At 42.9% G+C, this 254,515-nt stretch overlaps 3 protein-coding genes and 2 pseudogenes across 5 annotated transcripts; all 5 read right to left on the bottom strand.

The window, feature by feature from the left end:
• Window positions 1-8,732: 8,732 nt before the first annotated feature.
• Window positions 8,733-20,532, bottom strand: ELP6 (elongator acetyltransferase complex subunit 6). Its single transcript, XM_028095901.2, has 7 exons — window positions 20,379-20,532; window positions 18,708-18,786; window positions 17,092-17,162; window positions 14,243-14,361; window positions 12,604-12,805; window positions 10,290-10,436; window positions 8,733-9,160 (listed from the first exon to the last, which is right to left on the bottom strand). The coding sequence occupies exons 1-7, from the start codon at window positions 20,430-20,432 to the stop codon at window positions 9,032-9,034; spliced, it is 801 nt and encodes a 266-aa protein (XP_027951702.1). The 5' UTR covers window positions 20,433-20,532; the 3' UTR covers window positions 8,733-9,031.
• Window positions 20,533-21,962: 1,430 nt separating this feature from the next.
• On the bottom strand, window positions 21,963-22,152 carry LOC148165127 (small ribosomal subunit protein uS14 pseudogene; annotated as a pseudogene).
• A 38,019-nt stretch (window positions 22,153-60,171) lies between these two features.
• On the bottom strand, window positions 60,172-73,013 carry CSPG5 (chondroitin sulfate proteoglycan 5). Its single transcript, XM_088022204.1, has 5 exons — window positions 72,917-73,013; window positions 71,147-72,260; window positions 67,945-68,133; window positions 66,007-66,082; window positions 60,172-60,335 (listed from the first exon to the last, which is right to left on the bottom strand). The coding sequence occupies exons 1-5, from the start codon at window positions 73,011-73,013 to the stop codon at window positions 60,174-60,176; spliced, it is 1,638 nt and encodes a 545-aa protein (XP_087878330.1). The 3' UTR covers window positions 60,172-60,173.
• Window positions 73,014-79,589: 6,576 nt separating this feature from the next.
• SMARCC1 (SWI/SNF related BAF chromatin remodeling complex subunit C1) lies at window positions 79,590-254,304 on the bottom strand. Of its 3 annotated transcripts, none has more exons than XM_028095898.2 (28): window positions 254,071-254,304; window positions 243,921-244,040; window positions 221,361-221,446; window positions 212,048-212,129; window positions 210,696-210,788; window positions 207,600-207,669; window positions 196,517-196,586; window positions 191,260-191,335; window positions 187,878-188,003; window positions 185,324-185,445; window positions 181,620-181,744; window positions 177,932-177,991; window positions 173,824-173,861; window positions 170,695-170,816; window positions 166,601-166,672; window positions 164,113-164,226; window positions 163,347-163,500; window positions 162,774-162,887; window positions 156,797-156,856; window positions 148,961-149,219; window positions 147,704-147,865; window positions 127,691-127,746; window positions 125,267-125,381; window positions 124,273-124,427; window positions 107,991-108,125; window positions 96,817-97,078; window positions 84,216-84,392; window positions 79,590-81,948 (listed from the first exon to the last, which is right to left on the bottom strand). In XM_028095898.2, exons 1-28 carry the CDS (start codon window positions 254,263-254,265, stop codon window positions 81,854-81,856), a joined length of 3,315 nt encoding a protein of 1,104 aa, XP_027951699.1. In that variant the 5' UTR covers window positions 254,266-254,304; the 3' UTR covers window positions 79,590-81,853. The 3 variants fall into 3 exon arrangements, with proteins under 3 accessions (XP_027951699.1, XP_027951700.1, XP_027951701.1); XM_028095899.2 differs by having other exon boundaries at window positions 124,273-124,424; XM_028095900.2 differs by lacking the exon at window positions 79,590-81,948 and adding an exon at window positions 82,215-82,507 and having other exon boundaries at window positions 254,071-254,303.
• LOC114202609 (elongation factor 1-alpha 1-like) lies at window positions 203,160-204,879 on the bottom strand (annotated as a pseudogene).
• Window positions 254,305-254,515: the final 211 nt, after the last annotated feature.

Below are 254,515 nucleotides of genomic sequence, written 5' to 3'. Positions count from 1 at the left end.
CCCTCTCCTTCACACCCATCCATTTCCACTGCACTCAGGACCATCTCTCCAAGGCCGACGGTGTCTTGACTCCCTCCCTGCCCACCACACTATTGTCAGAAGGAAATTAAATAGTGGGGACAGCTAGCCTTGGTCTAAAGTGGCCTTTAAGATTTTGCCCTGTATTCAGGATTGGCTTCTGGTTTCAGATGGGACTTTGTAGAGGGCACCTGGGGAGAGTACTCGAGTAAAGTCATTACGGTTGATTATTTCCTTGTTCCCTTCTCCGTGAGTGGTCAGATCATACACACAGCCAGGCCCTCTGTCAAGGGACTGTGGTGTCTCCCTGGAGGGTGAGTGCACTGCCCTCTCCATTGGTAGCTTTGGCCACGTGTCTGGCTTTGGCCAACAGAGTGTGAGTGAACATGACCTGCACAGGCCTGGCAGAAGCTCTGAGAGCCATTGGCTGGGAGAATGAGCCTCTCATTCTCTCCCTTAGCCAGGGGGACAGCAGTGCCACCTTGGGACTGCTCCTTCCAGCTGGATCCCAAATTGAGAGGTCATGGAGCAGAACAAGCAATGACCCATAGTTTCAAACATGTAACTTAAATGAAGAATATGTCTGTACATTTAAGTCACTGGGATTTGGAGGCTGCTTGTTACTACAGAAGAGTTCTAAGTGGTGGAGTCAGGGTCTTAGTCTTGTTTTTTTTAAAATAAATCTTACCTGTTTTAAGCGTTCGATGATTTCCAGTATATGCAAAGTGCAACCATCACCACATTCTAACCTTAGAACATTTTCATCCGGCCAAAAAGAAACCTACTGGAGTCATTTCCCATTCTCACACCCAGTCCCATGGAATAGTGTGCTATCAGATCTTTTGTGTCTGGCATGGTGTTTTTGAGGTTTATCCATGTTGTAGCATGTTGCAGCACTGCATTCCTTTTAATTGCCAAATAGCATTCCACTGTAGGGCTGTACTGCATATTGTCTGTCTATCCATTCATCAGTTGATGGATACTTTGTTTCCACTTTTGGGCCATTGTGAATAACACTGCTGTGAACATCCACATACAAGTGTTTATGCTTTCATTTCTCTTGGGTATATACATGGGAACTGAATGGCTGAGTCATATGGTAAATCTATGTTAAGAAACTTCCAAACAGGAGCGCCTGGGTGGCTCAGTCATTAAGCGTCTGCCTTCGGCTCAGGTCATGATCCTGGGGTCCTGGTGTCGGGCTCCCTGCTCAGCAGGGAGCCTGCTTCTTCCTTTCCTCCCTGCTCATGCTCTCTCTTGTTATCTTTCTTTCTCTCAAATAAAGTCTTAAAAACAAACAACTGCCAAACTGTTTTCCAAGGTGGCTGCACCATTTTATATTCCCACCAGCAATACCTGAGGGCCCCAATTTCTCCATCTCCTTGTTAACCCTTGAAATTGTCAGTCTTTTCACTACAGCCATGTTAGTGATTACACAGTGGCAACTCATGGTGGTTTTTATTTGTATTTCGCTAGTGCGTAATGGTATTGAACATATTTTTATGTGCCTGTTGGTCATCCCCATGTCTGCTTGGGTGAGATGTTTATTCAACTCTTTTGCCTATTATTTTTTTTAAAGATTTTATTTATTTATTTGACAGAGAGAGAGAGACACAGTGAGAGAGGGAACACAAGCAGGGGGAGTGGGAGAGGAAGCAGGCCTCTCGCGGAGCAGGGCGTCCGATGCGGGGCTCGATCCCAGGACCCTGGGACCATGACCTGAGCCAAAGGCAGACGCTTAATGACTGAGCCACCCAGGTGCCCCTCTTTTGCCTATTATTTAACTGGGTTGTCTTCTTAATGAGGTGTAAGTTTTTTATATATTCTGGACACAAGTCTCTTATGGTATATATGATTTACAAATAATTTTGTAAAAAAATAGAATGATAACTATTTCAGAAATAAAGTACTAAAACTGGCACAACAAAGAAAAGTTATCATATATAAAGACCAATAACAAAGAAATATTTTTAAACTATCTCCAAAAAAATTGCTTGACCTTGACCAACGCAAGTCCTAATTTGGGAAAAAATACACTAAGAATTTCAGGGCATACAAAAGGTAGCGAATTCCTCAACATGGTTTATGAAGCATATATTGCTCTTTTTTAAAAAAAAAAGATTTATTTATTTATTTAAGAGAGAGAGTATGGAAGGTGAAGAGAGAGAATCCTCAAGCAGACTGCCCGCCAAGTGCAGAGCCTAACATGGCTGGAGATCATGACCTGAGTCAAAACCAAGAGTCAGATGCTCAACCGACTGAGCCACCTAGGTACCCTGAAGCATATATTGTTCTAATGCTCAAACACAGCCAAGCTAACAGGTAAGCAAAAAATTATAGTTCGTGTTTGCTTACAAATACAGATTGCATATCTCAATAATATTAATTTAAAAATCTTAGCAAGGGGCGCCTGGGTGGATCAGTCAAATAAATAAATAAAATAAAAAACAAAATAAAAATAAAAAAATAAAAATCTTAGCAAGCCTAACATAAACAGCAGGTTATAGACACTACAACACATACCAGCAAGAAAAAGCTATAAAAGGAACTTAGGGCTCACACAACAGAGAGATGCTCAACACAGCCACAGGAAAAAGAGTGCCGATACCTCAGTGAGGCTGAGAAAGTACAGAGTTCACTAATGATTACTGGTTAAACTCTAAAGGGGGGGGCAGGAGATTGAGGAGGAGCATTTCTTTTTCCTTTCCCTTTCCAAGGTTATTTCACTGACTTGATAATTTATGTATTTTAAAAATTAAAAATTACTATAAAAATGCTTCCTATTCTCTTAAAAACAGAAATTAAGACAACAAATACCTTCACATCACTCTTAACAAATTTCAAAATGCTGACTGAAGTTATTCAGGGGAAATAAACTACTGGAGCTATGTCAAACTAAAAAAACTTTTGCATAGCAAAGAAAACCATTAACAAAATGGAAAAGCAACTGACTGAATAGAAGAAATTTTTGCAAATAATATATGTGATTAGGAGTTAATATCTAAAATACATAAAAAAACTCCTACAACTCAACACAACAAAAAAAGTCCAATTAAAAAATGGGCAGAGGACCTTGAATAGACATTTTTCAAAGACACCCAGACAGCCAACGGACTCATGAAAAGATGCTCAACATCACTCATCATCAAGGAAATGCAAATCAAAACCACAATGAGGTATCACTTCACACCTGTCAGAATGGCTACAATCAAAAACACAAGAAATAACAAGTATTGGGGAGGATATGGAGAAAAAAGGAATTCTCAGGCACTCTATTTTTTTTAAGATTTTATTTATTTGAGAGAGAGAGAGAGAGAGAGAGCCCAAGAGGGGGTAGAGTCAGAGGGAGAAGCAGACTCCCTGCTGAGCAGGGCGCCCAATGTGGGACTCGATCCCGGGACTCCAGGATCATGACCTGAGCCAAAGGCAGTCACTTAACCAACTGAGCCACCCAGGCACCCTCTCAGGCACTCTTGATGAGAAGGTAAATTGGTGCAGCCACCACGGAAAACAATAGGGAGGTTCCGCAAAAAATTAAAAATAGAAACACTATAACACCATATGACCCAGTAATTCTACTTGTGGGTATTTACCCAAAGAAACCAAAGACACTAATTTAAAAAGATAATGCACCCCTATGTTTATTGCCAAGATATGGAAGCAATTCAAGTGTCCATCGATAGATGAATGGATAAAGATGTTACACACACACACACACACACACACACACACACACACACACACACACACACGCTGGAATATTACTCAGCTATAAAAAAGAATAAACTGGGGCGCCTGGGTGGCTCAGATGGTTAAGCATCTGCCTTCGGCTCAGGTCATGATCTCAGAGTCCTGGGATCGAGCCCCGCATCAGGCTCCCTGCTCAGTGGGAAGCCTGCTTCTCCCTCTTCTCCTGCTCCCCCTGCTTGTACTCTCTCGCTCTGTCGAATAAATAAAAAAAATCTTAAAAAAAAAAAATGAAGTACTGCCATTGGTGAAAACACGGATGGACCTAGAGGGTACTATGCTAAGTGAAATAAGTCAGAGAAAGACAAATACCGTATGATTTCACTTATATGTGGAAACTAAAAACAAATAAAAAACAGAAACAGATTCATAAATCCAGAGAACTGGTGGTTGCCAGAGGGGGGGTGGGGAGGGGGACGGGCAAAACAGGTGAAGGGGATCAGGAGGTACAACTTCCAGTTATAAAATAAGTAAGTCACAGGGTGCAAAATACAGCGTGAGAAATTTAGTCAATAATAGTGTAATAACTTTGTTGGTGACAGATGACAATTACCATTACTTGTATGGTGGTATTTCATAATGTATGTAACTGTCGAATCACTATGTTGTACACCTGAAACTAATGATGTAAGTTAACTATACTTCTATAAAAAAATTTTCCCCATTTAAAGGAAAATAAGCAAGGTTGGCATTATTTGTAGGTGTTAATATCTGAAAAAAGGAAAACAAGAAAAAATATCTAAAAATTCAGGAACCTCAATTAGAAAATTATTAGAATAGTTTAGAAAAACTGTAGAATAACTTATATTTTAAAAAGTCAACTACATCCCTATGTCAAAGACACCATAGAAAAATCCACAAAATCGGGGGCACTTGGGTGGCTCAGTTAGTTGGTAGGCGTCCAGCTCTTAATCTCAGCTCAGGTCCTGATCTCAGGGTCACGGGTTCAAGCCCTGTGTTGGGCTCCACGCTGGGTGTGGAACCTACTTAAAAAAAAAAACAAAAAACTAAAAACTAAAAAATTCCACAAAACCAGATCATTTGTTTTCCAATAAAATAAAAAAAATTTAATAAGAGGGTATTAATTTCTTCACTAGTTTTTTAAATAAAATTACACAACTACAATTTTAAAAACAAGAGCAAAAAATCCTTGAAGGATACTTTACAGAGCTTGATAACGTGCTGGTGAAATTCATCTGGATAAATAAGCAGGCAGATATCCTTTTAATAAAAGCTCTTGAGAGCACACATATACTAACCTTTCAATACCTACTAAGAACAAATTTCAGAAAAGCTCAATTTTAAGAACTTTACATATAAATAAACCCAAACTACATAACAAGAAAGGATCACTACTTTTCAGTAAATACTGTTGGGCTATTTAGTTACCAGCACGAAGACAAATTACAATACTGTAGCAAATTCTAAATAAGTTAATTTGAGGGGTGCCTGGGTGGCTCAGTCGGTTGAGCATCATGCCTTCGGCTCAGGTCATGATCCCAGGGTCCTGGGATGGAGGCCTGCATTGGGCTCCTTGCTCAGCAGGGAGCCTGCTTCTCCCTCTGCCTGCCACTCCCCCTGCTTGTGTGCTCTCTCTCTCTGACAAATAAATAAAATCTTTTTAAAAAATAAGTTAATTTGAAGCATATTTTAAAAATTATTTTAAACTAGAAACAACAACAAAGACCAGCACCTTCATTCCATTCAGGAAGGAAAATACCTCTCCTGAATCCTGAAGAACTAAGGTACCATCAGAGACAAAATAGGAACAATTCCAAGGTCTTGTTCAAATAGTATTGCCTCGGGGCACCTGGGTGGCTCAGTCTGTTAAGCAGCTGCCTTTGGCTCAGGTTATGATCCCAGGGTCCTGCGCTCAGGCCCCACATTGGGCTCTTGCTCAGTGGGGAGCCTGCTTCTCCCTCTGGCTGCCCTTACCCCTGCTTGTGTACTCTCTCTCTCAAACAAATAAATAAAATCTTTAAAAAAAAACAAAAACAAATAGTATTGCCTCCATAATCTCTTCCCCAATTCTCTGCTCCCTCAACAAAAGCAAAAAAGTGATGGGGAAATAATCACTTTCCTGTGACCATCAGCCGGTCACCGTCCATTACTTGCATTGTTTTATGGCCCTCATCTTCTCCACTGTGTCACATCACTTAAGTGATTGTTGCTTAGCCCCCATCAGAGCACAGCAGGTGCCTTTAAGACTGTCTCTATCTTAATGGCCCCTTATATAAAACAGGCGGTCCACAAATATTTCTTGAACTAATGCATATCGGAATAGAAAACAAATCTTTCTGAAGATAAAATGTTTTTTAAAGTAGAAAAATATATACATGAACAAATGATAAAATCCTTTCCAAACTACTACAAGGAATGAATAAAACAAGGTTGACCCCAGGTTCTAATTGTAAGTGATTAAGGATGAGGAATACATTCTCCACACATGGGAAAATACAGAGAGAAAATCATATCCTAGCCATTAATGTCCATTTTCTCACAGCTCTGCACAACTATTAAATTAGTTAATAAGTTATAAAATAAGTTAAATCCAATGTTGGTGGAGGAAAACTTATAAATCACTGTTAACTGGCTCCATCATTCTGAAGAACAATCTGTACCACGTGAGGGCCAGTCCATGTTTTGTTTTTTTTTAAATATTTTTTTTAAGATTTTATTTTTTTAATTAAGTAGGCTCCACACGCAGCATGAGGCTTGAACTCAAGACCCGAAGCCAAGAGTCACATGCTCTACCAACTGAGGCAGCCAGGTGCCCCAATCCATGCTTTAATTCAGAAATTCCACTTCAGGGAGAAGACTAAAATTTCATCATCCCTCACTTTCATAGGCCCCTTCCCCTGCTTATTTTTTTTTAAGATTTTTTTTTTTTATTCATTTGACAGAGAGAGACACAGCGAGAGAGGGAACACAAGCAGGGGGAGGGGGAGAGGGAGAAGCAGGCCTCCTGCCGAGCAGGGAGCCCAATGCGGGGCTTAAATCCCAGGACCCGGGGATCATGACCTGAGCCGAAGGCAGACGCGTAATGACTGAGCCACCCGGGCGCCCCTTATTTTTACTTTTTAAAGTTTATTTTTTTTAGTAATCTCTACACCCAAGGTGGGGCTCGAAATCACAACCCTCAGATCAAGTCACATGCTCTACAGATTGAGCCAGCCAGGTGCCCCTTCCCTGCTTTATTTACAGCACTTAACACAGTCTAACTCTACATAAATTACTTCTCAATTTGTTGCAGGCAGGGACCTGCTTTGTCATGGTCATACCCTCAGTGCCTAACAGCAGCCTGCCATATATAAAGTATTCAATATTTGCTGAGTGACTGAATGAACGTTCTAAAGAAACAAGTATTTGCCCCCACCTCCAAATAAGTATAGTATATAAAATTCGCAGGGCACCTGGCTGGTTCAGTCAGTGGAGCATGCAACTCTTGATCTCAGGGTTTTGAGTTCAAGCCCCATGTTGAGCGTAGAGATTGCTTAAAAATAAAATCTTCGTAATTTTTTTTAAGATTTTTATTTATTTGAGAGAGAGAGATAAAGCACCCGACTGTGCACTCAGATGTCCCCCAAATAAAATTTAATGACATTAAAAATAATAAAATAATATTCATAACGTAATTTATAATTACAAATCCCAGAACCTACATGCTCAGAGAAAAGCTGAGCAAATTAGAATAATGACACCATAAAATGCTCAGTAACCATTAAACGTTAAAATGTAGTGAACTCAGGGATGCCTGGGTGGCTCTGTTGGTTAAGCATCTGCCCTTAACTCAGGTCATGATCCCAAGGTCCTGGGATCGAGTCCCGCATCGGGCTCCCTGCTCAGAGGGGAGTCTGCTTCTCCCTCTCCCTCTGCCCCTCCCCTCTGCTTGTGTTCTCTCTCTCTCTCTCTCTCTCTCACTCAAATAAATAAAATCTTATTAAAAAAATTTAGTAAATTCACTTATAAATTAAGTGAAGAAACAGAATAGCACCATTCGTATCATGTAAAAAATGTTCTGGGGTGCCAAGCCCATTCAGAATTGTAGCTCAGATGAAGCTGGTATAAATACTGAAGAGTATTCATAAAAGAATCATTAGATTCTTCAATAACCACTTTCTCAAGTTACTTGTACACATAATTTTCAAATATTCTATCAGGTCTGCGATATTTTGGGAAGAAAAGCAGCTACTATTACTGGTTATCGGTGGGATAACCAACATAATAGTATGACTTGAGGAGAGGAGTGATGAATTGTTCCCTTTTACAAAAACTAAAAAATGTGAAAAGTTAAAATTAAACAACAGATATGAAATTTCCGTAGTCCCTGCTGAGCAGTGTTATTGTTTCATTTCAAATTCACTGCAGTATAATTTGCATATAGCAAAAATGTACCCAGTTTAAGGGAATGCCCCTGGTGTCTACTCTGAAGCGATCTTGACTGACGGGCTGAGTGTGGCATCTACAGGATGTTGGGGCAAAAGCTCACCTCTTCGGTCTTCACAGGTAAGGGAGCAACTTGCCAAGGCCCCATCCCACCTGGCAGCAAGAACACTCCTTACCCCTCTCACCAAACCAGGAAGCCTCATGTGCCAGGGACCCCAGAACCAGGAGGAAGTGAAGCGGTGAACCAAGTGGGGAGCCTGCCCCTGGGTTCTGGGAGGCTCGGTCAGCAAGTGTGGACTTCAGAGTCAGGCTCCACTATCTACGGCCGGCTCTCCAGCCTTGACCACGCTTGCCAAACCTCTTTAAGCCAGTTTTCTTACCGGACTGAAGGGCAAATACTTCTGCAGGACGCAGGTGAAAATTAAATGAGACAGTCCATCCCTAGGAAGCCACGATATGGGGACCCTCCTCATACCAGCCATGATTATCCACTGTGTCCCTCTGGTGCCTGCCACCCAGGGCTGTCTCCTAGCTGGCACATTCATACCCACTCTGGCTCTGAAAGGCACAACAGCCAAATGGGCAGTTGAGGCTAAAGCGTATTTAATGAAAGGCTCCTGGCACCACTTTCACCCGGTTTCAACATGTGGCGTCTCTCTCCGCAAAGGCCAGGTTGCTATTCCCTCTTGTTTTCTGAACAGCCCAGGGAACTAGGCCGTGCTGTCACAGCCCCCTTCCATGGCCCCGCCCCGCCCTGCAGTGGGGCCGTCGGTCCAGGCTGCAATGCCACTTCAAAGGTGCACAGATCCATTCCGACCCGTCGCTTTATCTTTCACATCTGAAAACGGTCCAAGGTCGCTCTGTGTGCTCCTCAATCAGGTCACAGAACAGCAGGAGACATTCCTTTGGCAAAAAAGGACACACTTTTGTCCTGTATCTTGTACTGGTAAGTGAGGCTCCCATCCCGCTGGGCTGTGGGCTGTGATGGTGTCCGCCAGAGGATCCTCAGCTACAGGGACAAGGAGAAGAATGAAAGAGAAGCAGCCCCCAAGTACCCGCCTGCTCCACCACATGCGACCGAGGCCTCTAGGAGGTCCCAGTCATGTGCCATGCAGCATGCGACCCACTTCGAAAACAAAGATTACCAGCTAACTAAAACTAAAGGTTTCCCCCCTCCGTTACAGGAGTGATACCTGCCCGTTACAGAAAATGTGTAAGAGAAAGAAAAAGAAAAACAGTCATCCAGGGAAAAACCACTGAAGTAATTTGGTCTTTTTTCTATGCGTGGTTTTGTGAGCTACACGGATTTTGAGAATCAACTCATGAGAGTCAGTACATTCCAACTAGTACAGGCTCAGGAAGGCTAGAGGTTTATTCTGATGATGTCTCAGTGCTAGGCATGCTAGCATGCTCCAGGGGACTGGCCTCAGAGAACCCTCTCTGAACCCTCTCCTCCCGCTGTGCACACAGGCACTACCAACACAGCAACTTGGGGCTTGCCCGTTTGTTTTCTTTTCTGACTCTGGGCCAAAACTCCCAGCCATGCCTAATGGGTCAAGAGTGGTCAATGTCAAGTTAACCTGGAAGCTGTGGTAGGGGTGTGGGAGGAGATTCCAAAAGAAAAGTTCCAGAAGGCAGAGAACCATGGCAGCCCCTTGGGAGGAGGTAGAACCTGACCTCCCTCACAAGGCAGGACTCTCAGCTTCTGCCTGAGTTCTCCAACATTCTGGTCAGAGGCAGCAGCAGGAGCGGCAGCAACCCTAGCCAAGGGTATGGTCCCCCCAGGTTTGTATTTTAAAAGAAGCAGCATTGACCTGAGTAAACAAAGCCTGCTGTGGTCCTGCAGAGGCATTCTGCTGTTGGACAGCAGGGCCCCTGCATTCTGCTCCAGACAGCAGTCTCCTTTTTAGGAAGTTCTGCTTCGGTCACAAATGGAACCACCATGGAAAACGTGCACTGGTGTGTGAGGCTAGCCCCATCTGGAACAGACTCTGTCTTGCATTCACACAACTCCTGAGGTTTCCCTTGCATCTGAAGGAACACCCCAACCAGACAACCCCTAGGGCCTGACACTAGCCCACGTATGGACTCGGCTCAGGTGCAGAGCAGCAGCTGGTGCCCCATGAGCCCCTGAGCACCTGTCCGTGCACGTCCCTGCAGAAGCCCGTAGCCAGGCCCTCGGCCCGCAGGATCAGGTGGCTCTGGTGACTAAGGCCATTCAAGAGGATGTCATTCTCCTTGTCCTCGCCGTCTCCACTGTCGTGTGCCAGGGCCACAATGTTTCCCTGCAACAGAGAGTCAAGGTGAGAACCTGCTCCTCCAGGCAGGGCCAGGAGGGAGCACCGGGCTCTTGGTGCCTCCAATCCCCTGCACGTCTTCGCCTTGATCAGCCGCCACGCTGCTACTACTGGGAAGGACCCTTGCCTGTGCTCCAGGACCCTGATTCCAGCCTCGCCAGCACACCCAGTCTATCCTGCCAGCTCAGTCCCTCTTAAACCCAGCTCAGCCCAGCCTGTGGTCCTCCATGTTAGCAAAAAGTGCCACCTTTCTGCCAGGCTCCTGAATGCTCAGCAAGCGCCGGGCTGCAGCGGGACCAGAGGGGAGCAGTGTGGGCCCTGGAGACAACACAGGACACAGGCCAGGAGAAAGGGGAGCATGGGGGGCTGAGGGAGCACAGGGAAGAGGCATCATGTCTGGCACAGCGGAGAGGGTCAGGAGGTGGACACACATGAGCAGAGTTAGAATGGCAAGCAGGAGTCAGCCAACCAGAACCCGAGGGGGAGGCCGACCCATAGAAGGGGATACCCCGAACAGTAAGTCCCTTCAGAGGTATACTGTCCAGTTGTTAGAAAGAATGAAGCAGGGGTGCCTGGGTGGCTCAGTTGTTAGGCGTCTGCTTTCGGCTCAGGTCGTGATCCCAGGGTCCTGGGATCGAGCCCCGCGTCGGGCTCCCTGCTCCACGGGGAAGCCTGCTTCTCCCTCTCCCACTCCCCCTGCTTGTGTTCCCTCTCTCGCTGTGTGTCTCTCTCTCAAATAAATAAATATTTTAAAAAAAAACAATCTTGGGGCGCCTGGGTGGCTCAGTCGGTTAAGCGTCTGCCTTCGGCTCAGGTCATGATCCCAGGGTCCTGGGATCGAGTTCTGCATCAGGCTCCCTGCTCTGCGGGGAAGCCTGCTTCTCCCTCTCCCACTCCCCCTGCTTGTGTTCCCTCTTTCGCTGTGTCTTTCTCTGTCAAATAAATAAAATCTTTAAAAAAAAAAAGAAGGAAAGAAAGAATGAAACAAACCCAGGTGTTCTGTTCTTGGGCAATGGACACCAAGATATAGGTGTGCTGTGAAATGGCATGGCAGGTGACCAGCGACGTGAAGAAAAATGCAGAGACACACACACATAAAACACGTTCACAATTGCACAGACTCTCTGGAACAATATCCACATCGGGAAAGAGACTGTTACTTTTTACTAAAGTACTCTTTGTGCTATTTATTTTTGCTTTCTTAAACTATTCCCAAGTTTTACTTTTTCAACTAAAAGAGGTGTTTTTACAAGACGAGGGTGGCAGCGGGCCACAGAGCAAGCTAAGCTGCAGGCAGTGAGCCCACTTCGGTGTTGCTGATCGCGCCCTCCGCGCCCCTTCCATTCCCTCTTCCTCCCATTCTCTCCACGTCGTCTGGCTCCCGGCCCTGTGACCGCGGCCCCCGGAGTTCCCCCGAACCCAGCTGCCAGGCAGGCCCTTGCACACAGGAGGTGCTCAACATGCCCTGCTGGGGACATGCAGCCCCGGCTGACTCCACTAGCTCACGCCAACCGCTGCCCAGCAATGCAGCCTGACCACACAGTGGGCCGCAGGCTCCTACCAGGGGCGCCATCACAGGCTGAAGAGCGGCCGCCGTGGGCCAGATGTTGTGTGGGCGTGCTGCAAGCTTCGTGTCACTAAACTCCTGCTGTTGGGTTCCCGCGAGGTAGGCACCAGAGCCATTCCTATTGTATAGGTGGGTTTACTCCCATTGTTTAACTCTCTGTTTTGGCAAAATCCCCATTTTTGCCTCATCATTTGACCATAAAGATCAGGTCCTATACTTGCGTCGCATCACACAATTTTTTACAGCCGTTTATATCTCAACTGATCTTCAAAGCCCACACAGAGAGACAATGACTTGCCCTAAGACACGAGGCAATGTGTGCCAGAGCTAGGACTTCTGCAGAACCACACACGACTGGCCACAGTCAAGACAGTACCGATCAACCTTTTCATTTCGAGGCCTTTATTTTTTAGCAGCAGCAAGTAGGGGAGTGGAGAATGGTAGATCAAAAGATTTCTGGGGCTACCAGAGTAAAGCCAAACCTCCAGGCAAATACACAAGAAAGATCACCGCAAGCAAGGGAGGTGTGGACCCATCTGGGCCCATGGAGGTCACAGGCGGGAGCACGGACAGCAGGCCGATCAGTACCTTTCGTTCCCAGCACACGGCAACTCTGCAGTAGTGGATGAAGTCCAACACAGCCACTGCCCCCAGGCCCAGGCTCAGCAGCACACTGAGGTCATCCACTAGCAGCACTGGGCACCTCCATGCGGCCTGTCCATCATCCATGGGCTTCAGAGTCTCTCGGACAAACTCATACAGGGGCTGCAGGTTCCCAGCATCGGCCTCCCTGGAACATCAAGCAAGGGTCACTGGAGAGTTCATTCTCTCTACAAATGTTCATCCGGGACTGAGCAGCACCACAGGAAAGGGCTGGGGTGGATGGGGCAAAGAACTGGATCACAGGCCTTGGCCTAAGAGGTTCCTGATCTGGTTGGAAAGAAAAGGCATGCGTTCATACATGAGCAAGTTGTACTTCAAACACTCCTTGAGGCCTAGGAGATACAAAGCACTGTGCTAGATACTGGGGGACACAAAAATAAACAGCCTCTCGGATCCTCAAGAGACACCATGCAGCCCCTCCTCCTAAGAGCTTAAGGCATCAGAAGATTAATCTGGATTGCGCAGGCAGGAGAGGCCTTCCCGGGAGGTCATCCTGGGGACAAAAAGCTAAACAGCAATTCAGGTAAACTAGCAGTGAGGGACCAAGGTCTAAGGGCTGTTTGTGTACCTAACAGATTCCACCTGTTTCTGAACAAGTTGGCCCAGCTACCTCCACCTCCCCTATGACTACCCTTGGCGGTCACTTCCCAGCAAAAGAGGCTCAAAAAGCACCAGAGCAAAGGGCCTAGGCATGTGCCCATGCTCCAGGTCCAAGCCCCGCTAACAGCAAGGACAACTTCCCCCAACCCAGGGGTGAGGTGTAACCAGGCCCATCATTCAGACGAAGACAGCCAGGTTCGGAGATGGTAAAGGTTGTGTGCGAGATCACACGCATAGGGTCAGGGCACGGGGCCTTCTGACCGTACTGCTTTCCATACACTGCATCAGGCTGAGTCTGAGAGAGGGGGCGGTGGGGAGAGCTCCCGTATGGACTCCTTTGTGGTAGAGGAAGAAGAGCAACCAGGTGGGGAGTCTGTACAGAGTTGTTTGTGGCTGACACCCATAAAGGACAGAAAAAAAACAGAAAAACCAATCTCAGAATAGCAAATCCAGGAGTCAACAGACTTTTTCTTAAAAAGCAACAGTAATATTTTAGGCTTGTGAGTTCTATGGTCTCTGTCTCAACTACTCAACTCTGCCGTTGGAGTGCAAAACAGCCGGGAACAATATGCGAAGAAATGAATGCAGCTATTCTAATAAAACTTTATTTACAAAAACAGGTAGCTGTCCCATGGGCCATACTTTGCTGAGCCCTGTATTGAGCCAAAAACAGAACAAAGGTGTGTGCACGGGCTCTGAACCAGGGTTGGAAAAAACACTGTTCTGCCATACTCCCAGCAAATAATGCTTTCTGTAAGCTTTTGGGTCAGCCATACACCCTCTGGCCCATGATAAGAGCCAAGGGCTTTTTGATGAAGCCGCAACACCAGGGAAGTGTCTGCCTCCTGAAGCCAGCTCTGTCCCCCCACACGCCACATGCCAGGGAGAAGGAATCACAGGGCAAGCCTGGTCTGGGCCTCCCCACCAGGTGGGTACTTCTGGGCGGGGCTGCGGGCTGACTGACCTGAGGAACTGCAGGGGGTGTGGCTCCGCCTGAGCCCGGAAGAAGACATCCACCGAAGACTTAAGACCCTCGAGGAACACAAGTTGCCCGCGTTCCCGGGCTGCAGTCAGGCTGACACCCTAAACAACACAAGGGAGAGTGAATCACAGTGCCTTGCAGGGGAACCCACCCCATAGGCCAGACTCCAGCTCACAAAAGGGCACAGGACACATTTTAAGCCCTGCAAATGTACACCTGTCCACCTTCGGATGGGGCCCATGCCTTCTTTCCACTGTGCGTTCCTAACCCACAATCCCCACTGTGCTCAGGTGTGCCTTTATATTTGTCACTTGGTAAAAAACTGATGTTTTGCTCACATATTCATTTTCATGACGCTCAATTCGGCTCAATGGTTTTAATTTGCAATAGTATCAGGACGTGTATCATCAACTTTTCTAAATGTATGTATTTACAAAGTTAAGCACATTTAGAAATGGTAATAATGACAATAAAATGGCGGGAGAATGACCAAAGTCTGAAAAATGCTGGCTGCAGAAGAAAGGGCCAGATGTTGGCTTCGAGTTTCACAAACCCTTTCGGGTGCACCTCAGTGGTACAGGACCTCAGAGCTGCTCTGAGGCTTTCAGGAACATAGCTTCGAGATCGTTAACAGCCAGGCTGCCGGCCACACAGGAAGATCTAGGTTCTCCTTCTCTGCCCTCTTCCTCAGAGGCGGCACTCCCATGAGAGCTGGGGTAACACGAATTCTTGACACACTAGTTCGGGGGTGGGCTAAGTTTCTCTGCGTAGGGCAAGACAGGCTTTGCAGGCCATAGTCTGTGCTGTCACTACTCAGCTCTGTAGAATGACAGCAATCACCCACGACTCATAAACAAATGGGCCAACCCCTGCTCTAGACCAGACTTTTTTTTTTTTAAAGATTTTATTTATTTATTTGACAGAGAGAGAGAGAGACAGTGAGAAAGGGAACACAAGCAGGCGGAGTGGAAGAGGGAGAAGCAGGCTTCCCGCCGAGCAGGGAGCCCGATGCGGGGCTTGATCCCAGGAAGCTGGGATCATGACCTGAGCCGAAGGCAGACGCTTAACGACTGAGCCACCCAGGCGCCCCAGAGACTTTTTTTTTTTAATTAATTCACTTATTTTTAAAAATAATCTCTACACCCAACGTGGGACTCAAACTCACAACCCTGACATCAAGAGTCGCATGCTTTTTGGATTGAGCCAGCCAGGTGCCTCTAGACCAGAACTTCTTAACATGGCTCTTCATGACCTACCCGATTAAGAAGCTCTAGAGTCACCTGATTAAAAGGCAGATCCTTGAGCGCCACTCCAGACCTCCAGAACCAGAAGCTTTGCGGGCAGGGCCCAAGAATCTGCATTTCGACAAACATCCAAAGATGGATACAATCTAAATATGCAACCCACTGCTCTGTTTGTGCAGACACAGGTCACATGGAGCTCTTTAGACCCCTCATGCCCCTTGACCAAGTCTTAATTGTTCATTCACACCCCAGTGTCCTCCACTGTGCAGCACCATTAGCTCCACAGTCACCCCGGCAGACAGAAAGACTCCTGTTCATCCCCTTTGCCCTTGCTCATTACCATTCTACTAATGGCAGTTCAGTAATACACCAAGAGTATGGAGGCTCACACTCTAGTCCTTCACGTGCCCAGTACTGTGCAGGCCATTCCTGCTGTGTCAATGACGATTCAAAGGTAACAGAAAAAGTAGCCAATCTGGACATGAGTGTACACCAGTTTCTCATCCAGAAACACAGATGCTTAGGGTCAAAGAGACATGCTTCACCGCCCTGGCATGTAATGTGTTCTTAACATGCCTGCTCTCCCTGAGCTCATGCTCTGACCTCTAACACAGGAAATTCTTGCTTCTCAGCAGAGGATGGGAAAGAGTCTACCCTCCTCTCATCCTCTCATTTGTCTCTCCCCATCAGAGTGACATCGCGCAGTGATGTGGCCCAGTAGGAAGACTGGCATTTCAAAGATCACTGCTAATGGGAAGCCTGCTTCTTTCCCTCTGTGAGGCTGGCCTATTAAAAACAAAACAAAATAGGGCGCCTGGGTGGCTCAGTTGGTTAAGCGATTGCCTTCGGCTCAGGTCATGATCCTGGAGTCCCGGGATCAAGTCCCACATTGGGCTCCCTGCTCAGTGGGGGGTCTGCTTCTCCCTCTGACCCTCTTCCCTCTCGTGCTGTCTCTCGTTCGCGCTCTCTCAAATAATAAATAAATAAAATCTTAAAAAAATAATAAAAAATAAAAATAAAACAAGACCCAAAAAACAAAAACAAAAAAACAAAACAGTAAGCCCCTCTGGTCACAGGTCGTGGGCAATGGCCTAGGCTAGGCCAGAAGGTTCACCAGCTTCTTGGCCATCTTATTCTTTCCTGCCCACATCTGATAAGATGAAGGGCAGGCCAAGATCAGATAAGGAGCAGGTGACAAAAGCACCTCTCCCCACATATGGGTTCTAAGCTCTAAACTTAGGGAGACAGTAGGAGGCACTCAATTTGGTGGTAGACCAAGCTGTGATCAGCTGAGCAGGACTGATTAAAGCCCACACTGAGAAGGAGACAATCTTAACTGGTCCAGAGTCAGTAGAGCTGCATTTGATTAATTAACAACAGATGTGGTTCTATAAACTCTAAATTAATAAAACAGGTAGAGATGCTACCTTAGCCCTTCAGATAAGGGGTTCAGCACCCTGTGATTTCCCCAGTCACTCCCTTGCTAAGTTCTCTACAACCCACACAGGGGAGACCAGCCTCGGCCCCACTCACACCTGCATGACCCACATACTTAGGGACTGCACCTCGGACGTCTATGATATTTACCAACTTCTGTCCCACGATATTGTAGTGACTGAAGGACTGGATAAGTGCCACAAAGCAGACTTTACAATTAGCTAGAAAATAAAACAAACAGATTTTTAGTGACATCTTTACTTACAATCAGTCTCATATAGTTCATACTTCTGGAAACAAAAGCACTGGGCCAGGTCTAGACAGACTCAAGGGGCCCTGCAACCTGACATACCCAATTTCATTCTAAGATACACATTTTCTCATATATAATAATTATATCTTATTTCATTGAACCTGAGATGTACTTCTGTTATGTGTATTACTAGGTACCTTATTTTGTTCGATTGTCAACGAATTGTGGTTTTTAGAAAATAGTATTTTGGAACGCCTGGGTGGCTTAGTCGGTTAGGCGTCTGCCTTCGGCTTGTGCATGATCCCGGGGTCCTGGGACTGAGTCCTGCATCGGGCTCCTTGCTCAGCAGGAAGCCTGCTTCTCCCTCTCCCTGCTACTCCCCCTGCTTGTGCTCTTCTCTCTCTCTCCCTAACAAATAAATAAATAAAATTTTTTTAAAAAATTAAATAAATGAAAAATACTATTTTTCTGCTCATCATTGGTGTACACAGAAATATAATTGATTTCTTTTCAACTATTCTTATATCCAAGAAGTTAGAAGGGGAACACAAAGAAGCTCTAGCTACCTTACTAAACATAATTAGTTTCTAATAACTTATCTGTAGATTCTGTTGCTCTTTCAGTGCTGACAATAACATCATCTGGAAAAGAAAACAACTTTCAAAGCTGTGAACTATTATGACTAAGAGTGCCAAAAGTCCACCCTCTATCCTGGCCTGGCTCAGCAGGAGCTCAAGGAGAATCAGTTGATAAATGAGTCTTTTTTGGGGGGCGCCTGGGGGCTCAGTCGTTAAGCGTCTGCCTTCGGCTCAGGTCATGATCCCAGGATCCTGGGATCGAGCCCCACATCGGGCTCCCCACTCCGCGGGAAGCCTGCTTCTCCCTCTCCCACTCCCCCTGCTTGTGTTCCTGCTCTTGCTGTGTCTCTCTCTGTCAAATAAATAAATAAAAATCTTTAAAAAAATAGTCTTTTTTTTTTCATTTGGCTGTTTTCTTCTTCTAATCTACTTCCGCCTATAAATTGCAGTGGCCCTGCAGTTTTCCTCCCAATGTTCTTTAGGAAGCATCTACTGGCTGGGCAACGTGTCAATGGGTCCAGGGCCCAAAGACCTCAAGATATACAAGGACCGAGGAGCAATGAAATCAGGAGGCCACATAAGAGCCGGATGCAGGACTCAATCCCAGGACCCTGGAATCATGACCTGAGCTGAAGGCAGATGCCTAACCAACTAAGCCACCCAGGCGTTCCAAAATATTATTTTTTTAAAAACCACAGTTGGTTTACTCGTGAGACTGTGTGCACACTTGGTGGAGAAGGGAAGACAGGACATGAATATATAGAGAGCACATAACACCCTTTGGGATGGATGGGCAGCGAACAAGATGGTCAGTAACCTGTTACCCAATAAACAGCCATCTGGCTACCCAAACACCAAAGCCCTGGTTGGTTAATACTATTCCCATTGAGTTCTCCCTTAGGTTTCTTTTTCTACAGCATCAATGAGTCCTGTACCTTTGAGGTAGAAGGAGAGAAAGTGGTGCACAAGGAAGCTGCCGTCTGTCTTGGCGTCACAGAGTAGAGTCAGTTTCCCCTACAAGTTAAGAGGAACACAAAAAGGTGAATTAGACTCTCTGGAAGGAGGTCGGTATCTACACACACACACACACAGATTACCAAAAAGAAGAAAATAAGTCAAAATTATGGGAAAAAACAACACTTAAAGCGATTGCTATTAAGTCACTCATTATGGGCAAGCATATCTCAGCTTCCACTTTCCCAAGGCAAACAGAGAATAAAGTGCCTCCTCTTCCTCATTCACCTTGGTACCTCAGGGACCAGTCCTGGGAAGAACGAGATCCTGAACGAAAGAAGCTTCTACCGTCAGAACCCAACAAAAATCACAGCCTGCCAAGACTGGAATGCACCTTCAAAAAACTAATCTGATCCAACTTCCTTCCTATTTCTGATACCAATTCTGTCCAATAGGGTGGGGGAGAGGGGAGTAGTAGTAGTTGACAGAGGCCTCCAGTAACAAAGTTCTCATCCCAATGGCCCTGGACACTGCTTCAGGCAGAGCTCTGATCATGGAAAGTCCTGGAAAGACCTCTAAAGATGGTCTCCACAGGGGCTGGCTGTCCTGCTCCAGCCACCTCTAGTTCCTGGTCATTGAAAGGGAAGGTCGGGATCAAATGGCATCAGATATGGCACTTCCATGTTGTGACTTTTTTTCACTTATAAAATATGAAAGATCACACTATCAGACCTTGAGAGTTACCTCCAGTGCTGTCATTTCCCGGTGCCCACTTTGATCCTCCAGTCCTCCACTCTGGCCCTGGCCTGAGCGCTCTGCAGGTGCCCAGATAACTAGCAAGGTTGCCAGTGCCACCTGCAGGCTTGGGCAACTGACACCCACAGGGTCTACTGAAAACTGTAATTTGCCTGACACCGTGGGTTCATAAAAAGGCCTGATATATTTGGTGTCTTGGCTGCTTGGAGGAGCTTACCATTTCCTTAGGAAGACAAAGATTATAAAATAAACCAGGTTAAGCTCCTGGGAGAAGTAACGCCGGGCTAAAATGTGAAAAATTTCGGGATGCCTCGCAGTGCGGGAAGGAGGGTGGAGAAAACAAAGTGTCGGAGCTGCTGTGCCCAAGGCCGACTTCATACAAGCCAACTCTGGCTGAGAGCAACTTGGAAGAGCACCATTCAAGACCATGAGGAGGAAGACGGGGAGCAGTGTTCATTGTGACCTGACAATGCCGCAGGGCCAGAGAGACTCGGGGCGGTCAAGAAGCTGGTCTCCTGGGAAAGGTGGAGAATCGAACTCCCGACTCTCAGGCAACCTCCTCTGGGCGCCGAGACCCAGTGAGCACGTACAGGGGCCCCCCAGTACACGTCTGTGAACGTTTAAGCCAATGCACAGTTGGTCAAGCTTCCCGGGCGCTTTCGAGGGTACACACCGCCTTTGAGAAGACGGCCCCCTTTCGTAAGCGCCCGAGCCGAGCCCACTTTCCCGGTCGGCCCTCCCCGGACTACAACTCCCAGGCGCCCTTGTGCCCGCGGACGTCGCGTCTTGCCCGCGGACGTCGCGTCTTTCCCACGGCTCCGCGTGAGCTTCATCCGGGGATACGGTCTTCCGCCACGCTCCGGGGCCCGCCCCCTTCCCACCGCGGGGCGTCTTACCTGCTCCGCCCTGTCAGGGGTGATGTTGAGAAGGTTATTGAGTTCCGGGAACATTCCGAGCTCCGGGCACGAGCGTCCCGCACCGGGAATTGGGGCTGCAGCGCGGACGACGAAGACCGAAGAGCCACACACCACTCGGGCCCGCGCGGGGGAAGCGCGCACGCGCAACGCCGCTTCCAGGCGCCGCGCAGCCAATCAGGCGGGCGCCTGGACCTGGGCCGCTGCCGGCGCACGCGCGAGGGCGCGCATCCGGCCGGGGTGGTGGGGGTGCTGGCCCTGCGGCGCGTTCTTGAGGGTCGCCGCGCCCCACAGTGGCCCCCGATGCCCTGCGCGATGGCGATGGGTGTCTTCCGCCTTCCCTTGGCCTTGCTTTCTCCCCAGCCCCGGGCCCCAGGGCAGTACAGTCCGCCCTTCTACACGAGCCTGTCGAGCTCCTGCTCTGTGTCCCCCAGGTCTCCAAGCTCAGGCTACATAGCGAGATAGGTGAGGATGCCCGCCCTTTCTCGCAAAGCAGAAAACAAACGTAATAAACGGGGAATTGTATATGGAAAAGTTATTGGGGGGAAAAAAGGCAAAAGCTGGATAAGGGAGTAGTGGTGGGGTAAAGGTAGGTTCAGAATTAAAGAGGTTGTCAAGGTCAGCGCACTATGAAAATGTGGTTGGAACACACCTTGCATGCTCCTACTCCGGACTTTTGCACCAACCGTTCCTCCCTCCTGGAATGCTGTTTTCCCAGATACTCAGAAGATTTAAAAAAAAAAAACCCACTTTTTCCGGTCTTTGCTCAGCTATCACTAATCTTCGAGGCCTTCCCTGACCATCTTGTTTAAATTGTTTTTGTGTTTGTTTTTAAGATTTTATTTATTTGACAGAGAGAGCACAAGCAGGGGGAGTGGCGGGCGGAGGGAAAAGCAAGCTCCCTGCTGAAGCAGAGGAGCCCGATGTGGGACTCGATCCCAGGACCCCAGGCTCATGATTTGAGCCGAAGGCAGTTGCCCAACCAATCAAGCCACCCAGGCGCCCTGACCATCCTGTTTAAGTTGCAAACTCTTCTTTCCCCAATACTTACCCTTTTCCCCTGCTTTCTTTTTTCCATAGCATTTATATCTAACTTACTATATATAGTTCTCTTGTAGCCCGATGAGCCTCAGAGCACCAGGGACAATCCTATAATTCAACAAAATCACCTTTATTGACTCATTGCAAGCATAGAGGTAGCATACCAATAGAGTCCTGAGACCTGTTACTAAGAAAAGGAAAGGGAGTTGTTTTAGGATTTGGGAAAGGATGGAGTTCAGGTAAAATTTAAACGAAGTGGTGTTTTGTTGATAGGCTGGAAGCAGAGCATAGCTGTGTGTGAGGGATCAATATCTGGCCTGGACTGTAAAGAGGACCAAGGTTTCCAGTGCATACCACCAGGTTAAGATAGATGTGGAATGCGGAGGTGGGGCCGGGGGGCGGGGGTGGTGGGTAAAATAAAGGGGATTAAGAATACACTTATCCTTTTTTTTTCCACATTAAAACACCAATAATTGAAATATCTTTATCTTATGTACAATGAGTTGGCATTAAGGTAGGTATCTTGGATGACCCATTCAAGGAAGTTCACTTAATCCAACTTAATGAAGCCTATATCCTTCGCATATTGACGGAAACACTGGCAGCAAATATTGAAGCCTTATTTCTAGATCAGACCTTGCTTGTTTGAGCAGATGTGGCAAGAACCCTGGCCATCTTTCCTCAGATGGCTCCAGTAGAACTGCTGGTGACCCATCTTGCTCTCTTGGATGCAAAGAGGCAGAAGGGAGAGTACACTTACCTTGATGAGCACTGAGAAATGTATAGCATGGTGAATCATTATATTGTACACCTGAAACTATTATAACGTATGTTTATACTTCAATAAAAAAAGTTTTTGGGGATGCCTAGGTGGCTCAGTTGGTTAAGCGTCTGCCTTCGGCTCAGGTCATGATCCCAGGGTCCTGGGATTGAGCCCCACATCTTCTCCCTGCTCAGCAGGGAGCCTGCTTCTCTGCTCCGCTCATCCCCCACCCCATGCTCATGCTCTCGCGCACACTGTCTCTCAGATAAATAAAATCTTTAAAAAAAAAGGTTTATTTATTTTTTTTAGATTTTATTTATTTGACAGAGAGAGACACAGCGAGAGAGGGAACACAAGCAGGGGGAGTGGGAGAGGGAGAAGCAGGCTTCCCTCCGAGCAGGGAGCCCGATGCGGGGCTCGATCCCAGGACCCTAGGATCATGACCTGAGCTGAAAGCAGATGCCACCCAGGCGCCCCTGTTCTAACACTCTTAATGATACACCCCATGATTTCCCATGGTGTGCATTCTCTTTCACAGCAATGAATAATAAACAGAACTTTTCAACAATAGACGAATTCCTGGTGGTTGTTGCCTGGAAGGAAATGACAGGATTTCAGTTTCAACTTCAGAAACTTTAGCAAATAGTTTCTCAGTAAGAAAGCAGGAGTCCTCAAAGAAATGGGTTGTTATCAGACTGCAGCTGCAACATGTCCTTGAGGGAAATACTGTTTCTGGTCACAGTGTTGATGATAAACAGCCAGGGTTAGAGTCTGAGCTAATTGTTCCTTTCTTAATGTCCTTTTTGAATCCTCACACTAGAAGACAGAAGAGGGGGTTTTTGTCTGGCTTACTCACTCTCATTCCTCAGCCCCTGCTACATGCTCATTTTGAAGGAATGAATGTTTGTATTTTTCTGTAACTATGGGCTGTCTTTTCACTTTCTTAATGGTGTCTTTTGAAGCAAAAAAGTTTTTAGCTTCAGTGAAATCCAATCTAGCTTCTTTCCTTGTTTGCTTGGGCTTTTGGTGTCATCTAAGAATCCATGGCAAAATCCCAGGTCATGGACATTTACCCTTGTGTTGTCTTCTAAGAATTTTATAGGTTTAGCTCTTATAGTTAGGTCATTGATCTGTTTTGAGTTCATTTTTGTACATGGTGTGAGGTAAGGATCACTTCAGCTGGGATTCTGATAGGGACTGTGTTGAATGTATAGATCAATTTGAAGAGTATTGCCATCTTAACAATGTTAGGTTTTCCAGTTCATGAACATTGGATATTTTTACATCTATTGGATCTTTAATTTCCTTCAATATTTTGTAGCTTTTGGAATGTAAGTTTTGCACTTTGGTTAAATTTACTCCCTTGTCTTTTTTTTTTTTGTGCTATCATGAATGGAATTTTTTTTCATCATTTTTCACGTCGTTCATTGCAAATGGGTAAAAATACAATGGATTGTATATATTCAGTTGGTATCCTGCAACCTTGCTGAACGTGTTTATTCTACGGGTTTTTTTTGTTTTTTTTTTAGTGGGTTCTTTAGGATTTTCTATATATAAGATCTTGTCATGTACAAACAGAGATAGTTTTACTTCTTCCTTTCCGATCTGGATGCCTCTTATTTCATTTTCTTGCCTAAATGCCCTAGCTAGAACCTCCATTATGATGTGGAATGGGAGAGGTGAGGGCAGACATCTTTGTTTTGTTCCTGCTCTTAGTGGGAAAGCATCCGATCTTTCAGCTCTGAGTATGATGTTAACCTGGGTTTTTCATGGATGCCTTGTATCAGGTTGAGGAAGTTCCCTTCTATTCCCAGCATGTTTAATCCTTTTCTTCTTTGTGATGCTTCTTTCCCCATCCTGGGCAGGTCCTCACACACTGAATACTTGAGGGTGATCCCCTGCAGGTCTTGGGGATCTCTCTCTGTGAAATTCTCTCTCTTTGCTAGTACTCTGTCCTGTCTATGAACTCAGGCAGCCTCAGTCTCCCCAGGCTCTTTGTTCCATCTTTTCAACTCAGGGAGTATTTCACCATAGTTCCTCCTCTCTATCTGGAAACAAGGCAGTCAGCTTGGACAATCACAGGAGTCACCTTGTTCTTTGCCCATTTCTCAAGGATCACTACCCTTTGTTGCCTGATGTCCAATGTCTTTCAAGTTGCTGTTGCCTATATTTATATACATCATCTTTTCCTTTTGTTTTTAAGCAAGAAAGTTAATCTAGACCTTTCTACTCCACTTTGGATGGAAGTAGAAGTCTGTGGATTATCTAAATGAACCAGAATTTAGCAAACTTTTCCTTTTTCTTTGCTTTGTTTGAGCATGTTGAGTCTTCTTTAAGAAAGTCTTCCTTACCCCAAAGTTCATAAAGATATTTTAGATTTTCTCCAAAAGTTGTAAAGTTTTTCTTTTCATGTTTAAGTCTTTAATCCATCTGTAACTGATTTTTGTGTTTGGTGTGAAGGGATACACATCAATTTTGGAAGTAGTATGTTCTATTTAACCTCACTGAAATTTGATTGGTATCGTATTGAATTGTTAGATACAGTTCAAGGAGAATAGGTATCTTTTTTTTAAAAAAAGATTTTATTTATTTTTCGACAGTGAGAGAGGGAACACAAGCAGGGGGAGTGGGAGAGGGAGAAGCAGGCTCCCGGCCGAGCGGGAAGCCTGATGCAGGGCTCCATCCCAGGACCCTGGGATCATGACCTGAGCCGAAGGCAGACGCTTAACGACTGAGCCACCCAGGCGCCCTGAGAATAGGTATCTTTTTAATATAAAATGTTGACTCTTCTTGTATTTGTCCATTTTCCTATCAATAGTGATGGGTTAGTTCCAGCTTTTTCCTTTGACAAAGAATACCTCTGTGAACATACTCAAATCATGTCTTTTGGTTCCTCATACACATGTGCAAGACTTTGTCCAGGGAAGTATCTGGAGTGAAATCGTCAGGTCATAGGAAAGGTGAATTTACATGAAGCTTATAAAGCTCATTTTTTAAAAAAAGATTTTATTCATTTGAGAGAGAGAGAGAGAGGACAAGCAGGGGGAGAGGCAGAGGGAGAGGGAGAAGCAGGCAAGCAGGGAGCCCAATGTGGGGCTTGATCCCAGGACTTGAAGATCATGACTGGAGCTGAAGGCAGATGCTCAACCATCTGAGCCACCCAGGCGCCCCTAAAGCTCATTTTTTATGCATAATGTTGTTTTCCTTCCTCTTTCTTTCTTTCTTTTTCCTTTCCTTTCCTCTCCTCTCCTTTCCTTTCCTTCTTTCTTCTTTCCAGGAGGCTCCACACCCAGCATGGAGCCCAACACAGGACTTGAACTCAGGACCCTGAGATCAAGACCTGAGCTGAGATCAAGAGTTGGACGCCTAACCAACTGAGCAACCCAGGTGCCCCTCTATTCCTTTTCTTAATGAGAATGCCTCTCTCCTATCGTATAAGCCTCAGGTCCCCAGATAGCTGCATTTGCTCCCAGTCATAGTTTATGCACATATTGAACAAACCAACACAAATCTGGAAAATTCAAAAAGAAGGATTTGATGCAGAAAATTGGGTCAAAGGGTGTGGGAAGGACTGGAGCAACAAAAGGGAGAAGGGGATCTTACATAACAATTAGGAAATTGTGGGGCACCTGGGTGGCTCAGTCATTAAGCGTCTGCCTTAGGCTCAGGTCATGATCCCAGGGTCCTGGGATCGAGCCCCACATCCGGCTCCCTGCTCAGCAGGAAGCCTGCTTCTCCCTCTCCCACTCCCACTCCCCCTGCTTGTGTTCCCTCTCTGGCTGTGTCTCTCTCTGTCAAATAAATAAATAAATCTTTAAACATACACACACACACACACACACACACACACACAATTAGGAAATTGGTACTGCCCGGGCTGAAGGGCCCTCCTCTATAAGAAGGGGTCAAGAAGCCTGCAAACTACCCCTTCCAGACTCCTTTGCCAGCTGGCCTCTTGTTAGTTCTGTCAGGGAGACACTGGAAGGAGACTGGAAGGCAGAAGAAGGAAGAAGCCATTTTTTCTGTTTCTGGTGACTCTGCTGGGCCTTCAAATGTCCATTTTCTTTCCATGAGTTGAGACTTTGCGAGCCGGGTTCCCTTCCCTTCCCAGCACGATCTCATGTCTGCCCTGGAGTTCAGAGCTCTCTGGCAAGCACGGCTCGTGTTTTCACCTTGTTCTCCTCCTGGGAACAGTGACTGCTCTACAGCTTCCAGCCCTAGAAGCATCCTTCAGCCCCACTTCTCTGTCTCTGACCACCCTTGGTAGAAAACATCACACAGCCCTGCCCCAGTTCCACTCCAAATACTGTTGCAACCACACCGTAGTTTCCCTTGCCTTCCTGTGTCTACGTTGATGAGTTGTTTCTGCCAAGTGCTGCCTGACGCTTCCACGATCCCGTGCCGAGAGTTTTTATAGCCCCGAGTTGAAGGTGAACCCACAGGACCCATAGACTGCCGGCAAAAACGAAGCTGCAAGTGGGCTTGGGCAATCTCCTGCAAGTCCACCAGAGGGCAGCAGACACTGCTTAAAGATGCAGGGCGCGCCAGCCCGGCGCGATCCCGAAACCGTCGCATTCCGGAGCATTTCCAGGGTGCCCGCGGGATGACAGTCCTCCTCCCTGGGAGCTTGGCGGTGGACTCGTCATGGGCTCTCCTGTCCCGGAATCGCCCTCCCTCAGTAAAGTCCTCGCTGCCTTAGCCGCCCCCCCACACCCCGCCATTGCGCCCCTCGTTCTCACATGACCTCAGAGCGGCCCCACCACTCCCCTGACCTCCTCTCACGCTGCTCACTCACTCCAGCCCCACCGTGCTTCTGGAGGCCTCAGAGGCAAGCTTACCCAGGGCCTGGGCTGTCCCCAGTCTGTAGGGCTCATTCTCTACGTGTCTCAGCTACGCGTCCCTAACTCCTTCAAGTCTCTGCTCCACCCGGCCTTCCCTGAGCGCAGCCCGTGTGCCAGACCCCCTTTCCAGAAAGATCTGCAGGAAGAGCCATCACCAGACAGCCTCCAGCGCTCACATCCGCGGGGGTCCGCGGGGGCTGCCCAGAGCCTCCCCCAAGTCACACTCTTGCTGGGGGAACAACGGCTGCAGCGGCCTGTCCTCCCCCCCACCCGTGGGACACCCCGACAGACCATACTTGCCATACTTGCTCCAGAACTCCCACCGTGGCTTTGTTGCGCTTGTCCGTGTCCACCTGCCTCTGCCCAATCCTGCTCCCTCCGCTTGCCTTTCACTGCCTTACCCAGGGCCCCTCCTCACTGGAACGTAGGCTGGGGGGCGGGGGGGGGGGCGGGGACAGGGATTTTGTCTCTTTGTTAATGAAGGACCTAGAAGAGGGCTGGTGATACAGTAGGTGCTAAATAAATGGGATGAATGAATGAATGAATGAATGAGGAAGAGAGGGAGAAGCAGGCTCCCCGCTGAGCAGAGAGCCTGATGTGGGGGCTGGATCCCAGGACCCTGGCGCCTGTCCCCTCGTGTCACTCCTCCAGCATGGCGTTTTAGGGTTTCTCCTCTCCTGGTCCTCACTGCCAGGCCTGGTTCAGCCCCTGCTGCCCTCCTGCCCCACCCCCTCTAATGCGGCTGTATCCCTGGCTTCCATGCCCTCTGAAGCCACACTCAGGGCATCACTCCCATCTCCTGGCCAGCATGGCCCCCGAGGCCTCCACCTTCATCTCGGTGGCCACAGGACCTCCCTCTGTGTGCTTAGCCTCTCACCCAAAACAGAGTCTCATGTGCCCTGAGTCTCCTCCGATTTCAAGAAGGGCAGGCTCAGCAGAGGGCTCAGGGGTGCAGACAATGTGCACTCCCTGGCTGATCTTCAACCAGTGGGGATGGAAACCAATAGAAAAAGGTTCTAGTCCCCTGTCCTGCAGGTGCGCACTTCTGGGGATGGGGCACTCTGCATGCTTTTCCCAGCAGACTCCTGCCCCTTGACCACACAGCCCTGCCCAGGCTCCCCCACTTCTGTCTCTCCCTGCTCCGGGGGGCCCCTCCCAGTAAGTGACCTCATCTCAGCTCAGCTTTTAGGGAAGCCAGGTAAGAACGCTCCTCCTGCAACTTCTGCAGCCTTCTAGAAAGCACATCTTCCAGCTATATAAACCAAATACAGGTCCTCTTCCCCGCTTGTGCTCTCTCTCTCTCTCTCAAATAGATAAAATCTTAAAAAAAAAAAAAAAAAGACACACGTGTACACACAAAGGTTTAGAAATAAGAGTTGGCTGGTAAACCTGAGCATGCTCCTGACAAAGGATCATTGGGATTATTTTCTGGTGGGACCAGCATGTCACTAAAGCAGTGATATATTAATTAAAAAAAAAAAAAAACCAACAACAACAACAACAACAAAAAACCCAAGTCAGACCATAGCACCCCTCTGCTACAAATCCCTCTATGGGTCCCCTCACATTCTGAGAAGAGCTGGGGCCCCTGCAGTGACCTAAAGGCCCAGGTTACATTTCTGACCTCGCCTCTCCGACCATCCTCCTCATCACTCACTGCCCTCCACCCCACTGGCCTTCTTGCTGGTTCTTGAACATGCCACATAGTTACCTCCAACTCTTGCTGGTTCCCTTGGCCTGGAATGCCCTTCCCTCAGGAGTATGATCTGCATTTGGTTGCCCCTCACCTCCTTCAGGCCTCATACACCTGCTCACTTCTGGGGCAGACGGGAGCTCTCACACACCAGTATGGATCCCATTTCACGTGATCTTACGTGATGCTGACACTCCATGGGGGGGCGGGGGTGATGTCTGTGTTTCCGTCCCTTGAACCCAGATAGAGTTCTGTAATGGCCTTGACCAAGGTGATGGCAGGAGTGACCCTGATTTCTAAACCTGGCTCCAATAAGGCAATTCTGTTTCCTCCTGGCTCTCTCCCACTCACATGCTTCCAGAGCCCTGACTGCTGGAGGGAGCAAGAGGAGAGCCCACAGAGAGACCGAGATGCCCAAAGAGCCCCCGTCTGGGCCAGCCTGCAACTGCCCGGCTCTCACCCAGGCCAGGCACCAGATGTGTGAGTGAAGGAGCTCTCAAGGTGATGGTCCCAGCCCACCCACCCTCTGACTGCAACCTCATAAGACACCCCAAGTCAGAGCCACCCAGCTGAGATGCTCCCAAATTCCTGACCCACAGAAGCCCGGAGAGGTGGTATAGGATTCCTGGGCATAAGCCACTTGTCTGGGGTTTGGGGTTCTTACACAGCCATAGAAACTGGTGAAGTCTGCTCTAAGGACCCGATTTAAAATTTCAAGACACTCCCCCACCTCCTCACTCTGTCTCCCTTCTCTTGATTTTTCTCCCCAGCACTTACCGCTACCTGATAGGGAAGTCTAATTTATTTTAATTAGTAAATGTTTCTAATTTACTAATTTACTTTAATTAGTAAATGTCTCCCAAAGGCAGGGGTTTTTGCCTGTCAGGTTCATGACTGCACCACCAGGGGCTAGTAGGTGCTCAATATCTGTTGAACAGAATGAATGACTGTACCTAGTAAAACTGCCAACCATGTACGCAGGAATGAAAGCTAAAATCTGGATGGTGGTTGTGTCTGGGGAAGGAGCAAGAGGAGGCAAATATCAGGGGCCTTCACTATATGTGTATTTTCTTCTTAAAAGAAAAAAGGGAAGCAAATGTAATGAGATGTGTACGCTTGATTAAAAAATGTGTTTGCCACATTATTCTCTATCTTTTCCATGACAAAATTTTTTTATAAAAATAAGACTTGTACATAAATGTTCATAACAGCTTCCTTTGTGAGAGCCAGAGGCTGGAAACAAACCAAATGCCCATCAGTTGGTGAATAGATAAACTGTGGAATATACTCAGCAATAAGAAGAACAAAATACTGGTACCGTCAACACCCGAAGCCATTATGCTGAGAGAAAGAAGTCTCATCCAAAAGAGCACGTACTATCGGATTCCATTTGTAAGCAATTCTACAGCAGGCAAAACTAACCAGTGGTGGGAAGACATCAGCCTTGGTGCCTTTCTGGAGGGCAAGGCCTTCTAGTCCCAGCTCGCGCCTTCCCTCACCGAGTGACCCTGGGCAAGTCACGGTCTCTCTCTCTGGGCCTCGGTTTCTGCCCCTGTAAATTTCAGTGGAGGCTGGGGTTAGGTGTCCGCTGCTTCCTCCCATGCTGACATTCTGGGATTCTGGGATTCCCCTGCAAGACAGGCCGCCTCAGGGATCCCCTGGACCAGCCTGCAGGTGGCTCAGGAACTCGGGGCAGGGGAAGGAGCTGTCCCTGGGGCTCTGGAGCTCCGGCCTCAGGCAGACCTGGATGGAGCCGGATACCAGGCACCCACCACAAGCGGGGCTGGGGCCCCCTGCGCTCACGCAGGGCACACAGGGCTTGGAGGGTAAGAGATCTGGCAGGGCCCCCTTGGCTTTTGTTCCTGTCTCCAGGGCTTTGCAAGCCAATGACAACATAGCCCTGAGAATAAAAGCCCCTTGTCCAGAGTTTTGAGCCCTGATACTTTTCCATGTCACCAGTGGCAAACCGGAGCCAGGGGCCGGAGGGCTGCTCTGATTTCCCTGTCAGCCGCCCCTTGAGTCCCACACTCTGGTGCCAGGCGGTCCCCATCACAGAGCGCTGCCACCCTGGCCAGCAACTGCGCAGCTGAAAGTAATCATCACTCTGGTCTCTAATGAGGGAGCCGTCAGATTGGCCAGCCCCAGAGAGGCTGAGCACCCACGGACCCCGAGATCTACACACCCCCAACTCCGCCCAGGGTGGCCTCCCTCCCCTGGGGGCCCAGACGGTTCCTCGAGCAATAAGGGGGGCCTTGACTGGGTAATCCCAGGGTCTCTCTGGGCTCACCCGTCCCTTCAGGAAGGCCTGGGCACATATACCTCAGGGAGACAGGACTTCAGGAGGCCAGGGGACAACATGAGCATCGGTTTTACTTGAATATTTAATTGGAGGAGAAGTTAAGAATTTAACGTGTAAGCACTGTGAAAATCAATCCTTTAAAATTGACATAAACAGAGCCATATAATAAATGAAGTCAAATGCAAATTGGATGTGAATTTTAAAGATGAAGAGACCTTAAAAAAAAATGTGTTTGTGGAGACACTCTGTCCTTTGTCCCCTCTAATCACGCTCCCATCTGCACCACTCCCTGGGACCTGCTTGAGTCAAGGTCATCCAGGACGCCCAGGTGGCTCACCCGCGACCGGTCTCAACGCTCCCTATCTTACGGAGCATCAGCAGCCCTTCACACAGCCCGTCACTCCCTGACTCAGGTTCTTGGGCTCCTTTGCCTGGTTGTCTTGCTATTTCCCCCCCTGCTGCTCCTTCTCAGTGTCCTTTGCAGCATGCTCCTCTTTGCCTCCAGGTCTCCTCACCACGGTGAACCCCAGGGCTCTGAGCCTACAGTGGCTTGGATTTCTGGTTTTGCAATAATTCCTGCCAGTGTTGAGGGCTCTCTGCCGGGTGTGGGCGAAAGAACAGCCCCTTCCTTGCTCCTACACCTCACAGCCCTGACCCCCCCACTGGGAACCCTGCCCCACTCGACCCTCATCGTGTACAGGATTTTTTTTTTATTTTTTAATTTAAATTCAATTTGGTAACATATACTGTATTACTAGTTTCAGGGGTAGAATTTAGTGATTCATCAGTTGCATATAACCCCCAGCGCTCATTCCATCACGTGCCCTCCTTCATGACCATCACCCACTTACTCCATCCCCCCACCCCCTCCCCTCCAGCAACTCTGTTTTTTCCCTAGAGTTAAGACTCTCTTGTGGTTTGCCTCCCTCTCTACTTTTTTTTTTAAAGATTTTATTTCTCTATTTGACAGAGAGAGACATAGCGAGAGAGGGAACATAAGCAAGGGGAGTGGGAGAGGGAGAAGCAGGCTCCCCATGGAGCAGGGAACCTAATGCGGGGCTCGATCCCAGGACCCCGTGATCACGACTTGAGCTGAAGGCAGACGCTTAACAACTGTGCCACCCAGGCACCCCTCCCTCTCTGTTCTTATTTTATTTTTCCTTCCCTTCCCCTGTGTTCATCTGTTTTGTTTCTTAAATTCTACATATGAGGGCACCTGGGTGGCTCAGTTGGTTAAGCAACTGCCTTCGGCTCAGGTCATGATCCTGGAGTCCCGGGATCGGGTCCCGCATCGGGCTCCCTGCTCAGCGGAGAGTCTGCTTCTCCCTCTGACCCTCCCCCATCTTGTGCTGTCTGTTTCTCTCTTTCATTCTCTCCCTCTCTCTCAAAAAAAAAAAACAAAAAAAAAAACACTTAAATTCTACATATGAGTGAAATCATATGATATTTGTCTTTCTCTGACTTATTTTGCTTAGCATAATACCCTCTAGTTCTAGCCACGTCGGTGCAAATGGCAAGATCTCATTCTTTTCGACGACCGAGTCATATTCCATTGTATATATATATACCACATCTTCTTTATCCACTCATGTGTCAGTGGACATCTGGGCTCTTTCCACAGTTTGGCTATTGTGGACATTGCTGTTACAAACATGGGGGTGCATGCACCCCTTCGAATCACTGTTTGTATCCTTCGGATAAATACCCCGTAGTGCAATTGCTGGGTTGTAGGGTAGTTCTCTATTTAACTGTTTGAGGAACCTCCATACTGTTTTCCAGAGGGGTTGCACCAGCTTGCATTCCCACCAACAGTGTAGGAGGGTTCCCCTTTCTCCACATCCTCGCCAACATCTGTTGTTTCCTGACTTGTTAATTTTAGCCATTCTGACTGGTGTGAGGTGGTGGTATCTCATTGTGGTTTTCATTTGTATTTCCCTGATGCCGAGTGATGTTGAGAACTTTTTCTTGTCTGTTGGCCATTTGTATGTCTTCTTTGGAGAAATGTCTGTTCATGTCTTCTGCCCATTTCTTGACTGGACTTTCTTGTTTTTTGGGTGTTGAGTTCAATAAGTTCTTTATACATTTTGGATACTAGTCCTTTATCTGCTAAGTCATTTGTAAATATCTTCTCCCATTCTATTGGTTCTCTTATAGTTTTGTTGACTGTTTCCTTTGCTGTGCAAAAGCTTTTTATGTGCCAATAGTTCATCTTTGTTTTTTTTTCCCTTGCCTTTGGAGACATGTCTAGCAAGAAGTAGCTGCAGTCAAGGTCAAAGAGGTTGCTGCTGTGTTCTCCTCTACGATTTTGATGGATTCCTGTCTCATATTTAGGTCTTTCATCCATTTTGAGTCTATTTTTGTGTATGGTGTAAGAATGGTCCAGTTTCATTCTTCTGCATGTGGCTGTCCAATTTTCCCAACACCATTTGTTGAAGAGATTGTCTTTTTTCCATTGGCTATTCTTTCCTGCTTTGTCGAAGATTAGTTGACCATAGAGATGAGGGTCCATTGCTGTGTTCTCAGTTCTGTTCCATTGATCTATGTGTCTGTTTTTGTGCCGGTACCATACTGTCTTGATGATGACAGCTTTGTTAATAGAGCTTGAAGTCCGGGATTGTGAAAACACCAGCTTTGCTTTTCTTTTTCTACACTCCTCTGGCTGTTTGGGGTCTTTTCTGGTTCCATACACATTTTAGGATCGTTTGTTCCAGCTCTGTGAAAGATGCTGGAGATAGTTTGATAGGGATTGCACTGAATATGTAGATAGTTCTGGGTAGCATAAACATTTTAACAATATTTGTTCTTCCCATCCATGAGCGTAGAATGTTTTTCCATTTCTTTGTGTCTTCCTGAATTTCTTTCATGAGTGTTCTATAGTTTTCAGAGTACAGATCCTTTACCTCTTTGGTTAGGTTTATTCCTTGGTATCTTATGGTTTTGGGTGCAATTATAAATGGGATTGATTCCTTGATTTCTCTTTCTTCTGCTTCATTATTAGTGTATGGACATTCATCTGACTTCTGTGCACTGATTTTATATACTATGACTTTGCTGAGTTCCTGTATCGGTTCTAGCAATTTTTTGGTGGATCTTAATGTAGTCCCCAAACCTGGGGATTAGAGCCGAAAGGTTCAGATAGGTCTCCGAAGATTTCTCACTGTACTTGACACTTGTCATACACCTAACACCCCTGCTGGTCCGTTCAGTAAATCCTCCATTATTCCTTCAACACCCAAGGACTCACTTCTCCTGGGCCCCTCGGGAAACATGGAAAACATGATGAGGAAGACAACTGTTTCACCGAGAAACCAGAAAATAAGCACTGTGCCCATAGATTTTTTTTTAAATGGAAATTTCAAAATAGCTTTCCCTAAAGGACTAATAAGAACATAAAGATATTTGAATGAATATATAAGAAGGTTAAGAGATTAAAAAAAATACTGGTCTGAAAAAAACCTTGCAAAAATATACTATTGAACATTGTATGTCCCTCTGTCCATATACTTGGTAAAAAAAAGTAAAATACATTAAAAAATCATATTGAGATGAGGGGCATTATCGTAATTGTGTGCTTGAGAATAATGTGTCTTAGTTAAGGTTTTTTCTTTTTCTTTTTCTTTCCTTTTAAAGTAGGCTCTGGGGGCGCCTGGGTGGCTCAGTCATTGAGCGGCTGCCTTCGGCTCAGGTCATGATCCCAGAGTCCTGGGATCGAGTCTCACATCAGGCTCCCTGCTCGGCGGGAAGCTTGCTTCTCCCTCTCCCACTCCCCATGCTTGTGTTCCCTCTCTTGCTGTCTCTCTCTGTCAGATAAATAAATAAAATCTTTAAAAAAAAAATCTTAAAAAAAAATAAAGTAGGCTCTGGGCCCACTGTGGGGCTCAAATTCATGATCCTGATTTCAAAAGTCACATGCTTTTCCAATTGGGCCAGCCAGGCATCCCAGTTAAGGTTTTTTCTTAAGAAAAAATGCAAAGTTAAAAAAAAAAAAGCAGTTTTGGCAAACTAATAAACATCAAAAGAAGTGGGGGTATAAAAAGAAAAATCAGTCTGGCTCCAAATTTCCCATCCTTGATGACTAACTTTGCTGAGCTTCAGGTAGCTCCTTTTGAAAAACAGAAGTAATGCCTACGTGTATCTGAGGGTTGTTGTAAGAATTAAATCAAGTAATGCTCTTGAGCACCTTGCCTGGTACCTGGCTTGAGGGCAGCTATTATTAAGTTTACTAATCACAATTCAATAAAGCTTAAGGAATCGAGGGTTACGGCGAAGGAATATCATGGCCATCCAAGGGGTAAGCAGCAACCTTCCGAATTTCCCCATCAAGCCTGCTGTCACCTACACGCTCCTGTCTGCAACGTGCCCGAGAAGTCAAGACATGATGCAGGCCCAATGGCAGCCTTCGCTGACCCCACAGGGAGGCGTGCGGCTCAAATGGGTCATCGGGATTGTCTGGCATTGGGCTGAGGTGGCCAGGGTTTTTACCCCTGGTTGGATCAGTTGCTGGATGTGGGCCACTAGAGGAAGCAGGCGACTTTGAGCGGGGTGACTCTGCACAGCTGACCGCACTCCTTCCTTGCGGGGAGTGTCTCTGGACAGTGCCGCTCAGACACAGGACAGGGGTGGGCACAGGGCTGGAGGCACTGGAAGGACCATCAGGATGGGGTTATGTGGAGGGAGGACTGAGATGACAGGCACGGGGTAGAGGACATGGCAGTTTGGCCTGCGGTTGGACCCGGAGCCAGCTGGAACTCCTGGGTGGGGGTGGCTGTGAGCCCTGCCACATCCTGAAGCTCTGCCCTGGGCATCCTGCTGCCTACAGCCCTAGTGATGGGCTGGGCAAGGCGGCCAGCACCCAGGAAGCAGAGCTTTTGTGCGGGAGCTTCAGTTCACGGAGTGCTGTTAACGCTCTCCGTTCGCCACCACCCCACTCAGCTGGCTTTCAGTGCCACTAACCCTACACTGTGGGACCCACATAGCCAGAGAGGAACCGACACTAGGGGAGAAAGCCAGGCTCCGGGCTGAGCGATGACTTACGAAGCGCTTGCCTGGGGGTGCTGGCCACACATTCAGCCAACATGGTGCCACACGCGCGGCAGAGACACGGGCAGTTAGCGCGTCTGTATTTCTGGAGGACAGGACTGTGAGGCTCAAAACAAGCTGAACAGGTTAGAAACATGAAACTCGGTTTTGGCAATGGACAAGTCCAGCACCCAAGTCCCTCAAACCAACTGAACAGATAGAGCCGTTACATCCCTCAGGACAGGAAAATGACATAAGGGAATGCATGGGGATCACTTCAGGATGACTCGATGGAGCGATGCACAATGCTGGTCATGGGGACAAGGCAAGTCATTGAGGCCCTCAGACCCAGGCAAGAAGGGTCCTCAGGGCCAAGGGCATGCCTGCTCAGAATCCTCCATACTCTCCCCTTCCAGGCCACTCTCTGTACCTGGAGCCCCAGAATCTCTTGCCCAAATGGCCCCCAAGTCTGCTTCCCCAGCCCTCTCCCTGAAGGATGGGGTTGCAGAAGTCAATGGCTGTGGGCAAAGCTGGACCACGTGGACTCAGGTGTCCTCATGTGTGTTCCTGGCGTATCTTGCATTGAAGGTGGAGGCAGGCCTAAGAGAGAAGGGGACCAGGCTGCAGGACCAGGCAGCCAGGCTGCTCCCCTAGCCCCGCCACATTCTGGGGCAGAACTCCAAGTTTAGGAATCCTAAATGCAAGCTTAGCCTTCCAAGGCATTAGGAAGGTATGAAGATCAAAGTAGAGCTTATGGTTAGCCTGAATGATAACTTGTAAACTTCCAGACATGGGTCTGCATTGGTTCTCCAGCCCTGGCCCTGTGAGTGCTGGGGTGGGCCTGAGGCAAGCGTCCCCTCAGGGTTCACACCTGGAGTACACAGGCCCCTTCTGGACCCACCCAGGATGTCCTGAGAAGAGCACCTAGAAAACCAGGGACCAGGAGAGCTGTCACACGAGGGATGACTGAAGGGATGAAGACACTCAGCCAGGAGAAGAGAAGGTTCAGGAACAGCATTCTGGTTGTCCTTGGGTCCTGAAAAGACCATCAAAGCAAAAAAGAGTCTTCCTGATTCATTCTAAGTACTCAGAGAGTAGAACGAGGCCCAGGGGGTGACTCAGGGAGGTCAGAGACTCAATAGAAAATGACCCATTTAGCCAGAAGGTGGGGAAGGTGGCAGAAGAAGAAAAATGGACTGGGGTAGGAGGTCATGAGAGCCTTCTTGCTGATCCTGGAGGATTTTCTAGAGGTGATTTAAACCACAGATAGGTGACCAGGACTTGCCGATAATTAAGCTCTTCCCTGACCTGAGGCTGACTGATGAAAGGCACCCTGCAAGTCTCTCACAGACAAGGCCTCCCCTGGCCCTGCCGTCAAGCATCTGAAAACTCTCTCCATTTTCCAGGCAGGGCAAATTTTGAGGTAGAGCAGGGAAGTCACAGCAGTACCTGGCAACCCAGCTTTGCCCCACTATGCGTCAGAGGGGACCGGCCATCTACTTCTGTTGGTCAGGCTCTCATGTTTCTTGCGGGTTTGGCAGAGTCTCCGGGGTGGGGGGTGTCCAACAATTCTCACATGGACACATCTTCATGGATGTTGCTTGGCAGGGCCTGGGTGGCCATAGGAGCCGAAGGGAGGTCTTTTTTTTTCCTGTGGGAACTCATTCCAGTTGCCAGCGGAGTGAGGAACAGAGCTGTGTCACTTGGCTCTCTGGTGGTTACTCCTGGCAACCTTGCTTGGCCTTGCCTTGGCCTTGGGCAGGGACCCAGTCTACCCCAGGGCTTCTCCTTCTCCATTCGTAGAACAAGGGTGAACTTCGGCCCTGGCTGGCGGAGGAGCAGGCCGGACCAGGAAGCGTGCTGTCCTCCGTGAGAGGGTGAAGCCACAGCCAGGGCAGGGACAAGGGAGAAGCAGGATCTGCCGCCTCCCAAGAGAGGCCCAATTAGGACAGTGAGCAGTTCCCACCAGAGTTTCTGGCCAACCCTCAAAGCCGGCCGCGTGGGCAGGCAGCCGCGGGCTGTGTGATTAACAATGGCCGCTCGGGCTGCCCCCTGGGCCTGGCCTCAGGAACTTCAGATGAGTGCATGTAGTGCCAAGGGGGAAGCCGGCCAGCTCCCTTCCCTCTGCAGGGAAGGGATGGGAAGGGGCCGGCGTGAGAGCACCCAGCAACAACAAAGCAATGCCAAACATTGAGGCCTATTAGGACTTCTGCACAGGCCTCCCCTGGGGCCCCTGAAGATGGGGCATCATCAGGGATCCAGAGATGGGTTCACTCCACAGGCCCCAGTTAATACACACTGACGAAGGCTCAGCCCTATTCCAGGGCTGGGGCTGCAGGTGTAAACAAAGAACCAGAGTCTACAGTTCGTTCATTCATTCATGCATTCAGGAAAGTCTGCCGCCTGCCTGCAGTGCCCTAGAATCACTGTTGTGAACAAGACAGGATCTCTGCTCTCAAGAGATGATTATTCCTTGTAAGTCAGACAGAAAACAAGTCCCCGGTAATGAAAAACCAGAGAGGTGACAGTGGTGATGAGCACTGACTCTGGAGTCAGAGGGCTGAGGTTCAAGGCTCAGTTCTAGGTCCACCTTCGGACCAGGAGGAAGCTATTTAACCTCTGTGCCTCGGCCTTCCCCTCTGGAAAGTGGGGATAATAAAAGCATCTATTGTGTGGCGTAGTTACAAGAACTAAAAGAGATAATAAAAGAGTTAATATTTGTAATGTACTTCAAATTGTGTATGGCGAACAGTAAATACCCTATAAATATTGTTAAATAAAAAATAAGAATAGTGTCCAATAGTGATAAATATATATTATGAGGATCCTAAAGAGGTCCTCAGGCTAGTGCCCCTCATGGTCTCAAGGTGGTTGCTGCAGGGCCAGGCATCACATTCAGGCATGACATATTTACTAAAGAAATCATCATTTCCTGGCATAGGAAATTTTCCCCAGAATTCCTCCAGCAAGCTTCCCTCATTTACCAGAGCAGCATCATAGGCTCAAGCTTAAGACCAATCAATGGCAGGGTGACAGGGATCACCTTGATTGGCTTGCCAATCAGGACCCACCCCAAAACACGGGGTCTCTCAGCGGATGCATAACAATGAAGGTTCTTAGGAATTGAACAATGAAGGTTCTTAGGGATCCCATACGGTAGTGGGATAGGCAATCAACAAATTATGCAATAGAATGTAAGGAAGGCCTCAAGAATATCCACCTGAGCGGGAACCTGAATATGAGGAGGAGCCAACCTTACAACCATGTAAGGGAAGACAGTCTAGGGTAAGTGCCCTAGCACAGTAGCAGATGCAAAGACTCTGGGGTGAAAATGAGCTTGCAATTCAAGGAAATTCAAGGAAAGAAAGGCCAGAGTGGCTAAGAAATGGATTGAACAAAGGGACACGGTGTAAAATGATAATAATAATGTCTTTAGAAATCGCGAGTATTTGGAGATAATGTTAAAATATTGACTGGTGTATATATATCAGGAGAGGAACAGGTGAGTTAGCCTTCTAAGGTTTTGGTGTTGTCTGCAAGAAGGGTAATAACAATACCAGTATCAGACTTTGAAAAGAAAGTAATGCGTGTTGCAATTTTGAGAGCTGTGCTATCCAACGTGGTAGCCACCAGCCACATATGCATGTTTAAATTAGGTAAAACTAAAATACAATTTGAAATTCAGTTCCTCGGGTTTATTTTTTTTTTAAGATTTTTTTTTTTTATTTCTACATAATCTCCATACCCAATGTGGGGCTCGAACTCACAACCCTGAGATCAAGAGTCAGGTGCTCTACCAACTGAGCCAGCCAGGTGCCTCCAGCTCCTCAGTTTTATTAACCACATTTCAAATGTTCAATAGCTACTTGTAGCCAGTGGCTACTACACTGGGCAGCATAAATGGAGAACACTTCTAGTGATCACAGGATGGAAAATTAGTCAGGACTGTTCTAGAGTTGGGGAGCTTGGGTAGCTCAGTTGGCTAAGTGGCTGCCTTCAGCTCAGGTCATGATCTCATTAAACATGTTATCTGAGAGAGAGAGAGAGCAAGCACAAGCAGGGGGAATGGCAGGCAGGGGAGAAGCAGGCTCCCTGCTGAGCAGGGAGCCCGATGTGGGACTCAATCCCAGGACCCTGGGATCATGACCTGCCAAAGGCAGATGCTTAACCGACTGAGCCACCCAGCTGCCCCAAGAAATCTACATTAAATATTAAGGCACATATAGATTAAAAGTAAATGGATGGAGAAAAATATACCATGCTAACAATAACCAAAATATAGCAAGTGTAGCTATATTAATTTCAGAATAAGCAGATTTCAAAGGAAACTTTTTATGCACAAAGTGGGTTATTACATAATGACAAAGAGATCAATTCTAAGAAGACATAAAAATTATTTTTTTAAAAAGGGATTTTATTTATTTGAGAGAGGGAGAGAGCCAGCATGAGCAGGGGGGCAGGGGCAGAGGGAGAGGGAGAAGCAGGCTCCCCGCTGAGCAGGGAGCCTGACACGGGGTTTGATCCCAGGACCCTGGGATCAGGACCTGAATTGAAGACAGATGCTTAACCAATCAAGCCACCCAGGCACCCTAACATAAAAATTCTTATTATGTATGCACCTAACAACACAGCATCAAACTATATAAGGCAAAAACTAAGAACAGCAGAATACATATTTTTCTCAAGTTCACATTAAACATTCACCAAGATAGACCGCATTCTGGGCCAGAAAACATACCTTAACAAGTTTAAAAGAATAGAAAGTACACAATGTCTGTTCTCATACTATAAAGAAATTAAATTAGAAATGAATAATGGAAAGATAAATGGAAAATCCCAAAATACATGGAGATTAAACAATAAACTTCTAAATAACACATGAGTGAAAGAAGAAATCTCAACAGAAATTTAAAAAATATTTTAAACTAAATGAAAATTAAAGCATAACTTACTAAAATTTAGGGGATGCAGTGAAAGTAGTGCTTAGAGGGAAATTTATACCATTGAATGCATTTATTAGAAGAGAAGAATCACCTAAAATCAATCTTCTAAATTTCCACCTTAAGAAATAAAAAAAGAAGAGCAAATTAAATTCTAAGTAAGCAGAAGAAAAGAAGAATTAGAGCAGAAATCAATGAAATGAAAACAGGAAAACAACAGAAAAAAAATCAGGTAAACCAAAAGTTGGATTTTTTAGAATATCAATAAAATCAATAAGCCTCTAGTGAGGCTAACTAAGAAAAAAAGGACAGAAATTATTGATATCAGAAGTGAAAGAGAGGACATCACTGCAGATCCCACTGGAAGTTAAAAGGATAATAAAGGAATACTATGAACAACTCTATGCTCAAAAATCTGATAATAGTTGAAATGGACCAATTCCTTGAAAGACACAATCTGCCAAAACTCACACAAGAAGAAACAGATGACCTGAATCTGCCAGTATCTATTAAAGAAGTGGAGTCAATAATTAATAACCTTCCAAAACGGAAAACACCAGGCCCACATGCGGTCACTGGTGAATACCACCAAACATTTAAGGAAGAAATGATAAGAATTCTTTACAATTTCTTTCAGAGGATAGAAACAGAGAGAATACTTCCAAGCTCATTCTATGAGGCCAGTATTGTCCTGATACCAAACCCAGACACAGATATTACAAGGAAAGAAAACTACAGACTAAGATCTCTCATGAACATAGATGCAAAAGTCCTCAACAAAAATTAGTAAATTAAATCCAACAGTGTATGAAGAGAATTATATACACTACGACCAAGTGGGATTCATCCCAGGTATGCAAGGCTGATTCGACATTTGAAAATCAATTAATGTAATCCATCACATCAACAGACTAAAAAAGAAAAATCATATGATGATATATATAGTTACAGAAAAAGCATTTGACAAAACCAATAACTATTCTTTTTTTCAACAATTTTTTTTAAAGATTTTATTTGTTTATTTTACAGGGAGAGACACAGCGAGAGAGGGAACACAAGCAAGGGAGTGGGAGAGGGAGAAGCAGGCTTCCCGCTGAGCAGGGAGCCCGACGTGGGGCTCGATCCCAGGACCCTGGGATCATGACCTGAGCCGAAGGCAGACGCTTAACAACTGAGCCACCCAGGCGCCCATCAACAATTTTTATTTTATTAAAGTTTTAGAATATAGTTGAACATTTTATAACTTAATAAAAGGTAACTAAAATTCTCTGTACCAATGTTTGTAATACCTAGTTTGCCTCTTGGTATTAACTTTTTTCAAATTTGTTTTGGGTTTTTATTTAAATTCCAGTAAGTTAACATACAGTGTAATATTAGTTTCAGTAGTAGAATTTAGTGATTCATCACTTACATACAATACGCAGTGCTCATCACAAGCATTCTCCTTAATACCCATCGCACGTTTAACCCATCTCCCAGCCCACCTCCCCTCTAGCAATCCTCAGTTTGTTCTCTATGGTTGAAAGTCTGTTTTATGGTTTGCCTCTCTCTCTTTTTAATTTTTGCCCTATGTTCATTAGTTTCATTTCTTAAATTCCACATATGAGTGAAATCATATGGTATTTGTCTTTCTCTGCCTGACTTATTTTCCAAATCTCTTCTTGTTAAAAACTCTCAGTAAACTACAGAGGAGAACTTTCTGGACTTGATAACGATTATCAACACAAACCCTACAGCTAAGATCTTACTTAATGCTGAGACACTTGAAGCTTTGCCACTAGGATCAGAAACAAGGAAAGGTTGACCCCTCTCACCACTCCTTGTCAACATAATACTGGAAGTCCTTGCTAATGCAATAAGGCAAGAAAAGGAAATAAAAGGTATACTGAATCGGGCACCTGGGTGGCTCAGTTAAGCAGCTGACTCTTGGTTTTGGCTCAGGTCGTGATCTCAGGGTCCTGGGATTGAGCTCCATGTAGGGCTCTGTGCTCAGAGGGGAATCTGCTTGAGGATTCTCTCTCTCTGCCCCTCCCCCTACTCTCTCTCTCTCTTTTTCAAATAAATAAATAAAATATATTTTTTAAAAGATATACTGAGGGGCGCCTGAGTGGCTCAGTCATTGAGCATCTGCCTTCGGCTTGGGTCGTGATCCTGGGGTCCTGGGATCGGGCCTGCATCAGGCTCCCTGCTCGGCAGGAAGCCTGCTTCTCCCTCTCTCACTCCCCCTGCTTGCATTCCCTCTCTCCCTCTCTCTGTCAAAAAATGGATAAAATCTTAAAAAAAAAAGATATACTGATTGGGAAGGAAGATATACAACTGTTTTTGTTTGCAGATGATGTAATCATCTATGTAGAAAATTTGAAAGAATCAATAAAAAAACTTTTGAGACCAATAAACTATATAGCAAGGTTGCAGGACAAAAGGTTAATGTACAAAGGTCAACTGCTTTCCTATATACTAACAATGAACAAGTGGAATTTGAAATTAAAAACATAATACTATTTATATTAGCACCCCCCAAAATGAAATACTTAGGCATAAATCTAACAAAATACATATGGTACCTATACGAGAAAAACTTTAAAACTTTGATGAATAAAATTAAAAAAAAAACTGAATAAATGCAGAGATAGTTCATGCTCACGATAGGAAGGCTCAATACTGTCAAGATGTCAGCTTTTCCCGACTTGATTTATAGATTCCATGTAATCCCACCAGGTTATTTTATGGATGTTAATAAACTGATTCCAAAGTTCATATGGAGAGACAAAAGTCCCAGAATAATCAACACTGTATTGCTAGAGAAGTACAAAGTTAAAGAACAGATGCTATTCAACTTCAAGAATTACTATAAAGCGACAGTAATCAAGACAGTAAGATATTGGCAAAATAACAGATCAATGGAACAGAATAGAGAACCCAGAAATAGACCCACATAAATACAGTATTTCTGACAAAGGAGCAAAGCAATACAAGAGAGCAAAGTTAATCTCTTTAACAAATGGTACTGAACAACTGGACATCTACATGCAGCAAAAAAGAAGAACCTAGACACAGAGCTTATATGATTCATAAAAATTAATCAACTGAAATGTAAAACGAAACTATAAAACTTCTAGAAGATGGGGTGCCTGGCTGGCTCAGTTGGAAGAGTGTGTGACTCTTGATCTTGGGGTCATGAGTTTGAGCCCCATGTTGGGCATAGAGATTACTTAAAAATAAAATCTTTAAAAAAAATAATCTCCTAGAAGATAAAGTAAGTTATCTTATGATTAACTTATGGTAACATAAGTTATCATAAACCTAGATGACTTTGGGTATGGTGAAGCCTTTTTAGATACAATACTGAAGTTCTCTGAAAGAAATAACTGATAAGCTGGGTTTCATTAAAATGAAAAACTTCTGCTCTGCAACAGACAATCTCAGGATAATCAGAAGACCAGCCACAGACTGGGAGAAATTATTTGCAAAAGACACAAATGATAAAGGACTGTTACCCAAAATATAAGAACTCTTAAAACTCAACAATAATTGGGGTTGGAGGCTAGGGGGAATTAAAAAAAAAATCTCAACAATAATTTTTAAAAGTTTGATTTAAAAAATGGGCCAAGGTGCGCCTGGATGGCTCAGTCGTTAAGCGTCTGCCTTTGGCTCAGGTCATGATCCCAGGGTCCTGGGATGGAGCCCTGCATCGGGCTCCTTGCTCGGCGGGAGGCCTGCTTCTCCTTCTCTCACTGCCCCCCTGCTTGTGTTCCCTCTCTCGCTGAGTCTCTCTCTGTCAAATAAATAAATAAAATCTTCTTTAAAAATAAGTAAGTAAGTAAGTAAGTAAGTAAGTAAATAAATAAATAAATAAATAATGGGCGAAAAGCCTTAACAGACACCTCACCAAAGTTGTACAGATGGCAAATAAACATACGAAAAGATGGTCCATATCATGTACCATCAGGGAGATGTGAATTAAAACAACAAGATACCAGTACACATCTATTAGAATGGCCAAAATCCAAAGCACTGACAATGCCAAGTATTGACAAGGACATGGAGCAACCAGAACTTTCATACTTTGCTGGTGGGAATGCAAAATGGTATAGCGACTTTGAAGACTGCTTGGCAGTTTCTTACAAAACTAAACATTCTCTTACATACAATCTAGCAATAACACTCCTGGAGACTTACTCAAAGGAGTTGAAAACTTATGTCCACACAAAACCCTACACAAGGTTGTTTACAGCAACAGGAGGGTAGAGGAGCTGGAGATTGAATCAGCTAATGGTCAATGACTTAGTCCATCAGGACTATGTAATAAAGTCTCCATAAAAAAGAGAACAGCTTTTTGGTACTTTTTTGGAGAGCTTCCATGTTTGGGGAAGAAGAACACTTCCACATGCCACCAAGCTGGGGCCCAAGCTCCAGTGAGGACAGAAGCTCCTTTGTGTGGGACTTTGCTCAATGTATCTCTTCATCTGGCTAGTGATTCATATTCTTCATCATATCCTTTAATGAACTGGTAAACTTAAGTGTTTGCCTGAGTTCTGTGAGCACCTCTAGCAAACCAGCCAAACCTAAGGAGAAGGTCATTGGAACCTCCAATCTGTAGCCAGTCATCCAAAGCACAGGTGACAGCCTGAGGTTTGTGACTGGCACCTGAAATGGAGGGTGGGGGGCAGCCTCGTAGGACTGAAACCTAACCCTGTGGGATCTGATGCTATCTCCGGTAGATGCTGTCAGAATTGAGCTGAATTCTGGGACACCCCACTGGTGTTTGAGAATGCTTGGTATCATGTGGGAGCCGCCCACCCCTGCATTAGAATTGGGTCTGGGAACCCTGAAAGACTACCCAATACATTTTATGAGGCTGAAATAACCCTGATACCGAACACCTAACAAATATAGTACAGGAAGGGAAAGTTACAAGCCAATCTAACTCAGGAATCTATATGTGAAATTTCTAAAAATATATGTTAGAAAATACAGCCTAGCAACAAATCGAAAGGTTAATGCAGCCAACCGAGTTACAGTTACTCCAAAATTGCAAAATTGGTTTGACCTTTGAAAAGTCAAAAATTTTATGTATTAAGAGGATAAAAGACAAAAATTACATGATTATTTCAATAGATGCCAAAAAGCTTTTGATAAAATTTAACATCCGCTCAAAGTAAAAACTCCTAGCAAAATATGAATAGAAGGAGACTTCTTTCATTTGATAAATGATGTCTGCAAAAAGTCTAGGGAAAATATTATCTTTTTAAAGATTTTATTTATTTACTTGAGAGAAAGAGAGACAAAGACAAGGAGAGCATGAGCAGGGAGAGGGGCAGAGGGAGAAGAACAGGCAGATTCCTCGCTGAGTGGGAAGCCTGACTCAGGGCTTGATCCCAAGAGCCTGAGATCATGACCTGAGCTGAAATCAGATGCTTAACCAACTGAGCCATCCAGGTGCCCCCAGAAAACATTATTTTTAATGATGAAAGGTTGAAGACTTTCTCTGAGACTGGCAATGACAAAAGGATGTCTACTTCCACCATATCTATTCACAATATACTGAAAGGTCCTGGATAATGCAATAAACCAAGAAAGAGAATTAAAATGTGTAAGGATTATAAAAGAAGGAACAAATCTATCATTATTTGTGGATTATATAATTGTATACATAGAAAATCCGAAAGAGTCTATATGTAAATTATTATAAGCATGCTTATCAATGTTGCTGAATATCAAATCAATGTTAAAAATAATTATTTCTGTACAAAACACAATAGAAAATAGAAAATTAAAAACTCTGAAGATCTCTTTTTTAAATTTTTTGAAGCTATCACTTATAATACTGTAAAAAAATTAAGTACCTGTTAAGAAATCTAACAAATATATATATATTTTTTAAGATTTTATTTATTTGAGAGAAAGAGTGAGTGAGTGAGAGAGAGAGAGAGAACACACGAGCAGGGGGAAAGGGAGAAGCAGACTCCCTGCTGAGCAGGGAGCCCAGTGCAGGGCTCGATCCCAGGACCCCGGGATCATGACCTGGGCTGAAGGCAGCCGCTTAACCGACTGAGCCACCCAGGCGCCCCTAAAAGTACATTTCATGCAGAAAACCACAGAATAATATTTAGAGAAATTCTAGAAGATGCAAGTAAATGGAGAGATAGACCATGTTCATTGATTGGACAACTCAATATTGTAAAGATCAATTCTCTCCAGATTGACCTACAGATTCTACCCAGTTCCAATCAAAATCTCAAGGATTTTTGTTTATGTTTTTGTTTTGGTGGAACCGGACAAGCTGGTACTAAAGTATATTTAGAAATGGAAAGAACTCAAAACTACTGAGACACTTTTGAGAAACAAAGTGAGAGGGCTTGGTATACTGGATATCACAGTTTGCTGTGGAGCTAGGAAAGCAGTGTGATAGTGGCACAGAGGTAGACAAACAGACAAAGGAACAGCAAAGATCTCAGAGACAGACCCCTTCATATACACATGTTAGAATAATGCAAACACGATAGAGCAATAGGAAAATGAGAAATGGTAGCCTTTTCAGTAAATGATGCTGGCCGACTGGATATCCACTTGAGAAAAAAAAATGAAATTGGACCCCAACCTAATGTCATTTACAAAAAATCAGTCCCAGGTGGATTACAGACAGCAATGTGCTGATGAATATTTAACAACTAGCTGCTCCCCAAGGGGAATGATCCCTGATTTTCAATGTTTAGTGAGTTCCATGGTGTAAATACTCCTACCCTGGCTGACTCTAAGGAACCAAAGTAAGGTCACTGAATGCAGAGAAGGAGAAAAAAAAAATGTGCAGTAGCAGTACATAGATGGTATTTCCAACATACAGATTCAACTGACATAAATAACCTCAAGAGCAAATAGTAAAATGAGTAGGAAGTGATGAATTTTGAGTATTACCTTTGGGGTTTTTTCTATTACTTTTGTTTTTAACATAATCTATCTAACTGTAAGTTTACACAGGTTAATTTTTAATAATCACTGTATTTAACAATTGGCTCACAAAATACATGAAAATTGAACCACTTTCTCCTGAGCCAGTATAGGTCAGCTCTAGCACACCACTGATTACAGACCTGGATGTGAAAAGCAAAACAGAGTTTTTATTTGAAAATATGGAATTATTCTATAATTTTAAAAAGCTTTTTTAAGATTTATTTTTAAGTAATCTCTACACTCAACAGGGGGTTCGAACTCACCACCCCCGAGATCAAGAGTTGCACGCTCCACCTACTGAGCCAGCCTGGCGCCCCAGGAAAGTGCTTTCATCATCTCAAGTTAGAGAACAATTGTTTTTTCTTTTTTTCTTTCTTTTTTGGGTTAGGTTTGTTGAGATATGTGTAGCAAAGAGTTAATATAGCCGACCCGAGAAAGGACTGCTTACAAGGTTGGTCCATGGCTGGCGTCTGGGAACTCCGGATTTCAGAAGGGTTCTTACCACTCCCTCTGGTGAGTGGCTCACTGTGCCTACAGGGTTTCTGCAAACAATGTGGTTTATGCTGAACACCTGCTTGCCTTCTGGGAGACTGGAATCGGTATGCGCTAAGCAGCGGGTGCCTACATAACCAGCTCTCAGTAACAACTCTGGGCACTGAGTCTCTTTGAGCATCCCTGATAGATGACATTTCAAATCTGTTGTCACAATTCATTGCTAGAGCAATTAAGTATGTCCTGTGTTGACTCCACTGGGAAAGGATTCTTGGAAGCTTGCTCCTTGTTCTCTCTGAACTTCCCTCCCTATGGCTTTCCTCTTTGCTGATTTTGCTTTATGTGATTTCACTGTAATGAATCTTAGTTGTGAGTAGCGACTACATGCTGAGTCTTTCAAATCCTGCTAGTGAATCCTTATACCTAGGTATGATCTTGGGGACTCCCAACACACGGTATATAATTCACCTTTTTAAAATATACAGTTAGATGGGCTTTGATGCATGTGCAAGTTGTCACCACCAGCACAAGCAAGTTATAGAACATTTCCATTGGTGTGAGTTTCCTTATCCCTGTGCACTCAATTCTCTCCCTCTAACCTCAGGCCTTAGCAGCCACTGATCTATTTTCTGTCCCTATAATGTTGCCTTTTCCAGAATGTAAAATAAACAGATCAAATAGTATGTAGCCCTTTTCTTTTTAAGTGAATTCTACCCCCAATGTAGGCTCGAACTCACAATCCCAAGTTCAAGAGTCACATGCTCTACTGATTGAGCCAGCCAGGTGCCCCAGGATGTAGCCTTTTGATTCTGGCTTCTTTAACTCAGCCTATTGTTTCTGAGATTCATCCCTGCTGATGTATGAGTAGTTCATTCCTTTCTGTTGCTAAAGAGTATCCCATTGTATGACAGTTTATCTGTTCACTGTTGATGTACATTTGGGTTGTTTTCTGGTTTTGGTGATTATGAATAAAGCTGCTATGTACATACATATACAGGTCTCTGTATGACATAGATTTTATTTCTGTTGAGTATCTAGGAAAGCAATTCATGGGTTGTATGTATGTTTACCTTTATAAGAAACCGCCAACTTGTTTTCCAGAGTGGTTTTGCAGAAGCAATGTTTGAGAGTTCCAGTGGCTCCACATCCTCACCAGCACTTGGTATTGTCAGTCTTTTTAATTTAATTTAATTTTATATTTTTAAAAGATTTTATTGATTTATTTGAGAGAAAGAGTGTGCACGAAAGAGCACAAGTAGGTAGGGGGAGCGGCAGAGGGAGAGGAAGAAGCAGGCTCCCTGATAAGCAGAGAGTTGGACACAGGGGCTCGAACCAGGACCCTGGGATTTTGACCTGAGCTGAAGGCAGACGCTTAACAGACTGAGCCACCCAGGCGCCCAAGCCTTCTCATTTCAGCAATTCTACAGCTATCCAATGGCATCTTACTGTAGTTCTAATTTGCATTTCCCTAAAGACTAATGATGTTGAATATCTTCTTGTGTGCTTACTTGCTACCAAAGTATCTTTTTTTTTTTTTAAGTAATTTCTAGGGACACCTGGGTGGCTTAGTTGGTTAAGCATCTGCCTTCCGCTCAGGTCCCGGATCCCAGGGTCCTGGGATCGAGTCCCCCATCGGGCTCCTTGCTGAGCAGGGGGCCTGCTGCTCCTTCTGCCTACCACTCCCCCTACTTGAGCTCTCTCTCTCTGACAAAATAATAATAATAATAATAATTTCTACACCCAATGTGGGGCTTGAACTCATGACCCCAAGATCAAGAGTTGCATGCTCTTTGCCTTGAGCCAGCCAGGCACCCCCAAAATATCTTTTATATTGATATGTCTGTTCAGATATTTTGCTCATTTAAAATATTGGTTTGTTGGGGCAACTGGGTGACTCAGTCGATGAAGCGTCTGCCTTCAGCTCCGGTCATGATCCCACCGTCCTGGGATGGAGTCTTGCATTGTCAGGCTCCCAGCTCAGTGGGGAGTCTGCTTCTCCCTCTCCCTTTGCCCCTCCTCCTACTTGTGCTCTCTCTAAGTCTCTCTCCCTCTCTCAAATAAATAAGTAAATAAAATATTTTAAAAATATATAGGGTTGTCTTCTTTTATTGAATTGTAAGAGTTCTTTATTTATTCTGAATACAAGTCCTTTATCAATGTGTGTTTTGCAAATATTTTTCTCTTTTCTCTGGCTTACCTTTTCCTTTTCCTAGCAGTGTTGTTCAAAGAGCAGAAATTCTCAATTTTTATCAAAATAAAAAATTTTGTCAATACACTTTAACTACAAATTCTACTACTTTAATAAGTATAGGGCTCTTACAGTCATCTATTTTTTCCTGATTGAACTTTAGTACTCGTTGTCTTTGAAGGAATTTGTCCCTTTCATTGAGATTAACAAAATTATTGGCATAAAATGTTTCAGAAAATTCTTCATTATTGTTTCAATGTCTATAGGATTTGTACTGCGGTGAGACCCATTTTCTCATTCTTGATCATTATGTAATTTGTGTCCTCTTTTTTTTGTTTGTTTGTTTTTCTGGATCAGTCTGGCTAGAAGTTGAAATTTTATTAATCTTTTCAAAGAATCAGTTTTGGTTCATTTATGTTCTCTATTGTTTTTTTGGTTTTCTATATCATTGATCTCAGTACTGATCTTTATTATTTTCTTCATTCTGCTTGCTTTGGGTTCTTTTTTTTTTCTAGTTTATTAATATGGAAGCTTAAATCATTGATTTCAAATATTTTTTTAAGATTTATTTTTAAGTAATCTCTACACCCAACATGGAGCTTGAACTCACAACCCCCAGATCAAGAGTCATCTTCACCAAATGAGCCAGCTGGTGCCCCTGAAATCATTTTTAATAAGAGCATTTAATGTTACAAATCTCCCTCTAAGTACTGCTTTAGCTGTGTTCCCCAGATTTTGATCTGCTCTGTTTTCATTTTCATTCAGTTATTTTATTTCTCTTATGATTTAGTTTTTGAACAGTGGGTCAAAATGTGTGGTTTAATTTTCAAATGCTTGGAGGTGGGGGTGAGATTTATTTTATGGTCTGGAATACCATCTTAAAAGCTTTTTTTTTAAAGATTTTTTTTAATTTTTATTTATTTGACAGAGAGAGACACAGCGAGACAGGGAACACAAGCAGGGGGACTGGAAGAGGGAGAAGCAGGCTTCCCGCCGAGCAGGGAGCCTGATGCGGGGCTCGATCCCAGTACCCTGGGATCATGACCTGAGCCAAAGGCAGACGCTTAACGACTGAGCCCCCCCAAAGTTTTTTTTTCTTTAAGTAATCTCTACACCCAACATGAGTCTTGAACTTACAACCCAGAGATCAAGAGTTGTATGCTCTACCAACTGAGCCAGCCAGTCACCCCTATAGCCCAGAATATCATCTATCTCGACTAAGGTTCTATGCACACTTGAAAATATTGTATATTCTGCTGTTGTAGGGAGGAGTATTATAGACAGGTCAAGTAGATCAAGTTGGTAGAGAGCGTTATTCAAATCTTTCGTATCTTCAATGATTTTAGTTTCCATATACTGAGGGAGGAGTGCTGAAAACTCCAACTATAAGTGGAGTTTAGCTATTTCTTCTTTGATTTCAATCAGGTTTTGTTTTATACATTTTGAAGTCGTTATTAGGTTTATACAATTAGAATTGTCATGTATTCTTTTTTTTTAAGATTTTTTTTATTTATTCATGAGAGACAGACAGAGAGAGAGAAGCAGAGGGAGAAGCAGGCTCCCCGCTGAGCAGGGAGCCCAATGCGGGACTCGATCCCAGGACCCTGGGATCATGACCTGAGCCGAAGGCAGACGCTTAACCATCTGAGCCACCCAGGCGCCCTGTCATGTATTCTTGATAAAGTATCGTTGTCATTATGTAAGGCTCCTCTTTATCCCTGTAAAATTCCTTGTTCTGAAGTTTATTTTCTATGTTATTAATATACTTGAAGGGACTCTTCATTTCTGGCTTTGTGGTGATCTTTTTGCTGTTTATTTCTAGCATTTTCATGACTCCTTTTTTTGTAGTATTCATGTTTCTGCTCAAATTCTCCATCTGTTTATACATATTGTTCATCTTTTCCACCAGATCCTTTAACAGATTAGTCTCCCGTAGTTCCATTAACTGGGTCATCTCTGGGTCTGGTTGTTTTGAACCCTTTATCATTTGATAGTGGTTTGTTTTTCTTTTCTTTTCTTTTTGTTTCTGGGTGTGAAATAAATGCCAGATATTGTGTGTAAAAGAATGGTAGAGATTTGGGCGCCTGGGTGGCTCAGATGGTTAAGCCTCTGCCTTCGGCTCTGGTCATGATCCCAGGGTCCTGGGATTGAGTCCCACATCAGGATCCCTGCTCAGCAGAGAACCTGCTTCTCTCCCTCCCTCTGCACCTCCCCCTGCTCATGCTCTCTCTCTTTCTGTATCTCTCTGTTTCAAATGCATAAATTAAAAAATCTTAAAAAAAAAAAAAAAAGAATGGTAGAGATTTAGCTAAATAGTACTGATGCCCAAAGATGGGCATGTCTCTTTTTCTGTTGGGTTCTCAGTAGAGGGATTGAGGCAGTCAAGTTAGTAGTAGAGCTGAGTTTGAGTTTTGCTGTTGCTATAACTTCCCCAATGGCAAGCTGCTGCTACCTTTTGATTCATGGGAGGCCTGGGATGCTAGAATGTTTTGCTCAGTGTTTCTGCATTCCACTTTCAGCAGGCCCTGTGTGCCTGAACCTCAGAGAAGGAGGGTCTCTTCATGCTTTCCCATTTCACCAGCAGCAAATTGCTGTTGCTTGTTAATCAGAGCGAGACCTGTGATGGGGGCAGTTTTTCTCATTTTTCCCAGTTCAGCTTCACTCTTAGATAAGCCCTTGCACTCCTGAGTCCCTTCCCTTTCTTGCCCTTCCCTTCCTTGCACACCAAACTCTGATTTGTATCTGAGGGTAGGCTGGGGTGGGAGCAAGTTTTTAGATCCCACGCCCCACGGTGGCAGCAGAGCGCAGGGTCTGCCCACCCCCCAGGGACATTGTGTTTGCTGTTACCCTTCCCTCATACATTTGCAGAAGGATTCCTGTTCTTCCCTGGACAGGTATTGGAAATGAGGCTTATGGTGGGGAGAAGGGCTTTCTGCCCCACCGGCCCAGGCAAGTGGCTTTGCTTTTACCCTCTCTCAGAGGCAGTTCATTTTTCCTCGTTGTGGGAACAGCAAGGTTTCCAGAAGTTTAAGGCTTTTGCTTTGAGTGATAGGGGAGTCTGGGAAGTGGGTGTTGTTTTGTTCACTGAGGTGCTCTCGGGTCTCATGCTTCCCACCCCGTTTCTCTTGTGAGCACCCAGTGGAGGCCTGTGGAAAAGAGCGTGTGAATGGCCGTAGACAACCCGTGTCTGGAGCTTTCAGAGATTCTGAACTGTCAGGCTAGCTAAATTTTGCCTTTATGAATTCGTTAACATATGGCTGTCTCCTTTCCCATTTTTATACTGGCGACCTCTTCCTCCTGGGCTCTGCCATGGACAAAATTCTTCTGTGCTGTCTCTCTTTGAAGGGGCTTGTCACCCTTTGGAATTCAATTTACCTCGTTGCCTTGTGACCTCAGCCCCTGGATGAGCCCAAGAAATTGTGATTGTGCAGGTTATCTGACTTTTTCTTGCTATTAAGATGTAAGGAGTGTCTTCATGTGACTTGGAGTACCCTAGGTGGAAGCAACTCTTTAGGAATGATTTTGTAACTGGAAAGGAAGATTGATAGGTTTGACTACATAAAACTTAAGGTTTTTAAAATTTTTTTAAAGATTTTATTTATTTATTTGACAGAGAGAGACACAGCGAGAGAGGGAACACAAGCAGGGGGAGTGGGAGAGGGAGAAGCAGGCTTCCCTCCGAGCAGGGAGCCCGACATGGGGCTCGATCCCAGGACCCTGGGATCATGACCTGAGCCGAAGGCAGACGCTTAATGACTGAACCACCCAAGCGCCCCTTTAAAACTTAAGTTTAATGTTAATTTAACGTTAGGAGTATGAAATTGCAAGCCACAGAGTGGGAAAAGATATTTGCGACACATATGACCAGTAAAACAGCTCATAAATGTGATAGAAGATAGTCTAATAGAAAAACGGGGTAAAGGCTTAAGCAGATGCTTCACTAAAGCAGGAATGTAGATGACTAATAAACATATGGGGAGGGATGCAATCCACTGACAACTAGAGAACGCAAATTAAAAATCACAATTACATACCATTATATGCCTAAAGAATGGCTAGAACTGAAAATGTGAGAATCTCTCTCTCTCTCTCTTTTTTTTTTTAGATTTTATTTGAAGTCATCTCTACACCCAACATGGGGCTCTAACTCACAACGCTGAGATCAAGAGTCGCATGCTCCACCAACTGAGCCAGCCGGGTGCTCCAAAAATGTGAGAATATCAAGTGCTGATGAGGATGCGCACCAAAGGCAGCTCTCATCCGCTGTTGGTGGGAGCTGTTAATCGATGGAACTACTTCTGACATTATCTTGTAAAGGTCAAGATAGGCCGAATTCCATCCTAGCAATTCTGCTCCCAGATACATACCTCAGCACGGCACGCAGTGTACACGCGGGGGCTGACACATTCTTCTTTTTGGCTTGGATAAACCCCGGGCCAGGGTACTGCTTAGGCTTGACTGGCCATCAGATCCCTCAGGGTAACCTGGCTTATCTTCGCTCCCATATACTTGGTGTAGTCTCACGGTTACACACTCAGGAGAAAATATTAGTTTCATATTCACTTCAGTAGAGACCCGCACTCCCCCAAAGCCTCTCAAATACCTGTAGTGAGCCCCAGGGCTGAGGGAAGAGCCTCTGCTGCATTCTCAGCGATGGCAGTGTTCACACACCTCATTGCTTGCTTGACCAATAAAGTTGCCTTTATGTCCCTTTCCCTTGGGTTTGGGGGGTGGGTTTGTACAGCCCCCTTGCACTTCTCAGGATACATTCACATACCTTGTGTGAACATCATGACACCGGGAAGTTAGCTCCAACAGGCTGGGCTTTTGGTCCATTTTGTTCTCCGCTATATCCCTGGTGCCCAGGTAGTCCTGTGAAGAGGTAAGGATTTTGCAGATGAAGAACCTGACGTTCAGAGAGCTCATCTGACTCCTCAATGGAGAGGCCTTCTAGCTCTGAGTCCAGTGTTAGTCCTGCTTCTCAGAGCCCAGGCTAACCTTCCATTTCTATAAATTATATGAGGAAGGTCAAGGGACTGTGTCTGTGGTGTGATGTCACACAGAGGGAAGGACACTGAAACAGAAGTTTAGAGTCTGGGTTCTAATATTGTCACTGATGCTTTCCAGTCTTAAGACCCCAACGCCAGGCTCCAGTGAGGGTGACAGAAGAGCACGGATATGAAATGTATTGTAAATAGTAAGGTGCCTTTATGGGTTGCACTGCGTCTCACCAGAAAGACATATTGAAGTCCTAACTCCCACTACCTGTAAGTATGGTCTCCTTTGGAAATAGGGTCTTTGCAGCTGTCATCAAGTTGAGAGGAGGTCCTACTGGATTAGGGTGGGCCTTCAACCCAATGACCAGGGCTCCTTATAAGAAGGCCTGGTAAAGACACGGAGACACAGACACATTCAAAGGGAAGAAGGCCCCGTGAAGACAGAGGCAGAAACTGTGTGATGTAAGCATAAGCCGGAGAACGCTGGGGATTACCGGCAGCCCCCAGAAGCTGGGGAGAGGTGAGGAAGGATTCTTCCCTGGAGCAGCGAGAGGGAGCACGGCCCTACTGACACCTTGATTTGAGAACGCTGGCTTTCAGAACATTCCTGTTGTTCGAGCCATTTAGCTTGTGCTCACTCGTTGTGGCAGCCCCAGGACACGAGCATGGGCGTGGCGTATGTGTCAAGGAAATGCCTTGTGGAGACTGATGGCCCAGCACCGCATGTGCACTTCTCCTAAGTGAAGGGATCCATCGGTGCCGGAAGGCCCCCAGACGAATGAACTTTCTTCCATGATGCCTACGTTTCCCACATTTTTCGGTTTGTCCTTTCTTTAGAGAGGAGGACACAGAACAGGCTATGGAGTGGGGTGGAAAAAGCAGACAGGAGGGATCTGGGGACCATCACCTGACAGTGCCAGGGTGCTTTAGAGGGACATCTCAAGCACTGGATAATCCCTGAGGGGGCAGAGCTGAGGTCCCCAGGGAGGATGCTGGCTAGGCTCATGGAGCACAGTCACTGAGAGGCACAAACACCCGAGGAAAGAGAACCAGCACAAGACAGACTCCGAGATATGCGATTCCAACACGGCGGCCTCTTCAGAGGGTCAAAGACTCTTGGCAACATCCGGTAACTAATCATCAGGCCTGCTTTGTCTCCTGTTCCTCTTCCGATCTGGGTTTTCCTATTCCTCCTGCATGTGCGGTGAACAGGGGATAGAGCCAAGGGCAGTGACCTGCATCCCATAATACTCTTGTGGGAAAAACAAAACACGATACTAACAAACCCTTATGTCTGGATGGGATTTAGAACTTACAAAGTACTTTCACGTACAATCCCTCTTGATTGGGCCTCCTTATGAAAGGAGCCAGAGGTGCCTAGCCATGAAAGACAGGTCTGTCCTCTGATTCAGAGAGTACAGGAAATCCTAAGTAAAACCATGCCAAACCCCCCAAAGTGGATAAGCATCAGGTTAGGAAACCATAATATACACAGGCCGTAACCCAACATCCTAATTTGCAGCCCTATCCAATAGCAAAGAGCAGACTGAGCTCATAGAACCAGCTGAATGCCATCTGGGCAGAAGTCCCAAGATGAAAACAGAGGACTTCTGTTGTTAGCAAATGGGAGACTAGGTAAATTTAGACCAACCCTTTCACTAAGAACACCAAAAGATGTACAAATATCTGAAAAGCATCAGAGAGCTAACAAAATACTGCAGAATTATCAGGCTGACATCCCAGAGAGGACAGGAACTCAGACAGGTGAGCCCAGCATTTTAGAGGACTTCCTCCCTAGAGGCACTTACCCATTTGGAAGGAGGGGGCTAGAACAATAATGAACTAATGAACGTCTGGGGGCATGGGGAGGGAGTTGGAGTACAGGGCCCACCAAAGGTGGAAAGCTGGTAAACCACTGCCTGTTTGGGGCTGTGCCCTTAGAGGTAAGGATGAGCCAAGGGCACACCAGCCCTTGCATGGTCTGATAGGTCTGCGGACTGGCTTCAGTGGCCTGGGACTCTCCGACCTTGATCTGGGATAATGGGACCCCAGAATTCTAGTGCCCCTGGGCATGTGACAGAAGCAAACAAAAACCCCTCTCTAAAGGAAGGAATCATCCTAGGCAAAATATTTCGATAAACTATTTTCTAAATACGATGTTCAGCACAAAATAAAAAATAATGAGGCACTTGCGAAGACAAATCAGGGAGAACTAGCAGAACTTATGCAATAGAAACACACACGGGAATTCCATTTATTGGAATTATCACAGATTGAACAAGGCAAAGTTCTAGAAAACTCTGCCAGTAGTAATTCTGGCCATTTGAACTCCTAATTTTCTCTCTAATCCATCCTCATTTGTTGCCTGCACTGCTATGATCCCCATCCTGTCTGCCTTCACCACTGTCTCCGGAGGTATCTTTTTAGAAAACACATCTGACCTTACCTCAGCTGCGTTTCATGGAATTCAAGGCCCTTCACAATCTGTCCTAAGTTGCCCTTTCCAGCCTCATCACCTAGGACCCCTCCCTCTCACAATTTCTGGTCGTATGGCAAGACTTTTCTACGAATATCCTCCACCTTGAATGTCCTCTCCTCCCACGTTATCCCGGAAAACGCCGCCTCATTCCTTCAAAGTCCAATTTAAAGCTCTCCCCTTGAAGCTTTTCTGAATTGGAAACTCCAACTCTCACAGTTTTGTATTATAAGGTTGACACAATGTATTATATTTATTTTTTTAAAGATTTATTTATTTTAGAGAGAGAGATTGGGAACAGGGGGCGGGAGGGGCAGAGGGAGAGGGAGAGAATCCCAAGCAGACCCCCTGCTGAGTGTGGAGCCTCACACGGGACTCAATCCCAGGACCCTGAGATTCAGACCCGAGCTGAAACCAAGAGTGGGACACTCAGCTGACTGAGCCAGTCAGGCGCCCCTATAGTTATTCGTTTATAATTCTGTTTCTCAGGTACACTGTTAATTTCCTGAGGTTAGGGTCTGTCTTACTCATCCAGAGTTCCTGGCATCTAGCATAATGCTTGGCTAAGTGCTCAATACATATTTATGAAAGAAGGGAAGGGCATTCTCTTTTTTTTCTTTCTTCCTTCCTTCCTTCTTTCTCTTTCTCTTTTTCTTTTTCTTTCTTTCTTTCTTTCTTTCTTTCTTTCTTTCTTTCTTTCTTTCTTTCTTTCTTTTCTTTCTTTCCATTCTTTCTTTCTTTTCTTTCTTTCTTTTTCTTTCTTCTTTCTTTCTTTCTTTCTTTCTTTCTTTCTTTCTTTCTTTCTTTCTTTCTTTTTCTTTCTTTCTTTCTTTTCTCTCTCTCTCTCTCTCTTCCTTCCTTCCTTCCATCCTTCCTTCCTTTTCCTTTTCTTTTTAGTAAGCTCTATATCCCAAGTGGGGCTTGAACTCATGACCCTGATATCAAGAGTCACATGTGCTACTGACTGGGCCAGCCAGGCACCACTAGGAAAGGGTATTCTTTAAAAAAAAAAAAAAAAAAAGATTTTATTTATTTATTTGACACAGAGAGAGAGAAAGCATAAGTAGGCAGAGCGGCAGGCAGAGGGAGAGGGAGAAGCAGGCTTCCCGCTGAGCAGGGAGCCCGATGTAGGGCTCGATCCCAGGACCCTGGGATCATGACCTGAGCCGAAGGCAGACGCTTAACGACTGAGCCACCCAGGTCATATGGAAAGGGTATTCTTAATAAATAAGGTGCTACAGACTCATGGACTGAATTCTATCACCCCAAAAGTCATATGTTGAAGCCCTAACCCCTAGTGTGACTGTATCTGGAGATAGGACCTTAAGGAGGTCATTAAGGTTAAATGGCTCCTAATCCAATAGGACTGGTGTCCTTAAGGGAAGAGGAAGAGATACCAGAGACCTCTCTCTTACCACATGTGCACAGAAGAAAGGCAAACAGCAAGAAGGTGGCTGTGTGCAAGCCAGGCAGAGAGGCCCCGCCAGAAACCAGCTCTGCTGGTACCTTGATCTTGGACATCCAGCCTCCAAAACTGTTAGAAAATAAATTTCTATTGTTGAAGCCACCCAGTCTGTGGTGTTTTGTTATGGCAACCGAAGCTAATACATAGAGCACTTCTGGGATTTCAAACACGTATCAGTATACATCTTTAGGGAAGGTAAGAATTCAACACAGACTGACAGGAATGGTAGGGAGTGGACACAGCGACATCTGTAAAATGGCTTTTTAAAAAGTTTTATTTCAAGATCTTTGTTTTTTACTCTTATTTCAAAAAAAGGTGGGTCAAAGTACAAAAAAAAAAGTCAGTTGAGTAACAGCAGAGGTTTAGAAATCACAGCAGCGAAGCAATGTACAGACCAGCACAGACAAAACAACCCAATGTGTGCGATTCTGTTCAGGTTCTTTGCTTATTTTGTGTTTTCTCCCTCCTGTACAGAATACATCAAAGCATGCCATGAGACCAGGAAAAGAAAAGAGTTTAACGAATGGTTACAAGAAATGGACTCTGTACAAGAGGAGGTCACATTCCTTCCCCCGCCCCCCGCCCCCCCGCTCCCTCTCTTCTTGCTCTGCTTTAGGTGAGGTTATTCTGAAGACAGTTCACCTCCAAGTCAGCCTGGTCACCTCTGCCACCCTCGAGCTTGGGTGACATGGAGTTCTGGATGTTAAATGACTCCTCCTCTTTCAGGCAGGACTTGAGAGCTTCCTGGATTTTGTGGGGAGCACTGGCATCATCCTGGAAGAGGGAGAAGGGTGAGGGAGGGGTGGGAAGGAGACAGTGGGTAGAGGGGTCAAATAACCACCCCAGGCTTTTGAAAGAAGAAAGAAAGAAACTCTTAAGAGCCGAATGAACCAAAGGGACTCTTTGCAGCCGCTTTCTAGGAATGTCATCCTAAAAACCACTGGCCAGATGGAGATGGACACCTCCAGCAGGTAGCTGGATTACAAATGCCTTTAATGTAGGCCAGGGCAAGGCTTTCCCTCCGGCAGAGACAGGGGGAGAAACGGTCCCTTTAACACGTGGTCTGGCCCCTCGAGAGTCTCACCAACATGAGCTCGGCCTGCCGGGCTGCCTTCCAGGGCCTTTCCCCCTGTTGAGTTCTGCTCTCCCAGAACCGTACTGATCAGGGAACGCATCTTGCGACGAGAGGCCAGAGGTGTGTGTACCCCTTACCCGCAGGAGTTTATCTACCAGAAGATGCTAATTTACAAAGGTGTTTCCTCAATCCAAGCCCGGATGAGTCCCGCTCACTCAATGGCCTGCCGTACTTGGCGTCGGACGATACTGGATAGTCGCGCTGCTGGCTCACCACCCGTTCCTGACGCGCTCCGAGCCCTCCTGCGCCCCCCAGATGTGTATGTTGCCTGCAGCCCTAGCACCAGCTGCGGACCCCGACCTGAGTTTGCTTGCTACAGGTTGTCAGGAAACCCACTCCGGTCCACAGTCCCCCAGCTCCGCATTCTGCTCATTCAGAGAGCTCTTAGGGCAACGGCTGCCTTCCCACGGCTCTCTTCCATCAGGGCCACCTGGGCATTATGGGCACACCTCATTATATTGTGCTTCGCAGACACTGCTTTTTTTTTTTTTTAAACAAATTGAAGGTTTGTGGTAACCCTGGGTTGAGCAAGTCTATCGGCCTCGTTTTCCAACACCGTTTGCTCATTTCGTGTCTCTGTGTCACATTTTGGTGATTCTCACAACATTTCAAACATTTTCATTACTATTATGTTTGTTATGTGATCTGTGGTCAGTCATTACGACTCACTGAAAACTCAGATGATGGTTAGCATTCTTTAGCAAGAACGTCGTTTTAAATGAAGATATGTACACTGTTTTGTTGTACACTCACTAGACAACAGTATAGTGTAAACCTAACCTCTATCTGCACTGGGAAACCATACCTTTCCTTTGATTCACTTTATCTTGATGTCTATTTATTGTGGTGGTCTGGAATGGAACCCACACTATCTCGGAGATCTGCCTGCATACCCGTGTGAGTGTGATCTGGTGGGCCTCAGTTCTTTCTTAGGCGCTCCAAACAGCTATTGTAAGTGCTTGGAGCTCGGCTGATCAAAGACACGAGTGGCAAGAAGGGTACAGAATGTTGGTATCTGACCAGCTAGCTCGGACCTTTCTTACTTTAACACTTCTGAAATCGAAGGGAATCATCCTGCTTCCGGAGCAGGGCCTTCTCCGTACAACTGTGGGGAGTTCTCGCCCATGCTGATGGCTACCGAGTCTGACCCATTACAGCACTAGGTCGGGGTAGTGACTGGTTGGGAAAGAAAGCAGGGAATGGCTCCAGGCTTACACAGGACACTCCAGGTGTTCAAAGTGACTGTGCATATAGAAATCAGTGTCACCTCCCCCTGCCCCCAGCCTCACTTGGCACTTTTCCAGAAGACCAGCTTGAACGGAGCAGTACAGAAGAGCTTCAAAGACCTCAGGAATGATTTCCAGACCCCAGGGGAACACATGCTCCCCATTCCCAACGCCACAAGAGCCAGAAGAAATGAACTTCATACAGTTTTGAGACAGACTTCAGGCACTTGATATTTTCTATCGCTGCTGGAAGAGGTTTAGAAAAAACTCCAATGACGTAAATTTAGATGTAGTGAAATGGAAAGATCTCCCTGACATACTAAGTATGTGTACGCACTCATGCACACACCGGCTGTATGGAGAGGGAAGTGGGATGAGGAAGAACTGCACTTTTCATGCCGTGTACTTCTGTGTTGTTTGGGGAGAGACACTGGGCACGGGAGCTTGAGAGCTGGGCCTGTAAAGGTCCCGGGAAGAAGAGACGTTGGGTCACAGCAAACCTGGAATAGGGACAGGGCGGCCTGTCCTTGCCAAGTCTCTTACAAAGGTGGGCCTCACTTTCACGCTGCTCAATACCACCTCCCCCCTCTAGCTCCCCCCCACCCCACCGATATCACACAGTCTTTGGGGGCAAATAGGCAGCATGTGAGGAAGAGTAGATTTAGGGGTGCTTACAGACCTGGGCATCAACGCTGTGATGCCATGAGGGTGGGGGCCCAAATTAAGCCTGGCTCATGGGATTTAGACAGATGAGAAAACAGACTTTTGGGCCAATAGGTGGGATAAGTACATTCTAAAAATAAGAACACAGGTATCCAAACAACGCTATTTGACAAGCTAAGTACTTCCAACAAATAGGATAGGTGAGGGAGTGTCTGAACCAAGATAGAGCCATCCTAACCCAAGCGTGTCCTCCAGAACGGGATCCTATTAAGCCTAGGGGTTGCTGAACCCTCAGCAGAAGGCCCATCTGCCTTTGATTTGCCGGAAGTCCCTCATGGCAAGGGAGCTGGCCCTCCATCTGGCCTAAGTCCTGGGAACTGCTCTGTGTCCCCCTTCCGGGCCCTTCCCCCCAGCCAAATGGGCAACCTCCAGCCCAGTGTGGTGTGGGTTCAGGCCTGGAGCCCCACTTGTCCAGACACAAACCTCCGTCAGAAGGGGGCATGAAAGAAAGAGCCTAGGAAGGACGATTTAAATGGGGGCGAGGTGCAGAGAAGCACTAAGGGACACCATGGAGATGTCCTAGTAAGGAATTAACTGAAATCCTGGAAGGTCCGTCGAATCTTAGGAAGACCAAGTCATATCCACGACATTCCGCGGGCAGCACAGCAGTGAGAAGCAACAGGGCAGCTCTCAGCGTTTGCCCGTAGATTTTAGGTGACTTGAGTCACGCTGTGCTTCCCACACACTAGCCAGTCCTCCTGGAAAACTTGCCAGCCTCCACAGCATGGGCACCTCTGCCCATGTTCTCCTGCTACCCTGTTCTCCTCAGAACAGGCCTTCCCTTTCCTCCCGATGCTCCTTTCAGGGACTGGCTGCCTCGCTGCATACACGCTCACCTGGCCACTGGCTCACCAGCTGCAGAGCCAGGCAAGGAGCAGCTCCAGGCCACTGCAGGAGGGGAAGGAAGCGCCTCTGGCGCAGGCACCAGCCTCGCTCCGTCCCCTGACACAAGCCCAAAGCAGCACCTTTTTTTGGTTTGAAATCTTTTCAGAGTGTGGCTCAGAGAGATGACTGGAAATGGCTAGGAAAATGACCCACTCATCCTCCTTTACTTACGTAAAAGAAATAACCCCTCTATTAAGATCAGTAGAACTCTCCAAAATTTTCGGAGCCATCAATACCACCAAGGACACTGGAGGGTAAGGGGAAGGGGCCGGCAGAGATACTTGAGCAGGCTCGACTTGGGTGCCCCTCGCCCCCTCTCCCAGCTCACCTGGAGATTTCCTGGCTTCCAACCTGCTTGTAAGCACTCGATGCGGTGCCTGAAGCAACCGATAGGGCTTCACTTCAAAACAAAGTGGCAACTGTCTGAACTGTCAATGCCCACAAGATCTCGAATGTGACCAAGTCTGACTTTTGGTCTCTGGCCCCAGGAGGGCCCAGAGACCACCAGAGCCTCATCTTGCCACCTCACTGAAGGATGTCCTGAGCGCTACCCAGACAACCTCACGGCCCTTCTCAGGCAGAGTCCGTCATGGCTGACCAGTCCCTGCTCTGCTCCGGTTTTAAGGCTTGTCCTATTCTGCACTCAAGGTCAGTGGGAGCGTTCATGGACAAATGCCATGCTTTCTACAAAGTCGGGTCAGCCAAGAAGAGCTGGAAACCTCTGTATTGGCTCATGCCCCCAAGACCTCCAAGAGGAGCTATTTCCTTCCCTCCCTTTTTGGGACGAGGAAAGGTGTCTGTCTACAGCTGGGACGCCAGAAAATGTATGCATCAGAAACTTTTCTAAGGACCCTTGCGCTCTGGACAACGAACACCCTGCCTGCAGGAACCACCATACAGGTCTGACGGGCTGCCCCACGCAAACAATGGAACCAGAAGGCCCTGCGGTCGGCCATCATTCGCCAGCATTCGGCAAATGGCGACTACACGCATACTACCACGAGGGGCCAGACAAGGTAGGGATGGAGTGTATGGAGACAAGGAAGGCTCTTCCTGCCCTCAGGGTGCCTCTCTCGAGGGTTGATTAATGTGTTTACCAATCTTAACGTTTATAAGACATCTGGTGTCCTAGGTTATTAGATTCATCTTGAACGTATTAATATCTTGGTGCATACCAAGTAAAATCATATCTGTTTCTCTACCCTTTGTATCAAAGACTTTAAAAAATCATCCTAAACTAACCTCTTTCATTTCTTCTTTAAAGTTAACCCCTTTGCTCCTCCTCCACCAGGCCAAGTTCTTCCCTGGGGTTTGGTGAACAAGGTCACATTTACTATTATTCTTTTTCCCCTTCTGGGGCTACACTGTCCCCATCTATCAAAGGAAAACAATGGTCTCGATCTGTGCTGTCCCACACTGAAGCACAAGCCGCTCCCCCTGAGCTCCACAGCCGCAGGTAGCTTGTGGCTGCTGGAGTGGACCGTGCGACACAGAGCATCTCCATGTCACAGAAGGCGCCACAGGGTGGCGCCGGCCCGCACGGTTGAGGCCTCCATGTGCCTCTGTGCCCTGCTGTTTCAAAGAACTTCTTCAAAATTTGCTCTCAATCTTCACCGTGCCCATCTGGAGGGTCTGAGTTTAGCTCCCTCATCTGTGTATGGATGCATTTACCTTGCGGTATGGGGCTTGCGTCCCGTGCCAAATTCCTGGGCTTGGATGTGACGTGATCCGGAGCTTGGATGGTTTTTGCTTTATTTATGAAATTTTCTCTGACGTACCCAGTACTTTACTGGTTGGTCTGGTCCAGAAAACACACTAGAAGGCCAGCATCTTTAGAAACTGGTCTATTGGGAACTTCTATTGAGTTTCAACTGATATTTATCCTCCCAAGAACAGAATTTACCCCTAGACTTATTATTCCACCAGTGTTTTGTGCCCTCCTTAGCTCTAACCAGTGTAAATTGCCTGCCGGTTTTTAGGGTCCTCAGACAGTGGAAAGGACACTGTTTTTCCAGCCATCCCAAAGAGCAACCACCATTCACTTCAGTGACCACCAGGACAGCCCCTCAGGATGGAAGCAGAGTCTTTCTTCTTGATACAGAAAGTAGAAAGACACAGAGAAAGACAAATCAGACTTCTAAACTCTAGATGAAGCTAAAAATCACAAGTCATCCTGGAAAAAAATCTGCGGTACTACCTGTAACTGTTTGTCAAGGAAGTGACGCACCATTCTGCCCCTAGTCCCACGTCACCACCCCAACTGGTCTCCCTAGGCTGACCTCCAGAGCTGGGAGGAGCTGCTCCAAGCTCTGAAATAGCCCAAAGACAAGGGCAGCGGCCAGGCCGGGGTGTGCCTATGGATAAGGGGAGGCCTGGAGAAGACGAGTCACCTGACAGATCAGTTATCTCAGAGAGCCAAGGTGCGGCACGCAGAGTGGGGGAAGGAGGTACAGGGACTGTCGCAAAGTTTCCTTACGTTTGGGTGAGAGCCTTCAGCAATGGTGGAGAGGGAGAAGTTATCGTTGTGGAGCTCAGACGGGGTCCGGAATTTGCTGGTTGGGACAGAAGAGAGCAGGGAAAATGTGAGTGCAACGATCATGGCAAAGCCTGACCAAAGCTACAAGGGTCAAACTCTTATTTCATCAAATGCCACGGACCATAATAAGATGTGCCACTGTTTGATGCACCGCAGAGAAAAAAACTTTTGCCATTTAAACCGGGATCCAATACTTCCTTATCACCTAGAGTTTTTATTATATACTGGAAGTAGCTCATTGAGACTTTAGATAAACCCCTGACTACGCTATGAACAGCTCTGGCCAGGATCGTGCATGCCAGGCAATTACAACTACAGCATGACTGCCATCTGGCCAACAGTGATTATAAGATGCCAGCGATTATGAGACACAATCCAATTTCAGAGATGTTAATATGTGGGGGGGAAAGTGTGTATCTTAGAGTCAGTAAACCATGGCAGTATCCGTCGGGCATCGAGGACGTGTAGTGTTACCAGAGCGGTACCCGGGCTTGGGAAAGCAAGCAAGCATGCACTGGGACATGAGGGTGACAGCCTCAGAGCTGAAGGGCCATGGGGGCCAGGCTCTGTGCAGAACACGTAGCCTGCTGACGGAGGAAGGCCTAGAACAAGGCCCTGTCTCTGGCCACCGCTCTTGCTTCTCCAGTCCCCGGCGGGGGTTCCTTCTCTCCCCGGTCCTCCTCCGCAGCTACCGTGATAGGTGGTCGCACCCTGGCCCTCTCCTCCCCCTGCCACCGAGGGTCCCGGCTGCTGACCACATGCACAGATACGGCCCCGCTTCAGTGCGCAGGCACAATGGAGAGGCCCTCTCGGCGCTGGGGCGGTTATCTGAAAGGCTCCAGGCGGCCGTCAGCATCTGCCCAGGGCAGGCGTGTACCCAGCAAAGGAGCAACAGAGGGCGTTTTGTCCTTTTTCCCAGGACCCAGGGAAAGTCCTTTGGTCGCATTCTCTGGAGGGAGTCTCAGGGGGCGGGGGGCGGATTAAGAGGGCAACAGGTCGAAAGGGAGGGAGGGACAGTTCTGCATAAATTGTCTCTTGGGCCCCAAGGAAACTGAACAGCAACCTCCTGCCTTTGTGAGTCCCTGTGACACCTCAGAACATTCCTTACTTTGCTCAGGGGTAGAGTGACTCTCTCACAGTGTGTAAGACCACATCCAAGTGTTCAAGGCATGGACTTAAAGGGAAACGCGTGTGGATCCTCGCACGCACACAGCAGTCACTCCTCCGCTAAGACAGAAGCTGAAATGAGACTCTATTCCCATCTGGCCTTGAAAATCCACAGCCGAGGAAGTTGAGCCCAGGCCCCTCCATCCCCAAAACTCTACTTAGGAGAGGTAAAAAGGACCTTCCCTAAATTCCTCACACTTCTGTCTGGACCAAGGGTTGACAAGCTTGGAACGGCAATGTGCTGCCAAACCCCTTCTATTCAGCATCAGGGAGAAGGAGCCGGTACTGAGAGACAGCAGACCTGAGGAAGCTGGAGTTACTTCTCATGAGCTGTGAGTGAAATCCTCACCCTGGCCATGGGCGTCCAGGACCCCAGAAGCAGGTGCAGTCCGGTGCTGGAGGACTGAGCACAGTAACTTACACGGGGGACCACACCCAGGAGGGCACTGGGTGCTTTTTCCTTAAGCGCCATCAGTCCCGGGGTGGGGGGTGCTGGGGATGGGGCCAGACAGCTGCTGTGTGCCCCAGGGGCTTGGTCTCTGCCACAGTGCGGGCACATCCGGTGCAGGAATGGATAGATTTGGCTGAGTCTTTGGGACGGACAACACAACTAGGGATGCAGAGCAGGTTCCAGGAACCCTCGCGACCATAGCGCCGGATCAGATGGAGGGGTGCGGCCATGGGGGGTGGGGCTGGCTGACCCAGACTCACTTGGTCCTACGCAGCTTGGTGTTCTCTGTCTTGAGCAGGTAGAGCTTCTTGGCGAAGAACACCGTCATCATGAACAGCAGGAGCAGGACGAAGGCGGCGGAGCCGACGGCCACGCACATCACCTGGAAGTCGGTGATGATGGACTCGCAGCGCGTCCCCTTGTGCCAGATGTAGTCCTGCGTGTTACACCTGGGGCAGCGACAGAGGGAGACTGAGGTGACGGGCAGGCAGTCCCGGCCACAGCAAGGGCCTGGTCCCTAAGCCGCCTACTCACCTCAGCAGCCTGCTCCTGTGAGTGTCTAGAGGAACCGGGAGGCGCCCAGTCTGTGCGCACCCCACCGCGGAGATTCTGCAGACCCACCCTACGCAGCGGGCAGGACGGCGCTGGGGTCCGGGAGATAAATGAGACAACCAGGGCGCCAAGAGATGGCGTGAACTGGTCACTCACGGGACTGTTCAGGGCCCACGGAGGGCGGGAACCCTGGTTTTCTACCTCGCGGCCTCAAGGAGGACAATCACAGGATTCTCTCCGCTCCCCCTGCCCTTGGCTCTGGGTGAAAAACAAGATCATAGGGCCTTGGGCCACAAAAGGAGTCAGCCCACTCTACCCGGGAAAACCTATTCTGCTGCTCTGCAGTCCCGTCTAGTCCACAGGGCTACCCGGACACCGAAATAGAAGGAAGTGACAGACAAGGAGAGCACAAAGATGGATGTATATTCTCCTCCTATCTCTGCAGCCCCCCAAGTTCTGCCCCTAAAGCTTCTTGTCCTATTACCATAACGGTGATGAAAGCACAGTGAGAATCAACCCTCTGGGTGGGTTTTTAGTCCTTTTGTTGAGTGACTTTCTCTTGCCCTTGGGGACATTCCCAGGCTCCAACCCTTCATGACATTGCTGTTTCCATGGGAACCAGGCTGCTTCAAAGAGGAAAGATGTGGAAGGATACAGAGGCAGGCAAAGGAGGGAGGACATGAACCTCAGGGTGAGTGACAGACAAGAGAAAGGAGTCCAGAAAAGGGGAAATCATGCCTCGGAGAACTGGCTACTCCACACCCGGAACAGCGTGGGGAGCCATGACTAACAGGAAAGTCTTTCTTTTCCAAGGGACCCTCTGCAGTCCTGGGAGGCTATCTGTTTGAGGACGGTGGGGAAGGAAGATCCCACTAGCCCACGGTTCTAGACAAGTTCTGCCATAGCTTTGCTCATTTCCCTGCAGTGGGTCAGGGTGACAGAGACAAAGGCATGCTGCAGTCTGCAACTGAGGGCTCGGCAGTCTCCTGTGAGCGGAATGCAGAACAGTTTCTGAGCCACAGCCGAGCCTGGGCGTGCACAGCTGGGGGAGGGATCTCTGGAAGGGAGGCCCGAGGGTGACCCTGGAAAGGAAGGTGAGCAAGGGGAACCGGTGGGGGGACTTGCGGAAAAGCCCTCTGAGGCGGGACCCACTGGGCGATCCCCGGTCAGCACAGCCATGCAGCTTACTGAGGACAAGGCTGCTTTTCCACTCAGGAGTCCTGAGAGCTCCAGGAGCTTCTGGGAACATTTCTAGCTCTCCAGAGGCAGCAAGGGCTCTCCATTTCAGGTGGTGATGGCAAGACTGCTTGGAAGGTGAAAAGTCAGGCCTCCAATAGAATGAAAGATAATGATTTCGCACAGACATTTCAGAGCTCCCAGGCTAAATCCCACTAACCATCCCTATAGTCCCACTCACCAAAGCTTGAGGAGCAAAATCACAGGGTTTCCACATGTTTCTGGTAGCCCTTAACCAACTGGCAAGGTCTTGTTGCCATAATGTCTTGGTGACAATTTCTCCTTTTAGCAGTGACTGGACAACTCCAATCAGAACTGTGTGGACGCATCCTATATGACTGACCCTAATCATTTCATGATCATTCATAGGAAAGAAGGAAATGGAAGTCAAACTTTAATGCCGAAAGCACAATGTTCACACTTTCTTATATTATTCTTCTATCGGAACATCAAGACCTACAGAATTTGAATTCTTCACATACCTCCAAAAAGACCAAGAAAAACAAACATCAGGAACGACACTTACAGAGACACCCATATTACAGAAATGTTCCTCCTAGGACCAACGGAAACAAGTCCCAGAGGAATCTGGGGGTTCTACCCCACTTCTAGGGTCTGTAAATGATGGAGACAAGCAAACTACCCAGATCATCCCTGACTTGGGATTCTTCCAGAATAAGCCAGTGAGCTCTCCAGCAGGTTAACTACCTTGCCATGAGGGCAGGTATATGATGTATTCCTGATGAGGCATGGGATGGTGGCTGCAGACAACGTCCTTAGAGACACTAAACTCTCTGGGTCTTTAAAACATTCTGCGCTGGGTAATCCCAAGGAGGACAAAAATCAAGGTAGAAGGGGAAAAGCCACTATCCAGGGGCGCCTGGGTGGCTCAGTCATTAAGCATCTGCCTTCGGCTCAGGTCATGTTCCCAGGGTCCTGGGATCGAGTCCTACATCGGGCTCCCTGCTCAGCGGGGAGTCTGCTTCTCCCTCTTCCACTCCCCCTGCTTGTGTTCCCTCTCTCGCTGTGTCCCTCTCTGTCAAGTAAATAAAATCTTAAAAAAAAAAAGCCACTAGCCAAAGTTAAGGAACCCCACCACCTCTACTATGCCAGGAAAGATACTCTGCTTGACTTGACCTACTTGAGTGGCTGCTCTCAGGGTCTGCCCCCAACGAGAAGGTCCTCACTGCGACTCTACCTGCCCTGCAGGTAGATGGGGTCTTCCTCCTGCCACATATGTGTCTCAGAGGCCTTCTTTCCTCCAGAGTAGGTTTATAAGCCTATTCTTTGTGCTAGTGTAGCCAGAACCCTCCAACAAGACCCCTCAAGCCAGTAAAGGCCGCTTTCCAAAACCCTTAGAGAAGTCCCTTCACTTTGCCTTTATAGTTTAGTGCTTCGGTAAAGGACACACACTTGGAGGAAATACAAAATCTTACTTCTGGGAAATCTGTCCTAGTGATGGGGTCACAGGAAGTACATTTAAGAAGTAATTGCCCATGGAAGATAGTGCGTGGACATCTCTTGACCTCGGAACCCCAGGATCCTCTTGGCTTGGGAACGCACAACCCCTTGGAAGCTGTGCCCGTCATGTCCCCCTCTTTGCTGAGTCTGCCTCACACACACACTCTTCAGTTCTTTTACAAGCCCCTGTGCACCTGCCTGCTACACCCTTACCTGCAGAAGGCCCCTATGTTCTCCACCAGGTAGCACTGGCCGCCATTGTGGCAGTAACTTGGGAAGAGGTCGCACACAGACCGGCAGGAGCCGTTATGCCGCACAAAGCCGCTGCGGCACTCGGTGCCATTCTCACTTGGGGCCAGGTCCCTGCCTGGCTCTCCCGGGCGGGGCCTGAGGGCGATGCTGCTGCCAGGGACCATCCCCAGAGTATGCTGTGGGGGGACACCATGCCACCGACTGGTGGGCTGGCCAGTCCCGGGCCCCAGACCAGGCTTTTCAGTGGGCACCAGAAGGTCACTTTCATCTTCCAGGTCTCCACCTCCCACTGCATCCTTGTCATCCTCCTCTTCCTCCTCCTCTTCATCCAAGTCATCATAGAAGGATGTGGTGGGGTAGAAGTCAGATTCATCAAAGGGGGTGAAGTCATCGTATAAGTCAAGCAGGCTCCAGGAAGGGGTCTCTCCCCCAGTATCGGGGTGGTGCTCTGAGGTCCCTGGCGACCCCGGGAAGCTCCCCAGGTCGGCGCCACGGCCCTCACCATCCAATCCTTCGAAGTAGTCGATGTCAATTATATCTGATGCTGGCTGGGGTTCCAGTGTGCCCTGAAAGGGGAACGTGGGCTCTGGCCCGTGCGGGTCATGTGTGCTGCCTCCCAGGTTCAGCCAAACCTCCAAGGGGCTCTCCTTGGGGAGTTCGGGGCCTGGGCTCAGCTTGTCGCCAGGAGTGGGGGAGGGTGGTCCGCTGGCCTCTGTAGCCTCGGGGGTGGCAGGGGGCATCGATGACTGTCCCAGGGCCTCCTCGGGAGCCGGGAGCGTGGCTGGAAGGGCCTGGGTGTCGCCGCTGCCGGCCTCTGCGGTCACTCCACCCAGGCCCGGGCTGTCGGCCTCCAGCCAGGCGGTGCCAGTCACCGCCGCGGACGCCTCCAGTGCCTCCTCCGGCCCGACCCCAGGCCCCACCACGGCCGGCTGGCCGCCAGGTGCAGTCCACGAGGTCTCATCCTCTCCAGCAGCTGGTGGGCCGGCCTTCTCCCGCGTGCCGTTGGCACGCGGCTTCCACGCCAGGACGCTCTTCACCTGCTCCTCGGCCTCGACGGCGCTGCCCGCCTCACGCGCTGTGGGCGGGAGGGAGGGGGCACGACATCAGGGCCCCGCCCCCCGCCGCGGCTCGCTCTCCCAGCCTCCCCGCCCACCCGAAGACTCCGGGACAGGGTTTCCCAAGGCCACACCCCCGTCCCGTTCCCCGCCAAGGCGGGGAACACAACCGGCCCGGCGTTTCCCGCTCAGGCCCCGCCCCTCAGGCGTCATGCCCCGCCCCCGACAGGATCCGCAGTGTAACGCGGCGGCCCACACCTTCGGCCCTAGGCAGAGGTTTGACCCTCAGGACTCCACCCCACCTCCAGAACCCGCCCTGAAGTCGCACCCTCAAGGCCCCGCCCCACCCCAGGCTCCGCCCTGAAGTCGCAGCCTCATGGCCCCATCACCTCCAGGTCCCGCCCCGAAGTCTCACCCTTAGGCCCCGCCCACTCAGGCCCCTCCCCCAGCCGGCACCCCTGTTCGCACACCCGGGTCGGGGCCGCCCCCCACTTCTCCGCATCCCCCAAGTACCCCACCTCTTCGCGCGCCCCTTCCCCCGCCCCGGTCGCGGGCAAGGCGCTGCCCCGCCCCCTTGCCACAGCTCGCGAACTCCGCCTGTACCCGAGGCCAGCGGGACCCTGGCCCAGGGTGAGGCGCGAGAGCCACTGGGGTCCCGGTCGCAGTCGGTACCTACCCGGCGCGGCCCCGGCGGCGAGGACCAGCGTGGCCCCCAGAAGCAGCAGCAGCGGCGGCGGCCCCCGGCCCGGGCCCCCGCCCCCGGCTCGGCCCATGGCGCGGCGCCCCGACCGCTGTCCGCGGTCTGCCCGGCTGGCTGCGCCCTCGGCTCGCCGGCCGCCGCGCCTCCCGCCCGCGCTGCGGCCGTCTCAGCCCACGATGGGCAGCGCGAGAAGCCGCATGCCGCCGCCGCCGTCCGCCGCTGTCCCCGGCGCGCCGCGCCTCCCCGCCTCCCGCGCCGCCGCTGCCGCGCTCAGCGCCGCCCCCACCCCGCCCGCCGCGCCCGCCCCGCCGCACGTAGCTCTGACGCCTGCCCTGCTCGGTCCGCCTGCCGGGGACAGACCGACCCCCGGCTCGGGACGCCGAGACAAACGGACGTGGAGTAGCGCGGGTGGGTGCGGAGCACAGCGCCGCGCGTGGCTTTAGCCGACAGGTGCACGGGCGGGAGACCTGCGGGGCGGGGCCCGCCCTCCCCGTGGAGGGCTGGCACGGGCCCCCCCACCTGCGAGGAACCCACCCGCCACGCGGCGAGCACGGAGGCGGGGGCCCAGACACCCGCAAGTTTGGGGCGGGGCTCGGAAGGGCCGCGGGGGGCGGAAGCCCGAGCTCGCGCTGTGGAAATGAGCCGAGTCCGGGGCGCACGGAGCCTCTCGGATTTCTGCGCCAATGCCGTGTTCGAGGCGGGGAAGGGTCTCGGGGAGGTCTGTGGGTGCCCACGGGGGCGGGGCGGGCGCTGGCAGCGCCAGGCAAGGGGGCGAAGCCGAGAGCTCAGGCTCTAATCGGATCAGACCTAATCCGTCCACAGCCAAAGCCCAGGCCTCGCACAGCCGGGCCCTCCGCAGCGCATCCCAGGGCAGGGGGCAAGACTTTCCTGAGACTGGGGCTACCCCGCCTTCCTTCTCGCCTCCTCGGGGGTAGCCTGGGCAGCGGCCTTTTATCCTGGCCCCTTCCTCCCAGGATACATCACTCCCCCCACCATGTGTCCCAGGCCACCAAAGCTCAACGTCCTGGGCAGACCCAAGCAGCCAAACTCGCAGCCTAGGGACGCGCGGGCTCCAGGACCGGCGTTAGAGTAGTCTGCGGGCTGCCAAAGCTCAGTGTTCAGCCAGGGACCCCTCACCCCCAGAGCCCTGCTTGGTGGGGAGTTGTGGCCTAGTCACTTAGCCTACCGCCCAAAGCAACCATCCACTTCCTGATGTGTTATTGACCCAAATAACATTCGGGGTCACCACCTTCGACGTGACACCCATGGTATTTGAGACACTCCCATTTCTGTCCCTAGCGAGCCACATAGGTAACCAAGTTGGAGAATCTATCCCTTCATGTCCTATTGTGTGTCTCTGGATGGGGTTCCCTTGGTTCAAAGTGTGTTCTTCTCACCATACTACCGCAGCAGCAACCTCTTAGGCAGGCTGGTGTTCCCTTCCTTCCAAGTCTGCCTGGCAAACGAGCCAGAAAGCTCAGTTCCTGTCACCTTTGCCTTCTGTGAAGCCTTCCCAGCCTGCTCCTGGAATCCTCGGTCTACAGTAATTCCCCACTGGACTACAGGGCACGATGAGCGCACAGGACCAGGCACTGGGAGGCTCGCGAAGGCGGCGAGAAGCAAACACACATGAATGGCAACCAGGTACTCCCACCCCAGAGCCGGGGGTCTGGAGATTCCTGCAAAGGGGCTGACTTCGTGAAGCTCTTTCCATGGCTTCACGCTGCCTCTGGGGGACAGTAAACAACAATTTGGACTACAGCCTGAGGGCCAGGCTGGGCTTTGCACTTGCTGGTTGACCACAGAGGCACTAACGCACCCTTCCAACCCCATCTCTGCTTCCCTTGTCTGTGGCTTATCTTCGTATTTTCTTTTTTGGCTTATGTACAAGTCTGTGTTCCTTTGCTTCTGGTGGTGATTGTGAGAGCAGAGGATCTTGGTGGACCTGCCTACCTCCTCCTTCCCCAGGCCGGTCTGTTTGGGGATGGGGCCTCACCAATGGGGCCTTGATGTCTGGGGCATGACTACCACCCTGTGTTTTTCACTAGAAAGGTCTGAATGGGACCCTTCTCCCAGTTCTTTGTTAAAACTCCAGCAACTCCAGTTTGTTTCTCATTTTAATGTTTTATTAAATATTTAAATATATTTTAAATTCAATTAAAAAAATTTTAAGTAGGATCCACACCCAAGGTGGAGTCTGAAGTCACCACCCTGAGATCGAGTCACATGCTCCACCCACTGAGCCAGCCAGGCTGGCTTCAATTCAATTTTTGAATTATAACAAGCATATGGTATAAAATAAAATATGAAATGTCGCCTTCCTCAATGACCTTCTTTCCTACCTTGGAGACAAATTCTTTTAACCACTTTCTTCATTTTGGGATTTTAAGCCAATGGTTGCCATTCACTTTCATTCTGATCCTCCCTAGACCTCAGAACTGAGCACGGCACGGCTGGTCTGGAGCCACCTCCACGAGATGAGTGGGAGAAACTCATCAGGCAATGGAGGGTGACAGGAAAAGAATGATTTGGCATCAGATCTGCGTGACCTTGGGAGTTAGTAACCCATTTCCTTTATGAGACAGTGGTAACCATAGTGTCCAGTGACTGCAGTACTTTTTCTGGGCCCAGGGGTTAGGGTGGGCCAAAGAAAAGATCGAAGATGTAGGAACTGCAGAGTGAAAGAAAGGGAAATTAACCTCTATCTAGAGTCTACACCCATGTCCCCACATTCAAGTCTTGTGCATTTGGGCATCAAGGATGCTTTTGTGGGGCAATGGCTTCCAAAAGGTTCCTATTGGGTTTGGCAACCTGCCTCCAGTACCAAGGCAGGCACAAGGCCCATTGCCATGGCTACAGCCTGCCTCCTTGTGCATAGAAAGCCTCTAGCTTAACTAGGGGCTGCTGTCCAGGACAGGAGCTGCTCCAGTTGCCATGGCTGGGGGCATACTTCAGTCTGGACAGGAAGCAGCATGGTTCCTGGCTTTAAGTCCTCAGTAGTAACTATTAACATTTTTGTGAGTTTCTAGTTTTCCTAGTACTCTAATTTGTCCTGTTCCTCACAATCATGCTACAAATATCTTAACCATTTTGCACATTTGCAAACTGACACAGATCATGCTAATGATGTGGTAGGGCCAGGACTTGAGCCAAGATCTTGATTTCAAACCTTTTCATTCTTACTTCTTAATAATTACAAAAGAGGAATCAGGATGCAGAGGTCAGGCCTCACTTGGCAGAATGGAAGCCCTGCCTCTCTCCCCAACCCCCACACTCGGGCATTTAAGGGTCGGTGCTATGATTTCTTAACAGGGTACAACCTGGCAATGATCCAGACTCATATTCTAGGTCAGAATCAGAAAGGGCCATCTAGCACTGCCTCTCCCCTGCCAGGAGAGATCTGGACTATGGGGCAGTCAGCTCTGACCATTTTTGGTGATGGGCTGCTGCTAGTGGACCTTCTTGCACCATTACCAGGAAGAAGGGAAGAGCCAAGAGTGAGCGGCCCGAGTTACGTGCGCTGACAAGCACCTCCTCGCTGCAAGAACTCTGGACTCTCAATCGCACAAGTACCCCTCCTAGAAAAGCATGTCACAACCTGGAGGTGGTCATCTTGTCCTGGCAGTGGGTCTGCTGCAAGATGGGAAAAAACCCTGAATTTCATTCCCCCAAAGCCAAGTCAGTTGGGAGAAAGCCACACAGCACAAGCCAACACAGCCTCAGACATGGATCAACTAGGCTTGTTTGCAGGAAGAGTCCTGCTGTCTCAGCAGGCGACCTCTCCAGGTGGTTCTCAGGAAACCCATAGGTACTACACAATAAGCAGACTGGAACAAGGAATGCCAGTCCATTGGGATGACTATGGGAAATCCGTGAAGTGTCAGGGCCAAACCAGCCATGGAAATCAGCCTGTGCAAAGGAGCTATTACCTTCCAATGGCACCGCTGCTTCCTAACTCCCTCTGGGACCATCTAGTTGTGAGGGCACCTGAGGTGGTAGGTTGCCACAGGAGAGAGTGGGAGGGATTTTCTTTCCAGTCTAAGTCGTCTGAAGGTGTTGGTCATGGTACTGTATGAAGGCATGGCTATTTTGCAGACCCTAAGGGTCCGCAGTGGTAAGGTGGCTGCCAGCAGTCACCTGAATGCTCTCCGTGGGCTTGGAAGGGCCTAGGAAGGCCTCTGGGGACAGGAGGGAATAGAGTTGGCCCCAGTTCTCCAAGGCAGGCCAGGAGCAGGAAGAGGGGATCAGACAAGTCTCTCTCTCCCCTTGGGGTCCCATGGGTTGGAAAGGGCTGGGGGGGGGGTCTCAGGCAGAGAGAGCTAGCTCTAATTTGTTTCGGAACCTCTGGTTAAGCCTATTCACAGGACTCCTTTTGGTCACTACTGTCTCAGTTCAGTTTCAAATTCAGGGTCAAAGGCGCTTCCTAGTAAAGAGAGGTGGCAGGCCTAAAAACAAGCCACCAGGAAATGAAGTCCAGGGGAGCTGTTCACAAGGGATCCAACACTGAGGGTCCTGGGCTTCCATCCTATTCTGCAAGGTGATTTCCTTAGATGGAGACCATCCATTCACAGGGGAGCAAGATGCTTTCACCTTGTTCCCAGTAAGTCCTCCTTCAACAGGACCAAGTGAAGTGCAGCTATGCTCTAGGAGCCGGAGAAGAGAAAGCAGGGTTAACTAAAGGTCACAGGCAGAGAGGTTTGCAGAAGGAAATCTCAGGGCAGGCACTGTGTATCCAAAGGGGTGCTCTGATTATTCAGATGAGGTCTTCCTGGAATGAAGGTGAACCCTCAGGTAACCACACCCAGCAGGACAGAAATCATGTAAACACATCCAGCTCACACTATTTACATTATCCCCCAGAAAGCTCTTTGAGTACACCGTTTTTCTTCACGACCACTTGGCACTATCCAAAATAATCCTATTTTTTTTTAAGATTTATTTTATTTATTTGACAGAGAGAGACACAGCGAGAGAGGGAACACAAGCAGGGGGAGTGGGAGAGGGAGAAGCAGGCTTCCCGCTGAGCAGGGAGCCCAATGTGGGGCTCGATCCCAGGACCCCGGGATCACGACCCGAGCCGAAGGCAGGCACTTAATGACTGAGCCACCCAGGTGCCCCCAAAATAATCCTATTTCTTATTAACTATTTATGGTCTTGTATCCCCCACCCCACAAGGATGTAAGTGGCCTGGAGTGCAGGGGCCTTGCCTACCTTATTCATAATTATGACTTCACTGCATGCAAGGTCCAATGCCTGGCACCTAAGAGGCCCTCAAATGTTTACTGGATGAATGGAACTCATAGAATGAACCGTCAGCGGGGCGCCTGGGTGGCTCAGTCGTTAAGCGTCTGCCTTCGGCTCAGGTCATGATCCCGGGGTCCTGGGATCGAGCCCCGCATCGGGCTCCCTGCTCGGTGGGAAGCCTGCTTCTCCCTCTCCCACTCTCCCTGCTTGTGTTCCCTCTGTCGCTGTGTCTCTGTCAAAGTAAAAAAAAAAAAAAAAAAAAAAAAAAGAATGAACTGTCAGGAACCACAGAGATCTTGCTGTACCACACAACCTTCCTAACCAGTGGTTCTCAAAGTGTGGTCCCTTGCCCACATGCATCAGGACGCCCTGGAAATGTTAAAAACAGTATTTCAGGGGTGCCTGGGTGGCTCAGTCGGTTAAGCATCCGACTCTTGATTTCGGCCTGGGTCATGATCTCAGGGTGGTGAGACTGAGCCTCAGCATGGAGCCTACTTAAGATTCTCTCTCTCCTTCTCCCTCTGTCCCGCTCTAAACACAGTATATCAAGAACTCACTCCAGACCTGCTCAATCAGTTCTGAGGGTGGGGCTGAGCAGCTTGTCTGAACAATCCTATGGGTGATCCTGATCTGTCCTGAGGTTGGCAAACTACTGTCCATAACTACATTTGGGGGAACCACTCCACAGTAAGGATCTGAGGAACCTGTGGCAGAGTGGTTGGTTATACATGTCCTGTTATACTTTAAAAAGAACTCACACTCAAGCTTATAAACTAGTCTTTAGTTTGGGTCAAGGATTCACCTCCTTCATCACCCCTGGGAAGTACAGGAACTTTGGGAGACCCTGCTGGTCCTAGCACCCTGTGCTACAGGTAAGTTGGAACAGGTTGGGCAGCAGAGCACAACCCGGCCAGCGCACCTCTGCGAGGGGTCAAGCGTTCACAACTCTGCACAGAATCCACCGCTTTTGCTACACTGGGTTCATGAGCCTCTCAAAAGCAATGGCTCCTTCCTTTTTTCTGCACAGGGTTTGCACCTGTGGATGCTCAAAGCTATCCTTAGAAGTACATCAAGGTTCATGGAACCAACTACCCTCAAGGCCTGCCTCCAACTTGGGGCCGTCTAAACTGCATCCTGACAGACATGCTCTAGCTTGCCAAACAAAACTATTCCTTCTCTTGGAGGTGCCAGGATGTTGGCCACACCTCTTTCTTCACTTTGACCATGGAAAAGAGTGGGCAAGGCACATTTAACTGTATGCTCCTTAAGCATCATCAAGGTGGTTGGTCAGGAAGCCCCGAATCGCTGAACTCACTGCGACCAGGACCAGGTGGGGCTGAATATTTACGCTCCTCATAGGACACATGAAGAGATTGGTGTGTGAATGCAGAGAATGGGACTAGAATCCAGAAATGTTCTATTTATTCACTAAAAAAGAGGGAGATTAGGTCTTCTTGATCAATTTCTTCTAATCTCCCAAAACTCCCCTCCCTTCATTTTTCCAAAATAACACACTGAGAAACACGTTTGTACAAAAACCACATATTATTCCCCCCCCCACCCCCACATTGGGTGGCTTTATTACAGGAACGAAACCAGATCAAAGACATGAAAAGAAAAAGTCACCACTTATATTGAAACATAACAGTGTTAAGAATTCAGGTATTCTGTAGAATTGTTATCAGCATAGTAAAAATATTTCCACCTGGATCTTTTAAATTTGAAAGTGATCACATTAAAGACCTGAGGTTACAAGGGACCACAGTATGAACCAGAATTCCATTTTCCTTCTAAGACCCCAGTGGAAAAGGTAAGTATTTGGAATGAGTTTCCTTTGGGAAAGACTGGCGGGAATTAGGGAACACGCTGGCCATTGTCAAAAGGCACTGGGATCTTTCTGGAGGCAAATGCATTGGAACTCAACTCCAGCAGGAACAAGCTCATTTCCACTCCAAGAGTCCAGAACACACACGCAAAAGAACAAGGTTTCCTTGGTTCCAGTACTCAGATGGTGACCAGGGCCACCTGGTTAGAGGCAACACCTGAGGGTTTGAAAGGCAAATCTTAATTATGGTTTTATTTATTTTTTTTGCTTTCTGATACTAAGGAAGGAAGTTCTGAGGTGTTTTATAAACACCTCCCTACACCCTCTCGTATGTAAAGCTTTACAGAATATATAGAAAAAGATATCCAAAAGGTGTTCCACTTTGCATTCTAAATAATAAAACTGCCACTTGAGAATGTGACATGAAGAGGCCAGGTGCTTTGGAAATCAAGATCCACCAAACACACCCTTCCCCCATCCATGGAAGGATAGAGGGGAGGGAACAAGCACAAGAAGAGAAAACCAAGAACTCTCAAGTAATTCATCAGCAGGGGTAGAAATGGGCTCGAGTTAAGGCATGTTTGTGGCTCCTCCTCTGGAATGGCATTCCGATCTCTCAGTCCGAGTACCCGAACCCTCAAAGCATGACGCTCTGATTGCCAACTGAGTGCCTTGGAACCCCCCAGCATCTCCCTGACAGCCCTGCGACAGATGGAATGTGAGATGTCAGAAAAGGAAGGGAGAAGGGACGAGAGGCCCTTGATCCCGGCCCACTTCTCCAATCCCGTCCCAAACCTAAAGTACCGCTTCACTAAACCCCACTCACCCTGGACTGCAAGAGGTAGTTTGGGGACTTGAACCCCCAGCCATCCTAAACCAAGTTCCATGAGCTAAAATGTTTAGCACTATCTACTTACTTTTTTTTTTCCTTTTTAAAGGTTTTTTTTTTTTTTTAAAGAGGGGGAGGGAAAAAAGAATGAGTACAAAGCAGTGACTAGTGGACTAGACTCAGTGGGTAGTCATGTCCCTAGACTCTCAAATGTTCCTGGTTAGTCTAGGGAATGAAGAAACGCTTCCCCAGATCCCACCCCTAATCCAACCAATCATCTCTACGGTAAGCCAGAACCAGTGGGCCCAGGGAAGGAGTAGGTCTGCTCTAATGCGCTCCCCTACCAGGTACAAAAGGGCCACGCAGGGGGGGCAGGGGTCCTCCCATTCCTCACCAGGAATAAAATCAGTGGGGTCCCACCCTGTCCCCAACTCTTTGAATTTTGGTGCGTCTATGTGGGGCAAAAGTCTCATGAAACTTCACCATCAGCACCAATCTTAGCTCAGATTAGCAGAAATAAGGTCACTTATAATGCCTTTAGGTTTGTCCCTTCTGGCTATTTCCTCTGCCCATCACCATTTTTTTTGGTTCCTATGAACTTAGGATGCTCTCATTTAAAGCAACAATGACAAAAGAAAAAAAAAAAAACATAATGATTCTAAAGCATGAGCTAGTAAGCATCAGACAAAGCCAAACACTGAGGGGAGAGCACTGAAACAACAGAAATGAACTTCTCGTGCTGACAGGACCTGCAGAGAAACGGTCAGTATACCCCACACCAGGTCAGGGGGACGCAGGCTACCCGCCCCCCCACCCAGTGCCGGCGGAGGACCTGACACAGCACGCGTCACGGCATGGCGAGGGCTGGCGAGAGGGACGGGGAAATACGGGATGCGTGCTTGGGGCTGCGAGAAGAAAAATCCTAAAAGAAACCCGAGGAAGCCGCGGAGCACAAGTCTCGTCATCCCCCTGCAGCTGCCGGCGCTGGGCGTGGACGCTGCCTGCATCCTCCGGGCTAGGGGGCGGCTGAGGCTGGTGGGCCTGGAGCGGGAGGCGGAGGGACTCCATCAGCGGGCGGCGGCGGCGGCGGCGGCGGCGGCGGAGGGGCATCTGCAAACACAGCCAAGAGGGACTCGTCATTGCTGGAAACACAAGGGCTTGGGAAAGAGCCCAGTCAGAGAAAAAGGGCCGAGGAAGTAATTTTCTTTACGGCAGGCAATCCATGCAGCCTTCGAGGCGCTGCTGCCACCGTGGGCCATGCGGGTCAGGTCCCCCTGAAGCCCCAGGTCGCGGCTCGCCTGGTGAGGTGTCTGAATCTGTCCCAACCTCCTCCGCGGCCCAGCCCTTCCAAGAATCACTCCAGACCTTTGCAGAACTTAATTATAGTTTGATTTTATTGCATTTTAATGGTTCTCTCTGCTAATTTTATTTCTTCAGTTAAATGATAAAGCTCCTTCCTGGGCAAGTTCTGTGTCTTCTTTCTTTCTCTCTCAGTGCCTGGCCTAGGTGGGCACAAAATAGATTATCAATAACTTCTTGCTGATTAAGTGTCTCCACCAGGGCCAGAGAGCTTCACTCGAGGCAGCTGCTGACAAGCCGGACAGTCCTGGGAGGCCCCGCGGCTCCTGAACTGCAGTCCTTGGATTTTTGGCCAAAACTAGGTCAGGTCCTGAAGGGAACAATTAGTATGAGTGTCTGGGGCTCTTTCCTATTTCAACTTTAGCTGCTTAGCGTACAAAGGAACCCTAGAGATGATTTAATCCAGGGTTTTTTAAACCTCTTGATTTTGTCAGAAACGGAAACATGAAACAAATAATTCAAGTACAGCCTTGCTTACCAGTCAGTTCACCCAACCTTCCCCCCAGGAGATTTCCACCAAACTGATAGAGCTCTTCAAAGCATTCTGAAGGCCCCTGATCTAATCCCTTGGGTCATCTTTCCAGTGGAGGAAACTAAGACCTGAAGAGGGGAACCACCTCACCCAGTGAGGCCTGCCTGGGACTTAGAGCCAAGTCAGCGGCTCAGAATCCTGGAAACACTCATTTGTGTCAGGAGCGGGGGGCAGGGCAGAGAGAAGCACCTGAAACCCTCCACATTCTCAAGGTGTTCCCCTCAGGGCCCTTCAGGATGAAATCCTGGACAGTGGTAAAGACCAAGGATATTATCTCTGCAACTAAGATGGTCAACTGTCTTGGCAGACTGGCACATCTGTATACTGCCTGTAAGGCAGTGAGCTCAAGTGTGTTCTTGCCAAGGAAAAGAAGTATCCACTATACTACAATCGTTGACCAAGGACTCAAGGGAGATGTTTTCCTACTGTCACAATCCTATACACCCAGCTATATTGCTGTCTTTCTTCCCTGCACCTACTCTGTCCTAGCCCCTAGGGGCCGAGAGAAATGAGACATGCCTTTGTGCAGCCTGCCTCCTGGCACTGGGAAGTCTCCCCGAGTGCTACAGTGCACTCAAAGCACTTCAGAGTCTCAGATAACTTGTAAATCCTATATACTACTATCTACTTGTTCATTTCTTGTTTTCCCAACTAAAGCTCCTGGAGACCAGGAATTCTTGAGTCCTAGCTCTGTCCTGTGAACAGCACATACATGAACTTGTAAATGAACCGGGATCACAGATGTGGCTGGGGTACCCGGCCACTACTGGCTGCATTTTGGGATCATTCCGAGAAGATCGACAGGAGTAAAGGGCAGGGCAGAGCTTCTGAAGCAACCCTCTGGAGGGTTGGAGGAGACCACGGTGTACTGGAGAAAAGCCCTGGCTTCATACGTATGTCAGAAAGACACTGCTCAGCAGCAGCCGTGCCTTCTCCACAGAGCCTGCTAGGACCTCCCATTCCCTCTCAACACAGCCCCTCAGTACGCCTTCCTGAGTCTAAGCTGCTACTACCAAGATCCCAGAGTAGCTAAGAGAGACTTGTGATTTCTGCCTTAAACCGGTTCTTCTTTCTTTGCACCCTCCATTTTGAACCCGGTGTCCATAAAAGGCTCCTGTAGGAAAACCACCAGCAACTCGGTATGTCTAACAAGATTCAAGCTAGACCTAAGGCTTAAAGAGGAGTGGGTGAGGAATGTCTTCCTGGCCTCTCCACAGACCTCAGGGACGAGAGTGCATGCCATAAACGCTATGGCACACATGGCCAAACGACTGTAAGCATCTGCACTCACCACCTGTGCACCTGCTCATCAGGGGTGCTGAAGAGCACTGACCACAAACCGATCTTCTGGAACCCACTGCCACAGGCTGCACTGTCCATGGACCTGCCAAACTATAGATCACCTAGAGAATAAAGCCTTTGTCCCTTGTCTACAGCCTGCCCAGAGAGACCCTACGGAGATGCTTCCCCCCATGATGCTACTTACACATGCCATTAGGTGCCGTGAGGGGTACCCGGGGTCCTAAGATGTTTCCTGGCATTGGAGGCATACCAGGAGGGGCTGGGCCACTTCCGGGGGGGTGGATGTTGGCTGCAACGGTGGGAATCATGCGGCCTGGCATGGGCTGCCCAGGGATCATGGAACCTGGACCTGGTATCTGACCTGTGGAAGGAGATTTAAAGTATTAAGGTAAGTGTACTAGGGAGAAAGGGATCAAGTCAATGGCCAGGGCTGCTAAATACAAATACCTAACCCTCTGAAGGATCTGAAATACCAACAGAGCAAGAATCTGTAATAATCTCTATGTCCAGATTTTCATTTTGGGGAGGAGGAAGGATAATGGGGCAATCTATGGAGCGAATGGCTACCCTAAACCCTGGTACCGGCAGGGAGCTGTCAGAAGCAATTACAAGAAAAGCACCCTAAAAGAAAACATTTGTTTTGGTTAGTCTGTGTGGACAGTGGCTCGTCATACATTTTCCTGAGGGCACAAAATACCAAGCCCAGGCCACATGGGATGGAGCGGACTTTCACAGCAAGTTAGTGCACAGTCCAAGGATAGTAACTCAGTCAAGACTGAGCTTCACACAGGGGCTTCGTGGGAGGGTATGTGTGAAAGGATATTGGTCACAACTGTGAAATCAACATTAAAAAGAGATTCTGATCGGAAGTTCCAAGTCCTGTTCACAAAAACATTATCTCCTTCTAGCCCCCACCATGAAACACTGTGGTGGGGAGGCGGGGGGCTTGCGAGAAAAACAGATGACCCCTTCATCTCTTCCTACTGGTTTGAAATTAACGAGAGGAGACACCAGACACAAGAACAGTAAAATACCTCCTGTCTGCAGTTTCATACTGAGCCGTCAGGACTTTCAGCAAACTTTTTCTGTAGAGCCAGACAGTAAATATTTGGACCTTCAGACTGTATGGTCTCTGGCACAGCTATTCAACTTTGTCATTGTAGTATGAAGGCAGTCAAAGATGACATACAGGTGTCACAGATAACAAATATGTGAGACTGTGTCCCAATATATCTTTACTTATGGACTCTGAAATGTGAATTTCACATAATCTTCATGAGATATAAACATTCTTCTGTTGAGTTTCCCCCAACCATTTAACCTGTAAAAACCATTCTTAGTCTGCAGTCCATACAAAAACAGGAGATGAGCCAGAGTTGGCCCACAGGTTGTAGTTTGCCAATCTTGCTTTAGATATGATGAATATTTATTTGTTCTTAAACTCAGTGGTTTGGCTGCTGGGCTTGGTTTTTAAAGAGCTACAAAGGAGAATAGTTTAATGGGCACACACTAGGGTTGGAGTGCATGCTTCTCTCTCTCTCTAGGCAAATTATACTCTCTATAGAGTAAGGAAAGAGAAGGGGCACCTGGGTGGCTCAGTTGGTTAAGCGACTGCCTTCGGCTCAGGTCATGGTCCCAGGGTCCTGGGATCGAGCCCCGCATCGGGCTCCCTACTCAGCGGGAGGCCTGCTTCTCCCTCTCCCACTCCCTCTGCTTGTGTTCCCTCTCTCGCTGTCTCTCTCTCTCTCTCTGTCAATTAAATAAATAAAATCTTTAAAAAAAAAAAGAATAAGGAAAGAGAATTTATGGTATTTTGTTTTTAAATCTAGGGACTTCAGTATCTCTGTAAGGTCAGTTGTATGAAACTAAATACAGGTTTCTAGACAGTTCTGAGAAAGCTGGAAGTAAGAATGCTTGAAGTCCAGGGGCGCCTGGGTGGCTCAGTCGTTAAGCGTCTGCCTTCGGCTCAGGTCATGATCCCAGGGTCCTGGGACTGAGCCCCGCATCAAGCTCCCCGCTCCGCGGGAAGCCTGCTTCTCCCTCTCCCACTCCCCCTGCTTGTGTTCACTCTCTCGCTGTGTCTCTCTGTCAAATAAATAAATAAAATCTTTAAAAAAAAAAAAAAAAAGAATGCTTGAGGTCCAGTCTTATAAATTTGGAGATAACCTAAGGGGAGTTCTTGGTCACTGTTTAGAAAAAGGTCTGTCTTAAGAAAGACACACAAGGGGCACCTGGGTGGCTCAGGCGTTAAGCGTCTGCCTTCGGCTCAGGTCATGATCCCGGGGTCCTGGGATCGAGCCCTGCATCAGGCTCCCTGGAAGCCTGCTTCTCCCTCTCCCACTCCCCCTGCTTGTGTTCCCTCTCTCGCTGTGTCTCTCTGTCAAATAAATAAATAAAATCTTAAAAAAAAAAGAAAAGACACATGAAGTTTCAAGCCTCACACCACTTATCTCCAGTGTCTGTTCCCTGACCCCCAGGACCCAGGGACAGGAGCCCCTCACTACTGGGGTGTCAGTGAAGGGCATTCCAGAAGTTCAAGAGTCAGAGGAAAAGGTGGTCTACCGACTTTGGGGGACAATTTTTAGAAAGCAAAATATATCAACAATATGCCTCAGAATAAAAAGGACATCAAGTTGGGGGCTCTCAGGCCCACCTTTCCGTGCGCTATAAGGCAAAAAGGCAAGAGCCCAGCACAGGACCCCCAAGGTCCGTCCACTGGGGGAGAGCTTGGTCAAACTGCGCATAGAAGGCGAGAGCAGGCACTGAACTCACTGTGGGGCAGACACTGCCACCCCCTCACACCAGCTGAGCATCGAAGCCAAGCTGCTGGGCCCTGTGCCACAGTGCTGGGGCACATTTCGGCAGCGATGGAGAGCCCATCCATCTAGGGAGTGACATGGAGATTCCAGGAGCTACTACCCAATCTGTTGTATGTCACACAGCCCACACATGTACAGCGTGGCCGCACATCCAGGGAAGTCCGCAGAAGGAGCAGGCCAAAAGCCCTGAAACCTTCCAGTCAACTGAGACAAACCTGTGAATGACTTGGGATTTTGGATGATGTGCAAAGGAGTGAGGGAGCGGGTTAGAGATAGGAGGACAAGAGCAGACTATCCTAAGCACAAGGCCCAGCCGGAGTTAAGCAATCAGAAAATAATACAAGTGAGCCATTCCTTACAACCCTGCTGCAGCAGCTCCTTCTGCCTGTGGATCCTGTCTCCCTGGGCTTTAATAAAACCACCATTTTGCACCAAAGACTTCTCAAGAATTCTTTCTTGGTCATCGGCTCCAGACTTCACCCCACCAGATGTCATCTATATTCCAAAACCACATCAAGTCTCTGAGCGCAGAAATTTTCCTAGACTCTGATGGACAGAAGGGCTCCCACTTCCACTGCAGTTGCTTCATACTGTCTTCTGGATTACAATTTCCTCCAACCTGTTTCATCTGCTCCAACTGTGCAGTTTGCCTTCCTGGGAAACACCACACCCCCCACCCAGACCAGGCCCTGCCCACAGGCATCCTCTCCTAAAGAAAAGGTCACTTGAAACCACCCTTCTAAAGAAAGACTTCGTATTTGTGTAAATCTGCACTTTTTGCCATCTGCACAGCCCATAAACACTCATAAAACAAATTTTAAGACCTTAAAAAAAAAACAAAAAAAAGAAAGAAAATAATACAAGTGTCATCCCCTGTACTCCTAAGAGCTACCCCTTATAGGGAGCATCTTCATACTTGCCACTCCCTGAGGTACCTGCATCACCTTATTAGCTGTTGCCTGCATTTCCTGAGGAACAGGCTCAAAAAGGTTAAAAAAAAAATGTGCTCAAGTAAGAGCCACGTGACCCACGGTCTGTCTGAAAAGACTCACAGCGGAGGGGCTGGATGAGCCCTACACGCAGAATGGGGTCGGGACTTGGGTGAAAGATTTTGAAGGGAGGAATGCAGGACTGATGACCTGTGTGATGGAGAGAAGCAGGGACTGTGTGGGGGCAGGCTGAGCAGACAACGGTAGGAGCTGAGGGGTGAGGGGCAGCACCCCACAGGTGGCCTGGGAATGGGTGAGAGAGCAAGGCAGAGGGCAAGTGTGTAGCGGGAAGGAGAGAGAATTTGACATGCGAAGCGCAGCGGGGATGAAGTGGGAAGGACGGGCAAGGACGCCTGCTTTGGGGACGGGAGACGCGGGACAGGCCACCCTGTAATGAGAGGGGCATGGTGAGGCGGGGTGCAGGGGAGGTACGGAACTCTCAAAGGTTCACACGATAAGTGGTCCATGGAACTAGTCCCCTGCCGCTGTTCAAGAGGCTCCCGAGTCCCTAAGTCTCTAAGAGTGATTCTCTAAAGTTATTCTGGTAGTGTGACAGGGAGACAGCAGATACTTTTGTTTTTGGAGACACGAGGCCCACTTTCAAGCCTGGACCGCTCATTTCCCAACCTGGAGATGAAAGAACTTTTCATGGACCCGTGGCCAATGGAAACCATGTACTAGACCAGCCCATACAGCCCCTGTCTCTCAGTGGGTGCAAGCTGCCTCCTTCTTCCAAGTTCAGTCTGGACAAGAGGCCTTGAGCAAGTGAGGAAGAATATTTTGCCAGCCCTTCTCAGATTTCCCTCCAGAAAACTAAAGAGAGCGGTAAGGCACGACTTTACCAAAAAAGACCATGAGTACTGGTAAGGATGGAAGAAGAAGGAAGAAGGAAGGGCACAGCAAGTGACTGCTCACAGAAGGGGTATGACACACAGCTGTGCAGTCCCAAATGCTGCTTGTTTTTAGCAGCAAGACAGACGTTTATGCTTTGATGTGAAGAGCAAGGTGCGGGTTGCCCCAACTCCTGGCTCACCAGTGGGCATCCCTGTCAGCAGCCACCCAGTAACATCCTCAACAGGGAAAGTATGAACTAATCGGACTGGAAAACTAAACAGTGTGATCTTACTTCCACGTCACCCCAACCAAGATCGAGTGTTCTTTGAGTCACTGAGGATGCCCAGAGCCTGGGTTTCCTGAGATTATACAGAGTGAAACTAGATATCTGCCCCACTCTCACCCTATAGCTTCTGTCTGATCGGGGAAACAGTTTATTTGTTATAGTGCCTTATTATGTCACTGGTCCCTCCAACATGCTGTGAGAGCAAATATTTTCATTGTATAGAGAGAAAACCAAAGCTCACAAAAGTTAAGGGACTTGTGACAGTCACAGAATTTGTAAGAGGTATCAAATCCAAGCCTTCTAACTCTAAATCCAATTCTCTTTCTACCACACTATTTTGTGCTCAAATGAAACAGTTCATGCGAAAGGATTTAATATAATAGCCAGCATTAAAAAAAAAAAAAATTGGGGCAGCAGGGTGGTGCAGTCTGTTAAGCGTCCAACTCTCAGTTTCAGCTCAGATGGTGATCTGAGGGTCATGAGATCAAGGCGCCGCATCGAGCTCCATGCTCAGTGTGGAGTCTGCTTAAGACCTCTCTCTCCTTCTTCCTCTGTCCCTCCCCCTGCTTGTGCTCTGTCAAATAAATAAATAAATCTTTCTTTTTTTTTAAAAGATTTTATTTATTTATTTGAGAGAGAGAGAGAGAATGAGAGCTAGAGAGCACGAGAGGGAAGAGGGTCAGAGGGAGAAGCAGACTCCCCGCCGAGCAGGGAGCCCGACGCGGGACTCGATCCTGGGACTCCAGGATCATGACCTGAGCCGAAGGCAGTCGCTTAACCAACTGAGCCACCCAGGCGCCCCTAAATAAATAAATCTTAAAAAAAAAACAACTCAGATGTATACTTTAGTTCTAGCCACTTTAGTTCTTCTCTGCTTCCTGCAGTAATTTTTTTTTAACAAGATTTGTGAGAGAGAGAGAGAGAGAGAATGCACACGAGTAGGGAGGGAGGGATGGAGGGAGAGAATCTTCAGGCAAATTCCCCACTGAGTGCGGTGTCCCATGCAGGGCTTGATCCCATGACCTGAGCCAAAACTAAGAGCCGGACACAACTAACTGAGCCACCCAGGTGCCCCTGCAGTAAGTAATTTTTTAATTTACCAAACATATGGCACCCTGCAGTGGGTTGGATGGTGACCTGCCCTCACCAACAGATATGTGGTACATGTTCTAATACATGGAACTCATAAACGCAACCATATTCAGAAAAAGGGTGTTTGTAGATGTGATTAAGTTAAGGATCTTGAGTTGAGGAGATCATCCTGGATTATCTTGGTGGGCCCTAAATCCAATGACAAGTGTCCTTATAAGAGACACATAGCTGCCGCCAGCCACCAGAAGCTGAAAGAGACAAGGAACCGACTGTCCCCTAGAACCTCGGAAGAGAGCAGGTGTGGCTAGATAATGAACTTCTAGCTCCCAGACTGAGAGAACACGTCTGTTGTTTTAAGTCACCAAGCTGGTGAAAGAAGAAGACGTAAAAGCAGAGTAACTTGCCGAGGTCATGAAGTGTAAACAGGGGCGCCCATGTGGGACCTGGGCACCATGGCCCCAGAGGCGGTGCCCGTGCACCCTGTGGATGAGGGTCTGGAGGAGGGGTCCACAGACTTTGCCATGCAATCTGTGCTGCCACTGAACTGATGGGTCACTTCTTTGACCCATACCCGGCTCCAGAGAGAAACAGTTCTCCAACCAGCAGCTCAGTGTGGGAGTTCCAGCAGGGAAAGGAGCTATTCACAAAATAATCTGGCAAAGAGGAGAATCAGCTGCAGATTGACACAGACCCGTGAGGTAACGTCTATCCAACAGGCACTGGGGCTAGGCCTGAAGGCTCTTGCTGGCAGGGCCCAGTGGTGCCATTTCCAAAGCTACCTGCTCAGCGGCAGTGGCCTGTTTACCTATTTCCCTATATTTTCATGGCAACAAGCTGTGACAGGGCAGCTTTAGGGTTTTGCAAGGCCATAAGCCCAACAGTTGCAAGAAACTTCTTTTTCTTGCTATAAATCCCGAAGTCTTCTGAAAACCAAAGTTCTCTCACCTTTCTGTCATAATAGGGCAATAAAGCCACTGGGACACAGGTGTGAAGGAGAGAACAGTGACCCCTTTGGAGAGGTGGCAGCAAAAAGGAAGAGCTAGAGAAAAAACAGATTACTTCTGCTTATCGGACTTTGCACAAACACTTCTCAGGCGAGCAAGGAGCACCAAGAGTAGGCGATGTCCCTGTGCCACCCGGAGGTTACGGCTGTCACATACTATACGACTCACAGTGCTGGGTATCTAGGGCAGTGGATTTAGGGAACAGATAGCGGGGAGACAGGGATACCCTTCTGAGCCAGGACCTGCCATTTGCCAGCAAGTGACAGTTATTTCATTGAATCCTCTAGGTTGTTAGGGAGATTGTGAGACAGAGAGAGCCCAGTTTCGAGATCAGGAAACAGTCTCAGAGGGACTGTGTAATTTGGCCTGTGAGTTCCCAAGGAGCAGAGACTGAGTTGAGGCTCATTCTCTTTTCCTTAACACCTACACCACCGTGTCTTGAAGCAGCAGCTCTCTCCTTGGAAAAGCTGTTTCTAAGGATCAAATCTGAAATGGGGCAGAATTTAAGAAGACTAGGGAGAAGACAGAATCAATTTCTTGTAATGCAAACTCTGTCTTTTGATATCTAAACATTTCTGTGTTTTTTCTGGTGTCCGACAAAGGTCTCACCACTTTTAATAAGGATGACAATGTCTGAAGGCATTGCCATGACCTCTTAACTAAACATGAAGAAAGCCACAGGAGCAGGCCTTACCGAACAAAATGAAGGGTGTGTTTGTATGTTTTGCCAGTAAAAAAAAAAAAAAAAAGTTCAGGTATCTCTTTCCCTGGTAGAAAGGGAGGTGAGAAGGAGAAAGAGATGAGACATTGCTTCAAAACAGTAGCATCAAAGCAAAAACTGGTGGGAGTTTGACCTACATACAAGCTTTAAAAAAAAAAAAAAAAAAACAGCAGGCATCTGAAGCCTGAAAAATGGAAAGGTTTGCTAAAATTAGGTTTAGCCTAGTGGAAAAATCCCTCATACTCTCTTGGGTCTATTAGATCTTTTACTAAAGCATTATGCCCATCATGCCTGGTGGAATATTATTTAAGGACTTTTATTCTTTGGGATGGAAGAGGCAGGTGGGAAAAGAACATGAAACTAGGAGAGGGAACTTGTGAATTTCCAATCTTGGGCACATTTCATCACTCCCTTTTCTAACCGTCCACAACACATCCTCTGGCTGAGTGCCCCAGAGAACGGAAATAACACAATCAGGGCCAAGTGAGGGGAAGCCCAGGCTCCTCGGGGACTGCTCCTGCTGCAGCAGCTTCCGGGGGGCGCCCACGACAGACGCTCTTTGTTGAAGACTGGGCCCTCACTGTTCTCTTTGTGAGGGTAACCTGCTAAGCCGGAAAGTGGCTCGGCGGCCCTGTTATCACAGATGTGAGCAGGACCAAGGGCACTGCAGATAATAAAAACTGGGCTCTTCCTTTTTCGGTGTGGGGCTGGGAGTCCAGGCAGTCGGCTAGGAAGGGATGACTGGATGGAACCCTTTCCTGAGCATGGTTTCCCACGGGCAGAACTGTGTACGTGGGTCTAACATGGGGGCTTAAAAGCCAAGTAACTAATGCCTTGGTTGAAATTTCCTTAAACTACCAACATTTTGCTAATTCTAGTTTTATCATTAAAACATCATTTCTACCATGTCTGAGTTCTCATCAATTCAGATCCATTTCTATTCTGGTTTTTTAGGCACTTCCAGAAATCCTTCTACTGTTAACCACAAGGGAACCACAAAGGTATCTAAACCAACATGTCCTTTTCCTTCTGCTTTCCACACAGAGGCTTCCCCAGGGCAGGCGGCTCTTTCCAGATCCACGAAAACTCCAAAGTGCCTCATTTACTATAAATGTCCAGCGGAGGGCAGAGCTTACGCTGTACTCACATACTAGATCTCTGTCATTTCCTTGTGACTAAACTCACTGACAGGTCATGTTCCTGTAAGAACGGGCTGAGGCCCTTGGGAGAGCCGACATTAAAGACCCCCAGCCACCAGAGGTGTCCTCTTGGCTCAGCAAAGTAGCACAATCAAGAGCACCTCAGGAAACAGCAGCCTCGACCCAGGCCCCTGTCCTTGGTTCCCCACGTGCCGTCACGGATACCATAGGCCAGGGCGCGCTCAAAGGCCACTGTGCGTGCGCTCAAGAACCGGCTGCTATCACGACTGCTCACCTTGTTCGTCTGGAATGGCAGTTTTACAGGGAGAACTCAGAAGGCTTGAATCTAGAAATCACTTCATGAAATCAGTTTTCCAATTTAAATGTAAAGATGAAATGCAGTGGCACGACTTTATCAAGATGAGCAAAACCTAAGGGTGGTACAAAGACGGCTGGGGCCGCCTCCACTCTCCATTTGCTCTCTGTACGCCAACGACAGACTACAGAGACTTCCTTTTTGCCTTTTTGTTTGTAGCAAACAGACCTACTTGGGACAGTTTGTCAGAGACAGGAACAAAATAAAACCTACACAAAGCTGGACTTCCCGGGGTAGGAGCAGGACCAAATAATAAGCACCGAGGAAGAATGAGAACAGCATAAAGACAGTATTCTCTATACAAAATTCTAAGTAAGCGAATGAATTAAGGCGTGGTCCTCAGAGAAGGACAGGTATTGACTTATACAAAGCCACTCTGGGACCCAGGCTCATGTGTTTGACAGCCTGGCAGATTCATGACATTGAGCTGCTATTTTAATGGGCTTTACCACTAACCAATGGACAGTTTTGTGGAGAAGAGATTACGTGGGATTTATCTACATAATTATACAAACCCTAACTAACAGAGCTGGACAAATTAACCACCCAGTGAGAAATCAATCTTGACCTTCTCGCCACTTCCCCAACCTTGCTGGCTTTTCAGAGGCTGATTTCCCCTTCCTTCACACACCATAAATTCTGGCCAAATACCAAAAGCTAGCCAACTGATCTGGATAATTATCCTCAGCTCCTAACATAAACGCTGTGGCCTGTAAACTTTTCTAGGACTTAGGAAACAACAGTTTGAAGGACCAAACCCAAAGTTCCTAACTGACACCTTGTAGCAGACCAGAGACTGAAGAGAAACTTCACCAAAAACACTACCCACTTCCTCACCTGCCCAGCTTTTAAAGGCCCCTTTAGCTCATCACCAGAATATGGTGCCCTAGGCTCACCTGTTAACAACCAGCTTTTTCTGAAGTGGTGATATTAAGGCAACTTTTAACTAGTGGGTTCAATTTATTGTTGTTCTTAATTTTACTAACACACTTGATTTAACTTTACATTTGAACTCCAAAGTACCCCCACAAAAGGGGCAATTAAGAAAAATGATTACCTGAAGCTGCTAGAACTCTCATACATTGCAAGCACGTAAATCCATATGACCATTCTGGAACAATCTTGGCAGCATCTACTAATGTGAACATATGCATATCCTATGACCCATTCTAGGGACTCTGGGGCAATACAACAGAAATGTATACCTATGTCTGCTGTTGATGGGAACGCAAGCTGGTGTAGCCACTCTGGAATAAAGTACGGAAGTTCCTCAAAAAGTTGAAAATAGAGCTACCCTAGAACCCAGCAATTGCACTACTAGGGGTTTACCCCAAAGATACAAATGTAGTGATCTGAATGGGTACCTATACCCCAATGTTTATAGCAGCAATGCTCACAATAGCCACTTTGGAAAGAGCCCAGATATCCATCGACAGATGAATGGATAAAGAAGACGTGGTATATATATATATACAATGGAATACTACTCGGCCATCCAAAAAAAACATGAAATCTTGCCATTTGCAATGATGTGGATGGAACTAGAGGGTATTATGCTAAGGGAAATAAGTCAGTCAGAGAAAGATAATTATCATATGGTTTCACTCATATATGGAATTTAAGAAACAAAACAGAGGATCATAGGGGAAGACAGGAAAAAATAAAACAAGATGAAATCAGAGAAGGAGACAAACCATAAGAGACTCTTAACTCTAGGTAACAAATTGAGGGTTGCTGGAGGGGAGGTAGGTGGGGGGACGGGGTAACTGGGTGATAGGCATTAAGGAGGGCACGCTATGTAATCAGCACTAGGTGTTATAAAAGACTGATGAATCACTGACCTCTACCTCTGAAACTAATAATACATTATATGTTAATTAATTGAATTTAAATTTAAAAATACATTAAAAAATGTATACCTTTTTCTATCAGACATGTGCACACACACGTTCACAGTAGCACTTACTAGCTATTAAAACCAAAGCCTGGAAACGAATCAAAAGTCCATCAACAGGAGAACAGACTAATAAACTGGGGTACAGCCCACAATGGACCACATACAGCAAACTGGAGAAATAAATCTGCAACCACGCACAAATCCAACGCCGTGAATGTATCTCACAGACCAAGTGTTGGTGAAAGAAACCAGACAGAAACAAAAGTCACTGTGTGATTCCCTCTAGACAACATTGAAAACAAGCCCAACTAGTCGCTGCTGTCAGGAAGCAGGCCAGCTGCTGCCCCCAGGAGAAGAGGTAGAGAGGAGGATAGCGTGGGCTTTTGGGTAGTAGTTGCACAGGTATATTCTCTTTGTTAAAACTCACTAAATATTCATGATTTGTGTCTTTTTTCATATGTACATTATATTTCAATAAAAAACTTTTAAGAAAAAAGATCTCATCACAGATTTTAGTCTCATCATACGTGCAATGATCTTTTTCCTTAAAATTCACTGAAGAAGAGCTTATTTCTGTGAGAAAGTAAAAAGAGAAAAACGCCCTATTTCTATTCTAAAGGCTATTTTTATGAACTCTTGTTTCTCTGGCATGGTCTCCCTAAGAGAAGAGCTGTATCTGAATCTGCTGCAAGTCCCCTCTTAGTCTGGGGGTCATGGGGCAGTGTCCGGCTATCATTCTGGAATCAGATGGAGCCCAGGACAAATCCTGGCTCCATCAGGCAGCAAGGCCGTGTGGTCCCTGCCATGCATCGGTTCTTCAACTGTAAAGTGAGGACAATGAGAAGTGAGCAGAACAAGGTGGGTGACTGGACTAGCACGCAAAGACTTGTCCTCACCAGGATGTAATTTAGGGAAAAAGGCAAAAGCATCTCTCTTCCCATCTTGTACAAGCTAAATGCAGATGTTGGAACTCCTCAGGAGCTCTCTGTGAACAATTACTACAGATTCTGATGCTTAACACTAGCCAGAACCAAGCATCAAGTAGCCATAGGGAATTTCTCTCTTAAATATTTATCCCAGTAGTTTTAGGAATAAATTTTTAAAAGTAAGCACTGAGGAACAAAAAAAATTTCGGTAATTCTGAAGCTGTACAATAGGTATATATGGAGGGATTCTTACACTATTCACTCTACTTTTGCCCATGGTAGAAGGTTTCTCTAACAAAAAGTGAAAAATGGCGGGGAAGTGATGGGTGTGGAAGCTGGGTCATAAGAGTTCATTGCGTTATTATTTTTGTGTGTGTCTATCTTTAAAAATGTCTGTAAGTTAAAACAAAACAAAACAAGTGTAGACAACCCAAGGATGAATTTTTAAGGAACTCTGGGATATACTGGCCACGTGGAGGCTGACCGACCCAAGGAAAGGCATCACACCAGGAACAGAAAATGACAAGCATTATGTGGTGAAGGCTATACAACCAGGCCCCACTTGCCTACAACTACCTAGATGACAGTGGGCATCCTAGTCACAGTCCTAGCCCCGAATCAGCAAGGGTGTGGTTCTCTCCTTTGACAGCTGTGCCACAGGGATGGCTGCAGCCTTACCTGGGAGCACAGCCTGCCGCTCACCTGGCTGCGGTGGATGAGGTGGTGGCATCTGGTGGTGCATCAGAGGGTAGGGAGGGGGCTGCTGATGGGGCATCATGGCGGGGTGCCCTGCTGCTCCAAGCGGCGCCAGGCCAGGTCCTCCTGAGTGCTGGTGTGCCTGCTGAGGGTTCTGCCCGTGCTGCTGCTGTTCCATCTGCTGCCGGGCTCGTAATTCGGCATATTTCAGCTGTTCCATGTGGAAGTTCTGACGTTCAGTGAGCAACTGCTGCCTCTGTTGTTCTAACTGTTAAGAAAAGGAAGGGGAAGAGAGAGGACATCAAGAGAGCTTCTCAGGAATGGATGCCACACAGGACCTGATGCCTGACTTCCCTATACCACCTCACAGGGACATAGCCACCTTGCCTCCTGCAACATCTACGGTGAGAAAAGGCATTACTTCTTGAGTAGCTTATTTCCATATGGACACCTGTTACCAAGGTCAAGGTCTTTTCTGTGTTATGCACAAGGTCTGCCTTTCCTCTAACCTTCACCCAGTGCGGTTACTGTTCTCTGGGCCCACTCAGTACACATGGAATCCTCTGTCTGGCAGGCCTTCGGGGATGTAAAAATAGATTTCATGACTGCCTGAATAAAACACACCTCTCCTCTCCTTTTAATAGTCCCTCAACTACTAAAATTTCAAGTCCACACAACCTTCCCAGGTGCTCTCTTCTGGATGTGATCCTTTGGTTACTATTTTAGAACTGACACAGAGTTAGGTCCTTTGGATGAGTGGACGTGGCCTTAGCTGCAAACACACACATTTTTCTATGTGGAGCTTTGGCAATGCCACCGTAAATCTTAGCTTTCAAGTACTCAAAATTATACTGGGTGACACATTCACAGAATATTTTAGGTGCCTAAATAAAGATGTGCATGAATCTTGGTTTGAAGAATATAAGTATTTCAATATTCGAGATAATCTTTCTGGGACCCAAATTAAAGAGAAATAAGCTATTATACGTGCCAGGAAACCCAGAAACCATATGCCTGAGAATAGTTCAGAGGATGAAGCCCACCTTAAGTGCTATCAAAATTAATTTAACTCAGGCCTGAAAAAGAAAATCAATGTGAACATGAAAGAAAATAAAAGTCCAGATTTTGGAAGTAGGAAGTATAAAGATCATAAGGAGGGTTAACAGATCTATTTCTTTTCAATAATGTCTGAGCCCACCATTTCCAATGGCAAGATCCGAGGCACTGGGAGACATTTTTAGAGCTTTTCTGTCGTCCAAGATGGCAGAGAGAAGCCACAAAAGGCTCCTGAGCACCCGAAACGTGGCGAATCTGAAGTGGAATATGTTTTAAGTATAAAACACACACCGAATTCTGAGGATTCATGCTAAGCATGAAAAAAATTAATTTTTCATAGTGATTACATGTTCAAGTAATAGTTTGTATGTACTGAATTAAACATAATTTCACCTTTCTAAAAAATGTGGCTACTAGAAAATTTTAAATTACATATGTGGCTCACACTGTATTTCTGCTGAATAGCACTATTCCAAGGCATTTAATAAATTAAAAAAATGTAACATTTTAGCTTTCAGGAGCAGTCAGTTCTACACATAAATACTATATACTATCACCAGCAAAAACTGGTTGGAATACGCATGAGAGTTAGCCTAAGAATATGGGCTCTCAGCAGAAGGCTGTCTGAGGAGAAGACCCTGTGGAACCAAGTGAGAAGCATTACTGGTTATCAGGAATAGCAACATGTCCAGGGAGTGGCCATGGACAGACAGGGTGCAGGAGGATGGGCCACAGACAGTGACAAGAACAGGCATGACCAGGTGAGGAGGAGGGGGAATGGAGACAATAGATGGTAAAAGCTTATGTCCGAGGCTGGTTAGCTGGCTTGCAGGGAGTCTCCCAGGGAGAAGGAGATCTTCTGAAACAAATGATTTTGTGAGTGGTTGAAGCTCATCAGGAGGGAGTGCGGCAGGGTGCTGCCACGGTCCTAACAGACTGGTCTGGGCTCTTCATTTTCTAGGGTGGGTGATCCGAAGAGGCTAAAGCCTGGCCCTCTTGTTTGTATAATGAACAGGGAATTGCAAGATGTAAAAAGCAAGAGAGTCCTTGGGAAGTCCAGCTCTGCAAGACATTTAATCAGTGAGTAAGAGGCAGACTGATAAAAAAGGGACTGAAAAATTCTAACTACAGGTCCTAGGATTCGCTTTCTTCTAACGATTCTTTCTAGGAAATTCAGGACTTTGCTGAGGTTAGACATAAGAGATTGCCAGAAAAGGACCTCTTATCTGTGTTCGTGTCAAGCACTACTGGTCTGGATGGCTTGGCTGAAGTCCTGCAGTTATGTAAGAACTGTAATTTAGGTCAAGATCTGTTCTGTGAAGAAGCTGAACTGTTACTGGAAGAGATCTTGTGTCGCTGAAGGGAAATTTTAAGTCTCTGCATTACCTGCCTCAGTGGTTTGGTTTGGTTTTTAAACCAAACCAGTCCTTCTTTGGGAACTGACCTTACTCTCAAGGTATTAACCTCAGAAAGAAAAATTTGCCCAATTTTCCATGTCTACAAATGTACTAATCTTAATTATTCTATTTTTTCCTGAGCTTCACTTGTCATTTCAAAACATGGAAGGTAATTAAAAAAGTAACTAGAAGGGTGCCTGGGTGGCTCAGTCGTTAAGCGTCTGCCTTCGGTTCAGGTCATGATCCCAGGGTCCTGGGATCGAGTCCCATATCGGGCTCCCTGATCGGCAAGAAGCCTGCTTCTCCCTCTCCCACTCCCCCTGCTTGTGTTCCTGCTCTCGCTATCTGTCAAATAAATAAATAAAATCTTAAAAAAAAAAAGTAACTAGAAGAATTAAAATAGATGAGTGATTAAACACACACATACACATACACACACTCGTGAAAGAGAACTCAGTTTAAACTAAAGCTCCAATGTGGGCTAGAAAGGTCCACTGGGGTGTGCGCAGTGCCCAGACAGCAGGCTACAGCGTGGCTCCAAGAGGGTCATCTCTGCTCTGCAGCACACGAAGCAGAGCTTATGGACATATCTTGGTCTCATCACGCAACAGACATACCTCTGTTGTTGTGGATACCTTATTGCTACTGAGTTCAACTGAAGACTGCATTCATTTTTTGGCAATCAGAGACAATGTAAACTGGCAGTTTTTGAGGAGAGTTGGACAGTATTAAGCAAATTTTAAATGCATGAAACCAGTGATTCTACATCTGGGAATCTGTCCTAGAAAACTATGTATGTGTGTCGAAGGACAGTCATTAAAGTCCAGTTTTTGATGTACAGCTGTTTGAGATACACTGAGAAAAAAAAGCAAGTCGCAGTAATATTTATTACACAATCCTAATTCAATTAAAAAAAAAAAACACCTTTGTATTCACATACACACACGTTATATACACAGTGAAAATGTCCTAGAAGACACCAAACTATTAGGTGATTATTCCTAGAAATGAAATTGAGGGTAAGAGAGACCTTTTAATTTATTCATTTCTTTCTTTATTGAAAATTTTTTCATCACATATAATATTTTTGTCAAAAAACAAACTACTAAGGAGCCTGGGTGGCTCAGTGGGTTAAGCATCTGCCCTCGGGGCTCAGGTCATGATCCCAGGGTTCTTTTTTTTTTTTTTTTTTAAGATTTTATTCCTTTATTTGAGAGAGAGAGAATGAGAGAGAAAGCACATGAGAGGGGGGAGGGTCAGAGGGAGAAGCAGACTCCCTGCTGAGCAGGGAGCCCGATGCAGGACTCGATCCAGGGACTCCAGGATCATGACCTGAGCTGAAGGCAGTTGCTTAACCAACTGAGCCACCTCTGGGATGGGGCCCTGCATAGGGCTCCCTGCTGCTTCTCCCTCTCCCCCCACCCCTTGCTCGTGCTCACGTTCTCTCTCTCAAATAAATAAAATCTTAAAACAAACAAACACTGAAAAACAAAACAAAAAAGCCCAACACTAAAAGCACGTAAGTCACATGCTATAGATAGCTTGATTTTCTCCTCTCCGTTCTCCATTTCCTAGAACTGTGGACAAAGTCCCAAAGTCCCACAGCTAAAGCGAACAATGCATGTACATTCGTGGACACAGAATGTTAATGAATCTGCCCATTTTCTCTCATGGCTCCAGTCTGGCTCAAGGGCAGCCGGTCTCACACAAAGTGGCCTGTAGGCCTGCTCAGAAGACACATTCCTCCGCCACATTCAAACTCTGTCTTCCTCTCCCCGCTCACTGCTACACTCTGCATGCATCAGACGGCCGGATACAAGTGGAACCAGAGCACAACAGAACACTTTTCTGCACCAAAACACCAGACGCAGACCCAGCTGCAAAGTGCAGCCCAAGCTCACACAGAGCTCTTCTTCCAGCTTCATGGGCTCAGAGCAGGGAGGAGGGTGGGAAAGAGTAAAAGGTGGGGGCCTCACCAGTCCATCCACACGGCCAGGGCTGAAATATCATCTGAGACTTGAAGCCTCTGACTACTTGGCCTCAGAACTAAGTAAATAATCACACACCTTCTTTTGAAATGTTTGGTGTCGGTGACCAGACATCCATTTACAAAAAACCAAGTCCCAAACAGACCCATCATTCCTTCTTACACCTGTGGAGAAGAGAACACCCCCCAACTGCATCCTGTGGTTTCCCTGTGTGCTTCTGGAGGCGAAACCCAAGGGGCAGCTGCACACTGTGGTGACTGGTCACTCTGTCCTGTTGCCTTGTGCCTGCCTCCTGAGGTCAGGTGTTTCTGATTCGGAACTAAACCTACAACTGAGTACAGCTCTGTTCATCTCAGCTAAAACTACCCCTAATCTAATGGTGCACGTCTAACAACAGGTTCCGTTACAGGACAGGCAGCACAGAGATGCATTACCCCAAATACCCAGAACGCCACATGCAATGTGCTTCTCCTGGGGCAGTATGAAATTCACGTTCTGGCTCTTTGTTCTTTCTTCCCTAATTTGTCATAAAGTACAACAAACTTTCCTAAACCTACATCCTGTGTGTGATGAGATCCTATTATCCAGAACTTGACCATTTCTCTTTGCTTGCCCAGCCACTGCCCTGGTCCAGGCCACGATCATCTCATGTGGGCTACTTTAACAGCCTTGCCACCAGGGTCTCCCCTTTCCGAATCTTGCTTTGTCATTTCCTCTCTACAACACAGCCGGCACACAGATCCCTGCAAAACTCTAAGGAAGATCATGCCAGCCCTCTGCATTTGTCTCTATCTTTATGGAATGCATAAAACAGGCTCTGTAGTTTTATCCACACTTTAATCAGAGTAAAATGAAAAGCCTCTGGATGGCTTACAGGGACTTCCACGATTAGGTCACCAACTCTCTGACTTTATCCTCTCACCTCCTCCTCATTTGTGCTCCAGCCCAACCACCTACTCTTCAGTTCCCAAAAATGCTCCTGCCTCCGAGTCTCTGAACTGTTTCTAGGCCTTAGAAGCACGCGACTGTCAGTTTCTCAATAAGGCCTACTCAGACCGCACCGCCGCAAAGTGCAATCTCTCCCTTGCCCCTCCCCATCGCCCCTCCGCAGCCTCTAACATACAGTTGTGTATGCATACACACAGAGCACAGAACATCTCCTAACACCCTAATTATTTCAAGCTCTACCAAGGCAAAGAGTGTGGTTGGGTTTTACTCACCACTGTATCCCCAGTACCATACGCATACCTAGAACAAAGTAGGTGCTTAGTAAGTATCCGTGGAATGAGCAAATGACCTTCATCTTATATCACCTATGCAGCAAAAGCCATCAGCTCTGGGCAGGCTGACTCTTCAGTCTCCTCTGAAATCATGTCCTTCTCTTCACGTTCTGGATTTAGGCCTTTTTAATAGCTCAGATCAGTCCCTCCTCCACTAGGAAGATTTCCTTGATAATCTCAGCTAACCCTTCTCCTCTGGATTTCCACTGCCCCATCACCTCGCAGTAGGTAGTGTCTCTACGTCTCAAAGTCTCACTCACCCTCCTCTAACCTCCTTGAGGACTGGGTCTGGGATTCCCACAATGTCTCTCTTTACGGAATGTATTCAATCTCTACACCTAGCCAAATGACCTGCAGAAATTCAGAGAGCATTTAGTCTACCAGATCAGCTCATAGAACCATTCTCATGGGCATCAAATTATTATTTTTTTAATCCAAATGAGAATGCTTTAGACAGGGCCCACACCCCCCAGTTCTCTCCAGGTGGCTCCAGTGCCCAACATAACCCATGTCTGAAACCTGCTCTCTTGACTGATGTGTGCTATCCACCTGGCATGGAAGGCTGCTCAGGTGGGCAGACCCTCTGAGTTATGAACCCAGCACAAGCTCAGCATCCTCACCTGAACTAGAGTCAATACTTTTTTCATGTCATTTCCTCGATGGGCTCTGTACATTTCACAACTGCCTTCCTCCAATACCAGCACTTCATGAGATAGCTGTAACAATATCTACTGAGCTCTAATTATAACTGTATGCATATCTATAAAAGATTAACATTTATATCCTTTGTTCTTAATTACTACATACTTAAAGACTCAAGAGAACTGATTTTAAGTCATTAGAGAAAAAAAGAAAGTTCATATCTGATTCTTTTTTTAAAGTAGGCTCTACACCCAGTGTGGAGCCCAACATGGGGCTTGAACTCACAACCCTGAGATCAAGACCTGAGCTGAGATCAGAAGTCGGATGCTTAACCAGCTGAGCCACCTAGTTGCTCCCATATCTGCTTCTTAAAGTCTAAGGAAAGATTTTGACATCTACTGCTACATAAATAAAAACAAAGGTTTAATTCAAAAAAAAGTATGTCCTGGAGCTATTACTTGTAGGTAAAGAAGTACACCTTAAAGTGAGCCGAGGCAGGGGCGCTGGGTGGCTCAGTCGTTAAGCGTCTGCCCTCGGTTCAGGTCATGATCCCAAGGTCCTGGGATAGAGTCCTGCAACGGGCTCCCTGCTCAGCGGGGAGTGTGCTTCTCCTTCTGCCTCTGCCCCTCCCCCCACCAGCTCATGTTCTCTCTCAAATAAACAAAATTTTTAAAAAATAAAAAATAAAGTTGAATTGAGGCAATGTGGTAGGCAGAGGAGCACCAGGTGGTAACTACAAGGCTCTGCTCCTGGCTGACCTGGACCTTCTAGTCTCAACTTTCTTAAGTTGTAATGGAGGATAAAACCCTACATATCTCAGAGTCTCTTGGTTATAATGAGATGAGAATGGCTCATTTCTTTATAGACTATAAAGTGTTACAGAGCTGAACAGACGCAGGTTTGACACTTGGCTCTGTCTCTTATGAACTGTGATCGGAGGTGCATGATGTACCCTGTCCAAGCTCCAGTCTGTCCGTCCGTAAGACGGGTGAACAAAGATACGGCCTTATGTGCCCATCCAGCATGACTGCTGGATTCTTGTCCAAGAAGATTCAAAGCAATCAGTATCTTCTTACTAATGGCTTCCTCATATAGGTTTTGAGACATTAAATGAGAAAAATCCATATAAAGTGGTTTAGCACAGTGACTGGTCCAATAAATGTTTGTAAAGTCAACAAAGGTTTAAAATTTTGAGAATTTAATATACAGTCACTGGTTACTAGTGTGCCTAAAGAAAGGGAGGCATGTAAATATTTACTGAACATCTACTACGTATTCAAGGCACTGTGCCGGGCACACGCCACACTTCTTTCATTTAACTCCCACAACAGTCCCATGCGGAAATCACTGGTTAGGAAAGCAGCCGTGGCTTTGCCTGCCCACAGGGAAGGAGAGGATAGCAGGGCCTAGTGGGGAAAAGAGGTTATGCCGTCACTGTGCACAACATGAATTTCACAGGACTCTCTGGTTCTGAGAGTGCGCCTCCAAGCTGCCCTCCACACTCCCACTTCCTGGTATTTACACCTTCCGCCTCCCCGAACCTGGTCCCAGAACCAGAGTTGGTCTGGGTGACTGCAAGAACACAGCAAAGTGAAGGAATGGAGACTTCCAAGTTTAGTTTACAAGCGACAGTGTGGCTTCCATTCTGGGTGCTCGTTCACGTTCTTGCTCTTTTTAATCACTCACCCTGGGGGAGGCCCTTCACGAACGGCACCCTGGGAAGGCTCGTGCAGTAGGAGCTGAAGCCCCTGCCAACAACCCCAGGAGTAAGTTAGGAGGTGGGAGCCCCAGCCCTGCCGAACCTAGGAAGCCTGCAACCTCACAAGGCCCGGCGCCTGACCCGCCCAGCCAAGGTGCCTGGCTCCCAACTCCCAGAAACCACGGGAGACCTGGTTTTCTGTTTTCAGTCACTAAGCTTTGGGGTCATTTTTTTCCACAGCACATAGTTAGTTTCCATAACTAACACAGCTGTGTTACTACTGACAGTCAGTGGCTAGGGCTCGGGACTATCCCATACAAGGGATTTTCCTGCGCCAGATGCTGACTGAGAGAAGGCAGGCTGACCACCCAAGGATGTGAGCAGAGCAACCTGATGTGGTGGAGAGTGTCAGCAGAAATGTGTTCCCAATAATTTCAGTTGTGCTGTTTTATTCAGAGACTAGCCTCTAAAATGTCTTATGTGCTCTGATTAGAATTTACCGTAACAACAAAAAAAGATTCAAATAAGAAAACCACAGTACAGTTCTGTAATTTGAGATAGTAATTGTTACAAATCCACAGCACAAGGGAAATTCTGAAGGGCTAAGAGAAGTGCAGCCATTACACTCAGCCACTGGGTGTCCGGGACTCAGGGTGAAAACTGGGGAGGGGCAGAGGGCAGTGCTGATCTAGGTGACAGTTTCATTAGGGATTTCAAAGAATGGGGATCCCCAGGTTCAACCTCTGAAGAGAAAGTGAGTTAGGGGTGAAAAAAAGCCCCTTGAGAATCCAGACATTGTTCTCTCAGTGCCCAGAGTCCTGCCAGTCTTCCAGGCTCATCCATCAGTGCTGCTTTAGGAATGACAGCAGGGCACCTGGTTGCCAGTGGATATGACCCAATCATCATGTGAATCCTGCATGTGCCAAGAATCCACTATATTATAACCCTGTTACTCCAAGTCCACTAAAAACATCCATACCTGACAAAAGGGCAGCTTATGAGGATAAGATAAACACAAATAGTCATTCCCCAAAGCTCCGGCTCACCTCGCAGAAGTAATTCTCCCTCTCCCCGTCATCCAGGTATGCCTCCTCTCTGCTCCCAGAGGAGCACTGAACACACTGTGCCATCGTTTGTTTACCGGACTGTCTTCCCCATTCAACTAAAAGGGCAGACTTCCTTTTCTACTTCTCTAGCTTCCAACACTGATGCTGGCATACATGCATTCAACAGTCACTGAAACAAGAGCCCCCAATGTGCCAGTTCTGTGTTAATAAGGACACTCAATCAATTCTGTGCTCAAAGGGCCTATACCCCAGTATGGGAGATGGACACAGGAACCAGCAACTACAACACAGTGTGGGTGCTCTGTCAGGCTGCCGGGGCAGCAGATGGGGGGGACAGGTCACCCGGAGGGGCAGGGCTGAGGGATGCAGGGCTGGGGAAGAGGGCCTTGCTGGCAGAGGAGCAGAATGCACACAGGTAGCACAGAGAACAAAGCCAGAGGGAAGCCTGCATGGGGCATGTTGTGGCTAGTACACAGAGGGTGATGGAGAGGAGACTGGGGTGGCCAGCAGCTCCCAGGGCAGGAGAGGGCCAGTGATGGCAGACATGCTTACAAGGTCAGGGAACTGGGGGTGGGATGGGGAAGGATGTGGGTAGAGAGCTACTGAAGCAGTCTTGCTGTCCTCTAGGGCCAGAATGCCAACCGAGTGGCAGAGCTGGTCTCAGGACAGAATGAAAATGGGCTGTTTGTGTGATAGTTACTGGGCTACCCATCCTGAGGAATCTGCCAGAGGATGTGACTGGACTGACCACCAAGAAATAGCTAAATAGGGGCGCCTGGGTGGCTCAGATGGTTAAGCATCTGCCTTCGGCTCAGGTCATGATCCCAGGGTCTTGGGATCGAGTCCCGCATCGGGCTTCCTGCTCCTTGGGAGCCTGCTTCTCTCTCTCTCTCTCTCTCCCTCTGTCTCTCATGAATAAATAAAGAAAATCTTTAAAAAAAAAAAAAAAAAAAGAAATAGCTAAATAAATACAAAAAGGTCCTTAAAATTAGAACTCCTCTGGGATAATTTAAGGTTCTACCACTTAGATACCAGTATCTCATATATAGATAAAACAGCCAAAATAATCAGAGAGCACAAGTCCTAACTAAATCCTCAAATTTAGTCCATTGCTTAGAAAGTTACCAATTCCTGGGGCGCCTGAGTGGCTTAGTTGGTTAAGTGTCTGCCCTTGGCTTGGGTCATGGTCCCAGGGTCCTGGGATTGAGCCCCACATCGGGCTCCCTGCTCAGTGGGGAGCCTGCTTCTCCCTCTCCCTCTGTCCCTACCCTCTGTTTGTGCTCTCTCTCTCAAATAAATAAAACCTTAAAAAAAAAAAGTTACCAATCTCTCTTCTAGTCAACTCATTAAAACAAACTTCCCCAAAAATTACCTTGAATGATCAACTGTTCCCCTGCCTCTGTGTTTCTTACTTTTCATTGCTTCCTTCCTCAGTTTTGGCCTTCTTCATAATTCTCTTGACCCTGTTTGGGCCACATCCTTCTCTCACAAGTGTCTGTCCCAACCCGTGCCGCTTAGGAGCTCAGAAAGGGCCTAGCTCCACCTGCCCTCCACCGTGCAGGGAAGGGGAGGAAGACTGAGTCCAAGGTTGGACCAGAGGAGGGTTTGGTTAAAAGGGGTCAGAGAAACAAGGCTCCTAACTCAAGAGAAGATTAACTCCTACTTTCTGATATTTGTATTGAAGAAGACAGGAAATAAAGAAAATTCTTGAATCAGACAATGGATCTATATGAATTCTACTTTAGTGGTAACAAGTAGGACATAAAAGAAGTCTAAGATCTAACTTTTGTAGAAGGAAGAATTTTATACCATCATGCATCTGGAAAGCTGAGCGGTGTAAACTTGGAAGTTTAAATCATTAGTTTTAGAATGAGAACAGAGTTCCTTCTGTTTAACATCAATGACTGATAATCCCTTTGAAAGGTCAAAGCAAACAGAGTAGAAAGGACCAACAGAGTAGGCTACCATTCATTTTATCTGACTTGTAGTTTATCAACGGTGGTCAGCATTTAATGGTTAGAAAGCCACCATAAACATCCCTTTATACTTACAGCCTCCTTCTCTCTGTCCATGATAGTTTCCAGTTCCTCAAAATGTCGAAGTTTGATCTCCAATTTCTTCATTTGTGTCTCAACCAAGAGGGCCACCAGAGACTTGATCTTTCTCTCCTCCACAGCAGCCAGATGCTAAGTGTAAAAGATCATTCAAATTATTTAGGTAAACATTTGTTTAAAATAGAGCAACAAGGGGCGCCCGGGTGGCTCAGTCGTTAAGAGTCTGCCTTCGGCTCGGGTCATGATCCCGGGGTCCTGGGATCAAGCCCTGCATCGGGCTCCCTGCTCCGCGGGAAGCCTGCCTCTTCCTCTCCCACTCCCCCTACTTGTGTTCCCTCTCTCACTGTGTCTCTCTCTGCCAAATAAATAAATAAAATCTTGGGCACCTGGGTGGCTAAGTCGTTAAGTGTCTGCCTTCGGCTCAGGTCATGATCCCAGGGTCCTGGGATCGAGCCCCGCATCGGGCTCCCTGCTCAGCGGGAAGCCTGCTTCTCCCTCTCCCACTCCCCCTGCTTGTGTTCCCTCTCTCATTGTATCTCTCTCTGCCAAATAAATAAAATCTTTGAAAAACTAAATAAATAAAAAAGAGCAACAAAATGCTTAAGTTGCTATTCAAAGTAGGGATTACAGAATTAAGAATGGTGCCCTAGATGCCTCCTTTGTATGTCTCTGCCAAACATTTACTTCCATTTAAAATAACTGTTGCTGAATTTCTGGTCCTTATAGGTATAAATAACCCTTTTAAAGGGTTAAAAAAAAAAACCCCACAAAACCCTCCCATGGTAAACTACTCCTCTCAAAAAGAGCCCACCAGGAAGGGGCAGTTTAATCAGGACCCTGGCAAAGAGGACACAAGTAACCTGGGGTACACCTCCCCATCTGCCACCCACTTAACCCGCACCCTCACCCCTCTACTCTATGCCTCCCCTCACTATACTTCCATCCTCAGGAACTGTCCAGGTTCAGCTAAGCAGTGGCGTCCCCCCACACCCAACATTCAGATGTAAAGCCTCTGCTTTCTCTCTAGTGAGTGGCACTGGCTGTGGAAAGGAGGGGGTGAACAATATTCCACCTCTACGTTTGAGGATAGGATCTGGAGCAAGAGAAACAAATATAGTACAGGACAAGGAGTTATTCTGGAAGAATGTGCTACTCGCCTGCCACAGGATGATGAGCCCTATTCACACTTCTTGCCTACTCAGCAGCACACAGAGGAAGGTACCACATTACACAGAGAAGATGAAAGGCCCGTATTTCACCGTGACTACCTGTACCTGGCCAGGGGTCAATCCCACTTTCCCCGGACACCATCCAAGAGCTGCGCCAACAAACTCCCAACACCATTCTGCATTCACTTTTGTTATATCTGCTGAATTTATATACTCATCTTTCTTCCACACAAGTGAGAAGTAACATGGAGCAGCTGTCTTACTGATCTCTGTTTCAGAGAGAATCTAGAAGGAGCTAACACGCAAGAGACATTTAACATAGGTTTTGGGGAGCTAACTTAATAGACAACACTTAAATGAGAGTCTTATTTTTCACTCTTTTATAGTTAGAAATACAGTTTTATACCATAGAGATCCATCTATAGGAAGATGCAGAAGTATAAGCAAAAGGTGACAATGAGCAGGTTTTATGAACGAATCTACAGTTGTTCATGAAGTGTTTGCCTCCCTAATCACATTTTGAGCTATAGATCAAGTTTAAATAAAGATTACATGATCCTGGGGCACCTGGGTAGCTCAGTTGGTTAAGCGACTGCCTTCGGCTCAGGTCATGATCCTGGAGTCCCGGGATCAAGTCCCACATCGGGCTCCCTGCTCAGCAGGGAGTCTGCTTCTCCCTCTGACCCTCTTCCCTCTCGTGTGCTCTGTCTCTCATTCTCAAATAAATAAATAAAATCTTAAAAAAAAAAAAGATTACATGATCCTAAGCCTGCTATCATTGTATAGTGTTATGCAATTTGTATTTCTGAACAAGAAATGCAGCACAACATAAAATCAGAAGTTTATAAGGACGCATCACACAAGAAATGGGTCTCCCTTCACATGTTACCGTCTTGCCACCAGTAACCCCACCCTCGGAGAAGACTCATGTTATCAGTTCCCAGATCTATTTCTAAGAGAATAGAACCTGTATAACTCTGATGGCTTTGGCAGAAAATGTTCTATTTTTTTTAGAATTATACAGGCAGTTGGAAACATCCCCATGTACTACTACACCAACACACCAAACTATTTCCTCTCAAAACTGAAGATCAAGAGTTTTGAAACAGAAAGGACCACCAAGTAACAAGAAAATAAAAACTGAAAAAATACACAGCAAGGGACAACTCTGGAAATTTAAGACCATGAAACAGTGAAATCCTACAGCAGTTTCCAGACAAAGAAATAAAAAAGTAGATTACAAACAAAAATTCAGACTGCAACAGACTTTTCTCACAAACAAAACTAGGTTTATGAAAACAATGGTAAAATACCTTCCAATTCCGAGGGATAACACATTTCAATTTAGAATTTCAAGTACATCAAGTTAAATGAATTAAGGGTAGGCATAGGGTAAAGACATATCTGAAATCAAGGACTCAAAAAGTTTACTTCCGGGGCTCCTGGGTGGCTCAGTTGGTTAAGCACCTGCCTTTGGCTCAGGTCATGATTTCAGGGTCCTGGGATGGAGCCCTGAGTTGGGCTCCCTGCTCAGCAGAGAATGTGCTTCTCCCTCTCCCTCTGCCCCTCTTCCCTGCTTGTGCTCTCTCTCTCAAATAAATAAAATCTTAAAAAAAAAAAAGTTTAATTCCTACACCTGTTACTGAAGGATATAGTCCAGTTAATTTAGTATAAAACCAGAAAAAGGCAAAGACATGAGATCAAGAAGTCACAGACTCAACCTAAGAAAGAAGCCCTAAGTCCATAGGGGGTCACCAACAGGCCAAAAGTAAATAGGAATGAATGAAACAAGACTGGCAAGGTGTTGAAAACCAAAGCTGGTGGTGGATACACACAGAGTCATTATACAATTCTATTTCTGTATATATTCTAAGAGTTCTATAATAAAGTTTAAAAGGTGCTGGTGGGTGAGGCAATAGCTGATGCCATGACAACTGGATATCCAAAGGCAAAACAATGAATCTGGACCCTATCTCATATCATATATAAAAATTAACTCAGCAGGTCAAAGATCTAAAGCTAAGAGCTAACATTAAAAAAGTTCTGAGAAGAGGAACACCTGGGTGGCTCAGTTGGTTAAGCATCTGACTCTTGGTTTCACCTTAGGTCATAATCTCAGGGTCATGAGATCAAGCCCCGCACTGGGCTCTGTGCTAAGCATGGAACCTGCTTAAGATTCATTCCCTCCTTCTGCCTCTCCCACTCGTGTGCTCCCTCTCTAGGGGGAAAAAAAAAATTCTGAGAAGAAAAAAACAGGAGTAAATCTAAATGATCTTGGGGGTGAAGTAAAAGATTTCTTAGATGTGACATCAAAAGCCTAAGTGACAAAAGGGAAGATTAAGAGGTTGAACTTCATCAAAATGAAAAACATCTCTGCTTCAAAAGACCCCATCAAGAAGGTGAGAACACAGCTCACACACTGTGAGAAAATATTTGCAAATCATATGTGTGATGAGAGATTTGTGTCCAGTGTATAACGAAGAACTGTTGCAACTCATGGCTCTGGATGAACTGATGCTGGCAGAGATGTGGGGGGACTTCAAATACAAGCTGGTCACCATCTCAGACACATGGGAAATTTTGAAGATGCAGAGTCGGGTTCAAGGAAAGACAGAAATTCCTGTAAACTCCCTTTTGAAGTGATAAAGACTCCTTCAAAATCCCAATCGTAAGTTCTGCAGAGTCACAGCCAAGGATCAGGGGTGGTCCTGGAGGAGAAGGACCAAACTGCCATCTAGCTTCACCTCTGCCCTCACCCTTTCTCAGGTTTGTCAACACCACAAAGGAAGGCTGAATCGTATAGATGGACTACATCATCACCTGGGGCATCTAAGTTTTATGTATATATAATACTTTTTTCTTCCTATTCAGAGAATCTAAATTTTTATACATATCTGGCATTTAATCAAAACAGCAGATCCACAGATGGCACAGACATTGGACTTAGCAGGCAAGAACATTAAAATATGTTAAAATCACTCACTATGTATAAGAAAATGTAGGAAAATATGGATAAAAAGAGAATTTCAATATATTTAGAATTTATATAAGGATCAATATACACCTGATTGAAATTATGATTAAAATACATTATAACTGAAATAGTAACTCCAAGATTAGGTTTAAAAGCAGATTTGCCTAATGAACTGAAAGATATAGAAAATACTCAAACTGTATCAGAGAGAAAAAAAAAACAAAAAACAAAAAAAAGAAAACCCCGCAACCAAGCACAAGAGACATGAGAAACAGGCAAAAGGCATAACATTTCTGTAGATGGCATCACAGAAGCGGACAGAAAATGAGGTAGAAGCAACACAGAGGACACTTGGAGAACAAGAGTTTGAGCTGTGAAAGCCCACTTATACGTGTCTTTTCTCTTCCTTATGATTTTCTTAACATTTTCTTTTCTCTAGCCTACTTTATTTAAGAATACAGTATATGATATATATGTAATGTACAACATATGTCTTAACTGTTTATATTATCAATAAGTCTTCTGGTGATCAGCAGGCTATTAGTTCAGTTTTTGAGGAGGCGAAGTTATAGGCTGGTTTTCGACTGTGGGGAGGGTTGGTGCCTCTAACCCCTGCGTTGTTCAAGTGTGAACTGTATTCAACAAGGTAATGGGTGACAATGTCCGAAAACAGATGAAACAGATCAATGTTTCAAGCTTAGCAAAACCCAAGGAGAGAAAATGCAACAACAAAAATCTTAACAAGGTACACTACAGAGTACTAAAACCAAAAAGATAATCTGAAAAGTATCCAAAAAGGGGAGGGGGGCACAGCATCCTTAATCACCTCCAATGGCACAATAAGGCTTACAGTTGGTTTACTAATAGTTACAGTGGACAATGGAATGGGACTTTTTTTAAATACTGAAAGAAAATAACCGCCAACCTTGAATTCTGTACCCACTGAAAATATACTTCAAACAGGAAGGTGAAATCAAGACGTTTTAAGAGAAACAACAGAGAAGTCATTGCCAGTAGGCCTGCACAGAAAGAAGTTCTCAAGAGTTCTTGGAACAGGAGGAAAGTAACCTATTTCATCAAAGAAAACACTGCAGTGGAGAAAGGAAGTGAGAAGCAGTGGACAAGGAAAAGCAGTAAGGTTCTCCCATTACTGAAGAAGTGGTAAGAACACTTGGGATTAAACTGCAACAACTCAAGGATGCATCCTAAAATCACTACAAACAACACTGAAAGCATAACAAAAGTCTATGGAATTAACAAGATCATAAAGGAGAAAACAGAATAAGAAATAATAGACTACTTAAAAATAAGACGTTACCATTGGAGGAAACTGGTGAACAGTCCACAGGATTGTTCTGTGATATCAAGTTCTGCAACTTCTGTGAACTATAGTTATTTTAATTTTTTTTTAAAGATTTTATTTATTTATTCATGAGAGAGAGAGAGGCAGAGGGAGAAGCAGGCTCCCCGCTGAGCAGGGAGCCCGATGCGGGGCTCGATCCCAGGACCCCGGGATCATGACCTGAGCCGAAGGCAGACGCTTAACCATCTGAGCCACCCAGGCGCCCTATGGTTATTTTATTTTTTTAAAAGATTTTATTTATTTGAGAGAGCGAGCAAGTGAGCATGAGCATGGGGGAGGAGCAGAGGGAGATGCAGATTCCCCACTAAGCAGAAGCCCTATGTAGGGCTAAATCCAAAGACCCCAGGATCATAACCTGAGCTGAAGTCAGACGTTTAACCCATTGAGCCAAACCATAGTTATTTCCAAACAAAAAGTGGGAAGAAAAAAAAAAGCCTCTTTAAGGCTACACAACTATCAGGTGGCAGAAAAGGGATTAAAAACCTGGCTAAAGACTCTTCAATGTGACATACACGGTCTGAGGTAGGAGAGGTCCTGAACAGTGGCTGTCTCGGCAAACGTTATGTGCTACTTTATGCATCAAGTGTGGTTTAATTACCTGAGAATTTAAACTGGACCAGTGTTAGCCATTAATCAGATATATTTAGAATGTTCTTTAACAGTTTCCTGTGTACTCGCTTTGTCGCCTTTTACACTAAGAGTTTTCTGCCAAGCCAACCCCTGTGGATCACTTCTCTCTTGATACGTGACATCACACAGAGGTTCATAAAAGGCAGGAAAGGGCAGGCTAGAGGGCTTACTGCCTGCACAGAAATACCTTGGAGATAATGGAGGTTCAGTTTGAGACCACCCAATAAATCAAGTATCAAAACAAAGCAAGTCAAATCAATTTTTTGATTTCCCCAGTTCATATAAAAGTTATGTTTAGGGGCGCCTGGGTGGCTCAGTCGTTAGGCGTCTGCCTTCAGCTCAGGTTACGATCCCAGAGTCCTGGGATCGAGCCCCACATTGAGCTCCCTGCCCCGCAGGAAGCCTGCTTCTCCCTCTCCCACTCCCACTGCTCGTGTTCCCTCTCTCGCTGTGTCTCTCTCTCTGTCAAATAAATAAATAAATAAAATCTTTAAAATAAAGAAGTAAAAGTTATGTTTATACTATACTGTAAAGTCTATTAAGTATGCAATAGCATTATGCTTCAAAAAATGTATATAGCTTAGTTAAAAAATACTTCGTGGCTAAAAAATACTAACCACCACCTGAGCTTTCAGCAAGCGGTAATCACTGGTCACATATCACTGTAAGAAATTCAATAATGAAAAAGTTTGAAATATTCCAAGAATCACCAAAATGTGATACAGAGATGCGAAGTAAGCAAATGCACTGCTTTTGCAGTGACAGACTGAAAAATGGCACTGACAGACTTGATCAACTCAGGATTGCCACCAACCTTCAATCTGTAAAAGAACTGCAGGATCTGTGAAGCTCCATAAAACGAGGTATGTCTGTGTAACCATGGCCTAGAAGTTACCCTGCCTCTCTGTGCTGTTTCCTCATCTAGGACCCCGGAAAACAACTGCACCCACATGAGGTGGTGGTGAGGAGACACACAACGTAAGGAGAACAGTGCCTAGGACACAGTGGGTGACTGGTACTTGTGAGCTAACAGTGTTGTGGCCCTGGGAGCTCTTTTTTGTTGGAAGACCCTCCTCCACCTGCCCTGGACCACTTCCAACATGTCTTTTATTTATTGTTATTTTTTAAAGATTTTATTTATTTATTTGACAGAGAGAGACATCAGGAGAGGGAACACCAGCAGGGGGAGAGGGAGAAGCAGGCTTCCTGTGGAGCAGGGAGCCCGATACAGGGCTCGATCCCAGGACTCTGGGATCATGACCTGAGCTGAATGCAAATGCTTAATGACTGAGCCACCCAGGCACCCCCCCAACATGTCTTTTAAAACTCAGCATCAGGCATCACTTCCTCGGGGCAGCTTCCCTGCGTCATGGCTCCCACAGCCTCCACGATGATAGTTACTGTGCTGTATTTTATCCATTCACCTGACTTGCACTACCCAGGGCCAAGGCCTGGGGAAGCCCCATGTTTTGCATGCTTGGCAACTTAAGAGAGAGAGGCAACAAGGAGATGAGGTGGAGAGTAGACAGAACAGGGAGAAGTGGCAGCCTTTATCAAAAGTCTATAGAATTCACCCGTGCTCAAGGTTAGCAAAACCACCAAAAATCTCTACAAATGAACATGGGCGCTTTGTGGAGTGAAATATGAAAAACCCGTGGCCTTCAAACTGAAGAAACAAATTTGAGTAAAAGACTAAGGGAAAGAAAAAACAAAAATTTCAATCTCTAAATTCTATGGCAGTTTATTTACGGATTTATAGAATTATTCAGTCTGACCTCTAGTTAAAGAAAAAATTTTAATAGGTATCAAAATTACCCCATATCAAGTATAAAAACTGTTCACTGGTGAGCTTGATAACATTTGGATTTTGAGTGGAAACCAGAGAAAAGAATTAATGTTCCACATCAAATTTGGCTTTTTCATATTTTGGGCTTTAATAATAATGTTTATTTATATATTAGCTCTGATTTTCTTTATACAATTATTAAAACCAAATGACTGCACCTTCTCCTCTGCTCCATCTTGCAATCTTTATTTGTAAGAGGAGAAATCCAACAGATTTCTCTGAAAGAAACAGCCTGGTCCTTTGCATTGCCTCACTTTCTGAATTTTGCTGACTGCATCCTAATGAATGTATTAACATGCCATTTCTTGATCTCCTGCATTTCTAGATCTAGGGGAAGAGCCTCCTTTTTTATTTGACTTCTATGACTACCCTTATTTTTACTGGTACAAGGCTTTTGCACCTGGGAGAAGGCAAGAAAGTAGTATGCTTCACAGAACACCATATGTCCTGTTATCAAGACTCTAAGAAATTATGCTACTTTAGGGGCGCCTGGGTGGCTCAATCGTAAGCATCTGCCTTTGGCTCAGGTCATCATCCCAGGGTCGTGGGAATAAGCCCCGCATCAGGCTCCCTGCTCGGCGGGAAGCCTGCTTCTCCCTCTCCCACTCTCCCTGCTTGTGTTCCCTCTCTCACTGTGTTGTGTGTGTGTGTCTCTCTCTGTCAAATAAATAAATAAATAAAATCTTTAAAAAAAAATTATGCTACTTTACAGATTTGGTGACATACACATACTAAGTCAATGCAGTAAAAGAGACACAAAGTCTTATTAGAAGTAAATTCTGGAGGAAATTCCAAAACCTTCACAGGGCCTTGAAATGATTATATAAATGTTAGGAAGCACTGGACAAAAGTTAATGGATCCAAATACAACTCGTGTCTGCTTTAAAAAAAAAATCTGAGAAGGTAAAAGTGAGAGTTAACTCTTGAAATTCATTACTGGACTAAGGGGGAATACTGGGTTTTATTAAGCACTTATGACATTCTAGGTATCATGCTGTATTTTCATGCTACTTCTTTTACTTCTAAGAATAACCTGCTGGAAAAGAATTCTTTATATACAGAAAGAAACTGAAGCTTAGAAAAGTTAATAATCTCACCAAGGGTCAGTTAACTAGGAACTGAACTCCTTTCTGAAGGGCACGTAGAAAAAAAACTGGCCAGTAAGGTGACCCATGGAGACAGGGAGGAGTTAACTGTATTAGATGTTTCCTTCTTTCTTCTGTTATTTTTTGGTTCTTCAAAATTAGAAACTTAAATCACAAACATACTGAGAAAACAAAAACAACAACAAAAAAAGGTACTTTTTTTTTTGAGCTAGCTGTTGGGTTTTTAATTGTAAAATGTTTAAAAACATTTTGATTAGAATGGAGAATTTTATCAGATTATGTCTCTGTATTGGGTGGGAGCAGCCAGACTCCCAAGTCCGCAGATCTGGGTTTTGGTCTTGGTTCTACAACTAGTCACCTAACTTTGGGCTTCTCATTACCTTCTGTGGGTTTGTTTCCACATCTAAGAGATGAAAGAGTTCAAGAAACTCAAAAATCATCTGCGACATTACGGAGGAAAGATCTTTGTTGTGAGGGATTAAATATCTACTAAAGCAGTAATCCATCCATAACATAACTTGTGTAAAAATCAAATATGCAAAAGTAGACTAAATTTATGTATTGTGTATTTAAGAGTTTCATTCCAATATACATTATATGAAATTGTATATAATCCCTAATTAGATCTCACTTGATACTGACTCCTTAAGGTTACATTTCCAGCATTTTATACATGTTCTTTAGTTTTTTTTGGTTTTTTTTTTCCTTCACAACTAACTGTAAATCCTAATGGGTCAACCAAAATGTGAGGTTCAAGATTAGTGGGTTGACTGTGAGTTCCTAAGAGGCAGGCACCATCCATATCTCTTTGGTACCAAATAAACCTACTACTGTAGTAGAGTCCAGCACATAATGCACATTCAGATACTGGTTTAATGAATCATCAAAATATGGCACTTTCCAGCTTATAGAATATTTTTTAATACTTAATTTGATTCTTATAATAATAATCTTGTCAGAAAGGCAGATCAGAAAGGACTTCTGATTCAAACAAAATGATACACACTCAGAAAATTTATTTTAGTTGCCTCAGGTTAAGAGACGAGTAAATGGCATAGCTGGAATTAAAAATTCAAATTTGAAATCCAATGGCCTTTTACAGTTATCTACAAATGTCTATTTAGAACTGATATTTTAGTGGATACTTTCCTGAGGAATTCTTAGAAGGGACTTGTGGTAGATTAAAGATGGCCACAAAGTCACTGGCCTTCTTTCCATGGAGAGAAGGGTCTATAATCCCTCCTTTGGAATCAAGACAGGCTCTCTAATTGCCTTGCCCAAGAGAAAAGAGTGGTGCCATTTTCCAGCTTCCGGCTTGGGAACTTCATGTTCTGATCCTTGGAACGTTCCTTCTGGGAGTCCCCACCTGCCACGTAGTAAGTATGTTCCAGAGACCACAGGGAGAGACCATGAGACTGTATGAGGAGGGGACAGGGTCAAGCCACCCTTGCCAAGGATCAGGACTTGAAGGGATCTGTCTCAGACACTCCAGACGAACCTACCCATGAGGTGAATACCACTACAACTCAACAAATAATCCCGTGGAGCAGAACTGCCCCCAGGTGTTTAGGGCTCAAATTCTGTACAATCATGAGATATAATAAAATGGCTGTTTGGTTTCTTTTTTCTAACTGCTAAGTCTTGCTTTGGGAAGAGAAATTTGGTATCTGGAAATGGGGTGCTGTTTTATCAAAAAAGATCCAATGGCTTTGGATCATGAAGTGGGCGCAGGCTTAAAGGACCTCAAGAAAACCACTGGCGAGAGCTTTGAGACAGAGAGGGAGAACTTACTGGAGGTCGGAGAGAAGTCAATCTTTATTCTATTAACAACACTGTCACTTCTAGTGATGTGGACAGAAAGGGTCATTAACGAACTTGTGGATCTGGCTGAAGTGATTTCCAGGCAAAACATAAACGTCCTTTAGGTATTTTATTACAAGCAGCCAGAAGAGAAAGGAACCAAAGAAGGAACTATTCAGTTTCCAGGCCATCATTATTGGAGTCAGAAATCTCCTAGACAACTGAGAGCAAACAGAGCAGGATTTGAAGAAAGAACGGTTTCTCATCTCTAGTTGCTACCAGCAAGGATTTAAAACTAGAAAATGGCTTCAGGACAAAGATAAAATCCAGAGCACTACCAGTTAATCATGACCTCAGAGTAAACAGCTCAAGGTGTGGCTGTAAGAGCTTCTAAACCAAGTGCATGGTATGATTTCTAAGAATTATAAGGGTATGCCTGTCTCTTAGACCCTCTCAAGAGATGGGAGGATCTCTAAGTATCTTTAGAACATGTCTCCTATATTCTATATTACCATAAACTAATGTTTTCATTCAAGTTTGGAGTTTTCAATCAGCCATGATTTCTTCCCCTCCTGCCCCCCCCCCCACCTCCTTCACACTCTTCTTTCCTTCTGGGACTCTTACTGCAGGTAAAGAGGGCCCCTTAGCACCAAACAGCGCTGCTTTTTTAATGGAAAAGGAAAATGACTCAGAAGGCGGAATCCAAAGCCCAGAAGGCCAAGTCAAAAGCTGCAGAGAATAAGTCATAGGGGGCAGGACCGGCCCCTGGTGAAGAAAGACACTGGAAATGCGCACCTGACTAGATTTCAAAGTTACTATGAACCACAAGTGCTCTCTTGGTGCCTCCCATTTTCACTCTTCTTGAATGTGAGTGCAGTTTTTCTCCACACGTCCTACCACTGTTATGTCAGTTCTCAAATTCTTCCAAATGAGAAGACCAAGATGCAAGGAGCTGTACCTGAAAGACCATTCCTAAGGGAGCTTCATCTGTACCTGGATTTGATTTAGAGAAGACCTGAGACCCCCAGCCTTAGCCTGACATCATAAACATGAAACAATGGAATCTTTACTTTTCAACTGGGAGAAATGTAGGTAATTTGTGACCAGAGGGCAGACTGTGGGGTTAGGGTGGCACGCCTTCCATCTAGAGGTGTGGTCGATGATCCCCGCACCTTGAATCTGGATAGAACTTTTGAATGGGAGAGGTGGGTTGAGGTCATACAGTGCCAGGTTGGGGGCCCAAGCCATAAGACACTGGCAGGTTCCCATTCTCATTGTTCAGGACACTCTACTCGTAAAGTTATAAGCTTCCACGTAAAAAGTCCAACTACTGTGATACCATCCTAATATGAAGAAGCCCAAGATGACTCTGTAGATGAGCTGTGTGGGGACGGTGATGCCAGCCAGTCCCCCATGGTACAGCCACCCAGGTCCCCCCTCACAGCCCAGCCAATGCCACACAGAGCAGGACTTTTCCAGCTAAGTCGGCCTGAGCTTCTAACTCACAACAATGGTGAAATACAATAAAGTGATGATGTTCTTAAGCTGCCAGGTTTTGTGGTGGTTACACAGCCACGGGGAACTGGGGCAAGAGCACTGCTGATGCTCAGGTTGGGGAATCCTGAAGGTCTGGCTGCAGTGATGACCAGGACCTTCCCAAGAAGGGCTGGAGGGAGCGCCCGTGTATTCACATACTGGCTTTATGGAACTTAAGAATGATGGAGTCAGGGAGCATGCCACGGATGCATGCTAGATGAAGAACAACCACAAAAAGATTAATGATAACAAAGAGGTAACTTGGTTGTAACAGAGTTAAGGTGAACTCTACACAACTAAGCATGGATTTCGACTAGTAGAACAAGGGTAGATTCTGTTCAGTCATTTAAGGATGAAAGTGAATATAGCTAACTGTGGGCAAAATGGTCAAATAGGTCAATTTCTCCTTCTGTCTTCTCTCAGCAGTATCAAGTAAAAAGATGGTTTCAATGATCAATGCATATAGCGTCAATCCATTTCTGTCAATACTTAATCTGGTAAAGCCTAAGGACTACAACGTACAATGAAAAATTTCCTATCTCAAGAAAGAATTTCAGGCAAAAGGGAGCAAGTAAGAGGTATCATTGAGGGGCAAGAAAGAATCTTCCTGTTACTCCAGAACCAACACCCAGTAACCATGAAGACAAAACTACTTTAGCCATTTCAAGGTACATGGACATGGGATGGTGACAGAATCAATCTGAAAGAAATGTCTGTGGTCTTAAGAAAATGTAATCTCTGCTATCTTGGAAGAACTGAATCATCCTGCTGCTGAAAAAATATATACTTTAGTTTGGGGGGGGTTCTGCTTTATTCCAGCAATAGTTCTGGACTCTTCCTTCCAGCTAAACCTAAGCACCCAGATGGAAGGGATATAGAGCACCCAACCAATGGTGTTCCTTCTCACACCCACACACCACTCTTCAGGTGGGTCAATTCACAACTTGTCAGTAGGTGCAACGAAAAAATGGATGTGCTACTGAAGAGTCCCTCATATGGCAAGGAAGGGGAAAAGCCAGAAAGCATGCCCACCCTCCCTGCGGGTTGTGGAGCTAGATTCAGAACCTATAATTACCACTCCATGTCAGTGTGACAAACAATTAAAATGTATCAAGGAAAACTCTTAATAACAAAGCTGTTTATAGATACAGAAGAACAAAAAGAGAATAAGAGAAAACTTGGATTGGCTAGATAAGCTGTACTAATTACAGTAATTTCAATGAATTCCTTACCCTTAATTCCCATGTAGCACACAAATGATTATGTGTGCTGTGAAATGCATGACACCCAGCTGTAAGTGGCACTCAACAGTTCACGCGTGCCAAGTCATGCATCACACACATGTGTATCACTCACAGATCTGTGGAAAGGCAGCTGTCATGAGAATAATGATCTAAGTTCCCAGTTATCAGAAATAAGACTGAGTGAGCATGAGGGAGTAAAAATTCAGTGACCTGGAAGGAAAATGTTCTTTGGACTCTTCTAAACCTTGTACGGAGTATGGAAGGACCAGAGCAACTGATCCATAAAAGCAGTTTTTCTACAGTAAAAGAATCAAACAGCTGTTGCAAGGTGGTCAGGAGTGCACAATACACAAACTTTTGTGTCCAAAGCTGCACATCTTAACAGCTATGAGGCCACCATGTTTTCATCCGCCATGAAAACATCATGAAGCATCTGTAAAATGTTTTACGGAGTCTACCATTTTAGTTCCTGCTCTGGCAACCTACAATGAAGCAGGCACGGTGGCAGAGGGAGAAGAAACAATGGGAGGGCAAGGGAGAGAAACAACTCTGTGAGAGGGAAGTGGGTCCAGAACAGCCCAGCCGTAGACGTCACAGTGGGTTCTGTCTGGGAGAACTGCAAGAGACAGTTCAGGTCGGACAGGCAAGAAATGACGCCTGAGAACCGAGAAGGGTCCTGAGCAGGAAAACTCGTGAATTGCACACTAAAGAGTTTGAAATTTTCGCCTGAGTTAGGGAGCTTATTTAAGAAAGTATCATGTTCCTGTTTGTATTTTTAAAGATTTTTCTGCATACTGTATGATTCCATTTATATGAAGTCAAAAAAGCAGAAAGTAATCCATGGCATTAAGAGGCTAGCAACCATTCTTGGGGGGAGGGGCACAGTAACTGGAAGGGAATATGAGGAAGCTTCTGGAAGGCTGGGAATGTTATGTTGCTTGATGTGGGTGTTGTCTGTGAGCCCATAGGTGGGCTCAGTCTGTGAAAAATTCCCTAGCTGTAGACGTATATTCAATAGACTCATTCAAATATGAGTTATACTTCAATAAAAAAAAATGAAAAAGATTCCTCTGGCTGAAAACACAGAATGGGCTGAAAGAGACAGGCAACAGATGATGGGAAGCCAGCCCAAGGGAGTAGTGAAGGGGCTGGGCATCACCAGGGGCACTAACACAACCAGGAAGGATTTGGTGGCTTAGCAGCCGTGGAAAGTGAAAGAAAGAGAGGAGAGAGAGAGGACCCCAGGCTGTGGGTTGAAGACTGGGGGGATGGTATGCTGTCTGCTGATAAAAGTCACAAAGGACAGAAGCCCTCCTGGCCTCCAGTTCATTTGTGAAACAGGCCCAAGGCGGCCCTTAAGGTCCCTGGTGACAGTCTGAACAATGAGAACTCAGCTCAGAGACAATGAGGTGCCAGAGTCCAACCTGGCAGAAGGAAGAGAGGCTCCAAAAACTACTTCTGATGAAGGAGCAAAACCAAATGGACTTGAAACCACCGTCAAACTGGTATCCACGTAAGTACTCACTCTGTCAAGAGTCCCCAGAGGTAGGGGAAGGTAGAGGAGAGAGACTACCTAATACTGCAGTTAAATCACCATGAAGATCAGGAGGCATCTTGGGAAGAGACTGGGAAGTCTGAACATGCAGGACCTCCAGCTACTGTAACAGGAACCAGCAGCTGGGGTAGCCGCCTGGAGGGACTGGCAACATCCCCCCTCCTCACGGGCGGCACCTATGCCCGATGGTGGGCACTCAGAACGGAGGTCTCGTGGTTTGAACTGGGTCATCTGTGGGTCTGTTATAAATCATGCATCACAGATTAAACACTTGGAGAAGTAGTCTGCAGCAGCTGTACAGTCTGTGGGTATTAAAGACCATGAAAGAATATCTTGACCAATAGATTAAGAACAGCTCAAGATAAAACGATTAGGTATGTTCCAGTAAATACTGCTCAGAACATGGGAATCCACGATGGAAGGAAACTACTTCGGAGGGTAGGATGGAGAAGAGGTGAAAAGGTGTTTTTTAAAACTTCACATACTCATGCCTGGAAGGCTTTAAAATGCTAAATTAACACAAAGTGGGGAAAATAACATTCTCCTTTCTTCTTAAATATGCCATGAAGCCAATACTAGGTTATAAATAGAGAAAACCACCCCCAGAAAAGCTGGCAAATTCAAGAAGAAAAAGAGTTATTTTAGGTCCCCCCTCTCCTTTCAGTCTGTAAGAGAAGGGTGAAGTATTTATACAAGGAAACAGATTTTTGTCTTAAAGATCACAAACATTTCAATCGAGCAGAAACTGGAATAGTCCGAGACAAGTTATGCAGGCCAACACGAGGGACTTTTAAGTTCTGTGCCCCACCCCCCCCGCAGTGTCCACACGCCAAGAGCCAAGTGCAGAGCGGAACAAGGAATGCCTGGAAGGCAGCCCCCCCACCCCCGACCAGATCTGCGACTCACACCCCCGCCCCTCCTCCTGCCTGCAAATTCTTAACCTAGAAATGCCGGTCAAGCAGTCATCTCCTGTTGGGTACTACCGTTCCCAGTAACGGAAAACAAGGCGACCATTCACAGCTGAAGGGAGCCTGGCAAGGGCTGTGAGCGGCAAACCTTGGCTTTGGTTGCAGCTGAGGCGAGAGCAGCTGCGGCAGCCGTGGCCACATTTCCTTCGGAAATTTCGTGTTCTACTTTCTTCTTCCCAAGATCGCTTTCTCTTTCTTTACAAGTATCAGTGAGTTCCTTGTTCTCTTCAGTTTCCTTTTCTTCTGAAAGAAATCAGAAAGCTTTATTACCAGTGTGCCCAGCCTCAATAAGCCACCATACTTCTCACCTCCGCCACATGACAAACTAGGACTGAGGTTACAAAGAGATCTCAGTGCCACCGCCTTCTTAAGATTTGTGCAGAATCATTCCATGCATGTAAGTGCGCCTCTATCTGAGATGGATTTTCTGAATAGTACACTTTGTCTCCCCTTCATTTCTCCAAGCTCTCTGTGTAGTTCCCGAAGAGACAAAGGGAACTAAGCCCGAAGACCAACAAGATCAGTCAATGCAATGCTCCTGGAAACCCTGGGGTCTGCGGGAAATCAGAAGCTGAGAGCTAAGCACTTCCACAAGCCACTGACTCGGAGACCAAAATGGCACGTCTGCGTGGTGACTTCAGTCACACAGAACAACTTGTCTGTCTACATGCTACTGACACAAGGCAGCCCCTAGCATTAGCACTGGTGCCTCGGAGCAAAATAAAACTCAAACTCTAACGTGCATTTACTGTTACATTAAGAAACAAACCCAAAACGAGTAAGGTAATATTTCTGTATAATTAAACTGCCCCCACTTCTCCAGTGTTTTTTAGTTTTACATAATAAAGTCTAAAGAGGGGACGCCTGGGTGGCTGTCGGTTAAGCATCCAACTCTTAATTTTGGCTCACGTCACGATCTCGGGGTCATGAGATCAAGTCCCACGTCAGGCTCCGTGCTCAATGGGGAGTCTGCTTGAGATTCTCTCCTTCTTTCTCTGCCCCTCCTCCAGCTCTTTCGCTCTCTCTCAAATAAATAAAATCTTTTAAAAATAAATGAAGTCTAAAGAGTTTCTTTGAATTACCTGATTTGGTATCCTCACTAACTTCACTGTCCTGCTCCTTCTCACTATTTTTTTCATTTTCTCCGTCTTGTGCTTTATCCCCTTCGTCTGTTTCATTTTCCCCTTTGTTTTCTGCCTGAAAGGGGTACAAAAGAAGAGAAAAGAAGAGTGAGCAAAAACAGTCTTTCTACAAGTGACATTGCCTTAGAGTAACAAAAGCCTCTACTATTTTTGTCAGGAAATGAACTAGGTTCAGAAGGGCCTTGGAGAGAAGAGCTGAAAAAGAAATTAATAAATTCAAAGAAATATCTTTCACTTCCTCAACACCTGAGTGCTCACATGTCAATACACCTCCAAAACACACAGTCCCTACCCTCTCTGTGCCCTCTGCTATAAAGCCAGGGTCACAATGTCCAAAGGATGTCATGCAAATTCATATATATTACTTACTGGTTAAACAGAGAAAGGCTTCATAAATGAACAAACGAATGATCGACTACCTGTCCAAAAGGACCAAGAGCATTTAAACTGGACATGATCAACAGAGAAGCAAGATGGAATGCTGCCAAAATAAAAAAGCTGACAAAGCCCTTTAATAGAGTCATTTGCTAATGGTTTTTGGGAAGAGTCACAATAGGGCATCAGTGATTATGCTCTGGGGACCAAAAACTTCAATTCCTCTGGTTAGAATTTGGTTTCATTTATGGATTTCGAAATCCCTGTGACCTCGGACAAATCATGTAACACTGTCTATAAAATGAAGAGATTATCGTTGACTTGATGAGACTGTTTAGGAACCAGATGAATTCATAAATGCACAAATCTAAAGTACAAAGCATAATATTTAGAACAGTGTAAGAACGATTTTACCTCATCCTCATCTAATTACAATTTTAAAACACATGGCAATCAAGACCTTAAATCCCAGCTTGTATATGTTCACTCAAATAGTGAATGAATGCTCATCATGTGCTAATCTTATCTTTTCACTGAAGTATAACTGACACACAAGTTTTATTAGATTCAGGTGTACCACATAACAATTTGATAATTCTATACATTACACAATGCTGTGATAAAGCTAGTTACTGTCACCATACATTATTACAGTATTGACCATATTCCCTATGCTGTCAACCCTGTGACTTATTTATTTTATAATGGGAAATCTGTACCTTAATCCTCCTTCACCTACTTTGCCCATCTCTCTAACCCCTTTCCCGTCTGGCAATCACCAGTTTCCTCTCTGTATTTATGGGTCTACTTCTGTTTTGTTGTGAATGGCAAGATTTCATTCTTTTTTATGGCTGAGTAATATTCCTGTGTGTGTAAGATACACACCACTTCTTCTTTAACTATTCATCTATCAATGGACCTTTGTGTTGCTTCCATGTCTTGGCTATTATAAATAATGCAGTGAACACAGGGGTGTACATATCTTTTTGAATTAGTGTTTTCATTTTCTTGGGATAAACACCCAGTAGTGGAATTGCTGGATCAAATGGTAGGTTCTATTTTTAACTTTCAGAGGAAGTTCCACAGTTTTCCAGAGTGCCTGCACCAATTTACATTCCCATCAACAGTACACAAGGGTTCGTTTTCCCCACATTGTTGCCAACACTTGCTGTCTTTTTGATATTGGCCTTTCTGATTGGTGTGAGGGGATATCTCGTTGTGGTTTTGATTTGTGTTTCCCTGATGATGAGTGATACTGAGCATCTTTTCATGTGTCTGCTGGCCATCTGGATGTCTTCTTTGGAAAAATGTCTATTCAGGTCCTCTGCCCATTTTTAAATCACGTGCCCCTGATCTCGAAGACACTGTAAAGTCCTGTTCTGCCTTACTCACCAGGCATTCCGAGCCTCTCTGAGTAAGAGGGCGGGTCACAGACACAGGGGACACTGTGATGGTGCCTTCTGCACACAGGCTTTAGTGTCCCTCCTCCAATGCTGGTCGGATCTTTGATTCCCTGTCCTCCACTTCAATTTCAATTGTTTTTGCGCTACCTGCTCTTTAAAACCGACCTCAAACATCATCTTCTTATTAAGACCTGCCTGATTATTTTCCTGCTGGCAGTTAACTCTCCTACAAAATCCCTTAATATTCTATAATTCTCTTCTGGCACAAGTACAGGACCAAGCCCTGTAATTCAATATTCATAAAAACCACAATTTTGTATTCATTTTCCCAACTGTGCCTGAAAGGGATATAAAAGAGGAGGCCGGGGAATAGATAAATCTTCCCAGAATGAAGAGTGAAAAATGTCATATGTTATGTTTTGTGAGAATTACACCTTAAACCAGCAAAGTCCAATGGCTGAAAGAATCATTTGTAATCCCCTGAGAGGGATCAAAGGTCAAAATAAACCCAAACCGTTATGCTCTGAAAGGCATGCTCTCTCTGTGTCTTTCCTGTGGTAGGAGAATTCAAACAGACAGACTTCACCTTTTCAGGCTGTTGACCATCAGTATCTGTTTCCATTTTTTCCTCTTCAGCCCCTTCTACGAGCAAAAGAATAAGAACAAGTAACACAAATATGGAACAAAGGTAAAAGCTACCATACACCTTTGATGCTTGAAACACAAGTACGCACAATAATATGGATGAGTCTCCCAACTGTAAGGCTGACATAAGAAGTCTAGCATAAAACACAGACTTTATGATTATATGAATTTCAAAGTTCAAAAACAGATGCAAGTAATCAATGGTGTTAGAAATCAGGACAGCGGTTAACCAGGGAAGGGGTGGGCAGACAGAAAATGGTTCAGGGGAGGGGGGGCCTGAGGTGCTGGTAATGATCTTTTTCTTGATCTTGGGGCTGCTTACATCAGTGTGTTTAATTTGTGAAAATGCATGGAGCTGCACACTGAGGGTTTTTACTGTTCTGCATGTATAAAAATAAATACCTCAAAAAAATTTTAAGTACAAAAAAGCAAAAAAAGAACCCCAAATAATTTATTACTATTTAACCAATGCTTAATGAGGATGTATTTGGAGTATTTTGCGTCGGGTACTGGAGAAATAATGCTGAGCTAGATATTCACTGAATCTCCAGAACATCACATTCTGGCTGGAGAAGACACAAAGGGACAAGTCCATCACAGATGTGCATGCAGGAGACGCTGTGAGCAGCACAGAGGGCATGACTGTTTCAGTGGGGGAAGAATAAATGGTTACAGCCATGCAGACATGGCTGGGGCTGGGGGTGTGTAGTACAAGTATAGAGAAGGACATTTCAAGGGAAGAGACAGAAAGACTCAAGGGTGTGGGGAAAACGTGAGTCCTTGGTGATGACTAGGAAAGGGGGAGGGGGACAGATGGGAAAGATCAGAAGGAGGGACATAATGCTGGTAAGGGCCTCAGGAGGAAGAGCCCTGAATGTGGTACTAAGGGAGTCTTAACTACATATATATATAACTTAACTATATATAAGCTTAATTATATGCTTAACTATATGTAGCTAAGAAGTTAATGAAGATTTCAAAAACAAAGAACACAATCAGATAAATATTTTTGGTTTTAGAATTTTATACAGAAACAAATATTTTACACATAATGAGGGTTTGCCGTGGTTTTAAATAAAAACGTTCAAATACCCTACAGCTTTAATTTGAATATTATCCTCTTGTAAATAACAAGACTAGTAGCATTTATCCTCAATGAGAATACTTAAAACATATTTAAACAAACAGTTTAAACTAATCATGTTAAAGTTATTGAATAGGAAAATCCCTCTTGCTCTAATTCTTGCAGATGGAAGCAAACCTCGCTTTCAGAATTCTGACTGACCAGGAGCTCCAGGGGGCATGATAGTTTGGGATATCATGAATCTCACATAAGGTAGAAGATTACTACCTTCCAAAAAATCCCAAAAGACTAGAGTGCCAGGAGTGGGGCCAGAGTGTGGAAGTAGCGGAGCCAGGGTCTATATTTGGGATCCTGTACCTGGATAGAGTATTTGGAACGTTGGAGGGGTAGGGTCACACCCAGACATATTTGCTTTGAGTAGCTCAGCATCAGGAAGCTCAGCCCTGGACTAGCCAGGTCCAGGGCAGGGAAAGGAAGCCTGGGATTCTACAGAGCCGGCCGGGGGGATGGCCAAACGGGATCTCAAGCCAGTGGCAACCCCTGGCTATTAAGAGAAACAAAATCCTCTGCAGACAGTTTCTCTAATCCCAGTTGTAGCTGTCCAAGTAATGAGCTCACAAAGAGCAAAACACCAAGAAAGGAAGCCACTAACACTGAGCAGAACCATCAATCGACAGTGTCAGCACTCAAGATTGCCAAGATGAGATCTGCCAGATCCCAAATCTAGCACAGCCATCGATCTAACAGATAATTAAAAGAGAGAATAATAAAGATCTCCAATCAACAAGAGAATATTAGAGATGTGCAGAGATTTTTTTTTTTAAAAACCCAAAGATCAAAAAATTTTCTAGAAATGAAGTCAAGGGAAACAGATTACACCAGGTAAAAAGAAAAGCACAAAGCTATAAAACACCTCTAAAGAAATGATCCATACAGAGAGCACGAAAATGGGAAATACAAAAGCATAGAAGATAAGCCAGGCAAAAGCAAACCCAAGGAACGGTGGCATTTTCATAGTACTATTACTTAATAAAGGCATCAAGAATAGCGCATTATTAGAAATGGAGGGTGACAATGTAATGAAGAAAAGGTTTAATTCACCAGAAAATTTTAATTTTTCATACTTTTAGGAACCTAATAAAAGAGTGTCAAACTATACAATGCAAAAACTGACAGAATGGCAGGCCAGAGATAAAAATGTGCCTCACAGTGGGGATTTGAATATACTTTACTCAATTAAGATCAACAGTGGATGTAAATGCAGCAAGATGGTTCTATGCCCACCAATCAGAGAATATATACGTATTTAATTTCAAGCTCACACGTTACACATTAAAAAATATTGGTCACAAATTAAGTCGAAGAGCAAATTTTAACAAATTTCAAAAAGTCAGTGACATACAGCCCAAGGTTTCTCACCATAATGCAATGAAATTAGAAGTTAGAAGTTTAAAATATAAATTTCTCTGTGCTTAGAAATGTAATTTTGGGAGTCAGTAAAAATAGCACAAAGAGGGAAAGGGAAACGTAAAGCCTTCTTGAACTTACATCAGAAAAGTAAAAAAAAGCTTGATGTTTACACGCTCTATATTCTTGAGAAGAAGCAGAAAAAGAATAACAGAATATAGAAGGTACGGAGAAAAGCATAACAAGGATAAAAATCAAAGAAAAATAAAAAGCAAAAATACGACAGAGTTAAAACATACAACAGAGAGACTCAATATACCCCAAAGTTGGTTCTCTGAAATAATAAAGTCGATAAATTGATGTGAAAAATCAAGAAACGTGGGGCGCCTGGGTGGCTCAGTCGTTAAGCGTCTGCCTTCGGCTCAGGTGATGATCCCAGGGTCCTGGGATCGAGCCCTACATCGGGCTCCCTGCTCCGCGGGAAGCCTGCTTCTCCCTCTCCCACTCCCCCTGCTTGTGTTCCCTCTCTCGCTATCTCTCTCTCTCTGTCAAATAAATAAATAAAATCTTTAAAAAAAAAACATTTATGAGTCTATAACTTTATAGACTTATTTGATCATACCCATGAAGTATCTGATAAGGCTCAGTATCTCTCATGACAAGCTCCTGGAAAACCAAGGATACAAGGGAACTTCCTGAGCCCCCAGAAGACTGTTATCAATAATCATACAACAAATGTCATCCTTCCTGGAGACATGCCTACAGTATCTCCTCCAAAATCAAGAGCACGACATGGGTAACAGTATTACCATGTCACTTTAATGCTGCCAGAGTGGTTGTACCCCAAAGTAGTCAATTAAGAAAATGAAGCAAGCAGTTTGATTGTAGAGAATAAAACTGTATACCTGAAAGAATCTGCCAAAAAGTTACTAGAAATAATCACAGGGCAAGGTGGTTAGCTATACAATTAACATACAGAAACAACCACTTTCCCCATGTTAAAAACCAATTCTAGATAAAGACCCGTGAAAAAAACAAAACTTGAATATTTCAAACACAACACAAAAAGTGCTAATCATAAAGGACTAACTTCACTCTATTATTTTTTTTTTAAAAGATATTTATTTATTTGAGGGAGCGAGAATGAGAGATGGAGAGAGAGCACATGAGAGCGGGGAGGATCCGAGGGAGAAGGAGACTCCCCGCTGAGCAGGGAGCCCGATGCGGGACTCGATCCCGGGACTCCAGGATCATGACCTGAGCCGAAATCAAGAGAGTCGGTCACTTAATGGACTGGGCCACCCAGGAGCCCCAATTTCACTCTTAAAATCAAGGACTTCTTTTCATTAGAAGATGCCCAAAAGAAAGAACAAGTAACCAAACAGGAGAAAACACAGGCAACTGGAGCAGTGTATCAGATTTATAAAGCAAACCATAAGAACCATTAAAAAGTGAGCAAAAGACAAAGTAGTTGTGTTATAGAATGATGTCTGTATGACCAGTAAACAGAAGATACTCAAATTAAGTTGCAGAGAACCATAATTTAAAACCACAATGGAGGAGCACCTGGGTGGCTCAGTCGTTAAGCGTCTGCCTTCGGCTCAGGTCATGATCCCAGGGTCCTGGGATTCAGCCCCGGGATGGAGCCCTACATCAGGCTCCCTGCTCCACGGACAATCTGCTTCTCCCTCACCCTCTGCCACTGCCCCTGCTTATGCTCTCTCTCAAATAAATAAAATCTTTAAAAAAATAAAATAAAACCACAATGGAATGTCATTTTACACCCACTACATCCACAGAGCCTAACACTAGGAAGTGTATGATCGAGTGTTATGGTCCAAGTGTCAACTGATACACTCACTTTGGGGAAAAAACTAGAATTTCCTAAAACCCTACAATGCACAGGATTAGTCCACAACAAAATAAGAAGTTACACAAGAATGATCAAGCTTCAATGTTCAAAATATTCAATGCTCTAACTTTCCTCTACCAAAAAATTCACCTTACGAAAAAGTAACAACCAATTTAAACGGAGGGCTGAGTGATGCCAACTCCTGTCTCATTGTGACAACCGGTCCACTAAGCACACTTGGAGGAGTGCCACATCTCAGTGAAACCCTGCAGAGGGGGCCGGTGAGGTATGTACAAGACTGGACATGTATGTTTGAGACGGAACAAACAGAACAACCCCAACTGCCCATCCACTAACAGACAAACAGATGATTAAAGTGGGTTACAATCACACAACAGCCTATTTCACAGCAGTGGAAATAAATGAACTGTGCTGACCTGGACAATGTAATGTGCCCCGAACACCTAAGAGTAAGTAAAACAGTTCAGAAGTCTAAATAAACCATGTTTGATAAAGTTTAAAAACAAACAAAATTACACCTAACATATTCAGTACGTCTTTCTTTGTAATAAAAGTTACTTAGAAAGCAGGGGCGCCTGGGTGGCTCAGTTGGTTAAGCGACTGTCTTCGGCTCAGGTCATATCCTGGAGTCCCGAGATCGAGTCCCACATCGGGCTCCCTGCTCAGCAGAGAGTCTGCTTCTCCTTCTCACCCTCCTCCCTCTCATGCTCTCTGTCTCTCATTCTCTCTCTCAAATAAATAAATAAAATCTTTAAAAAAAAAAGTTACTTAGAAAGCAGTAGAACAGTATTTCAAAATTTAGGATTCTCCATGCTGGCGGTTAGAAAGTGAGAGGATAAAGGAGAAACAGAGATGAACATTACTGCTCTAATGCAATGCTCTAATTCTTACTTCAGATGAAATATGCAGCATGCATTAAGACACATTAAGATATAAAAATGAAGAAATCTGAACAAAAACCAAATACAGATGGGGTTTAAAAAAAACCCCTAACTTCACAAGTTACTGCTAACTGAATGGGCCTTAGGCTACCTTTGCTGTGTCAGCTTAATTACAGAGTAAGTATTATGTGGGAGGAATGCAGTATTTTTTTTTTAAAGATAATCTGCTTTTAAATGATGACCCACAACCTATAGTTCCACATTCTAAAGAGATCACACACTCACTCTATTATAAGGCAAGTCACATTTGATATTAACTCTTTTAATTAGCTATGAGTCCATGATGAATAGTTACATGATATTAATACCTATTCATATGATGATGGTAGAGTTAAGGAGAAGAAACCTGTGGCCAGTGCTCAGCCCTTTAATGAGATGTCTATTAAGAGTTAATTAGGAGTTGTGTGTTCCTCAAGATGCCATGTGGAGGAGTATGTAAAGTGGTTTCTAGCCTACAAAACATTTTTTCAAGCTGCTTTTAGACATCTTCTTGGAAAAAGAAACACAAAACAACAGCTTCTCTTTGGTCTGAATTCTGGTTGGAAGTGTAAACGCTTAAGAGGCTGCAGCCCTTCCCATATGCCATATCGTCTTGTTGATGTCGTATAAATTAGACGGTTGAGAATCCTTCCCTACAAATGTGTGGTCTGACCCATGTCTGCGGAGATAAATGAAGAAGAATACTAGAATGAATAAAAAAAAAAAGTTATGCCAAACATACAAAGGAGGAGAAAGTACAAAATCCTTGGACACATAACTGAGCTATGAGAAGAATGCCTGGTAAGCCAGGGGAAAATATCAGAATCATGGCTCATAGTCAGACCTTATGCTGGAGAACAGGGCTCTGCAAAGGGCAGAGAGTAGCTATTCTCAGCTTTGCAGGCCGCGTTGAGTCTTAGCTGCCACGACTCAGTTCTGCCACAGCAGGGTAAGATAAGCCGTTAAAGCAGCCTGGGACTGAAGTGTGGCTGTGTTTCAATTAAACTTTACAGACACTGAAATGTGAATGTCCTATAATTTGTATGTGTCACAACATAGTATTTTTCGTTTGATTTTTTCCAACCATTTAAAAATGTAGAAACTATTCTTATATATTCTGGGCTAGATAAAAGGAGGTGACAACCTGGACTTTGTCTAAGAACCAAAATTTCCTAGCCCCTGCTCTAGAAGTAGGTGAGTTCTGGATCCAGACTGTCTACGTTCAAATCCTGTCCCCGAATTTACCGGCCGAAGTGACCGTGGAAAGCTACTTAGCTGACAGATGCCCCAGTCTGCTTATCTACAAGAGGAGAATAATGATAGTACCTACCTCGTAAGTGCAATGCTAACGATTAAACAAATTATTTCATGCAAAATGCTAATAACTGACTCGTATAAGTGCTCAACAATATTGTTATTAGCAAATTCAGTTGACTGGACCCAAGTCCTATCTCTACTAACATGAGCTCTTGCCATGGCCGTTGGCATTGCCTCAGTGACAGCAACAGAGGGCTCTCATTCTGCCCTGAACTTCCAAAGGTCCTTCCCAATCTGATAGGCCATCTGTGACTTTTCCTCTCCATGTGACTTTTGTCTTTCCTTTAAAGGGCCCATCGTAAATCACCTGCCCTTACTAATGGGTCAGAGATAGCTGACTGATCTGATTGACTAGGGGTCAGCAACTACAGCCCTGCTGCCTATTTTTGTAAATACAATTTCAATACAACGCAGCCACACTCGTTTGTTTAAAGAGGGTCTGTGGTTGCTTTTGCACTACCAAGGCAGAGCTGAGTAGTTATGACAGAGACTGTCCCGTTTGCAGAAGCCTGAAATTTTTATCATGTGGCTCTTTACAGAAAATGTTTGCTGAACCTTGTGACAGAAAATTCATGCTGTGACAGTCCTGCTTATGAATACAGATACTGTGGAGATCTCTAACTCTTAAGGTTTTAACTTTAATATTGGGAATTGAGGGACAATGACAAACAGGGGATGTGACCAGAACCCAGGAGAATGGCTACTAAGGTGGTGAGATTCTAGAGTGGCCCCACTGATCCTTGACTCGTGGTTTTCATGTCCTTGTACACTCCCCTTCCCCTGAGTGTTAGCAGCACCTGTGATTTGTTTCTAGCCAAAAGAATAAGGGAAAGGTGATGGAATGTTCATTTATACAAAGCCCTGTCTTTACTACATTCACTCTAGAGACTTTCCTTGCAGGCCTGACGCAGCAAGCTGCCACGGTGGGGAAGCGTGGATGGTGAAGAACAGTGGGTGGCCTCTGGTAGTTGAGGGCAGCTTCCAGCTAACAGCCAGCAAGGAGCTGGAGCCTTCAGTTCTACAAATAGAAATAAACTAATTCTGACAACAGGAGTGAACATGGAGGTGGATTCTTCAGTAGATGAGAACACAACCCAGCCACCACCTTGAGGGCAGCCTCGTGATATGCTAATCAGAGGACCCTGTTAGGCTGCATACAAACTTCTGACTCACAGAAGCAACGAGACAAAAATATACCTGGTTTTAAGCCACCAACTTTATGGTAAATGACTATGTAGCAACAGATAAGTATCTATATACCTACTGGACTTTTGAATGAATCTCAACCAAGGCTGAGAGGCAAACGAGATAACAACACCTTCAGAGACTAGAAACAGGAAATGCAATGTCTCCCACAGATTCAACACTGATCCCCCAACTGACGCCAGGCCTCCACCTCCACAGTTGCCCCGTGCCCCCAAACCTACTTTAGCTGTGTATCTCTTTCACTCTTCTTAGAGAGCTGAGCTTCTATCTCTTCCCACCCACCAGGCCAGAACACTGTCCTCCATGGGCACCGCACCTTTCTCCTAGCTTCTGCAACCAAGTGCTTTTCAGTCTAGTGATAACAGTGCCAGCAAAACCAGAATGAGGCGATCTAGAAACCATCCCCTAAGAGCTGAAAGAACTGGGAAAGGTAGCTTGGAGGAGAGAACAAAATGCTTGCAAAAATAATAAAGTGGGTTATAAATAAGTAATGATGCTTCCTGGAAAAGAACTATGATATGCGGTAGGAACTCTTCCATTTCCTGCATGTCATCTGTAAACTGTCTGCAGGGACTTTCTAAAACAGACTGAATCCTGTTATTTCTCTTTCCTGGCAACTTGTTCACTTCCACAAGGTAAAAGCCCTGCAGAATCACGCCCCCACGCACACACATCTACTACAGCTGCACTTGGTCACAGTACCTGCTCCCCACAGACTCCTGGTACTATCTCCAGAATATGCCACACATGTTCCTTTTCTCCTTATTGTTTAAAAGATTACCTCCTCTGTGAAATCATCCCTAACTGACCCAAGCATAACTGTTTTCTTCACCTGTGCCTCTATCTATAACCATATTTGTCTTTTGTCTTCCTCCCTCCCTTCCTTCTTTTCTGCCCACCTTTCCTACCTACTTCTTATAATGTCTCCCCACCCTAACTGAATATTCTTCAAGGCCAAGTGTTTAATTCAGTAATTCACAAAGTATGGTTCAGGTACCACCCCTACCCTCTGTGGCAGAAACGTCCCCAAGGTCAAAACTATTTTTATAACAACACAAAGATGTTATTTGCCTTTCCACTCTCCTCTCCCCCAAGTGTGCAGCGTGGCTTTCCAGAGGCTGCATGACGCATGATGAAGTCACCTACAGGAACGTGCACCTGTGTATTGTTTTAGTTTGAAAGTTTCTGTTTTAATTTCAAATACAGTAAGTATCAACAGATATAATTCAAATAAATTAAAGCATTTTGGGTTCCTCATTATTTTTAAAGAGCACAAAGAAGTCCTGAGAATAAAAAAGTTTGAGAGCTGCTAGTCCAATAATTTGTGTCTTTTCAGGGAACAGAGAACAGAGTAAGGCCCATGGTAGGAACTCACTCAACGCTTTGGGAAATGGACCATATTCCCTGTAGTACAGTTCAAGCGTTATGCGGAGCTGCCAATATACAGTCCCAGCCTGCATCACCCTCTGTGACTCTGCTCCCATCTAGCTGTGCATCTGATCACTCCATGTCCTTATCTGAACTCTGGGTTGCAGCTAAGCTGGTTTGTGTCCCACCCTCTCTGCACAACCCTCCATTACTATCTCTGTGCCTCTGTTCACATTGTTCTGCAGAACCAAATACTTGCTCCAATCTGGCTCAGTGACATCCTAAACCTCCCTTTCATCGTTCAGCTCAAATCTTTTCTTTGTGAAATCTTCCTCAGCCCAAACTTACATGACCCTTTGAGCTAACTCTTATAGCACTTCCCATACCCAGTCCTCCTTGAACAATTAATACTATATATATATCTATGCTTCACTATGTCTCCAATCCTTGAACACTGAATTACTAATAGAGGGTACTGCTTTTTAAAAAAAAAAGATTTATTGATTTATTTATTTATTTGAGAGAGTGTGTGCGAGCGAGATGAGGGCAGAGGGAGAGGGAGAAGGACAGAAGCAGACTACCTGCTGAGCATGGGGCTCCATCTCACGACCCTGGGATCATGACCTGAGCTGAAATCAAGAGTTGGATGCTTGGGGCGCCTGGGTGGCTCAGTCGTTAAGTGTCTGCCTTCGGCTCAGGTCATGCCCCGCGTCGGGCTCCCTGCTCCGCGGGAAGCCTGCTTCTCCCTCTCCCACTCCCCCTGCTTGTGTTCCCTCTCTCGCTGTGTCTCTCTGTCAAATAAATAAATAAAATCTTAAAAAAAAAAAAAAAGAGTTGGATGCTTAACCAAGACTGAGCCACCCAGGTGCCCTGAATAGAGGGTATTACTTATTTCTCACACATAGTAGCCCATAGCAAGAGATCTCTATCAAGTAAACAAAAGGCCTAATTTGATAAAAGTCCCCACAAGGCATTACATAATTATATTACATAATGGAAGCCAATTTCTTCCTAAAAAAATGTATCCTACCATTCAATAAATATGGGTCATTAGGCAAGTCACTTAAATACCAACCAGCATTAGCCAGTCCTTAGAGGTTAAAATGTCCAATTATTAGCCGCTTAGAAAAGTGACTATCCTTCTCTGCCTCTTGAAATCTAAGAGCCCTTCAAGTAGAATATTGACAAAGAGAAGAGAGAAGCCACTCTACATTGATATAAGTCCCATTTTAAATACTGTTCCACTGTTTGCTTAGGTTCACCAGGCTGGCATGTTTTCACACATGGTGTTCTAGAAGTGCCTGATTTTTTAAAATGTTATGGAAATCCTCGTGATGAGAAGAATGAAGCTATTATAAGCGATGAATAGTATCTGAGGCAAGAACTGGAACAGTCACTTCTGGGCTTCCTGTTCCTAGAAAGTGACCCTTACAACATTATTGTCAGGATGCTCTTCTTAATCTCCTGAAGGACTAGAGACTAGTTTTTAACCTTCCTGAAAACCAGAAGTGACTAATTGGGCTCTTCTACACAGAGCTGGGACGAATGGCTCAAGATATACTCTTTGCAGTCCCATATTCCACAGGGTATTAAGGAGCTCAGTGGACAATCCACTCGTTAAAATAAAAGAATCTTCTCTGAACATTTTACTTGTAATTCAATGGCCCTAGAGCATACAGAGTCAATTGTAAGGAATAAGCATCGATTAACTTAATCTTTCAAACTTCTCTAAACCAAAATTAAGATACAGACAGTAAATTTACTCAGAGGCAAAAAGTTAAATAAATAAAACTAATACTTGAGATCAGTCTTCGACAGACCCTTGAATATGCACATACACTCCAATTCCCTGGGGAAGGAAGGGCTGCTGGCCTCCAAAGGGACTAAGATACACTACACTGTGATACTTATATAGGAGAATGTCCTTATTCCTATAAGATGATGCGTGCTGAATTGTCTAGGGTGCAAAGACTCATGATGTTTACAACTTACTTTGAAACAGTTCACCAAAATCAAAATAAAAATCATTCATTTAGATTGTTAGATACAGCAAAGTTGAACCTACATCTCACTGTGCTATCATATCAGTATTTTCGGTATGTTTGACTACAAGTAAACAGATTATCAGAAAGACTGTTTTGTTTAGTCTCCAGTTCAAGTAAAGAAAAATTTAACAAGTGTTTAATAAAAGCTTTTGTGATATGGTAAAAAAAAATATCTTTGATATTCAAATATATTACATAAGTTCTCTGAAAAATAAATCAATTTAACAACTCCTAGACGGGTGATGTTCTCAATCTAATAGAATGAGTTTTAAAATATAGGCACTCCTGACACTCTTTTGGTCAAAGCCACCCCTCCCATTGGCTCCATCTCACCCAGAGTAAAAATTAAAACTTTACAATGGCCCATAAGCCCCTCACCATCTCCCATGAAAGCCTCTACCATGCAATCCAGCTACTTGTCCATGATCTCCCCTTGCTAGTCCTCAACTATGCCAGGCGGCTCCTGTCTAGGGGCCTGTACAATGGTTGCTCCAATGCCTACAGCACTCTAACCTTAGATGTCTGACGACTCCTTCATTTGCCTCATTTACATCTTTGCTCAAATGCCACTTTCTTGGTAACATATTCCCTCACCTTTGAAAATTGCAATTCCTTACACTTCACGCTTATCTTCCTAATCCTGCTTTAATTTTCACCATACCACTTACCAGCCAACATACTATTTCTACATATTTATATTTAATTTACACAATCTAAGTTTTATGTATCATATATTTCATCTTCTACCTTGAAAATATACTATACAATCCTTGCAGGCAGGGGTTTTGGTGTTTTGGTCACCAGTACCCTAGCACCTAAGACACAATGAAATGACATGGTAACAACACCATTTACAGTCTTATTTATCCCTAGGAGTGAAAAGAAAAAAGTCTAGTTTAAGACTGACCTCCCATTCAAGAATGCTTTTGTGGTGTAGGCCCGTACACTGAATCACTCTAAATTTTGGCGTGGTTCTCAGCGCTTGATCTCGTGGAGATGAATCATCCGGTTGTTCTCCCGGGTACATTTGCCTGTCTCCTTATGTAGCTCCTACAGATTTTCAAGAGGACCTGGGTCTCTTCCTACTACATATCCCACAGGATATAAGGCAGGACAGTACAATGGAGCTAAGGTCTTAAATGATCCTTGTTCATTGAATGAGAAATACAGACATACCAACACATTTTTAACTTCTGGCAGCATGCTACAATAAAAGGAGGTTGAGCTTTAGGACCAGAGATTTAGGTTCAAAATTTAAACCAGATTCTCACAAGCCTATGTAACCCAATAAAACTTAGTTTCCTTGGTTTTACAATAAAAGCAAAGCCACTTCCTCCAAAGGATTATCCAGGAAAAAAACTTCAAAGGACCAGTCAGAAAACCCCTATATAATGTGTCAAAAAGAAATGCTGATTTCCAACGACTTCTGAAAAATGTTTAAAAATTCTTTTCATTTCATTTCTTCCCTCACTGTCCCTTATAACCGGGCAAATAAAACCTGGTAATATTTTTAGTTAAATGCAAGAGGTCTCAAATATCAGTATTTTTTCTATTCCCAGAATGGTCTCTGGCCAAACAAAAACAAAAAACCATACAGATTTAGAGAAGTCAGTACATACTGGTGAACGACTAGAGTTAAATGACAAGCCCCTTCTAGAAGTGAGCACTCATTTCCTCAAGAATTCCTAGAAGTCTCCTAAAATGAAAATAAGAGGTGCTTCAGATTTTACCAAATACTCCCCACATTCCAAACCCACAATGAAAAGTTAGATAGGTCAATGAGAGAAACCCAAAAGGGGTCCTGTATTTCACAAGGAAACTTATTTATTTTTTCCTGTATTATCATTTTACCATTGTTAATACACATAAGTTAACACGGACAACATAGTAAATTAAGTATCACAATAAAAAGTATATGAACTTCCCATTCAAGTACGGGACTTTGATAAGGAAAATCCTACATCATTCCATTTGAAATCAGTGGCACTATTTTGTTATATCAAGTGTCAGTTTAAATGTAAAATCGAGGGGCGCCTGGGTGGCTCAGTCACTAGGCATCTGCCTTCGGCTCAGGTCATGATCCCAGAGTCCTGGGATCGAGCCCCACATCGGGCTCCCTGTTCTGCGGGAAGCCTGCTTCTCCCTCTCCCACTCCTCCTGCTTGTGTTCCCTCTCTTGCTGTGTCTCTCTCTGTCAAATAAACAAATAAAATCTTAAAACTAACTAAATAAAGAAATGTAAAATCGGTACCTCCTTTCCTTGAACTCCCTATCCGGAAGGTGGCTCACAAGGAAAGGAGGTACACTGTTGCCTTCACATCACAATTTTGCTGAGCCAATTCCACAGCAAGAACCATTTGCTGTCTCCTAATATATTCTATCAGTCACAGCGCAACATAAATCCCATTAACTATCACAGGCCAGCATTAAGTTACAATTCTATTTACAACTCATTCCAAAATATTCACACTATACTGGTATTTTCCTTTGCCCTTATTAAATGGTAAAAGGGCCCAAATTCTGTGGCTGCAACTACTGAGTATCCACTGCACTTCAGAGAGGTTTTCTGATAGGCTATTTCCAGCTACTATGAATGAAGATTACTTTCCGTGCCATTCAAAGATTCACGCCCTGCCGCCTCCAGTGCTTCCTGCGGCAGTCAGATCCAAGCTTTGCACACTGCGGAAACCATACATTCACTACTGAGTCAGAAAAAGGACCCCACAAGACTGAAGTCGCTAGATTTTGTTTTTGTCCTGCTAAATTAGAAATGGCTAAGTTTGCAACCTGTTTCTTAACCCCTGATGCTCTATGGTATCACCTACCAAAATTTTAAAAACAGATTTACATGTAGAAACTTTCCCCTGATTTTGCAAAGTACAGAAACTTCTTTGAATCAAACTAAGAAGGTGGTGCCAACCCTTTTCAATTCCATGACCACAGGGAACCAAAGACCCTGCAAAATGAACCAAAACCACAAAAAGTAGATGAAAGTAAGACATTTCCCAGGCATTCAATAGGCCCAGGCTTCCCCTGCCTGAGCTGGGCACTGCCTGGTGGCGCAGAATCAATAAAAAGCAAGACGGATGTGGCTGGGCTTGCTAATTTGGGAATCCATCTAAGAAAAATAAGTGAGCTTTCAAACTAAGAAATACTATGGATACTCTGTTAAGAACAGGTCAATAATTTGCTTTGAGGGCTAAAAGTGAGAGTTTTGATTAATCTGTTTCCAGATATATCTGCAAAATGAAACTGCTAGATTGACACTTTTAAGAAAGCAAAGGCCACAAGAGGGGTAGGACCTGTGCAACCTAATGGAAATCAGAAGGTTTTTTGCTTGAAGAGACCTCACTGGTATCTACTCAAACCACCCAGAACAGAGCACCAGGAGGTCAGAGGGTATCATCTGTGGAGTACTGCCTGGCAGTTTTACTTTTTACTTCACATATCCTTTATTCTATAAGAATGAAAGAGACAAAAATGAAATGACTGCAGTTGAAGCATAATTAATAAACTGTATACAACTTAGAGATGGAATTAGGCAAGGTGACAGCAAGAAACCTTTAGCTTGAGTTATTCATCAGAAATTATTTCATAATGAAAAGAAAAAATTAATGAACAATGTAAGAAATGTTGGGAATACACTACTGATAATTGTATATAAAATATTTTACCCTGGTGTGAAAATTAGCCTCTTTTAACATATAGGAACACTTGCCAGAAGCCAGGTATTGCTTATGAAGCTACTCCTAAAATTTACTCCTCTTCACAATAAATTAAATAAAAATAATCAAAAGTCCTTAACAGCAAAAATGTCATCTGTCCAATATCACAAACTAACCTAACTATACAGTACGTTATAGGGAGTACCTAACCATCACTTTCGTGCCACACGAGAGAACTCAGAGCTAATGAAGGCAAATAATTTTGAAAGTGCTATAGCTATTCAGGGCAGACCCAAAAGTACAAAAACTAAGTCTGCAAAATCCTAAAATCCAACAAAAAAATATGCTGTCTATAAGAGACCTATCTTAGATCCAAAGACACAAACAGACTGAAGAGTAAATTAATGGAAAAAGATATTCCACGCAAACACAGTAACCAAAAGAGAGCTGGAGTGGTATCCTAATATGAGATAGAAGAGACTTTCAGGCAAAAAAAGGTTAGAGAGAAAACAAAAGATGTTATATAATGATAAAAAGGCCAATTCGTGAGAAAGACAGAACAATTATAAAGATGTATGCAACTAACAAAATATATGAAGCAAAACCAGACAGAACTGAAGGAAGAAATATAGATCGTTCAACAATAATAGTTGGAAATTTCAAGACATCACTCTCAGTGAAGGATAGACCAACTAGAAAAATGACAGACAACTTGAACAACACTATAAACCAGCCAGACCAAACATACACAGACGATGCCATTCAACAATAGAATACAAAAGGAATATTCACCAGGCTAATATATTAGACAACAAAACAAGTCTCAGAAAATTTTAAAAGATAGAAACCACACAAATTATCTTTTCTGAATACAATGGAATGAAATTAGAAACTGGTAACAGAAGAAAATCTAAAAAAAAATCACTAATTGGTATATACTAAACAACACACTCTTAAAACCACCCATGGGTCAAAGAAGAAACCAAAAAGGAAATTATAAAATACTTTGAGAAGCATTAAAACAAAAATAAAATATGTCTAAATTTACAGAACACAGTAAAAGGAGTACTGAGAGGGAAATTTATATAGCTATAGAAGTCAACATTATAATAAAGAAGAAAGATCTCAAATCAATATCCCATCCTCCAAAGTAAGGAAATATTAAAATGCAGACCAAACTTAGGGGCACCTGTGTGGCTCAGCTCGTTGAGCATCTGACTCTTGATTTTGGCTCAGGTCATGATCTCTGCTCAGATCGTGATCTCAGGGTCGTGGAATCGAGCCCCACGGTGGGCTCCATGCTCAGAGGGCAGTGTGCTTGAGATTCTTTCCCTCTCCTTTCCCTACCTCCCAACCTCTCTAAAATAAATCTTTAAAAAAAAAAAAAAGGTAAGAAAGGAAACTTGCAACAACAAGCAAAAGGAAAGAATAAAGATTACAGTGGAGATAACTTAGAGAATAGAAAAACAACAGAATCACTGAAATCCAAAGTCGGTAAAACTGGTAAGTCTTTATCTAGATTGATGAAGGAAAAAAAAAAGAGTGGACCAAATTACTAAAATCAGGAATGAAAATGGGGACACTACTACCAACCTTATAGAAATAAAAAGGTACAATGTAAAAAGACATTATAAACTTTTTTAAAAAATAGCTTTACTGAGATATAATTCATATACCATACAACCAACCCATTAAAAGGGTACAGCTAGATATTCACAGATACATGCAACCATGACCACAGTAAATTTTAAAACCTTTCGATCATCTCAAACAGAAATCCCATACTCTTTAGCTATTATTCCCTTTTGCCTGTTCCTCCTAGCCTTAAGCAACCATTAATCTACTTTCTATAAATCTGCCTGTTTGTATTTCATATAATTGGAATTAAATAATATATTGTCTCTTCTCACTGTTTTTTTTACCCCACCTACCATGTTTTCAAGGATGATCCATGAGGTCGCATATGTCAGTACTTCTTTCTATTTTATGGTTGAATAATATTCCCATTGTAATACCACATTGTTTATCCATTCAGCAGCTGATAGACATTTGAATTGTTTCCACTTTTGGTTGTTATGATTTGTGTGTGTGTGTGTGTGTGTGTGTCACCAACAAATGAGACAATGTACATGAAATGGACAAATTTCTAGTAAGATATGCACACTACCAAAACTGACTCAAAGAGAAATAGAAAACCTAAACAGACTTGGAACAAGTAAACAGATTAAATCAGTTCTTTAAAAAATATTAAAAATCAGGACTTGATGGCTTCCTATGTGAATTCCAGCAAACGTACAGAAGAATGAGCACAGGGCAACCCTCTCAGATACCCTCCCTCCTCGGGAACTTTGTACTATCACTTTGTTATCGCTCAATAAACCTTGCTTTGCTGCCCACCACTCTGTCTGGTCTACCTCTCCATTCTTCAAAGCCCCTTGACCAAGAATCACAGGCACCGACAGAGAAAAAAATCCAATAACACCCATGCTTTAATAAAACCATCATTCTGCACGGAAGGAAGGAAGGAAGGAAGAATAAGCATCAATAATTTTCAAACTCTTCAAAAAAATAAAGAACAATTCCTAACTCATTCTTAGAGGTCAGTACTACTCTGACATCAAACCAGATAAAGTTATCACAAAAAATGAAAAGTACTCAACAAATGTCCCTTATGAATACGGATGCAAAAATCCTCAACGAAATACTAGAAGCAAACTAAATCCAATAGAGTATTAGGTGGAATATTCCCATAATCAATCAAGTGGGATTTATCCCAGGACTGCAAAAGTGGTTCAACAGGCAAGAATCAATTAATACAACGTATTTAAAGAAAAAAGTAAAAACACCACATGGTTATCTCAATTGATACAGAAAAAGCAGTTGGCAAACTGCAACATCTTTTCAGGATAAAAACATTCAACAAATTATGTATAGAGGGAATTTCCCTAAACTTGGTAAAAGAAATGTAGGAAAATCCAGCAGCTAACGTCATACTTAATAATGAAATGCTTTCCTCTTAAGATCAGGAAAGTAATTTCACTTACAAAAGCATTCAAAAGAATAAAATACAAAGGAATAAATTTAACTAAAGGAAATGTAATACAGGCGCCAAGAACTGCAAGACTAAAAATTTCAAAACAATGCTTAAATTAAGGAAGATCTAAATAAATGGAAAGACATCCTGTGTTCAAGGATTGAAAGACTTCATATTGTTAAGATGGCAATACTCCCCAAATTGAATGAAAATGAAAACCACTACATAAACACCCCAGTTGCATTTTTTTTAAAAGCGGAGGTGGGGGAACAAATATTGGTGAGGATGTGGAAGTCAGAACATTCATACGTTGCTGGTGAAAACATAAAATGGTAGAACCACTACAGAAAACAGTTGACTAGTTTCTCGAAAAGCTAAACATAAAATTACCAGTTGATCCAGTAATCCCACTCCTAGGTACAGAGAATTGAAAAACCTATGTTCACACAACATCCTGCACCTCAATGTTCATAATAATGAAAAAATGGAAACAATACAAATATACATGAACTGATGAACGGAGAAGTAAAATGTGGTATTATCCACTGAAAGAGTATTATTCAGCACAGAAAGGCATAAAGTAGTGATTTTATACTACAAATGGATGAACTTTGAAAACCTTATGCTAAGTGAAAGAAGTCAGACACAAAAGCCCGCGTACTGCATGATTCTATTTACAGGAAATGTATAGAATATAGGCAAATCCACACTGGCAGAATGCAGATTAGTGGTTACTAGGGCTGAGGAGAGAAGAAATGGGAAATACCTGCTTAACTGGTATGGGATTATCTTTTGGGGTGATCAAAGTGTTCTGGAGTTAGTGGTGATGGATGCACAACACTGTGAATGTACTAGAAGCTACTAGACTGTATACCTTTAAGTGATTAAAATAGAGAATTTTAAGGCGCCTGGGTGGCTCAGTTGGTTAAGCAACTGCCTTCAGCTCGGGTCATGATCCTGGAGTCCCGGGATTGAGTCCCGCATCGGGATCCCTGCTCAGCGGGGAGTCTGCTTCTCCCTCTGACCCTCTTCCCTCTTGTGCTCTCTGTCTCTCATTCTCTCTCTCTCAAATAAATAAATAAATAAATCTTTAAAAAAAAATAGAGAATTTTATAAGAATTTTACCTCAATTAAAAACAAAAAACAACGAACTTAAACCTACCCAGCAACATATAAATGAAAATAATCATGTAAGTCCTTCCAGTATTCCTATGTTCACATGCTCAAAACCTAGATCTAAAAACAGGCATCGTGGCGCCTGGGTGGCTCAGTTGGTTAAGCAACTGCCTTCGGCTCAGGTCATGATCCTGGAGTCCCGGGATCGAGTCCCACATCGGGCTCCCTGCTCAGCGGGGAGTCTGCTTCCCCCTCTGCCCCTCCCTCCCCTCATGCTCTCTCTCTCTCATTCTCTCTCAAATAAATAAATAAAATCTTTAAAAAATAAATAAATAAATAAATAAAAATAAAAACAGGCATCACAGGGCACCTGGCTGGCTCAGTCGGTGGAACGTGTGACTCTTGATCTCGGGGTCTTGATTATGAGCCCCAGTTGGGTGTAGAGATTACTTAAATAAATAAATAAATCTTAAAAATTGGCATCAGATACTTCACAACTGTGATGTTATTAACAGCTCTCAGACAACCTTTAAATTCTATCATAAAAGGAAGGGATAAGAGAAAAAAAATCATACACTAATCTTAAGGGACAAGTTGATAGTAATCATCGTTCTTACTTTTTTTTTTTTTAAGATTTTATTTATTTATTTGACAGAGAGAGACACAGCGAGAGAGGGAACACAAGCAGGGGGAGTGGGGGAGGGAGAAGCAGGCTTCCCGCTGAGCAGGAGCCCGACGCAGGGCTCAATCCCAGGACCCCAGGATCATGACCTGAGCGGAAGGCAGACGCTTAACGACTGAGCCACCCAGGTGCCCCCATTGTTCTTACTTTTAAATGCAAATAGGCCCAATTATTTTAGCAAGCTGATAGGAAATTACGACATCTATTAGTCCTGTCCTTGGGGACAGCTATAACTCACCAAGTTTCTCTGGCTCATCAGGTCCTGTGCCTGCAATGCAGCTGCTCTCCAGGCCATAGGTGGGATCCACTTTCCCAGAAGCCCGTGCTGCTTCTTGCACTTTCTTGACATGAGCTTCGACCAATTCCAGTGGCACTTCCTCTCGGACCCGAGAAAACTCCTCTGTTCAAGAGTAAAAATGGAATAGTGTGACCTGGTTTTGCAAAAATATATGCTTTAATGTAAATCACTAGGAAATCCAACACATAGGGTCTTGCATAGTGACTTTTCTGGGGACTCAGTCTTATCTATCCCAGCAAAACAAGAACGTCAAATGAGACAGTAATGTACACTAATGAAATTCTATGGTTCTATGTTTTAACTTACATGTCACAGTACTCTGCTGTACGAACAGAGATTTCTAAATCTCCATTAGTAACAATCAAAATTTCTGCCCAGGGCGCCTGGGTGGCTCAGTTGGTTAAGCGACTGCTTTCGGCTCAGGTCATGATCAGGTCCCGGGATCGAGTCCCGCATCAGGCTCCCTGCTCGGCAGGGAGTCTGCTTCTCCCTCTGACCCTCCCCCCTCTCATGTGCTCTCTATCTCTCATTCTCGCTCTCTCAAATAAATAAATAAAATCTTTAAAAAAAAAAATTAAAAAAAAAATTTCTGCCCAAACTTAATCTAACTCTGCAGGCTAGATTAATAAAGCAAACAAGGATTAAACAACCAGAAATCCAAGAAAGGGTTTTACAGCATGAGAAAGTTCTAATTATAATAAAATCAAACAATGTTAAATTGTTCTTTTGCTAGTTAGGTCAAAGTCCAAATGAATCACAAAATATACCACAAAAATTCTGTTTTGCCCCTCCCATTCTTAATAAATGCTCTTAATTTTAAAACTATTATATTTTAGGGGTGCCTGGGTGGTTTAGTTGGTTGGGCATCTGACTTTGGCTCAGGTCATGATCTCAGAGTCTCGGGATCGAGCCCCGAGTCAGGCTCCCAGCTCAATGTGGAGTCTGCTCCTCCCTCTCCCTCTCCCCTGCAACGCCCCGCTTGTGCATGCATTCTCTCAAATAAATAAAATCTTAAAAAAATATATTATAGTATTTTAAATATAACATAAAGGGGTAATGTCTGATTTTCTGCTATATAACTCAAATGAACATAGCAGCTGATAACACTTAAATCTGAAACAACTTGTAAATGAAGGAAAGTATTAAACCATTATCTGAAACTACTACGTTGGCTACATGGTTCAGGAAAGTCCATACCCAAAGCTGCTTTTGCTGCAGCAGATGCCACGCGAGGGTCCACCACAGATGCCAAAAAAGCAACAGTGCTCATGACTGGGTTTCCTGACTGACTGAAAGGGACAGGCTGGTAGGCCAGGGGCCCCAAGGAAGCATCCGAATTCTCAAGGTATGGGTCCTCAATAGGAAGCCTCAGAAAGTGGAGGATGCATTCATCCTGAGTACGACTTCCAACATGCTCTGACACTTTGTTCCAATCATCCTTATACATCTCCAGGGCCTACAACAGAAAAAAACCAGGAGCTTTAGTATCAGGTAATATGTAACAATATCAGAAGCCTGTGACTGTTCTTTACACGGATTTTTAAAAAAATAATGAAAATGATTATAGAGTCCATAAGAAAATAGGTAGATTTGACTGCTTTCCTAATTGTATTAAATCTCAATCGGCAAAATAAATAAAAAGCATACATATATAAAAGGGAGAATAACTGTCTTTCATTAATAAACACAATTGTTTATATAGAAAACCCAAAGAAATGTACAAAAAGATACTAAAACTAAAAGGTTTAGCAAAGTCACAGGACAGACGTGGAATAGAAAAACTCAATTTTATTTCAATGAAAAGTTTTAAATTGGAAAAAAGTATTTAAAATACAACAAAAATGAAATACCTAGGAATAATTATAATAAAGAATGTGTAAGATCAACATGCTGGAAAACATAAAGCACGCTGAGAGAAATTAAAGATCTAAATAAATTAAGAGCTACACCATGTTCATCCATCAGCAGTCTCAATATTAAGATGTCAACTCTCTCCACACTGAATAACAGGTTCAACACAATCCCATTCAAACTCCAAGTCTTTTTTGTTAGAAATTAAGAAACTGGTACTAAAATTTATAAAGTGTGTAAATTTCCAATTTAAAAATTCATAATCTGTCAGAGAAAAATGCTGAAAAACTTTCAAAAAAAAGTAAAAGCAGTGTCCAAGGGGGAGAGGAACAGAATGTTATGAAGAAAATCAAGGAATTAATTGGAGAAAAAGAATGTATTCAGTGGTTGATCAAAGTTGCTATTCCTACATGATTCTCAACCAGGGGCAATTCTGCCTCCTTGGGGACATTTTTGGGGAGGTGCTACTAGCATCTAGTGGGTAGAGGCCCCGGATGCTGTTAAACACTGTACAATACACGTAAGAAGAGCCACCACAACAAAAATCTGGCCCAAATGTGGATTGCAGGAAGCTGAAAAATCCTGCTCTAGAGCCTGATTTGCAGATCTACACTGTGAGATGAGCTTGTGAGATGGTTCTTTCCAAGTTTATTAAGTAAATTATATTTTTTAAAAGGTTTTATTTATTTTTTTGACAGAGAGAGAGACAGCGAGAGAGGGAATACAAGCAGGGGGAGTGGGAGAGAGAGAGAAGCAGGCTTCCCGCGGAGCAGGGAGCCCGATGTGGGGCTCGATCCCAGGACACTGGGAACATAACCTGAGCTGAAGGCAGATGCTTAACAACTGAGCCACCCAGGTGCCCCTATTAAGTAAATTCTTAACCCAGGGCTCCAACTGCTGCCCCAGGCTTGCCTTCTTGCTGGAGTGGTAGAGGACTCCTCAAAACCCCCACCAGCAGATGGTCTTACTCATTAAATCTCTTGAATGACAAGGCTAATTCTGGGTTTCCTCTGGATAGCCAGTGGCCTCAGGTAGTTCTAAAAGGAATTACTTAGAAAAAAGACCTAGATTGTAACAAAAAAGAAAAATCAATCTCTCTCCCTAGGGTCCTTGGGGCCAGAAACATATAATTGGGGCTATCTTATGTTTCCGATTATGGGGAGATTTTCTTGGGATACTCTACCATAGTCTTTTCAAATAAACTTATTAAAAATTTTTTCTTCCTTTTTCTTCCTCAGCCAGAGTAAAATAAGAAAGTCCAGGAAGTTTTTTCCAGAATACAGCTAAGAAACCCTTTGACATGCAAAATTCAGTAAAGAGTCAGTGTCCAGAAAAGCGTAAGGCTGGGAATGTGAAGATCCAAGCCTGGGCACTGACGGTAGCATTACGTAACAGGAAATCGAAGACTTGTTTTCAAACAGAACATGGTGACAGACTGGCTGGGAAGGAGGGGGAGGGCTAATATATTAGCAGACATTTTACAGTACTACAAAACACCTTCATTCTTCCTGCTATGACCTGGGTCCCATCACCGCTCTTTAACTGGATTCTCAGAATCGCCTATCTCTCTAACCTTAAATTCATCTTTCTTCCTATTGCCAGAATGAATTATGTTTCACACATGACACTGTCTCTCCTCTGCCTAAAACTATTTCCTTGCTTATAATTATCTTACGGAATTAAGTCCAAACAGGATCAGGGCTCTGGCCCACTCCACCACTCTCTCTCCTCTTTCATGTTCTACAAATATCCTGATCCCAAACACTCTTCCTAGTTATTGTGCCTCTGGACACACTGCTCTGCACCAGAAATACTATGTACTACAGCCAACACAGCCGTCCGATTCCCGGGAAGCTATGAGTCTCATCCACCCAACCTGTCACACAGCCATCCCTCTAGAAAGGACTTACTCCAGGTACAGCTCCAATTGTGAAGTTAAGGACGCTACACTTGTGCTGTGTTTTAACCTGTTTCTGTGACCCGCTACAGTACAAATCCTTTCAGTGTAGAGTCTATGGCCTAGCCATCTCAGTCTGCAGTCTGCCACAGCGCCCAATAAAACCTGCTGAACTTAACCACAGGGAACTGGACTAGACCAGGAAAAGAATGTGAGTTTTCCTTGGCTCCAAATGTAAAAAACCACCCAGTAAAAAAAGGCTTTTCCTCAAGACAACTGTATTTTTTTTTAAACTGGAAGACATACTCATCTAAAATGTAATTCAAAATTATACAGAAAAAAATATTTCTTGGGTGACCTATCAAGGAAAGGCACATATCAGGTACATGCAGACCATGAGGAAATCTTTGATGCTGTTTACTATCTTCCAAAGCTACTGTTTCTGTGATCTAGCCAGTATAAAGTATGTGAAGAACTCTTCTAGTGATCAACGTTAATAACCTTCATGGCTTTTATCTGCAGGTACAAGATTCCATGTCCACTAGTCATCTAAGGGAAAATAAATACAAGGCATGAGAAAGCAAAGCAGGCATGAGAAAGACTAAAGTTAACAAAGGAGAACTGATACGCTCCCAGACTCAGGTTTTGTCAATTTCAAGCCCAGGCACAATTACAATGATCAGGAAGACTACATTATCAGCTGTGGACTTAACTTGTGAAAGCCTCTCTTAAAAATCTCTGTCATCACTATGGAACAGAATGGTGCCATTTCTTCTTCCACTCTGGCAGCCTCATTCTGTCAATGCAACTTCAAACTGATGGGACGGACCAGGTTAGCCTTTCGTGGCTTCTTAAATTGGTGACTCATTTTCAGGTGGCATACCTGGAATTCCTCACACATTTTACAAATGAAATCTACTCAGACAAGTCTCCATCATCTTTATCTTATGCAATATATTTTTTCAAAAAACTAATATAAAGCCTTGTATTAGCCTTCATGTCTACCAACTCAAGGTCTTTTTCAAACTGCATTTATTCATCCCATGTGTAGATTCCACATTGGTTATTTGCAAAACTGAAACTATGCCTCCTAAAATCTGTAATAAGACAATGAACTGAACATACCCACTGATAATAACCTACAGCATTCCATATAAGAACTGTGCTTTGATGAGAGACCATATCAAATAAGGTGTTAAAATAAAAGTGGGTGGTCTAAGAATAGTCTAAAATAGTTGGGATGCTGCCTGTGTGATATACTTGTCTAATAAAATAGTGTGATTTCGGGGGGCGGGGAACCACAGACCTTAACAAATCTTCCAGATTTATGTATTTATTAGGAAAAAATTAACTGGTTTTGGTTATAAATCCATCATAAATCCACTTCAAATTCTTAAGCTATTAATTACCAATAAATAAACTATAGAAATAGAAGGTGTTAGTGGTAACAATACTGCTGGGGAGCCTCTGTATAACCGAAAACAATACCTGTTGATTCAACTGCATGTTTAAAAGAAAACCCAACCACTGGACAGGTTCCACCTGCAGGAGAAAAAAATGCACTATTGTGTAAGGATACTGTGGTTTTCTTGGATATGTCCAGGGTAAATAGCAGCTCAGCCATTCTGGCCTCACTCCTGTATTTATTATTCACTATTCTTAAATGTAGAAGAGGAGAAAATTTTGAATATCAGTGTGTAGCAAGAACAAGAACCGATAAGACTGGTGCTGCACAGCTAAATTTCTCCCCAGAGCCCAGAGACTCTAAAAAAGCAATATGAAAGTGTATTATATTCCCTCCAAGTACTGGGAACTTTTAAGTTAACATCCATGCAGATAGGACTGGACAAAACAGTCCTGAAATAAATAAAAGGTGGCTCAGAAAAGAAGCTCTCTGCATATCACTGATAATGAATGAATAGATGAGAGTACATTAAAATAGTAGTAAAAAAAGAAATCTTTTTGAATTTTAATCCAGAGAGAGAGATTAAGAGAAAAGAAGGAAAAGTAGAAGAGGGGTGTAAAAAAAGGAAATTGTTAACACACCACTAAAACTTCTTAAAAACACAACTGTTGGAACAACTCAAAAAACCAAATTAAAGCAGTACAGGACCATGAGCCATCAGCAGGTCCAGTATCTCAGTGTGGCCTGAAGACCCACAGGGCACCAGTCTTTCAGGGGGGCCCAGAGACCAACCCATTTTCCTAGTAACAACAGGACACTGCTGCCTTTTTTCATTATAAGGGCATCTGCACAATCGGTGCAAAAGCAGTGGTGAGTGATCTGCCCACCCTCCGCATGATCAAGGCAGTAGCGCCAGACTGTCTTCAGGGTCACTCTAGTCTTTACCGCCACATACTCACAAAAGTAATCCAACTTTAAAATTATTAATTTTATAAATCTAAAGATTGAAGTCCACTTGTTTTCAGTATTTGGTACTATGAAATGTGAGGTACACGAGAGGACTAAAAATCAACCATCCAAGCATGATGGTGGTCTGAAGGAAAAGCACTGTTCAACCACCTGAGTTTCAAGCTCAACTAGCCATTTGCACAGAAGACCGTTTTTATTAGAACAAATGGCTAATACACCATGGTTTGGAGACACAGATATCTTGCGGACGTTTTCTGATCAGCACAGGAGTTCTGACCTGCTCCGTTTCTGACCAGGCAAGGCCACCCTGCCTCAGGTATCGTGGTGGGCCCCCACTCTGGGGAGGTCACCATACTGATGCCAAACTGAGTGCAGACACCCAGGTAGCATAGCAGACTCCTGTCCAGAACCCCAGGCTTTAAGCAATCCTCCTGCCTTAGCCTCCCGAGTATCTGAGACTAACAGGTACTCGCCACCACAATGGCCCAGCAGACATGCTCTCAAAAGCAAACAGGACTCTCAAAAATTCACTGTGAGGGACGCCTGGGTGGCTCAGTTGGTTAAGTGTCCAACTCTTGACCTCAGCTCACGTCTTGATCTCAGGGTCGTGAGTTCAAGCCCTGCATGGGCTCCATGCTGGGCACGGAGCTTACTTTAAAAAAAAAAAAAAGGAATAAAAATTAAATGTCACTTCAAAGAAAGCTGAGAATCTGTTGCCAACGATTAAGTGAAAATTAGAATTCTGAAAAATACATACCTGTCATGAAAGCCTATCCTATGGGAATACTTATAATTATTTGAAAAGGCCATTAAGATACTCTTTCTGTTTCCAAATACAGATGCAGGTCATGCCAGATTTTCTTAATATACTTAAATTAAAACAACATATATGCTGGAAAAGCAAATATGAAAATCCAGCTGTATTCTAATAAGCCAGGCATTATAGATATTACTAATGTGTAACACCAGACTTTTCAGTAATATCTGTTTTCCAGTCTATTTTTCATAAAATTGTTATGTTAACTTGCAATGGGTTTACTGTTATTTTTAAGTAAATTAGTTTTCTCAGTTTTAATTTACAATACAGGAAAATACTGACAAGCTCACAAACAAAAACTCTTTGAAGTCCTCAATATAATTTTTAAGAGTGTAAGTATATCCTGAGACCAAAAAGTTTGACAACTGCTGACCTAGTCTAATCTTCTATTTGATACTTGATTTCTGAATTGTAAATGTTACACATGATCTACAAGTCTGGATCACATGAATACTCTACTGAAAGGGAGCTCTCAGCCTCTGTAAATTCACTGCTCTAAAGTTAAGAGACAAAGCAGGCACTGTAAGTCACCAGCAACAATCATTCCCTTCCTCCAGGTTGACCCCACTAATGAAACTAGAAAACCATGTTTGTTTTCCCGGCATCACCTGTGGTACTTGGTGAGCACTGAGACCAATTCTGAACAATGAGGTAGAAGAGAAAGACTGATGAGCGGCTTCTGGTTAAGCTTTTCATTTCAAGAAGAGCCCAAGAAGAAAAGGCCCCAGGAAGGCCCTTTCCAACGTTCTTCCTATTTTGAATGGGGATATGAAGCCAGGGAACAAACCAGCCTTCCTGTGACCAGAAGAGAACACAGGGAGACAGAACATGGACACGTGAAGAAGGTGGGACAAAACAACAGAAAAGCTAGGAACCTGATGATATACTTGAGCAGTGAAAAGAATGTTGAGGGGCGCCTGGGTGGCTCAGTCGGTTAAGTGTCTGCCTTCGGCTCAGGTCATGATCCCAGAGTCCTGGGATAGAGCCCCTGAGTTAGGCTCCCTGCTCAGCCCGAAGTCTGCTTCTCCCTCTCCTTCTGCCCCTTCCCCCTGCACTCTCTCAAATAAATAAAATCATTAAAAAGAAAATGTTGGAACTGCCAATCTGAAGACAGCCAGTTGAACAAAAAAACCAATGTCCTTTTGGTTTAATCTACTGCTAATTAGATTTAGTTCTTTGTAGGCAAAAGCATTCCTAAGAGATTAAACAGTAAACTTCCTCATTTAGTTCTAATTTAGCTCTCACATGCACATTCTACCCTCAACTACTAAGTAGTGTCACACAGTCTTCACTTTACCCAAAGATTGTTCTGTGACAAAAGACAAACGGTCCTTCTTCAGAAATGCTTGATAAATATGGAACCCAATATTCTATACTTCTTACTCTCTAGGGCAAAAATAATTGCTAAGATTCACCTGTGTAAGTATTTGCAAGAATCTCCAAGACATGAAGAAATCCAAAAAGCATTCAACAAGTTGACGGAAAGATATCTTGAATTATCACTGGTTTACCAGAGTGTTCTGCTTTCAAGGACAAAACAGTATTTTCAGGGACAGATGTCTTTATCTACTTCTCTGGAATCCTTTTGGGAAATACAGAGGTCGTACACTCAAATGCATACAAGCACCGGAGAACGCATCAACAATGACCAAGGTGGGCTAAGTTTAAAGAAAACTGGAATCTGAAGAAACATTCCACTTCAAAGGAACATCTGCTCCTCAAGGTCAGCCAATTATTGCTACATGGGGATGAGGAGCCAGAACTGCCACATCTTCCAATTTTGGATGAAAAATTAGAAATCTAGACTACTTTTGCAAAGCTCTAGTATTTGTTTCATATTGGCAAAGATTTAAAATAAACAAAACAACACAACCCGGGCCAAAAAAACACATATCCAGGCTTGATCTTCCCTACTGATAGCCAGTACATCACTTCAAGGTATGGTATTTAATGATGGCCCAAGAAAATTCTATTAAAACTCAATACATGGTTCAAAAAACTTTAGGATTAATTCCAAAGGTATATTTCACTGCTCACACAAATGAAGTACCCATCTCCTATGTGGTAATGGGGCTCTGCTATTAACGTGCTTACCTCCAGGAGCAAAAGGGTCTCCTGTTCAGTCCATTCTCTTCCAGCACTAGCACCTTTACTCTAAAGAAACAAAACCAGAAATTAGGTACTCGTTTCTAAAGGCTGAACATGGAGCTCAGCAGGAGTCCCTTCTATGTAGAGGGGGCTATTTTATGCAAACCACCAAGTAAGTCCCTGAGCAACAGGGATAAAACACTTAAGGACACTCAACTTCTAACACAAAGGCAGACTTATTTCTGAAGATTTCTTGCTGTCTATCAAGGACTCATAGACCATTCAGATATATTATTCCTATTATTTTGATATTTAAAAATACCTTTTGAAGCGACAAAGGCTACAATATTTTAATGCATACCATGAATTGGCTATGATATTATACATAATACAAATATTTGGTATAACTTGAAGGAAGTACTTTTTCCAAGATTCAAAGACAAATTATACTACATATAAATTACTCTGAAGGATTCTTAATTCCAACTGCAACAAGTTCATATTCTCAATTTTAACACCTATAATCACCAACTGATTCCTTAAACTTTAAATCACTCTTTCTATAAGAATCCCTTTAGTTGCCAATTCACGTGAGCATGGGGGTAAAAGAAAGCCAACGTTGTTATGTAAAAATTAAGATTTGTGAATTGATTCATACGTCTTGAGTTGGTAGGCCCTGCTCCATTCATAGACTAGCAGAGGACTGGATGTATGGTATACCTGACATTATTCTTCATGTGTAAATGTTACTAATTCAAAATATACATTCTACCACAGCCCTTCTCTGAAAACTCTTATTTTGGGAGATTACAATTTAATAAACGAAGAGAAAATTTCTATGGTCTGTGATTTCCTTGTTTGTGACAATAAAGCTTCTCAAGTTATTTGACTCAACCTTTCTGCATAACTGTGCTACTGTGGGTAAAAATTAAATTATGACTTGCTAGGTGGTTTCCATGGTATTCAACACATACCATTCTGAAATTTTTGCAAAAAATGTACTAAAAGTAAGTAGTCCTTTACAGAATAAAGAGGAATCTAAGCATTGTAGAATTCAAGTCTCACAACATGACTCTGAGAAGAAAAAAATGCATATAGCTATAATTCATAATACATTGTTCAGATTCCTTAACGATTACTTTACAACAACCAATGTTCATCTTTTAGTGAACCAAACTCAGAAGTGACCATCAATCAGATTTGGAGCTCCAAGAGGAACAAAATTCATTAACATTTCACCTAAATTCTAAAGAAGGCAAACCTGACTACAGGAAAGATCCTTATAACCTACACATGACAGCATTTACTGGGTACGTGCACAGCAAGCATTTCTCTACCTCTCAGCTATATAGTTTTTCCTCTTGATAAAAACTGGTTCTGGGAAGAGTGCATAATCTCAACAGGACCCATGAGATGTTTATGGGGGGTTTTGCATGATTTTAGAAATTTTTTCGTTTGTATTTATTGGGGTAGAATGCATGTACCATAAAATACCCAAATCTTCGGTGTAAAGTTAAACACAATTTCACATATACACCCATGTAACAACCACTCAAATCAACATCCAAGGGGTCTCCTTTAAACCTCAAGTTGATAGCAACCCACGTAAGTACACACTATTCTCAATTCTATAGTCATAGGTTAGTTTTTCCTGGATCTGAACTTTGTAAAACCATTCAGTATGAGTTTGTGGGTATGGCTTAATATTATGTCAATGACATTCAACCAAACACTTTACATAAAGGAAGTCAATTCTTTTCATTTCTGTGTTAATATTACATTGTTTGAATAAACCACAATTTATCCATTATATGCTTGATTGATCACTGTTTACAGTTTTTGGCTATCTTGGATAAGGCTGCTAAGGACATTCATGCATATTCTTGTATATATTCATTCTTTTTTTAAACTTATTTATATAGCCAGGGGTTCAGTGACTGGGTGTGTTTTTTATATATATACATATATATATTTATATTTAGCTATAATAGTGTTCCCTCCACTTTTATTTCCTGGAAGAGTTTATATAGGTTGGTATTACTTCTTCCTTAAATGTTTGGTACAGGGACACCTGGGTGGCTCAGTCGGTTGGGTGTCTGCCTTTGGCTCAGGTCATGATCCCAGGGTCCTGGGATCGAGTCCCGCATTGGGCTCCTTGCTCCGCAGGGAGCTTGCTTCTCCCTCTGCCTGCTGTTCCCCCTGCTTGTGTTCGCTCTCTGACAAATAAATACATCAATAAATCTTAAAAAAAAAAAAAAGATTTTGGTACAAAAGGATCAGTAGAATCATGTGGGCCTAGAATTTTATACTCATGAAGGTGTTGCACCATACACAGATATAACACATACAAGGTTACTCTAACGCATGAAGCTTCCTGCGGCTACTGTAACCACATTATCACAGATTTGATGGCCTAAAAGAACAAAAATTCATTCTCTCACAGCTCAGAAAGCTGGAAGTCCAAAATCAACACAACTGAGACAAAGATCATGGTGTTAGCAGGGCCGCACTCCCTCTGGATGCTCTCGGAGAGAATTCATTCTACGCCTCTTCTGTTTTCTGGTGGCTGCCTCAGAACTCCTTAGTTTATAGCCACCTCATTTTAACCTATGCTCCCTGAGCAGGGAGCCTGATGCGGGACTCAATCCCAGGACCCTGGGATCATGACCTGAGCCAAAGGCAGACATTTTTAACTGACTGAGCCACCCAGGCGCCCTGTCCTTTCCTCTTCTGTCTGCAAATCTCTCAGCATCCATCTCTTGTAAGAACATATATCATAAAGGTGCCTGGGTGGCTCAGTTAGTTAAGCCTCCGACTCTTTGATTTCGGCTCAGGTTATGATGATCTTAGGGTGGTGAGATCGAGCCCCATGTCAGGCTCTACACTGGGCGAGAAACCTGCTTAAGATTCTCTCTCTCCCTGTCTCTCTTTTCTGATCTGTAATTTGTGTCCTCTCCTTTCTTCTTGATCACTCTTTCAGAGGCTTATCAAATTTATTGATCCTTTCCAATAACCACCTCCTTATTTCATTAATTTTGTATTGTTTTTCTGGTTTTGATTTCTAGCTTAATTTTATTGTGGTTATAGCCAACCACATTTATATCACATGCATGAAATCATACAACCACATTTTATAGTATCACTCCTTTAAAATTTCTTGAGACCCATTTTATGGCTCAGAACTAAATATACTTTGGTGAGTGTTCCCCAAGAACTTTATAAGAATGTGTTTTCAGGGCGCCTGAGTGGCTCAGTTGGTTAACTGTCTGCCTTCAGCTCACATCATGATCTCAGGGTCCTGGGACTGAGCCCCACATCAGACTCTGATCAGTGGGGAGTCTGCTTCTCCAATATCCCCCAACCCGCTCGATCTCTCTCTCTCAAATAAATAAAACCTTAAAAAAAAAAGGCTTTTACTGTTATTTTGCATAGAGCTTTCTACATAACAAGTAGGTCATATTGGTTCACAGTGTTGATCTAAGTCTTCTCTTACTGACTTTCAATCTACTTGTATCAATTACTGAGAATGGATTACTGAAATTTCCAACTATAATTGTGTGTCTGCCTATTGCTCCTTTCTATTCTATCAGTTTTTGCTTTATATATTTTGAAGTTTTTTAATTAACTATACACATATTTAGGACAATTACGTCTTTTTTTTTTTTTAAGATTTTATTTATCTATTTGACAGAGAGAGACACCGAGAGAGGAACACAAGCAGGGAGACTGGGAGAGGGAGAAGCAGACTCCCCGCTGAGCAGGGAGCCCAATGTGGGGCTCCATCCCAGGACCCCACGATCATGACCTGAGCCAAAGGCAGACACTTAACAACTGAGCCACCCAGGCACCAATTATATCCTTTTGATTAACTCCTTTATCATTATGAAATGTCCACGGTTTAATTCTGGTAAAATGACTTGTCCTAATGTCTACTTTTGCTAAAATTAACATAATGACTCTGGTGTTCTTTTGATTAATGTTTAGAAGGTATGTCTTTTGTCATTCTTTTATTCTTATATTTCACATGGATTTCTTATAGACAATATAGGCTTGTACTTAGTTTATGCAATTTGACAATCTCTGCTGCTTAATGGGATTACAACCACTTACACCTAAGGTTATTACTATCCCCGTGGACATATGTACACCTATCATCTTGCTATTTTCTACTTGGCACATCTATCCCCTGCCTTTCTCACTCCTTCTCTCTTATGGAGTAACTTTTTTGGAGTCTTATTGTTTTTATCTCCATCATTAACTTTTTAGTTACGGGTCTTTAATTACTCTTATGATTCACAATCCTCCCGTCCAACTTGCCACGGTGCATCTTCAAATACTACATTACACATCCTATCTCGTAGAGGAACTGTAACACAGTGTACTTCCCGTTTCCTCTCCTGTGCCTTGAGCCCTGTTTGCTCTTTAACATTCTCATGTTGTAAACCTATCATTCTTAGTTTGAATAGCCTACTACCCTCTCATACAACTGCAAATGAGGAGAAAACCTCTCCTCACGGACTCAGGTGTTGACCTCTTCTGGCATTCACCCTCCCTCTTCCGCATAGATCCAGGCCTCTTCCAAAACGCTTTGCCAAAGTATTAGTCTAACCTGAATCAGCATTTTGATCACATTTCTAAAAGATATCAGGACTTTAACTCCATCTAATTGTCTCTTCTGTGCCATTTTGGTCATTTCTACATGCCATAAACCCCCAAAAATCATCGCTGCTTCAACAGTCCACATTCCTTAACCACACATTCATCCATTGCCCTGGACCGCTTCCTTCCTAGTCACGTGCGTCCATCAGGGATCAGAGTCCTTCATCCTGAAAACCTTCCCTCGGTTTTCCTACACTGTGTGCTAGTGATGCTCTCACACCTTCTCAATGTCCTTATTGCCATTCCCCTCCTGAAAGGTACTTCTACTGGAAACACAGCTCCAGAACAAAAGCTTCACTTTCAGCACTTTAAAATGTTTTTATGCTGTCCACTCTGGCTTCTGTCAAGTCAGGCATCAGGGCGCCTGGGTGGCTCAGTCAGTTAAGCGACTGCCTTCGGCTCAGGTCATGATCCTGGAGTCCCGGGATCAAGTCCCGCATCGGGCTCCCTGCTCAGCGAGGAACCTGCTTCTCCCTCTGGCCCTCCCCCCTGTCATGTGCTCTCTCTCTCTCTCTCATTCTCACGCTCTCAAAATAAATAAATAAATCTTTAAAAAAAAAAAAAAGTCAGGCATCAGTTTTATGATTGTTCCTTTGAATTTAATGTGTCCTCCAACCCCACTCACCCCCCACAATGTGGCTTTTTTTTAAGGTAAGTTTAAGCATGATGTGCCTGAATGTAGTTTCCTCTGTATCCAAATTTGGATCTGTTCAGACTGTTTATGAGTTGGTATCTTTTTTTTTTAAATCAAAAATGTTTAGCCACTACATCTTCAAGTATCACTTTTGCTTCATTCTTTCTCTTCCTACAGGTCTCTAATGCTAAACATGAAGTCTTCTCACAGTAGCCCACGTGTCCCTTGTGCTCCATTCCCTCTGTCCCCCTCCCTCACCCTCATCCAATTTCTTTTTCCCTTGGTGCTTCAGTTTCAATATATCTACTATCCTGTCTGAGCTCACTAATTCTGTCTTCTGTTGTGTTTAGCCTACTGCTAAAACCATCCAATGAGTTAATTTCAGACATATTTTTAAATTATACAATATTTGATTCTTTCTATAGATTTCAATTATGTTGAAACTCTCCACTTTTCCTTGTTTTCTTTAACATATTAATCAGTTACTTTAAAATACCTATATTCTAACCATACAGAAGAAATGGTAAGATAAGTGATTGTTGTTTTATAAAATGCCAACAGGTTAAGTAGAATGAGCATATTCTTACACTACAGAAAGTAAGTTTCTTATGAAAAATGACACTCCTTAGAAGGAGAAATAAGAGGACATGCTGGATTGCAGCCCAGCTGTGCCTAGAAAAAAGTCCTTACCTTTGCTAAGGTTTTCTTGGAGTAAATGTCAGTACGAAGACCAAAGTTCTGCAAATCAATTGGTTTTTCCTTGTTCTTCTCAGGAAAATTCAACATCTGCTGAGCAGCAGGGACCTAGGAGTTGGAAAAATGATAAATGGCTGTATTCACCTCTACAAAGTCAAGGGGATAGATTAAAGCACTGTCTAACACTGATACATAAGGAGATTTAAAAAAATAAATACCCACACCTTCACCCTATACATTCCAACATACTGTATAAGCAACATTTTTCTGCCTTTTTTAAATCCCAGAGAAAACAGACAACAAATTTTCTTTAATGTGCTCTCCCATTTCATGTGAAGAACAATTTATACCTTAGACTCATGTTACGCTAACTTAAGGCTATATAAAATCTGGTTGACATACTGATCTTTTCAAGAATGTGTGGATGGATGTCCACTTTCCAAATGTTAGAAAGGGGAAAAAGTTTCACACAATCAGTGTATAGTGGAATAATACCTAATATTAGTTTATTAGTGTAATAATTACTAATGCCAGAATTATAATAATATTAGTGTAATAATTAGTTACCTGAGGTGATCGAAGATGTAGAGGCACAAGCCCAGAGGGGGTATCAGCTAATACATTAAAATGAGGAGTAGGAGGAGGTCCCATTGCCATGGGCCGACTTTCTGGATCCACTTGGTAATTAACAAGCCCCCACTGCTCTAAAAAGGCATGAACCCTGGAAGAGTAAAGCTCTGAAAGTTAAAATCTAGAGAATGTACCCCATCTCCTTGGTAACCATCATTACATTTCATTAAAACATAAGAACAATAAAACAAGTAAATATTCTCTGTAGGCTATGAGCCATCACAAAGTTAACTGACAAGTCCGGTTTGTTGAATGAGGGACAATTTCTATAAACTTTCTATAAACTTTCAATGTTGACAGCATAGCACCCCAATACCTAGTACAAAGCCTAATTATTTCAATCACAGAAATAAGAAATATTCATTTAAGTTCATAGTGAAAGAACTCACACACAGACCAAATTCAAAGAAGGAGATTCACATTTGATTTGTTTCTTCAGACAGATCTAATGTACAGAGCTTTTGCACTCTCCATCCTTGGTCATTTTATGATTTTATTATATAATAAAAGATGTCAATGGTAAAATCTTAAAACGAGGAGAAAACGCCAAGGTATTAAATACATTCAACCCCTAAATAAAAGAAATGTGACTAAGGTATTTTATTAACAAAGAAAATATCGAGTTTAATCAATCAAACATTGAACAGCAGTGCATCAGTAACCACCTGAAGTGAAGCGTCTGAGAAAAAGTCAGGCGTTTTACCTCATCACAGCACACACGTCTCCAGTCAAGTTCCTCCGACAAGCAGTGCTGGTTAAATATTCTTGGGGGTTTAGGCGATATGTGTCAATCATAAAATTTCGATATGCCAAGTATCTAAAAAGCAGTGGCAAAATTCATAAGGTGGACACACATCCTTTCAGAAATAACTCATAGAGCCAAAAATCATCATATTCCTCACAACCAAATCCAACAAAAAGTTAATATTCCAACCAACAACAGTATTGAGTATTTACAGTCATGAATGTAACCAAGGATAAGAACCCCTAATATGCAAAACAACTATTTATTAATCTTTAACAACAGTAAGTAAAATGGAGTAAAATCTGATGAAGTTAATGTGAAGTAACGCAGAGAACCTGGCTGGCTCAGTTGGTAGAGCATGCGACTCTTCATCTCGGGGACATGAGTTCGAGATCCACACTGGGCACAGAGTTTACGTTAAAAAATAATAATAACAATAGTAATAGTAATAATGTGAGCTAACTTAAATACAAAAATGATCACAGGAGTGAATAGATAAATCCTTAGTTCCCTGAAGAATTTACAAATAACACCTGGTTACTCAGGCTGCCTCTCTTATTATTGTGTATCCAACCATAATTCATTTAAACGTCACAATTTCTCCATAAGGTAGGGTGTACTATCATCTCATTTATCAGTGAGCAAACTAAAGCACAGAGTGATTAAAGAATGTGTCCTAGACCACAAGTCTGGTTAAGTGTGGAGCTAGAATTCGACATGAGGGGCAGGGGGTTGCTCTGGAACCTATGCTCTTAACACATGCTGCATCTCATTTCTAGATTCTTCCTAAAGCCACATGTGGATCTGGCTCCAACAATGGCTATATACCCAGCTAGGTGAGGACTAGAACCCATGAGGCCAAAATCAAAGTTAAGACAACAACAGATTAAAAAAAGGAGAGAAAAACCGAAATTCTGAGTCACAGCAGATTTCACAACATACCCAAGCATTTCTGCAACAAGATACTTAAAACAAGAGTGTTGAGAAGCTAGAGACCCAGCAAAAGTTCTTGCCACAAAAGTAAAACAGAAATCTGGCAGGTTAAGTAAGGGTAGCTACATCAGAGTAGAAGGTACACTGCTCAAAAAAGGTCTCATATAAGCAAAAGTGGATAAACAAAGACCTAAAGGTAAATTTTTAAATTTAAGCTGACTAAAATGCTAAACTGTGCTTGTAAACAGACGACTGCCAAGAACTGTTAAGTATTTACAAATGCTGGCAATCGGCACATTAGCTAGAAGAACATAGCATGTCCGACTAGATGGAAAAACTAAAAGGGTTTCTTATGCCAACTCTTTGATTGTGGTTTTATTTTATTTTTTTAAAGATTTTATTTATTTATTTGACAGAGAGAGACACAGTGAGAGAGGGAACACAAGCAGGGGGAGTGGGAGAGGGAGAAGCAGACTCTCCACTGAGCAGGGAGCCCGATGCGGGGCTCGATCCCAGGACCCTGGGATCATGACCTGAGCCGAATGCAGACACTTAACGACTGAGCCACCCAGGCATCCCTCTGATTGTGGTTTTAAATGAAACCTTACAGCTTTGTCATGGAAAAGCTGGAATTATCTCTGACATCTAAACTTAAAATCTCAAACTATCATGGACAATCTATTACAAGAAAATATTTATTATTCAATTGTCTGTATTCTAACACGTTTTATGTGGAAAATTATACTTCTCTAACAATTTAAACAGGAGACATTTATTTGTGAAGTCACATGAGCATAACAAACAAGGAATTAATAAAGATAATATACGGAAAAGTATTTATGGTATGATAGCTGTGGATTTATTTTAGGAGAAAGGGTTTCCAGAAATGTGTATTTAAGGGTCACCAGGCAAAGGCAAAAATTCTTCCTGACAAGATTCTTCCACCCAAGTTTTTGTATTTCCAAGGCAAAAGCACAACAATGCTTTATGTAATTAAGATCGATTTATAGGCAGCTATGTCATCGTATTTGGCATTCTTTCAATTACTAGTCATTCATCATCAAAATAAGATAAAGATTCCACTTTCTCCTAGATCATTATATGTAAATATATATATAATCTATAAGACATATGTAGACACAAGGTGGGAACTGTCAGGCAGAAACCTGAACCCATTTTAGTGAATGCCTGTTACCAAATTCAATCTTAGCTATAAGAGCTGACATGCATGTAGTTCAAGGTTATAGGTTCAAGATGGAAATGAAAGAAAAAATCAATTCCTTTTTAAAGGAACAATTTCCTTTACAGCAAGGAATTCTATGTGGCTGAGATATGCACACTTTTCTGAACAGAATAACACATTTGCAAACTTCCACACATTGCCAAAAATGATCTCAGAAGTATCCTTTTAAAAATCCCTGCCCAACACATTCAAATGAACAATTTTTCTAGACACTGGTCCCTTTCTAAAGTAAGTAATGGTATCAGGATTACATCTTCACATTTCACTCACATTTCTGGAGTCTTGGATTTGTTCTTTCCATTGAAAAACTCAGGAAGAGCACGCCGTTCAATCACGTGAATACTGGGGAATAAAAAATAAAAAGTCCTCTTAGAAAAATGAAATCTTGAAATTTAAGCTAAGTTTAATTTTCAAAGTAAAACTGAAATCCAAAAACTGAACATTCTTTTTTTTTTTAAGATTTTATTTATTTATTTGACAGAGAGAGGGAACACAAGCTTGGGGGCAGGGAGAGGGATAGGCAGGCTTCCCGCTGAGCAGGGAGCCCGATGCAGGGCTCAATCCCAGGACTCTTGAGATCATGACCTGAGCTGAAGGCAGACGCTTAATGACTGAGCCACCCCGGCGCCCCCTGAACATTATTTTCAAAAATCAATTGGCTTGCACAAGTTCCTATGCATTAAAAGCATATTATAAAAGAAAGTTTTCCCTCTCTCACCCTTAAGACTTATAGTTTTTCTATTCTCATACCCAAACTCAAAAACTTCTATCAACACATTGAAAGCTATCTATTTTATTATGTTCTTGACGTAACACATCACAAGTAGATGATGAGCCACAAAATACAAAGAGTTCCTTGGAAACGGACAGACATCACAGCAGCTGGTGTGGCAACAAAGTGATGAAGTGAACGACCAGCCAAAAGACAATGGAATTTACAATCATCAGTTTCTCGGGCTCTTAACAACAATGCACCCTTTTGTGCAGACCTCAGAAACTTTGTGCTGAAATGGATTTTTTTAAATATTTCAGTAATCTACTGCCTTTAAAAAGATTATAGAACTAATTTTCAATATTGAGATAAAGGCACTGGTAAATTTTTTTTACTTTTTTTTTATTATGTTATGTTAATCACCATACATTACGTCATTAGGTTTTTGATGTAGTGTTCCATGATTCATTGTTTGCGTATAACACCCAGTTATACATTCTGCTCCACGCAGAATGTACCCTCTTTAATACCCATCACCAGGCTAACTCATCCCCCACACCCCTCCCCTCCAGAACCCCCAGTTTGTTTCTCAGAGTCCAAAGTCTCTCACGGTTCGTCTCCCCCTCCGATTTCCGCCCCTTCATTCTTCCCCTCCTGCTACCTTTTTTTTTTTTTTAACATATAGTGTATTACCTGTTTCAGAAATACAGGTCTGTGATTCAACAGTCTTATATACAATTCACAGCACTCACCATAGCACACACCGTCCCCAATGTCCGTCACCGAGCCACCCCATCCCTCCTACCCCCCACCACTCCAGCAACCCTCAGTTTGTTTCCTGAGATTAAGAATTCCTCATATCAGTGAGGTCATATGATACATGTCTTTCTCTGACTGACTTATTTCGCTCAGCATAATACCCTCCAGTTCCATCCACAAGGCACTGGTAATTTTATAAAATCTTACAGGTGATAAGCACTATAGAGACCAGATAAAACTCAGGCCTAATGCACTATACAAAAGACCCAACTGTGTATCTAGTACAAAGGCACTGACACTAATACTAATCAATGTTTTTACTGATGACACTTTCTAGTTTCTCAGTGGCTTTCCACATATGCAACATGTATTGGTTATGCAGGGAAGAGCAAATCAATAATCTGTGAATGTAACTATAGGCATCATCTGGCTGGCTTAGTCAGCAGAGCATGTGACTCTTGATCTCGGGGTCCTGAGTTCGACCCCCGCCCCCGCCACTGGGCACAGAGTTTACTTTAAAAAAAAAAAAAGCATTCACTCTTGGATCATTTGGGAACATTTAAATTGTTTGAACAGGATCTGTACTGCCAAATACTATAAATATAATTAATTACCTGAAAACTTCTAGGAAGATAATTTCTAAGATGAATTAATGCTATATAGTTACATGTAATGACTTCCCAAGTTTTATAAAAATAGCTGTAAGCAATTAATTATATAGTTCAAATATATCTCTCATTGTTTTATTGTTAAAGGTTAGGAAGCCCACAAAAAACACAATTTCTATATTCACCAAGAACAAAACACACATGAATGTTTAACCCCAAGAACTTTCTTTTCTGAATTGCTGGCAGCTGATTCCTTAGGTTCTGAGAATGAGTCAGGAAGTGGGGTGGTCAAAATCAGAAAACTTGAGTTCTTCCAATTGTCCACTGCAACGGTGGAACACTTCCACTGACACATTACTTGTCTTTATCCATAAAATAGGGATGTGACTTACACTTCCACTGTCCATAAGAGCAAGCTATGTGACATGCAATGGTTATGATGCAAATGAGTGTTTCTGCAACCTATAAAAACCTACCAAGTTATATACCGTTAGGATTGCACTTTTTTTAATTTTAGAGGAAAAGAACGCTAGTTTCTCAGGTGTAATCTTTCAAACCATTCTGAACCCAAATATGGAATTACAATTACCAAAAGTGAGACTGAGACACTTCCAAATTTAAAAATAATACATCATCAATGTAATGAAGACTGACCTTCAAAGAAGAGCTATATACTTATTCTGTCCCAGGTTCTATTTATTCAAAACATTTAGGAACAGCATTCAGAGTTGACCTTAAAGGCATGCAGAAAAGTCTCAATATTACTGTCATACTTTGTGGGTTTTGGAAAATAATCAGGTATAGTTCCAAGTGAATCATTCACCCTATTCTTTTAAATTGGCTTCTATATTCTTTAGAAGCCTGTGTGTGCGTGTGTGCGTGTGTGCGTGTGTGTGTGTGTGTGTCTAAATCCATGTATAAAGATGCATATATGTATAAAGACACACATACACAAAATCACATTTATCTTTAAAGAATGATAATGTGTAACAATTGAGAGCAAGCAATAGATCCAAATAAGACCACAAGATTCCAAGTTAAGGGCAACATCACTAGAGTTAAGTGTACAACTTTCCAATGAAAGTACCTTAAAGAAGCTAACTATTTGGAGGGATAAGTTCTGGTACATATGTTTAAAAATAAAAAGCCAAATAAAAATCAGCTTGATATGAAACAGTCACACTTTGTAAGTACTCAACAAATTATCTAGGACGGTGCTCCAATGATGCCAAATGGTTGTGGTAAATGACAGGGAAGATGCTGAGGAAGGTGTTTTCTTGAACTTTTTTTTTTGGTAAAGATTTTTTATTTATTTATTTGAGAGAGAGCTAAAGAGAGAAAAGGAGCAGAAGCAGACTCCCTCCTCTGCAGGGAACCTGATTGCAGGGCTTGATCTCAGGACTCCTGGGATCATGACCTGAGCCAAAGGCAGACACTTAACCGACCAAGCCACCCAGGCACCTCATTCTTGAACTTTTTATATGTGAAAAGCCTCTTAATGTTAAAAATATTTCCTACTGGGGCACCTGGCTGGGTCAGTCAGTAAAGCATGTGACCCTTGATCTCAGGGTCATGAGTTCAAGCCTCACACTGCATGTAGAACTCACTTAAAAAAAAAAAATTCCTATTAAAATGAAGTCATTACTAGGTAGTGAGAAGAGTTCTTTTTAAAATTTACTTTTTGGGGGCTCCTGGGTGGCTCAGTCATTGGGCGTGATCCCAGGGTCCTGGGATCGAGCCCCACATTAGGCTCCTTGCTCCGCGGGGAGCCTGCTTCTCCTTCTCCCACTCCCCGCCCCCCGCTTGCTTGTGTTCCCTCTCTTGCTGTGTGTCTCTCTGTCAAATAAATAAATAAAATCTTTAAAAAAAAACAAAACTTTTTTTTTTTTTAATTTTTCAGTAATCCCTACATCCAATGTGAGGCTCGAACTTACAACCCCGTGATCAAGAGTCGCACGCTCCACCGACTGAGCCAGCCAGGCACCCCTAATATTTTAAAATCATATAATGTTTTAAAATTATTAAATACTCAATTATTCGCCCATCTGAATTCTAACTGATTCTAAATGAGTTAAGTCTAAGCTGACAAAATTTTACAATCCCTAGTACAACACAACTTAGTTTCAATCCCTAAACTGCTCTAAAGAACACATTCCAAAGTGAAAATAAAATCACTTTCCATCTCCCTTCATCCAATCTGACAGTGATTAGCGATAAAGGGATTTGGGCAGGGAAGTTCTTCCACACCTAAGTACCGTACTCACAGGTGTACATGGCCCACTCACCAGTTATAATCAAACCACGACGCATAACTAGGAATAATAATGTGATTGGTCTGCTCTGTCACATTATCTTCTCCAGGGTCAAGTGAGCGACTCTGATCACCTTTGCTAGGATCTTCATCTTCCTACAGAAAAGAAGCCAGAGTTTAGAGAAACAGAGAACAGCAGAGACATAAATAACAGCTTTCAAACTTCTCACATTAGGGCACAAAATGAAGCTATCTGATCCAATTTCAAGGCTCAGAAAAACAAATTTCAAATAAAAACACCCTTTCACAGTTTTTAAAGTACCTTCATAAGACCTCCAGATGACACAGCAGATTCCTCCCTTCTACAGATGAGGGTATCAACTCAGAGAAGGCCCAAAACTTTTCCCACAATAGCCTGCTTCTTACTTGGCCAGTTTTATCTAATCCTAGGGTCACAAATCTAAATTATCAGTTCTCAAGTTATTTATAAGGTGACTAAAAGGACACTAATGAGGCATAATGACACGCCTTCCCCTACCCCAAAGATTGATCAGTAAGTATCTGCTAGTGGCCATATGCACCTTATCTCATTCATTCCTCACAATAAACAGCAGGTATTATCACCTCTTTTATGGATGAGAAAATGATGCACAGAGCTGGTAAGTTATAAACAGGGTATAACTCCAGAAAACCCAGTTTGAGGGCCTACACTCTCAATCACTTTCACTACTATAAGCTCTGATTTTTATCAGATTTGTGGAGGTTTTACAAATGATTCCACCTAAAAACCTTGCCTGGCTAAAACAATAATTTCAGAATCATTGCTTTGGGTCAAAACCCAAGAACATTTCTTATGCTACCAGTAAAGAGTAATAAGTACTTTTAAATAACAGTATCATGTAACACACAGTTTCACTCAAATGTTTCCAGTTAACCCAGAAATGCCCTTTATACATTTTTCTCCCCAAACCAGAACCTGATCAAGGAATCCACATTATATGATACATCTCTTTAGCTTCCTTTAATCCCTGCCTCCCTTTGAGGGGGTACTTTATGACATTCAAATGTTTCAAAATTCCAGGCCAAATTAGTTATGCAATATCTAACAATCTCTATTTATCTTACTGATTCTTCATAATTAACTTCTGATCAAAATTTTTATCAAGAATACCACAGGAAGTAAGTTTTTTTGACATTCAGATATTTTCCAATTTTCCATTATACCATTGTATCTATCAAGTTTTCCTCTGTGGTGTTTTACTGTCTATTCTTATGAAATTTTTTTCTATTAAGAACCAGTCAAATTTTGAACCGTACTCTTTTATACTGGTTCCACAGTTTAATTTCTACCTTTTAAGTTAATTCATCATAAATGTCCCGTGCTATAGTGTTTGAAGTGAGGATCTAGTGTTACTGCCTAGAAACTTAAGACAATAATTTCCTTAAGATCAATGAATATAGAAAAAAACGTAATGTATGAAAGCCCCAAGGAAACTCTGGTTGTTAACTAAATGATGCTGGAACAATTTTGATGACAAAGGTAAGAAATGTTATTTCCCAAATCAGGGGAGCTAGTAAAAAATAGGCTCATGGTTAATGAGTTTTTGAGATGCAGATTTCACAAACTCAATTAGAACACAAAAAATTTCCTTTATTCAGGAAAACCAGGGAGAGACTGGCACTGCACTTAAAAAAAGCCAATAGTCTATGATTTAATTATCTGAATGAGGGGGAACGCATGGAATGACATTATGGGACCAGCTGTTAAGAGTAACTACTTATAACCAGTTTTGGTTTCAATTTTACAACAGACTTGGCCCTAGTTTCAAAATACCCCTAGCCACTGGCATTAAAAAAAAAAAAAAAAAAAAAAAAACTACATGTCAACTGTCTGGCTTTTTATTTTGGTCTCTTTCACTACCACACAATAGTATTTACACTAAATGATGACATCTTTTTACAAATATAACATCTGTTAATGGTTCCTAAGTAGCTCTTTATGTAAAGAAGTCTAATTTTAAAGAAAAAAATCATACGGGCGCCTGGCTGGCTCAGTCGGTGGAGTGTACGACTCTTGATCTTGGGATTGTGAGTTCGAGCCCCACACTGGGTGTAGAGCTTACTTAAAAATAAAATCTTTAGGGCACTTGGGTGGCTCAGTCGGTTAAGTGTCCGACTCTTGGTTTCAGTACAGGTCATGATCTCATGAGTCCTGAGATGAAGCCCCACACTGGACTCTGCGCTCAGTGGGGAGTCAGCCTGAAGATTCTCTCCCGCTGCCCCTCCCCCGACTTGCACATGCACGGTCACACATGCTCTCACTCTAAAAAACAACAAAGCTTTAAAAAATAAAATAAAATCTTTAAAAAAAAGGAAGCCTAAGAACAAATTCAGTTAAAGAGCCTTATGTAGATGAGTTTCTTGAACGTTTTCAGGGAAATCCTATCATAAGTAGGTTCATTCCTTGAATGTATAAAAAATAACAATAAATGTCAATTTGGGGGATTTCTCTAACTCAATGAAAAAGAACTATCCATTTTCAGCAAAGTAAGGGAGTTATTTCAAGGGGACTGTTATTTCAAGGAGTAGGGATTAGTTACACCTAACTAATAACACAGTCAAATATGACAGTTTGAATGAACAATGGGCCATTTACTGAAAAGGAAAGTAAAATCCTGCCTTAAATCCAACACCTTTCAACAATATCATTATTGCTACGTCTCTACCACAGGACTGATGAAACAGGAAGGGGCTGTGAGGGCTCAAAAAAGGCCAAGAGTACGCTCAAAGCCTGTGGGCTGGAGTTGTACCCACAGAAATGGAAGTGAGAAAATCAAGGCCATTGACGTGGTCCCTGCTTACCTGTCCTGTCAGAGGACACTTGGAACACTGCAGTCAGCTCTGATTACTACCTTGCAATCAGGGGACAACAGAACCAGAAATTACAGCATAAGAGGAACACCTCATGAGGAGACAGAAATTTCCTCTCAATAAAATTTTCAGAGTCAAGAAAGACAAATTATTTCAGGGGTGTGTTAAAAAAAAATCAGAAGGGCCTCAAAATTGAACATTTCTAAGGACACTTCTAACCCGTGTTCCTACTGTTCCACACACAGGACCCCTCAGACAGCTACTTGTGCACCAGGCCTAACTAAATTGTTACCTTTCCTCCTGTTGTGACTGTTTCTTCATCCTGCTCATCTGTAAAATCAAAATATATGATTTATTTAAAAATCAAGTAAACACTCTTTGGATTACTTGAAAACTTCCAGGTAATTTTAAAAACTTAAATTGTTACATGCAGAGAAAAGGAAAGAAATAAAGCATTACGAAAGCAAATCCACCTCTAGTAATTCAAAAAATTGAAATCGTACACAGAAGCACAAAGGTGAGAACTTCAAAGCACTAATAATTAAAAATTTCCAACAACAGGGAATTTATAATTAATTACTGCTTGGGCTACTATCTTAGTGATGATCTTGCTAATAATAGGTAAAGGACTTGACTGGGGCTCTTACTCCTGAGATTTGATGAAACAAAGTAATGACATTTTAGATCTCAGAGGACATGAGTGAAGGAAATGAGGAGCAAAGAAAAGAAGTGAACATCAATCACTATGAAGTCCTGGTAAGGGTGATAATATATTCTGAGGATAGAGGACTCCAGGACATAAATCCTGGCCTTGCAAAAGAACAGGAGTAAACCCAAGTATAATTTAAACCAGGCAGCTGATTTCCACAGCGAAAAGTGCCAGTGTAGACAATTGTTTATATCCGAATGAAGGCTGCGTTTGCATTATAATAGCAAAGCTGATTAACTGAGACAGAGACCATATGGCCCACAATGTCTAAAATATTTACTACCTGGCCCTTTCCAGGTTAAGTCCGCCAACCTCTATTTTAGAGAATATATAAAGATCAGTAGTACACAAACAGGTAGTACTCAAACTTTCAACTGTATTTCATAGAGGGCCTCTACTACATGCCGGCCACGGTCCAAATGCCAAGGACACAATGAAGAACAAGAAAAGGTCCCGTCTTGGGCGCCTGGGTGGCTCAGATGGTTAAGCGTCTGCCTTCAGCTCAGGTCATGATCCCAGGGTCCTGGGATCGAGTCCCACATCGGGCTCCCTGCTCCTTGGGAGCCTGCTTCTCCCTCTGCTTCTCTCTCTCTTTCTCTCTCTCTCTCTCTCTGTCTCTCATGAATAAATAAATAAAATCTTTAAAAAAAAAAAAAAAGTCTGTTTCTAAAAAAAAAAAAAAGAAAAGGTCCCGTCTTCAAGGAGTTTACATTCCAGTTAGGAGTGGCAGGAGACAGAAGAGAAAACACACAAACAGGTATCAGATGGTATCAGAGGAAAACAAATCAATATATTTTAGAGAGGGTGTGGGTGGGTGGACCCTTCCAAATAAAGAGGGAACCAGCCTGGTCAAAGGGTCTCAGGTGGGGGTAGACCTGCCGCCGTCACAGATCTCCAAGGCCACTCTGAGCATGAATAAAGGCTGGGAGAAATGAGCACAGCACAAGAGCAGAGTGCAGTGACACAAAGCATTGGCACGAAAGTTACACAGACCCAGACCTGAGTCAGTGCTTTGTCACTTAATAGCTGTCTGCTTGGAAACACTACTGAAGCTCTCCAGGCTCCATTTCCTCAGCAATGACACAGGGCTAACATGGTTTTGCAGTGAAATGCAAACAAAGGTAGAATGATACCTGGCAGAGTACTCATGCAAAACAGAGATGGACACTGTTGCTTGATTTCTAAGTTAGACAAACACCTGCAAGCACGAATATGGGATTCACTGTGTGGTAAATAAATTATGGTCATCCAGCTCTGCACAGTGACTACTTTTATTCTAGGAAGTGACAAACAGATCTAAATAAGGTTGTCAAAAATGAACTTTTTGTCCTTTGGATCTTGATAAACCACACGATAAACAATTTCTCACTAGATGGTGCTAACACAACCTAATGATCTCTCTCCGGTCAAAATATATACCATTTAAATTTAGTTTAACAGATTTCTGTCCCTCACGTAGTCTTGGTACCTGATGGAAACAGACTTCTGATAATACTAAAGTAGGAGGGAGAGATATCCTGCTTACTGATTCCTAAAGAGTAATAATAAATGTTCTCTTCCTCCTTCCAGATGTGGGCAATCACACTTTCACCTCAGCCCCTGGATCTTGCCCTTTCGGAGATCTCAAGACAGAAAGGAAGGAAGGACTTGGTATATGTAGCTAGGTGACATATAAGGCAGAATATGAACCAGTTAAAACAATAAACAACTCTGTGAACAGGAAGTCCCAGCTGATGGATCAGTTACCCCTGGCATGGTTCGGGTTATACCTAATGCAGAAAGCCAGATGATTAAGTAATACATGGAAAGCCCATTGGTCCCTGGATGAAAGGCCAGGACAACAGTTTCAAATTCCATTTGACTCTAGCTCTCCAGCTGTGATGAGCAGCACCTTCGGCCACAATACCCTTACTATTTAGACCTCAAACCATTCACAAACACAAAGGGAAGATCTCTTATAACCAGCACTAAAAATCTTAATCCAATTGACACCCTTAACCATTTCTTAAAAATGGCTTCAATTTGGCTCCTCTGATAAAGTCTATTACATAAACACTCTAATACTCACCTCCACCTCTAAAAGGACAACTGTCCACTCCCTTAAAACTAGATTGATTCCTTTTCAGGATATATACTTAATATACCCACTATCATTCTGTTTAACAAATTGTCTCAGTGAAGATAATCAAGTCTTAACATTTACCCTGCTACATCACCGAAAATATAAAAGACTACATATAGCTAGTTTTGTTTTCCTGGCCTTTGATTCAGTGGTAAGTACCAGTTGTGGCATAGAAAATATAAAAACTTATAGAAAAATGGAAGTTATTAATTGTTATTAATATTCTATTAATAATGTTAAAGATAACTGAGAGGAATGTTTTGACAGTATTTCTTTTTCAGTTGTTGACCTAACACCACCTTTACATACACTGTCAAGACAATTTTCTATTTCTACTTTTGACATAATCAAAAATGGAGTCATCCACTAATGTTAAATAACAGGCTTTAAGCCAGAAAAGGGAGGGTATAGAGAAATGAAGTAAAAAAAACTCTCCTACCTACCTACTCATAGCTGTCATCAAGAATCTCTGAAAAAGGGGCGCCTGGATGGCTCAGTCAGTTAAGTGGCTGACTCTTGATTTTGGCTCAGGTTATGATCTCATGGGTCCTGGAATCCAGCCCTGAGTAAGGCTCCACACTCAGCAGGGAGTCTGCTTGAAGATTCTCTCCCCCTCTGCCCCTCCCCCAGCTCGTGAGCTCACACGCTCGCTCTTTCTAAAATAAATAAATCTTTAAGGGAAAAAAAAGGATCTCCAGGGGAAAAAAACAATCTCTGCAATTTGTATGAAATACAGAATTCACCTACTGAAGAGATAGAGAAATTGCCGTCCCATTTTTCCACATAAGGAAATCTCAAATACCCCTTCCAGGTGTAAAATTCCCTAACGTCAAAAATGTAGTATATACTGAAAACACCAGGTTCTCCTTTGTTTTTTTTTTAAGAAGATTTTATTTATTTGAGAGAGAGAGCAAGAGCGAGGGTCAGAGGGAGAAGGAGTAACAGACTCCCCGCTGAGCAGGGAGCCCAATGTGGGGCTCGATCCCAGGACCCCGGGATCATGACCTGAGCCGAAAGCAGCGCTTAACTCACTCAGCCACCCAGGCATCCCTCCCTTGATTTTTACAAGTGAAGAAAGAAACCGAGATCCATATAGAACACTCAAGAACAAAGATGTTTAAAACTACCTCTATTTTTTAAACTGAAGAAAGTGACTACACCCCTCTTGTCTACCCGACAGCACATCCAATGATTATGTCTTACTGGTGAAAATGTACTCTGTAACTTGTAAATACTATGAGCTGATGATGTGATTCTCATTTTACACTATTTAGAAAGCCAGAAGAAATACTTTAGAAAATAAATCATTCAAGAGTCAACAGACTTTTGTTCTGAAGATGTAAAACCAAATCGGTAAGAATGGAAAAAATGGATCACAGGAAATTATATTTCCTGATATGGCAGCAAACAAAATGACAGTGGTGCTAAGGGGGCCATGGTCAACCTCTGTGCTGGACCAAAAAGGTAGCAACTGGAAGTGACATCTCTCGGGGAAGAAAGAATTATCAGAGGAACTAAATCTCTGAGACAGAAAACAACACAGAAGTCTATAGACTGCTTTGGTCTTACCTAGATCTGCGACAGTTCCTCCTTTAACAGGTGTGTTTTCACTGTCTTTCTTTGGGTTCACTAGAAAGAAAAAAAAATCATGTTTTAGGGGAAAAGTTCTACTTTTTAAAAAAGAGAACAGAATAAAAGATGATTGAAAACTACATGAATCTCAATGTAAATCCACTGTCACCCAGAGTTCACCATCATGAAAAACTCCAAGCCCAACAGAAAAAGATTAACACTTACTGTAACAGACTGCATTTTGTAATTTCCCAAGCACCAATATTTTTTCATGACAAAAGTACACAATACAAAAATATATACGGCAAAACCTGAAAAGAACCTTTCAATCCCTTCCCCCAAAGTATTTTTATTACATTTTCTGTGCATTTGTTGATTCCCATTTTTGTGCCATTCACTTAGATAAGCTGAGAGAGAACTAACACCTTTTACATATCTATGTAGACTTCAAAAATAGAAATGTTACCCATACTGTGCTCTTCCTTACCACTCTACTTTTCTCATTCAAGAGTGTGCCTGTATGACCTTTCCATGTTATGTATTTTTAGTTAAATTATATCTCTTTCATTTTCAATAAATCCACTGTGTCCATGGGTGGGTCATAAGGTAACTAGTCCTATATTAATGGAGACTTAATTTATTTGCAATTTTTTACTGCAAAGTAATCCACATTCTTATATTCACCTTTAAGCACACATATAATTACTTAAAATGAGAGCTCTGAATTTAAAACTGCTACTGGATATACACATTTTAAAACAACAGATATAGCCAAATTGTGTTAAGTGGCTTCATCAATTTTCACATCCACCAATAGCATTTGAGAGTACCCAAGTTGGGAATCATCTATTTTCTAAGTTCTGAAAATCTAATGTATGAAAAATGTTCCTTTAATAATTTACATATCATTGGTTAAATGAGGTTGAGCATCTTTTTGCACATTTATTGGCCCCAAAATTTGATAAAATTACCAGTACAAAATACTCTGCCCCTTACTCTATAGGGTGTAAGAATCTTTATACAAATTTAGAGTTCTAATTCTTTGTTAAATGGCTAATGAGTATTTTCCCCCAAGGCTAACACTTGCTTAAAGTACACTAACATTTTGAAGGTTACTTTTACATTTTAATTTGGCACTTTAATCCACCTGAAGCTTAAATTCTTATTTTTGACACAAAGAACAGTACTAAATTTTTTCCACAAGTATTTATGGAACAGTTTGGTCTTTTCCCACAAATTTGCCCTGCCAAATACACAATAAATTAAACTGATAAACAAACATGGATCTACAGTTGAATCACATATTCTACTCTACTGATGGATTCGGCCATTCCTGTGTCCAAATCATACTATATCCATTATTATAGCTTTTACAGTTCAGTTAGTTATCTGTTAGAACTACCACCATCTTCATAGTTCTTTTACTTAAAATAAGTATTTGGGGGGCACCGGGATAGCTCAGTGGGAAAAGCGTGCAACTCTTGATCTCAGGGTTGTGAGTTCGAGTCCTACACTGGGTATAGAGAATACTTAAATGAATACGATTTAAATAAATAAATAAATAAGATATTTGGGGGTGCATGACTGGTTCAGTCAGTAGAGCATGACATTCTTGATCTTGGGGGGTTGTAAGTTCACACTGGGTATAGAGATTACTTAAAATCTTAAAAAAAAAAAGCAAACAAACGAGAGGCACCTGTGTGGCTCAGTCAGCTAAGCATCTGACTCTTGTGATCAAGCCACCCATGGGGCTCCATGGTTAGCATGGAGTCTGCTGGAGATTCTCTCATTTTCCCTCTGTCCCACTCACATTCACTTTTTCTAAAATAAATAATTAAATCTATGAAAAGAAAAAAAAACTGAGAAAGATGCATATTGTAATCCCTACGGCAACCACTGAGAAAAAAACAGATAAAAATCAAATAGAGAATATGAAAATCTATATAACAGAAAACAGAATAGTGGTTGCCAGGATATGGGAGAAAGGAGATAATCTATACTAACCCCCAGTAAGTATAGGGTTTCTTTTCAGGGGGATAGAAATGTTCTCGAATTAAGAGGTAGTGACTGTACAACATAATGAATACACTAAAAAAACCAATGGAGTGATTAAAATACACTTTAACTGGTGAATTTTATGCTATGTGAAGAATATCTCAATTAGAACTATGCTATATAAAAAAGGAAGTCATAGAAGTTCTAAAATAAAAGGAAAGCAGGGGCGCCTGGGTGGCTCAGTCAGTTAAGCATCTGCCTTCAGCTCAGGTCATGATCCTGGGTCCTGAAATCGAGCCCTGCATCAGGCACCCTGCTCAGTAGAGAGCCTGCTTCTCCTTCTCCCTCTGGGCTTCCCCACCCCCACTCATGCACTCTCGCTCTCAAATAAATAAAATCTTTAAAAAAAAGAAGAAGAAGAAAAGCAAACACAGAAGCCAGAACAGAACATTGAAAGTAGTGGATTAAAGTAAAACAAGGGAGGAGGTAAGAGAGGGACAAATAGAAAAAAATTATCATAATGGCAGACTTAATCCCAACGACATCAATAATTCTTTAACACTTCAGTGGACCACATACTGCAATTAAAAACAAAAAATGTATATTGGGGAGGGGGGCAAAGCTCAACAATATGCTGTTTAAAATCGATATGCCTGGGGCGCCTGGGTGGCTCAGTCGTTAAGCATCTGCCTTTGGCTCAGGTCATGATGCCAGGGTCCTGGGATCGAGCCCCGCGTCAGGCTCCCTGCTCCACGGGAGGCCTGCTTCTCCCTCTCCCACTCCCCCTGCTTGTGTTCCCTCTCTCACTGTCTCTCTCTCTCTGATAAATAAATAAAAACTCTTTAAAAAATAAAATAAAAAAATAAAAGTGACATGCTTTACATAATCAAAGTGAAAGTTAACAGGATGCAAGAGAGGTAAGAACAAAGCTTGTGTAATTTACAAACTACTCTACTGAAGTCAAGTACAGTGGAGACTAATTTTAAAAAGTGTAGAAATAAAAGGGTGTGGTGTGATGAGGTTTTATTATCATCAGAGAACCTGGCCTTCAAGACAAGCACTACTATGGCACATAGACACACACGACATAAGAGTCAATTCATCAGGAGGACATGATGATCCTAAGTGTATATGCCCTTAAATAGCAGAGCTTCAAAGTACATGAATAAAAATACTTAAAAGAAAAAATATTCACAGGAATCAAGGAAAAAAATAGACAAATCCACAAATATAGTTAAAAGAGTCTAACATTCTCCCAATAACTTATTTAAATAGGTTAAAATGTACATAGATAATACGCCACCTTCTCATCTGTATATTGATTTTAATGGGATTTAAAAACCATTTATTTCAAAGCATTGCTCAATTTAGAGAATTTTCTTTCTTTTGTTTTTTTTTTTTTGAGTAGGCTCTATGCCCATGTGGGGCTTAAATCACAACCGTGAGATCAAGAGTCACCTGCTCTACCAAATGACCCAGCCAGGCGCCCCATTAGAGAACTTTTTGGTCACGGTGTTTTTCTCACTAAGTAGCAGAAGTACACCAAAAGATTGGGAAAGGGAAGAAACATTTGCACCTTGAAAGTTGGGAACTGGGGGCACAGAGCAAGAAATGATTCATCCCATGGCACTGCTAAAGAGTGATTAAATCACATCTAATACTCTCATAGTCTAGGCAGAAGAATACAAACCATTTTTTGGAAGCACCACTTCCTCTATGTTGGGTACCGGTGTTGGGTCTTCCATGTCCTTGGTAAGATCTTCTTGCTCATCTTCCTCTTTCTGACTTCTGCGCTTCCCATAAAGACTAGCTTGGCTAAAACATATAATGCATATAAATATAAAAAGGCTGACTATAGCTACCCATAGCAGACAATTTCAGAGGCTTTACCCTCATTGTTAGAATCTATGCTCAGAATCTCTTTAAAAAGACAAATAGAAACCAAACAAATGAGGTACATTCCCAAATTACATCTAACCAGCAGAAGGAAAATAAAGGTTACTGGGAGTAAGAAATGGCCCCAGAAATTCTACTATACAAATCACAGACAGATCCTAAAGGGGGCTTAAATTATATAATAAAAGAACATCTGCTAAGGAAATATGGCACATATTTTCTCTCACATAAACAATCACTTACGTAAGAAATTTTCTCAAAGATATGTACAACCGTATTTTCCTGGCTCTTTGTATCATCCAAATATCAGGAACTGCAAAGTAAAATCACTTAGGATGGTACTAATTGTGTGTGTCTTTGTGTGTGTGTGTGTGTGTGTGTGTGTGTCTTTGTGTGTGTGTGTGTGTGTGTGTGTGTGTGTGTGTAAAAACTGCCATCGCCCTTTCTTTAGTTTATTTTTTAAAACACATTCCAGAAAGCAGATTAGGGTTCAAACAAGAATGGAAAGACTCCTTACCTTGATGAATTATAGGGGATACAGGATAGAAATTATCAACTACCTCATATAACATGATGTGTACCAGAAACGAATAAGGGTACCAAGAAAACAAAACATAATCAAGATCGAAGGTGACAGTTAAGCTAAACCTTGGGAACTGTAACAATTCAGCGTTTCAGCATAATGAGTGGAGGCATAAAGGCATAAGGAACGAGATAACCTGTTCTGGGAAGGAACAGGCAGGAAGCAACACAAACAAGTGAGGAGTGGAGAAAGAGCTGATGGAAATATACAGTGAGCCAGCCCAAGCCCTCACACTGCTGAGAGAGTGAGCAGAGTTCTCTTCATGACAGACCACACACTGGCATAGGTTAGAATCAGGTATATAGGTAAAAATATTTTTTATATTTTTAATAAAAACTGCATGACAATTTTTCAAAAGCCTGTGAACCTAAAGGTGTTAGGGAGACAAAGTAAGGGAAGGTCAATAAAACAAGAGTCAGGAAAATAGATGTCAATGTCTTTTCATTAAAGGAAACAACACAAAACTTGAATGACTGCTCATTTGAAGACAGATGTATTCAATTCAAGGATATGCATACATCTACTTTGGGAAACTCAATTTGGTGGGTTTTATACTCAGAGTAGAGGCTCAGTACCATCACTGTGAGCCTCCTAGACATCACGTCTTGTTTTGGGGACCACTAGTGTCCTGGCACTGCATCTCAGCCCCTAAGTGGGAAGAAGGGTACATCGATTTCAGGCCCAGGAACACTTGGAAAAGTTGTATGGCTTTCTTCACAGGGACATCAGGAAGCCCTGAATTCTCTGCACATCAAGCATAAGACTCAGATTAGAGATTTAAGAAATAAGGTTACTCTAACTGTTAAAGAAAAATCTATTTTTGTGGTTTTTTCTATCATAACACATGTGACTTGACAAAATAACAACATCCTTTTATGACTATGACTGGCTCATTAATATTATTTATAAAATTAAGAGTTTTTTAACTTCCCTAACAACTTCTATACACGGTTAACAATGCTTCAGATAACCCTACCCTTCAAGAAATAACATGGTTCTGATGAATCACAGACCTATACCCCTGAAACAAAATACATTATATATTAATTTAAAAAATTTAAAAAAAAAGAAATAACATGATTCAAGGCATGTTCTGGGCATAAAAAAATGCTAATTTGGCTATAGGAAAAAGTCAATAAAAGTAACCTAATGAAGAGAAAATAACAAGTAGATCTTTATAGTCCAGTCAACAGCCAGAAATTTAACATTTCTGGTTGCATGAAAAGAATAAATTTTGTCTGTCATTTTATAAGACTAAACTTAACCACTTTGAAATTAAATAAAAAAAATTTTGAGTGAGACAAGCTAAGCAAGCCAGAAATTAAGTATCTACTTAATATATAATAATAAATGTTAAGTATTATCTACCATTTATTAAGTACCTACTTCAGGCCAGACACTGCACAGGGGCTCTAAAGTCTCACTTGATCCCCACAACAACTTACTCAAAAGAAACCAGAAACCCCACTCAAGCAAGATTCACTAAAGTAAAAATGTGATGCCCTGAACAAGGCACTCTGATCAACATGAAACAGACAATAGGTTCACTTCCTCTATGAGTCACTCTGATCACAAATGGGACAGGTGGTAAAATCAGAGAAAGAGACACTAACTATGGCAAATATAATTTTTTAAATTCCTTACCAGCCACACTGCTCAATATATAATTAGATACAGAAAAGACTGTATTCAGGGTGCCTTGATATAAATACAACATCAGATGGCCATCTTACAAAGGAGATGAAGAAAGGGGAAGGTAAAGTAGGGGAAGAGGGAAAAAAAGACAAAGAGCCAAATAATCCACCCTCAGACTTTGGTGAAGGTGACGGAACTTAGTTGAAAGGATACAGTAACAGGAAGCCGAGAGTCCAGCTTTGAATCTTGACTCTAAGGAAAAATCTCTATGTGACCTTGGAAAAGTTACTTCCCTATCCTGAACCTCCATCTCTATTTCTTAAGATAAAGATGCTTATGATACTTCAAAGATCTGTTTCAGTTTTAAGATTCTGAACATGGTTTCTACTCTCACTAAGCTGTGAGCCAAAGCTCTAATCCAGAAGGCAAATATTCATCCCCTTCCCATGGCTAGGCCAGAGAGAGAAAAATAGTTTCTCTCAGAATTTGATCATGGAATTGGAGTGGCTATATTTTAAATACAGATTAGATATCACAGTATGTTTCTGTGGAATACAAAGTTAAATGTGGTGTGTGTGTGTGTGTGTGTGTGTGTGTGTGTGTGTGTGTGTGTGTGTGTGTGTGTGTGTGTGTTGGAAGATTATTCAGCCATTAAAAAGGAAATTCTGCTACTTGGGACAACATGGATAGACGCTGAGGCCATTTTGCTAGGAGGAATAACTCAGAGAAAAATAAATACCATATGATCTCTCTTATATGTGGAATCTAAAAAACAAAACAAAAACACAAATTCATAGATAGAGGGAATACATTGGTGGTTGCCAAAGGTAGGGGGTGGGGAGAATGGGAAAGTTGGTGAAAGGTATAAACTTCCAGTTATAAAATAAATAAACCCTAGAGGTGTAATATACAGCATGGAGTCTGCAGTTAACACAGTATTGTGCATCTGAAAGTTGCTAAAAGAGTATCTGATCTTCAAAGTTCTCGTCACAAGAAAAAAATATTATTAACTATGTGTGGTGCTGGATGTTAACCAGATTTGTGATTATTTCACTATACATATTGATTTAAAAAAAGACTGTATGCAAGGTGCCTTAGCATAAATACAACAGAAGATGGCCATCAGATAACATCTGACAAGATGAACTATCAGAGCAAAGACATCTACCAAGTCAAAGTAAGACAACTTCCTTTGAGCAAAATTTCTAGTATAAACGTAAAAATCTAGAATTCCCTCTGCAGTTTGTTTTAATGCCTCTGAATCATGCTGCAGTTCTTACCCTTTCTTTCCACTCTTCTTCCGGGATTCTGTGGGTGTAGGAGGTGGAGGGGAAGGCGAATGTTTCCTCTTTCGAGCATTAGCTGATGCTTTCCTATCTCTTCTCTCTGGACTTCTGACTGGCTAGGAAGAAGTAAATGGAAATAAATATCAGCCAGCTTTTCTGACTCCTCAGTTTCTACAAACCCTTGTCCAAAGGTGAGTTTCACAAAGATAATACCAATACCACTCAGAGCATCCTAGACGACCAGCAGTGAAGACTCTCTGACCTTCCAGCTGATGTACCACCAATGGAAGTATCAGAACCATCCCACAGGTATTCAAACTGTGCTACAAAACAGACATGCCCAAATCTTGCACAGCTAAAAATTGTTCCTGTTCACCTTCTGCTTCCAGATAGGAAAAGCATTTTCAACAACTACTGGAAAATACAAAACATATGCTATTTAATTAATGAAATACAAACAATGGCTGAATGATCTTGTGAAAGTGTTATCAGAAACTAGTCCTGACATGTCAGTAAAATAGGAGAAAACTTTATGACACGAAAGATGTTAAATAAGATTGCAACTTATGACTTAAAAGTCAATCAACATAAGTACAAATACCCCTACTTGCAGATGAAACGATCTTATATATAGATAACCCTAAGGAATCTACCAACTATCAGAGCTAATGAGTTCAGCAGTTGCAGGATAAACACCGAAATACGAAAGTCAACCTGTAGATGATTATTACGGATTTAATAAAATAGACAATAAAGAATTAACATCTAAGGGCACCTGTGTGGCTCAGTTGGTTAAGCAACTGCCTTCAGCTCAGGTCATGATCCTGGAGTCCCAGGATCGAGTCCCGCATAGGTCTCCCTGCTCAGCAGGGAGTCTGCTTCTCCCTCTGACCCTCCCCCCTCTCATGTGCTCTCTCTCTCATTCTCTCTCTCAATAAATAAATAAAATTAAAAAAAAAAAAGAATTAACACCTAAGATGATCCAAAGTATTGTACCTGAGGTGCCAAAAAAAAAAAAAAATCAGAGATTAAAACGTTAATTAAACATTCATCATCTCTGGTATATTCATACTCCTTACAACTCTGTTTCCTTTCAGAAGCTCGGTAGCATCAAATTGGAACCTAAGTCATCTTACAGGCCTACATAAGAAGTTTTAAAGAAAATCTAAACTGTCCACACTGTATGGTAAGTACAAAGTTAAACTTTTAAAAAGTGATATTAAATGCATGTTTATAGAATTACACTAAAAATAAGTGAATAAATTAATACATAAGCCATCTAAATCTGAACAGAGATGGCTATGGACAGGCCTCCTTAATAATGTGCTGTAGAAGTTAGACTATTCCTAATGACAAAAAAGATTGGTTGGAAATGCATTAAGGGAAATCAAATATGTAAGCATATGAGGTGGGGGGGAGGCTGAATAAAAAATAAAATTTAAGTCAAATTTCACAGCAAATAAGGACCAGTTAAAAATGAAAGGATATGAGGGGCGCCTAGGTGACTCAGCTGTTAGGTGTCTGCCTTCAGCTCAGGTCATGATCCCAGGGTCCTGGGACTGAGCCCCGCATCGCATCGGGCTCCCTGCTCAGCAGGAGGCCTGCTTCTCCCTCTCCCACTTCCCCAGCTTGTGTTCCCTCTCTCGCTCTCTCTCTCTGTCAAATAAATAAAATCTTAAAAAAAAAAAAAAAGAAAAAGAAAAAGAAAGGATATGAACAAGACCCAGTTTTAAAATATTTTTCTTAAAAATAAAAAATACACATCGTGCGCCCAAGAGTTTTAGTAAGAAAGTCTCAGGGCTGAAAACAGATATGAGAGAATGGTACATTCTAAGTGAACAATTAAAAGTATTTCTGTCTCCAAAATTTTTCAAAGAACTACAATACAAAACAAAAAGCAAAAACCTGATGTGTCCCCAGTGAAGAGGAATGAGAATCTCACCTAAGCACTCACCAGCCAACACCAACACATCTAAGCCTTCTCAGACTCCTCTCCCTCCGGGTGACACACCTACCTCGCAGATTGTGGCTTCTCAAGAACCATGGTTAAAACTTTTGGTAGTTGGGCTTCTTAAAGGATTAAAGAGTAATAAATGCCACATCATCCCACCTTAGAAAGGGCTGAACTCTACCTTTGAGACCTCTGAGGCCGATACTATGTACTAACTACTGTGTGTACAGTAACAAAGCTATTAAAGAATATTAAGACAAAATTAGTTCTCCCTTGAAAAACCAACTAAATTAAATTATCCCATAATAATATTTGGTTCACAAAATTAAAATCAGACCTAGAAAACAAAATCAGCTATACCGCTGCCACAGTGCATATGCCACTTTACATCTCCATGACCCTTTGAGATCATCATGCCCCTTCTTTGGGAATGCCAGCTCCTGAGATGGTTGTATGGCTATTTGGTTAACTTTTCCACATACCTGATGAGTGATGCACCTTGGACTGTATGTCAGAGCTTATTAATGAAGATCTGACAACAGTGAGGCCCAGAAAGAAGAAACATCAAGTGGAGAAAAATGGTGCCAAACCAAATACCTCTTCATTCTTTGTTGAAATTCGCTGACGAAAGCTCACGGGCTTCCTGTTCTCGTCCACCTCATAATCCTCCTCATTCATCCATTCATTGAAAACATCAGTGTCTAAAATCCATTTCGCATGAACCTAAAACCACATTCAAGCATGTGTATCTATATAAATAGTAGATCACTGCAGTTTTTAAAGTATTCAACATTGGGGTGCCTGGGTGGCTCAGCCGTTGAGTGTGTGCCTTTGGCTCGGGTCATGGTCCCAGGGTCCTGGGATCGAGCCCCACACCGGGCTCCCTGCTCAGCGGGAAGCCTGCTTCTCCCTCTCCCACTCCCCCCACTTGTGTTCCCTCTCTCGCTGTGTCTGTCAAATAAATAATAAATCTTAAAAAAAATAAATAAAAATAAAGTATTCAACATTAAAGAAGCAGACTTATTCTCAACTCAAAAGCCTCAATTACATAAAAGTTTAAAAACATGACACTGTAAGGGTGCCTGGGTGGCTCAATCGGCTGAACTTCAGACTCTTGGTTTTGGCTCAGGTCACGCTCTCGGTTGGGGTCCTGGAATCAAACCCTGCGTCAGGCTCCGGAACTCAGTGCAGAGTCTGCTTGTCCTTTCCCCCTTCCCCCCACCCCGCTTGCTCTCTCAAATGGGCATGTGCTTTCTCCCTCACTCTCTCTCTCTCTCAAATAAACAAAATCTAAAAATGAAAACCCCAACCATGAGAATATTAAAGACCTGTGAATGGCAACTTAACCATTTCTAATCTTTATTCCATGTTACTACATACAGTAAGAAAGCATCACTGGTTTTGCAAAGACTGAGGTTTTAATAACTGGCCCTTAATTTGATAATCATGTCATTTGTCTTCATTTCACCTTTATTTAGGTATAACTGAAAAATAAAATTGTAAGATACTCCCAGTATACATCATGATGATTTGATATGCATACACACTGAGAAAGGATCCCCCCATCTAGTTAATTAGCACATCCATCACTGTACATACTTAACTTTTTTATGTGTGAGAATATTTAAGTTCTGTTCTCTTAGCAAATTCCAATTATACAATACAGTGTCATCAACTTTAGTGACCATGTTTCACATTAGATCGTCAGACAATTCTTCTCCCAACTACAAGTTTGTGCCCTTTTACCAACTTTACTCCCCCTAGCCCTTCTTTGCTGGCAACTATTTCTCTGCTCTCTTGTTTCTAGAGCTTTTTTTTTCTTAAAGATTCCATATAAAAGCAGTATCATGCAGGATTTATGTTTCTCCATTGGGCTTATTTCACTAATCATGTTTTCTTTATTCTGATGAAAACCACTGATAAAAACATTCAACAGCATTAGGCCATTCAAAGCAAAAGGCCTAGTGACTGCTCTAGGCATGAAGGATGTCTCTATGTTTATGCCTTCAACAAAGTTCTACGGAATGACGAAAGAGGACATTTACACAGACCTATCATCAGACCTATCACCTTGCCCTGTCAAGTATACAGGTGCTCTGTGGAGACCTTTCAGGGATAGCCAAGGTTGGGAAGTGGAGAAGTGAGAATTAGATTCAGGATTCTTCCAAGCCCTTTACATGGCAACTTCTCTTGCTTTTTTTTTTTGCTTCTCTGGGTAGGAATTTTAAAAATGATGGGTTCTCTGAATGTTGTATAGATATAGAAGGAGATATAAATGTTGAAACCACAGACCTAGCCTACATATTCCTATTATCCAACGGAATTGTTCAAAGGGAGTACACTGGAATTTGGGACTAGACAATCCTTCCCTGTGTAGACAAATATGAAATAATTTCAGCACCAAAATAATTAAGTAGTAAGTTACTGACCACTGAAACATTAGAACTCCATAAACCCATACTGGTAACAGATGAATAAAAAAGTAAATGAGGGGAAAGGAAGGACTCTGAAAGCCGACTGGTAAATGTGGAGGGAGGACTAGAATGGAAAATTATCCCTGTGCAATCATCAAAGAAAAGACTGGTTCAGGCAAGAATTTCAAGTGGATGCTAAATCTGGGCAATGGAGAGGATTTTGATGAGAAGCAGAATATCTGTATGGCCAGAAGAATCTCTTACAGACTGCTTATAAATTACAAGTGGAAAAAAAAAAAAGGAACTATACAGTGGAGCCAACAGAACACACTGTAACTGGGTGACCAGCAACACCAACAAGAAGCAGATGGACAGGGCATGCCTCCCAATATGATGCCCTGAGAAGGACACAACTTCACTTATGCAATATTCTGCTAGAATGCATAATCTGATGAAAAAAGATGACAAATTCCAAATGAGAAAGAATCCTTTCAAATTCAAAAATGTCAAAAGAGGCAAGGAAGCACTGGGTCATGTTTCAGATTAAAGGAAACAAAAGAGAACATTTGAATCAACAGCGGATATTCAATGGTATTCTGGGGTGCCTGGGTGGCTCAGTTGGTTAAGCATCTGCCTTCCACTCAGGCGATGATCCCAGGATCCCAGGGTCCTGGGGTCAAGCCATGTGTCAGGCTCCCTGCTCAATGGGAAAGCTGCTTCTCCCTCTCCCTCTGCCTGCCACTCCCCCTGCTTGTGCTCTCTATGACAAATAAATAAAATATTTTAAATAAAAATTCCTTTAGAAAAAAAAAGACATTCTAAACATTCTAAAACAAACAGAAAAATCTAGCCTATATATTTCAAAATGCCAGATTCATAGAAGAAAAAGAAAGGCTGAAAGTTCCACATTAAAGTAGACTAAACAGATCTGACAACAGTGTGTGCTCCTGAACTGGATCCTGGATCAGGGAAGAGACTTAGTATAAAACTTACCACATCATTGGGACAACCGGTGTAAACGGAATATGGGTTCTATATCAGGTATTATATTGTTTCAAGAATTAGTATCCTGAAATAATTAAAAACAGGGAAATCTGGGAGAAGAGTATAATGTAGCTGTTTTATAAAGTAGTTGTTTTATATTGTTCTTGCAACTTTCAGAATTATTTCCACATTAAAAGTCAAAAAATAAGAGTTGATACATGGGCTCTTATGATTGTGACAGAAATGACTAATAAAATAAGCCTGTTTCATCGTTAAGAGCTGCGCAGGCATGGCTTCCAGCCTTCCTAAATGACACCACCAAGGTTCAACTGCACTCCTCCCACTCCTCTCTCAATCACCTCAAAGCACAATGTAACTGGACTCTGGGGTCTCCTCAAACTCCACTGCAACCATTTCTGCTAAGACCTAGATAATGAGTTCTTTGTGGTCATGGACAGCTTAATAGGATGACAAGAAAGGAAGATCCTCATTCTGTATTTCCCTGAAACACTGTTGTGAAAAGAGCTGAGAAAAACTGTAAGTTATATAAGAATAAATTTTTTTTAAAAAGGATCTCTCACCTTCCATGGCTTTTCTGGAATTGGTGGATCTTCAATTTCCGCATCAACATCATTACTATGGACCCAAGTATCATAGCTACAAAGGAAATGAAAAAAGGAAAAACAGCTTAGAATCCAAATTCATTCACTAAAAAGACCGTTTATAAAAAAGGTGAAACCGTATTTTAGAAATACTCTTAGTATCAAGTAATAGTAATATTTCACACACTTTTGTCTCTGCCACTCTGACAAGAAAACACTTCTGTAGAGGTCTATAGTGATCCTGACACTGTTAAGTCCAAAGTTCAAGCCTCAGTGCACAGAATTTGCAGAATTTTAATAAGGAGATCGCTCTCTCCTCAAAGCATTTCCCTCACTTGGCCTCCAAGACAGCACTATCATCTGCTATTTCTTCTAGCCACAGCCTTTCCCCATCCCACATGGCCAGTTTCTCCTCTTCTCCCAAACCTCTTCAACACTGGAAGGTCCCAGTTTGGTTTGCGAACACTCCTCTTCTTGTCTACTCATTCTCTTGATCTCACGTAGACCTACAGCTTCAAATATCTACGCATCTGCCCTCTTCTCTGAATGCTGGACTCATGAATCCGACTGCCAAATCCACATTTCCCCTTACATATTCTAGAAGTCTTTCAAAACTAACACTCAAAATTCAACATGCAATGCCATCCTGATCCCAAAAATATGCCCTAGCCAATCATCCCCATCTTAGTAAATGCCAACTCCATTTTTCCAATTGTTCTGGCCAAAATCCCTGGAGATATCCCTGACTTCATTCTCAATCACATCCTACAATCCAACCAATTAACAACTTTGACAGTTCATTCCATCTTCAAAATATGCCCAGAATCTATCTACTTCTCACCCTTCTACTTCTGCCCAAAGCCCCTGAGTCCATTTTTCACAAGCAACCAAAGTGATCCTTTAGAAAATCTAGTCCATCCACAATACCACTACTCAAAACCTTCTAACAACTCCCACCTCACTCAAAGAGCCAAAATCCTTACGGTGGATTGCCAAGGCCTCATGATCTGGTCCTCTGACTGCCACTCTGACCCCATCTCCTAGTACTCTCTCCTCAAATCATATTTCAGTCGAGCCACCTGGGCTTTCATGGTGTTCTTTAAAAATGCCAGGCAGTGGCCACTTCAAACACTTTATAGAGGCTTCTCGCAACCCAGGTATCATATGGCTCACCCCTCCTACCTTCACACCTCTTTGCTCAAGGGTTCTCTCTTGAATCACTCCCCCTGCTCCTCTACAACTCTGAGGTAAGCATAAAATTATCTACCAAATTGAAACTGTCAACGCTACTATACTGGCCAATAAATTACTGTAAAAGCAAGGGATATCTAAATTAAATACAAGTATGGTAACAAGCACTGGCTCCCTGCAGCCACTACTCAGAAGTCAGTTCAAAAGCATAGGGAACAAGCACTGCTCTGTATGTCTATGAATGGCACTCTGATAAAAGTTTTCTAGGAACACTTAAAACATGAGCTGGAGAAAAAAAGATCGTCTGCCAAGTTATTAATTATAACAGATAAAGATAACAATGGTGAGTTAGCAACTGATAACCTTACATTCTCTAAAAGTCTTGAATACAAACTGTCACAGAGGTAGAAGTGAGGGCACAAACTCCAGGAGTCCCTCCTTACCCCGGGTTTTACATCCTGCACTTCCAGTTATCCGCAGTCAAACGTGGTTGAAAGCAGATGGTCCTCCTTCTGACCGCAGAAACCTAACACAACATCACAGTGCCTGCACCACTCACCTCACTTCGTCACCACGCAGGCATTTATCATCCCACGTCATCACAAGAAGGGTGAGTACAGTACATAAGGTATTTTAAGAGAAGAGAGAGACCATATTCATATAACTTTTCTTACACTATACCATTCCAACTGTTCTACTTTATTATTAGTTATTGCTGTTCATCTCTTACTGTGCCTAATTTATAAATGAACTTTTATCACAGGTATGTACATACAGGGAAAAAATATAGTATATATAGGATTCAGTACTATCCATGGTTTCAGGCATACACTGGGAGTCTTTAAAATAAAGCCCTCACAGGACGCCTGGGTGGCTCAATCGGTTGACCGACTGCCTTCGGCTCAGGTCATGATCCTGGAGTCCCGGGATCGAGTCCCGCATCGGGCTCCCTGCTCAGCAGGGAGTCTGCTTCTCCCTCTGACCCTCCCCCTTCTCAAGCTCTCTCTATTTCATTCTCTCTCTCAAATAAATAAATAAAATCTTAAAAAAAAAAAATGAAGTCCTCACAGATGAGGGGGGTGGGGGTACTGCTATATAGTTAATAAAGAAAGTGAACAAGGCCTTAAGAAGATAAGACTCAAACTAGCCACTATATCCTATCTGAAACATAAAGAAAAGGTTAGCAAACAGGCTAACATGTTTTTACTGTGTTATTATAAAATTTATTTCAACTGTATACTTATGAAGCTAGTCATCGTAAATCTGAGTTTCCATCTAAATGTTTCAAAGGGCAAATTGATTTCCTTTAGGATTTCCCATAATATTGAAAGGTTTGCTTAACAGTGCCAAGGACTACTTGAAGCCTCAAGACTAGAAATGTTTTATAGGAAGAATTCATTTAAATATTATTTAAAAATCTGTTAGTTCATTTAAAGGAATCAATTATGGTTCAGAAAGCTGATTCAATCTGGTTCTCATTAACTCAACCCGTATGAAAACTGTGCATATACTCTTAGAATTCTGAACATATCTAAAGATGTATTTCCTTCCTTAAAAAATATCCTGGTATTATGCTAAGCGAAATAATCAGAGAAAGACAATTATCATATGATCTCACTTACATGTGGAATTTAAGAAACAAATCAGAGGATCATAGGGGAAGAGAGGAAAAAAATAAAACAAGATGAAATTAGAGAGGGATACAAACCATAAGAGACTCTTAAATCACAGGAAACAAACTGAGGGTTACTGGAGGGGAGGGAAGTAGGAAGATGGGGTAACTAGGTGATAGACATTAATGAGGGCACGTATGTAATGAGCAGAGTATTATGTAAGACTGATGAACCACCGACCTCTACCTCAGAAACCAGTAACACACTATATGTTTATTCACTGAATTTAAATTTTTAAAAATGAAAAAAAAAAATCTTTACAGGAGTGCCTGAGTGGCACAGTTGGTTAAGCATCACTCTTGGTTTCAGCTCAGGTCATGGGATCGAGCCCTGCGTCAGGCTCCATACTCAGTGTGGAGTCTGCTTGAGATTTTCTTCATCTGTCCCTCCCCCCTACTCCTTTTCTCTCTCTCTCTCACTCAAATAAATAAATATATCTTTAAAAAAATTAAAATCCTGGGGTGCCTGGGTAGCTCAGTCGGGTAAGGGGTCTGCCTTCAGCTCAGGTCATGATCCGAGGATCCTGGGATCAAGCCCCACACTGGGCTCTTTGCTCAGCGGGGACCCTGCTTCTCCCTCTCCCTCTGCCTGCTTGTGTGCGCTCTCTCTCTCTCTCTCTCTCTCTCTGTGAAATAAATAAATAATAAATAAATAAATATCTTTCAAAAGATAGAGAAATAAATAAATAAATATCTTTATAAGTAAAATAGTTATTCAAATAGATTAACTTAAAAAGAGCACACAACCTGGGGTGCCTGGGTGGCTCAGTTGGTTAAACGTCTGCCTTCAGCTCAGGTCATGATCCTGGGGTTCTGGGATCAAGTCCCACATCAGGCTCCCTGCTCGGCGGGGAGCCTGTTTCTCCCTCTCCCTCTCCCCATGCTCATGCTCTCTCTCTCTCACTCTTTTTCTCAAATAAAGAAATAAATCTTTAAAAATAAATAAATAAAAGAATATTTTTTTAAAAAGAGCACGGGGGGGCACCTGGGTGGCTCAATCAGTTAAGCGTCTGCCTTTGGCTCAGGTCATGATCCTAGAGTCCTGGAATCGAGCCCTGAAATGGGCTCCTTGCTCAGCGGAGAGTCTACTTCTCCCCCTGCTTGTGCTCTCTCTCTTGCTCACTCTCAAATAAATAAGTAAAATCTTAAAAAAAAAAAAAAAAAAAAAAAAAGGAGCACACAGCCAGACATTATGGGTCATCATCAGATGATGAAGAACACACATCTATGCAATAGTCTTATTCCCTCCATAAACTGAAATACACTCTGATTAACTCTAGATCCAACTGCCAATTTAAAGGAAATACAGAGAATGGAGAAACATGTTCAAATACACCACAGTGATGGCATTAAAAAAAAAAAAAACCCACATTGTGGTAAACTCTATAGGACACACACCCTGGTTTCTTAAATAATACAATGCATGTGGTCAGGTGGGTAGGGAAGACAAAGAGAGAATCTAGACACTGAAAAATGTGTTAAGAAATATACCAATTAATCACAAAATGTGGCTGAATTCTACTTCCAACAAATATCAATCTATAAATTAATATGTATCGCATATGACAATACTGAATAGATGACATAAAGGAATTTTGTTTTTTAGATTTGACAATATTACCCTTACTATTTTTTAAACAAATGAGGCATTATTTAGAAATACATATTGAAATATTTATCATTAAAATGTTATGTGTGGGATTTGCTTCCAATAATATGAGAAGGTTAATAAAAGTGGACAGGGGTACAGATGAAACAGGACCAGTCTGACATGAAAAACCCACAATGGTCACAATCCTCCCCACAGCTCCACTGTAAGTTTAAGAAGATGAAGTTCATGGAAGGTTATCCTTATTTATCAGTGTCCTATGTAGGCATGGTATAAATCTAAAAAGGACCACCATTTTCACTAACATCTAGTTCATGTTTATAATATTCTTTATCTATACTTAGAGAACGAAGCACAGTATGAGCTATGATTATTTCAAAGTAGTAACGACAATAGGGAAATAAATTACTGCCAAGAAGAAAAACTCTATTTGGAAATAAAATAATTCACTCTTAATAGTATGGCATAAAGATTTTTTAAGAAACAAATAAAACTAAATAGTCATAAAATACTAGGGAGAAAAATTCATTTCTTGAAGGAAACAAATCTATATTAGCAGTCTAATACCATATTGAAGGGGTGTTTTGGCAAATGCAGCAAACTGGGGCTTTGAATTGAATTCCGTAACTTAGTAAGACTCAAAAAGTGAGATCAAGCACTGAAGCAAATTTGTCACTATTCCGAAAATGAAACTATACATAAATAACTCTGGCTTCCACTGAAAAAAAATCTTGATACCAGATCTCAGGACATGTCGACATTACCTGTCTGGGTAAAACCCCCAATGCACTAACACCTGCTTATCTTTTCTCATCACCGGTCTCAACCACTCTTCTGAAAGGGAAAAAGAAAATACTTTAGTCAAGCTAACAAAATAAATGAATAAACTGCTATTTAGACTTAATTTCTACTTAGAATTTTTGGTTTGCTCATAAGCACCCCCCCAAACTCTTTTCTCATAAATGAACGTTATATCTGTTATATTAAGAGAAAGTTTTTCAGCCATGTATTCAGAACTACTATAGCACAGGCCTATTATCCATTACTCTTGGCAAATCCAACTGTCCACTGCAGTAAAATACTCCCCCCTCCCACCCACCTGCCTGTTTCTCCAATTCCATCCAAATCACGATCACTATATTCTTTACTACCACATTTCCAAGTAAAACCTCTCCTCCCTCTTTCTGTGAGGCTTTGCAGTTACTATACATTTTTCAAGGTGTAAGTCCTGCTTCATGTCCTTGATGAAGTTTCACCATATACTCTTCTTCTAGATTCACTTTCTCTGGTATCCTATAGCACTTCACAGACTGCTACATCAAGCTTTTACCAATAATACTATTTTTATTATTTTTTAATGGCATCCTACCTGTTAATTTAGCCTTCCCAACAACAGTTTAAGCATATGATCATATTAGATATTTTTATTTTGAGTTTCCTTACCAAAGACAGGTGTAAATTTATACAAATTTACAGGATGACCCTTATTGATTTGAATTATAGTTGTACTGTATCTACATTCTAGTACTAGTTATGGGGTGTTTCTTTGGTAGTCTAAATTTAGCTCAGCAAACTTGTCTCTAGTGCTCAGAGGAAATTAATAAAGCAAGCCCCTTGAAACCCAAGAAATAGCAAAACAGAAAAACTTAAGTGAAACCAGCTAAGTAAAAGTGGCTTTTCATTGCCAATTTCAACAAGAAATCGTCCCAGCTTCACTGACTAAAGGCATGAAAGCCCACATGCCTATGTTTTGTTTTGTTTTTTAATTTTTATTTGAAGTAGGCTCCACACCCAATGTGAGGCTTGAACTCACCACCCAGAGCTCAAGAGTCACATGCTCTACCAGCCAGGTGCCCCAAGCCTGTGTTCTTTTTCAAGCATCCAACTGTTCACCTTACTATCTTGAGAGAAAGTGAATAGGAAGAAATCAAGCCAGGTCCTTAACCTGATATCCCAAAATGGCCAAGGAAAAAGTGAAGAGGAGGCCAGTTGGTCTTTCATAACTCACTATGTAGCAACAAACAAAATATACTGACTCTTAACTAGTAAGAACTGCCCTTTAGGATACTAAATCTATCTTCAAAGGCTGTGCAGCTTTAGGAGGTAAAGAAAAAAGAATACTCATTCTTTTTACAGCTGATTTTGATAGAAAGAGACTGTGGCAGTGATTGCCTTTGGAAATTTTCCCAGTAGCAGAAATAACTAATGGTTAGAGATATAAATCCACATTCTTCCCAGAGATAATCATATGCTACACAGAACCAATAAAACAGCCAGTTTTATGAGTAAAAATTAGTCTGAACTGAGAATATATACATAACTCTCACAACTCAACAATAAGGACATAGTCTAACTAAAATACAAGCAAAGGAGGGCACCTGGGTAGCTCATTAGTTGACCATCTGACTCTTGGGTTTTGGCTCATGCCATTATCTCAGGGTCATGGGATCGAGCCCCACTTCAGGTTCCACACTCAAAGGGAGTCTGCTGGAGATTCTCTCTCTCCTTTTCCCTTTGCGCCACCCCCCACCACGAATAAACAAATCTTAAAAAAAAAAAGGAAAAAAAAACACAAGCAAAGGAGCAAATGAAACATTTCTCCAAAGAAGATATACAAATGGCCCAAAAGCACATGAAAAGACATTTGGGATCATGGGATCATTAACAATTAAGGAAATGCAAATCAAAACCACAAAGAGATACTGCCTAACACCCACCAGAATGGCTAATATAAAAACAGAGCAAATAAAAAGTGTTGATGAGAATGTAGAGAAATTGGTATTTCCATACAATGCTGATGGGACTGTAAAATGGTATAGCTACCTTGGGAAACATTGTGGTGGTATAAGAAAATGTTTAATACAGAGTTGCCAATATGGCTCAGCAATTCAATTTCTAGGTATAAACACAAGAGAACTGGAACCATACATCCACACTATAACCTGCACACAAAGGATCATAATAGCATTATTTATAAGTAAGTGTTCATAAACTTACAATTGGCTAAACAAAAGGTAGTATATCCATACAATGTAATGTTATTTGGCCATCATGCATAGGAAGTAACAAAGTAACATTACAGGAGGCCCCAGACCTTGTTCCACCACAGAGACACTGACTTAACACCAATATACCACCTAAAAAGTCTCCATGAGAACTCTAGGACCCAATTAAGGAGTTGCAGTACTTCAGGCAAGCTCAAAGTCAAGAACAGCTGCATTGTAACAGTAAGAAAAGCCATTTCGTATCCACGGCAATAGAAATTCTCCCAAGCCAGCAGAGTTCAGCAGGATCAGGGGGGAAAAGCTCAGCTTGCAGCTTCTCCCTTCGGTTGAAAAGAGAAGACTGAATGTGCATCCAATATTCCAAATTATTAGGGGGGCTGTTTGCCTCACTGGACTTAGAGCACTGACAGAATGGACATATTTTGGATGTGTGGTGGTCAATGAGAACAAATGAAATCTAAGCAACTTACTGTAGTACCAGAGAACCAGTAATGCCACAGACAGAGGCTGGTCAACTGGGTGTGATCAGGAGAAAGCACCAAGATCCCAACTTCTCCCCTGGTAGGGAGAAAGAAGAGTGGAATGTACATCCTATGTTCTGACTTTTCTGAGGGCTGCCCAAGGGACAGGTTTCTGTCTCAAATGACTCAGTGCTGATGGGGAACCAGCATTCTTTGGAAGCCTGGGCACCACAAAGATCAAAAGAGAGCTCAGTGGCTTGTTGCAACAACAGAGAACTTGTGGTAAAGCAGAGAGACACAGAGAAAGCAAGATATTACAAGCTCCTGAAAGAGAAAGCAGCATACTCTTTACACACACAAGTGCAGAGAAGATGCATCCTCTGAAAACCTTTGAGAGATGCCTCGAATCTCAAGCTGAGCTGACTGGTGAAGGTCTTCCCCTGTACAAAGTCAGGCTATAAAGACCAGGAGAGGCAGCTGTTCATTCAAAGGCACAAAACACAGCAGAAAATAACAAGACACCCAAAGAGAAAGGGAAAATGGTCTAATCAAAGGAAAATAATTAATCTCAAAAACTGACCCTAGAGGAAAGATCTATAAATTATCTGACAAATACAAAGTAATGTTGTTTTTGTTTTTTTTCTAAAGTGGGCTCCACGCTGGGGGCACCTGGGTGGCTCAGTTCATTGAGCATCTGCCTTCGGCTCAGGTCGTTATCCTAGGGTCCTGGGATTGAGCCCTGCATCGGGCTCCCTGCTTAACGGGAAGCCTGCTTCTCCCTCTCCCACTCCCCCTGCTTGTGTTCCCTCTCTCGCTGTCTCTGTCTCTGTCAAATAAATAAATAAATAAATAAAGAGAGTTGGATACTTAAACAACAGAGCCACCCAGGTGCCCCAAAATAATCATTTTAAATGAAAAGCCAATGGGTCAACAACAACAAATCAAGAGAGAAATTTTAAAAATCCAAAACAAAAAAGAACATACCAAAATTCTGAGGATACAGCGAAAGCAATTCTAAGAGGGAAGGTCACAGTGGTAAATGCCTACTTCAAGAAACAAGAAAAATCTCAAACAACCTAACTTTACACCTCAAGGAACCAGAAAAAGAACAAATGAAGCCCAAAGTTAGTAGAAGGAAGGAAATACCAAAAATCAGAGCAGGAATAGACGAAACAGAGACTAAAAAGACAATATAAAAGATCAATAAAGCCAAGAGCTGGTTATTTGAAAAAAATAAACAAAACTGGGGCTCCTGGGTGGCTCTGTGGGTTGAGTGTCTGCCTTCAGCTCAGGCCATAATCTCAGGGTCCTGGGATCGAGCCCCGCATTGGACTCCCTGCTCAGTGGGGAGGCTGCTTCTCCCTCTCCCTTGCTGTTCCCCCTGCTTGTACTCTCACTCTCTCTCTAAATAGATAAAATCTTTAAAAAGTAAATCCTGGAGTCCCGGGATCAAGTCCCGCATCGGGCTCCCTGCTCAGTGGGGAGTCTGCTTCTCCCTCTGACCCTCTCCCCTCTCATGCTCTCTATCTCATTCTCTCTCTCAAATAAATAAGTAAAATCTTTAAAAAAAAAAACTTAAAAAAATAAAAAATAAAAATAAATAAACAAAACTGACTCGTCAAGGAAGAGAAAGTGCTCCAATCACTAAAATCAGAAATGAAAGAGATGTTACAACTGATACCGCAGAAATAAAAAGGATTGTAAGAAACTACTACAAACAGTTAAACACCAACAAACTGTACAACCTAGAAGAAACAGATAAATTCCTAGAAATATACAACCTTCTAAGACTGAATCATGAACAGAGAATCTGAAATGACTGATTACTAGTAAGGAGATTGAATCAGTAACTTAAAAACCCCCTACAAACAGAAGTCCCAGACCAGATGGCTTCACTAGTGAATTATATCAAAACATTCCAAGAAGATTTAATACCAATCCTTTCAAACTCTTCCAAAAAACAAGAGGAAGGAATACTGCCAAACTTATTTTACAAGGCCAGCATTATCCAGATACTAAAACCAGACAAAGGTGCCAAGAAAAAAAAAATTACAGGCCAAGGCCAATATCCCTGGTCAACACAGATGAAAAAATCCTCAAGCAAATATTATCCAAATTCAACAATACATTAAAAAGATCATACATCATGATCAACTGGGATTTATTCCAGGGATGCAAGGATGGTTCAACACCAGCAAATCAATCAAAGTGATATACCACGTTAACAAAATGAAGGACAAAAATCATATGATCACCTCAATAGATGCAGAAAAAAACATTTGACAAAGTTCAACTTCCACTTACAAATAAAAACTCTTGATAAAGTGGTATAGAGAGAACATACCTCAACATAATAAAGGCCATATCTGATAGGCCCACAGCTAGAATAAAAACTCTTGATAGAGTGGGATAGAGGAAACATACTTCAACATAATAAAGGCCATATATGACAAGCCCACAGCTAACATCATACTCAATGGTGAAAAGCTGAAAGTTATTCCTCTAAGATCAGAAACAAGACAAGGATACCCACTGTCACCATTTTTATCCAACACAGTACTGGCAGTCCTAGCCACAGCAATTAGGCAAGAAAAGGAAATAAAAGGCATCCAAATTGGAAAGGAAGAAGTGAAACGATCACCATCTGCAGAATTCATGCTACTGTATTTAGAAAATCCTAGACTGCACTGAAAAACTTAGAATAAATGAATTCAGTAAAGTTGCAGAATACGAAATTGATATACAGAAATTAAAATAATGGTTTAAAAGAGACTCAGTGCACTATAAAAGAACAAAAGAACATTAAATAACTAAATAAAATTAGGAAAATGATGTATGAACAATAATAAGAGTATCAACAAAGTGACAGAAACTATAAAAAAGAATCAAACAAAAATTCTGGAATTATAGAATAACTGAATTGAAAACTCCACTAGAGGGCTCAACATCAGATTTGACCCATCAGAAGAAAGAATCTGAGAACTCAAAGACTAGACATTTGAAATTCTCAAGTCAGATAACAAAAAGAATGAAGATGATAAAGCCTGAGGGACATATCCACTCATCTAAAAAAATGTTGTAGAGTAAGATTTATCTTCCTCTTCTAATGAGTATCTTGATTTTTAAAAATTCTCATTCCTTAGAGAAATACATACTTTCTACTAAAACCAGTAATTCAATCCATGGTTTTTTTGTTGTTGATGTTTTAAGATTTTATTTATTTATTTGACACAGAGAGACTGATAGAAAGCACAAGCTGGGGGAGCAACAGGCAGAGGCAGAGGGAGATGCAGGCTCCCCGCTGAGCAAGGAGCCCGATGCAGGACTCAATCCCAGGACCCCAGGATCATGACCTGAGCTGAAGGCAGATGCTTCACTGACTGAGCCACCCAGGCGCCCCCTTTTTTTTTTAAGATTTTACTTATTTGACAGAGATCAAGAGTGCACAAGAGAGGGGAGCAGTAGAGGGAGAGGGAGAAGCAGGCTCTCCACCGAGAAGGGAGCCCGATGCGGGGCTCGATCCCAGGACCCTGGGATCATGGCCTGAGTTGAAGGCAGATGCTTAACGGACTGAGCCACCCAGGTGCCCCCCGCAACCCATGTTTTTAAATCAATTCCTTTATCCCTTCCAGGTTTCAACTCTATTATGTGCTTCAGTTTACTTTTGCTCTGCCCAGAAATAAACTGCAAAGCCAAATCTTGAAAAGACAAAAGCCTGGCCACCTGCTGGATGGCATCCTCCACTTTCCTTTTTTTTTTTTTCCCCTCATTAAACTTTTGTTTTAATGGGTCTCAAAATTCTGTGATGGATTTTTGGTCAAGTTGTTTCCATTAAAAAGTACTGATTTTAAAAACTAATAACTTAAAACTGACACACACACACACACACACATACACACACACAAAATGGTCCACAAAACATTCTCCTTTCCTTCTGAAGGTCTTACGATGCACTGTTATCATTAACCAGTCTTTTACTATTAAACTTAAATGGCCAATTAACACACAGTTCTGAGACAGTTCTTCCACCACTGATTAAGACTGGGGTGGCATGTATTGGGGATAATATTCATTTAGCCTTCTGAGCTTTCTGGGCAGACTTGGTGACCTTGCCAGCTCCAGCTGCCTTCTTGTCCACTGCTTTGATGACACCCTCAGCAACCGTCTGTCTGTCTCATGTCACGAACAGCAAAACAGCCCAGAGAAGGAGAGTCAGAGAGGCTCTCAACACACACACAGGCTTGCCAGGAACCATATCAAAAATGGCAGCATCACCAGATTTCAAGGACTTGGGACCATCTTCCAGCTTTTTTCCAGAACGACGATCTATCTTCTTCAGCTCAGCAAACTTGCAAGCAATGTGAGCTGTGACAATCCAGCACAGGTGCATATCCAGCACTGATTTGGCCTGGATGGTTCAGGATAATCACCTGAGCCGTGAGGCCAGCTGCTTCCATGGGTGGGTCATTTTTGCTGTCACCAGCCACACTGCGACAACAAACATCTTTGACAGATATATATTTTTTTTTTTAAAGATTTTATTTATTCATGAGAGACAGAGAAAGAGAGAGAGAGAAGCAGAGGGAGAAGCAGGCTCCCCGCTGAGCAGGGAGCCCGATGCGGGGCTCGATCCCAGGACCCCGGGACCACGACCCGAGCCAAAGGCAGACGCTCAACCATCTGAGCCACCCAGGCGCCCCCAGATATGTTCTTGACATTGAAGCCCACATTGTCCCCAGGAAGAGCCTCATTCAAAGCTTCATGGTGCATTTCAACAGACTTTACTTCAGTGGTAACACTGACTGGAGCAAAGGTGACCACCATGCCAGGTTTAAGAACACCAGTCTCGACTCGGCCCACAGGCACAGTACCAATACCACCAATTCTGTAGACGTCCTGGAGAGGCAGACGCAAGGGCGGCATAATGCAATCCAGAGCTTCAAACAGTGTGGTTCCATTGGCATTCCCATCTTTATGGGTGACTTTCCATCCCTTGAACCAAGGCATGTTAGCACTTGGCTCCAGCATGTTGTCACCATTCCAACCAGAAACTGGCACAAACACTACTGTGTTGGGGTTGTAGCCCATTTTCTTAATGCAGGTGCTGACTTCCTTAACGATTTCCTCCTATCTCTTCTGGCCATAGGGTGGTTCAGTGGAATCCATCTTGTTAACACCAACAATTAGTTGTTTTACACCCAGTGTGTAAGCCAGAAGGGCATGTTCACGGGTCTGCCCATTCTTGGAGATATCGGCTTCAAATTCACCAACACCAGCAGCAACAATCAGGACAGCACAGTCAGCCTGAGATGTGCCTATAATCATGTTTTTGATAAAGTCTCTGTGTCCTGGGGCATCAATGATGGTCACGTAATACTTGCTGGTCTCGAATTTCCACAGGGAGATATCAATGGTGATACCACGTTCATGTTCAGCTTTCAGATTATCCAAGACCCAGGCATACCTGAAGGAGCCCTTTCCCATCTCAGCAGCCTCCTTCTCAAATTTTTCGATAGTTCTTTTGTCGATCCCACCACATTTGTAGATCAGATGACCAGTAGTGGTAGACTTGCCCGAATCTACGTGTCCACTGACAACGATGCTGATGTGAGTCTTTTTCTTTCCCATTTTGGTTTAGGTTGAGCAGTGGTTTTCACAACACCTGTGTTCTGGCAGCAAACCGTTGCGAAAAAGCCATCCTCCACTTTCTTTTCCCTGTCATACAATCTGAGAATTTGTGATCTTCCACCAACTCTACAACTTACCCTCACTGGCAAGTTACCAAAACTTCATTCTCAAAGGTTACCAATTATTTCCTTATTGACAAATCCAAATGCCTTGTCTCAGTCCTCACTTTTATTTCTTTGTAGAACAGTTCCATTGCCAACCTCCTGCATTTTAAAATGCTCTCCTTATTTTCCCATGACTTTTAAGATATGGACCATCCTTGGCTTGCCATCTAATTTCCTTTGCTCTCCTGATAAATGTATTTATCTCATCCAAGGACACAATTTTCCCTCACTCAGCAAGTTAACTCAAAGCATTCCAAAGGGTCTTGCTCTGACCAGTCTCCTTATATCATATGTCCCAGAAATCAGCTCCCAGGCAAATTTTCCTAATACAGCCACAGTTGCAAATTTCTCTCCACTAAAATCATATTATCTACCCTCACCCTCATCCACCTAATAAAACAAAACTCTACACTAGAGCTTTGTCATCTCACCTACCTACTCTTCTCTCCCACTGTGCTAAGATATATAGCCAAACTTTGCCAATTCCTTTTCCTCAAAGTTCATAATTTATTACCTCTATGCTTTTGCCCCTTCTAGCATAACATACCCCAAATCTTACCAACAGATTAAGGCCCATTAAATATCACCTTTTATTTTAAATTTTGACTAATCCTCATTAAAGGTATATTGCATTTTCAAGGGTTTTACAATACGGTTTCTAATGTGTTTGTGGCTGGTACTGTTATCATCTGCACACTTACCTGAAACAAGTACTTTTAAGAAGCCCAGCACAAGGCTTTGCTGAGAGTCAACATTTACCTGACAGTTATTCTAAGGTAAATTGTACAGTGTGCCAAATCATGTCTTATATTTCAAAAATAACCTTCAATATATTAAAAATTAAATTTAAATGCTATCCCCTAACAATTGCTCTAACTACTAATACCAAGCGAGCATCATCAGTATGCAGTAAACTAGGTTGTATTAAACAAAGGAGAAAAATAAAACTAGCACCACAAAGGAATCATTAAGCAGCCAGATGTAACAATTACAGTTCAGATCTTTTGTAAAAGGCAATTTTTCTCAAAAAGCTCACATGGTAAAAGTTTTATATCAGCCTTATTAGAGAAAGAGCCAGCAACAGAATCAGTATTCTAACATCACAGCTATCCACCACCCCCATCTAGTGGGCACCAGTTGCTATTACCTAACAGGAAAAAGGCTGAGAAACAACCAGGTAAACACAGGATGAGATTTCTCACTTTATAAAAGCGTAATAATCACAGAGCTGAGATTTTTGACTGTAACAAATAAAATCAAACTTTTAGCTACCAAACTGATGATGAAAAGACCTAAATGTAACAGCTAAAACTGTAAAACTTCATGACTCTGGATAAGGCAATGGTTTCTTTAGATCTGACAGCATGCATAAGCCATCAAGCAACCTATCAACTGTTTTCGATATCTGTAGGATCTGTAACAATGTCCCTCTTCCACTCTTGACATTATTTGTTCTTTCTTTTTCTCTTGCTTACTTGCAGCACGATTTGAATAGCCTTACTGATCTTTTCTGAGAACGATTTCTGACACTGCTAAGCACCTGGCTCCTGTATATTTTCCACATCATTAATTTTCGCTCTTAATTACTTCATTCTTTCCTCAGGTTTAATTTGCTATTATTTTTCCAATCTCTTGAGAAAGATGTGTGCATCATTGATTTTTCAGTCCTTCTTCTTTCCTAACATACACATTTAAAGATAGAAATTTCCCTCTGGGCGTAGCTTCAGCTGTCTCCAACAAAATTTAACATTCTTGTACTTTATCATTCATTTCATAATTATTCAGTTCCAAGGATTTCCTATTTCCATTGTAATTTCTTCTTTGACCCATGAATTACCTGGCAATATATTTCTTAATTTTCAAACATACATGGATTGTCTGGTAATCTTGTTGTTATTGACTTCTAGCATAATTGCACTGGTCAGAAAAAATATTCAGTATGGGGTAATTAGCAACTCAAATCTGATATAATTTAGCTTCTTATACAGATGACCTAAAGTCATGTCACCTAAAGGGATATGTTATGTTAACCAGAAGACTTGATCCCTTATAGAAGACCTATTTCTCAAATTAATCTGGTTAATTTATTAATTCATATTTTCTTTCTCAAAAAATCAGTTTCCATTGCCCTATCAAACTCTCGCCACGGACAAAATCAACCTGCAGGATAGAAGAGCTAAAGTTCAGAATCTGAACCACTTTAAATTCACCAAACTAAAATATTGCTGAGGGACCCCATTCAGACGGCCAGTAAGCCCATCTTCCCCAGAGATGTTCTTTCATTTTGCAATGTCTCTTAATTTTCAGAACACAAGGGACACAGCAAACATTAATAAAGCTAATACATAAGGCACACCTAAACACCCAGATAACAAAGAAAGAAATATAAGTCAAACGATCAAAAAGTTGGACATCAAAGAATTAATTTACTTAGACCAATTCAGCAAATAGAAAACTACATTTAAATAATCTGTGCAAGTTATTTAATACTTGAAAGTCTCTTTTTCAAAAAGCTAGTAATACTGTTTAAATCTCTGATAAATCTTAAAATCTAGTGAAGTAGGAGTTCATAACCAAAAATTAACTTACCATCCTCTTGTGAGGAAGGATATGGATAAATGTGGTGGGAAGCTTTTGACTTCTCATCAGTGAAAGTCCCCTGGAAAGCAAATGAACAATATAAGGGTAAAGCACATGGCAAACAGACTATGCAATGCCAGTTGGAAACTGCCAGAGAATCATAAAGGCATTACTTTATGTATTATGTACTATCTACCCATCTCTCTCTCTCTATATATATATATATTTATCAAGACTATAGAGTATTTTTATTTTTAGTAAAGAAAAAGTATTAACAAGGAAAAATAAAAACATAAATTATCTATAGACAGTTTATATTGTTGTATAGAAAAATAATGCAAGTACCTCTTAGCTAATTCTCTATGTATCTCTCTAAGAAACCTTGTCTGTAATATGAGTATTTCTAATTCTAAAAGTTACTCCAAAGTAATCAGAAATTATCACAATTATCTGAAGTGAGTCAATGCAGGTTTATGACCATGAGCCATAACTTATGGTTACATGCATACAGGATGGACATTTTACTTGGCTCTAGCATGTATGTATGCCACTGTTGTTTAAAGTCAATGTTAGGGGGTGCCTGGGCGGCTCAGTCATTAAGCGTTTTCCTTCGACTCAGGTCATGATCCCAGGGTCCTGGGATCAAGCCCCGCATCGGACTCCCTGCTCCACGGGAAGCCTGCTTCTCCCTCTCCCACTCCCCCTGCTTGTGTTCCCTCTCTCGCTGTCCCTCTCTCTGTCAAATAAATAAATCTTTAAAAATAAGTAAATAAAGTCAATGTTAGAATACTGGATGACATAAACATTAAGGTTAAGGTCTAGCTAGGTCACAACTAGACTACTGCATACAATCTGGAATATGACTTGGAAGCCTTTTTTTTTTTTTTAAAGATTTTATTGGGGTGTCTGGGTGGCTCAGTCGTTAAGCATCTGCCTTCGGCTCAGTTCATGATCCCAGGGTCCTGGGATCAAGCCCCGCATCAGGCTCCCTGCTCTGCGGGAAGCCTGCTTCTCCCTCTCCCACTCCCCCGGGAGTGGGAGCTACCACTCCCTTGTGTTCCCTCGCTGGCTGTCTCTATCTCTCTCAAATAAATAAAATCTTAAAAAAAAAAAAATCTTCATTTGAGACAGGGAGAGCACACAAGGGGGGCAGGGAGAGGGACAAGTGGACTCTGTGCTGAGCGTGGAGCTGGACACGGGGCTCAATCCCAGGCCCCCAAGATCATGACCCAAGCCAAAATCGAGTCAGACGCTTAACAACTGAGCCACACAGGCACCCCTATTAATGCATGTTAAATGCCTGAACAAAGGCCTAATCATCAGTATTCAATAGTATCACTAGCTTACTGTCTCTTCCCTACGAGTCTATGAAACCAGGAAGATCCTTATGTCCCTCTAGAGGTTAACCCCAGAACACAATTGCTAAGCCAGACTCTTAAGAAAAATGAGAACTAAATGTTCAGTATCAACTGTAGGAAAATATATAAGCTTCTTCCAGGATTAACGTGGTAGCAATAAGAGTAGGTAATTTCAGCTTGAAGGTAATACCCAGCAGGTTAATTTGTTCCGTTTCTGCCTTCTAAGATTCTACATGTAATTACACTACACTTGACAGCCACTCCAATAAGCAGTCCAGAAGAGAAAAGAAGGTTAAGTGACTGGTTCAAAGTCAAAATGCTGGTGGGACAAGGAAATGGACTTGGGACTGCCTGATCCAAAAGCACAATTATATTATCTTTCGCTTTGGTAGGGACGCTGTATGTAAGAAAAGGACTATACTAAATCTCCAAATGTAAACAGTATTAGAAATCCTTATTTTAGGAACTTGGAAGATATTTTACTAATTACTGAAACATGATACAACTGGCAATCTCTCTTGCAGAAGGAAAAAAGATATTTCAAAAGGATTCTCAACTTAATTCTAAGGATTAGTAAAACTTTGTCACTCAAATGATGTGGTTTCAGAAAATTATCTTCTACCGGGGTCTCCTCAGCTAGTTTACCATGATACAGGGTTGCTTATAGTTCAGCCACATGTAGCCACAAACCTACATGCAGTAAATACCCAAGGTCCCAGCCTAAAACAGGGTTAGAGGAGGGAGGGAAAGACGTCTGAAGAGAACACTGGCACCTGTGAATCAAGACAATGTAAGCTTATGGGGAAAACAGAATTTCCCAGTCCACATATATAAATACAATAGGTATCACTGTGGTGGCGGGGGTGAGGAAAGATAGGTTTACTTGAAACAATATTTGATCTCCTCTTACTAACAACTATGCCATCAACTTCTACTTTGATTTTGTGATTACAGTGATACAGACCACATGGTCTCCTTAAATTACATAAGCCCAGGGGCACCTGGGTGGCTCAGTCCATTAGGCATCCAACTCTTGATTTCGGGTAAGGTCATGATCTCAGGGTCTTATCGGGCTCTGCACTCAGCAGGGAGTCTGCCTGAGATTCTCTGTCCCTCTCCCTCTGCCCCTGCAGCCTACACTAACTCATGCACTTGTTCTCTTTCTCTCTCTTTAATAAATAAGTCTAGGGGAGCCTGAGTGGCTCAGTCGGTTAAGCATCTGCCTTCAGCTCAGGTCATGATCTCAGGGTCCTGGAATCAAGTCCCATATCAGGCTCCTTGCTCAGCGGGGAGTCTGCTAGTCCCTCCCCCATAGTCATGCTCACTCCCTCCTCTCTCTCAAATAAATCTAATAAATAAAATCTTTAAAAAAATTTTTTTAATAAAATTAAATAAATCTTTAAAAAAGAAATAAATTGCATAACCATATTTCACAGTAAGACTACAGTTACTCCATACCAATGACTATTAAATGCTAATTTTGGATACATATGTGCATCAAACCACCATACTGTACACCTTAAACTTACACAATGTTAGGTGTCAATTGTATCTCAACAATGCTAAGGGGGAAAATGCTTCTAGGAAAAGAACTGGAGGTGAATGGAGAGAAAAAACTTTGTACTGTAAGGACCCAAAGAGAGAGAACTTTCATTTAACGCAGATATATACAGAAACTAAAAGATACTATGATTGAGATTTATAAACTTACTATTACACAATTTTCTGAATTGATCATGTTTATTACCTGATGTCGTTTGATAATATCTTTTAATTTGTTAGCCAACTTCAGATCAATGTCTGGAATGAGGTAGATGTTGGGTCTGGTCAGACAGTTGCTCTGAGGAAGAAAAAACAGATTTTGAAATTCTCTTGGTTTTGAAATGATGTCACATTATTAATGAATTACCCTAATGGCCAAAGTTAACATTCAAAGCCATACTGGTTAAAATGGGAAGATGTTTTTTAGTATAGACTATAGAAGTCTCATCTCAATATAAAGCCTAGGTGTTCAGCAGGCCACTTAATGCCATCCCCAGATCGCTTCTCTGCAGCTAAGTACACCTGGACAAAAAATGTTCAGAATCACAACCTAAAGAAATTCATCATATTTTTCATTAAGGTACCACCACATTGACATATTGATACTTCTATAGCCAATCTTACCTGAATTGACCTTAACAGTCCAAATCTAATGTAATATTTCCACCTACACCTTTTATTGGCAAGGGGGGGGCCCCCGAAGTGGATCCCAGGGGAATGTCCATTCTGGTTCATTATGTAAGTTACTTACAGCTCTTTTTCCCATTTGTAAACTTACAAATAGCAATGATTAAAACACGCATATTAACTCCTAAAATCAGTGAACCAACAACAAAAAATTGTTTCTCTAGCTAGCAGTTCATGAGACAAGTTTCAGGCATCAAGTTAATGATAATACCTAGTTGAATCTTTGCCAGCTGCACCCCCCAGGAAGGCTAATTCAGTAATCATTAAAAATTACCAATCAATAAAAATACTAGGAAAGAAAAGAAGAATACTAAGTGTTCTCTCTTCCAGGTTATATCTAGTTGGGGAAATAAGATCTGTATTTGTGGTACAACCCTGAAACAAATCCAAAAAAAAAAACGAGACTATATAAATGAGTGACATAGATTGAGAGTGTTTATATTAAATATGAAAGAGATTCAAATAACAGATTAGGCGAAATAAAGAAAAAAAATATCAGGGCATCTGGGTGGCCCAGTCAGTTAAGCATCTGACTCTTAATTTCAGCTCAGTCATGATCTTAGGGTCATGAGATCGAGCCCTGTTAGATTCTCTCCCTCTCCCTCTGTCCCTTCCCCCACCCTCTCTCTCTCTAAAAAAAAGAAAGAAAATATCATAGATTATTTCACGAGAAGTTTAGGATCAATATTTTATAAATGACAAGTTTTAGTTATACTTTATAGCTCTAATCCCCCAAAACCCATAAAAATATAGAATAGATTTCAGAAAATTTTTCTTCCTTTGATCTTTTTGCAGTCCAATAAAGCCAATCTTAAAACTGAAAATATATTAAAGGGAAAATTTTTTTAGTAATTTAACTTTCTGAGTTACCTGCACCAATGTTTTTTCAATGTTCATAAACATTTCAACATTCCGATCCATTCGGGATGGATTCTGTAGATCAAATCTACGCCTAAAGAGAAGAAAATCATTACTTAATTTGTCTTCTACCTTAAACAAAAGTGAAAACTTAGTCTTAGCACTCAACACAAATGAATTCCAAAGATGTGGAAATTAAAACAGTGCTCTACAAAGCATGAAGGTATTTTCTCAGTATAAGAAAGCAGTTTCAAAATCTTCGTAAAACATTAAACATTATGACATTAAGATCCACTCCAGTCAAAATGAAGTACCAATTCCATGAGGTATCCTGTTTTTCTTAAGTCTAAAATACTTTACATCATATAAAAAAGGAGTCCACAGATCCAAAGGCAGTAAACTATTATACTACTCTTCCAGTATAAGGAAAGTTTATCTACTTTCTATATGCTTACAAGTCATTTGCTCAAATTCAGTGTCTGTGTTCTCTTTGAGCCTACTATAGTCCTAAATCTGGTAAATTTGTCTATTTACCTTTTCTCTCTCCCCATGTCTTTTTATTTAAGTACACAAGCCTAACATTCTAATGTTGTCTGCCTATTCGCACCCACTTCCATATGACTAAATCTTAACAAATTTGAATGCTTCTTTCTCCATATCTTTTATTCAACACTTACTTTGATTTTGTTCCATTTTAATTCCAGGGAAAGTATAGCTCAGTGATTGAGAGTGTGGGCTGTGGAGTCAAACTGTTCTGGGTTCTAATCCTGACCCCATTTTTATTTATGCAGTCTGGAGTGATTTACTAAATCCAAGGATCAATTTCTTCATGAGTACAATGGCCCATTACAGGTTTTTGTGAAGCTCAAATGAAATATATATGTTAAGGGCTTAACACCGTGTTTATGCTTAGTCTGTAAGTGATCAATAAATGTTAACTATGGTCATGTTTATTTGTTTTCTGGTGTTTTTTTTTTTTAAGATTTTATTTATTTATTTGACAGAGAGAGACACAGCGAGAGAGGGAACACAAGCAGGGGGAGTGTGAGAGGGAGAAGCAGGCTTCCGGCAGAGCAGGGAGCGTGATGCGGGGCCTGATCCCAGGACCCTGGGATCATCACCTGAGCCAAAGGCAGACGCTTAACAACTGAGCCACCCAGGCGCCCCTGTTTTCTGGGTTTTTAAAAAAGATTTATTCACTTTGAGAGAAAGAGCAAGGAGAGGGGCAGAGGGAGAGGGAAAGAAATAACCCTCAAACAGATTCCCCACTGAGCACAGAGCTCGATGCAGGGCTCAAGCCCAGGACCCTGAGATCATGACCTGAGCCGAAATCAAGAGTCAGCCACTTCACCAACTGAGCCATGCCCCTATGGTTATGTTTTTAAATCATTACTACCAAGTGCTAGCTAGGATTAGGCAGTTGGAATCCAGAGCTTATGCTCTACCTCTCAGGTTGTCCTGTTTTAACCTGGAGATGCTCCCCACACCTCCAACCGCTCTTCCAAACTCTGCAGCCTTTCCTGTATGTCACTACCTACTCTGTGGGCTTGATCCTATCGCCTCCAGGGTCTGCCATAAGCCACTTCCCCTATGAAGCTATTCTTGTCTTCCGCCACGCTCCTAATACAGCCTGTGCACACTGCTGTTAAAGCCCCACAACAGAATCATCTTGTTGGTAAGACATCTCATTACACGCCTTGGGGGCAAAAAACAGGTTTTTTTGAAAACTATCCTATATAGCCCTAATTGGCTAACAGAATGTGTGGCTTTAGGGACATCTGGGTGGCTCAGCCAGTTAAACGTCCAACTCTTATATTTCAGCTCATGTCATGAGCTCAAGGTCGTGAGATTGAGCCCTGTGTCAGGCTCTGTGCTGGGCATGGAGCCTGTTTAAGATTCTTCTCTCTCTCTCCCTCTCCCTCTGCCCCTCCTCATATCTCTCTAAAAAAAAAAGAAAGAAAGAAAAAAGAATGTGTGGCTTTAAAAAGCAAACCACTCAGGAAATTAATATTATGACTGAGATCCAATTCGGAAATTAAGGAGTGTCCACTAAAGGACAGAAATAGGTAATCTGGAAAGGAACTAGTTACAGCTTCAAAAATGGCATTTACATGTAAGAGGGACCTTTGTCCTAAGAGACCGTATCTTGATTTAACCTTGGTACCCAGAACTTATCCTTAAATTCCATTTTTTGGGTTGTTTAGTATCTTCCTTTCCTAACTTCTTCTGAGGAAGGGGTAGGTCAGAAATTCCAAACAATTTCCATTAACTGGCACAACAACAGAATAACACGTGACTGACTGAGACAACCCTATTAGAGCAGACAGGTTTCCACTGGTTCTTTCAGCACAATACAGGGAGAGCCATGTGAGTGTCTCCCCTTTCTAAAAGAAGGAGCGCCTGGGTGTCTCAGTCCTTAAGCATCTGCCTTCGGCTCAGGTCATGATCCCAGAGTCCTGGGATCAAACACCGCATCGGGCTCCCTGCTCAGCAGGAGGTCTGCTTCTCCCTCTCCCACTCCCCCTGCTTGTGTTCCCTCTCTCGCTGTGTCTCTGTCAAATAAAAAAAATCTTAGGAAAAAAAAGGGGGGAGGAGTCACTCTTTCACAGGCTTCTGGTAACAAAAGAACTATATCCAGAAATGTCTCACTTCAGAATTGCTTACATAAGCCTTTACTCATATTATTCACAGAGAAACCGCTTCCTTGGTAAATGATTCAGATGAGGCTGAAGGGAATTATCACTCGCAGAAATCTGAGAAATAGTTTGAAAGTAGTCATTAAACAAATTAAAACAGGGTTGCCTGGATTTACCTGCAAATGAAGATGAAAAGCTAAATGAATCCGGTAACAGAAAAAGAAAATTAAGAATTTATTCCGCCTTTCTGATTATTGATGAGTTAAATTTCTCAGTATTCCAGCTAATAAATGAAGTAGGAATGACAGAGTAACAGTCTTTTACAAAGAATTACCTAAAAAATAATAAACACCTCAATCTATATCTTAGAATTACCTACTTTCTTTTTTTAAGATTTTATTTATTTGAGAGAGAGAATGAGAGACAGAGAGCACGAGAAGGAACAGGGTCAGAGGGAGAAGCAGACTCCGTGCTGAGCAGGGAGCCCGATGTGGGACTCGATCCCAGGACTCCAGGATCATGACCTGAGCCAAAGGCAGTCGCTTAACCAACTGAGCCACCCAGGTGCCCTAGAATTACCTACTTTCTAATTTTTTTCAAAATTTGAACACTACACCTTGGTAAAGTTGTAATGATAGCATGATTCTAGGCACTGAACATCAACATCACTCTATTACAAGCAGAAACAACCAGACATTGTACGACTCCAGAGGGAAGAACACAACACTGTCTATTAAGTACTGTTGACCAAAAAAAAAAAAAAAAAAAAACCAAAGCTGAATCAGACTAAGCCTCTAGATCTAACTCCCACTTTACTAGAAATTTAGAAGACTATGCTAAACAATATCCTAAGGAACATATTAGCAAAATCTAGAACACAGAATATTCTACAAGACAACTCGCTTTTGTAAAAAATAATTTGCGAGGATAAGAGGGGGAAGAGAGCACAAGGAGGAAAACTATTAATTTCTTTTTTTTTTAAGTGGGAGGGCCAGAGAGATAATTTTTTTTTAAAGATTTTATTTATTTATTTGAGAGAGAGAGAATGAGAGATAGAGAGCACGAGAGGGAAGAGGGTCAGAGGGAGAAGGAGACTCCCTGCTGAGCAGGGAGCCCGATGTGGGACTCGATCCCGGGACTCCAGGATCATGACCTGAGCCGAAGGCAGTCGCTCAACCAACTGAGCCACCCAGGCGCCCCAGAGACTCTTAAGCAGGCTCCATGATCTCATAACCCTGAGATCATGACCTGAGTTGAAATCAAGAGCTGGAATCTTAACCTATTAACCCACCCAGGTGCCCCAATTTCCTAAAAGAGACTTAAGACATATCAACCAAATGCCACGTATGAATCTTCTTTAAAAATACAAATGTAGGGCGCCTGGGTGGCTCAGTCGTTAAGTGTCTGCCTTCGGCTCAGGTCGTAATCCCAGAGTCCTGGGATCGAGCCCCGCATCGGGCTCCCTGCTTGGTGGGAAGCCTGCTTCTCCCTCTCCCATTCCCCCTGCTTGTGTTCCCTCTCTCACTGTATCTCTCTCTGTCAAATAAATAAATAAAATCTTGAAAAAAAAAAAAACGGAACATTTAAAAAAAAATACAAATGTAAAAAATATTAATATAAAAACCATCCATGAAATAATCAGGGAAGCTTGAACACTAAGTGGGTATTTAGTAACAATGAAAAATTATTGATAATTCTCTTAGTTGTGATAATGGCACTATTATAATGCTTTTTAAAAAAATCCTATGCTGGGGAGCCTAGCTGGCTCATTCGGTTAGGCGCCTAACTCTGGATCTCAGCTGAGGTCTTGATCTCAGGGTCATGAGTTCAAGCCCCATGTTGGGCTCCACAATGGGCGTGCAGTCTGCATATGAAAAATCAATCAATCAATCAATCAATCAATCAATAAAAAGCTTTTCGGTGGCGCCTGGCTGGCTCAGTCGGTAGAGCATGCAACTCTTGACCTCAGGGTAGTGAGTTCAAGCCCCATCTTGGGCACAGAGATTACCTAAAAAAAAAATCTCATGAGGCACCTGGATGGCTCAGTTAGTTAAGCATCCAACTTGATATCAGCTCAGATCATGATCTCAGGGTTGTGAGATGGAGCCTTGCATCCCTTAGGATTCTCTCTCTGCCTCTCCCCATCCCCCCCAAAAAATCCTATGCTTTTAAAAAAGTTTAGAAACAAACAGATGAAATTATATAAAGTTGAAGGTGCATGAAGGTAAATGGCAATTCATATTATTCTCTCTGCTTTTATATTTTCCATAATAAACTAAAATGGTTTGCCAAACAATGATTTAATACTACAACAGACTAAAGCTTTTTCCTGATTCAGCAACATGCTATGTAAGCAAAAAAGAGTATTTAAAATATATGCCTATTATGAAAAACTGAAACGGGGCACCTGGGTGGCTCTGTTAAGCGTTGGACTCTTGATTTCAGCTGAGGTGGTGATCTCAGGGTCATGAGATCAAGGGTGGTCAGGCTCTGCTTGAGGTTCTCTCTCTCCCTCTCCTTTTGCCCCTCCCCCCCACTCATGCTCTAAATTTTTAAAAAGCTTTAAAAAGAAAAACTGAAATAAAACTCAGGTAAATATAGTATAACCTCAAGTTGAAAAATTTAATCTGACTTATTTTGAAATTACCATGAGTATTTAAATAAGTTTTACTTTATACAATATAGAAAAATGGCTCAAACCTATACACAAGAGAAATCAAATTAAAACTAAAATTATAAAGCCTTTTTGAATCTTAACGTAGCCCTATAGAAGAGACAACAAATGAACATGTAACTCTCTGGCTTTTAAAACCTTTGCTCATTTAAAATGTAGATATGAGCTCTTCATTGAGGGCTTACTAATTAATGAGTCTTCTGCTTTGTTTCCCTCTGGCAATCCCCCTGGCAATGTCTCAGGGCAGCCTTTCAATCTAAGGCAACACTGTCTGTCAAAAGGGCCTTCATTAGCTTTACTGCCCCAAGTTTGTGCCTCTTGTGAGTACTGTTAGGGATGTTCTCTTCTCATCTTCAGCTATGTACAGAAAATATAGTCTGAATAAAAATAATCAACAAAGGATCCTGGAGAATGAGTTTAATTCCTTGGTAAGTAGCTTCAGAAGCAAACTTGGAAAAGGCTAGACAAAACGCATTGAGCTAAGAGTAAGACCAAAAGCAGACAAGAGTATAGCAGAACAGTTGTGTGGGAAGTGATGGAAGTCGGCCTCAAGAGTAAGGGGCTTTGTCTAATAATGGCAAGCTACAAAAGCATGGAGACCATCAACAGAAGGATGGTCCTGTATACCACAATCCCAAAGGGGGGCAAATAGCCTACAGATAAACAGCTTGAAATAGGCAGGCATATATGCAGGGAGGGAGGTCTACTACATAGAAGTAGACAACAAATTATATCCTGCTTAGGTATGTGACTTCGGGGATAAGTAAAGTGGTCTGGATCCTTGCTATATTATTTTTAAAAAATTTAAAAGCTAGATGGCTGTTTTAAAATATGCTATAAAAGTGGATAATTCTTCACAAGTTAAAAGATCTAAACCATGTTTGTGCGAGAACGACAAACTCACTGACCAGCATTTCTCAAAGTAAGGCCTGATGACCATTTAGAGTGCTTTTTAAAAATGCAGATTTTCAGTTTTCACACCACACTTAGTAGTTAACAATGTATGTCCACGAAGCCCAGTAATCTACATTTTTAAAAAGTATTCCAAGTGGGGGCAACTGGGTGGCTCTGTCAGTTAAGGGCCTGCCTTCAACTCAGGTCATGATCCCAGGGTCCTGGGATCAAGAGCCCCGCATTGGGCTCCCTGCTTGGTGGGAAGCCTGCTTCTTCCTCTCCCTCTGCCATTCCCCCTGCTTGTGCTCACTGGCTCTCTCTGTCAGATAAATAAATAAAATCTCAAAAAAAAAAAAAAGTATTCCAAGTGATTCCTAAAGTTTGAAAGGCACTGACCAAGGCTTATTGTGGTAATATCTAAAAAACAAAAATCAAGGGCGCCTGGCTGGCTCAGTTGGTTAAGCGACTGCCTTTGGCTCAGGTCATGATCCTGGAGTCCCAGGATCAAGTCCCACATCGGGGTCCATGCTCGGCGGAAAGTCTGCTTCTCCCTCTGACCTTCTTCCCTCTCGTGCTCTCTCTCTCATTCTCTCTCTCAAATAAATAAATAAAATCTTTAAAAAAACAAAACAAAAGAAAACAAAAATCAAAAGGAGACTCTGAAGGCAGGGGATAAAAGTTGAACCACCAAGTCTGAAGGTAGAAAGAAAAGTAGGTCTGAGCTTATCTGCAAGAAATAAATGTCAGCAGCAAATCGTGTCAAAGAGAAAAATAAAAGGCCACTTCTCACGTTAAGACAAATCCCAAACTTTATGTTAACTAAGCCTAGTTCATCACTGCCAAACAAAACTAATAAAACACAATATTTTCGATCAACAAAATCTTTAAAAGGCATGAAATATGATTACATTACACAGTAATTTGTGTAGAACTGTAAGAATAAATAAAATTCTAATCACTCTGCAAGAGGACCCTGACATTTACTGAGTTGAATTTGGTTGTATTTAGTCTCTCCTCCTTCAGGAAATGTTTTTAGATTTCCATAGGATGTCAAAATCCCCCTGGTTTGGTATCCCTCAGTTATATACAACTATACATGAAATTAGCCCAAAATTTTATCCTTTAATGAAAACCTACAAATAAGGTTTTCTGACTATTTAGAGACATCCAGAAAGATCATATTCAAACACTCTGGAATCTTAATCTGTATTGTCTGTTGAATGTTCCCACTGAACCTCAAAAATGATACTCCAGTTTGACATCACTGAAAGCTAAAAGAAAGCAGGAAGTAAGAAAGAACCAAAAAGAAGAGAAAAAGAGAATGTTTGGCCACTTAGAAGGAAACGAGCAAACTTTGGAGCTAGACCGTGAGGTTAACTGGAGAACACAAACGAGGTTCAGAGGGGTATGTTGGGCGTGGAGAAAGAAAGAACCAAACAGAAACAAGAGAAAAAGAGAATGTTTGGCCATTTAGAAGGAAATGAGCAAACTTTGGAGCTAGACTGTGAGGTTAACTGGAGAACACAAACGAGGTTCAGAGGGGTATGTTGTGCGTGGGGCAAGTGGGAGGCACTGTCAAGACGACAGGCCACTATTCAGACATCTGAATGGGTGGGTGATCACTAAAATATGCATGGTCAGAGTGTAAGTGATCCACTTGCTGCAAGTGTGTATGTCTCAGGAGGGGAAGTGTGCACTGCAACTAAGTGTCTAATGACACCAAAAAGGGGATGATTCTGGTACAGTGTGAGTAAAAGACTTGGAAAAATTCTTATTCCTCACTCTTAAAGTCTCCCACTTTAATCTTTACTTCTTTCTTGGCCTCCCTTTTAATTTAAAAACATCTTCTTTTACATATCCTTCTAAACCCTTTCACCTAAAAATATTCCATTGTACTGGCACACAAAGCAATTTCCAGAACAGGTCACTAAGGAGAAGTCATCTCACTTTGAGATTGTCCTCTTGAGTCAGGTCAGGATTTAGGACACAAACTGAACAAGAAACTAAGAAGAGAGTTCCATGTGGGAATCTAGAGCTAACAGTAGGGTACGAATCATATCTGAGAGTAGTCAGACAGGCTATCAATCCTAGCTCAGGGAATACCCTGTAAGAGTCACATCACCACAGCCAGAAGCAGAGTGCAAAACAGCAAGTCACCTCTGGTGACAACACACTTGTGCTCATTGCATCAATTAACCAATATCTATTAAACACCCACCCATACATTAAAAGTTCAGCAAATACACAAAGTCTGTATCACTTGCTATTCACTGTAAATAAATCATTTACTCATAAACTTGTCCTATGTATCAATGTGAGTACTTCTTTGCATTTCCCAGCCATATTTTGAAGTACCCAAATTACTAAGTATTCTCCTAGAAAGATGCTAAGACTGAACTGCACATAGACAACACAACTAAAACCTCGAAATGACTTCAATTCCCTCCAGCACCCCTTCAACCCCTGCCTGTGAGGTGACTCCCCGCTATCCTTGAACTCTGGAACCGTCACCATGAAACACTCACTCGTCTCAGCAGCTGACCTTCCCACACAGAGATGGCAGAAACCCCAGAGTTCAAGAGGGAAAGCACCAAGAGAGACAGGGTGAGAAAAGGGAAAGAGAGGAGTGAAGGGAAAATGCAACACTGCAAGAACAACAGCAGTGATTCTACTCCTAGCTGCACCACTGCCCAAGTAATGGTCTGTGCTCCTGAGCTGGATTCCTCTCGTCTGTGTCCTCAGAACAACACACTAGACAGCTCTCGTTCTGAAGGCCTGGCTCAAAGAATAATTAAGCTGCTATATTTCAGCACAACATTAAGTTCAAAATACACATTTATATATTTCACAGTGAGCCTACCTTCTAACTTGCTAACAATACACACTCACCCATTATCTAGGTACAACCATATATGAGAAATAACTTGCCTAATAAATGCAGTAATTGTTCGATATTTTTCCTGGATGTAGGTACAAAGTAAACTAGAAAACCAGACAAAACTTTCACTTGGCACATTAACTATGTGCTTTTAGAATTCTCTAACACCATACAAAGAAGGAAGAGGATTTAACATTAAATAACTTAAATATCACATCAAAACACACAAACACAAAAACTTACCATCCCTGTTCATTTTTATACTTGTAAGCAGCCCCAAGAATGTGACACAAGGTGCCTCCAGCTTTGAAATCCATGAAACATTTTGCCTAAAAATGATACAAGTTACACATGAGAAAAATAAAAGTTCTGACAAAATTAGTCATGTCTCAATTCAAAGTTTTATAAACTCAAAAGTTATCAACTGCTAGCTTAACCTTAAATACTTCCTGGAACCAAATAAGGTATAAGGAAATTTTTCCAAAAGTGAATTAAAAATTTTTTTAACTCAATTAATGTACTACTCTTTTTAGTAAACAGTCTCTTAAAAACAAGATTTACAAAAGATAAATCAAAATGTTTCAGCAGGAAATACTAATGGACAGAAAATACTGATCTACTACAAACTCCGCTGATAAATTTAAAATGTGATTTTTAAAATATTTAAAATTCAAGTAAAACACAATTTCCAACAATATGATTTTCCTGCAGAGTAAGAAATATTAGTATACATTAGACTTTTTCCCAATTGAGATCCGACTTTAAATTATGCAAAAATCGTAACTGAACTTTTGGGATATTTTAATGACCATGAAACAGTGTAAATATATGTAAAATTATAGCTAAAATCTGTACAACAATTTGAAAAGAGATGTGCATGCACTTTATGGCTTATAAAAGTCATGCTCAAATAAACGCTAAATGACTTACACATTATGGAAGTAAAAGTTTCATATAAACTGATCATCAAATACGCTAATAAGATGGAAGTATTAGAAATACAGCATTTTTTTCCTTGAAAATGATTCTTACAAAATAATATAATGAAAAGAACTGCATGATGTCAAAGGCAAAAAACAGAACAGTGGTTGCTAAGGGTTGGGGAGAGAGTGGAGAGTTAAGGTTTAATGAGTACAGAGTTACAATTTGGGAAAATGCTAAAGTTCTGGAGATGGATGGCAGTAACAGTTGGTCTACAATGTGAATATACTAATGGCACTGAACTACACACCTAAAGATTAAAATATTTTACTACAATGAAAAATAACATTTTTAAAAATAAAAAAAATAAGAAAATCATTAAGATGAGCTCTTCCAAAATAAGCTAACAAGTGAGCCTTCCAAGTCATTCTGGTTATCCTGTTGCTTTTTAAATACATAGAATTGTGGGGCGCCTGGGTGGCTCAGTCGTTAAGCGTCTGCCTTCGGCTCAGGTCATGATCCCAGGGTCCTGGGATCAAGCCCCGCATCGGGCTCCCTGCTCCGCGGGAAGCCTGCTTCTCCCTCTCCCACTCCCCCTGCTTGTGTTCCCTCTCTCACTGTGTCTCTCTCTGTCAAATAAATAAATGAAATCTTTAAAAAAAAAAAATTAAATACATAGGATTGGGTTCCTTAATTTTTTTTTTTAAGATTTTATTTATTTATTTGACAGAGACACAGCGAGAGAGGGAACACAAGCAGGGGGGGAGCCCAATGCGGGGCTCAATCCCAGGACCCTGGGATCATGACCTGAGCCGAAGGCAGACGCTTAACGACTGAGCCACCCAGGCACCCCAAGTTCCTAATTTCTTGCCCAACACTATTCCCGGTATACCCCAAATGTTGCATTACATATTCCTAAACAAATATATCCAGGTGCAGGCGCCTGGGTGGCTCAGTTGGTTAAGCGACTGCCTTCGGCTCAGGTCATGATCCTGGAGTCCCGGGATCGAGTCCCACATCGGGCTCCCTGCTCAGCAGGGAGTCTGCTTCTCCCTCTGACCCTACCCCTTCTTGGGCTCTCCCTCTCTCACTCTCTCTCTCTCACTCTCTCTCTCTAATAAATAAATAAAATCTTTAAAAAAAAATACATCCAGGTGCAATTCTTACCATTGACAACATGTTATTTATCTGAGAAAATGCACAAGTTATTACAATTTTCTAGTGTTGGCATCTTAAATTAGAATAATGTGCTGGTAGGTACCTACAAGAGTAGAATGAAACAGTTCTACTAAGCCTTCCCTGAACCCGCAGAGACTGGGCTAAAATGCTCTCTCCAACCACATATGCATATCACTACTGCGCACATGCAAACCACTCACAGCCTAATACTGAAATGACTGGTTTATACATTTATCTGTAATATGAACTCCTTGAGGACAGGAACAGTGTCCTATTCAAATCTTTAACATCAATATTCAACAGAGTGCCTGACAATGTAGGTAATCCGTAAAACTTTTCTCAGTAGTTCAAGTATACTAAAACAGTTTAAAAGCTCATAGCCGTAAAAAAAAAAAAAAAATAGCCATGCTACATATTGATCAGACCAGAACAATAAAACACGTAATTTAAGATTAAAGTCAATTTCTGGACAGGTAGTAAATCTGACAAATTAAAATATCAGATATATGTTTAAGACAGACACAGTAACTTCTATCAACCACTACAGGAACAAGTGATAAGTGAAGAAGTAGAAACTGAGACTTCCTATTTTCCAGAAGTAGCATCTGAATAAAGGGAAAGAAAGAGGGAAACTCAGAAACCTGTCCAGGGCACTAGTTCCAGCAATGAAATGCAAAAAGGGAAACATAAATCCATAAAGATGTGACAGGAAAAAAACAAAAAGGGACACACACCAGACATCAAGGATTCTTAGAGCCTGCATGGGAATGGATTTGGGACTCTGGTCCTAATGATAAGCTCATTATCAAAATCACCCGGATAAAAAAGTAGTAGATCAGAGTCAGGGGACGGCAAGTTGGAAGCAGAGACAAGAGACTTTGCAAGGACACCCACGGGGCCCTGACTGTATCACCTCACCCAACCCTCATCCCAACCACCCCCAACCCGGAAGAGGCCCTGCCCTAACTGACACTGGATATAATTTGAATACAAGAGCTCATGTGCTTAGACATTCTCTGAAGGAGCAGCGTCGATTGTTCCTTGTAAATTCCTCTTGATTAGTATTGAAAAACTTAAAAAATAAAAGGGCAAGAGGATTCCAAAACTTGAGCTTTCCAGAGCCAGCAAGATGCTGCTTCGTCTGAATTATCTCAGTAGCTACAGACCCCATCAGAGACTGGGGATCAAGGACAGCTCTAACCGGCTGCTTCTATTCCCAGCTGTGTGACTAGACTGCTTTTGATAAGCTGTTCTAGCTTTGGTTAACTATTTGGAAAATTAATCTAATCTTACCCTGGATGTACGTAAGTGGTCTCATCCTACCTATTTATAGCCCAACTAAAATTCTGCTGAGCTGATGAAACCTAGAAAAAGATAAACCTAACTGCAATACTTAAAAGTGCTTAAAATTTGTACCATAGTGTCCTTATTTATTTCTTTGGCTTTTTTTTTTAAGATTTTACTTATTTATTTGACAGAGAGACACAGCCAGAGACGGAACACAAGCAGGGGGAGTGGGAGAGGGAGAAGCACGCTTCCCACCGAGCAGGGAGTCCGACGCGGGGCTCGATCCCAGGACCCCGGGATCATGACCTGAGCCAAAGGCAGAGGCTTAACGACTGAGCCACCCAGGCACCCCTCTTTGGCTTATTTATTAAAGGCAATTTGTCTTAACTGGAAAAAAGGAGGATATATACTTGTGTACGTAGAACATACACATCTATAATGCCGTGTTCTGGTCTATTAATCAATATGATGGTGCAAGAAAGTAAACATGAAAAAGTGAATAAAGGTACAGAAACGGAGAATGTCCAGGACACCAAGAAAGTTCAGAGAAAATCACAATGTCATCTTCACACCTTGAAAAGTTGTGGGAAAAAAGACACATCACTTAGACTCCAGAACCCTTTTACCTCACAAAATAAGACAATCAAATATTCCATATATTTCTCTGTGTACTTTAACTGCTTTTGGAGTTCAGACAGTGCATTCTAGAAAATTTTCCCAATGTTATTAATAAGAAAAACTAACAGTCTTATAATTAGCACCTCTAATCATAGCTAGTAACTGCTGTAGTACTCTTATTCTTAGGGAGAACAAAAAGTATTATCATTGCTACCAATTACTGAGAATTTAAATTTACCATGAGGCACTGTATATACATCACGGACAACTTGCTATTTATCTGAAAAAATGCACAAGTCGTGGCAATTTTGTAGTGTTGGCATCTTAGCTGAGAATAATGTACCTCATTTACTCAACAATCCTACAAAGTTGACTCTTTTCATGCCATTTTACAGATGAAAAAGTGTTAATGGCTCCAGCAATATGACAGGCTGAATAACCAAAAAACCCTACCACTTCAAATGTATGTTGAACAAAAGAGAACAGACGTTATTTTAAATGGACAGCCGGATTTCTAGGAAGAAAGCAAATCCCTAGGTACAAAAATCAAAGAAGAAAAAAAATCAAACTAAAAGTCAAAGTGGCAATCTTCTGAGGTAAAAAAAAAAAAAAATAACCACGCTAGGGTGACTTGGGGTGGGGATAATGAGACTCAACAGGCGAGTAATGACAATGTTGATAAGATAAAGGCTAGGGCTTCACTGTCGGTGCAGGACAGGATGAACACTACAGACCTAAGCAAGGGAAGACGTCAGAACTAAGGCTATCACCCACCACACACGCAGGGAGAGCCAGGGCCATCAACAGGCCGCACCAGTAGGGAAAGGATGAGCTAGAAAAAAATACCTGCCAGCAAAGACGATAACAAGCTTCCATCTCAAGATAATTTGAGTTTGGAACTTAACTAACCACTCGGTCAGGAACCCCATGACAAATTCACGTAAGAATCTGGTCCTAAATTTAGCAGGTCCTCTGGAGTGCCTTAAAGAGCAAATTCTCAGCCCAGGCCAATAGGATTCCCAGGTAAAATTCCACTGAAGGAAGTGCTGACATTCCAAAATTCAAATACACAGAAATCTTAATTATGTTTTGTTTCCTTAAGTCAACAGAAAAAACAAACAGAAGAATCCTAACATTTCAGATAAAAGAAAAAATTACGATAGGACTTGTACAATTAGAATATATAAAATGGGGCACGTAGGTGGCTCAGTCATTAAGTGTCTGCCTTCGGCTCAGGTCATGATCCCGGGGTCCTGGGATCGAGCCCCACGTCGGGCTCCCTGCTCCGCAGAGAGCCTGCTTCTCCCTCTCCCTCACCGGCCATTCTGCCTACTTGTGCTATCTCTCTGTCAAATTAATAAATAAAATTTTAAAAATAAATAAATAAAGACACTAAAGAGAAAGATTTGAAAAATATATACATGTAACTCCTAGCACATGTACCATTCAATAAAAGCACAACTATCAGGTTATATAGCAGATTAGACAACTACACGTAGAAAAGTTTAAAACTTATTTGTGAAGGATTAGAAATTGTGAAGGAGGGGCGCCTGGGTGGCTCAGTCATTAGGCATCTGCCTTCAGCTCAGGTCATGATCCCGGGGTCCTGGGATCCAGCCCCACATCGGGCTCCCTGCTCCGCAAGAAGCCTGCTTCTCCCTCTCCCACTCCCCCTGCTTGTGTTCCCTCTCTCGCTGTGTCTCTCTCTGTCAAATAAATAAATAAAATCTTTAAGAAAAAAAAGAAAGAAATTGTGAAGGATTTAAATCCCTAGCTTCAAGAAACGTATCAGTTCTTTTTTTATTTTTTTAAGATTTATTTATTTGAGACAGAGAGAGAGAGAGCTAGAGCAGGGGGAGGGGCAGAGGGATAGGGAGAGAGAAAATCCTCACGCCAACTCCCTACTGAGCATCGAGCCCAGTGTAGGGGCTCAATCGCAGGATGCTGAGATCACGACCTGAGCCGAAATCAAGAGTCAGACACTTAACTGACTGAGCCACCCAGACCCCCAAGAAACATATAAGTTCTGAGGAATATATTAAAAATACATAATAGAAGCTACGCCTAGACACACTATTGTACAACTGCATAACAGCAAAGACAGAGATCTTAAAAGCAACCCAAAGGAAAGTGAGTACCTAAAAAAACCAAACAGCCGGACTGATGGATTTCTCAACACCAATAATCTGAACAAGTTACAAAAAATATTAAAATATGTTCTTAATATAACAAATTTCAAAATTTATAATAAGAAAAAAAATCATTCCAATCACCTTTTGAAATAATGCAAGGGTCAAAACAGAAGTCAAAACAGAAATTAGAAAATACTTTAGAACTACATACATCAAAACGTATGAGCCACAGCTGGAGATGCACATTAAAAAAAAAAAAAAGGAATGCTGACCCCTACCTCATGTAATACACAAAGATCAATTCCAGATGGATTATAGTTATAAAGGTGAAACATAAAACAATAAAGCTTCTATGAAAAACACAACAGAATATATTGATGACTTTGGACTAGGCAAAGGGCATAAAAATATTAAGCATAAAAAAAACTTACAGATTATTCTATGTCAGCGATTGGCAAACTGTGGCCCACGGGCCAAATCAAGCCTGCTGTTAATGTAAGTAAAGTTTTATTGGAAAAAAAAATCCATGCTCATTGTCTGAAGCTACGTTCACACAACAGCAAAGATGAGAAGCTGCAGCAGAGACTACGTATTTACTCTCTGACCTTTTACAGACGTTACAGATAAAACCATTTACCACTTGGCCTTTTACGGAAAAAGTTAACTGATCCTTGTGCTATATTATGATTAAGAATCTCTGTTCATCAAAAGACATCATCATGAGAATAAAAAGATAAGCTACAAGAGGATATTTGCCATAAATACGTCTGACACAGGACCCATAACCAAAACATGTAAGAAAAACTCCTTTAAAAAGAAGAAAGAAACGTTCCCACTCTTGATGGGAATGCAAACTGGTACAGCCACTGTAAAAAACAGTATGGAGATTGCTCAAAAAGTTAGAACTACCGTATGGTCCAGTAATTCCATTTCACTCATATGTGGAATTTAAGAAATAAAACAAAGGGAAAAAAGAGACAAGCCAAGAAACAGACTCTTAATATAGAGAACAAACTGATGGTGACTAGAGTGGAGGTAGGTAGGGAGGATGTGTGAAATAGGTGATGGGATTAAGGAATACATTTATCATGAGCACTGAGTAATGTACAGAATTGTTGAATCACTGTATTGTGCACTGGAAACTAATGTAACACTGTATGTTATGGAATTAACTTTTTTTTAAATGAGAAAGATAAATGACTGGATTAAAAAAAATGGGCAAAAGATTGGAACTTCACTTCAACAAAGAGAATATAGCCAAATAGTCAATAAATACAAAAGGGTGCTCAACTTCACCAGTCATCAGCAACTAAAGAAAAGGCAAATCCACAAATCCACCCAAAAACTAAAATAAGAGGGCACCTGGGTGGCTCAATCAGTTAGCGTCCGACTCATGATTTCGGCTCAGGTCATCATCTCATGGATCATGAGATCAAGCCTCACGCCGGGTTCCACTAAGCAGGGAGTCTGCTTAAGGTTCTCTCTCTCCCCCTCTGCCCCTCCCCCCCACTCAGGCTCTATCTCTAAAACAAATAAATCTTTTGATAAAAAAAAACTAAAATGAATGAATCTTAAAAAAAAAAAAAAAACTAAAATAAGAAAATGTCCGGGGCGCCTGGGTGGCTCAGTCATTAAGTGTCTGCCTTCGGCTCAGGTCATGATCCCAGGGTCCTGGGATCGAGCCCCGCATCGGGCTCCTGCTTAGCAGGAAGCCTGCTTCTCCCTCTCCCAGTCCCCCTGCTTTGTTCCCTCTCTCGCTGTGTCTCTCTCTGTCAAATAAATAAATAAAATCTTTAAAAAAAAAAAAGAAAAGAAAAGAGAATGTCCAAGCATCGGTGAGAAAGTAAAGAATTAGAACCCTTGTACATTGCCTGTGGGAGCATAAATTGGAAAAATTGCTCTGGAAGATTAGCAGTATCTACCAAAGCTGAGTATGCACACCCCATGACCCAGCAATTACATTCCTAGGAATATAACAGAAATATGTACTTTTAGGGGCGCCTGGGTGGCTCAGTCGTTAAGCGTCTGCCTTCGGCTCAGGTCATGATCCCAGGACCGAGCCCTGCATCAGGCTCCCTGCTCACCAGGAAGCCTGCTTCTCCCTCTCCTACTCCCCCTGCTTGTATTCCCTCTCTGTCTCTGTCAAGTAAATAAAATCTTTAAAAAAAAAAGGAAATATGTACGTTTACCAAAAGACATATACATACAAAAATATTCACAGCAGCAATATTTATAATAGCTCTAAACTGCAAATTACCCTAAAAGCCAATCAATGGCAGAATGGATAAATTGTGGAATAGTCCCACAATGGAATACTATATAGCAAGAAATGACAATGCTGCCCATTTTTCAAATAAATTTTTATTTGAACACAGTCACACCTACTCATTTAGATATTATCTTCGGCTGCTTTTACGCTACAAAAGACTGATTAGTTGTGACAAAGTCTGTATGGCTTGCAAGCCTAATATTTACCATCTGCCCCTTTAAGAAAAAATTTACCAACCCCTTAAACAGCAATCAGAATGAAGAAATTTCAACTCCAAGTAATAACATGGTAGAATTTTACAAATATGCTTGCCTATATGCTTCAAAAATTTAAGTCATGAATGACAAAGACAGGATGAACTCTTTCAAATTAAGACTAAAGAGACATAACTACATAAAATCTGCAATCCTGATTTGGATCTTAAAGAGGACACATTCTTGTGACAATTTGTTGAAATGTGAAGACTGATTATATAGAAAACAGTATTGTCTGTCAACGTTAAATTTCCTAAATTTAAAGGAGAGCCATGCTGCATGCAGTCTGAAGTCTCTACAGCCACCACCTCCCTGCTAGATTGGATCTCCTGAACACCCGGAACTTCTCAAGTGACTTCAAGAGTGCAGTCACTGTAGTGACAGACTGGTAATTTATCCTCAAAAGTCCTTTTGTTCTTGCTTCTTAGAGCTACATGCTAATCTTGGCTCTCACCCTTCTCCATTCCAAAAAGTCCTAGAATTTTGTATGATCTTAGCAGAACAATACTATTCTCAGATACACATCATAAAAACCCAAAGTTGGAGGAATCATCATGTTCACTGAATCCAACAGTTTTCTAATGTTTCTTTGCCAAAGAGCTCTTTCAGGAGCAGAAAGCTCAAAAAGAAGTCCATCAGGAAAAACCGTTCAAAGTGAAAAACTTGAAAACAACAGATTCCTCTTAGACCTCCCCATTTATTCCTCTGTTCCCTCAGTCACTCAGGTGCTCTGCAAGGAACAATTATAAAACCAATAATCAGGTCCAACTCCTTTTTCTGATAATTATATGCCTCTTCTTATCAACTTCCTTCTCCCTAAAACTATTTACCACACAGCATAGTTTACTAAATCAAATGAAGAAAAGTGATTGCCAAAGTGACAGTCCTTGAACTCATATTCTTTCCATTACACCAGACTGACCAAGTTCATGAGAATCTCTGCCATGAAGTCAGTCACACTTACTGGATAGAAATTCCAAAGTGTCAGGGAGAGATAGCCTATGGACTGTGACTCATCTAAAATGTCCCAAAATAATACTACCCAGTCCAAATACACAGCCTCATTTGTAGAAATGGCTTTGACAATAAATTTTACCTTCAAAGTATTTACATGCATTCCAAGGTTATATATTAAAATGTATTAAGTTCCTGTGACAGTTTGAAAATAAATTCCAAAAAATTTAATGAACGTCCCTGAAAATAGGCGTACCCATCACAATGTACCTCCTTTTGAGAATTAATTTCACCAAGTTCTGATCATTGCTTTAAAATAAGCCAGCACTTTTACATTTTGATTTTTTTTTTAAAGACTTTATTTATTTGAGAGAGAGAGACAGTGAGAGCAGGAACACAAGCAGGGGGAGTGGGAGAGGGAGAAGCAGGCCTCCCGCCGAGCAGAGAGCCCGATGTGGGACTCGATTCACATCGACTGAGCCACCCAGGGTCCTGGGATCATGACCCGAGCCGAAGGCAGACGCTTAACGACTGAGCCACCCAGGCGCCCTTGATATTTTAAGAAAAGATCAATTTTGCAAAGTATTGTTCAGTTCTCCAGCTAACTTCATTAACAACCTTTCACTCTTCCTATCTTTGAGACAGTTACCAACATCACAACAAAAGCAATATTTAATTGATAAAATTTGGCTTCAATTCAAAGGGCACTGCAACATTTTGTTAGTCCTCAGGTTTACATAAAATACACTGTCTCAGATATGAGTTGAGTGGAAACAAAAGACCTAGCTCTTTGGGGTCCTTCCTTAAGACCTGGAGGTGATGGCAAACTAGTATAACAAACGTTCCAACAGTATGTCTCCATTAGATCTACATTTTTACTTTTACCAAGAAAACTTCTGCTAGAACAAGCTAGCAAAATCTATTTTTCATGCTGTTAAGTACTATATACCACTTTTAATTTCTCAAAGAGCTTTCATTATCACACATCTTGTGATTCTCACAGCTACATCATAGTCTGTAGAGTAAGAAACACTTTCCCAGAAGTAGTAGTACAGGTGGAAGTACCCCAAGGTCACAGAGTACTAGGACATAGCTAGTTAACTCCTAAGCCCAGGGCTCTTTCATAACACCTGGTTCCAGAAAGTGATCTGAGGTGATTCCTTATGTTACATTATTTCAATTTAAGAAATGAATGAGGGGCGCCTGGGTGGCTCAGTAGGTTAAGCGTCTGCCTTCAGCTCGGGTCATGATCTCAGGGTCCTGAGATGGAGCCTCACGTCGGGCGGGGTTCCCTGCTAGGCAGGAAGCCTGCTTCTCCCTCTCTTGCTCCCCGTGCTTATGTACTTTCTCTCTCTCCCTGTCAAATAAATAAAATCGTAAAAAAAAAAAAAATGAATGAGCTTTATTTTAGCAAAATCAATGGCTTTTAAACTCTCTCAAGACTTCTGATTCAAGTCAGATCAAAGAGACCTATACTTTATCTCTGATCTCCATAACCTAAAATGCTTAAATCATTACAGAAAATATACTGGGCTAAGTATCCAGAATCGTCCTGCTGAAAAAGAACTAAAAATGCTGATATAATACACAAAACATCTTCTAACAAAAGTAAAATTGGAAATCTCTGAAAGATAACTGGCTGGCCATGAAGAATAACAGCACAGAAACATCAATGACAATACTGACAAAGAATATAGTCTTTACAAATGCACTCTGTAAAATTCAGCAAACAAATGTCTGCAGCCTTCATCAAGCAACAACAGCAATCCTTGGGCATGGCAGAGAATCTAACTTATTTATTATTAGCATTTATTATTGTGTTATTAGCACATTACTACACGCAAACTGCCCTGTTTTTTACAAAAAAAAAAAAAAAATTACACAGCATACAAAGAACTAAGAAAGTATGGCCCATTTAGAGGGGAAAAAGAATTGACAGAAACTATCCCAGAGGAAAGAAAAATGAACACAGTGTAAGGGACCTATGGAACACCATCAAATTTACCAATATACACATTATGAGAGGCCCAAAAGAGAGAAAAGAACACCAAATCTATGAAAAAATTATGGCCAAAACTTCCCAAATTTTATGAAGAACGTGAATTTATACATCCATGAAGTTCAACAACCTCCAAGCTGGATGAACTCAAACACATCATTATCATCCAAAGTCCATAGTTTACATTAGGGTTCACTTTTGGTGTTGTACATTCTATAGGTTTTGTCAAAAGTATAATGACGTATATCCATCATTATAGTATGACATAGGACAGTTTCACTGTCCTGCAAATCCTCTGTGCTCTGCCTTTTCATTCCTTTCTCCATGCCAAGACACTTTATATTCAAACTGTCAAAAGAAAGACAAAGGATCTAAAATGCAGGGAGGGAGGGGTGCCTGGGTGGCTCAGTTGGTTGAGCGACTGCCTTCGGCTCAGGGCGTGATCCTGGAGTCCCAGGATCGAGTGCCCCATCGGGATCCCTGCTGTCAGCGGGGAGTCTGCTTCTCCCTCTGACCCTCCCCCCTCTCATGCTCCCTCTCTCTCATTCTCTCTCTCAAATAAATAAAATCTTTTTAAAAAATAAATAAATAAAAATAAAATAAAATGCAGGGAGGGGGCGCCTGGGTGCCTCTGTCGTTAAGCGTCTGCCTTGGGCTTAGGTCATGATCTCAGGGTCCTGGGATCCAGCCCAGCATCGGGCTCCCTACTCAGCGGGAAGCCTGCTTCTCCCTCTCCCACTCCCCCTGCTTGTGTTCCCTCTCTCGCTGTGTCTCTGTCAAATAAATAAATAAAATCTTTAAAAAAATAATAAAAATAAATAAAACGCAGGGATAGAGAAGTGACTCATCATATACAAGGAACTCTAAATAACATTTAACACCCAATTTCTATTCAGAAACCATGGAGGCCAGAATAATAAGATACAGGTAAAGTGCTGAAAGTAAAATAACTTGTCAAAGTTTGTATCCTGCAAAACAGCCCTGCAAAAATGAAAGAGATGGGGTGCCTGGCCGGCTCAGATGGTTAAGAGTGCGGCTCTCGATCTCAGGGTTGTCAGTCCGAGCCCCACACTGGGTGTATAGATTACTTAAAAGTAAATCTTTAAGGGGTGCCTAGGTGGCTTAGTGGGTTAAGCATCTGCCTTCGGCTCAGGTCATGATCTCGGGGGTCCTGGGACTGAGCGCCGCATCGCTTCTCCCTCTGCCTTTGCCCCTCCCCCCCACCCCTGCTCATGCTCTCTCTCTCAAATAAATAAAATCTTTAAAATAAAATCTTAAAAAAATAAAATAAGAAAGAGATGAAAAGAGGCTCCATATCATATGTAATCAGGGAAATGCACATTAAAACGAGATACCACTACACACCTATTAGAAGAGTCAAAATCCAGAACACTGACAATATCAAATGCTGGTAAGGAATGGAATGTTATTCAGTGCTAAGAAAAATGGGCTAGCAAGCAATGAAAAGACATGGAGTAACTTTAAGTGCATATTACTAAGTGAAAGTAGACAACCTAAAAAGACTACATACTATATATTCCAATTATATGACACTTAGGAAAAGGCAAAACTATGGATAGTAAAAGATCTATGGTTGTCAGAGGTTACTGAGGGAGAAAGGAATGCATAGGCAGAGCACAGAGGATTTTCAGGACAGTGAAATTGTCCCATGTCATACTGTAATGGTGGATACACATCATTATACATTTGACAAAACCTACAGAATGTACAACACCAAAAGTGAACCCTAATGTAAACTATGGACTTTGGATGATAATGATGTGTCAGTGTAAGTTTGTCAACTGTAACAAATATGGCACAGGATTTCCATAAGAGGGGAGGTTATGCCCCATATGTCAGGGCAAGGGGTATAAGGGAAACCTCTGTACCTTCTACTCAATTTTGCTATGAACCTAAAACGGCTCTAAAAAGGATTAACAGCATAACATGAACTTTATTTTAACTTCAATTTAAGTGAAACTGAAAAATTTCTTGAAAAATCCAAATCACCAAAACTGACAAAAGAAACAGAATCTAAACCCTGTATCTATTGAGGAAATTGAATCAGTTATTAAAACCTCCCCCAAGGGCGCCTGGGTGGCTCAGCTGGTTAAGCGACTGCCTTCGGCTCAGGTCATGATCCCGGAGTCCTGGGATCGAGTCCCACATCGGGCGCCCTGCTCGGCGGGGAGCCTGCTTCTCCCTCTGACCTTCTCCCCTCTCATGCTGTTTCTCTCTCTCTCTCTCAAATAAATAAATAAAATCTTTAAAAAATAAAACAAAACTCCCCCAAAAGAAAACTCTAAGCCCAAATTATTTCACTAGTGAATTCTATCAAATACTTAAGAAAACTTTTATACAGCAAATTAAGCCCCATTACATGTAAAAAGGATAATGTATCATGATCAAATAGGGTTTATCCTGGAATACCAGGTAGATGAACTGAAAATGAGGTAATGAATGAAGCTCACCATATTAACAGAATAAAAGAAAAACCTCTTGATCATCTCAAAAGATGCACAAAAAGCATATGATAAAATCCAACAGTCAGGGCGCCTGGGTGGCTCAGTCGTTAAGCGACTGCCTTCAGCTGGGGTCATGATCCTGGAGGCCCGGGATCAAGTCCCGCATCAGGCTCCCTGCTCAGTGGGGAGTCTGCTTCTCCCTCTGACCTTCCCCCGTCTCATGCTCACTCTCTCACATTCTCTCTCTCAAATACATAAATAAATAAATTCTTAAAAAAAAAAAAATCCAACAGTCATTTGAAATAAAAGCTCTCAGCAAACTAGCCATAGTAGGCAACTTCCATAATCTGAATTAAGATCACATATGAAAAACCTACAGCTAATAACAAATTTAATAGTGCAAAACTGAATGTTTTTCCATTAACAAGAATAAGGTTAGAATTTCTGTCTTAAACATTTTTTTCTTTAGTAATCTCTACACCTAATGTGGGGCTCAAACTCACAACCCCCAAATCAAGAGCCACATGCTCTACCAACTGAGCCAGCCAGGAGCCCCCTGTCTTAACCACTTCTATTCAGTATTGTGTCAGACATGCTACCCAGTACAATGTGGCAAGAAAAGGAAATTAAAAGCATAAATATCTGGGGGGGGACTCATCATAAAGTTATAGTAATCAAAAATGTATTAACAAAAAAATGGACATTTCAATCAAGAGGAAAAAACAATCCAGATATACACCCACAACACATCTGGTCAACTAATTTTCAACTAAAGTGCTAAGCCAATTCAAAGAAAGAACATCTTTACAACAAACGGTAGCTCTAAAATAACCGGATATGGGGAGCCTGCATGGCTCAGCAGGTTAACTCGGCCCTTGGCTCAAGTCATGATCCAGGAGTCCAGGGATCAGGCCCCACGTCGTCGGGCTCCTTGCTCAGCGGGGAGCCTGATTCTCCCCCTTCCTCTGTTTGCGTTTCCCTCTCTATCAAATAAGTAAAATCTTTTAAAAAAAAAAATAAACTGGGAGCGCCTGGGTGGTTCAGTTGGTTAAGCGGCTGCCTTAGGCTCAGGTCATGATCCCAGGGTCCCGGGATCGAGCCCAGCATTGGGCTCCCTGCTCAGAGGGAAGCCCGCTTCTCCCTCTCCCACTCCCCCTGCTTGTGTTCCCTCTCTAGCTGTCACTCTCTGTCAAATAAATGAATAAAATATTAAAAAAATAAAAATAAAAAACTAGATATCCATAACTGAAAAAAAGAACATCAGCCCTTACCCTCACACTATACATAAAAATTAACCCGAAATACATGAAACCTGAAACTATAAAATCTCTAGAAGAAAAATACTGGAAACAGTCTGTAACTTTGGGGTATGCAAAGGTTTCTCTGAACACAGCACAAATCACAGAAATCAATAAATTGGACTTCATCAAAATTCAAAACTTTTGCTCTTGGGAAGACACTGATAAGAAAACAAAAAGTCAAGGGGCGCCTAGGTGGCTCAGTTGGTTAAGCGACTGCCTTCGGCTCAGGTCATGATCCTGGAGTCCCGGGATCAAGTCCCACATCAGGCTCCCTGCTTGGCAGGGAGTCTGCTTCTCCCTCTGACCCTCCCCCCTCTCATGCTCTCTCTCAAATAAATAAATAAATTTCTTAAAAAAAAAAAAGTCAAATCCCAAACTGGGAGGAAATAGTTGCAATATATATATTACAAAGAACCTATATGTAAAACATATAAAGAATTATTAAAATTTAATTTAAAAAAAAAACTGTGCAGAAAAGAATTAACACAGCAGGCCTGAGATGACTATCCTCAGTAAGGCCTGCTTGCCAATTAGCCCTTGGCTAGCATCTGGGAATCTGCCTCTAAGAGTATTCCTAGTCAACTGATAAGAAGGGTGGTTCACTAAGCCTAGACTATTTGAACAAACAATGTGGTTTATGATGAATACCTGCTTTCCTTCAGGGGACTCTGGAAGTTTAAATATGTGCTGACAAAAGGTATCAGCCCCCAATAAAATCCTTGGGTATGAGACTCTAACAGGCTTCCCTGGGCAGAAATATTGCCTGTAGAATGCTACTACATCTTCAATGCTGGGGAAGAATGCACTTTGTGTGATGCCTCATATAAGGAAGAGAGCACACACAAGCCTGCAGTGTAGATTCCTCCAGGCTACACCTGTGTCTTTTCCCCTTGTGACTAGGCTTTGTATATTTGGTATGCTGCTGTAACAAATCCTAGTTATAAGTACATGGGGCGCCTAGCTGGCTCAGCTGGAAAAGCATGCAACTCTTGATCTCAGGGTTTGGAGTTCCAGACCCAGGTTGGGTGCAGAGATTACTTAAATAAACTTAAAAAAAATCTTAGTTACAAATACAAGTATAGGCTAAGTTCCATAAGTCCTTCTAGCAAATCTCTGAATGTGGGGTGGTCGTGGGGACCAAATTAAAAACTTGTTTGAAAAACAAAGAAAAAACACAAATGGTCAATAAGCACATAAAAAGATGTTTAACATCATCAGTCATCATGAAAATACAAATTAAAAGTATGAGATTTCACTACATACCTATCAAAATGGATAAAATTATGAAGACTAATCATACCAACTGCTGACAAGAATGCAAAGGAACTGGAACTCTCAGACACTACACTGCTAGATGGTATGTAAAATGATACAACCACTTTAGAAAACAGTTTGGCAGTTTCTTCTAAAGTTAAATGCTACCAACCCTATGACCCAAACATTCCACTCCTGGGTTATTTACCTAGGAGAAATGAAAACATGTCACAAAAAGATTTGTACATTAACAGTGATAGCAGCTTTACTCAGAAAGCTGGAAACAGGTGCACCTGGGTGGCTCAGTTGTTGAGCGTCTGCCTTCAGCTCAGGTCTTGATCCCAGAGTCCTGGGATCGAGCCCCACATCAGGCTCCCTGCTCAGCGGGAAGCCTGCTTCTCCCTCTCCCACTCTCCCTGCTTGTGTTCCTTTTTTCGCTGTTGTCTCTCTGTCAAATAAATAAATAAAATCTTAAAAAAAAAAAGAAAGAAAGAAAGCTGGAAACAACCCAGATTCCCATCAAACAGTAAAGGATAAATGAATTGTGGTTTATCCATACATTGGAATACTAATCAACAATAAAAAGGAAAAATAACACATGGAATACCACAGATGATGTACATCTCAAAATCCGTTATGATGAGTGAAAGAACTGAGGCAAAAAATGTATACCGTGTGTTCTATTTATATCAATTTCATGAAGTTGTAAATGAATCTGTAGCCTCAATGGTGCCAGGGGACCGGGGTGGGAGACGGATTACAAGGAAACTTTTGGGAATGATGGAAATATCATTACCTTGAAACCTTGAACTCAAATTTTAAATATGTACCATTTATAATGCATCCATCAGACATGAGTAAAGTTGGAGGGAGAAACATTATGGGAAAAGAAAGAGGGAAATGGGGGGGAGTAAAAGGGGGGTAACAGGTAAAAAATAAATAAAACATCACCCAAACAAATCAGGAATACAATGCCAGTGAACTAAGGTTTCTACTTGTGACTCTACATGGTATAGATGGGACTACAGCCCTGCCATTAACACTGGTCCTATAGTTTTCTGGAGCCCTAATCAACACCTGGCCCAGCATGCCCTCTGCGTGGCATCCAAGTCCAGACCCTAAAAGCCCATACTGTGCAGTCCACTGAGCTCTAACCAGTCATGCCAGATCACCTAGGCTCACTGCCCTTGCAGATGAATTACAAGGGCAAGAAGAGAACTGACCAGAGTTTCTCGGACTTATCCTTTTATCTACAGTAATTTGTACTATCTACAGGTACATGGCTGAACAGTTCAGCTGGACTATCTCCCTCATTTTGGCTCAATGTGTCTTTTCATGGTTACAATACTTCCTCCATGGCTCACAACACAGATACTTAGGATTCCATTCCTATAAAATTCAAAGACAAGCAAAATTACACTATTCTCCATAGAGATTCATACAAACATGGTGATCCATATAAAGAAAAGCAAAATGAAACTAAATCATTGCAGCACAGAGTAAATGTTCCCCACCATCTCACTTAAACAGCCACTTACTTACATTCCACTTTCATGAGACAGAGGTCTAAGCTACAAACTTAAAGGACTAACTTCCAATACATATAAAACACTTAGAATCTTCTTTCTCGTCCCATGTTCCCAAAGGTAGTCTCTCCACTCCGAAATTTATGGAATAGTAGGGTGTAGTCAGGTCATAGTTGCAAGTGAAAGGATTAATTTTTTAAGTGTAACAGTAAGTGAAAATTTTGAACATCTCATGAACGTACTTAAAAAAATCTTCTGCTACTTTAGACTCTGACTAGACCTTCTAGCAGTCTTCTAGATCTTAGAGCTTTGTTGTTTTTAAACACAGTTGCTTATGATCTATTTTAAAAGGCAGAATACAAAACTGACTTTACACTATCATTACAATAATGTTATGCACTGAGGCTTGAAGAGATTATAGAAAAACAGAATTTTTAATTGTGGTGGAGGTAAAAACGCTTTTTTCTTCTGTTTTGATTCATGTTTTGTTTGCCTATGCAACATATTTTTTTTTAAAGATTTTATTTATTTGAGAAAGAGAGAATGAGATAGAGAGAGAGAGCATGAGAGGGTCAGAGGGAGAAGCAGACTCCCTGCTGAGGAGGGAGCCCAATGCGGGACTCGATCCCGGGACTCCAGGATCATGACCTGAGCTGAAGGCAGTCGCTTAACCAACTGAGCCACCCAGGCACCCCTGCAACGTTTTATTTTTTAAGTGCCCAATGTGGGGCTCCAACTCACAACCCTGAGAGTAAGAGTCGCATGCTCTACTGACTGAGCCAGCCAGGTGTCCCTGCCTATACAACATATTTTTAGTCTTATAAACCTTCAAATTTTCCCTAAATCCTAACTTCTCATTTTAGCATTAGATAGAACAGACCCTACATTGAGCCAGCTGTTTAATATCCGGCATGACTTAGGAAGTCAGTACATAAAGTTCCACTCCGATTAAAAAAAAAGAATCAGCCCAAATAGTGAACTCTTATACCAGTACCATTTATTCAGAAAGAAAAAAAGAAAAAAAAAGTTTAAGGTTAAACAGCTGACATGTTTCACTAAAACATTCTTTGCTTCATTAACTGTCTTTCTCATCCACTTTTACTTGACACCATTACACATTACATCAATCGCATTCATCTGGGAAAATGTTAAACACTATTTTAAGAGGAAGAAAAGTACATCTGGTCCCACTGGCACTAAGCCATGAATTATTTTTATTTATGGCTTTTGCCTAAAAATATTCTTCCCTAATCTTTAAAATCTGGAAAAAAATAATGCTTTCGTTCCCAAGAGTTAAATATCCCATGAATAAGGACTCTTGTACATACTATTTTTTAAGACCATTCATACAATCCTAATTAGAAATACCAACATAATGTGAATCACATAATAGAAAATACTTCATGTAATGTTATCTGTAAATTTCTAAATATTAATGTTATACTTAATACAATACAATCTATATGTATTATGTTACAGTGTTTTACATGATAACTTCAACCAGTTCCTAATTAGTAATTCTAATCTGCTTCATAATATACAGGAATGAGAAGTAAACCCATGTAATTAGTGGTAAAGGAACACGGAGCTCACAAATGATTCAGAAAACACACACACACACACACACACACACACACAGAAAAAGAGTGATAAAGCAAATGTATTAAAATGTTAACAATCGGGGATTCTGAATAAAGGGAAAATGAAAGTTCTTTGCCTTATTCTTGCAAAATTTTTACTTTGAATTAATTTTAAACTTACAAAAGTTACCCCAGAACCTCAATTAGTCACACGGCTAAGAAAATGAAGTTGATCATCCAGTTGAGTAATTCCCATTAGTACAAAATAGACATGTCCCTCCAATATCTAAAAATTTATTCATAAATTATATACAGGTACTTACTACACTGCTAATATATTACACATATACAACATAAATCACACATTAAAAACTAGGTATTTTAAAAGGATAAAGTTAAAGAGCAAATCCAAAGAGAAGGAATGATCTTGCTCCACAACTGTGAATTCATCCAGTACACAGTAACTCCCAAATCTTTTCTAATTCAACCTGTACTCTAAACTCCAGATCTCATTTCCTCGTACCCACAAGATTTCTAAACCTGAGGTGCCTATCAGAGAACCAACCATAACACAGTTAGGCTAAACTGAGTACCTCTCCCCAGAAACCTGCTTTTACTCTGGCTTTCCCCTTCGTGCTAATGGTATCTGATTGCTCAGTGTAGTCCTCCTAGTAAATTCTTTCTCTTTCCAGCCCCTATACTGGCCCCCCAAGATATTACCAAGTTCTGCCCCCTTAAACTCTGAGTTCCTTTCTGTCTTTAAATCTACTGCTTCTGGGGTGCCTGGGTGGCTCAGTTGGTTGAGTGTCTGCCTTCAGCTCGGGTCATGGCCCCAGAGCCCTGGGATCGAGTCCCGCATCAGGCTCCCTGCTCAGCGGAGAGTCTGCTTCTCCCTCTACCTGCTGTTCTCCCCCCCCTGCTTGTGTTCTCTCACGCGCACTCTTGCTCTCTCTCAAATAAATAAAAATCAATCAATCCACTGTTTCTTCCACAAGGTACCATAACAGTGGATTACGAGAGCAGTTTCTTCATGAAGAGTTTTCAAAGCCTCCAATCTCAACAGCTTCTAACCCATTCTTCACACTGAAGCTTGTGGGGTTATTCTAAAACCCAAAATCAACTAAGCCACCTACTACTCTCTCCCTTGTTATGGTTCCCCATCACTTATGAGATAAAGGACACACATCTAGCACAGTAAACTTGGCCTATTACAACTGACTCTAGCCCACTTCTCTGCCTATTTGTCCTCAGTTCTAATATTGTTGAACTGTCACAACTACCTTCAAGTACCACATTTTCTCAGGCCTTTATGCTTTTACATGTTGCTATCACTGCCTGAAAATCCAATCCTTCAGCATTTCCCTGAAAAACTCATACTCAACTTTCAAGTCTCAAATTCAAATGCCCTTTCCCCTGGAAGACACTTCCTCACCAGGATCACCAGGAAACTCCAAGGTTCTATTCATTCAGCTCACTAGAGTATGCAGCCCCTGAAGACAAACAATACACCGTATTGCTCTTTAAAGTCTCAGAATTTGATAAATAACCAAATGCTTAATACTTGCTGAGCTCGTACCATTGGGGGGAAAGAAGCACTTTTTAATAAACATCATTGGGATAACCAGATAATCATAAGAAAAAAGATAAAACTGGATCTATTGCTCACACTGAACACCAAGATAAAATCTAAATAGATGAGAATTAAGTATAAAAAATGAAGCCATATAAGTACTAGAAGAACACCTGACTAAAGTCCTTCCTCACCTACAAGTGAAGAAAGCTTCCTAACAAGATTCAAAAACCACAATTCTATGGGCGCTTGGCTGGCTCCATCAGTAGTAGAGCATGTGACTCTTGATCTCAGGGTCGTAAGTTCCAGTCCCACATTGGGGGTAGAGATTACAAAACAAAAACAAAACAAAACAATTCTGTATCTGACTAAATAAAAATGTCTAGACAGCAAAAATACCATAAGCAAACTAAACATATTTACTGCAAGATCAGTAAAAAAACGTATACTGTCTCCTATTCTCAATTATACCCAAGAGAGCAATGGATTGTTAAAACAAAAAGGTCAGTGATGAAATAAGAAAACCCAAATCAGAAACTTCTGAGATTTAAAAAAAAAGGTCTACCTATAAATTCAGTGGAAGCAGCAAACATGAGACTGTAAACTGCAAAAATCCAAATCAGAGAATCAGAAGCCAAAAATTATGAGAAAAGCTACAAGTAATTCCTAGAAGTCTAATGTTTGTACAAATAGAGTTCAAAAATATAAATGAAGGAATACAGGATGGGAAAGAAGACTAATAGACTGAATGTTCCCTGAGCTAAAGAAATATTACTGAGTCATCAGATCATGACTTGTAAGTAGTCATATTTCTGAATTTCAAAGATCAGTATAAAAAAGGGGAAAATCAAGTATCAGATTTTTCTCTACAAAATCAAATGTTAAGGAAAGAACAAAACCAGGGGCACCTGGCTGGCTCAGTTGGTAGACATGCGACTCCTGATCTCCAGGTCGTGAGTTCAAGCCCTATGCTGGGTGTAGAGATTACTAAAAATAAACAAACTTAAAAATAAAAAATAAAACCTACATATTTCAAAAGAAAAAAAGCATAATCCAGTATTTATATACCAAACCAAACTATCAAAGTATCAATTGCAAGGACAACAGAATTATATTTTCACACAAGCTCAGAAAATCTTACCAACACAAGATAAAAATTCCAAAAGAAAGTATCCTAGCCACAAGAATTGAATCAGGAGAAAGAATGGAGAAGACCTGGTATGGCAGAGACTACAAGGAAACTACAACATAGTAAAATGTTCATGGTTAAGTCTATAAATAGCTGTTGTGATGTTTCATGCAAATGTTAAATGACTCCTGAAAGTGGAGCTTCCTACACTTAAAAAACAATAATAATCTATAGCTAAAATTCAGTTGAGGCTCTTTTGTTTATTCTACAGGATAGGAGCAATAAAGGAAAGAGCTGTAGGCTGCCCTTGAGAGCACAGAAACTGCAGATTCCCCAGTGTTATTATAATAAGTTGATGTACTTACCGGGAGTTTGGTGAAGGCCGGGTTGGTGACATGCTTCCCAAAGGCATCTTCCTGGAACTGAAGAAGCTGTACCACCAGCCCAGCCAGTGTTTTGTTGGTAGGAGCATCCGCATGAACATACTGCAAGATAAAGATGAGGACTCAAAACCTGGGACAATCGTGCAGAAGACAATGGTAGCTTACTTCCTATTACCTACTAAGCACTGGCCAGGTGACAGATTTGCAGAGGTCTGAGCCATGGTCTCTGCCGTAAAGAAGCTTAGAAAAATAAATACTTGGTGCAGTGGGGAGGGAAAGTTAACAGGTCTCAGGAGAAAAATCATGCCCAAGCAATGAATCCAAGTCATCTCGTGTGCACCTGCACCTAAAGTAGATGGTGAGATCCTGAACCTCAAACTTGAGGCTGATACTATAATCAGATGAGACCTATTAGCAAATGTATTTTGTAAATGGGATGAATATAAATAACTTGTGGCCAGAGAGCAAACTGTATTGTTTTTAAAACAGGCCTACAAATTTCTCTGACACTCCTCTCATCAAGAAGTAGGGTGTATGCCCTTCTTTTACTGAATCAATACCATCCTTGGGGCACCTGGTGGCCCAGTCGTTAAGTGTCTGCCTTCAGCTCAGGTCATGATCCCAGGGTCCTGGGATCGACCCCCACGTCAGGCTCCCTGCTCAGCGGGAAGCCTGCTTCTCCCTCTCACACTCTCCCTGCTTGTGTTCCCTCTCTCGCTGTCTCTGTCAAATAAATAAATAAAATCTTAAAAAAAAAAAAAAGACCATCCTTAATGACTAACTTATAACCATTAGAATGCATTGGGGGGGTGGGGGAGTGATGCTGTGGGACCTCTGAGGATAAGTCAAAAGCTTTCACGTAGTCCTCTGGGGACAGTCACCTCTGGAGTCCTGAACTACCACTAAGTCTAACTACCCTGAGAACACCATACTTTGAGGAAGCCCAGACTACATGGAGAAGCCTCTTGGAGATGCTATGGCCAGAAGCCCCAGGTGATGTCCCAGAAGACTGACAGTACAACCACCAGACACATAAGTAAAGATGGTTCCAGATGATTCTGCCCCCAGCTGTCAAGTTATCCCCAATCGTCAAATCTTCCCAGTTGAAACTCCAGACACAGTTCTCAGAGACAACTGTGCCCATTGTACCCTTCCAAATTCCTCACACACACAGAAACTCTGAGCATAATAAAATGGTTGTTTTAGGGGCACCTGGGTGGCTCAATTGTTAAGCGGCTGCCTTCAGCTCAGGTCATGATCCCAGAGTCCTGGGATCAAGGCCTGCATCAGGGTTCCTGCTCCACGGGAAGCCTGCTTCTCCCTCTCCCACTCTCCCTGCTTGTGTCCCTGCTCTCACTATCTGTCAAATAAATAAATAAAATCTTAAAAAAAAAAAAAAGGTTGTTTTATGCCAAGAAGTTTTGAATATAATAAAGTGGTTGTTTTCATGTGCACTTAAAAATGGTTAGGATGGGGGGGCACCTGGGTGGCTCAGTCATTAAGTGTCTGCCTTTAGCTCAGGTCATGATCCTAGGGTCCTGGGATTGAGCCCCACATCAGGCTCCCTGCTCAGTGGGAAGCCTGCTTCTCCCTCTCCCTCTCCCCCTGCTTGTGTTCCCTCTCTTGCTGTGTCTCTGTCAAATAAATAAATAAAATCTTAAAAAAAAAATGGTTAGGACGGCAAATTGTTACTTTTTTACTACAATAAAAAAAATTTTTTTAGGGGCACCTGGGTGACTCAGTCGGTTAAGTGTCGGCCTTCAGCTCAGGTCATGATCCCAGGGTCCTGGGATAAAGCCCCAGGTCAGGCTCCCTGCTCCACAGGAGTCTGCTTCTCCCTCTCCTCCCCACTTGTGCTCTCTCTCGCTATCTCTGACACTATCTCTGTTGCTATCTCTCAAATAAATAAAATCTTTAAAAAAAATTGTAAACAAATATATTTGAAAAGTTATGCACGCTAATGTCGACAATGTCCAAAGGCCAAACCAGTGGCAGAGAGCAAGCTGGTTCCACAGCAAGGAAATACATAACATGACAGGAAAAGCATAAATTAGCAAGTTAAATTAAATGTGAAAGTTTAATTAAGTATGAAATGTTCAATATCACTTTGAAAAGCCAATACATTAATTTTTTTTTATTTAAAGATCTTATTTATTTGACAGAGACACCGCGAGAGAGGGAACACAAGCAGGGAGAGTGGGAGAGGGAGAAGCAGGCTTCCCGCTGAGCAGGGAGCCCAACGTGGGACTCAATCCCAGGACTCCAGGACCATGACCTGAGCCGAAGGCAGATGCTTAACGACTGAGCCACTCAGGCGCCCCATTCAATAATTTTTTTATTTTTATTTTTTTTTAAAGATTTTATTTATTTATTTGACAGAGAAACACAGTGAGAGCAGGAACACAAACTGGGGGAGTGGGAGAGGGAGAAGCAGGCTTCCCGCGGAGCGGGGAGCCCGATGTGGGACTCGATCCCAGGATTCTGGGATCATGACCTGAGCCAAAGGCAGACGCTTAACCGACTGAGCCACCCAGGCGCCCCTCAATAAATGTTTTTAAACCTCCAATTTTGAAAAGGAAAAACATCTATACCTCCTTGAAATTGAAAAGATAACAAAAGATAGTAAAATGAATTTTTCTTCCTGGAACAACCTCGTACCCAGTATCATCCAACATTTCAAGATTAATGTGGTAGCTTTCTATTACAAGAAATAATTTGTAAGTGATTTATATATGACAAAATGATTATCAGCTGCACAGTCTACTCTTACTAAATTGAATGGCTCTCAATTTGTACTACTGCCAAGCAAAGATAAGGCATGATATAAAAGGCAATTCTTCTTAAAGCTTAGTATCCTCCCAAATTTTATTTATACAGGTGCATTAGCTTTCCACTCTAAATGAAACAGCCAGCATGCAGTTCACTTTGCTAAAAACTGGTATTTTGTTGGAATGCTTTATATTACATGACCAAAGGTTGGTAAAATCCAGTCCACTGCCTGTTTCTCTGTGGCCCACAAACTAAGAACAGTTTTTTGATTTTTAAATGGTTGGAAGGAAATTTTTTTTTTTAAAGATTTTATTCATTTGACAGAGAGAGACACAGCGAGAGAGGGAACACAAGCAGGGGGAGTGGGAGAGGGAGAAGCTGGCTTCCCGCAGAGCAGGGAGCCCGATGCGGGGCTCGATCCCAGGACTCCGGGATCATGACCTGAGCCGAAGGCAGACGCCCAACGACTTTCAGAGAGAGAGAGCATGAGCGGGAGGGGCAGAGGGAGAGAGAGAATCTCAAGCAGACTCCGAGCTGAGCAGGGAGCCCAACACAGGGTAGGATCTCATGACCCTGAGATCACAACCTGGACTGAAACAAAGAGTCAGACAATTAATCGACTGCACCAACCAGGCACCTCTAGAAAGAAATTTTAAAGAATAAAGAATAGTATTTCGGGGCACCTGGGTGGCTCAGTCGGTTGAGCATCTGCCTTCGGCTCAGGTCGTGATCTCGAGGTCCTGGGATCAAGCCCATGTTGGGCTCCCCTCTCCCTCTCCCTCTATACCCGACTTGTGCTTTGTCTCTCTCCCTCTCAAATAAACAAAATCTTTTAAAAAAAAGAATAATATTTCAGGACACATATTACATGAAATTCAAGTTTCAGTGTCCATAAATAAAGTTGTATCAAAACACAGCACACTCTTTCACTACACATTGTCTGTGATGGCTTTCATATAACAGCAGAGTCAAACAGTTATAATTGAGATGGCATGACCTGAAAAGCCTAAAATCTTTACTCTCCTGCCCTTTATAGAAAAAATCTATCTATTCCTGTTCTAGACCACTCCTTTTTCATCCTTATAAAAAGTTTTCTTTTATACTAAGGGTGTTCTGTGAAAACACATTTTCGTAAGGCCACAAAGTAAAACACCTGTGCCACACACTAGTCAAAAAATGGAAACAAACTTCATACCATTAAACATGTAAGATGTCAATTTTGTTGGACTAAAATAATGTTTTTCAAATTTTAGACCCACTTGGAGTTTCTAATTCCATAGGTCAGGCCCAAGAATTTGCATTTCTAAGAAATTCTAGGTGAAACAACTGGAGTGGGAACCCACTTTATGAACCACTAAACTGGGGCACCTGGGTGGCTCAGTCGGCTAAGCGTCTGCCTTCGGCTCAGGTCATGACCCTGGAGTCCTGTGATCTGGCCCCACACAAGGCTCCCTGCTCAGGGGGAGTCTGCTTCTCCCTCTGCAACCCGCCCCCCGCTTGTGCCCTCTCTCTCTCTCAAATAAATAAATATTTTTTAAAAAAAAGAACCACTAAACTTTTTTAAAAAATCTGTTTCAGGTATTACTATACATCTTAAAGAATATGCTGAATTATAATTTAAAAGTTAAAGGGAGCCTGGGTGGCTCAATCAGTTAAGCTTCTGACTTAGGCTTAGGTCATGATCTCAGGGTCCTGGCATCCAGCCCCGAGGCAGTCTGCTTCTCCCTCTCCCTCTGCCCTCCCCCCACCCACCCTTCCTTCTCTCCAATAAAATCTTTTTAAAATTTTAAAAAGTTAAAAACCAGTTAAACAATTTTTTTAAAGATTTTATTTATTTATTTGACAGAGAGAGACACAGCGAGAGAGGGAACATAAGCAGGGGGAGTGGGAGAGGGAGAAGCAGGCTTCCCGCGGAGCAGGGAGCCCGACGTGGGGCTCGATCCCAGGACCCTGGGATCATGACCTGAGCCGAAGGCAGACGCCTAACGACTGAGCCACCCAGGCGCCCCGAGTTAAACAATTTTTAAACGTTTAAAGCTACTTACGATTCCCCTTTATGATAATATATTGCCAGTTGCCAATTCCCACAAAAACTATGAAGTTTACTTTTTTAAGGACTATACACTTACAAGTGACAATTCAGTATCTGGTTTTTTCCCATTTACTCAACATACTAAATCTTTAATAAGCAATACTCAATTAGTAAGTAATTCATAGCACTCATGTAATCCTTAATAAACTCTTCAAATGTATACTACAGAACTGACAAAATATGGAGTATATATCCACAAGGTAACTTTATTATTTTTATAAGAATGGGTTTCTCAGGGCAAAATTATACTGCAATTTTTGTACACAGTAAAGCAACATGAAAAATTAATGAGCCTAACTTTTTATTTTTCAGATACCTGTAGATAACTGAACAATGCCAAATCCTAAAACTGAAAAACACACCATCTTGGAGGAAGGCTGTTCAGCAAAAACCAAATCAACTCTTTAGGCAAAAATTAAGTTTAGCAACTGCTATATACATAGCTTCATATATATTCTAAATTTCACTACTATGCATGTTTCATTTGCTATATTATCATTCAGAATACAAAAACATGTAAAAAGTTTCATGTGGTCAACTTTGTTTCAAAATAAAGATGGCCAGGTTCAAAGTTCAATCAAAATTATTACCTTAGGTATTTTAAAATCCAATTTTTTTTTAGATTTTATTTTTATTTTATTCATGAGAGACACAAGAGAGAGAGGCAGAGGCAGGGGGAGAAGCAGACTGCCTCAGGGCTAGATGCCAGGACCCTGGGTTCACGACCTGAGCAGAAGACAGACGCTTAAAAGACGCTTAACCGACTGAGCCACCCAGGCACCCCCAATTTTTTATTTATTTTTTAATATTTTATTCATTTATTTGACAGAGAGAGAGTGAGAGCACAAGCCGGGAGACAGAGGGAGAGAAGCAGGTTCCTCGCTGAGCAGGGAGCCCGACATGGGACTCAATCCCAGGAGCCTGGGATCATGACCTGAGCTGAAGGCAGCCGCTTAACCAACTGAGCCACTCAGGAACCCCTCCCCCAATTTTTTTAATTATAAAATGTTTAACCTTGGTTAAATACTTTTCCCAAATCACCCACAAAAGTTACCAAACACGAAAAAGATGACATTTTTAATTCATAAATGAACTGTCACATTAATGTATTAAACTATACCTCACAACCACTCAAAAGGCAGCCAATGTTATGTTTTAAATCAACTTTTAAACACCTCAAAATATTACCATTCTATTTAACCAATAAGAATAAAGCAAGCTGACCATGGGATATACACAAAAGTATCATCACCACCTCAAATTTACATAATCTCGTCTTCAACAACTATCTCGTTTGATTCAGTCTTAAGGAAGTCAATCTTACTCCAATTTACATATGGAAAATTAAAACAGGAATCAAGTCATCTGCTCAAGGACACCACCAATTAGGGACAAGTTATTAGCAGCCGAGAGTACTGAACTCACATCTTCCAAAGTGTAATGCTCATTCACTATCCTACAGTGACATAATAGAGCTCATTTTAAATGGCTTCCAAAAACATTACCTAAAACATAAAGGGTTCTTGACAGCTTTCAAAATACTCAATTCTGATTAACCAAAAAAAAAAATATAGATTATTTCAGTCATAAACATTTTATCTTTTGATCAAAAAAAAGCTCAACAGCATGTTTTACTTAAGACAACGAAAAATTTTTAGTCTCAAGTATTTTAAGAAAGGTAGGAAGATAAAAAAAAGAGAAAGAAAAGGTAGAAAGTTTAGAAAGTTTTATCAATATACCTGCTTTATGCTATCTATGGCATCAATAAAGTATCAAAATTTTAATAACTTGTCCCTAAACAAACCTATTGCAGCAAATGCCCCATAAAACAAAAAAACTGTCTTTAACTGTTAAATACTTTATGTAAAGTGTATTGAAATGCATTCCTTAGACAATCTAGTCTACTTTAGCGATCACCCTTACATTGAAATCATCCTGCCATCTTAAATCTTATTTCATTAATGAGTCAAACCAGGAAGAAACTTACCTGGGAACTTAATTGTTTACAGATATCCTTCACCTCCAAAGTATCTGAGTTGAAACCATTTAAAATCAGTAAGGTTTTATCATTTGAAAACCACTCAGAAACCATGGACAGAAATACAGCTTTCATCTTCATCAAAGTTAGGACGCAAAGACATGTACCCAATAATACAAAGGCAGCTCAGGTAGGAGATGAACAAGCTTCCTTCCGTACTGCTGCTGGACTTAAAATGCAACCTCAAGCCAACCGTTAACCACCCTGTGCTCCCAATCACCTACCTGCCTCCCTCCAGGAGTCACCTCCTCTGGACTTCTTTGGCCCAGTTGAAGCTCATCCTAATCAAAAAGCATTCCCTCTCCCTTCTGTGTTGCTGAGCCAAATTTATCAACAAAGCTTAAATGAATAGGTTCCTAGACTAGAATCTGTTCATTCATTGAACAAACATGTACTGAGCACCTACTAAGGACACAGAGAAAACAAAAATACAAGGAAGTTCTTTTAATTTGAAACCACATGAGTTTTACAAGGGTCTATGTTTTTTACCACTACATTTTCCACTACCTTCCACTATATTCCTTGATGAGAGGGATTATGTGTAGCAAAAAAATATTGGGGTTTTGGAGCCAGGCAGACCTTCACTCCTAATTGTAATCTTAGAGAGGTCACTTATATCTGGAGTCTCAGGTTCCACTCATGTGTAAAATGAAATAAATATCTATGAACCACGACTGTTATAAGAATTTGAGTAATGGTTTAAGTGCCCAGATACAGTTAGATGCCCAGCTGTTGTTCATGGAATGCATGGATAAACCCATTAATAAAAATGGGGGGCGCCTGGGTGGCTCAGTCCATTGGGTGGCTGCCTTTGGCTCAGGTCATGATCCCAGGATCCTGGGACTGAGTCCCGCATCAGGCTCCCTGCTCAGTGGTGAGCCTGCTTCTCCCTCTGCCCCTTCCCCCTGCTCGTGTGCTCACTCTCTCCAATAAATAAAATCTTAAAAACAAAATATTAATAAAAACGGGACTACCACTGTCATGTTTCATTCAGTTGCTGAGATTTATTAATGTGAAAATATAGTATTAAATGCAACAGAAAATAGTTAAAACACATCAATGTGTACACTGAGTGGAAACATATTGTGTCCTGGATAGTACTTTCACCACTCCAACACCACTCTCTAAGGCTGAGAGGATTCTGGCTGTCAGGCATAAGGAATATACAATTCTGAATTTGAGGAGGCCCAAGAAATATACTCTGGCCTTATGAAACCCTGAGACCTAACTTCTACTTGATCTTTAAGGCCTGAAGAACACTGAGCCAACATTTGCCCAATGGCCTCAACACTCTGGCACAAATCCCTGTCTGCCCCAGAACCACTTCTTCACCCAAACAAAATTGGGCCCAAACAGATGCACAGAGAGTTTGGAGAGGTAGAAATTACTATTATTTTTCTTTCTCCTTCCTATTCCTTGATATCCAAAGGAATATTCCTCATTTCTGATAAAACTACATTGATAAACTAATATGTTATATGTCAATTATATCTCAATAAAGAAATCCAGACTGGGGGAGGGGAAGGCTACATTAAGGTACAGTGAATTTAAAACCCAAAGCATTGGGCACCTGGGTGGCTCAGTTGTTAAGCGTCTGCCTTCAGCTCAGGTCATGATCCCAGGGTCCTGGGATCGAGTCCCACATCGGGCTCCCTGCTCAGCGGGAAGCCTGCTTCTCCCTCTCCCACTCCCCCTGCTTGTGTTCCTGCTCTTGCTGTCTCTCTCTGTCTAATAAATAAATAAAATCTTAAAAAAAAAAAAACCCAAAGCATTGGCTGAAGAGCATAAGATAAAAATAATACTTTCATAATATAAATATGTTCAATTTCCTTAGCCACTTCTAGAAGCTCTGCTGCCTACATAAAAAAGTGACCAATTTATCACTGTAAAAGGGAGAGCAATATTCTTGTCTACTTACACACAGATGAGAAAAACTGGCAATCCCAAGTATGATTGCAAAATTTGGGGGCAAAAAAAGTCAAAGCATATAAAAATATACATTGTCTCTCACTTCCTAAAACTTCAGTAAGAAACAGCCACTTCTGAAAGTACCACAGTGTAATGTCAAAAGAACCCAAGATCCTGTCCCTATCAACCGCCAAAACCTGACAGACTCCATTGCGCTGCAGAACTCAAAATAGGTTTCTAGACTACTTCGTCTTTTCATTCACTGAACAAATATTTACTAAGCAACTACTAAGGGCGAGGCAATTAGTACCAACCATGGCGGGGGGGGGGGGGGGGTGCACTGCAGTGAAGAGGCCTGACAAGGTCCTTACCCCAGTGCTATGGTTCTCAATGGGGGAAGTATGGAACTTGAAAAGGGTGTTCCGAAATCTGGGGCAGAGAAGGTATTTGGGGCTGTCTGCTTCATTACACCTTCTAAGGGAGTTCACTCCTAGGTATCTACAAGGGGAAGTTAAAAAACACTTCGTTATAAATAAAAGGTTAATTCACAACTTTCAATACCACTGACTCAGCGGAACTTACCTCCCAAAAGTAGGAAAAACAGCTAAATGAAAAAAGTAATCTCACAAAGTGGTACAAAGAAAATAAAGGTACTGATATGAAGTTGCGGCAGTCTAGTATAAATGGGATTCTCGGGGAAGGCCTCACTGAGAAACACATTAGGTACCTGTGAACGTTAACTCTTGTACTCACACCACACGGAACTAAAAGTACAATGAAGTAAAAACTGTCATTTTTTAGTATCAGTGCTCATCCATACTATCATCCATTGTATTGGCCTGCTGTTATTAACTTCCGAGTACAATCGTCTAGTCATTCTTTACCAAACCAACAACAGGTAGTAGAACCTTAGCTACCTCACTTGACTTTGAAGATGAGTCGCTAAACAATACTTGAGGCTGCTCTTACAACCCTGGCTCGGACAGTTTGTAATATTCATTGTTCGCACACCCAATGCAGCTAACAAAAGAGATTCACGCCCTCCGGTTTGCTGAGCTCGAGATGCTCCTGCACACCGGGGTGCGCTGGGGCTCTCGCCCGCGATGCAGGGATTCCCAGAGGCCTGGCCCCCGGGACCTGGTGGAGCCCCGGGCGCGCGGGCGCCGAGAGCGGACGGCGGGGGCGTGGCGGGCCCGGTGCCTGCCTTTGTTGTCCCTCGTGGCGCGCGGGGGGGGGGGAGGGGCGGCCCGAGGCCCGCGAGGCCAGTAGCTGCGCCCGGCTCCCGTCGCGTGGCCTCCCCGGCCCCCACGGGCGCGCGAACCCACCTTCTTGTAGTGCTTGCCCAGCCAGACCCGCACCGAATCCAGCTGGGACACCGTCTCCGGGCTCTCCCAAAACTTGCTGGCCGGGCCACCGTCCTTCCGCCGATAAACGGCCAGGCCCGCGGCCGTCGCCGCACCTCCCGCGCCTGCGGCGCCCGCCGCCGCCCCTAGCCCGCCGCCGCCCGCCGCCGCGGCCATAGTCGCCGTCCGTCGTCCCCACAGCCCGGCCCGCCTCGGCCCGCCTCGGCCCTCGCGGCGATCCGCGTTCGCACTCGCGCGCGCGCGCGCAGCCGCCGCCACCGCCTCCCGACCCCGCCCAGCCAACCCCCTTCCGGCGCGGAGGGCCGGCCCCGCCCCTTCTCGGGACCCGGTCCCTAACCGAAGAGGGCACGCGCGCACGCATGCGCATCACCGGCGCCGGGCGAACTTGGGACAAGCACTTGCTCCC

The sequence above is a fragment of the Eumetopias jubatus genome, unplaced genomic scaffold (assembly GCF_037043125.1).
Source record: "Eumetopias jubatus isolate StellerSeaLion01/CBP00866 unplaced genomic scaffold, mEumJub1_p1.0 scaffold_1, whole genome shotgun sequence".
NCBI classification, from domain to species: Eukaryota; Metazoa; Chordata; class Mammalia; order Carnivora; family Otariidae; genus Eumetopias; species Eumetopias jubatus.
Note: the sequence above shows the minus strand (reverse complement) of the source record. Positions and strands in the feature narration are given on the sequence as shown.

What these genes read in the sequence shown, in the direction of transcription:
- ELP6 (XM_028095901.2), bottom strand. Translation starts at nt 20,432, where the DNA reads ATGTTCCCGGAACTCAATAACCTTCTCAACATCACCCCTGACAGGGCG. An exon ending in CCCCTGACAGGGCGGAGCAG is followed by an intron (nt 18,787 to 20,378) that starts GTAAGACGCCCC and finishes CTTAACTTGTAG; the next exon opens with GGGAAACTGACTCTACTCTG. An exon ending in CCGTGTGCTGGGAACGAAAG is followed by an intron (nt 10,437 to 12,603) that starts GTACTGATCGGC and finishes TCTCTGTTGCAG; the next exon opens with GGAAACATTGTGGCCCTGGC.
- CSPG5 (XM_088022204.1), bottom strand. Translation starts at nt 73,013, where the DNA reads ATGGGCCGAGCCGGGGGCGGGGGCCCGGGCCGGGGGCCGCCGCCGCTG. An exon ending in CGCCGCCGGGGCCGCGCCGG is followed by an intron (nt 72,261 to 72,916) that starts GTAGGTACCGAC and finishes TCCCGCCCACAG; the next exon opens with CGCGTGAGGCGGGCAGCGCC. An exon ending in ACCAAGCTGCGTAGGACCAA is followed by an intron (nt 66,083 to 67,944) that starts GTGAGTCTGGGT and finishes TGTCCCAACCAG; the next exon opens with CAAATTCCGGACCCCGTCTG.
- SMARCC1 (XM_028095898.2), bottom strand. Translation starts at nt 254,265, where the DNA reads ATGGCCGCGGCGGCGGGCGGCGGCGGGCTAGGGGCGGCGGCGGGCGCC. An exon ending in AAGAAGAGTGGAAAGAAAGG is followed by an intron (nt 181,745 to 185,323) that starts GTAAGAACTGCA and finishes TATATGTTTTAG; the next exon opens with CCAAGCTAGTCTTTATGGGA. An exon ending in ATGGTCAACAGCCTGAAAAG is followed by an intron (nt 125,382 to 127,690) that starts GTGAAGTCTGTC and finishes TACCCCTTTCAG; the next exon opens with GCAGAAAACAAAGGGGAAAA.